This window comes from Rhea pennata, chromosome 2 (genome assembly GCF_028389875.1).
Source record: "Rhea pennata isolate bPtePen1 chromosome 2, bPtePen1.pri, whole genome shotgun sequence".
NCBI lineage: Eukaryota > Metazoa > Chordata > Aves > Rheiformes > Rheidae > Rhea > Rhea pennata.
Genome location: NC_084664.1, coordinates 68,752,020 through 69,040,377, shown reverse-complemented (window position 1 = coordinate 69,040,377; position 288,358 = coordinate 68,752,020). Strand labels below are relative to the sequence as shown.

General features: G+C 37.9%; 5 protein-coding genes across 9 annotated transcripts; 3 read left to right on the top strand and 2 right to left on the bottom strand.

Annotated features, from left to right (window-relative positions):
- The first annotated feature begins 70,280 nt into the window (after nucleotides 1-70,280).
- On the top strand, nucleotides 70,281-130,391 carry LPCAT1 (lysophosphatidylcholine acyltransferase 1). Its single transcript, XM_062568500.1, is given in 15 exon segments — nucleotides 70,281-70,550; nucleotides 70,553-70,831; nucleotides 78,359-78,501; nucleotides 79,994-80,208; nucleotides 88,825-88,937; nucleotides 90,517-90,577; nucleotides 92,898-92,956; nucleotides 98,367-98,401; nucleotides 100,974-101,028; nucleotides 103,446-103,528; nucleotides 113,298-113,423; nucleotides 120,603-120,756; nucleotides 121,658-121,756; nucleotides 124,192-124,330; nucleotides 129,672-130,391. Coding segments are annotated over 15 exon segments (2,016 nt in total). The 3' UTR covers nucleotides 129,857-130,391.
- An 11,602-nt stretch (nucleotides 130,392-141,993) lies between these two features.
- On the top strand, nucleotides 141,994-173,242 carry CLPTM1L (CLPTM1 like). 4 transcript variants are annotated; one of them, XM_062569681.1, is made up of 18 exons: nucleotides 141,994-142,238; nucleotides 143,177-143,277; nucleotides 144,533-144,722; nucleotides 146,599-146,741; nucleotides 148,614-148,692; nucleotides 152,197-152,314; nucleotides 153,432-153,526; nucleotides 154,921-155,005; nucleotides 156,738-156,841; nucleotides 158,869-158,934; nucleotides 161,017-161,067; nucleotides 163,582-163,664; nucleotides 165,433-165,467; nucleotides 165,762-165,817; nucleotides 165,901-165,945; nucleotides 166,818-166,846; nucleotides 169,642-169,757; nucleotides 171,069-173,242. In XM_062569681.1, the coding sequence occupies exons 1-18, from the start codon at nucleotides 142,065-142,067 to the stop codon at nucleotides 171,095-171,097; spliced, it is 1,599 nt and encodes a 532-aa protein (XP_062425665.1). In that variant the 5' UTR covers nucleotides 141,994-142,064; the 3' UTR covers nucleotides 171,098-173,242. The 4 variants fall into 4 exon arrangements, with proteins under 4 accessions (XP_062425665.1, XP_062425664.1, XP_062425667.1 ...); XM_062569680.1 differs by lacking the exon at nucleotides 166,818-166,846; XM_062569683.1 differs by lacking the exons at nucleotides 166,818-166,846; nucleotides 171,069-173,242 and adding an exon at nucleotides 168,690-168,757 and having other exon boundaries at nucleotides 169,642-169,680.
- Nucleotides 173,243-185,938: 12,696 nt separating this feature from the next.
- On the top strand, nucleotides 185,939-219,648 carry TERT (telomerase reverse transcriptase). The gene is made up of 17 exons (XM_062567954.1): nucleotides 185,939-186,166; nucleotides 187,489-188,010; nucleotides 188,062-189,400; nucleotides 192,106-192,301; nucleotides 196,618-196,807; nucleotides 199,867-200,049; nucleotides 201,301-201,462; nucleotides 201,835-201,930; nucleotides 203,715-203,800; nucleotides 205,750-205,863; nucleotides 208,555-208,626; nucleotides 210,449-210,634; nucleotides 212,048-212,174; nucleotides 212,500-212,561; nucleotides 214,432-214,556; nucleotides 214,926-215,063; nucleotides 219,545-219,648. The coding sequence occupies exons 1-17, from the start codon at nucleotides 185,939-185,941 to the stop codon at nucleotides 219,646-219,648; spliced, it is 3,930 nt and encodes a 1,309-aa protein (XP_062423938.1).
- Nucleotides 219,649-227,551: 7,903 nt separating this feature from the next.
- LOC134136585 (sodium-dependent neutral amino acid transporter B(0)AT3-like) lies at nucleotides 227,552-258,559 on the bottom strand. The gene is made up of 12 exons (XM_062568499.1): nucleotides 258,397-258,559; nucleotides 248,677-248,817; nucleotides 246,450-246,587; nucleotides 242,868-243,049; nucleotides 242,400-242,510; nucleotides 236,373-236,485; nucleotides 235,308-235,436; nucleotides 234,533-234,689; nucleotides 233,237-233,441; nucleotides 230,991-231,150; nucleotides 229,006-229,168; nucleotides 227,552-227,764 (listed from the first exon to the last, which is right to left on the bottom strand). Exons 1-12 carry the CDS (start codon nucleotides 258,557-258,559, stop codon nucleotides 227,552-227,554), a joined length of 1,875 nt encoding a protein of 624 aa, XP_062424483.1.
- Nucleotides 258,560-260,505: 1,946 nt separating this feature from the next.
- On the bottom strand, nucleotides 260,506-285,383 carry SLC6A19 (solute carrier family 6 member 19). Of its 2 annotated transcripts, XM_062569673.1 has the most exons (13): nucleotides 285,182-285,383; nucleotides 277,068-277,208; nucleotides 275,052-275,189; nucleotides 273,858-274,039; nucleotides 273,023-273,133; nucleotides 272,244-272,356; nucleotides 269,373-269,501; nucleotides 267,750-267,906; nucleotides 266,333-266,537; nucleotides 265,934-266,093; nucleotides 262,415-262,577; nucleotides 260,916-261,160; nucleotides 260,506-260,833 (listed from the first exon to the last, which is right to left on the bottom strand). In XM_062569673.1, the coding sequence occupies exons 1-12, from the start codon at nucleotides 285,381-285,383 to the stop codon at nucleotides 260,951-260,953; spliced, it is 1,911 nt and encodes a 636-aa protein (XP_062425657.1). In that variant the 3' UTR covers nucleotides 260,506-260,833; nucleotides 260,916-260,950. The 2 variants fall into 2 exon arrangements, with proteins under 2 accessions (XP_062425657.1, XP_062425656.1); XM_062569672.1 differs by having other exon boundaries at nucleotides 260,506-261,160.
- Between the last annotated feature and the right edge of the window lie 2,975 nt (nucleotides 285,384-288,358).

Sequence of the window (288,358 nt, the reverse complement as noted above, 5' to 3'; positions counted from 1 at the left end):
GGCCCAAATATACTTCTGTATTACCCCATGACAAATACTACTGTTGCACAGTAGTGTGCAACACTAAAGCCACATATTAGGTAACTGAGGTTGGTAGTCACAGTGTAATTTAAACAGTCCTGCAAGCCCCAGTGCTAGCAGGTTAGGCTACTGCTTCTCTGTGCGGAGCAGGAGGCACAGACAAATGGCTGTTAGGCAGCATTATGAAAATTAATTCTAGAAGCAGGCCCAATGTCATTGCTCACACTGATGGCAACAGCTACAAAACAAACACTAAACATCTGCAGAAAGATTCTTCAGGTATTATCATGGAAGAGTCCTCTTTCATAGTATCCACAATGTGATCTAATCTTTCACATTACACAAATGTGTATTTCTCCCCATACTTGAGGAAGGCTGTGCAAGCAGTCTTTCTAGTGAAGAGGGTGTAAAGCGTTTCAGACCAAAACCCCATTTTACTCAGCATCTTGCCTCTTACTGTTGCCACTAATAGATGCTGAGATAGAAAGCATCAAAGATAAGCATGGAGTAGTATATTCCTGCGATATTTCAGCCCACCTTCAGACAATTTGCAGAAAAAGGCTATTTAATATCTGTTTGTATAGAAATTATTTGATATTTCAGATCTCATTTCTATCACTCTTCTCTGCGCATTTTTTGGTTTTATTATATTCTTGCTTTGCAATGGAGAGGAAACATTGTACACAATATCCCTGGACACACCAGTGTTTTATACAATGACATGCTAATGCTTTCTGGTTTGATCTCTATCTCTGTCTCAACTCTACTTCGCTACTTCTCATTTTGCTAATAGTTAACTACTGAGAAGATGTTTCCAGAAATCTGTTCACAAAATCCTTTTCTCACTAACACGTTTAAAAAATGAGCAACAAAACCAGAAAAACAAAAACACTGGAAGCGTTGAGTTTTATTATACATGTGTAGATCTTCTCTTAGTCCAAAGATAAGAAAAGGAAAACCTTGCACAATAAAGTTCATAAAACACAAGAGATTTAAAATTCTTTCTGGAATATTTTTCTGGCCATTCACTAAGGTTGGATGAAATTATTATATCCATGTACCAGTCTCCAAGTCTTGAATATTTAAGGTGTCATTCTAGATGTTTCATATGCACTGTCCTCTATGTGCTTCCTGCTCACACTGTGAACTTACTGAAGTGAAACCGTCCAGTTAAGTGAGAAAACCTCCTTTGTTCCCTGTATATGTATTATTTTGGGGTGTTGGTATTAATTTTATACTTATAACTTTCCGTTATAGAAATATTTGCAACCTTTTCTCCAAAAATCCAACATTTCCACTGTTTACAATAGACCTTCCTTGTAGAATGAATAATTGGACTGAGGAAGATGCTTTTGCAATAAGCTAATGTAATTAGATTCAGATTTGACTGGCCATAAAGTATTGAAAATTGACCAGTAACTGCCTTTGAACAGCTTGATAACATCAACAAGGTAAAACAAACAAACAAAAAAAAGTAAATTATATTTTTAATATTATTTCATCATTTCTTAAAGCAGCACTGGGAAGACAGGTAGCAGAGGCTCATTCTTGTAACTGCTAGTGACTTCAGGACATCCCCTGTTCCCCTTCTCTGCATTTTGGTGATGTCGTGAGAGGTAGGATAAGGAGCAGTAATGAGCAGGCCCAAACTTCTGATGAAGATGACAGCTTTCGTTAGAGTTCTCAGACTCAGCTTGACCAAACAGTTTGCAAAATCATGCAGCATCTGGAGGAACCCTGATAAGCAAAGGACAAACACCTACAGCTGTGATATTCTTTATCATATGTGCTTTTCTGGTCAATGAGGAGAAGAAGTAACTGTTCAGCTCTATAAACTACATGTATAAGGCCCCAAATTTAAACTAAGTTAATAAGTTTAATATGGTCAGGGATATGAGAAGTCTTGCTGGAGTACCTCTATCACCAGGGACTTCAGAGAAAGATGGTTTTAATCATGGTCTACTTCATGTTGAAAAACAAGCCAGGTGACCAACTCTTAATGTACTAACAGTCTACAATTCCTCGGCAATTGGATGCCCAAAGCTCAGCTACATGAAAATGGTGAGCATCTGTGCCTTTTGGACTCAGCTTACACTGGCTCAGCAGCATGGACAGTTTAGATGAGTCCTGGACCAAAAATGTCTAGCTCAATACAACTTCTTGGTCATCCCAGCAACAACCTGAGATTTATCAAGTATAATGAAGAAGCATCCCAGGAGCTCAGCCAAAGAAGGTGGTGACCATACATTCTGTGGCCTCATGTTCATTTTATGAGACCTTTAGACATTACTGTTCTGAATACTGTTCTGGATACAAAAGGTCTCACTCTTTTGTTCATCAACTCCAGAGGCATAAGAGAGTCTCCATGTTCCTTCAGGGAGCATATCAAGGCTGATAATGGGTATTAGGATATGTGGCTGAATGGGAATGACCCATGCCCTGACTTGCTCAGGACTCAGAGCTTATCTGTGTCTCCTGACACTTCCTGCAGCCAATAGGAGCTTCATTTATCTCCATACCTAAAACTCCTTGCCGCAGCTTACTACTCCCCTACTGCTCCTTCTTAACTATATTCTCCCATAGCCAGTGTGCAGTAACAGCAGGAGAACCAGCCCTATACCTCCATACTGTGTCAAGGAACCTGTGGGGTACGGTGAAAGCAAAGCTCCTTGGAGATCAGAGCCCACTGACTGCTTTTGAAATGCTTTTCACATTATCACCTTAGTTTCAAGGCTAGATTTGGATATAGAGATGTTAATGCAAATGTGAATGTGGCTATGGCTTGCACAGGTACACACATGCAGTTCATAAAGCAATAGTACCCTAACCATTGGTAGAGGAGTCTGTACAAAATGTTGTAATGACAGCAGCCAAGTAACAGGAACGGAAAGACCAGCAACTATGCATATCCTGCTGATACACATAGTTGCCCAGCACCACTTCCTTCTGACAAAATCACTTACATCTCAGGACCAAGCATGAATAAGAGCCCCAGCTGCTTCTGTTCTTGCATGCCCACTTTGCTCCCAATATTAGAGCATGGCAGATCTGGTTAGGAAGCCGGTCTTTGACCTAGAGCTGTAGCAGGTGACTGCAATCAAAGTACAAGCTATCCACTGACTCAAACTGCCAAAAAGACTTTGTTTCTTAGGAAGATGTGAGTGTATTGCAGGAAACTGTACAATATCCTCACGGCTGAAATTACAGAGCCTCTATTATCTGCTGAGATTCACCTATAGGCTTTATATTGAACAATGTGATTCTTAGAGCTCTTTTCTTACTGAGTGTCCTCATAGGCAGAAGCACTGTCATGAAGACCCAAACAGCAGCTTGCATTCAGTCCCATTAAAAGAAGAGTTACCTAAGCTGTGGTTTCTCCTCTATTTGCTGGCAACCCGTTTCTCCGTCCTTTCGCTTCTTCCATCTGGCTGACACTGAGTAGGATCAAGCTCAGAGTCTTTGACAAACCATAGCGCGTGCCAGTCCGCAAGTCTCACTGAAGAAATGGCAGGATTCATCGCTGGGAATAGTGGGGATCTCTAGCTCCTGCTGAGACAACAGCTTTCAGGGCTCCCATAGCAGCCCCTCACAGTTCTTGGGAACTATCCCGTCATGATCACAGAGTACCTTCCGTGCTCTTCTGGTGTCTCTTGGCCTTTCTCCTCATCAAGAGCAGGAGGAGGCCAGTGACAGCCAGCTTTGGAGCAGGGGATGAAGCAAAGCAGCTGCAGCGCCTGTTTTCACCACAGAGATATTTTTTTTCCCCTGGCCCTTCTTGGCAACGAGGGGGCACATGGGGTTGTTTTCCTTTAAGCAGCACCATCATCTATCCCTGCCTTTGACCAGCCATTGCATGAGGCTGGGATTAACAGTGCTGAGGGGAACCAGAGCATGAAAAATGGGAGAAAAGGGAAGCAATTATAGTTGGGATCACATTCTCCTAATCTTCTCGTTACACCATCACCTTCACAAACAGGGCATTCTGGGCAGAAGACTCACACATTGTCTGCTGCCCAAACACTTACTGTTCAGATTTTGCTATTGATAAATTTCTGTGATCAGATAAAATAGAATATTATTACTTAATTTTCCTTTCCAGAAAAGCTGAGCAATTGAAGTCAGGGCAAAACAAATTTTATAACTGCCTTTTCAAATGAAATTACAAACATACAGCATTTTGTATGAGAACATCAAGGGATTTTTCCTTGTAGGACTTAGCCCCATGCAATTCACAAGATGCAGCTCTGTTGAAGAAATGGATGGGATGATGCACATAGGAGGATTGTAGGGTTCAGAAATAGTAAGGAAAAGAAATGAAATAATTTAGGTGTACTCCTAGTCCACTTTACTACTTAATGCACTCAGCTATTAATTGCAATTTATTGTTCATCACTTGCAGAGTCTCTTAATACACATCTTTCATTATGCAGATAACTTAGCTGTGCATGCATGCCCAAGAAAGCTTCCATTGTTAAAATGATGACTTTATTTTCTTCCTTTACAACTGTGTTATTATTTCATTATGAAGATATTCTCAGTTTTATAAAACATCAACCTCTCTTGCTTGCTGCCTGGATGCCTTGTCAATTGAAAAAAATAAATAAAACAGAATAATGAATATACTCAGTTTCTTTCTTCTGTTAAAGAGCAATTCATAATCAAATGCTATGTATGTCTCTTGATACCTCAATCCATCTCTTCCAAAGTCTAGCCAAAGGAAATTCAGTCTTTTGCTCAATAAATAAAACTGTTTTGAATTAGGAGAGCTTATCAGAGCATGTTATTTCACCTAGAAAGTATCTCATTATGACTTCCCTCTGTAGTATATAAGGGGAAGCAGCCAACAACAACTCTGGTAAAGTATTAGGAAAAAGAAAAAGCCTCTTAGATTAGGCTCAAGCCATGAGTTAGCTGACTGGGGTTTGAGCTAACATATTTAATTTTGCAAGTAAACAGAAGAGGAACACTCACAAGTCATGGAAAGCTGGAAGATGGTATACCACATTTTAACATTTTTTTTTTCTAATTCTAAGGTAAAGCTTCTGCGCATCTCATTGTCATTACATTCACTATGAATATGCAAGCGAACAGATCAGAAGACAAGCTTGCCCAATAGACCTGTTTGTTTTTTCTTGGGGCCTCCAGAGTATCCTAAACTGCAATGCAGAGGCACCGATTTGGGCACTGGAAAGTATGAAATCACATAAGAAGCTCAACCTTAACTTTCAAAAAGTTCATTTCTCTCTCATATGGTGGAGAATTAATTCAAAATGTGACCTCAACTCACCACAAAGTTTTCAAAACTGCAAATCTTCTTTTATCCAACCCCTTACTTTTTTGGCTGAACTTACTATTTCTGAATCAACTAACTCACTTTTTGGATTTCTGTTCCTAATGACACAGTAAGAGTTGCTTAAGAGTTGGCAGTGAGACTCTGGGAGCTGCCCAGAAACCTTCCTGAAACAGAAGCAGCAGTAGCAGGAGAACCCAAAGCATTTCTCTGAAAACAGGCAGGATGATGGAGGGCAAATATATGACTTGTCTTTTTCTCTTTCTGTTCCAGGCTGTCCCTAGAAATGAGATCACATTCAGTTTTGTCCTTGTAACCCAATGCACCCTCTCAGATGAAGACTGAGGTGGCCATAATGTTAATTAATTGCATATTGCTTTATTAGTGTTCTTTATATACTTTTATTCAGCGACATTAGACAAAGCAGCATGTTCTAGCCTTCAGTACTATGAATAAACAGAAGATTTTTGATGAACTGAGTAATCTCTTCATAAGGTAGGGCAGATTGAAGGAAAATCATTCCAACTGAAGGAAATGGCAGAATTAGGGAAATTTTACACGAATTTCAGGAGCTCTCTGAGTCCTGAGAGGCCTTTCGGAGGTTAAAACAAATTGTCTTAGCATACAATATGCACTTTATTAAATTCAGATGACTGGAGGGAGAAAATCTGGTTTTTGATACCTTCATTCACCCAAAGACATGTTTTAGACAAAGGACAACAGCAATTTTAAAGGAATCAAAGTAAAACCTGCCATCCTATATATGTAAAACCTTCATGAGCCTGCCAAAAAAAGAGATACTTTTTCCCTTGCATTTGCTTACTTGGAAACAAATTCCCTAAGCATAACTTGAAAATGTGAAATGGTTAAGAACTCCATTATCATTCACGCTTCAGCAACTTCATTATGTATACAGGCCCAGTCTTACACAGGCTAAAAGAGCAATCCTGATCCATGCTGCATGCCATCTATAATGTAGCCTTGCTGAAATACCCATACCACTAACATCTGTCTTGTGCAATGTTAAAAAGAAAAAAAAAGTAGAGATTCCTATAGATAAAATGCACATGAGGATGACGAAAAAAAAGGAAAATACAAAAACCTATGACAGTCAAATTTTATTAATGGCTCAACTGTATTCATTCAGGGCATAATTAACTATTCACAGGTGAAATTAGCAGATAGGAGTGTCTGTCGTGAGCAAATTGAATAGACCCTGATTATATCAATAGTTTTCAACCAGTGTCCCCTGGTTATCAAACTATCAAATAAATTTGTCCACTCTCTCCCTTTCTGGGAGGAGGGGGTTAGGAGGGAGGGAGAACTTTAATTATCCGGCCACGGTATATGGCAGGTCATTAATAAACCCTAGTTATCTGGCTGCAGGTTTTATAGTTTTGCTGTTATCTATCTTTTATCTAAATAAACATTTGGGAAATGTCCTTAAAATTACTTGAGATACTTTGCCCCTTCTTCAGTAGATATTTGAAAATGAAACTTAGCTGGATTTTACTGTACAATACATGGCGTCACCTCAAAGATTCCCAGTTTCTTCCTCCTACCACTATAATGGAATTATAGAGTTTGGCTGCACATACATTGATGGATCTAACCAACCTGCAAATGCAGATAAGGGTAAAATCACTTGATGGGTTAGTTCTCCTTAATGTATATTTACTCAGCCTTTATGTTATGTATGCATTTTTTACTTTCATGCCACATATATCAATGACAAATGTAAGAATTGAAAAGCCAGTAATAACATAAAAGAACAGCATTTTTTTCTCTATGGTGCAATTGCCAGAGACACTATCTTTTCATTTGAATAAAGAATAGTAGGAAATTAACATTTTTTAGGTCCTCATCCTGATTCTTTTCCAAGTAAATCCAGTTTATAAACTCCCATTGATCTCTTCTACAATACAACAGTATTTTCCAGTAATAAAAGCCTTACATCCTTTACATTGTACTTTTTAATATACAGTTAAATAAGCCATAATTTGGTTTATTGCATAAAGAAATATGAATGTCTATAATGTATACATTTATATAAAGCCAAATATGTAAATAATTCATTTAAAATATTTCTTCTGAAGATAAAAAAATTATAAATACACTTTCCCATCTATTTTCAGTATTTTATCTTTTGTCTAAGAATATAATATAGATTTTATGTTTTTTAATTATCTATTTTCTTATTTTTTTGACCTTCAGAAATGTGAAAATCAGAGCATTTGATTAATTAAGAAATGGCTCTGGTTAGCCAATAATTGAAGAGGAGGTAGAAATTCCAGTGTGTGGTTTCACATGATTTTCCATAATTCTGGGAATATTTTTCTGCAACTTTCAGATTCCAAAGTGAAGCAAAGGAATATAGAGAGAGCAGCAGGTTGGTGAAACGCAATTTCATTTCTATTTTCAAAAACTCTAAGCCTCAAACACTTAACTTATATTGCAGGTTTCACTGGTGCAATTAATAATTCTGGTAAATAGTCTGCATATGACAAGGAGCAAACTGATGCAGGACACATAGGTAAGAAATGAAAGGAAAGCTGATGTAGTAAAGTCCTTTCAGAGGTCTGTAGGAACTACCAAAAATCTACTAAGTTTTGGACGGTAGTAGATAGAGGAGGAAAAAAGATAGTGGGACCTTTTTATATTCTAACATGCATTTACAACACTGCAATTCCTTTTAATTCCATATGCCTACTCTTGATTTAAAGAGTAAAAGCATGCATGAACAAGTGAAGACTCTCCTTGAGCTGTGGCAGCAGGTGTCGCATGGAGTCCAGATGATCTTGGCAGGATAAGAAGAGGTGGTCTTGGGGAGTCAGGCTCCATTTTTTGAAGCAGAATGCAGAAGATAGTTTATATATGTTTTCTAGCTGAGATGTGATGATTCATGTTTAACATCTAAACTCCAGGCAAGTTTAAGTAGTAAAGATATTATGTGAGATGGTGCAGAGCAAATTCATATAGTTTCATTCAAGTCAAAGGAATGGTCAACTTGTTGAAGACTTAACACATTGGGATTCTTTTTTATCTAAACAGAACAGACATACAGAAATTTGAAAAAGTATGTGATGATCACAAAAGAAAGAAAAGGAGAAAAATATCCTCCAGTAAAGCAATAAGTAACACATTATTTTCAATTTTTAAGGAGTAAATTTCTGGTTAGATTTAATTATATTATAATTCTAGTTGGTTGAAGAAAGTTATTCATATCCCTTTCTATTTTCAAAAGCAATTAATCTGAACCATAGCTTTAAGTAGTGGTTATGTCAAGGGATTCATTCTCATATCAGCTTTACTGATTGTATCTTGATATTATTTTTATATTTTCTGTATTTATTGTTCATTATAAGCAAAGCTTTTCCCTTTTACAATTATAGTTGCTCTATTTTCCATACATTGGGCTTTGCTGCTGACATAATTAAAAAGTAGTGCTTTGCACAGGCAGTACTGCACATGGTGAAAAATGGTAGCTATTTCCACACTTCACAGATCCAGCTGCTATGAGCATTAAAAATTACTTAAAACACAAATTTATTGCATTGTGATTACAATGGATTGTGTTGTTATATATTAATTAAATTGTAAATTGCTGTTTTAAATTAAAATACAGCTTATTAGGAATGGCAAGAGAATAATAAGGGATGAAATAATGTTTCATGTAATTGCCAAAATAAAATAAAAAAATCTGAAGAGAGATAGGAAAAAAAGTATGTTCCAGACAACTACCTCTGGTGAAAAAATGTCCTCGAGCTGTTGATGGACTGTATGTTTCGGTTTCTTTAGTGAAAAATAGCCTTTAGCCTCAGAACTCAATGAACTTTTTGTAGCATAATAATAATGACAACAGCAACAATAATAATCATGAAAATGAACTATCTGTAGATTAAAGACAATTTTTACAAATATGTTATTTTCCCATATTATACAGTGAAAGGCTATACAGCAAAGCTGAGTTCCATCCCTATATGCATATAGCACCAGGGGCTGGCGCTTGAAGGCAGTAGAGAAGATTACAGCAAAGCAGGAAAAGAAAACAGCACGTATAAAAGAACACCCTTCCAGAATGACATACCCTCTGCAAACAATGTCATATATGCTCTGTATACATGAAAAAAAGACATAACATAAGTCAATAAAATTCAGGAGCAGCATCAATTAACAATGTTCTTTTTTGTCAGGAAGTATAAAAATGGGCAACTAGATTAAGACCAAATACGACCATATTCCTATACAACTCTAAGAAAAATGGGGGAGGTGAACCAAGATTGCCAGATACTAAATAATCTAATGGAAAAAATATTGGTAGGGTTGGGTAGAGATCAGGTTGTGCTGGTGAAAGAGTGGATTTCTAGTCTTAAATTGTAGAGTTAAATAAAGGAAAGATGTTAAATATGTGAATTAAAATCACATACTTAGCAAGGTTTTGAATTCCATGCCTGTCTAGAGAACATGTAATATTGGTGTTATGCTACAGACAACTCACCAGGAGGTTCATTGAGTGTGATGTGTTATGGAAGATTAAGGAGACATCAAAGAGAAAAAGCCCAGAACTAATATGCGAGTTCACTTACCCCTCTATAGACTGGATAGATTTTACACAGTGGCGTGATGTGCACTAAACTCTTGGACACAATGAATGATTGGTTCCTGGAGCAGTTAGTAAGAGAATGCACAAGAGGAAAGAAAGGCCACAGTGTAACAGTAAGCGTAGTATATTCGTGTTCAGCATCCTACGAGAATGAACAAGACCGAAAATTCCAAAAATGAAGAGGACTTTTAAAAAGAATTTAAAACAAGCATCTAAAAAGATAAAGGCTTGCAAAGAGGCATGAATATTGTTCCAAGAACCTCATATGAGAATTCTGGAGTCAAGGGAAGCACTTATGGAAAAATATCCACAACTTTAAAAGCACTAACAGCTTCTAGTACTAAGAGCTAGCAAGGCTAGAGAGGCTAAAAATGGAATCCTATCGAAGAAAGGGGAAAACATATAAACTCTAGTAAATAAAATGTAAAACTATACTAAGGCAGGCCATAAATCATTTTGTGGAACGGCATGCTAGAGACATAAAAAAACTACTAATACTATTTATTTTTTAAACTCATCATAAACAAGGCAACTGTCAGAGAGCCTGAAAGTACTCAGAAGAAGGTAAAAAAGAAGCTCTTAAGAATGATATGGCATGACAGAAAACTAACTGAATTTGTTGTTTTGTTCACTAGAGAAAAGGGGAAACATGGAAGGATCCTAACAGGAAAGTGTAGTAATCAGACCAACAAAAAAAGAAATGGATTCACTTTCATAGTCTATGTATGAATCTCTTAGCACAGGAATGATTTGAACCATGGTGCCTTAAATTTGGGGTGACAGAAATCTGAAATGTAAATCTTAAGAACAGCCTCTTCCTGACAGTGTAAGGAAGCCCAGATACTGCCTGATTTGGCACCTACTTTTGCAGAAGGGAGATGAATAGAAGGGACCTCAATGCGTTGACCAAGGTGCACTGGCCATGCAATTCCATACGCAACTGTATTTCACATTCTGCTATATTTTAAAGACATTCTCCAAATAACATAAATTTATATGATAAAGTTGGGGAAATTGTGGTAATGACAGCAATGCATGAAAAATACAGGCAAGAAAACAATGCCTGGACTTACCTCTGATGAGCAGTCACCGTGATTTCACGCAACAGTTCCCCCCCTTGAGAGGCAGAACTGCTACACAAAATGAGAGGCACTGACTCAGATGAGGGTGTTTCTTCTTCCATAACAAGATCTGAATGAAGATATTAAAAGTTATGATGTTCCTGTTAGGAGCTGGGCATGCTGACGAGCAGGAAGGTATTGAAGTGTGGCAGTAGGACAGTCTAGCCAGAATAGCAAGTAGGGCCAGCTAGCGTAGTGAAGTGACCAGCAAGAGACATAGCACTCACTATATGTTGTCAGCTGCAGCTCCAGTAAAGGATTTTTCTCCAGCAGTTTAAGCTAGTGTGGGGGTAAGAAATGTGGCATTTCATTTAACACAGAATAGATTGTAAGTTAACGTGTTCCTAGGAGGCAGCAGAGATAGCAATTCTTTCTTTCTTCTCCTCTCCCCTGTCTATTTCTTCACAAAAGAAGAAAGAACTTTACTATTTATGTACTTCAGGGAATAGGTTGTTCCATTGTTTTTCTGTTATTTTATTTCCCAACCCTCTAGCATTTTCCTCCTTCCTTTCCATAAATGCTGTTTCACTAAACCTACTTGTTTGAGTCATTTTGTATTATACTTTTTCACATGAAAAACTAGAAAGAAAATAGTAAAAGATCTAGTTGTTTTCAATAGCATATTAAAGTATTACGTAACATTAGCTATATATTTTTGTTACACTCATTATAAGAGAGTACATATTAGAAATTTTATTAAAGGATAAGAATATCAATACTTCTGGTTAAGGAAGAATTTAAAAAAAATTGGTTGAAGATGTAATAAAGTTCAGTGTAACTGAGGCTTTACACATCTAAGTAGGCATCTGTGTTCATATAGATTTTTTTTAACATCTGTCCCCTAATTTTTTAAAAGTGTTGCCATGTTTGTTTAGCCAGCCTTTCCCCAATTAGTATAAACAGCAAATCAATCCATTTCTCTTCATTATTTTTATTCTGATTCTTTAGTAAGCATGTGTTTTTGCAAGCAGGATCATGGAATATACTTACAAAATACTACTACAGAAATGTAGTGAAGTACGTGAATGTCTTAAGTTTCCAGATTTCTTTTCACCAGAATATATGTCTAACACTATAATCACAGGAATGTACGGAATAATGGCCCTTAAGTAGAGTTTTAGAATAGAGCTTGTTTTAAGGAAAACATTTGTATTATCAAAACATAGCTTCATAATTATAGGGGACTTATATCTGGTTGTAGTACTCAAAACCAGGATGACTATGTCACAGAATTATGAGATGATCGGGGGAAAAAGAGGTAGAATTGACTAAACAAAATATTGTCAGTAGAGACTGAAATATTAATGCATTGTACAAGGCCTTTGTGAGACCCTAAACAAATCTCTATATACAGCTCTGACCACTCATTGCAAAAAAAAAGATTAAATAGGAATAGGTGCAGACAAGATCAAGAAAGATGGCTAAGGGAAAAGACAGACTAGAGTACAAGAGGAAATATAAAATAAGTTGTCTTGTTTAGCCTAGAAAAATGAAACATAAGAGGAGCAATGATTGCATTGTATAAATTCAGCAGGTGGCTATATGCCACAGAAAGAAATGAGCTATTTAAGGAAAAGATAATGTTAGTGAAAGAACAAATTAGTATAAACCAGTCATGAATAAAATTAAACTGAAAATTAGAAAAACACTTCTAACTACCAGAGAAGCAAGGTTCTGGAACAACCCTCTAATAGGAGCTGCAGAGGGCAAAACACCTATATAATGTTAAAATAGAGTCTGAAATATGTGTTAATAAGGGTCTCTGGTGTAGTCATCTAAAGCATAAAGGGCTCTCCCAGTGACCTCTCAGCTTTCTACCAGGTTTTCATCCTATGTGGCTAAACTATTTGCTGAAAGGTCAAAGAGAAGGTCTATACAGATCTTGCTTCTCCTAGATCAAAAATCAGTACTCTTGTGATTTTCCTTCATATCCCATTGTGATTTTAATTCTAAAGATTCATCTTATGGAGGTTGTGAATATAGAAGAAATGTTCCTCTCTCAGAAAGAAAAAAGAAAAAGAGCATGTTTCCAGTCTTCCTGGCTGAAGAAATGAGTTAAAGATCAAAGTGTATCTTAAGTGTTTAATAAAACAGGGGGTAAATATTATACCTAATATTTTTTGCTGACCTAACAATTTGGGGCTACAGATAACTTCCTGTCACTCTCGGTCAGTTCCAGCCTCCTTCCCTGAACAATTACTCCTCCATCAAGTGTCACTGGAAGCAGCCTTCTTGGCTCCACTGAAAAAGCCAGCAACATTTCTGGTAGGTTTCCTGGTATCGACCAGCTTGTTCAGCCAGCTTCCTATGCTCCAGTTGGTAATGAAGTCAAAACTAGTGGTGTCATGGTCATCATTGGTCACCTGCCTTAGCCAGATAGCTTCTTGACAGATATCTGGCAATAGGTGGTTTTCATGAAGGAGGTGTTCCCACAGTACTTTGTTCAAGTGAAATTATTTGGTGCAGTTGTGGTAGGAGAAGTAGCAATGCTCTGGGTGACAATGATCTGGGTGATCTCCAGTATTAGGACGCCACAATCTAGCATAACATCTTGAAAAGAGTTGCCTCTTACAGGTATCTACCAGAGTTTCTTCCTGCATCAAGGCATTCCTGCTCCCTGTGCAGGGGTTTGTAATGCACATACTGTACAGGGTAACTATATGTTCATGTCTCTGTCCTGGTTCTTAGCTACTAGCTGCAAAGTATTCATTATCTAGAGACTCAGTCTACAGAAATAAACACCAGTTAAGAAATGAGATAATTTGACAGAAAAAGGTTGGAAGAAGACTGAAAGTTCTTTTTCGATCTTTGTCAAATAATTTGTGTGGCCATATCAGCCATTCTTGTTACAAATCTGAGGGAGAAAAAAAAATCAACTGTGTTCAGGCAAAGCTAAACTCAAAGCTATTGATCAGCTTGGACAGCCTACAGAACTGCCAATGCTAAGTTTACATCAAAGCGAATAATAGAATTCATAGCCTAATGAAAGGATTCTGAGTCTTGCCAGGCCGATGAGCTCCCCAACCTTTTCTTCAGTTCTTTGTACAGCCAGTTACTCTGTGTTTAAATCAACATGACCAGGTACATGAATAACACTGAAGTAACAGTGTCCCTTTCCAAGCCTTCCAACAGCTCACCCTTTGCTAAAAGATCTTAGATCTATCTTCCAAACAAAGTAAAGAAATGTGATGAGAGAACACAACCCCAGTGATAGCGGCATCCCTGAAAACACCACATTTGTGTTGAGTTTGCTGCAGGTTTTATTATCTTGCATTGGTCAAATGCATGCCTGACCGCTCCTATGGACACTATTTGCATTTCAAGATGTCAACAAAATGAACAGGTCTTCAAATGCGATGCAAAGATAAAAGTGGAAGCACACCCACTGGAAAGCTCAACAAGCTTCTGAATAATTCCTCAACAGGCAATGTGTAGGAGTTTCATTTCAGCAACCTTCATCAAAGAAAAAAGAACCCAGAAAGGATCTTTGAATGCAGTAAAATAATTTTTTAATCTTGATCATGTAGATTGTGAACAGAGCCATTCTCTTGTCACTCTGAGAAAATATACATTTTTCACAGTGTTTCAGGACACAAAATATTTAACAAATTTGAGAAATTTTAATATAAAATGCACCAATTTTATTATTTTATTTCCTTAGTCCTCTGGTTTAAAGAGAGTGTAACATCCTCCCTCAAGTACAGAAAAGTGTCAGTATGTTCATCTCACAGTCTGCTCAGGTAGCATGCCTGAAAAGGTTCAATTACTGGTCAAGCTTTTTATATTTGCATACCTTTCCAGTTCAAGAAGGAATTATTCTAGTTGTTCTGAAAACTTTACTGCAATGCCATGCTGTCATCCCTTTAAAAATATGTCAATAAAACTTGTCTGCACAGTTCTGTGGAAGTAGCATTCATCTATCTCTGAGGGAGAAAATGGAAAATAAATTACTTACTTGGGAAAAGAATGAGAAAAAAAAAAGATTTTTTTTTTAATTTATTATCTCCCAAACAAATATTTATTATTGGGAGAAATACACAAAGAGAAGGTTTTTCTCATTCCTAAGTGGGAACAAGTCTAACATCCTATAGCTGTGTTTGCTATTCATACTCAAGTACCCATTAAAGGTCTAGCAGTACCTCTGGTGACCTAAGACAGTCTGTGTGAATTTTAGCTTAGTTTCCTGCAGAAATGAGACTTCTGTAATCTGCCTGTCCATCTATTTGTCCCTCATTCCATAACTGAAAGTCTTCCCTAATTAACTTCTATCCTGTTGACCTATTTCAGCCCAAGCTGATGCTTGTGAAAGTGGGCGATATGTAGCATACAGCTCTTTTCTGCTTCTCCCACATGCATCCCCATCACTGTTAAAAATCACAGTATAGTTGTACCATCTGTTTAAAAGGTGTTCCCATCACCAAATAGACTTGATAAAAAGTAGAATAAATGAGCTATTGGTACTAAAATTATATCCTTCAAAAATTGAAACTTATCTTCAATCAATCAAAATAAAAAGGAAGCTCAATGCTGGTGAGTAAAATATGAAATCATAATAATGCAGGCCAGAAAATATAGAGGCATAACATTAGTAGTGACTAGAATTAATTAAGAATAAAATTAATAACAATAGATACAAATAAATTAAATTTTAAAATTTAAAACTTTTTCAAACTCATCTATAACAGGGAGCTTACATGAAGCTGCAGGACATACAGGCAATAAGCATTCATTAAGAACATTCATAAGATGAGGTTATAGTAGAAAGAAAGAAAGAAAGAAAAGAAAACCTCTTTGCTTCAGTGTTTACTGCAGAAAAACTTAAAGAAAGGTCATGGTGTGAAACTTTTCTTTCCAGAGAATAAGCAAGAGGAGCTGTCTTAAACTGAAGAGACAAAAGGAAAAATTTTATGCAAAGCAATAAAATTATGAGTAACAATTTGTCAGCTATAGATGGTAACCACTGAAGAGTTCTAAGAAAATTTAAAAATAAAATTGCCAAGCAGTAATTCCAACATGATAAACTGTTTTTAAATTGGCCTCAGTATCAGGGAAATGAAAACTGACAAATGTGGTATCAGCTTTTAAAAAGGATCCCAGGATGATACAAGAAACTATAGGCTGCTATCTGCAAAGGGAAATTGCTACAAATTATAAATAATGAATAGAATTAGCAAGCACAGAGAGAAGCGCAGTATAATGCAAGGGAACAAAGGCTTTGCAAAGAGCAGTCGTGGATCGTGCATTTAGTAGAGTCCTTTGAAGGGGTCAAGAACCATGTGATTAGGGCTCTCTTGAGTGACAGGGACATTAAGCTCTCCAAAAAGCTTTTGACAATGTCCTTCACCAAAGACTTGTAGGGAAATCAAGAGACTTAATGGCCTGGACAATTAGGAGAGCCAGCTCCAGGTTTCTCAGCAGCTTGGAGAGCTTTGAATTTTGCAAGCTCAAGTAACTGTCTCACCATGATGACATTTTGCCCCATATACTGAGCAGAGCCTGTGGTTCTCCCCTGAAAGCAGCTCTGATGATGGCATGTCAGGAATCAAACTGGGTGCAATTAGTACGTTAGCACTTTCAGCTCTTGGATAATTATCTAATGAGAATAATGATATCTAATGACATATACATGCATTAGATGGTCAGGTGTAAAGCATTTTTTTTTTTTTTTGAAAGGAGCCAGTGAATATATTTATAAGTATAAAAGATCTTTTAACAATCTGTGATTTTCTTCCATAGTCATTTTTTTGGAACTAATTCTGCAAGGCACATAAATCTTTCCCCATATTTAAGTAGAAATTTTGAAAAGTGGGAGAGGGGATATTCAGAAGAAAATACACAAAAACAAACATATACTAGATCACACTCTTGTTTTATCTCGTATTTGGTTGAACATAGTACTGAAATTGCAGGGTTTACCTGACAGTCTCTACCCGCTGCAGTAGGGAGAATTGGAAGCGTAGTATAAAGGAGCTATAGACCAGGAAGAATCTTTATTCATCAACTCCCTCCTTTTTCTCTTCCTTTTTTTGCACATCAGTTAGGATATTCTGTGGGCAGGTGGTGTTTCATCTGTTGGGCTGCACACTCAAGCTATGACAGAGACTACTGTAAATTTTATTTTACTGTCTACATTTTTTTTGATGAGTCCTTTCTGTATGGAGAGGCAATATATGTTCCACAGTAGTCAGTTTTACAATACTTACTTTCATCACCACCCTCTGATGAACAGTATGCTGAACAGTGTTCCTGAACAGATAAAATCAGCCCAAAAGGCATCAAATCATTTCAAGAGGAGGTACCTTTCTGATTTGCATCCAATGTAAATAAGTCCTTTTACAGTTTATTGTTTTAGTGCTGTAACACTATATGAGAAACTTTCCAAATAGTATCAGGATACATGTAAAGACCATGTAGTTTTGCTCAAAAGCAAAACCTTGCTTTTCTGTCTGTAATCCTAGAGGATATTAACAGGAACCTTTAAAAATATCTAAAGAAACAAGAAGTCTGGAGATCTTTGTTTGCAGAAGTTCTGTAAGAAGAAACTACGAAATCTGGAACATTTTCAGTAATATTTAGAACTTTGGAACTTGGAATACTTTGGAACACAACTTTCTTCCAGCCCTCCAGCATTGCTAACCCTGAGCCACTGCTTAAAATGGGAATCAAGTTATCTCAGATAATAGGCCGGTTAAACTGACCTTATCCCGAGAAAAATAAGGGAATGATCAGTTGGGGCCTTTCTTAAAAAATCTTAAGAGAATGCCACTCTTGATAAATTTACTTCAGCTATTGATGCCTTTCTTACATTTCCTTTAGTTCAAGTCATATAAAACAATGTTCTTAATTTTTGAACCTTAGCTGTTGCAATAGACCATCTTTACATCTCTTAGATCTCTCTTAGATCGTTAGTGAGTTGAAAGCACTGTTTAAAACCATGCCGCTTGATGAAATTGCACAATGTCCCCTTCTAGGTACATTTTTCTATTGAAAATGTCTTAAACTTGACCAGTTCAAGAATGAGGAGTCAACTGTGAAATCTCATTGAAGATCCAAAAATTGAAAAGTGCTTGGGACATGGCTTTGGTTTGAACTCCTATCTAACATGAAAAATTGTCTGGGGACTGTCCAGGCCACAGAAAAATTTTTTTGGTAGGAAAATGGCCCCATCTCCACACTTCCAGGAAAGCAAGATGCTCATTCAGCATTTCAAAATCTGGTGAAATTATGACAGTCTCTGAGTTCCAGGCTTGTCATGTTCTAGAGATCTCTCAGCTGCTGTTGTTTCAGCAGCTGTAGTATTCAGACAAGGTAACTCACAAACCATGGTTAAGCCCAATGGCAGATACTAATAGCAGCAGCCTCTTTCCATTTCTCAAGTCCATTTTAAATTAATAAGAATGTTCCCCTTCTGTTTTTCATCCACTAAGAGACCCCCTTTGCATATTAATTTAATGTTAAATTGATGGATTAAATCATACCAAGCTCAAAATCAATTCTGCACATATTCATTAGAACAGACTAAATCCCTTAGTAAGGATAAAGCACAGAAAATGCATTTAGAGACACTGATAAGTCCAGGTCCATTATATGTCATTTTAAACAAAGAGCAAAAAAAAAAAGCCCCTTTGGAGACGCTCTATCAGCTATTAAACAGAGACATTGCATGCACAGGGAGATTGATGATTAGCATTTCCATTCTCAGAACGGCTCTCCCTGGGCTGATGATAACAAGTAAATGCCTCTTCATGTCTTTGTCACAGTTCACAGGGAAGCAGATGCCTAGACTAAGCTTTTCTCCTTTGTCTTTCCTCCTGTGCAATCAGTTAACAAGTGCAATAGCATAACACTTTCCCCTGTTTGCTGGAATTTCAGAGTTCCTTCATCTCTGGAAGTGTCAGATGGCACTTTTACCTCTTTTTCTTTCTTAGCTTTCTTCTGTATTGGACATTTCATTTTTATAAGCCTTTTTGATGGTCAGCTCATTATATTACTCCCTAGCATGGAAGGTCTCTCATTTGATAACATGGGACAAACCTACTTTCACGTGGCTGCTGGCCAAGAGAATCATTGTGTTTGGCAGAAATTCAAGCTGAAGCCACCCATACCTCCTGAGCTTTTTACATTCCTATACTCAACCTCAAATCTGAATCCACATTTCAGGGATGCCTCCTATTTCTAAAGCTGATTTCTCTAAATTTGAGAAATTAAAAAGCTTGTACAGGTCTACATCTGCACCTAAGGTCTGTCATCTAGTTTAGTCTTACCAAGTTAGAGATTTTTTCTTGAGATTTTTGGCTCTGTACCTACCATGAAAGAAAATGCTATCTCTTCAAGGCATATCAGACTTGCCTGAGGAAAAACTCTTTGCTTTCTGGTTGTTCATTTTCTGGATAGAAGCAGTTTTCAAGGCAGATTAGAAAGCAGGCAGAGGCCTCCTGCTCTTCTCCAGCTTGGCAACCAGAACCACTCTCAACATCAATGAAAGGAAGAGGAGAAGCAGAGTCTCAGTCTTCATCGGTGTCCTGAGTTGTGCGTATTTCAGATACTGCCTCTGCAAATTGCCCTGCCTTCATCTAAGCTATGGAGCTGGAGAACAGAGTCATATGACAGCAGATCTCTTAGGTCCAAGTAAATGTCAAAAGCAGGCAAAGCTATTGCACATAGAGGAGGGCAGGGGAAGAAGGTCCACAATTATCAAGAGATTACTTAAGATAATTCTTTTAGCTTTTTAAGCTTCTCTATTTTGGAGGTGATAGCTTTTTCTTATTTTAAGTTGCGATTCACAGTGTTTTCAGTTCATGAAACTGGCAATACTTTCTCACCAGTCCAACTTATTATTTTAGTCCCTACAGCTTCTTCACAGTAAAAATCTGTGGATTATTATTGCAGTTTAATATGTGCTCTTTTTTTCATTTAAACTACAATGATTTCTAGTACAAAAGAAGAAAGACTGTAACTATATACAAGCTCATTTGATGATAATGATATTAAAAGGATGAAAATCCTATGTATTTTCAAATCCCATTTTACAGGTATGGAAAAGTTCATTCTGGTGAAAAAGAATGATACAGAAAAGCACAGGGCATGCTATCCTTTGGCCAGAACACAAAGTAGTTATAGTGAGCACCCTTTTTATGTATGACATTTTTAATTTCTGTAAGGAAAAGTACAACTTTTTGACTAATGATCCACTTTTTTGGAAAATTCTGCTATGTCCAGAGTTGGTCAGTACATGAAGGGAAATATCAAAATTTCTAACTCAGTTTTATGTGTAATCCCTGCTGTGGGAAGTGAAATTGTGACAGATGGTTGCCATACTCATTACTCCGCTATTCACAATGAGTAATGTTTTGCTATTTAGTCCTATCAAAATGAATGTATCTATTCATGTTTATTCAGTGTAACCATAGAATCTGGCCTTTATTTTATCAGTCTTTTATTTTGAATCCATAAAATTGAACTAATAATAATATTTACCTATATGCCCAGGGCTGCAGACAACTTGAATCCAACACATTTTTACCTGTGCAAATGTAATTGCCTGTCTTTTATATAGAAAGAAATAAGTAATAAGGATCTCTCTTTGAGGCCTGGCTCTAATGTTAACTTGCTATGCAATAAGATGGAAGTCTCTAAACTTGACCTTAGTAAAAGAAAAAGGTGAGTTCCTGTAAAACTCCAGTTCAAAATAATGTTTATGAAATGTCTGTAAAATTCCAGTTCAAAGTAAAATTTACTCTTTATAGGAAGAGTAATCTCAGTTCCATACTTAATCCATTAGACAATGAGGTTTCATGGCAATTCAATTCAATTCAATTCAATTCAATTCTTATTGAATTGAAATGTTAATGGTCAGGAAACATTCTGATTTTCCTTTTATTGAAAGAACCTCCTAGTTTCAAATACTTTAAGCATTTCATTCTTCCCAATTTTGTACTTTTACAACTGGCAAAACTAATCCATACATAATGCATATTGTATCACAGTAATGTGAATACTCAAGCTAATGATTTTTAACGATTGGAATACAGTGGGAAAGCAATTACTTTTGCTACATGGTTAAATTTTGATTTACAAGAAATATCTACACGGTTTTATGTGTTGTCATAAATATTTCAGTGTTTATTCTCAGTGAGCAAATATAATCTTTTTCTAAACATACAGTCTTTGTTGCTACATTGTAAGGGCTGTTAATCATTTGGAACTAGGCCCGGTTAAACAATTGTTGCTAAAACAGTTTTAGTTGAACTACCACTTTTCTGTCAAAAAAACAAACTGGAAGCAGACATATCAAATTTTAAAGGGCACACTGTATTTGAACCATCATCATCCAACTATTGAAGAAAGAAAAAGGGCTATCCTTTAACCAAAAAAAAGAGAAACATGTTCTGAAATGTTACGGCTACATTTCAAGTGACTGGTAATCTGATGTCGTGCTCCTGTCTCCCCCTCCCCATACACTGCTTCCTGTGATGTACTGTCACAGCCCCACGGCTGCCTACTCGTCACCTCCCATGTGAAACAGATACCACTGTAGAGGACAGGGCAGGACTCCAGCAAGGAAGTCTCCGAAGTGGAGGAAATGGAAAAGCAGAAAAAGCTCAAAGTACAACTGCCAGCAAGTAATATGTCAGAAGTAAACTTATTTTCATGGAATTTTTCCAAGTTTCAGCAAAGAAGAAGAGTGAAAAGGAAAAAGAGGAAAAAGAAAAGGAAAGCTTTTCCTGCCTCAGTTTCCCACAGAAAATGAGAAAATCCCATTAGCTTTAGGACTATTACTAGAAAACCTGGCTCTGTTTTTAGCAAGGTATTTTCATTTGACACTCAGTAGCTACTTTGAAAATAACCAAATCAATAAATCGCAAAAGTGAAAGAAATAAACCCTCCTCTTCCTCCTCCTCCATATTTGGTGTTGCAAGAGAAGGTTTCTGTTCCTTCATTTAGGCACACAAGTGACTTCACCTACCTGGTTCTCACTGTGAGCTGAGCTAGTCCCAGTTACCCTTCATTTACCTAAAGCTAAGAGCAGACTTGAGTGGTTACTGCTTCTTGGATAATGTGACAATCTGATCATGTTTTAAAGCAATAAGTTCCGTTACCTGTTACTGAAAGCATTTTTTCCCTCTTTATATCATGTGGTGGATTGGAAGGGGATGGTTGGCATCCCTTTTTCAGTGGTCAAACACAGTATCTATAAAATCCTGCCTGTTTCTTATACCTTGTATTGACATCATGTCATGTTTTTCTAGATTTGAGGGGTTCTGGTAGAAAGTTCAGTACTGACACTAATGCAGCAACTGTGTTGCATCCTCTATGTTGCAAATAAAATGGCTGCTTCTTGTTTGTTTTTTTTTTTTTTTTTTTAATGTAAAGAGAATACCTGGATTTTTCAATTATTTCTGAACAGCTTAGCACTGAAATAAATAAGCACATCTCTCTTAGCTATTCTCTCTTCTTTTTAAGTTGTGATTCCCTGCATATTTATCATGTAATGGTAGTTGTTTATAATGATAACTCACTGATCAACACTTTTTGTCCAGCAAAGTTTGGGGAAATGGTTAATTTAAGACCCTGTTAGGACTCCTATTGGAGTCAACAGGTCTGCTTGCAGTGAATAAAGCTCCTTGCAGTCCTTGAGCTCTAGATGTAATTTGTAAGGCCTTTCTATTTTGGTCTTATTTTTTTCCTCTTAAAATTTCTCTAATAACTCGCATGACAAATGAACTTGCTTCATAAACGATATTCAAACCAGTGGCTGCATTGCAATTGCTATTAGTACTCATAAATAAGTATTGAAGAACTGGGCTCAACACAAAGAAACTTTTTTACAGCAGCAAATGAGCTTTTAATGAGTGAATAATTTTAGATATCAGTTTACTTAGCAAGAAGCCTGAATCAAGACTCAGAAACCCAGCATTAAGCCACTGCTTTCGAAAACATTAGTCTAACTAATAGTCTTCCAGTCTAATGTAAAATGCAAAAGATACACTTTTGTATTGCTAAAACACAGGAAAACTTGCAGAAAGGGCCATGTATACACGGCTCTAATACAATTAGGACTAGGTTTTGTATCAAGGAGCAGTTAATCCTATGCAATGTTAGTATATTCTGCCTTTGGAAACGCCCATCACTGCTGTTCTCACCACCCAAATAATCACAGTGAGGACTCAAAGCTGGGGAGCTTTCGGAAGACTAATATTTTCACTAAGACTTCTTTATACACTGAATTTTTCCATATGATTTAAAGCAACCTGATCCTGCAGGCAAGGGTAGAAGCAAGGTTGTCCAGGTATTTTAGTGCTCAATCCCTTTCCTCATGGCTTGGGCCCATCGATTGGGCCCAATATATAGTCTCCTGACTTAAGACTTTCTGATATCAGCATGTTAGCTTTGTTGTTTTTCTCTGGCCTCCTAAGGACTATGGACACTAACCCCACACAGTGCCCCACACAGCCCTGAGCTGGAAGATTCATGATGCCATTGCTGATAAGTTTAAATCAGCTTTTGGACTTTAGCTATTTCTACTGTATTTTCTTCCCCCCATTTTCATGCCTGCGTTTTAGATGATGTATTTTATGAATCTTAAAATCAGGTTAAACCTCTGTAAAGTAAAGTATACTCTACTTCTTAGATTGTGTTTGGTTTCAGATATGTGATTTTTTATCTTCAGGAGCTCATATACGTCCATTCTCTCAAGTCCATTTTTGACTGATGCAGTTACAAATTTCCAAAGGTAGGATAATTGTCAATTGATTCTGACAGTTCATTTCCTGATTCAATCCTGACTGCAATCATACTGATCTGATGAATCACTTGCTGGCAGGTGCATGATTCAGTATTCAATTGTAATGCAATGTTTTGATGAAAAGTTCTCCATACAGTAAAATATAATTGTAGTACTGTATATTTAACTAAACATTGCTGTTGCCAGCATATGTTGTCTTAAGATTCCTCCTAGGAAAATTACTTAGTCACACATACTGAATGATAACAACTGCTGCTAAATCAGGACAGAGTTAACATCATTGTCACTTAATGTGAATTAATTTAACCAGTGCTAATGCATGTAAAAAATAATTAACCAGAGGTTCAATATGCATAAAACTGTATGCTTCAGTCTTTACAATAGAAGTAGCTGAATAAAGGATAAATCCTGTAAAGTTCACTCACTGTTCAGTAGACCTTAGTGAAGAGTAAAGGATTTCATGGGCTCAGCACTCAAGGAAAGCTTGATCATACAAGCATCAGTCAAACATTTTTTTGTCTAGCTTAGAAATAGCGACAGTCACAAGGTTTTGAATCAATTTTTACTTGCAAAGACAAATTCTTTGCTTTATATTCTAGATACCTCTGAATATTTATTTGCAGAACACCTTACAAGAAACTACAATAATAAATTAATTCTCTGGGATGCTTGTTACAAAGATGAAGAAAATATTTGTCATAAAGCCGAAGTTATATACAGTTGTACAAAGACCTCTCCCAGAAAATTTGTGTAAAGAAAGGGTGCAAAGAAGTAATTAGCAGCAGAGGTCACTGGGGAGCTTCAGCCACCACAGAGCAACAGACACTTCCATAACAGTATTTTGACTCTTGATGCAGCTAGTCCATGCTAGTTACAGCCGCCTTCTAAGAGTGTACTAGTCAACTGATAATGAAATATTTATTCTTATTTCTTATATATTATTAATATATATTATATTCTAATGTATTATATTAGAGTGATGTCTAATTATTACAGAGTGTCTGAGTATGTGGAAATGGAAAATAATATTTACAAAATCACATGATTCTATTTCTCAAATGTAGTCTGTATAGACAATATACACAGTAATACACAACAGAATAATGGACAATATATACTGACAATACATGCAGCAGCATAGTGTTAAGGTTTACACAGACTCTTCTGATATTTTCTGGTTTTGAGGCTCTTAACTTTCTGCATGGAGAGAGAAAACAGAGTAGATACACGTGAAAAACTAGCTCATGTCTCATCAATATTTGTATTATATATAGAAATCTTTGCAGACTAATCTCATCTTTCACAGTCCTAACTGAGGATAGTGTTCTCAGTTAGTTTAGACTATCTAATTTGCATCTTTTAAAAACCAAGCTCTAAGTATTTTATTTAGGACAAAATTACGAAGTGAATTATCTTAATAAATGCCAAAAGAGACTAGAGAAACATATACCATGGGTTAAAGAGGCATAGTTAATGAGGTTTGACAGATTAACTTTCCTAGAATATGCCTAGGGTATTCCCTCAAGAAGTAGATGATTTCAAAATCAACATCCTTGAATGAGCTTTTGCATCACCTTTCCCTTTCTCCTCCTGAGTGTTACAGGGAAAAAAAAAGAAAAAAGTTCAAGTGTCTTTAAAAGCTAATAAAGAGAAATTTTAAGAGAAGATGGAGAGATCCAACAGCATGCTCCCAGAGGAACTGTGAAAAGAGAGTAGAAGCAAATCTTCTTGTAGGCAACTGGTAATGCAGGTTCATCTGGTTTAACCAGCAATGTGTACAGCTGCTACTCACACCAGTAGGCAAGCTTTTCCACAGCTATCAGTACATATGCACTGCAGTTAGTGGGAATGTGACAACCAGTGAGTACCCTGTAGTAGAAAGAAGCTCAAGACCGCTTCAAACTTGTTAGCTTTCTGGTGGTAGCAGTTTATTCATGGCAGAAGAGACATCAATGGGAACTGCAAAACTAACATAATAGGAAGGGTAATTAGCCTGAAGTCAGAAATAATCAGCCAAATTAAAATTTGATAGCAAATTAAGAGGAAATATTTTGTGCTGTTCAGGAGAACAGAGCAATTTGAGATAGCTGTTGGCTGGGGGGTTGGTTTTTTGGTCTGAAGCATGTCTGAAGCTTCCACAGGCCCTTATCACCAATAAGTGGCTTGGTTCTGGTCACCAGCCATCAGGAGATCAGTCCTGCTGAGAGCCCCTACATGAAAAATATCTGAAGATATTTGCAGAGATATTGTTTTGGAAAAACTTGTATTGTTTTCACTACTCTTTCATCTACTCGCTCTGCTGTGTAGCTCTATAGCATAAAAAAAAGAAAGCAGCTGTTTCCCCATCTCTCAATTGTTTGCATCCACTGTAAAGAGTGAGTTAATATGCAGACTACTGTTAAAATAATTCATCAACTTGAAACTAAAGACTAAAGCAGCACCTCAGAAATAATAAGATACACTTCAGTTTAATACAAATTACACTTAGCTGTGTTGAAAACTTCATAATCATCTCATTTAAAGCATAGCACCACAGGGGAAAAATCTTTCTACACATCTATTTAGATGGGTTTTGTCCAACATTAGCAGAAATGGAAATTGATGGAATGGATCTAAATGCCTCCTTCCAAGCCATTGACTAATGAAGATCCCAAATCCACTTCCAACTAAGCATCCTCCAGTTATAAGATAGAACTCCAATGCAGTCATTTTTAATAAAAGATGAGAAATGCAATTGAGGTATTTTATCATGACAATCCAGTATGTTATCGACAAGAATTACTAAATCCATAGCATAGTCTGCTTCAGCAGAAGATTTTGAAGAATCAGAAACTTGCAAGCACCAGAATGCTGAGGTCCCTTCAGAGTAAACCTTCAGTCTAGTCCAGCACTTGACACATCGTGAGCTCTGCCATAGCATTAGGATTGCCAGTGCAAGTTTCTTTACAAAAAAAGAAGTTCAAATGCTTTGGAACTGGCACTGACGAAAAACTTTGCCATTGCTGCAGTTTAAGAGTGGCAGCAGCTTCCTGACATCTACTCAGATTTACAAAAATGATGCAACAGTAATTTTCCAGATTTTCACATGTCCATACACCTTTCTGGCAATATTTGATCATTTTAAAATGCTGTCATTCCATTTATAAAATATTTTCTCCCCGTTTGCTTCAGGAAAGTCACAAAAGTAGCAGTTAAAAAGAACCAATCAGTAGTGACTGTTCTGTGGTAAGTCAATCAGAGACTCAAAGTAAATAAACTGTCAAAGTAAATCTATTCTGATGAACTTTAGGAAGGTAGGTGGACTAAGTCACAGAGGTCGTCTCTTGCAGGGGTAAAAAGTATGTGCAAAATGTTCTTTGATTGGCATTTTTAGAGCATTTTGCATACTTTGTTCTTGCGTGATTCATGCAGGGCCTATAACAATGAGCCCTTTAAAGTAGATAGTCCTATAGCAAGGACTGCAGCAAGATTAAAATGCTGTTTCAAATATAATGATCTTTCAGCACGTTAGATAGATCCTTTAGGATCTAGAGAGGGAAGACCCAAGGCTAAAGCCCATTCCTTTATTCTTAATGGGGAATAACAGAGGTAGCCATTATTCGACTACAATCAGTTACTACTCATCCAAAGAAAAATAGAATGGAAAAAGGAAGAAATGGAGGCGAAAACTTTGTTGGCTGGCCTTATGCAAAAATATATATATATATTTATATATATATATATATATATAAAAAACATCATTACATTTAAGGAGCTAAAAAATATAGTTCTACTAGTCACATACTATTTTAATTCTCTTTTTTCCCAAAATGATGAATGCTTGTCTACATGAGATAAATCATTTATCTCTTTTCTAATTGTGTCATTAATGTGTCATTTGAAATGAGAAAAATATCTTTTAGGAAAAGATGCCTTAAAACTGTTCACATAAAGATCTATATAAAAGCAATTCGAAGAAATCTAAGCTAAAATTCTGTTTTGAATGATGAAACAGGCTTGTAAAAGCTATTTTTTTATATTTCTTTTTCTAATATAATTTTATAAAGTTGTAGTGATCTAAAGTCCGTGAATTTAGTCTGGTTATCTGTTAACTGAGCTGTTGAAACTGCTACAAAAACTGAATAATTAGAAAATATACAGCCTTCTTTTTCTTCACATTCTAAGAAATTAATATTAAAAGAAGAAACTGAAATTTTTGTCTTTACAAAATTAAAATATTAATTGCTACACATGAAGACAGTTTTTAAATTAAAAAAATATCAAATGATCTACCTGTAACTTTACTTTAAACCAATCTCAGAAAATTAGGAATATAGAATCATAACCCAGGAGCATAATTTTATTAAAGGAATCACCCTTTTCAATATAGCTACCTTTTAAAAAAATATATTATTTTTAGTCTTTTTAACTACAATACATTTTCATTCTCCACTGGCATTAGTCTAACAGACGCAACTGTTCCTTAAGTAGTCTGACAGTTTAAAACATATATATGCCATGCAAAGTCCTCTTTCTGCATCACTTTGGTATCAGTGAAATAACCATCATCATTTCTCAAAGCAAGAGCTCCACCATTTGTTGGCCAGGCACGGTGCATCTCAGTGCAGCAGAGGCAGATCAACTGAAGCTGGAAGAGCCCCTAAAATACAGTCACATTACAGAGGAGATGTATTAGTGTTTTGTAGAATTATTTTATAATAAACATACAGCTGTATATAGAACTACTTGTTTCCTAAACACTTTCATTGCAGCATAAAGTCTTATTTTTTACAATACTGAGGGGCAGGGGTGAAAAGGAAGAAGAAAGAGGGCAAGGCACCAACACTTGCATATAGCTAAGCTGCACACCGCGAGAATGAGGCGGGATTCATCCCTGCCTAGCATCAAATGACCAGTGCCACAAATGCACACATTTTACCAAATTCAGCCCTGCAGATACAGTCTTCTGGAAAACATCATCTCTAAGGAAGAGTAAACTTAGGAAAATACCACATAATCTATGATGTGTGTCCCTGGTGTAGTAAATGTAATTGAAAAATTGCATAGCAAATCTACAGGACATTTTGAACAGTTTTTTATAGTCCTGATAATACTATAGTAAAAAAAATTAAAGACTTTGTAAATGTAGTAATTACTCCTGGCACTTAAGGGCAAATTTCAGTTTCCTCAAGAATAAAGGACCAGACTGCACCTTCTTCCTTTTGATAATGTTTCCAGGTAGCTCATGCAGGTACTTCAGGTCTTTACAGCCTCATGGACTCCTAAGTTAGCAGGATTTGGTGTAATTAGTTCCTCAGGTAGCTCCAAAGCCAGGCATAGAAACCTCCCCAATCCTCCCTCAGGGCTGGAGTGCAAGCATTTTAGAGATAAAAGAAACCATGATGATTACCAAGGCTGATGTGCGTAACAGAAGCCCTAGACTTTCACCCCAAAACTTCTCCCATCTCATGCAAAGTATTTGCTTATCTTACACAGTGTATGTTTTTACAAAGGCAAGACTGAAGTTCACATGTTATGGTATGAACTTTTATTGGGGGCTGAGCGAGGGGGAGCACACATATCTCCTTTCTGCCATGTTCTACCTTTGTGAGAGCAACCAATATGCCTTTTTGAAGTTTTTATATAGTCCTCCAATATATGCTGATTCTTTACTACTGCATGATTGTGTATTAATGTGTATGTATAGACATGCATGTGCATATATCTCTGTATATACTATTATATAAAAGTACATGCATAATAGCCTACCTATAGATCATATTGCATATTTTACAGAACAAATTATATACAACATGGTATATTATATTAGTCAGTCTAGTCAATTAGTCAACCAAAAGTTCACAGATTTAAGCATCACTTATTCTAAATGACTTAAATTTATTGCTAAGGGTAAGAGGCTGTTGGAGGCCTGGCAGCACTGACCAGCGCTACACACAGGCTCTCGCAGTATGTGATGCAGTTGAGACAATATTGCTACAAAACTCATCCTTGAGACAGGGTCCTGTTCTTTACCACAACTTCAGTGTGATTCAGAACAAAGCTACAAAAGTTGCTGTACATTTGCAAATCTTTGACCAAAGCAAGATGCTAAAGACTTTCCAAGGAGATGCAAAAATTTTAAAAGAAAGTTAAAAAGAAAATTTCTGCTGAACTATCCACTGTATAAATAAAGGAATGAGAAATGTTTTCACTGGGTATCAACAAATGAAATAAAATTTTAAAATCTGTAATTTGTTATAGAGATACATTAATAATTAAGAAATCTTAATAATACTGTACAAAGGAGACAAGTGTGATGAGTTTAAGAAAATGTATAGGTTTTTAAAGGCTGAAAGTAATAGCAGTGGCAGTAAAAATAATAATAAAAAAAAACTCTTATTCTTTTCTATAGATACACCATGATCTTCTGCTATCCTGGAAAGGCATCAAGATTTTTAGTAAATAGTGAACCTGTGTGAGGATACTTAGATTGCTTTGTCATTCCAGTGCAGGGAATATATAGCAACAGCATCTTATACTTTTATTTTTCATTTTTGAGCCCTCAAATTCTATTTTTTAATACACAATAAAGATTCCAAACTGTTCTCACAAGACTGTCCAGTCACTTAAACTTGCATAATATAACATCAGAACAATGCATTTATTACCCTAATTTATTAATAAATAAATCAGAATTTTTCTAGAGCCAGATTCTGTTATGGGTTTTTTTCTCTTGGGAGAAGAAGAAGGGTGGAATGTCACACTGTTGTGACAAATGAAGGTGACCTAAGCCCTTGTGCTTTTATGATCTGTCAATATCTTTCTGGTAATAAGATGCCCATAACAGAACACAGCATTGCAAGAGCATGTTGTGCATCCTAAAAATATATAAAGAAAGATTATTAGCTTTTCACTCCAATATATGATGATAGGGTGCCTGGTATATGCAACCCAAAATCCCATTGACCTTTTTTCATTGGCACAACATATTGGAAGCTCATGTCTAATTTTTTATTTAATATCTCCTGGGATTTTTAAAATTAGAGTGGTAAAAATACAAGGAAAACTGCTTTAACAAATCTCACTTCACCAAATAATTGAATTTTTTTATTTTAAAAGATCCTTTCCATTCTGATTTCTATTATTTCTTATTGTTGTTTCAAAAGAATCATTTAAAAAACAAAAATCCACACTGGATGACTTTTTATTGTGTTTACAGTGGATTATTTTATATGACCCAAACTCTGATTGCTTTGCTATTATGAGGTGGACATTGAAATCAAAGATACTTTTTCAGTGCATTAAGTAAGCAGGAACCAACTGTAGACTCACAAGGAATACAGCTCTAAGATACAAGCAGTAAGTAAATAAGTTTTCAGAAATTACAATTTCTGTTAAATTTGTAAACTAAAGAAATTGCAAATTCATTAATGGATGGTGTAAAGAGATGATATTCTTACCTAGTCAATTCAGATTTTTTAGATATTTTTCCCAAGTCAGCATTCATCACAATCACCTGCAGTTAGTTAGCTCAGAGTGTTAACGCAAGTTAGTTGTTTAATGTTATAAAAAACTGTTGCCTTAACTTTGTTTCAGCAAAGAGAGTACGTAATGCAGCTGGAATGCTAATGGATGACATGTTGCAGGAAAGAGGAAGCAGGTTATCATGTTCAGAGCATTGACAACTCAAAGTGTTTTGTGATACTAAACAACAATAGTCACTTGACCAGCATGATAGCATTAGAAGAGCAAAGTCCTGACCTATAACTAAGATATGTCACACTCAGAAAGTGGATTAAGTTCAAAAAGAAAATGTCCTGAATACAAAAAGAAAACCTCCTAAACACCAAGATTCAAGGTAGTTACTATAAATATGGAAAAATAAACCACTGGGTACATCTTATCTCTGTAGTTACAAACACAACTCTACAACAGCCAGTCCATCTACACTCTTACGGCTATCTTTGTAGATACTTTCCTCTTAGGGAACAGAGCCAGATAAGCTTCCCTCACCACTTTTCTCTTGGTTATGTTTTAATCTTCTAATTATATAATTAACATAGAGAAAGGAATAGGGCACCAATAATACAGACAGAGAACTAACAGGAAGGTACCTCAGATTTCAGGGCCTGTATACCGTAACCTTCAGCTAGTGACTTGTTGCCTTAAGCTTTTATGTGTGAAAATCTACAAATAGTAATATTTGCTCACCCATCTCAGAAGGATATTTTGAGGCTTAATTTATTTTATTGCTTACTGTATTGTGAAAGCTAAAATCATACATGTAAATGTTGTTATCAGTCCAGGCTAATGTACATCATATGTATAATATTCATGCAACAGTTCTTTTTTCATGAGACAGTAGAACAGATTTTATGTTGCTCTAGAATAAAGGTTTTACATTGTCATAGGACATGCCTGCTTTTTATGCTGTCCACACTTGCATCAATCCAGACTTCAGCTCCACTTGCATCTACTTCATGTGTCCATCTCAGGAAGCTGAAACGCTCAGCAACACTCAATTTGAATGATGACAAATTATCATTAGACTTCAACAGGCATTAGTGGTAAAAAAACTATGGCATGCATTGTTTTCCCAGTAGAGTAAAAGAAGCATCAGTGCCATGTCTGATAATATTTAACACTGTCATAAACTTTAAAAACATAATCACTGATGATAAAAATACGGAGATTATCAAAGTTTGACAGTGAGGTAGATGATACTGAGGAGTACGACGTAAATTGCTCAAAAAGATCATAAAATTCAGAACCAGAAAGGTCCTCAAATGGCCATTTAGGCTTCTCCTCATTCCCAGACCAGTATTAGGGATGCCTGAGTCATTCTTACAGATGCTTGTATAATCTGGACTTAAATGCCTCCAGTGAGGGAGGCTTTCCTGCACCCTGAGAGAATCTCTTCCAGACTTTCACTAGCCCAACTGCGCAGAAGCTTTTCCCTGTATCTAAACTGAGTCTACCTATATGCTTTTTGAACCATTAATTCCTGTGCTGTTCTCCACATGTGCTCCTGCTGCCCTGTAGACTCCTTTAGAATATTTAAAGGCTGTTAGCATGGTCTAATACTACTTTCTTTTCTTTATGCTATGTTGTTCAAACATCCCTCACGGGGAATCTCTTCCAGATATCTGATCACTTCCCCTTCTCCGAAGTCTCTCCACTCACTTTCTTTCTTTAATTTGTCAGGACTTTTACAATTGCAAATTCTATCTTCTGTCATGGTCTTCTCCACTATGTTTCCTCTGCAAAATTCACAGATATATTCTTTACCACATCCTGCAGGTCATTTATAAGAATACTGAGCAATTGTGGACACTGGGCAGACTCTGTCTGCTTTGACAGTGAATCAGTGATAAACAATCTATGAGTAAAATCTTCCAAACAATTTTTACTATTTTGCTGTAGTGTGTCTAGAGTGTTCTTCCCTATTGCAGCTAAAAGGATATCATGTGAGACAGTGAAAATTACATCTATTGCTTCTCATCTCACTAGATTTGTCACCCTGTTGTGGAAGTTTAACCAATTGATGCAACTTCTTCCTGACAAATCCATACTGTTTATAACTCATTTTATTGTGTTTATAGAGGCACTTGCAACTATTGGTTCCAATGTTTTTTCAGTAATCAAAGGTAAGCTGACTTGTCTATCACATCCTTGCTTCTCCTTTCTTCGTATTTTTTGCTCTACTCCGTATTTACTCCATACTCACTTGGTGCTTGACTAGTTCCTCGTGTTATCTGTTAATGTTCTTGACGTTGCTTCACACAGTACCTGAGTATCACAAGAAGAGCTTGGTTAAGTCCAGAGAAATTTTAATTTAGCTCAGTGCTGTCTAAGTTGTTCTTTCCCTGTTCAAGGCGGACATCTTATCTCTCTGTCATTGTGATAATAACGTATTAACAGTTGATCTGTCAGTTAAAATGGATGCAAGAAGGCATTTGGCATTTTGGTCTTCTTGGAATTTTAGGTCTACAACTTTGCCTTATGTACTGGTTCAACCATTTTTTACTTTCCTCTTATTATTAGAGCATTTACAGAATGATTTCTTCACATGCTTACGTCCTAATTAGCCCTCTTCTTGTGTCATGACCATCCTGGATTTTGCCCCTGTATTATATGCTCATTATATACTTTCATGCTATAGTAATCTTACCTAGAGGCTATTTATAGTCATCTGACCTAGAATCTATTTTCTCTATTTTTGTGTCAGGGCTTCATGTGGGCTAGCGGCTCCCAGGGCCAGGCACAATCAAGAAATTTCACTCATGAATTCCAAGAAATATTGGGCAAGCTGACTCCTCTTCTATTGCTTCCATAATAGGCATCTTACTAGTTGAAAAAACTTATTATCTTCAGGTGGTTGCCTGCTTTGAATGATTTTGCCAAGTGTTGTCATTCCTAGTTTCGTTGCTTATAGCAGAATTCCTCTGTGAAAGTCTGTATGTGTTTGTCCCTCTTGCCACAGCACAGGGTCTCTTACATCAGCTCAACCAGGCTTTCAAAGGAAGAGTTTCAAAGTGTTTCTCTTCCCTGTTCTTGCAGAACAAGCTGTAGCCTTTTATATAAGTAGGCTAACTGACACCATTATAAGACAGAGAAAACAAAAGCATTTGGCTACGCTGGTGGGAGCTGGTCTAATATGGCCACTGCTGTTTTCCCTTTTCTCTCCAAACAGCTGCTTTCATGGTCTTAAATGCTGGTAGGAATGACTTTTGTCTGTGGCCTGGCAGTGCCAAAATGGTGACTTTTTTTTTATTCATAAGTTGTCTTGGATTAGTTTACAAGTGTCTTAAGATGGCCCGCTGTCTTCTTTCTTGATCCTTGCAGTATACTATTAAAATCAACCTTTCTTTTTCACCCAGTATTTCTGGCACTTTTGCAGCTCTCTGATGAGCATACTTACTTACAAGCTTATTATACCCATCTGTTATCCTGTTTTAAAGCTGTTTTCACTAGATTAGTAAGATGATGTGTAAAATGGACTTCTTTTTTCTTTTGTGTGTGTCTTTGTGTGTGGCAACCTCTTATCTTTGCCCTCAGCTTCAGGAACGTCCCCTGGCTGACACAACGCAAAAGCCCACTGCCAACATCAGATACACAGCTGCACGTTGTCTCCAGGATGCCCCCAGGATACTGTTCACCAGGTGGACAGCTGAGCTCAGTGACATCTCTGCTACCTGTTTTGGGGACATACGAGACTGGTCCTTTTATGAGTTCTTCTCAGAAGCCATCCTCCACTACAGGGAATCATCTACTACCATCACCCTTATTTACATCCTGACATTGATAATCATCATATGGGGCCTTCAAGATGTATGTTTTCCCTTTTTCTGCAATTGGTTTGGATACGCACTCTCACTCACTCCCAGAGCAGTGTACATACTCTCAGTTTCAGCACAAGGCAATTGTGCATGAAAATGGAAGGTGCCCAGTCTCCTCTAACGACATAGTGAAAGAAATCTTTTCCAGTGATAGCTAATAGCCACAACTTCCTAAGATATTTCTGCTTTTCTGAAGTTCTGGGTTTTTTTCAGCTGCTAGCTATGAATAATCCCAGACAAATTTCACATTGCTCAGTGTGAATTTTCAACTTCATCTTTCAAAAAAAAATAAGTGTAGCAAAATTTAACTCACTCAGCTTTTGAAAAATAAAATAGCTAGAAGAAGCAGAAGAGATACACAGGCTTACTTCAAATCTCATATATCTTTCTAAAGAGAAAGACTAAAAATCCATGAAACTGAAAAAAAATGTAAAATAAGAAGTAACAATAACTTTCAGATTTTCATTTCTTTTCAAATCCATATCTGCACTGCTGAATGCAATATAAATATGTCAGTTTTTTTTTAAAGCAAGTCTTTTACGTTTTAGGTCATTTTGTAATGCAATAAGTCACTCCAGAGCAGGTTTGTATGGCAGTGAAACACTGTTTCCTGGGTGACTGCAGTAATCAGCCTTATGCCTCATAAATCTAGGATAACATAAAAACCCAACATGCTCCATTACAACAAGGGATTAGACCTGCATTCCAGATGTGCCACATCCTGCCATGCCACATAGGGTCCAGCCCTGTTTCTTAGTTCATGATCTTGCTTAACCTGTCATGACTGTCATTCAGTCATGATTTATTTACCCAAATTGTAAAGTTGTCCTGGCACTTTCACAAGAAGAAGAAACTTGCAATAGATACATAACTGGCAGAGGGCAGGAGTACATAGCATAATGCAGTGCAGTGTCAGAGATACCAATCCAGCTCTGAGGAAGCCAGCACGCCTATTTACACCAGAGGAGCACACCACAAAAATAAAAATGTGAGATCCCCAAAGGATTGCCATGTTCTTCACTCAGCCTGTTCTGTGTATCAAATGCAAAAATATCCTCTGTTCTTTCCTCCTCCTTCTTACTGAGTACAGGTTGTAACTGATGACGACCATTATCAAAATATACTTATGATACTATTTTTGGCTTGATTTGTTGACACATCTTGTCAAATAACAGATTATTTCCTACCTACTTGATGTATGATGTCTGAAGCTGATTTATAAGACATGCCACTTTGTATGTTATTGCATTCATTTAAGAGTCGCTCAACTGATTTATAGCTTGAGTGTTTGAATTATAAATCACACCTGTAATATATACTTCCATTAACTTTTTTTAATCTGACACTTTTTACTTTGGTTATAAACTTCGATTTACTAACTGATCTATAAAAATAGAAAAAGAAGGTGATGTGCTTGATGTGCTAATGCTCTACAGTTATTGTGCAATGCATGGCGCATCTTTCAGCACCACCCCTCTCTCAGAAGCCTAACACCATCCCAGGCAAAGCTATTCTAGCCCCTGCTCTCATGTATCTTCCTTATATACAGTCTTGTGAACCATTCTGCAGCCCTGCAAGAGTCATTGGCCTACTTCAAATCAGTACTTTTGGAGTTAGCCCACAGGGCAGGGCTAATCTGATCTACTGTTCCCCCAGGTCTGTGCTTGTGCCTGACAGCCTGCATAAGACAAACAGCCAGCATCCATTCATACAGCCTCGGTACACCTAAAAGCCTGCAGAAAGAAAGTTGGACATCCCCCATGCCAAAGGTAGTTGCCTAAACAGCGATGTCTGGTGTAATCTGAGATGCTTAAAGACTTTCTACTTGCCCTCCAGATTTGGAAAGATGGAGGTCTCCCATAAGCCTTATGATGTATCTGTTGAAAACGGTGCTAGATATCCACTTTTAGATAACTGAATTGAGCCCCAAACGGCTTTTTGAGGAATGAGCTGAATCTCCTTATAGACCCCAGACACTCTCCTGATTAGGTATTCGTTGACTATTTTGGAAGATTACTTTTAATCTGATTCCTTTTATCTTGGATTCTGGGGTCCCTCCATTGAGTCAAGAGTGCAACTTTACTATGCCAGGGAAAATTCAACTCCACATCACAGTCAGGACTATCATCACCTACAATCTTAATTTTCTCACCTAAGACCACTACACGTCCACCAATATTTATCCCACAAAACCACGCAGTATGGCCAACAGCACTACGACCTCAGCCCACAGTGAGATTTTTAATGGGGGGCATCAGTCAATTAGTACTGTCATTAGTACTGTGAGTTGCCATGTAAGTATTTTGATTGCTACTTCTGTTTATAAACACTTTAATTTTGTGCATTTAATAGTGAGAGAGTAGATAACAATATTAAAGAGAAAATAAAAGGCGCACTCACATCAAATACAGGTATAATAATCTTTCCTAAATTTTCTGTTTAAAACAAGTGTAAAGATCAGCAGGTATTGGAAGTGAAGTCTTCTCTTCATGTTAAATGATGCAATATGTCTTGGGAGGTAGGATGTGAAACACAGGCATAAAGTCATACAGCAATATATTAATTGAGATATCTTCTGTTGCACTTTGAGTCTCTGTAGTAGTCAGAGATTCAGGAAAAATGGCTTGTGTCATTCATTTGTAGCTTTGTCAATTATATTTCAGAAAAAGTTGAAATATTTTAACAGCAGTAATCAGTTCCAAATAACAACTGGATATGTCTATGAAAAAAAGCAAAGAAGTTGTTCATACTAATGAGAACTGCCCAAGTCCTAAGTTAGGAGCCTATTTCCTTTGATCCCTGTATACTCAGTGAAGTATACAGCTGTCAGCTCTCCTTTTCCCACAGATGAGATTTGGGACTATAAATTCTCTGGGGATTGAGAGACTACAGTAGGCTGAGCCACAGACTGTCTTCAAGGAAAAACACATATTCAGCACTACATTTGGATCCTGTGATTAAACCAGAGAGAGGTTTGGAGACTGACCAAAAGCCAAAATAAAGTTCTATGCAAAAAAAACGAAGTGATTCCTGAGACATCATTATTGTCACTACTTTATGATTGACATTTCCTTTCCCTCTGAGTATTTCCATGCATGATCAGACCACGTTTGCACATCACACGTTTGGAAGCAAGCAGTTTGCCTGTGACATACACTGGCCTTCTGTGTGTCCCCATGCAACCACATACACCATAGAAAGATAACAGAATTATTTTATGAGCACTGCCAGGAGCAAAAGAAAAGCTGCAGAAGTTCAAGTCACAATGCTTCGTGTTATAATAAATTTTCCAGTAAATAGTTTCCAGCTTGTTCCACCCTCTGCCAACTCTGTACAGAGCTGGGAAAGAGAAAGTGTTGCTCCCACATTGTTGACACTGTACCCTTTAGACAATTGTACATGCTCCCTATATTTGCTCTCACTGTTCTGAAATGCTCTAAAAAGAGTGCAATAGCAAAATTCATAATATAAAGGATAAGGAAAGATTGTGTTTACAGCTGACTAATTGCCATGTCTATGAAACATAGTGACTTTGGCTTGCACTCCAGCTCCATTGGTACTGAGAGGCTTATGGCAAGCTGTATGTGAGGGAGATTTGCCGTGCCTTTTCAGCGCAGCTGGCTAATGGCCCCTAGGTTTGCCTTGCCAAGGAAGGGATTTCCAGTGGCAGAAAATAATTTTATAGTTCTCTTTTTTCTGTGACAGTGTTTGGGGATGGGTGTTTTGTTTTGGGGAGTTTTCTGGCTGGTATTGCCAAAAGGCTGAATAGTTTGAATGAGAAAAGGAAAATAGTCACCAGTTACTACTTCAAGATTTTAAAAGGAAATTTCCTCCCATTCCTTTCTCAATTAGCTAGCATTTCAGATTCCTTTTGTTTAGCTGCAGATGCTACCATCTGCAGATCAGGAACACCATCAACATACGAACAAAGGTTCTGAAAGGTTTGTGACTTATTGCAGCCAAAGCATACGCTCTTTAGGAGAAATTCTTCTGCCAAAAGAAACAAATTCTTTACAGTGATTGCACTGATAATTTTTTTTCTCCAATAGTATAAACACTGTTTTATAAATCATGACTTGAGAAGTTCTAACTAGAAATGTGCATAGCTGCATGCTTATCGCATACTAGATCAGGCTTGGTATCATGCCTGGCAGGAAGTTTTGACTACACAAAGTCCTTAAGGAGCACCAGAAATAAGAATATTTTTCCTGCTCTGGTCTTTGACTATATTAACTCTTGAGGCAGAGTTGCTCCCTGGAAAGCATACTTTCAATACTTTCATATGGATCGAGCACCAGAAATAAGAATATTTTGCCTGCTCTGGTCTTTGACTAAATATATTAACTCTTGAGGCAGAGTTGCTCCCTGGAAAGCATACTTTCATATGGATCTAAGATTTCTGAAAGAAAGCATTATCCAACATGCTATTTAGCCACCTCTAGTCAAGAGCCAGTGTCCACGTTTAAATAAATCAAGTTACAAACAGCTTTGCACACCTTTTTTCTCCACCGGGCATCTGCCTGCAAGGACTCTCATTGGATGCCTGCCTGGCACAGGGACAAAAATAGAATATCGAGGTGACTTTCCTTGTTTCTGAAAACTCACTGGGGGGAAAATAATGAAGAGATGTTGAAAACCAGTGAAGTGCAGCCATGAATCCTTTAAAAATTAATCATTGTATTGGATCCCTTTAGGGCTACTTGCGGCTGCTATGATTTACAGACTGAAGGTCAGAGCTTTTCTCAGATCTGTGACTGTGACAACAAGCACAGGAGAACTGGGTCATCCCCTTGGTTTGACAAAAATGTGTTTCCAAATGCAGCCAACTCCCTGAAATAGAACTACTGGAGGTGTTCTACTCCTCCATTATCGTATTTAACTCTTGATATCCAAATATGATGACCATTAACATCACTGAATACCACTGAATGGAATAAGAGCTCCTCGGTCACTAGGACAGAGAAATAGACGTATACTGTGATAATACCCACAGCTCATTTACTTGGCAAACAAGGCTAGTACTCTGGTGCATATATTGGGCAGCATTCACTAAGTGAAGTCAGGTCCACATGCTGACTAATTAAAAATATATTTAAAAAACAGTTTTACTCAACTAGAACCAATACTTGTGCAGTAGATGAAGCAGTGATTCTGTGGAGAAAAAAAAGTGTAGTTGCATACTGCATCATAAATCTTCCCAAATTCAGACTGCATTTAAGCACTGTTAAAAATCACCATACCCACTGGTCATATTTTTGTTGCTCTGCTAATTCTAACATCATCAGGCAATGGTGACTGAACCGGCAACATTCCCAAGGAAGAACCAGTGCCAGAGTAGGCATCATGGCACAGTCTTTGATTACAGCTACTGTTCTGTCAAGGTACTGGGAAATTTGGCTATTTATCCCAGAATGCCTAATTTTCAGAAATTTTGCAGCACCTCGTATCTAAACCAAATCTAAGTGGAATTTGGTGAGACAAGAAATTTCCAAATTTCATGACATGAGAAGTGCAAAAGTTCTCAGCATACACATGTATTCTGAATGAGCTTGTAGTTTTAGTCCACATGCCAGCTGCTGTGGGTAGGTTTGAGATCCAGCTATCCAAAGCCAGTATTTTATAGAGTGAACTGGCCATTACTTGACTTGATACCTGTCCCACAGCATTTTGCATCTACTTACTCATCTGCATCATCAGTCAGAAAGCAGTCAAATGATAAATGATCCCATATTGTGTAGTTTGCACTTGCTAATCGGGAGCAACAGCTGAGGATAAACCTGCAAGGAAGGCTTACTTCAGGCTGTGGCCCAGGATAGTTTCCCTTTGTAGACACTTTTCAGCCAGCAAAACTGTCACCCCATGGTCAGACAGCATATTCTTATTCAGCTGGGAAGAACAGCAGAGTTTTAGCCTGCTGGGAGCCGAAGGAGATGTTCTTCTCTGGGAGGCAACACTTGCTTCTCAGTATCAGCCAACGACCTTTGGCAAACTTGTCCGCACCTTTGTTCACAGGGGATTCTTCAATTCTAGCAGATGCAATTCATGCTCTAGCACATCCTCCCCTCCCTCCTCCTGATGTGCCTCACAATTATTCTAGTCACAGGAGCTGTCACTTTCCTACTTTGAAGAGCTCTGTGGACCACCATCTGGAAAATGGCTACAGTGGCTACTATGTGCAGATTTTCTGCAATCCGTATTTTTCCAGTACATCCTGATGCCCTCTCTTTCTCTGAGTCATCAGCAACCCTTGAGTTAGTGCAGTATCATGGCTGACAGTGCACACCCACCACTGCGCTGGGTTATGTGCCTACGCCCAAACAGTCAAAGATTCACTTAATTTAGACCTTCACTTTAAGACTCATGGGAGACTGATAAGTCGTTCCTTCTGTGTTAGTCATAGATGGATGAGCCCTTTTGGTTCATCGCTGCCCACACTGGCAGAACTGATTCTGCTGTCCCAAGTAAGGATTTACCATGGGCTCAGGAACAAAACAGTAGATGACACGTGTTCAGCCTGACTGTAGACCTCCCAAGGTCAAGGGCTAACATTTTCTGCAGCTGTTCTCCCTTTCCCAGAGTCCCTGGGGTAGCCTGTACTTCTGTCCCTTGTTCCTAAGGAAATCTTGCTCATCAAGTGCAGATACAGGCTACGAAAAGAAAATCCATGCAGAGGGCCACCTAAGACCCTCCTGAGGGAGGTGACACACTACTTCATATTTGAACTAGTCTGACAGTAACAGTTCTTATCCTGGCTGTAACTCAAATCAAATCTGGCTGTCACATAAACAGGGCACACCTGATCCTCTCTTTCTACTTGTTTGGCTTCTACTCTCTTGCCTCTTACTCCTGGAAAGGTACAGCACAATTTCTGTTGTGGTTGTAGGCTTGTGATTCCAACGCATTCTGAGAGCAGTGTAACTCCTGGAGTATCTCCTCCAGATCTCTCTGCTTTGCTTCTCACTGCCAAGCTGTCCTGGACTTACTATCCCACCCCCTGTCTTGGAAAGCATCTCAAGCCATCTCCCCCTCCTCCTTTGGCAACATGCAGTTCTGTCAGATTCCATCTATGAACTGAGCAGGCACTTGAGCTGTGGTCAAACAACAGGAAAATATTTCACAGGTTGGGTGGCAAACTGGGAAACTGGTCTGTTGTAAGCCCTCTGGAGAACACAGAACAGCAGAAGGCATGAGAGAGTATTTCACTGGAAGAGAAGGAAGGTCACAACTGATACTGCAGCAGCATGTTGCTGCATAACTCCCATCTATTGCAGCTGTCGTTATTGTTTCCAAAAGTTTAGGGACGGGACAGGTTTGTTGTCTTGGAGCTTATGATGCATTGTGAAAGTAGTGCTCTGTCATTTAATCTACACTGAGAGACTGAGGTGAGGAAGTGTATGTGTTTGCAATGGCATCTAGTTGTCCATCTAGGTCTCACTAGGAATGGAGGAGCTCACAACCCCTGCTCTTGATTATTAAAAACCTGACTAATAATGTTGCTAATTGCTATGTGGAAATGTTCTTCAAATGATTCTGCATTGTCAGGGCACAGGAGACTGCATGTTCAAAGCACTCTTCATTCCCTAGTGGGGAGGAGGGGGCAGAAATGTTCCTCCCTTTCTCCTGCTTTCATGCTGTTGTGATAGTGGTATCCAGTCAATGAAGAGCTGCCCACTCTCATAGAGTGGTTACTAAGAAGAGCCTGTACTCTTCCCTGTGCTGCTTCCCCCAGAGCTTAGTCAATTATAAACAAAGGACACCACGGACCAGCACTAGCTTCCATTCTTGTGCTAAAGGCATCGCTCACCCCAGGGTCCCTCCAGTTCCTCCAGAGATGGTGGCAGGAGAGGTTGATAGGGTGGCCCTGGAAAAGAGCTCCTCCTCTACATTCTTATCTCCTCTTTCAGGAGCCAAGAGGATGAAAATACAAATCAAGCTCCTTCAGGGCTTAGTACGGACCATTGGCCCCAACCCCATGAGACTGTGGAGCATGAAGTACTCCTTTCTGAACTTCAGTTGGCCACTTAAGCAGATGACTGTGATAGTTCTGATTTCTTTAGGTGACCCTCTCTCCCTAAGGCATTATTTCATGGATTTTACACAAGGCCAGAAGCTGAAAATGAGCTGAGTACCTAGAATCATCAGGGGCTACTGATATGCTGTCATGATTGTATTCTTATACCACGTTGTGGAAAGTATGTTGGATATATGTTGAAGCATGGTTGTGAGGGGTGTGTTAAAGTGAGATGAAAGTAATTAAAGTGAGATGGTGCTAAAGGACCATTCCTATCAACTTGTTGCATCTGTATCTGTGTTGTCTATAGGGTGCAGTTCCTGCAGTGAACTATCCTTTTAACTAGGCCCGTGTTTACTCTCAGAAGAACTTAACTCAGCTCACTACAGATAGGGAGTGATCTGGCACATATGCAGCATGAACCATGCAGGAACCAGAGCCCTAGAATAAACCAACGTGCAAAATAAGCCCATATAAGGAATAATTTGTTGCTTGGGGCACAACAGCATGTCACCCCAAAAAGCCTAATTAGTGGGAATGCAGCTTCATTGATAAAAATAAATTGTGTGTTAGGATCACAAAAAAAAGCCCTAACAAGTTAAAAAGGTGACACTGGTAAAACCACGGGGTGGGGAAGACAGTTACAAAACTGTCATTTCCTGGTCTGGAGTAATAACCTTGCCAGAGTAAAATAAGTCTCATAAGAAAGAAGGGAAAGAAAGAAAAATGGAACTTTGAGTAAAGAGATGGTCCGCCTAGTACTAATATAAGGAGAGGGGGAATGAGTATGCCTAAATAGGACTTGGAATGTGACTTGATCAGTAAAATCACTTTCCTATACAAAGTGGATGTTATACAGAATTTATCTGCATAAATGATATTTCTTTTGTAAGAAAAGCAACATTTGTACCCCCATGGAATACCATATTTATATCACTGTGTTGGATAACTGTCATTGTTTTTTTTTTTTTTTTAATCTGTTGTTAAGTAGGGGAGACTGAACTGGGAACTGGTGGCTTAGTGCCTGAAACTCTATTAAGCTACACAGAAACCCCAACCTGGAATAACTTTTTACAAAAACTTCTCAACAAAAGGCATTTGCTAAGAGTCTGGGCATATATACAGGTGCATTTCAAACAATCATTTCTGGAAAATTGATTGGAGGTCTGGGAAGCTTGGTTACAGACACGTAATAGTATTCATGTTGTTAATGTAAAGAGTATCACAGATTCATGAGGAAACCCTGGGGCAAAACAGTTAATAATCTCATGTAAACATTTTCCATACAGAGGTCACATATGACTGACATACAGTACTACTGATTTGATAAAACACTTTTGTAGACTAAAACAACATAAGCCAGGCTGTCACTCGTTTGAGCACTGCCTCAAGGCTTATTTAAGATATAGAAATGAAAACGAAGTGTGTTTTACTGATATTCTCTCCTTTTCTCTTCCACTGGTGCTGGAAAGACCAGTAGGAGTTCAGTACATGTTGGAGGAAATTGTGGTACCTACTGGTGAATGACACTGCTATTTGTACTTTGTGCCCTACATGACCCAATCAATTTTCTGTTGCAATAAACACAACTGCCTGACTAAAGAATTTAACCTGAGAAATACTGAGCCTAAAACAAATGTCATTTGACCTAGATTGGATATTTTGTTTGTTTGTTCATTAAAATTGCTCATAAAGCTCCATTTCCTGCAGCAAATAAAGGGCAAGCAAAGAAAACAGAGATATAACTGAACATAATCCTTGATGATCTTGTATTGAAATATCTATGCTCAGGCACTGCCATACATCTTAACTATCATCTTGTACTTAAACATGCAAATTAATAATTCTAAGTAGATGTCTTCATAAATGTCAAATCTTACTAAGGAAGCTTATCTTCTATGTTTTTATCTCTGTTGTATTACTACGCCAAGCACGTTGACTCAGTCCAGGATTTAGAAATGATGGTGCTGCTCACCAAGAGTAACAGGATTTAAATTCTTGTAACAGTAGACTAATCCAGTCTCTTCACACCCCTTTCACAAACATGCTTTAAGAAGATCTCTTGCTATAGGGGAATAAGAAAAGTGGCACTGTTTCAGGTAGATATCTGGGACAGGAGTAGTCATTATGTACAGCAGAGTTGCTGCTGCAATCAGTTTCTCCTGATGCTTTTGCTCATTCAATTCCAAGACACAGAAAAGGTGTTCCTTGAATTTGACTTTCCTGAGATAAGAAGCACTGAGACGTCCAGTGATGCTTCGAAACTGAATATTCAAGTACTACACACAAATATTTCTCACTTGCAATTGGTGAAAGCTGCAAAACAGATGTAAAAATACAAAACAGTAAAAAATAGATGAAAGATGCAGGTGAAATGTAAAAACGCAGATGAAAGAGACAAAACAGTGGGTTTGTTTGGTGAATAAAAATTTTGAGTTAAGAGAGAAAATACTCTGTCTCTGTACTTAATTCAATCATCATGGATCAGACTGAAATACAGTAGTTAGTAAAAATATTAAATTTCATTAATGCAAATGAGTCCTTGCACAGAGAAGGCACACACTATACCTGACACACAAAATGATTTTGCTGCTTTACTGAAAACTTCCAGACGAAACTATCATTGTATTTACCCATCAGGAGGCTCTTCAGTCCAAAAACAAATTTTTACTGTATGTTTCAATCCATGTTATCTGCCTTATCATCTGTGGTATGAAACCCTGAAGACTTTCATAGTTTATTTAATGAAAATGAAGAACAAGGAGCAAGAGATCTCCCCTTAAGGCTTACTGGCTTTCAAAGAGAAACATCCTAGCAAAGCCTTGAAAACTGAGAAAAATGGTGTTAAAGTGCTTTTGAAAGAGACGGGTACATTTTCTGAAGACTGCCAGTTACTGAAAGACAAAGGCTGGCTATACAATCTACTTTTCTTTACAGACATAATGTTTCCTCTCAGCACAAACAATATGTTGTTGTTCTAGTAGCCCTGATGGTCTAAAGACATGGGCATGGCAAGACTTGTAAGCATCATCCCTTACTAGATGGACTCAAATATTTGGAAAAAAATATTAGGCTTTGGGACACTTTTTTGGGTACAGGTTCTTCTAAAAGCTTGCCTTCATTTTCCACTACATAATAATGTTGAGGACATATGTTTATGAAAAACACACAATGCAGTTTCTTCAATACAATTTTGAATCTTAATTTGAAGAGCCTAAGGCAGAAAAGAAAAAGGGGTTCTTTTTGCCAGCCTCATCACTGCTTTAGCACTCCTTTAAGCACTGGGTTAGTTTACTGAATTGTTAGTTTATTTTGATCTTAAGGATAAATCCAAATGACTCACCTTTGGATCAGGACCTGACATCATTATGGAGATTTGTTACTAAAAGGGATTAGCCTTCACCTTAATCTTTAGTATGTACCATCAACAGATATTTCTGTTATATACATAGCAGTTCAATTCTTTTGAATTGAGTGGAGACTTTGTCTAAAAGGATAAAACGCTATGGTCACAAATTTTATATCTTGTTGACAGTCCCATTGGGATCAACAAAGCTGATTTCAAGGACTGATGACTTCACAACAAAACAGACACTGAGAAATCCCCTTAGACTATCACTGCAATGCATTAATTGAGTCCAATTTCATTCTGCATTGTATTTCATTATATTTTTATTAGTACTAGTGCTGGATATAGCTATAAAAACAATGTTTGCCTCTGAAAGATTTTTATTTAGTAATGAATAGCATTTTAAATAAAAGTGACTACAGAAATCATTATTCACAATAAACTGATTATAAAATTGTTAAATGATGGATGCTGAAACAGAATAATTAATGAGGACTCAATAAGATTAACGAGGACATCAATAAGAATGGTTTTCCTAATACAGTTTCTCAGAGATCAGCTTACAGAATAATATTCAGCTTATGGTCAGCCTTGAGGAATAGTATAGCCAAACGGGAGGAGGAAAATAATGCCAAGAAATATACAAAGTGGAGAAGAAAGGTATGAAAAGAAAAGGTAAAAATAAAAAGATTCGCGGAAAGGGGGAAAGGAGATAATGAAGAGACAAGAGATGGGATGTTTCCTGAGCAGAAACTTGGCAGCAGGTATTGCAGACAGAAAAGGGCAGCAGCTTTGAGAACTGCCCTGAATCCACACTGAAGGAAAAGGCTGTACGAAAAAGGCTTCCTGACAAGGATGTGAACCACTGCTGCCTTCCTTTCTTCTTTTTTATGACTTCTACCTTAATCTCAAGGCCTAACGTTTCTCAAAGGTCTCAAATCCATAGCATTTTGCCTTGTCAGTGGGCTCAAATCTCAAATTACACTTGGATGAAGAAAACAGTGATTGTTTCTGGCTTGTATTAAGAAATCAGAAAATTTCATAAACAGGGCACAGCTATCAGTAATAACAACATGGCAAAACAGAAAAACTCAAGCACAGTCTTTGAAAGACTAATAGGCCTTTCCTATTCTTAGCTGGTAATACTATTTTACATTGTTGTTATATCATAATGATTAGATACATTAGAAATGTATGCAATTATAGTATACAAAGTTATATTAATTAGTACATAATAAAAGTAAAAACTTAAAAAAGTAAAAGCAAAAAAAGAATAAAATTTCCAATATTTTTAAGGTTGAGACAAAGCTTTTTATCCAAATTTCACATGATATTTTGGAAAATTTCATCAAAGTTACATTTTATTCATCAAACAATGAAGTTCTACAGTAGCTTCCTGGACAAACAAACCTGTAAAACAAATATAATTTCAAATTTAAAAGAAATAAGTAGAAATCTAAGGCAGTATGACAAGTAGATGCAGTATCTTTTTTTGTTTATGTTAATCCAAGAAGATCTACAGTTCTTATGAATTAGTTTGTAATTAGAGAAGAAGGCTTTGAGAAGTAATTGAAGTCTAGCATGCTTCACTCCTAAAGTCTAGGAATCAGTAATTAATATAATGCAAGCTGTAGTGAAATAGGATTAAGTGAGGTAAAGGAACTCATTATATTATTTTAAGAAACTTTTAAAGATGATGTAAATCTGCAGTAACTTCAATGACTTTATTAAAGTCACTCAAGTTAGACAATGGAAGAGAACAAAAGTTGGGCCATTGTCCTTTGTCAGAATTCATGTGTCATGGACATTAATCAACACTAATACCAAAATAAGCAGACAGTGTCTGCATACACTACCGCTAAACTAAGAACTTTTTCTGTGTGTGATTAGTTCTTATCATTCTTTCCAACGTATAAATGAAAACTATAATCTACAGAGAGAAGACTTCTTCTAAACATTTATTTACACTTGTTATTAAACTTCTCCCAATGCTAGAGAACTGTTTATTTCAGAGAAAATGCAATGTCCATCTCAAATGAAAATATGTTTGCTAACAGACCAGATGGAACAGGAAAATCATTTAATTATGTTATTTTGAAACTCCAACAGAATCAGCTAAGCTGTAATTTGTTGTGTTATTTCAGTTTTGGCAAGTTCATTGTAAACTGATTATATAAATTGATCCTGGCTTTCTTATTAAGGGCATTTTTGCTTTTGAGTAATATAGAATAGAAAAGGATTATTATCACAGGAAAAAAAAAAGGATATTGAAACAGAAGTAGTAGAACTTTTTACTAAGGAACATATAACCTTTAAATTGATTTTACTCCCCTTACTTTGAATAATCCTTTCTCAGACCTATTAATCTAAAGCATGAGTATATTTACATCTGTGGCCTATTTGGTCACAAAACTACCACTAACTCTCTCTGAAAGGAGCTTGCTTCTCCTCACACTGTTACTGTGTTCTCATCCTTATTAAAATATTAACTCAGTGCCACAATCAATTTCAGACTAAGGCTACACTGTTAAGTTACAGGCTTTAGTATTCTTGATGGATTGTTGGTTATCTTGCTGAAAAGTTATACACACAAAAGTAAAAATAAACACACTTGTTAAGTAAATGTGTTGTGATATATTTATGCAAATATGCTGTTGGAGAAAGCTATCAACATACCTTAGGCTTTTTAAAGTTTGTAGTCGTGGCTGACATATCCTTCCTAGTAGCAGAAATGCAAAACAATTGTAAAGTCAAAGAGAGGTTTAAACAAGAATATTATTTAGATTATATATACTCACATTCCAAATTGCTGTAACATTGTTAAAATAACTATTGATCTAACAAATTTTTAAAAGTTTGACGTTTCACTTTTTCCATTTTCTGACAGTGAAGGATCAAGTCTGCCTTTCAGATATACTGGTGCAATGAAGGTGACTCCAGGATCTTCTCATCAGTCCACTGTGAGATGAAGCAATGCAAAAGACAGCAAAGAGGAAGAAAAAATTGCCTTAGCTCTTCCTGTTTTTTAATCATTGAAAGAAAAGCTGTGATTCCTGGTCTCCAAGTTTTACACTCCAGGAAAAATCTGTGATACATTAGTCCTTAAAACCTGACTGGTTCAGACTCAGTTCTTTGGAAAATTCCGAATATTTTGAGACTTTCACTTGGCCTTAGGAGTCCTGTTAAACGTTGTGAAAAACAGCAGGTATTTGGAAGGAAGATGATACATACACAAAATATCTACCCTGAAAGGTTTCTTTAACAACTTCAGATGCAGACTTTTTTAATTATTGATGAAAAAAAGCAGCACTGAAACTAGTATATTTTATGTGAATTACATCAAGAATCCCCTTAATTTGGAAACTGGCTATAATCTTCAAGTCTTCTAAAAGCGGAGATAGACAACAAGGCTTCTAGACTAGGAACTGGGCTTCTGTTCCACACTACAGGAGTGGTCCGATGCAGAAGGGACCTTCAACCCTTGCAGAGTCAGGGGCACAGAGTAGGCCTCTGAAACAGATGAGGACCAAGGCAGCTACCCTCAACAGAGGCTGGCCCACTGTCACAGCACCCAGTCACAGACCCACATGCAGCTGGTTAGAGATTTTAACAAGGTCTCTTCTGTGGGCCTGCATGATAAGCTGCACCAGTGCACTGCTGGCACTGCACACCCTCAGATTTTCCCAAGTTTAAAGAGGCAATCCTTGGCTCTGCAAGCTGGGTGGGCTGGAATGCCTGATAACCTTCTCACACATGTTGCATGAAATCTCTCTGCTGCAAAAGCCTTGTTCCTGGCCAGCTCCAAATACAAGGAAGCGCATCCTCAGACTGCCTGGACACTCCTCTGTATTTCTAGGTTTTTTACCCCAACAAATCCAAGGGCATGAGAAACAACAGGGCTGTTTCGGTCCTGCCATAACTGTATTTCTATAAATTGATGCCAAGGATATGTGATGAAGAAGGTGGGGCATAGGAGTATTTGCGGGGTTTGGAGGAACATGTGGTAGGATGGGAAGGCATGAGGTGTGTAGGAATAATATCGGTACCCTGGCTTATACAGAAAAAGCAGAACCAGAGTTAATCTACACAGTCCATAAGAAGCAGACCTGTCCTGTAGCTATGTCCCATTTCCACTCAGGAGCTGCTATCTGCCCCCATCAATAAGAGTCCGGGAGAGAAACAGAAGATTTTGAGGAGCAACTTGTCAGAGGTTAAAAAGCTTGTAATTATTTTTTCCTAACCTCTAAGAAGCACAAACACTACCAGAGAGCAATGGGCCCAGTTCATGCAAGAGCTGCAATTACAGTATGCAGGGAAGTACTGGGCAATACAGAGAAGCTAAATATGTCATTTGTGTTGGTGCTGACAAAGATCACGGAGTTACATTCTTTGGGGGAAACAGACCTCAAACCACAGTGAAAGCAGAAAATGTTTTAGAAGAAATGTATACAATGAACAGTAAGAAATCACAAGGACTACTTTTCCTTTTAAGTAAAGGAATGCAGTGAAATTACTTCACTGTCAATTGTGGTGCATAAATTGGAGATGGTTCAAAAATTACTCAAAGTCTGGAGAAAATGCCTCTGAGAGAAGGAAACAGATTGGAAGTTCTCAACCTCTTTAACTTATCAAAGAGGAGACTGAGAGGAGAAATGATTACAGAGTATAATTATTTCCATGGGAAAAAATACAAATATAGATATTAAATGACTTTTCAAACTAACAAAGAGAAGTATAACAAGAACTAAGGGCTAAAAGCTGAAACCTGACTTACTCACATTAATACATAGGCAGAGTATTTGAACAGTGAGGGTAGTTTACCTCTGAAACATGTTATTAAAGGAAGTAGCAGACCCACCTCTCATGGTCTTCAAATTAACTGTCCTACACTAAAACATGTAGAACCATGGCTTCTTAATAAAGCAGCTATCAAGAAAATGTTAATAGGTAGAGAACAGTCTTCTTTTTGTAATCTTACGCTGAGAAATGATTGGACTGTTTCAGGTGAGAATCAAACATGTACAAACACAAAATCAGCTTGAAGCAGGCTCCTTAACGGGGAAATTTTGTAAGGCTGTAAACAAATTAAATTAAGCCTTAATTATAAGTAGTACTACAAGCTCATTCTTTTGAAATAACCCTTGTGTTTTACTGGTCTTCTGAACAGAAGCTCAGGCAGAGATAATTTCCACAGTCCAGATTAGCAAGGAAAATTATTGACAATATCTGGTCATTACTACAGTGATTGGTTTCAAATATACACAAAATGAATGTAGTTTCATAGCTATGGTCACATAAATTTCTAAAAATATAATTTCAAAAGAAAAATAAGATTTTAGATTTAGAAAAAAATTATTCTTCATGAGGATACTAATGTTTTCAAAATGCAATGTAACTTTAAGATAATTATTTAGTGTATTGGTTAAAACAGAAATATTCTGAAATATAATAAGATTATAAAGATTGAATAGATATTTTTAAGTAGTGGAAATATATCAGGTTTTGAGCACTTTGAAGTTTTTGAAAACTTTTTTTTTCTGAAAAGCTGACATTTTTTTCATCACCCCTGTACCAAAACCAGACATATACACATGCATATACTAATGTGAACTCATACTCACAGATCAGACACAAGTAACAGGGTTTGGCTTTATGTCTGCAAATTGTATTCTTTTCCTTTTTTCCTCTCCTAAAATTCAACTGTTGTAATGTAAGTTTTATTAGATTTTCTACTTATTATTAACCTGGAGGACCTACAGCCTCCCCCCTACTCTTTTTCCTATGCAGTTTTATTCTTGTGACCCAATACAATCTGCCTGCAGGGGCAAATACAGTTATCTCCTTTTAAATTAAGATTGTAACTCATTTGGTACAGTTTACACAAGGCCTCAGCTTTGACACATGCAATTACTATGAACACAGGAGGAACATGATTGCTGAGAGCCACCAGAAATAGAGTTTAATCAGAAAACATGGAGTTGTTCTAACAGACTTATAATTTCACTGCTTGCTATTTTTTTATGTTCCTGAGTGTCCAGATAATTAGATACACTGTTTTTTTCCCAAGAGGCCAAAGAAAGCAAAATCCTTACTTTTACATTAACAAGATAAAATTATAATACAAACAATTCGTAACTTTTTTGTTGACATGACAAATTCATACAACATTAATTTTAGTACTTACAGAATGTTACAAATAATTTGTTCTGCAGTACTGGTACATATCGCATAACGTAGACTTATGTGAATAAATTACCTATTCAAATGGATGGCCTTGCCTGCCAACTTTTACACACATTATAATCTCTGGGTAGCTCACCGAGCCTATCTGAAAAGTCAGTTTTTCAAACAAGTCTTTAAAGAAAATAAGGTTCACCTTTTGTGCCATTGTTATGGCACAATGATCCTCCAGTGTAGCAGATCAGATTTCAGATTTGAAAAAAAAAAAAAAAAAAAAAAAAAAGAGATGTTAATAAGCCAGATTCGTAGCCCTGCCTGATCTCTGTGCTTCAGGCTCATCTGTGAAAAGGTATTTTAAATGTATTTGACCAAGTTCAGTGAAGTATAGAGTTGACTGAACAAAGAGACACTGCTCACTGTAATTAGGAAATGAAGAAGTAGATTTCAACTACACGATACCTTGTAAGGTGACATTATATTCTTCTGAGGATAGGGGTATTCATGACCTGACTGCTGTTACAAACGAAAGCATCTGAACAGTAAATATAAATCAATATATATATGTAACTTACTAGCGTTTTGCAGTCTCTTTATTGGGGTCCAAATACATTCATTTTAATTAAATTGCAATTAATCCATGCTGATGGATGGGCCTCTGGGAGAATTCTGGATCAAGTTAAGAATATAATTAAGACTGGGTTACAGAAAATTATTTGGGGTAAAGAAAATGCAGGTTGATCATTTGCCCTGTAGTACAAACTTGGTCCTGGAGTTTTGGCTGCTTTTTCAAGAGGCAATCTACTTTCTATTTCTCCTCCTATATTAGCCATTAATTTTGCTGCCACAGGCACAATTCATACTTACAAGATTGGAGGCTCACACAGGAGCAGCTGCTGTTTCAAATGGCTGTACTCCATTCCCAAGACAGTCAACCAGCTGCAAACAACATAAGTGACCTGCATACACAAATTCACCAATGGACAGACTTCCCTCTCCCTAGAATACTTTTCTGCTAAACAGAGAATGGTAAGGCAAATCCATAAAGCTGGAAGGAAACAAACTGCAAGTAAGACAAAATTACAGAAAGAAGGAAAAGAGTCTGCAAGATTAACAAAGAGAAAAGAAGCAAAAAGAGGGGAAAGGATTACATAAACACTGATGGTGTGGCTGCCAATCTGTCTCAAGCAAATCATTCACACAGTGGCTTGGTCTAGCAGTTTGACTGTGTTAATAAAGATCTAATTGAGGTTATACTAGTGGTTACCAAATTTATAGAAGATGGCAAAAGTAGAGACGAATAAACAAATTTAGGTTTGTTTAAGTCTGGTGTAGCTGAGTCTGAACCCAAGGACAAATTTCTTTGTTCCCTGGAACATCCCCTAGGGAATCAGCATGTCCTGTCCCTGTCAGCCCCATCAGTCTGCACACCCAAGCACTTTCCTGAGGACCCCCACATTCAGTGGACTCTGCAGTAGGAAGGAAAAGTATTTGCAGAGCCATCTCAGGTCTTAGAGGGTTTATGTGCTGAGGCACAGTGCTGTGCAAATTCTTCAGTACATTTTTTCTCATTTAGTTTCACCTCAGCAAGGCACAGAAATCAAACTAATAAACCGTTTCAGACATCAGATAATTCTGGGAAATCTCAGCTCAGAGGTACGTGCACTGTATTTCCAGAACTGGAAATGCAGAAAGTACAGTGCAAAGCAACCTGATGCTATTAAGGGTGTAGATCTTGAATTACATCAATGCTGGTGCAAGGATACCAGAAGGCAGGAACCTGCAGCCAGAAACAGAGTCAGGAAGAGATGGACGAGAGAACAGGAGTATGGCAGCACTGAGCAGTTTGCCTTAAGTTGGAGTGGAAACACCCCTGAATCACCTGAAGCTTCTTCATGCCCCAGTGCACTCGGGAGACTTCTTAGGTTGGTAGCAGTGCTCCAAGGATATATGGAGACAGTAAGAGCACCCAGTGAATGAGTGGATTTTGCAATACCCTGAGTGGCATGAAAAAGGGACTGACTGTTCTCTGTCTCTTCCAGGATAAGAAGCAAAAGTCATTAAATGAATTTAAGTGGAAGCCAAGTTCAAAACAAACAAAAGGAAGTGGCTTTTCATCCAGAAGGTACTGGAGCTGAGAAACTCCTCCACAAGTGGCTGCAGATACAAGAAGTTTAGCAAGGATCAGTGGAGACTGGAAGAGTGCTTAGAAGAAAGATCTCCTCAGGGCTGCTAAAAAGACCACAGCAGGCTCAAGAAATACCCTCACCTGGCGAAGTACTGAGGGAATTATTTTACATATTTGCTTTTATTATTCTCCAGCCATCTGATGGATGAATTTGGGCATTGATGGAGACAGGATAATTGATTAGATGGCCCATGGTACCAGTCCAGTCACTCTTCTGTCCTTAATACCAATAAATCCTACCAGCTTCTAGTGATCAACAGCAGGGAAATTTCCAAGCTCAGGACCTCAGCTAAACTGCTGTGTTTAATAGCCAAGATCAGACCTACTCTCCAGAAATATGCCCAATCTCTTTCCTTAACCCTTTTTGGTCTCCACAACATCTTGTTACAATGAATTCTTTGTTACTTTAAATATGTCAGCTGGCACCTTCACTGACAGCTTTCAACTTTCTATGTTATAAGAAATAACATAAATAGCTTTCGCACACTCTTCCTAATTTAGCAGATCTTTGTCATGTTCTTTTGCAAATGCTTAGCTGTTCTCCAGCAGGAAGAATTTTGTTTATTTATCTCTATTTATTCATAACCCAGAGCAAAATTATTCTGTTAAAATGTTAAAAAATACATAGCTTAAGGATTAGCTTTATTAACATCAACTCTACTACAGATAAAGTAAGCATAAGAGTTTACAGAATAAAGTTATTTCTATAGATGATCCTCAGTTCCTATTACAGCCTTTGGTTGTGCTTATTTTTCGGTAAATAGAGACTCTTTACATCTATACCAGACTCCTTTGTACCTTTCTTCTGTATCCATCTACCCCGGTTCAGATATTTACAGGCATATAAATTGAATTTAAGAGAATAGGTAGGAAACCAAGTGCTTGAATATGAACATGAAGAATGCCAAACATGCTAAGTACATAACTGGGGAATCCACAGCACTTAAAAAGCAAGGACTGCATGAAGGAATGTGCTGTACTTTTACAGTGGTCTCAAAAAATGCTCAAAATGGTTGCTAGATAGGAATAAGAATAGAACAAAAACGTATTTTTGTATTTCATGTAATTTGTGATGCTGCACTTAAACTGTTCTCTTATGTTTGAAAATAGAGATAAGAGCAAATATGTGCACTTTCAATGTAAAGATAAAATATCTCTGAGCCTGCATTTCGCATTATTTGCAGGATACGCAATTACAAAAGCAGAGGTTGCCACTAGGTGGTGCTGCTAGCTTAAGAAACAGGTTCACATGAGCCCTGGAAGGGGATGAACATGCTGCTCCCTGTTCACCTGCTCCCTGGACAGGTGAACCAGCAAATGCAAAGTTTCTTCTAGCAGCTTTCAGTCCACCTCCCACCTCCCCACTTCATTCTTTCCCCATACCTCATAAGAATTCACCTGCAAAAAATGTTCGATTTCATTCCCATTTTTCTACAACTTCTCCTCCTAGTAAACCTCAGCTTCTGCTCATGTCCCTAGTCAGGACCTCAAATATAGCTTGGCCAAGCTGCCACCAGCCTGAGGTGACAGGCTGGAGACAGCACAAGATGAACGAGCTCATGCTCCAGCCTTCCTACAGCAGAGACTGTCCTTTCTGTCTCACATTTTTATTCAGCTGCAGATTTTCATGAAGCCTATAAGAATTTAATGCCTCTAAGAATGTATTCTGCTCTGCCAAATCAGGTCCATGCAGAACCAACTACCTTCCTTCAGAAAGGCACTCTAGGGAAATATAAATACCTTCTGCTATTTTATTTGGACATCTTCACTCTTGTTGCTATTCTTTTTACCTCCTCCACTAGTGCCATTGGGTATTACCATCATCTTCATTTTTGCCACATAAACAAATGCCACATTTTGCCACGTTCCACAAATAATGCTCTACCTAGACAAGCACTTTTAGTATCTTGTTGGCAGAAACTGTAGTGAAGATTGAACCAAAAAAAAGGTATTAATTTCTCTGACCTCTTGGATAAGACCTGTTGATGTCTTACCCCAATATTCCTTTCCCTTTTAGTAGCAGATCAGCTCTTTCATCAGTCTGTCTGTCACCAGCATGATACTTAAGAAGAAAGTTGAAATACTGGAGACATTTCAGAAATGAGCTGTGAAAATGACTGAGGATAGGAAAAAGTGAGATTCAAGGAGATCAAAATGCTCAGTTAAAAGTGCTTGAGCACAGTCAACAAGTCCCAAGATGAGGACAGAGGTAAGAAAACTGAGAATTTCTTAGTATAGGACAAAAATATATGCATATGCTTTGTGTAGCACAGTATGTCCAGCATGTTACCCGTGTGCAGCAGAGTTCGTTGCATCATGTTTTTGGGAATATCTCCCTCCTCCTGAGTGCATGAAGAACAACTACACAGTATCTGTGCAGCCAGTTCCCAGGAACATAGCATTTGCTGGACCAATGCAGAGCAAACAGGCACTGCAAGTACACTGCAAAGTAGGCATTCTCTGAAAACATCATAGTTACAGTGTGTGTTATGTACTGTGGGTGTGCACATGTGCCACAATCAGACTGAGGCTTCTCAGGCACACAAAAAACTGGCCAGAGCTCCTGTACAATGCAATATATGCAGTCATCTGAAGAGCTGACGGCATAGATTTGTGAGGTGAGAGAAGCTAAAACAGAACAGATACTTTTACGCAAACTCTTCCCAGACAGGCCTTATTCAAAGAACTCTCTTTGGCTCTAAACAGCTAGCACTGGTTGGTGAGACAGACCAGTATCTGGCAGTAAAAAAAAAAATTCTGCGTGTTAGTGCCTTAAAAGTCTGCTGTTATGGTTCACTTAAGTGAAATTTTCCTCCATGTTAGGAGTTTCCTCTGGCATTTGGAAGCTCATCTTTTACAATTGCTGCAACCACAGTCTTGTTGATAAATCAGTTGTTACCACAGTAGTATACACTGCCATTGTGAAGGAGCAGCATCCAGCCTTACAATGCATCTGAGAATACCACAGACTCTCGTGGGCTGTCAGTAGGACTCATGTACCAAATTTACCGAGTTTATTCACAGAAAGAATACTTTTGTATTGTATGGCAGTTATTGTGAAGTCTATAGCTGCAGTAAGATTGGGTTATCACTCTTAATAGGGAAAGACAGTTTATTTTCTCCTTCTCTAGCTTGCAAATCCTTTTAATAGTTGCTTAGCTAGAAGAGACAAATGGCTGAACTTGGCCCTAGGCTGGCTGACAGTGGAACGTGCACTGACAGATGATGAAATGTGAGTTTGAGGCTGACAGATCCATTTAACCTATTCTAGGTGAGCAAGATGGGTGGAAGAAAGGGACAGACAGAACTGCTGGAAGTTTAAACTGAAAAATATATCCCTTCTTATGAAATGCTACAGTTCATGGGTGTAGTCCACCTTAACATATCACTTCAGGCCTTCAGTCTGTGCTATGGATTGTCTGCCTGTGCACTCTGTAAGACAATGTCCTTAAAGGGATGTATTATGGACACTGAGTATTCAAAATAACTCCTAGAACAAAAGTATCAGTACTCCCTCTCCCAGATTTATGGTCCCCACTCCTGGGCATCTCATCACCTACCTGTCTTTACTCCTGCCCTGAGTCCTAATGCTACCTAGCAGAGTACTGCAGGAACAGATAGCAGTGCTCAGAGTGGTCCCGGTGCCTCTTAAACCTATTTCCCTCACAGCAAGAATCAGGCTGTGTTCCTCTGCCCCACAGAACAGGTGTTGAAGTCATTGTGGCTACGATGTGTCTGTGGTTGCAGATGGGAGCCAAACACTTTCCACTGCAGTGAATAGAGGCGGTCTCATACTCAGCATCTCTCCACCAGATATTTCAGAGAGCGTTGGCCTCCACTTCACAACAGAATATCTTGGGCTCACTCTACCACCTACAAAATCAACAGACTGTTGTGTCCTTTTCCACCAGACAGGCACCTGATGGTAGATTAACTCACCCTGGTCTATGAGGAGCCTGTGAAGAAAACATTGCACAGCTTATCATTCTTTCCTGAGTTTGAAGGCCCTCTCAGGGGCCAGAGAGCCTCCTACATGCTCACATACACGTGACTACTAGGCCAATGTAAATAGGTTTGCAACCTCTTCAATGATTGCTGACAACTAACTGGACTTGCTAGTTACTTGAAATCTGCCAAAGGATAACAGGTATGCGCTGCTTCTATACTTCCTGGGGTCTCCTCTCTTTAGGTGTTTCGACATTCAGATGTAGAATTCATCTATGTTCATTGCTTCAGAGCAGCTCTGGACCATTTTAAATGGTGCTAGGTAAAAACTGCTGAGGTTCAGCTATGTATCTGTGCTACCTCTGTGTAAGCACTCTCCCTGGAAATTCCACAAGAACAAGGCAATATGTGAAGAAGTACCACGAATTTTAAAACTGATTGCACTTGCTGCAACAACAAGCAAATTCTACCCATCCTACAAACAGAAGATCTACATGTGTAAATAATTCCAGCCTTCAAAGGAAAAAGTGTGAAACAAAAAATTGCACATTCCATGACTTCTGATAAAATGTGGCAGACTATAAAGACTGGCTGACAAAATATACTGATAAAATAAATGCCTATTGTACAATTTGACAACGCATCTTCATTGTAAAAGACAACAAAATTGCTGCTCTTCAGCCTATGTTGCGAGGAAAGACCACTAAGCGGCAGTCCAGGGCAAAGAGCAGCACGTATGTGTAGCAGAGGTTTGGAGAGGTTTCGTGGAAGAACACAAGATGATGCAGTGACAGCAGGCTAATTGGCCTGCATCTTTCACAGAGGAATACACAAGTACAGCTTTTGTTTGTGGCAACAGCTTAACTGTATGCAACTAATTCCTAAATGGCAATTGGGTAAGAAAAAGAACTGAAAGTCTGGTGCAATTAAATATAATTAAATATACATACTCTGGAAACAATGATAGAGAATCTAAGAGCTAAACTGAATGCTGTTTAACCAGAAAAAGTACAAGCTAAGCAAAGCATCACAATATAGCAAACAAAAAACTGCATCGTAATTAGGAAGATTTTCAATGTGTTTATATGTTAAAAAATATATACTAAGAAAATGAAATTACATAATGCTTGGTGCTTTGTAGACCAGGAGTATCAGATGGTGTTGTGCCAGCATGCACTTTTTAGGTAAAGCCTCTCTGCAGTAGTTGCAAAGCTCCTACTGAACTGGGAAGCTATCAAGTCTTATTTCTTACAACTTAGACAATAAGATAATGACTAGGAATTGGAGATTCATCACAGAGGAGAAGACTCAGTTAAGTGAACGCTCTATGGATTCGGTCCTGATTAACTTTCAGAAATTCAGTATAAAAGATTATCTTCATCATGCCAGATGTCAGAAGACTGCAAGTAGATGGCACAAAGGAGGAAGAGTTACTGGAATAAAGTTTTGCCTTAAGAATGCCAACAAGCAGTTAAAAATGAGGGGGAAAGAATTCTCTACACTGAAGTAGTAGTTTATCTGAAGAAATTAGGTTTTTTTGAGAATTTTTTTAAATCATTGTTATTCCCTTACCTTACAAATGTCTCATGTGACAATAACAGGTTCATTAATGCTACTGATAAAGAACTTGAGATTTTTAGGGTTGAGTCCTGAAATATATTGTAACTTGGCTATCTGTCACATTTTGCTTTTCTCTCTGACACTGACTGCAATCATTCCCAGAGTCCTTGGCTGCTCGTAAATCTCCTGTGTGGTTCATTAGTTTAACTTCTAGCTGAAGCATTAAATCCACTACTTCTGGAGCAACGGCCATTCAAGCAAAACACCACATGATCATCTAGGTTGATTTCTATAACTTATGCGCCAAATCTCACCCAGTAACTTTTGCATTAATTTCTACTCCTCTTTAGAAACATATCTAAACTTGATTAAAAATTTCTAGTGATACATATGTAAACATCTGAAAGGAAGTCTTTGAATATTTAATTATTTTCTTTTAACTATACTTTCCCAAATCCCCTTTTCTACAATTTAATTTTGAGTCTGAATGTTTTTAGCAATTTTGCATGTTTTGATGTTTTCTGAATGTTTTGCAGGAGTGCCAGGGCAGACACATCCAGTTTAAACAGGAGAGCAATGTAACTGCACAATTTTCATGTCAGCAGGAGCCTGAACACGGTGCTGGAAGGATGCTAATGATGGGCTGATGACCCTCATGCTCTCCTGATAAACTTATAATCTCTAACTACTGTTTCCTTTCCTTTCACTGTGATGTCAGCCACAGAAAACTACACCACATTACTTGAAGGAAACAGATAGGCCACTCCATTGAGGGATTATAGTTGCCATGTAGGCATGTAATAACCACTGCTTCCTGGGTGCAGCATGTGAGCAGCTCTGTATTGCTAGCAACTGGTAGGGGCAATAATCTGTATTGCTCCTTTGGCAAATCATCAACTGGATGACCTGTGGCTACTGATGGTTACTGGTATAGTTTTGTGTGAAGTCAAAGAGTTAAGCTTAAATATCAATTTAAGACATTCTGTTTAACAGTGAACCAAGGAATCTACATGATTATTCTTCTCTGTCACTGAGTAGATTTTCTGAGATCTATCCCTGACAAAGATTTAGGAAAACAATCTGATCCAGTCAGTCAGATTCACCAGCAGGGATCTCCTACTCACCATTAATTGGTCTCCTACTACCGTCTTTTTCCACATTTCATAGCCAACATAAAGAATCAGTTACCTTTTGGCAAGAATCAATGAGAAAGTGTTAAAATCAAAGTATGAGACTAGTATAGAAAAGAAATGCACAATTTATAACTGAATCATTCAAACTGATTATTACTACTTGATAAGTTTTTATCTTTCACATTAAATTAATATATTCAGTTTTGCCATCCTTATTGTTTGTCATCATGGTTTACTTCTGTAAAATATTTGCATTTAAGTGTTACTAGTAAAAAAAATGTTTTCAGAGAATTGGTTTTTTATTGGCTAGATAATCTGGAATCTCAGAAAAGCTGTAAAAAAGTTAAGTATGATTAGCTATATTAATTAACCACTCCTTTCTCCAGTGCCTTGAAATCATTCCTAGCATGAAGAATAGCTGAATGACAGTCATCACATGACAGAGCCTGTCTACATTTAAATACTGTATTACGTTAATGAGAGATAAAATGCCCTGCATCCACAAGCAGATGGTGTTAATCCACATTAATAACCCACTGGTGAAGCTAATATGCTTAGATTCAGATGGGTTATTCCACAGGATGACACAGTCAATGATGCACCCTGAAACAATGTATTTGTTTTTAGCCATTTTTAGTGTCTTACTCTATTCTACTGGCTCTGCCATCTGCTTTCCCTGGGTTCTATCCTGCCTTTGGGTTATCTTGACTAGATAATGCTTCCCTGTCAAATTGCTGGCAGTCATTCAGGTGCAGCCCTTTGTGATTCTTATTTGTGGAAGCTGAATACAGTTAGAATAAAACATTTTTATTGCAGAGTCATATTTTATATTTTCACATAACCCCTGGATTTTACAGACCCCAGGGAAGAGCAGTGCATCTGTCTGTATCTGGAGAGCAGTCAAGATATTCCATCTCCCACATGCACACACCTCATCTTCCTCTTCTCTCTGCTGGGGATGCATCTTCTCCCAGTAGAGTGGGGTTGGGTACATAGGTAAGAAGGATGTAGCTGCCTATCTCATTTGAGGACCACAGTTGCCAGAGATCTGCCATAGGCATGGGCCTGCGCTGGCATGGGCTGGGCCCAAAGCCACAGGTACTACTGTGTGTCCCATACGGTCTGTTTTTCACTACAAGCTATGATTTTGCCTCCCCATAATCTGCCTCCCAAGGCAACAGATTGAGTCTGGACATTGTTGCCCAGAGATCTTTTGGCAGCTTACCCCATTTACACTTCCAAAAGCATAAAATGTTTGCATGCTATGTTTCACATATTTAATCAGTGTTACCAGTTTGTAGTAAATAAATATTTAAAACATATTAAATAATAGACTTTACTACAATGCTACTTAAGAAAAAAAAATGAAGCATTTCATGTAATTGGAAACTATATCACGGTATTCATTTTAGGCTATTTTTAGTGAATTCACTTATATGAATTTTTTGTACCTTATCAGCAATGTCGATGGTTATTTTTTTTCTTTTTTTTTTAATATATGAGTAATACACAAAACTTCCTAAAATAAGGCTTTTGGATACTGCTTTACTCATCTCCTGAACACTGTTAATTTAATACTCTTTAAATAAAGGTTGCCTAACACAAAACCTCTGTAAATACATACAGTAAATCAGAAATGAGAAATTACAGGAAGCAGGCAGAAAAGAACATGGGCAAACTAGAAGTTCAAACGTATTTCAAAAGTTATTTTGATAAGATTTTGTAATATTTGCACAAACATACAAGTGTGAAGTTGGCAGAAAGCTTAAGATGCTCTTATCTGATTTATATAATGTAATCTGGAAGATGGAAACCATTGGCACAGTATTTAGTATTGCAACTTGCAGAAATTACCATCACAGTAGTATGGAGCTTTAGCTGCTGTATACCCGCACGTGTGTTTTGAACATGGACAGAAAAAAATTGCTTATTTTGAGCATATAAAATATATCTGTAGAATTTGAAGAGCATGTATATTCTACTTGCTAACAGCATAGCAACATAACAACATAGGTACCTGAAAAGTCACAGAACAGAATTTAAGGATTTCACTTCATACCTTCCCAGGATTATCTTATGTCAGGGACATCGACCATTTCATTTCCTTAGGACTGTTCTTTTCCTGGTAGGAATAGAAACAGAGTACTTTTAGCTAAGACATTTAGAGAAAGAAGACAAAGAAGATGCACAGAGATGAAGAAGAAATGAACTCAGACATAGTAAAGAACTGAAAAGATTTAGTACTTTACTACTTTAATTTGTACCTTACCCACTTTATCTGTGTTCCATTCTTTTTCATTTTCATATATCAAGTGTGTGTGGCCATTATTAAGGATGTAGTTTTTGAATGAAGAATTGAGAGGAGTTTAGTCTACATCTGAATCACCTCTAGAAATGTTCAAAGAATTTTCTCTAGGAATGTTTAAATATCAGTGAGATATAGCCAGAGCCACTGTGCCTCTTTCTTATCAATTTTAGTGTAAGAACAACACAGAAAAAGAAATATACAAGAAGATTTGGAATATTCTTGGGTAACTGTTGTGTTCTATTCAAGCTCTCACGCTGCCTTCATCCTTTGGGAGGCCTAATCACAAGTTCCAATAGCAGTAACAGTAGCGTCTGTCATACGCTGTTCTCCCATTCTTCTTTTCTCTCTCAAAGGAAAAATCTGAGAAGTTTTATTGATTGAAACATTTATTGAATCTTGATACTTCTGTCTTTCTGTATGAAAGATCTCAGATTCTAAAGCAGTTTGTTCTATAGTCTCGAATCGGCCTTTGAAAAAGTCAAGCAAGGCTCTAGTTGCTCAAAAATTCTTTTCATTAACAGGGAAAGCCTGGAATCAGCATGGTCTAATCCTTGGATTGAGTCACCTTCATAACATTGAGTATTTCCATGGTGTACACGCGCAGGATTTACACAGTGAATGTGGACTGTTTATCATTTGGCAAAGAGGAACAAATCTATGACATCTAACACATGTTCCTTCTCCTGCTTCAGTATTCAGAGACCATCATCAGATGAGAGCCGATGAGTTTGCTTACAGTTCCTGAAGCCAAGAACATGTGTGAATTACAACACTGAGAATTTTGAGATAGAATGCACCTATTAAACTAAGTGAACAACTATTCCTAGAAAACCCTGAATTAGATTTCCTGAATTAGGTCTTTCCGAATTCCTGAATTAGATCTCATCCTTTTTTCGTCATGAGGGCCCCTTACTTCTTCAGACCGACATATACAAAATAATACAGCATTATCAAAACAAAAGACTGCTGTTCTTCCCATAGACCTGTTGCTAACTCATGCCATTCTTTTCTTGATTCAGGAAAGTCAGATGGATTCCACATTGCCTCACAAAAGGGCAAGTGCAGAGTCCTACACCTAGGGAGAAATAACCTTAGGCACCAGTACAAGCTGGGGGCTGACCTTCTGGAGAGCTCCCCAGTACAAGGGAGACATGGAGCTACTGGAAAGAGTCCAGCGTAGGGCTACAAAGATGATCAGAGGGCTGCAGCACCTGCCCTACGAGGAAAGGCTGCGAGATCTGGGTCTCTTCAGCCTGGGGAAGAGAAGACTGAGGGGGGATCTTATCAATGTGTGTGAGTACCTGAAGAGAGGGTGTCAAGGGAATGGAGACAAACTCTTTTCAGTTGTCCCATGTGACAGGACAAGAGGCAATGGGCAGAATCTGAAACACAGGAAGTTCTGCCTGAACGTGAGGGGGAATTTCTTCCCTGTGAGAGTGATGGAGCACTGGAACAGGTTGCCCAGAGAGGTTGTGGAGTCTCCTTCTCTGGAGATATTCAAGGCCCGCCTGGATGCAACCCTGTCTAACATGCTCTAGGTGACCCTGCTGAGCAGGGAGGTTGGCCTAGATGATCTCCAGAGGTCCCTTCCAACCTTACTGATTCTATGATTTGTTTTCAAATATTTTAAAACCTCTTTTTCTGGTTTGAATACTGATTAGATTTTTAACAGGAATTACGAGAAAAAAATAAGTACAGAACATGTGAAATCAACTGTAGAAAACTTGTTTTAGGAGTGAAGTCATATCTGAATTGTGCTCGAATAAGTATCAGCTAATTCTGCCATGTAGACCATCATGGTGAAGGGTCATCATCTTAAAAATCAAAGCAAGGACTTTCTCTAGTTAAGAAAACCTTCTTTCTTTTTTTATATAGTTCAGTACTGTGGTCAACATATTTGCTTTTATGAACTTATTTGATTTATTTTAGAGAAACCCACTTCAGTTCAGCTATTAAATATTGAATATTCCTTTTCCTACTTCAGGTCTCTCAGAAGCATATTTCACAGTTAATATTTATATACTTCTTATATGTGAGTCATCTTATTTGAGCAGCTTCCTTTTATTTAAATCAAATAAATGAATGACAGAAAGGGCCAATTAGAGCTTTTGTGCGCCAGGTTAGAATGGCACTTATTTGTTTGCGCAGTTTCATTTTAATGATTTCGGGTTCCACGGTTTCCCTGAGGAGATTACTTGAGAGCTTACAGCAATTTATTCTAATGATAGTCAACTTCAACATTTCCTTTTCCAATTGTATCATAATACAATGACATGCAACATAATATATTGCACATTTTCTTTTCTTGCTAAGCAGGGTAGATTCCCTAAATCTGGCAATAAATTCATTACCTCTTCTTATGTCTTTAAAAGTCATTATTAGACAAGCTGTATAATGTATGCAAGCCTTGATAGCAACATCTCAGAAGGGGCACTTATTTTTGAATAAGCATTTAGACTGTGGAACAACAAAATATCTAAATCCACATTCAGCAAATCAGGATATACGCAGATAAAAAATGCATCCTTTTTAAGCACACTTGTAGAGTCTTACCCCCACCTTCTCAGAAAAATATAATAAGATTCCAGGTGCAAGTTTCATCATATGTCTCTGAAATGATTTAGATTAAGCTTTCTAGCACAGAAAGGAGCAGTGTTGCATAAGCATGATTTATTCTGTCCTGCCATGTGGGCCAGCCCCCTTCACCTGTTTATCCTATGCCACACTGATTTGTTTGTGCCCACAAGCACACCTTTCCCATTCAAGCCCTGTCATGGGATTGCCCCTATTCCAAGGTGCATGCTCAGCTCCTTCACTAGTTTTACTAGAAACAGGGCTTAGATCCATCTTTTTACAATTACAGATTAAAGAGACTACAGAGATGGAGAAACACATTCCTGCAAATTCAGGAAAGCTAATCTTCCTCTTAAATTGTAATATTCACAACAGAATTTTAAGGAAAATAAATGAGAACTAAAATCTAGGACGTACCTGAAAATCTCATAACAGTTCATGTGTATCTATACAGAATCAAAAAGAAAAAAAAAAGTCATTAAATTACAACTCCTGGAACATTATGACAACCCAACAAGTTAGTTACATGAAAACACAAAATCTCATGGAAACTCATTCAATAAGGTGGTAAGACAATTAGAAAACAGTAGACTAAAATTGCGAAAGTAGTAATAAAAATTCAAAATAATGCCTGTACACTTAGAAATACAGAGCAGATGCTTTAACAGCAACACTAAAACAAGGGCAAGTGCAGGGTCCTGCAACTAGGGAGGAATAAACCCAGACACCAGTACAGGCTGGGGGCTGACCTGCTGCAAAGCTCTGCAGAGAAGGTCCTGGGAGTCTGGGGGGACAACAAGATGACTATGAGCCAGCAATGCACCCTTGTGGCCAAGAAGGCCAATGGTCTCCTGGGGTGCATTAGGAAGAGTGCTGCCAGCAGGTGGAGGGAGGTGATCCTGCCCCTCTACTCAGCCCTGGGGAGGCCTCATCTCAAGTACTGTGTCCAGTTCTGGGCTCCCCAGTACAAGGGAGACATGGAGCTACTGGAGAGAGTCCAGCACAGGGCCACGAAGATGATCAGAGGGCTGCAGCATCTGCCCTATAATGAACAGCTACAAGAGCTGGGCCTGTTCAGCCTGGAGAAGACTGAGAGGGGATCTTATCAATGTCTACAAACACCTTAAGGGAGGGGGTATGCCAAGGTGGGGGGGGAGGACAACAAACTCTTTTCAGTTGTCCCACGCGAAAGGATGAGAGGCAATGGGCAAAAACTGAAACACAGGAAGTTCTGCCTGAATATAAGGAAGAACTTCTCTCCTGTGAGAGTGATAGAGCACTGGAACAGGTTGCCCAGAGAGGTTGTGGAGTCTCCTTCTCAGGAGATAATCAAAACCCACCTGGATGCAACCCTGTCTGACATGCTCTAGGTGACCCTACTTGAGCAGGGGGTTTGGACTAGATGATCCCCAGAGGTCCCTTCCAACCTCAACCATTCTGTGATTCTGTAATGGAAATCTATTTCTAAGTACCAAATAAATAGGCATATTTCGAACACTCCAATAGATTTAACAATTGCAGAAGATAGTACAAATACAAATAACTGATGTGGTATCACTTTGAAAGCTGGCTTTAGAAAATTAACAGAACACAACCAACAGAACTAATGAACCCTAGTTGCACCTCCCTGCTGAACCCTGTTCCACTTCCTAGTCCCTATTTCCTTCCTCATTTCGAAACCCTTATTTGATCTCATGTGCTGTGCCTACTGGATAGAGAAAGACTGCCCATGCTTGAGTACTCTGATGGACTATGTAGGTGGTTAGCCAGTGGTCACCATCTGCCTGCCAGTCTGACAGGACACTTTTCACTAGCTGGTAAGCCAAGTAGATCTCTGCGGGGAGCTGTCATCACATGTTGTGCAGGCCTGTTAGTGGAATTCTATGTTTAATTCTTTAAGAACTCTGTCATTTATGATCGAAAACAGCCCTATACAGTTGAACTAATCACTGGCCTAAAGTCATTGGAGAGAAAGTAAAGGAGAAAGACAGCCAAATCATTTGGAACCAGGCTAAAATACTTAGCTTAGGGTTAAAAGAGATCATTGGATCACATACTGTGACCTCCTTTACATCATGAGTCATTAAGTCATATCACTAGTGCCTAAACCAAGTAGCTGGTACAAGATCAAAACTGTTAAATTCCAATTTAAATTAAGTTACCTCAGCTTCCAACCATTGATTCTTCTTATGTATTTTTCTACTATTTTGAAAAGCTTTAGTATGTGACACTTGCTCCTTGTGAAGGTATTTGAACACTGGAATAAAGCCAATTCAAACAGATCTTTCAACAAATTAAATTGATCTAGCTTTTTAAATGTATCCTTGTAAGATATTTCCTCCAGTCCTTTAATAATTTTGCAGCTCTTTCCTGCATCAGCTGGTCTTTAACATTAGAACTACACACATTGTTCTAATACTACTCTCATGAATGCAATACACAAAGTAATTGATTTCCTATTCACTAATTCTGTTAATACATCCAGCAATCATAACTGACACACTGCCCTGGGACTTTATCTGTAACAGTTTGTTCCAAATTGTTTTTGGATTATCTTTTCCAGGACATTGGCTCTCATTCTAAAGAGAGGGCTTGTACTCCTTGTTCACAAAGATGTATGTTTGCATTTGGCTGTAAAAACTTGTTTGAAAGTGTTAATTCCACCAAGCAGTCTGGATCATTCTGTGGTTGTCCTCACATGTTGTTTACCAGCTTACCATTTAGGACATCTTCAGACTCAGTGTTTACTTTGATCTTTGATGAAAGGTTTGAAATACACTGAGCCTGCAGAACTCTGGAAGCCCCCAATAGCATGAATATTAACCTTTGACAAATTTTCAGCTCTTTCAAAAATCAGGAGCTATGTATCTGCTTAATACATTTAGCTATACAATACTGTAGATATAGCATTAACGGTTAGAATTATATATAGCCACAGCACTCAAAGAGATTGTTTACATAATGACTAGGAACTGTAGATCTGTGTAGTTACTTCTGTTACTTTATCTTTAAATCTCACTGAACAAGGCTATCAAGGTCGTTTCATCAGCCTTGTGAGATGACAGATATTAATGGTATCTGTATTTTTAAATTTCGTTAACAAATGATTTACATATCTTCTCTACTATTTTGCTTATGGTTGATATTACTTCTAGCATTCAAGAACTGCATGGGACATTTGGCTTGACATTTTGAAAACCAGCAGAGCGCTTTTCAACATTCAAGAATTTCCTTCATATTTAATAACTATCAAAATCCATTCTTAGGTAATTCCCTATCCAACTCTTTCAAGATCCCTGGGTGCAAATAAGCCGGACTCTTCCTTTTAAAAATATCTATGTTTGCTTGGAATGTAAGATTCCCTACAGATTTGGAAGTACTTCTTTGTGTAATGCAACTAAACATCTAAGACCGTGAGAAGAGAGTAAGTCAAAGAGACATTCATTCAGTATTATTGATTGCCTGTATCACTACTGCTAGCCTCCAAGAACTTTCTCCACTTCAACGAGATTTCCCTTACCTCTGCCATTTTTTGGAAATTCTCTTAAATTCTGCTAAGCGGGGATTTTTCTTCATGCTCGTGGCACCTTTAGCAAGTTTCTGTAACGTAAATTACACAGGGTGTTTTTCATTCTGTTTAATAGCGCTGAGTACAGATGCGTGTAAATTCACTTCCACATACACCCACCTTGCTGGCTGGGTGGTCACACGCCCATATGGCAGCACTTCAGACCAGGCAGGGACACGGGCGAGCTACCAAGCCTCGGCCCCCAGCGGCGCGGCCGCCCGTGCCCCCACAGCCGCCCTGCGCCACCCGTGCAGGGTCGCCCTGGGGGCGCGCGACACAGTCCCAGATCCTATCTGTAAAACAGCCTTAGCCTGCCCGCTCCATCCTCCCCGGGGCTCCCCCCCCCGCCGCCGATGAGGCGCACAAGCGATGAAGACGACGCCGCGCCCAACAGCCCGGCCGCGGGGGAAGGTCCTCCGCGGCGGGGCGGGGGGGAGTGGAGGGAGGGAAGCGCCCCCCCGCGGGCGGAGCCGCGCTCCCAAGATTCTCAGGGGGGAAGGGGTGGGTGGGCGCGCGCGCGCGCAGCGCTCACACAAGGCGAAGAGCGGGCGCGCGCATCCCCGCCTCCCCCCGCTTCAAGCGACGCGGAAACCGGCGCCCAGCCTAGCAGCTGTAGCCGGCGCGCAGGGCGCATGCGCAGGCCCCCAGGCGGGCGGGGGCCGGAGCCTACTGGCGAGCGAGGTGGCCGCGGGTGCCTTGCCCGCCGCTACTCGGAGACTAGCGGTCGCTGCGCGGTGTGCTCGCCCTCTCCCTTGCCAGGGCCTCGCCTAGTCCTGCCCCACGACGCCGTTCCTCGCCTCGTGATGAAGTTGAGCAGCCGTGGCCGAGGATGCTGCGTGGCCGGCAGCCGGGAGCGCGGGCCGCCGCCGCGGAGCCCCTTCGTGCACCAACTGCGCCTCAGCCCCTTGGAGAAAGCCAAGGTAGGGGCGCGCAGGGCCCGGCCCCCTCACTTCTCCTCCTTGCCCCCCCCCCCCCCCAGTCTCTTGCGCACGTCCCCCGCGGCGTACCGGCTGGCCGGCCACGTCCTGCGGCGGGCGGGGACACTCCGCTGCCGGCGCTTTGTGAGCCGCCGGGGGCGGCGGGACCGCGGAAAACCGGTGTGTGTGTGCGTGTGTGCGCAGAGACCGGCTTGCAAGGGCTGCGGCGCGGGGGGCCGTTGGCGGCGGTTAATGGGGGCCGCGCGCTGCCCGGGTTGCGGGGGGGCGTCCCTCAACTGCAGGGGGCCGGAGCTGGGTATCGTAGGGCCGCTCAAAGGGGGCGTTCCTTAATTTCTTCATTGTTTCTCCCCACACACACGCACTTTCTGTTTTTTAATGGTGGGCTGGAGGACAATCCTGTAAAGGCTCTCTTGCCCAGTGTCAAGTTAAGCTATGCCAGGAACGAAGTAGTCTGTGCATCTGAAGTTTGGCCCCCGCTAAATAATGCCAGTGGTATAATGTACGTTGTACAGGTAGCATGAGATTAGAAGAATCGGTTCTAATGTGCACATCTGCAATTTTATGCTTTTTTGCTATGCCTCTGCATCTTTCAGCTCACCTGATGAGCAATAGGTAGTTGGATATTCACACTGTATGGCCCTTGTCTTAGTCTCTTAGTAAGATGTGAGTCATTTACTGAAGAAATACTGTCAAAGACTCCCCTAAAAAGGAATTGGCGTTTTCTGTGGCTTTCATCACTGTAGTACCTGTGTTCTGTACAAATAAATATTTCCTCAAAGCTGCTGTTACGAGCATAACAGCCTAAAGCGGTTGGAGAGGAAAGCATACCCATCAGCATGGAAATTAAACTCCACTAATACTGAATGTGTCAGATCAAGGCTCTTTGGATCCATCTTTCTGTAGGTTATTTAATACTTTGATAACATGGTGTGTTTTGAGTGGATTCCTTGTTGCATTGTCTTGTTGCTGCCCAATACTTAACATGAGACACACAGCAGCCTGATTTACAAAACAGTGGAATGTGCCTCATGTTAAATACCTGATGGCCAAGAAATTTATAGTGGACTCCAGTGGAAAGACTTTTTTTTTTTTTTTTTTTTTTTTTTTTTTTTTTTTTAATCAAGTTTCTGACTGTGAAACAGAGAAATGCTGAGTTCAGTGGTTACTGTAAGAAATTGCTGTTTGAATGAGGGAAGGTTGGGAAGGTTAGAGTTTCTCATATCATTTGCTTCATTTACTCTGTACCTGGAGCTTCTCCAATAAATCACACAGTTTTAATGGTTTCTTTTCTATGTAACCTTACTTTATTCCTGAAGTCATCTTTTCTTTGAAATTAATGAGGTAGAGAAGCAATGATAGCATATAGTCATATGTGTTATGGTTTTATCTAATTATACAAATAACAGAATATGTTTTATTTTTCTGTGTTAGTGAATCTTTTTAACTTTCTACTTAATTGAGAGGAATTTTTAAAATAGTATTGGGGGGAAGAGCACTGGTTTCACAGTTTTTGCAGTATTAAGTCTCATGATTTATGGGTGTTGTCAGTCTGCTAGATCAACAATTATAGCATAGATCAACATAGACCTTTAGCTGCTTTGCCAGCCAAGCGACTGGTTGTAGTGCATATCTGTCTTCTATGTGGCTTGATCTTTACATCTGTAGGAGATGAGCTTTGCCATTGGATTTCCAGCATTTGTTATTTTCAATGAAGACTGCAAGATGCATTTAAAGTTGTGTAACCTTTTACAGTGGACAGACCAAAGGAATAGTTTAATCAAAAAGAGTGTGATTTGGTCTTTTTAAGTGAAAAATCTTTTTTTGATGCACAGTTGCACAGAACCCTTAAAGCAAGCCTTTCTCACAATCTTATGTTTGCAGTATGATGTGAAGAAGTGCACATGCTGGCCTATGGGACTATGATAGATCTTCTTTACCTTAACTATGCTCTCATAACCTCTTTGCTAATTGAAAGAAAAATTGTGCTTAGGATAGAGGCAGTTAAAGAGTTGTGGAACTATTTGCAAGAGTTAAGCCACAGTTGCTGTGATTCCATCTTTCTCTAGGGAATCATGCTCTCCCAGAAAGGGCAACTTCTTGAATAGGAAGGCTGCCTTACAGTCCGTTATAGCTGTGTGTGTTCTTTTCCATACAGCCCTGGCCTGTTGCTCAGGGTTCAGTTGTAGGAACAGTGCCTACCTGTTCCGCGGTAGGAAAACCTGTGGCACAATATGCACAAATCTACCTTATGAATGCAATAAGTATGAGTCCTGGAAATGCAAAACGTATCAAAGCAGATTAGGAACACATGGGGACAGGAGGTATGTGAAGAGTTGATGAGCAAAGGGAACTGGGAGATGAGACTACTTTGAAGGACTGTTGTCTGTTGCTCATGTTCTGTCAGATACTTATGTTTTCTTTACCACCGCTTTATGCCTCCCTCATCCTGCCCTCTTGATGAGGTTAGACTAACTTCTTTTATTAATACAGCTCAAAGTAAATGCACTTCAGTACATTTCAGCCTAAGGCTGCAGAAGTGAAAAAGTAGAGAATGACTTCAAAGAGAAAACAAGGTAGCAAAAAACCCCAGTTGAATATCAAGGAATTGACACATTCCATCTCACATTCTCTCTTTTATTGGCTTCATAAAAATTGGGAAATAACAGGAGGATATAAGCAGTAAAACTAGAAAACTACTAACTAGTAGTTGGTTCGGCCCTGCTTTGGGTGTGAAAATGGAGGTGATTCCTGAAGCTACCTGTTTTATTTCGGTACTATAACAAAGAGATGCTATCTTGAAGAAAGGCAGACATGGTTTCGCTAATATCCTAACATGCTCTGGGCACTTATCACTTAAGTCAAACTCTTGAATCAAGCTACCTCTGCAGGAAAGGCAGAAGGCATTACTGAAGCTGCCAGAGAACGTTCATAGCTTTGTTGCACTGATTAATAGATGGAATTGGCAGAAAACTGGCAAAAAAATAGGAATAAATAATTTTTAGCTGGTTTAGTCCTTGGTCCCTTGTACTGACTCACTCCTCAAACAACCATTTGACTCAGTACAAGGTGGGAACATGTGCATTGAAGCAGGTAAACGCTAGGACTGACAGGACCAATTGCACTCTGAGGAAGACTGTGGCAATTCAGTGAGATGGTGGAGGTGGCTTGATGTCTCCCTGCCACTTAAAAAGACAGCCTAGTGCCATCCTCATTGCTGTCAATGTTTCTGGCCCTTTTATTGCGCCAGTGCTGGTGTACATAGGTGCTGTTGTGAGCTGATTTGCCTCATTAAACCAGCAGAAGATTACTGTGTTTTTCTGTATTCTGATTGGATTATTTTTCTTTTGCTAGGATTGCTTTTCTTCAGTTTAATTAGCTGTATTAGCCCACTGCAAGCTCAGATAAGTGTTAGACCTGACTCAAGGGAAGAATCAAGGAGAGAGGAAACAGGACCTTCCTTTTTAGCAGCAGATATTTGTTAGATTGGCTTAGTCACACATGAAAATTTCTACTCCTGTTATTTTCTCCATAACTGTGTAAATAAGGAAACTTGCGAAGTAGGAAAACAGGTTTTAAGAGAACTGTCAAGGGATGAATTTCTAGCTCTTTCATTGCTATTTTTTGCTATTGGTAAATTGGGGATACAGGGATGATGATACTGAAGTAGTAGGGCAAGATGTGTTCTCTATCTAATATGTTAAAAAGAAAAATCAGGACCTTTACCATGTTAATTGTGCAGTTCACTATTCTGTTTTCTTTGTCTAATATGTTGCTGTTACTCTGTAGTAAGTCATGGAAACAGTTGTGAATAAACTGTTCTATTATGGTGTTTCTTGCTTTATTGGTAATAATAAACAAATGTGCATTTTTCCAGATTCTGTGTGAAAGAGGTGTGATATTGATTTTCAAGACAGGCAGACAGAAAGAGGTGTGATACTGACTTTCAAGACAGGAGACAGACATAAGGAAGAAGAAACAAGGGTATTCTTGGGTTTTTGTTTGTTTTCGTGCTCACTGCTTAGATATATAGGACTTGAGGTTTTGGAGAACTTACAAAGGACTTAAATTCAGATTTGGTACCTTCATGGAAAGTAATTTCACACTCCTCAAACCAGAATGCAAGATTTCTTAAACTATGTAGGTACCATACATTCACCTTGCTTAAGTGGCTTGCCTTGTATCAGGCTGGAGCTCTTCTGATGCAAGGGTGGGATCCAGTTTCTTAGGGCAGCCTTCTGTTATCAGCTATGAGACCATCTTCTCCCATTTGCTGTCCATGGATGTATAAGAGCACACAGTTCAACTCTTCAGAAAAAACAGAGCAGCATCCTGTTAACCGGCAAATGTTAACTGAACTGCTGTCAAACCTCTCTTGAGAAAACTGGTGAGCTGCACCTCCCAATGTACAACTCCAAATGGATCTTGAGTTCTTTAAAGGTATCTCAAAACACAGAGGTTTACACATACTCTTACCAGGTAGAATTTATGTTAATAGGAAAATATGTCTGTGTAGCTGAGTGTCCTAAATATGTTAAAAAAAAAAAAAAAAAAAAAAAACACCATAAAAGGTGTCTGTACAGAATCAGACCAGGAGTTCAGCTCTCCTGCATTCTTGTCTCTGACGATGGCCAGCAAGGCTGGGACCTGCTCCCTTTGTCTGTCTGTCGCTAACAATAATACTGTATGTAGGCTTTACAGGGCAAAAGCTTTCATACCCAGAAAGACATCTTAATGGAGACGCAACTACTTTTCAAATGTTCATGTCTTTTTTTTTTTTTTCCTAACCTTCATTGGGGCCAAACATAGTCTTCCTCCCTCCTACAAAACTTTTTGTGTGGGAAGGTACTGCACTACCGTTTGCTAAAAAGGAGGTTGGTATGACAGCAATGGTAGCCTGTGTACTTAGACAGCAAGAAGTAATTTTATTTCTATCGTTGTTCTCTCTGGACACAGAAAACAGAGAGGCCTCTTCTACTTGTTTGTTCCATCTTCCAAAGCCATATGGATGCAACTAATGCTGCCATTCTGCAGGGTGGTCCTAAAGTTATCTTGATACAAAAGATTACTGCACAGATACACAAGGACTGTGTTGCTCACCAGTCACTTGCCATTCAGCACTGCCCTGTTAGGAAGAGGCTACCAGGAGGATGTGGATCCCTGAGAACTGTAACACCCTTGGTGGTGGAAGGGATCTCTGGAGTTCATCTGGTCTGAACCCCCCACCCTCGCTCAAGAAGGGCCAGAGCAGGTTGCTCAGGACCTTGTCCAGTCAAGTTTTGAATATCTCTGAGGATATAGACTTCAAAATCTCTCTGGGCAACCTGTCCAGTGTTCAGCCATCCTCACAGCAGAGAAGTTTTCTTGTATCCTCACCTGGATTTTGTTTCCTCTCTTTGCTAGTCTTAGAAAAGAGGGACTAACTGTCCAGAAGGCAACTGCTTTCTCTTCCCTAGTTTGCAGATGAGTGCCTGCTTTCTCAGTTTCATTGAGGCTGCTACTTTCTATGCCTCTGATTTCCTGGAACATTTGTACCCTTTCTGATGTCTTCTCAGCTTTTTAAGCTTGATCTTACTCCTAATCAATTCTTGCATCCTGGTTATTCATTCTCCTAACTCCACCTCTTTTGCAAACAAAGAATTTGCTTATTAATTTTTTTTCTTCTCATGCAGCTTCCAGATCTTTTATGTCCCTTTTCACTAATTCATCTCCTTCTCCCTCATTCCACAGTCTGAGTGAGGTTTTATGAGACAGCTGATGTGACTTAATTGCTTGCTGCTGCCAGAAGGGGTGGTTTTGTCAGTGGCTGCTAAGTTGTATCAGTTAGTGAGTTATCTGACCATTGCCAGTTTAGAAATGGCAATCTCAGAAAATAGCATATCCAAGAAAAGTTTTCTGTCTTCTGATTTTGCAGACTGAAGCCAATTGCCCAAGGATTGGAGTCCTGTGTTTAAGAGTGAGACCGTGGTGAGACCAGTGAAATAACAGTGTCAGTCTGAAGCATCACTGTAAAATCTGGCATTGCTGTGGACTGCACATGGAACTAGTGGCTTTTGTTTTTTCTCCAGCTATGTGTTCCCTACACCTGCCCTAGGCTGGGTGTACAGATCTGTGCAGCTACAGGATAAGTTGGTTTAGTGAGCTGATTTTCTGCAAAACTGTCGCTTGGAAAGTAAGAGGAAGCAGGAGCTGGTGAATGGAAAACTGAGCTGTATGAGACTAGATCTGCGTCAGAGGAGAGGAGGAGAACATGAATAATGCTTTTCATAGCAGCTTACAGATACATCAGATTAAGTGTAACATGAGCCAGAACGTTATGCCTCATTCCTCATCCTTGCCTAGCCATCATGCTGAACAATACTTTCCTACCTTGTCTAGTGCACCTGTGATAGCATTTTTTCTTTTGGATTTTCTTTTTTTACGTGGCTCTTTTATCGTTTCACTGTCCATCTTCTGCCAGCTTCTTGTGTACTGCTTGAGAAAGATTGGTTCTACCCCAGTCAACTTTATCACATCAAACTTTTAGGTTCATTCTCCCTGCTGTAGCCAATGATGTGAAATTATATCCTTCTCCACTTTAAAAGCATTTTTTTTTCTCTTTCCATCCTTTGGGTGAGAAAGATGAGACTCTTGGCTCCTGGGACTGTTTCCTGGAACAAGTGGATCTTTCCACAAATAGTAGCTAAGCTTTTCTTCTTTTTTTTTTTTTTATTTTATTTTATTTTATTTTATTTTTTTTTTAAGAGGGCTTTTGGAAATAACTCCAAGCAGCTCAGGAAAGGCTTTTGGGATAGATCATCGTAAGACTTTGGTAAAAGTTCTGAAATGACCCGTTTTTATCCATGTTGAAGGCAGAGGGCTGACTGGCTGGGAATGGGCTCTCTGAGTATGGTGCTGGCAGGAAATACAGTAGCAATCAGGTTCACTGTGACTTTCAAGAAGATAATTTCTGCTAGGGAGTTGTGTCTGGCCGGTTAGCACAGGCCTGGAACATACTTGTAAGCATATCTGGATGTGTTTGTCTAGAGGTCTGTCTGCCCAGTGTTACCTGCAACCTCTGGTTCTGGGAACATGCTACAGAGGATTTGGTGCTTGCCCAGCCCTGGAAGAGCTTAGCAGGTTGGGCTCTGTGTTGCCACGTGAATGCACTTTGCTGAAGACATGCATGTCACTGGCTGGGAGCTGCTTTGACAGACTGATTCTACAGAGCAGTAAGATTTACAACATACCCATCCTAAATATTTACTTAATCTGAGACTGCAGAAAGGGAAAAGAACATTTGTATGTACTCACTGACAGGCATTGCATCTGAAGTGTAGAAAGCTAAGTCAGTTTAGAGTATTGCTGTTCAGCTGTAATTAAAATGTGTGAATACAAAATTATTACATGTATACAGATATTATTTATTTGGAATACTTACATTTTAACTTAACGCTTCAGAACAGTTTCTGAAATTGCTGAGTCTTTTAGTCTGAGATTGTTAGAATAACTCACTTGTTTGGGATTTTGCAGATTGCCTTCATGACCTTGACTCTGTTTCCTATCCGACTCTTTTTTGCTGCTTTTATGATGTTGCTGGCCTGGCCTTTTGCATTCGTTGCTTCAATGGGATCTGATGAGCAAGAGCTTGAAAAGCCCCTCTCCTGGTGGCGAAAGTAAGTCGTTGCTGCAGTGCACTAATACGAACCAATATTTAGTTTCGCAGTTTGAAATAGAGAAGACTGGAAATACTTGATAATATACTTGCCCCACAGATCTGCTTTTCTAATCCTCAAAAGAAAAATACTTATCATTTAACTGTTTTCCTTAAATGGGAAACTAAAAATATCTCAATTGTTTGATTCTACTACATGATCCTAGAATTACAGGGAGAGAAACAGATGATTATCAGTCTTTTCTCTTTATTGAAGATATAGTATGAAACTTCATTGTGATGTCCTTCAATTTCAATAATTCCTATAAATGCCAATTTCATGTTATAAAGATTGACACCGTGGACTATGTCCAGATTTCATATTCTGGATTATTGTTTAAACTCTTTCACCTTAATGTTTGCTACTTTGTGATGAATTGACAGAATTTCTGTTGATTCCTGAAGTCTTGCTTTATGCTTTGGTACTCATTAGTAGATCTTTGTGCTTACTTTGATATTGGAATGACAATTAAAGTCAAATGTAAGCTAGTGTTCACCCATCTGTGAAAACTGCCACTTGAGGAGCAAGGAAGGAGTAGTGCATCACCTCTTTTGTAGAAAACATTGAAACTGCAGGAGCTGGCACTAGCATGAGGGAAGTCGATTGTATTTTGTATCACAGGAGGGAAGTAGTTTGAGAACCGTAGAGGCATGTCACTTGATAACAACATTATTCCAAATTAAATGTAATGAGTAGAGAAAAAATGGATGGCCTTCAATCTTGCATAGAGTTTTCAAGCTTTTAGATTGTCCCTCCCCCATTTCATCTATTCTTCAGTATCACCCCCACTCTCCAGTCTCCAGTCCCTGTGAGTATAACAAATTGTGCTGTTTGTTTACTTTGAACCAATAGGGTGCAAAAAATGTTTTTGTTTCTGTGACTGCTAGATAAGGGGAGAGGAGAAAAAAAAATAAGGAAAAGATAGGAAGAAGGGGGAGAGGAAAAGTAGTAAAGTATTTCCCGAGCTCCCAGATAGTGTATTCTTTGTGCATCCCTCTGAGAATCTCTGCCCTGTGCTGCTCCACTAGTTTGGGTAAACTTGAAACCAAGAATCAGGGTTGTTAACACTCTCAGGACATTACTAGAATGTTTTGGGGGCTAAGTTCTTGGAACGTTTTGCTGTTATTAGAAAACATAATTTTGAGACAGACCATGACTGTAACATGTAAAATCTTTAATTAATTTAGTGGTAAAATAAGTGTCAATTTTATTGTGATTTAAAAGAATTAATATTCAGAAAATAAATGAAATAAGATCAAATGGCCTCTTACCTCGAACATGATGCTAAACTTGCTCGGAAAGAGAATAGAATGACTGTGCAATGTTCCTGTTCTATTTAAGCAGTATATTTTGTCTGTCTACTTTCTGCATGCTTATGGGTTTTATGTGAAGTTTTTCTTTAAAATATTTTATGTCTCTGTGCCACTGTAACTGTTATCTCAACTCTTAACAGGGTAGTGGATGTTTTGCTGAAAGCAATCATGAGACTGATGTGGCTTGCTGGAGGATTCCACTGGATAAATGTAAAAGGCAGACGGGCATTGCCAGCAGAAGCAGCAATATTAACTGTGGCTCCCCATTCATCCTACTTTGATGCCATTCCAGTAACTATGACCTTTGCCTCCATTGTGATGAAAGCAGAAAGCAAAGATATTCCTGTGTGGGGAAGTAAGTTGAAAGATGCTTAATTTTTCAGAAAAAATTACTTAAGCTTACTAGTTATGGAGAAGGGTTGAAACACAAAGAACACTTTGCTATCACATGAGGTTAGACTTTTCTAGGTCTTCTATGATTAATGAATGTTGGCATAAAAAGTTTGGGATGAGTGTATATATATCTTTTTTCCTTCTCCCAAAGGTAAATCTTGTACAAAGTCAAAACTTAATTCTACAGAACCCTTGGCTAAATTTGCAGTGAAAAGGCAACATCTTAAGACACGGCAAATGGAAAAGCAAGTTCATATGCAATTTTTGAAGGTTTTAGAGAAAGTCTATCAAAATCACTCTCTTGGGGTGTGTGGAAGGCTGACTCCCAAATAAATTCTTAGGAATGGTCATCTGTTTCAAATGGATCCTGCCTTAAGGGAGTACTGCTAACCCCTCATGCTCCCCAAGTAAGTTTGTTTGAGGCAGGCTACAAGAGATAAGAAACAAAAGCATATTGTTGTGTTCCCAGTGTTAGCCGAAAAAAAGGTAGGTACCCAAGCTGGTAGTACTGGAATACTGTCCTTGGAGTTATCAGTGCAAATTTCCACAAAGCATTTAGAGACGCCTTTGATTTTGGTGCAGTTGTGCCAAAGATGTAAGAAGTCTTTAAGAGACTAGTTCACTTTAGACTACAAGGAAGAGGGCTTGTAGCAAAAATCAATATGGCAGCATTTTAGAGAAACCTACCATGTTGTGTAGGGACCAGCAAAGTTCTAACAATCTTTGTGTTGCATTGTGTAGATTTTAAGGGTACTGTAAAAGGGTCAAAAGATTTGACTTTGGCCTTTGGCTGAGGGTGCTCAAATGTAGACGTCTGAATAAAAACATTGCTTTTTGTAGCAATTAAGGGGAATGAGGCTGCTGATGTTGACATTCTCCTAAAGTTTCAATGGACAATATAGCTTTAAAGGCATACTTTAAACCAGAAGCTGAAAGGTGGCTGGTGAATCCTGAGTGGTTACGTCTAGAAGCTTCAGGTAGACCTTCTCATCTAGAGAATTCCTTGATACAAAGGTGTCTGTCCATCAAGTAGAGCACAGGCCAGAACTGTATCTAGATTTTAAATACATTGAATATTTGATTAGTAGAGTTTTTGGCTTAAAAGGTGAACATGCGTATAAAAAGAAATGAATCTTTTGAACAAAAAGTATGTAACATGTTTAAAAAAATAAATGTATGCAAACAAGCATAGCTTGAAAACAAAACAAAAAGAAATGAAATAAGTTGCTCAATTTTGAAAGATCTTGCAGAAGGATATGTTGACACTTCTGTATAGATATCTAGGCTGAACTGGGAATCTGCAGTCCAGCCATAGAAGCAAAGGCAGATTTATACCATTTTTCAGCTGACTCACTGACTGCTTAGTAATTGCCAGCTCAGCAAAATAAAAGCACATGTGGAGCTCTCCATTCAGCTCCTCTTTACTTTCAGCTGGACTGTTTGGAGAACTCAAACTAGAGAGTTAACTCCATGCCATGTTACATCGCTAAAATGTGATGAAATGACAAAAATCAACAGAAAGCTATAACAGCTCCCTAACTATCCCACTTAGTAAATAGATGGTATGAAAGTCTGAGAAGAAATCTGTAGGGAAATGGACTTAGTCTAATCCATGCTCTTAAAAGATAGTAAGATATCTTAAAAGATAGTAAGTAAAGATTCACTTTACTAGGGCTAAGATTTCACTTAAGGGGATTTTGTTCATATGAGGGATTTTGCTCACGTATGAGCAAAAATAGTTACAAGAAACCAAAAACTTCAGAACTGCATGTGAGAATGTGATGGAATCTTACTGGAAAAAACAATGCAGTTGAGTAAATTAGTGTTTTGTCATATATTACTGCATTTATTTTATGTCATGCAGCCACAAAAATGATGCAGCTCATTACAAAGTGTTCAGAGAAAAACCATTGAAATGATTAGAAATGTGGCAGAGGTCACAATTGGGATTCAGAGTTCAAAAAGCTTCTAAAACTGCTTTTGTTTGGGCAATAGTAATTACTATAGCGTGTTATTAAAGTGAATGGACTTTAAAAAACAGATAAGTCTCTGTACTGTAATGATTAGAGTTTGGCTTAAAGTTTAGTGAGAATTTGCCAGTAGAGCTAAGTTTGGGGGGGGTTATTTTTGCTTGCTTGTTTGTTTGGTTTTTTTTCTGTTTGAAAAAGGCTTTCAGTAAAACAGCTGCTACTGGCCGTCCTCTGCTACTTTGAGTGGGATAATTCCAGTGTTGTTCTTTATTCTTCTCTTAACATGAAACACCTCCGCTTTCTAAAATTATCATTTGTCTGCTGGTATTTCTTTAGTGTGATATCTACGATATCTGTGATATTTTGGTTTTAGGGTTTTTTTTGAGGGGGTATTTAGCAAAACACTTCAGTCAAGACATTCATGTAGAATTTGTCCCAGAAAGGTCGGAATTGTTTATGTTCTTCAGTTTTTGTAAGTCTTGCAAACTTCTTGTACCAGCTCCAGTGGAATTTTGGAGCCAGCCATTGATAAATCTAACATTGCTAGCTCCTAATTGAGGCTTGTTAGCAGTCTTTTCAGAATCTTCTTAGAGGTTTTGAATAATATATGTGCTGAAAAGACACTGCCCAGAGTTAAATGCATGTGAGAAATCAAGCAGCAAGGGAAAATAATTGCTAAGGATAAGGTCTTTTGTTTAAGAATAGATCTTCATCCAAAATCTCTGAATACATGCAGTAAATAACTTGTCTCTTTTGATGTAATGACTGTATTTATCAGAGCAGTGTGCCTCATATACCAGAGGGACTGGCTGCAGTCACAAAAAGGTCTGAATATTAACTGGCTGCCAGGATGGATTCCAGAAGCATTTTTATGGGTTTCTGGAGCAGCTGCCTATATTATGGTTCTCTTAGTTTGTCAGTCATGGAATATTAAGTTTTTGATTCACTGGCAGTTTTAAGTCCAGATGATTGAAAGCCTGTTCTTTATGGAATTAGAATTATTCCACAAGCGTGTATGCATGTGTGCACACGAGTACTCTGTTGCTTTCTAACTTGAAGACAGCTCTCCTGGACCACAAAATCCAATTCCTGAAGCAGACTTGAGTCTCATGACTCCTTCAGACAGCTTCCTTCTTTATGCATTTGGGGGGAGGGGAGGAGAAGGGAGGAGCAAAGGGGAAAACTTTTGCTGTGACAGAAGAGTTATGATCTCTTGAGTTAGTCATGAATGGTGAAGAAGATGCCCACTTGATGCACACAGTGGTTTAACAAACTGGGGAGGAACTGCTTACCCAAGGCATAAATGGATCATCACAGAATTGGTGTCTGATGAGTAGGGAGTGGCAGAATAGGCTGGGCACATCACCAAGCTATTGAAGTAGGACATGTCTTGCTGCACAGTGGCTTTCAGTGTTTTCATAGGCTAAAGATTCAAACTTCAGTTGACTTCTTTAGTATAAGCTGCAGAGCTCAAGGAAGATACCACCTATGAACCTGTCGCACTTTACATTGGCTGAATAAGTAATGACCAGTTCATTCATCAGCACAGATCCTTACTGCTTTGTCTACTGGACCACCATTTGGGGTCAGAAGAAGCTCTGCACAAATTCTAAATCCTTACACTTGACTGCCTTATTTTTGTATGGTAAAACAGCCTAGTTATAAGTTATTTTTCACAGTTGAACTGGTCAGTGTTAGGTCAGCGATACTTCTGTATAAATGAAAAGGGATTTTTCAGTAAATGACTTTTGTTGTTCTTTGTTTTGTTTGTCTTTTAGATCAGCTTTTGTGACTTGAACTTTTTTAAAATAAAACTTGAGCTGATATCTAAGTTGAACTTAAAGCAACAGCTATGCACCTGTAGCCTCAGTCTGTGAAAGGAGAGAGGAAGTTGGTACCTGTGAAATGGATGTGGGGATATATTAGCTTAAGTCTGTGAAGGAGGTAGTTTGTAAATGGCGGAATACAGAAGACTATAGGAGAAGGGAGAATCATAGCATGTTGAAAAAACATGTTCGGTTGAGGTCTTTTCACTCATAAGTAAAGTTATGATATATTGTTCAAGCTCCTCTTTTGAAGGTGCGTTGTAGGTCTGTCTTGAGGATCACAACTAACAGACATGGAATAAGTAATTATGTGTGAAGAAACCAGATCACTTCCCCATCAGCTCTAAAAAGCTAATCCCCCAGACTCCTACCCTAGTGGTTCTTGGGATGGGAGGGAGGTATACTTTACAAAGCACTCAAACGAGAGAACTATGTTGAGCCATAGGTCTTCAGTGAGTATCTCACAATTAAATACTCCCAGGATCCACCAATATTGTTCTCAAAATCGTTTCCACCTTACAGCAGGTTTTCTCAAGATGTCACACACTTCCTCTCTGTATACAGTGTAAACCAGCAGCTTACAATGCCACTGAGGTCACCAGCTTGAAAGCCAGCATCACACACTGTGTTGGCATTGCCAAGCATATCCATTTCATCCTTTCCTTAAAATTTCAGTTTCAAAATCCAGTGTTTCCTTCAAGGTGTGAACACCCAGCCCTTGCAATACTTCAGATCTAAATCTCTTCAAGAGAGATCCTGTAAGAACAGCTGTATTGTCAAGTGTATGCTGTCATATCTGTGTTTTTAGGTATGTTTCTATTGTTTAGATTGAAATCCTGGACTCTCGTTGACTTCTACTCTAAATTCAGTAGCAACTACCCTTTCTTTAAACTGCTGCTGGAGTATTAACCATCATCATTTGCCTTAAGCATCCTGGTTAACACCATTCATGATAAGTTACAAACTATGGTATATAGGAAACCTGCAAACCAACATAGCTGCCTTCGTTAAATAACCGTTTAGAGTGGCAGCAGAAAAGCTAAAACATACAACCAAGCTCTGAGACGGGTATTGCAGGCATAACAGCAAACAGCACCCTCAGCAATATGAAGAGGGTCATTATGCCGCAAGAAGTCCTTCACGCTTTTGAAAGACCCACCCAAATACCGCCTAAGGATTTACTTCGGTTAAGACTAAACAGAACGTTGATTGTATATCTCTCACTGCTGACCTCTCCTTGTCCTGTAGACTGTACATTTCCTGCCTCTCTGGGAAAACAACTTTCCCATTAACACTGCCTCTGCGTCACAAATACTTAACATCTTTTCTATTAGGTGGTCCAGCTGGTAAGTAATTAGTCAGACTTAAAGCAGTATTTAGCCTTAGTGGTTGCTTCAGACTTGTTGAAAAAAGCTTATTTTTTTGTGTATGATTGTACTCCAAAAAGATATTGTCACTATCTTTACAAATCTCACACAGAAATAGCCTGACTACAACAATACTATTGCCAGTAGTGCAAACAGTTGAACTCTAACTGGAAAAGATCCACATTTTGGATCCTGTGGCCTTCAGAAGATGTCTTGTAAGCCCTTTGCAGATTTCCCGTCTTTTCTTTTTTTTTTTCCCCATCCCTCTCCCCCGCCTCAGTTTTATTATTGTTACTGCATTAGAAAACAAGAGAGATCAAACTTTGAGAACCTGTCTATATGAGTAAGGCAGCTCTTAAAACAAGGCCTAAGACAGTGCTCTTTTTAACCTTTGTTAACATTCATGTCTTTAAGACCTAGATACAAAACATATGAGGTGACAATTGCTGTCAGAAGGTGGTCCATATTTTTTCCCATAGTAGGAAAAATAAGGGAATGAGGCCTGTAAATAGATATTCCACTTTAAGTTTACCTGTATTACATGGCCTACCTCCTTGTTAACTGACAATAGAATCAGTTGTACTGAGATCTGAGCTATCATCTCGGCTTATCAGAGGAACGTGTACGATGGGATTTTTGGGAGAGAGGCTGGGTAAAAGCCTCATGTTCAATATTCTCTACTCTTGCAGCAGATTGGTCAGCTCTGTTTGTTGTTTCTACAGGGATGTGTAAAAATGTCACTGCCTACTCAAAAAGATAAGTGGAGGGGCATATTTTAGAAAGTGTTTAGCGCTACACTACTTGTTGTGTTCCCTGACTCCTTATACATCAGCTGCAATGCTGCCAGTATAGTTTTATCTGCAATATGGTTGTAACTGTCAAAAATACTTTAAATGGTTTACAGTAGCACTTTGTTATATCATGTGTTGAGTATCACTTTAAGTCTTGATTTGAAACAAGGTTTCCTCACCCACGTTTGCCTGGAAATAGAAATATGAAATGCCATCTAATTTCCAGTTATCCTGAGGTAAGTTCATTGACACTGATTGTATGTATTCAACTCATCAAGGAAGAACTTTATGGCTTAATGCATCAGCTGGTGCTTGAAGCAATTGCTTAAAAGTTATCGTTTTGAAATCAGTTGGAACTGCTACTCTGTAATGAAGGAAGGTATTACTGATTTCCTGCAAGCTCTGTCAAGTGGGCTGTCTTGTGCCAGAGCAACTTACCATCGGTTAGCTTATCTGTCACAGCCTGCATCCTATCCTGCAAGGCTTCAGGGTTCATTAAGTTACTGGCAATACTGTGTGAAATGCAGATGCTTGCCCAAGAAGGTGGAGTACAGCATGTGTCACCTAACTTCAGGACCTCTTGTGATGAGCTGAAATTGGGGATGAGACTTGACTAGGTTAAGTATGTCTGAGACTGCTAGAGAAAATCTCTAATGATGATACTCACAAAGTCAGTTTTGTGAACTAAAGGATTGTCTATTGCTATTCACTAGACTTTATAATACAATTTTTAATTTAAGGATGCTTTTAATGGGGTGAGAGGAGGTAGACAAGGACCTCTTTCAGTATCTCTCGAGTACTTGAGCTGTGGTCTTAGCTACCTGGTTAAAACCTCTCTTGGACACTTGAGAAACTGGTGAGCAGTGAAAACAAAGATTGTTCTGCTTATTAAGCATATTGCACTATTTTGCTTGATTCCTTTGGTTGCTCAATGTGCCAAGTATCTAAAGCTGTTTTAATGCACATTGCTTTTGGCTCCTGTCCTGAGTTTGCTCTAATTCTGCCTATTCCTTGCTTCATGTACTACCTGATAGTACTCATTCCAGGCTTCCTTATAATTTTACTTGACTTATGACCACAGAAAATATATACGTATAATTTCCTTTGCATTTTTACTGTTTGTCCTCTGCTGATTTCCGCACAGCAGTAACTCCAATGGGCCCACGATGACCTTTGATATTCCCCTAGCAAGCAGTGTTCTGTAATTAATGGCCAAGAGCAAGCATGTAGGAAAAAGTACAAGAACATGGTATGGTAACTTCTTATGTACTGTCCCATAGGCTTCAGCAACCTGTGGTTTGAAAGTAGTATTTCAGAGGTATCACTAGCCAATTATTTGGGAACTTGCTGCAGAGTGGAGGGGATAAGTTTCATAGGATTTATTCAAGGATTTCAGTGAGTGGAAACTCCACTTGGGTATCACCAGCTGGTGTACCACCAGCAGCTTTTGCTAAGTACAGAACTGTTACTTCATATACCCTGTTTCTTTTTTTTTTTCCTTTTCATCTTAAGCACTGACTGATCCATTAATGTAGGAAGTGTATATTTTGCGAAATTGTATGCATTTTACAGCTAGCATCAGTGAAAATATTCCACAATAGTTTGAAATATGGAAACTATATTTTGTATTTCTATTTTAGACAAATAGAATAGGTAATGATTCTGTAACTCTTAAACTTCAGAAAAGGATGACAAGACAGTAAACTAATGAGAAGGTATTTAAAGACCATCTGCTGAAATTAAAGCCTGAAGCTTGAGAAGGTTTATTTGCAGATGCTTCTCATATAGTGCTTTGACATTCCAGAAGAGTTGGATATGCAATTTAAAATTTTATTTTTAAGTAGCCCTCGGTTTTCTTGAAAAGTGACATGCATGGAAAGGGTACTGTGGGTTCCTTTCTGACTCTTGAGCTCACTCCATTTTGTCTGGCTATGTATACAAAGTTTGCCACTGAATCAGGAAGAGAGTGCCTGAGGTCTAATTAATCTAGTATCATAGAATCAATAAGGAGAAGTCTCAGACAGTGACAGCTGAGCAAACTTGCTTGCTTTTTCTTTTGATAGTGCTGATTCCCCGGAAAAAAATAACACAATCTGTGTATGGAATGTTTCTGATAGCCTGCAGTGAGGCTAAGCTGCTAGAGCTGTCAGAAGAGGTAAAAAGTCTAGAAGACAGTGGCAGTTCCAGAACCACAGCTTGTCTTTTGGAAGCACTTGCCTATGGAAGTTCCTGCTAACTTTATTTGGAGAGCTTTTCCTGTAGATTTTGTCATGGGAGGAAATGGCCTGTTAGTCAGCCCCAGCTGCTTTGTTATAGAAAACTAGGCATAATATGTTTTAAGGTGTATGTGTGTTACATGTGTATTGGTCTGTTAAAAATTGAACTTGTACAAAGTGCCAAAATTATAAAAAGAATTTTCCTCTGCAGGAATCTATGAAAATAGTTCAATAAAGCTGGAATAGTTCAGCTAAAAACTTCAGTTTGTAGTGTAATCTAGTAAAGCAGTCTTTTATGTTTACTAAAATTTTTGTCTAGAGGAATACTGTGATAAAATGCAAATCTTTATTTCAAGCAAGGGGGGAAAAAAACAGTTTTTTCTTCTCTCTCTCTCTCTCGCTCTTCAGCTCTAATCAAATACATCCGTCCAGTGTTTGTATCTCGGTCAGACCAAGATTCTCGCAGGAAGACTGTTGAGGAGATAAAGAGACGTGCTCAATCTGATGGTAAATGGCCACAGGTACTGTATACTACTACAGTGTGACAAATGAATATTGGTATTTGTAGGCTTTGGATGTGCAGTTTTATCTGTTTCCCTGTAGGATGCCTTAGACAGTTTATAGAGGGTTGCATCACTTCCCCCCCCCATCTCCTAAAATATGCAATGCAAGTAGCTTATCTGCACAAAACATCTGTAACAGCAACTGTTCATTGCAGTGTGTTGCAAAGGTGGGTATCGATAAATACATCAGAGTTCTATTAAGTGTTATTAAATGGACAAACTGCATCATTTCTAGGAAATACTCTAAGAAGAAAATAATCAGAGGCTTAGTAGAATACCTGGGGAAGTATGTGTTCTTGACCTTATTGAGGTTTTGGCATATTGCCATTGTCAGAGATAGACCCAAGCAATTAATGTGTTCCAATAAGTAGAGTATGCTTCTGCTGGAACAGGTGTTGAGAACACCTCTGAAATAAGCAACTCGGGATTTTTTTGTTTGTTTGTTTGTTTAAACCCTGAAATATGACTACTTCAAATGCACCTTGGAAGAGAGTAGTGAGAAGAAATGAATGACTGCCTCAGGGTCTAAATTTTCTGTATGTGATTATTTTGAAAACTTGAAGCATTCTTTTGGAGAGTTCTTATTAAGATAAAACATTGCTGTGCCTCCGGCTTGTTATTATACAGAGTTTATGTCCACCTATTGGATTACAGAACTATTATACGCAATTTGGCAGAAAGGTATTATGCAGCTTTAATATCATGACTTCCATCAATAGGTTTCAAAGAGCTTTAAAAAGTACATATTCCGATTTATAGATGAAGAAACTGAGTTTCAGAGCTGTGGTGACTTCCTGGAAAATATCCAGGAAGCCTGTACTAGAGTGGGGAAGAAAACTGTGTTCTAATTCCAGACCACTGCTTTGTCCCCTTTCAGCAGTTCTTGGGTTTTGCTGGCCAAAAAAAAATTTTTTCGCAATCTGATCTATTCCTCTGAAGTTGGTTTAACTTGAGGATTTTTTTCCATATTAAGATTCTGCTTACATCTTTGCAGCCTCTATCATTCTAATATCTGTGCATGTGCCAAGTATTAAATGCAGAAATAAAATAACAATCTTCTTTTTCTTAGCTGTAAGTAGGTAGCTTGGGAGGAGGAGTTTTGGTACAGAACAAAAATGAGTATGATTGTGTTTTGTGTGGTGTGTTTTGGGGGGGTGGGGTTTTCTTTGGTTTTTTTTTTTTTTTTTTTTTTGAACGAGCACCAAAACTTTCTGTGAAAGTTTTCTAGCACTTGCAAAATTTTCTAGTCTTTGTCAGTATTCTGGTAAAGTAGAATTGTTATCAGAGGTCAAGAAAGAGGCAAATTCCCATATAAAGAAAAATATTTTGACTAATTTGACAGAACTTTGCTTGATTTCTTCATTGAGGACTATTCTTTGCTTTAACTTGGCTGTTTTTCCTGGAAAACTTACTGTAATCTGTTAAACATATCTCTTCAAAGATAATGTTATTAATAAATCCACATGAAATTTATTTCTTAAAAGTAAACCTTTTTTTCTTTTCTTTTTTTTTTTTTTTTTTTTTTTTTAACTTCAAGATAATGATATTCCCAGAGGGCACTTGCACAAACCGATCCTGTCTAATTACATTCAAGCCTGGTAGGTATGATGCTCATTTCTCTGTTCTCTACAGAATGTTCTTGTATCGTCAGCTTTTAAAATACCACTTGCATTGTAATTTGTTTGCTGTTGCAGAAGTTGAGTTAAAAAATCTTGCAGTAGGGCAGGAGTGGAGTAGAATTTTTCAGATGCTGCAGAAGGGATGTAGTTCTACTATTACGCAAAACTTTTTGGTTCGGATAATTCAGATTTTTTCCCTTTGGCTTCCAGGATTCATATGATATCAGTGTCTACCTTCTAAGCTGTTTTTAGTTAGTACTGCTGTTTATGCTTATCAAATAAGTATAAGGTGAATTGAGCATTTTTGCCCATGTAAGCTGTGTTTATAATAGGAAGGATTGCTAATTCTGTAATATTTGATATAAACTCACCTCTGTGATGTAAGTAGGGAGATGGTGAGTGAGCAGGCTGCAGTGAAGGTCAGTTCTGAAACTGCTTTTGACTCTCCCTATATTTCTGCCTAGCTCATTGAGTTCTAGTCTTACTGTGTCTTGTGTTGCTTGCAACTTGCATTTCCTCATTGGGATTTCATGCAGTGAGTCAACATTGTGTACCTTGCTTGGAATCTTGGTTGTGGTTCATTTGGCTGATGGAGTCTCTGTATTGTGTCCTGAACAAACGTTCAAAAAGTCTTTACTCACTCTGTGTCAACTGTTACCTTTTAGATGAGTGAGTGATGGTTAGGAAAACATCCACTTCTGTCATTCTTTAGTCTCTTTCCATCTGAATCCTGGACATGTGTTGTAAACCTGCTTGAATTCTTCATTAAAGTCCTGGTTTCCTGTTCTCCCTCTGTTCCAAAGACATTCCAGCCACTAGATGCCATATGCTTTCTATCTCAAGTCCCCAATGTGTCTTTATCTTCTACTTCACTGGTCTAGCATATGCTGCTGTTTGCCTGGACTGTCTCACTTTTCCTGCTGGAACCTGCTTCTGTATCCATCCATTCTCCCAGAAATCCTTTGCCTAAAAATTCTTCCTTTGTATCAAAGGACTTTAGATCCTTATTCGAGTACTAGTTTTCAGAATGCCTTTCACCACTCTGCTCATGTGGCCGGCATTCCTTGTTCTTGTTGTACCGTTTTCCCTTTCTGTGTTCATGCAAGCTAGTCATATAGGGTAAACTAGTTAGTTAGGTATAAGTGGTGGTGGTGTCATTTACCATTCAGTCAGATTTTGTCGTCTTTGGACTCTTTCAGAAGTTATTTAGGCCGTTGTTTTTGGAGACTGAACAGAAAATGCCACTGGGCCAAGAACCAAATCTCTGCAGGATCCCTAGCAGGCAACCTTCGTTTAAAGATATTTACACCCCATTAAAAGTTGTTATTTTTACATCTTTGCAATTGCTGGTTTCATAAAGCAAATGTAATACTGAGCATACGGTATACCTATATCTTTCAGTTCTAAATTTTAATAGGAATATTATGTGGTGTTTAGTAAATAGTTTTACTTGTTTCATATGGCTATTTTTTTAACCACACTTTTGTTTCTAAGAGAAAAAGATGTGCTCAAAGAAATATTGAGCAAGATAGTTATCATGCATACCAAATCCTTGTGCTAAAACCAAAAAAAAAAATAGCAAAGGACATCTGTAGATCTTATGATACCTATTTATTAAAACCATAACTTTATATAAAATGCAGTAATACTTCTGTACCATAGCACTAGTACAATACATTTTAACTATTAGATTTTTCTTTGTCTAAGAATAAACAAGCAAGCTCTTTGGGGGGAAGTAAGGTGCAAAAAGAGGAAAGAAATTAAATTCATACCATTACTTCCAAGATATTTTATTAAATCAGTGTTGCTCAGCTAAATATAGAGAACTTCTTTTGCAGAAGAGAGCTTAGGATCTTCACCAAAAAACTGTTGACCGCTGGCAACGTATTGACTTAACTTTCTTGCGTGCACTCCTGTTTCTTTCTTTCTTTCAATAATCGTTTGGTAATTAGTTTAATAATATTGAATTGAGTAATCCAGTTAAATTTGGTACTGGGGTACGACTTGCATTCATGACAGTTTATGTAAGCGGTAGAGGATCACTTAGAGAATGTAAATAAGCATTGTTAGTTGCTTATCTTCTGAAAAGGTGGATGTATGTTGTCACTCTCCAGTGCTTGTTTTTCTTCTCTTTTTTCATGATTACTTTTGAGACTACTTTGAGATCTTATTCTTTCACTACCAGTAGTATTTCATGTTCATATTAAACCATTATTGATATAGTCTTTTCCTTAATGAAATAAATTCTTCTCTACCAAAGTGTGCTTTAAAGTAATGACAGGTCATACGTGCCTTTTAGGAGCATTTATACCAGGAGTTCCTGTACAGCCAGTGGTTCTACGTTACCCAAACAAACTGGTAAGTTCAGCTTGTTTCATAATTAGTAATAAGGGCTATTTAACTTTTGTTGTCGTAATGCATTTTATTCCACATTCATTTTTGTAACCTTTTTGGTTAGATCCTTAGATTTAGAAATCTAAAAAGCGTTAAACTGTTTTTTTTGCATTGCTTAAGCCTCTAGCAGTACAAAATTGACTTAAATTGGGCAGTTTAGATAATTCTGCTTTTTTAAAGTTTCTCTTTCAAAACAATGTTCTGAAAGTTATTCAGGCTGTTACAAGAAGTATTGTACATTTGCTGAGCATAAATAACAAGACAGAAATGTCATATTCCCTCTTGGATATGTGTTCAGAAGTGCTCCCTGTCACTAGGCTGTGAGCTGCAAACGTTTTCTTACCATCATGTATTGCTGGAAGATGCTGCTGTCTCTGAGATATTAGTCAAAAAATTACAAAATTTCAATAATTACAACGTTATTGGGAAGCTCATCATCTTATAAGGTCATTTAGGGCTTGTTTTCCATTGGCCGTGCACTTGGGTAAGGAATGCTAGATGCTAGCTACTTTGAAATAGTCCTTCAATATCAATTGGGTTACAGTAAAATACAATATTTAAATTAGACAATTGTTGCAAGTGCTTGGAAAGATATGAGCAAAGCTCTCCTGATCTAGGTCAAGATCAAGCATACAGGAAAGCAAAGCAAAGGGGTTTTTTGTTTTGTTTTGTTTTTTTTGTTTAACTGACCTGCTGTAGCTACTTCTTTGTCCTATTGCAGCAAGAATCCTGTCTTTCTGCATTCCTAAGTTAATTAGAAGAATATGCTCCCTAGCAAACTGTGCTAGCTTTTATAGTCAAATTGTTTTTCTTGGATTTGTTTTATTTTTGAGCCCTCTGAGGATTACTTTTGGGTTCTATCTGTCTCCCCCACCACCCTTATTGAAATTTAAGTCATTTTTGGAGAAGGTGGGAGGATTATCAAAGATGAAATAAAGGCTGCCTTGCCTGTTTGGTGATGTATATTAGATCAGAAGATCATGTTCTCTCTTTCCTTGACTGGCCTGTTAACCACCCCTTGATGTTAGAAAGAATGCAGTTATCTCTTGGCATCTGAGTGCTTATGTTTTAAAGTGTTTCTATCCATTGATCTTTTTGTCAACTGATATAAAACATATGCTTGATAAAAATTCTTAATGTTATTGGGTGGAGCCCACCAGTGTCTCTTAATTGCCATCACACCTGATCTCAATTAACTTGTTTGTGGTAACAGCCCTCAAAATTATCTTTGAGGATATTGTGGCAAAAATTGTAATGTCCGTTATATTTGCATAGTATTAAGTATCATAGCAGATTGTCAGTGTTTTTTTTTTTTTTTAATATATTGAAATTGTTTCATCTTCAGGGAAACAGATCCTTTTCTGTATTTTTTATCCTTTTTTCACCTTTTTTGATGTGCCAGTTTAAAATTTAAATTCACATATACCTCATATCACAATATACAGTGTTACTCTTGGTTAATGTTACACTTAAAACAATGCTAAACCATACAAAGCTATGAAACATTAACTTTGCAAGTATCTTCAAAAATATATTTTCATACTGAAATGTTCTTATTGCTTATAGTGTATAATATGCAGTGTTTGTAAACTGATATTAAATGTTCCTAGCACTCTATTAACAGAAACCATGTTTTACACGTGGAAGTCATTATAAACCTTCTATGAAGTTCATAAACTTTTTTATGTTTTTGCAAAATGTCTTAAAAGAAACTAAGTGTTTATACAGATGTCCAACAGAGATGACCTGAATGCATGTAACCGGTAGAATAATTGGCCCATGCTTTCCCATTCTCACTACTTATAATAATCATAAGACTGCTATGTTTTCAGTGCCTTGATGAGTCACTTAATGCCTAAGAATTTCTTCTACTGACATTAATGAGAAAGGAAAATAAAATAATTGCTATTCATATTTGACTTCATATTAGCTCAGGGTCTGCAGAAGAGATGTAGCTAAGTTGGAGGAAGGGAACTTGATATGATATATGGAGGTTAGATTTGGTTTGGTTAGGATGCATTTAAGAGGTAGTAAGAGGAAAGGGTTGGGGAGAGAATGTTGTCTTTCATAACCCAAGACTGCATTTCTAGCACATCTCTTCTTTCTCTCTGTCTTCTTTTCTATCCTGTTTAGCCAGTGTATATTCTAATTTTAGGTTTAGAAACAGATCATCGTCTCTTAACCAGTGGACTCTAGGTACCCATTGTGTACAATCACTCTACTGCTTTCATCTTGAACTGGGTCTCTGTCATACCTTCAGAGCTCTGATTTCCAAAACAGAGATGAGAATGTATGTGTGCACCTGTCTGTTTCAGGAGGCTTCTGGAGATTAGAGCCTGAGGTAAAAGTAGTAGCTGTGTGCACTCTTATGTGCTTGTTACCTTGCTCTTGAATGTAGAAAGTACAAGGAAAAGGTTTTGCAGAGATGGACAGCTCTCATGTCTCTGCTGGAGAGCTGTTATCTATATTCCATATATAAGGAAATGCTCTAATATGCGGAGACATTAGGTTGTACAGCCATTCATTGTTTCACTAAGTTCCTTCATTGTGCACATAGTTTTTTTCCTTTGTCTGAATATTCTGAGTGTAGTAGTGTGTAAGGAAGGCTATAAACCTGTCTAAAAATTACAGATTCTCTTTGATTTTGGTGTCCAGTTAGTTGCACTACTTGATACGAGTTTTGGAAGCACCTGTTCTGGTTCAGCCTTGGGGTATTAAGGATTGATTGGTTGTGTTTTTACATGCAGATTCTTATTCTGCTGCAACATTGGCTTTACATTTGAAGCTTGGTGTGATTCTCAGTATCTTCTCGCATCAAATACAAATTGTGTAGAAGTTCCATATCAAAGAATTTACTATCTAGATACAAAAATTTCATAGCATTGTAAGTATGCTTTGAAAGTAAGCAATGCCCATAAGCATAAGCTGTCAGCTGTGATAAATACTGTGATAAAAACTGCCTGGAAGCAATCCTGTCTAACATGCTCTAGATGACCCTGCTTGAGCAGAGGGGTTGGACTAGATGATCTCCAGAGGTCCCTTCCAACCTCAACCATTCTGTGATTCCGTGAAATGCGAAAGGCGTCTAAAGTAGGTACAGAGAATACCACTTTCCAGTTTCTGCTTGTTCTTTTTATCATGAAAATATTGGATACGTTAGTGGGAGCCTACTACAAAATATTTCTGCCTCCTGCAGGACAGAATTCTGGTTTCTACAGCCTATCATTTATTCTTCATCTATGCTATGTTCTAATGTTCCAGGTGAGAAAGAACATGTATGCCTACTGTGACATTAGAGTTGGGAGTTTCTCACAGGGATGTTATGTGGCATAGTCAAGTTCCTCGTATCAGAGAAGTCATGGCAGCTGGCCAGCATGATGGCTAGGATTATGAAAACATTCTCACTGTTCGGTGGTCCAGCATGGTACTTCTATAGTGCTACCACTTTCCCCTTCCCCCCAAATCTGTCTCTTCTGCACTGTTGCTATTTAGGAAGCTAATTCAGTTGAGTGTGTGTAGCACTGTGCAGTTGTTCAATATGGCAGACTTAATTGCTAATTAAAGAGATTTTTAGGTCATCTTGTACTCCATGAACTGGCTTTGTGAATGAAAATTTCTTGTGGAAAAACCAAAGCGCCTGATGTGTGTAGTTGTAGTATCATCAGGACAACAAAATTGTCAAAGCAGCTTGTTTAACAAAGCATTTATTTGGGTTCTACAAGACCACTAGATGGAGAAAGCTATTTTCACGCACCGGTGTTAATTGCTTGAGATGGAAACCCTCTTTTTTATGATTTTTTTGTTTCATTTAAAATAATTTAAAAGTCAAAATTTAATTTTTCAGTAGTCCTTCATGATATATTGAGCTTTTTCCAAGCTGTTGTTCTGCATTAATCATTTGCACTTTCTATGGATGTGTTGCTTTCATTTTACTTATGACAGTCTTCTGCTCTAGGAGGTAATAAAAATGTGTTAAACATCAGTTTCAAGATCTTGGCACATACAATCGCCTGAACTTTGTAAAATGTTTTTGGATGGTAGTATGGAACTAAATGAGAAAATTTATAGTAGGTTGACAGAAGTATCTCTGCTCTTTTAGAAACCTAAATTTCATGAGTCCTCCTGTTGTAATTCCGTTAATTTTTACACTGTTTTCCCAGTTGATCAGAAAAACAGCTTGGAATTCATTTTGTGGTTTTTACTTTCTTGCCTCTATGTACAAATCTAGTTTCCACTAAGTATTACAGGTTTTTTTTAAACACTATTTCTTAATTTACAGTTAAAAATATTATGGCTTATGTGGTTGACTTCACTCTTGTCACTTATTTACTCCTTTCCAGATTTTTCCTGCTCATGACCTCATATTCATAGCTTTCATAGCTATCTGTTTACCCTCTCTTAGTGTTTTACACATAATTCTTTTTTTAAACAGCTCATAAAAAGCATTGTCAGTCTCTTTCAAGATGCAGTAGAAATTTGTTTAGACTTCAGGGGTAGTTGATAAACTTTAATTTCTGTATGGTAGAATGGAGAGTAAAACTCATACCAGGCATCTCCTGTTCAGCTTGTTCAGCTCTCTGGTTTGGGCAGGATCATAATTCCGGATTACACCAAATATTTCTACAGGGCTTTTGGATTTGGGATTGTAGATCTGTTCATCTTAGCTATCCAAAAGTGCAGCTGGTCTTGCTTCCAAGTAGTTTGATGGTTTTAGTAATACTAATCTTATATCTTAGTAATAAAATATCTACTAATCTTATATCTAGTAATCTTATAATGTACCTTTGACTCTTGGATCAGGTAGATGGATGCATGCCCTCTGTGAGAAAAGGGAATTGGAGAAATGTTTGAGGTAAGACAGATAAAGTCTTACTGGCTACAGTGATCCCTGTCAGTAAGGAGGACCTCTTTGGCATTGTCTCTGTGGGTCCAAAATACTTCAGAAGTGTCTCAGAGTGTTCCTATCTGATGTTGGGAGATCCAGGGGACCAAGGTCCAAGGGTTAGGGACACTAAGAGATGCCCTGTGCAGCTGGGTGAGTTAGAAAGTATTCATGGACTATACATCTGAAAGGACGTTGGTTTATGGTAAATAACTTCATTTTCCAAGAAGAACAGCATTTGAGAAATCCATGTATCTTTGTGTTCTATGACTTTAGATATTTTGTGGTTAAGACCTGGATTACTGGGTATTTCTTAGCTTCATGAAAGGTAGGCTGATTCCTACTATAGTTGGCTTACTCTTAATAGGACTATGAACTTTTGCAAATAGAGCATCAAAGTTTCCGTGAAGGCATCATGCTCCATACTATCTATAATGTAACAAAAGTTTAAAGTACAATGAGTAATTGCAACTGTTATGATTCTCTTTTTAGGACACAATCACATGGACATGGCAAGGGCCAGGAGCGTAAGTGGCTTTTATTTTACTGTTTGCATGATGATTACTTTTCTTAAATAGTTTTATTTACATGAACTTGTACAAGGAAAAAGGCAAGCAGGAATTTCTGGTTAGGAATTACTTGGGATTAATTTGTGTCTTTCATTCCTGAATATGGTAATATTCAATTAGAGGAGTCCAGATATAAACAGAGTATACTTTTGCTACTATGATTTTTGATGGTTTATGGAATGTGTTTATTAGTTGAGCCAGGTAGTTGAAGTAAAAAGTTGTTTCTACTCTGTGCTTGCATCTCAATTCAGTGTGTTTATATAAAATTTGCAGAGACAGTCGTTCCAACAAGGGAGTTTGGAAGTACTCTTGTCAGTATATTGCCAATTGTAACTTTGATTTATTTAAAAATAAATGTTATTTTAGAGAAACCTTAAATATATTTAGCAAACTTGTGTAATGTAAATTACAAAATGTAGCCATTTTTTAAATCATTTTCTGGCACCATTTCCACATTTGGGCTAGAGTCAAAGTTCTAAAATTTCTAGATGAAGATCAAAACAAAGAAATTTTGAACCTTAGATAAAGGGGAGGTGAATTCCATGGTTAAGTTTCATTCATTAGCTGCCTCTTTGGGAACTGTTGTTTTGAATGTCCTGCTTGAGATCTTGTATTTTTAGAAGTAACAAGAGCACCATTTGGATGGGCCAGGGTGCAAGTAATTTTCAGTTTCATACCTTGTACCTTGAAATGGACTAGGAACCTGGTTTAATTAAGAACATATCTGGATGAGAGTATTTGGAAATCACTGGTCACTTTCAATTAAATCATTACACTAGGAGTAGCTGAGTCTCTGACAGTGTGTAAACTAAGCAAATGCTGCTGCATGCAGGGATTTCTTGTCTCTCCTTGTGAGTTGCTCTGCCTTATGCTCACACTGCAGCTCCTCTAGCAAACTAACTTGGCCAGAGGGGGAAAAAGATGATGTCTTCCCTGAGGTGTCAGGAAGACAGAGAAGGAGGAGGAAGAGGGAGGGAACTTGTAAGGCTGTTGGCTCAGATCACCTTAACATGTTCAAAACAGTAACCTCATTCAGAACTATTGACTGCAACTAACAAATGAAGTTAAATGAAAGCTGAATCAAATTCTGAAGCAGCATGTGATGTTATGCGAATTTACTTGACCAATTTAAATTATAGCTTTTGTTTAATTAAGATTAATCCTCCTGAGTGTCCTGAAGCATATTTCTGATGTCCTAGAAATCCTAGTAGAGAATTTCCTAGTAGAAAATACTGTTAAGGATACCACAGTCTTCAGTTTTTCAGCAAACGTCTCTCTTCCTGTTTCACAATGTTGACCAAAACTTAATCTAGTAATGTTGTTGTATACAGGATTATTCTGTATACAAAACATTTAAAGGCTACCTTAACTTTGAATAGGCAGTCAAATAGAGTGAAAATTTGTCTCACACAAAGTATACTGTTTCCAGGAAGTAACATTTTACTTGTTTGATAATATTCACAGGTCAATTGACTCACTTTGAAAACAAAGGCTGTTTGGCTATGGCATACAACATAAATTTTCTCTATATCAGATTTAAGTTAAATACCACTTCTATCTTTTTTTTTCCTCCCCAAATAATATTTATGGTTTAAGGTTAGCATGTTAAAAACAAGGATATGGGGGGCTGTTTATGTGTGTGTCTGGTAGATCCTTCAGGATTAGAGAGAGGTGATGGGGAGCAAGTGTATTTGTAAACTATTGGGGTTTTATATTCCTGGAAGAGGATGTAGAAGATAGAATTTCGTTTCTTGTCAGTGACTTAAAAATCACTAATTTTGTAATTATTGTTGCTGCTTGTCTTTGTTTTAATATATTGGAAATTCAGCAGAAAAGAAGGCAAAAAACATGTTGCAGCCTTAGGAAGAATGTATAGCAAAATGATTAGGGTGTTGTTCATAGGAACAGCGCTTTATCTGCCTAACAATTTTGTCCAGCTCTGCCCATAAGCTTTTTGAGCACTGTAACTACTATATAAAACGCAACTACTGGTGCAGCATTCTAGTTCAGGTTTCCAAAATCCTTTCCTGGATTTGAATCTTACTGCCTTCAGCATCTTGTGTCTCAGGCTGGTAAAACACATGTACTGTATTTCATTAGCAGACCTCTGAAGTATGATGAATTTTGATTCCAAACCCAGGCAATGATGATAACCTTAGTAGTTATAAGTAATCTTACCAACCCTATAATGAATACAGCATTTTCTTGGAAGAGATTTACTATTCATTTATATACTCTGCATGTATCGTTCATATTTAGTATACATACATTAGTACATATGTTGTTTTACTATTGGTCTTCTCACTTCACAGTGTATCTTCTAACATGTGACTTCAGTGCCAAATGCTTTTGTTACCTCTTACAGAAAATAGTGAAGAAGTGCTCTTAAACCTTTTCTTTTAATTTGACAGTTGAATATGATCATATCTACAGATTGTAATGTTACTTGAACACTTCAGAACATAATGTGCTACTGTTTCACTATATTCAAGTTTTCTTTCTCTCCTCTTTCCCCCTTCCCTTCCTTTAGGTTAGAAATTCTGTGGCTTACTTTGTGTCAGTTTCACAATTCTGTGGAAATTGAGGTTAGTAGAAAAAAAAAAGTATATTCCTATATTCTGGGCAGTATCAGAATACATAATACTATATTTAATTCTTCTGTAAAAGTTTGTATTCAGTCTTTGTGTGTTAATCTGAACTTCTGTCAGGAAGGTTCCTTCTGTCCTGCTTAAATGGAGTGTTACGTTGAACGCTTTTTCACTTTGCATCCGACTATAATACTTTGTTTGTACCCTGCTTGCCTTGTACCAGATTTTTCAAGTAATGTTAATGTTTGTTGACATGATAAATTCCATTGGAAAGATCATTGTCCTCTCTTTTCCTTGGATGCAAGGCTATATTTTTTTTTTTTTAAGAAATATCTTCAAAAATATATTTTGCCATTTAAACACTTAAAATATGAGAGGTCTTAGGGCCAGGGAACTACTGCATCACACAAGCATGAGATAAGGCAAGCTAGCAGACTAGCAGGATTTTTCCTTTACCTCAGGAACATGACTTTCTGCCTTACACAAGTAAAATGGGCTCCTTCACACAGAAGTGAGCACTGCTGAGCTTTCTTGTTTTTGAGGCAGTAGCTCTGTAGCTTATGCGGAGCCTGCACAAGGACAAGTTCTGTTCTTTGGTCATCTTGAAAAAATACAACAACAACAAAAAAAAAAACTTTCTGAAACACCCTGTCCTAGAGCAGAAAATGGGCGGAGGAGCAAAGCTGTTGTAAGGCTGTACAGTGTGAGGCAGAGTATTTGAGAGGTACGTGATGAATCTGGTTTTGGAAAGAAGTGCTGCAGATTTAGGATAGTGGAGGAAATAGAAATTGTTCTGTGTTCAAAGCCATGTTTTTTTTCTGGTCTCCAAAGTTCATTGACTCCTCTTCCTGCTTTCTTACATCAGCACAGGGTTACTGGCAAATAAAGACTATTCCTGATACCAGAATTACCGCTGAAGATCCGGTAATTCAGGGAGGTATACAGCAAGAAAGCACGATTTTAGTATGTTTCTGCCTAGGTGACAGGCAACAGGCAGGACTGCAAAGCAAGCAGCATCTGAAGATTGCTAGTCTGGGCTTCCTTCCTCTGTATATTATATATGTTCTGGCATAGCAGACGTGTCGTCCAATGTATGTATTAAGAAGCATACATTTAAGTAGACTTTATGATAGGCTAACATAAAGGTTAGCCCATCTGCCTGTTCTTCTTGCAAGCAATGTCTTGAAGAAAGAAAGGCACGTAGTTATCTGCACACGCCTGAGCTTGTTTTGGCTCCGGTCTTTGTTATGTTGGCGTGTCAGCTCCAGCGTTCATCACAGTCCATCACAGTCTTCAGTAGCTGAGAGTTCCTCTATTAGATTTGTAGTTTGCTGAACTGATCATGCTATTTTTGTCTAATCAGATACAGTTACCTGGAACACCCCTGAAATTAGGAATTGCCTCATATTCAAACTTGCCCTGCATATGGATGAATGAATTGATGACAATTCACTGCTTGGAGTAGGAAAAAATAGGATTGGACCCAGAATTTGAAGGAACAATCTCTCCATCTATGTTAGCTTCAGTCTTTTGTGTATTATATCACATTGGGCTGATGTACTTACTTGTAAACTAAGAAAGGAGTAGTACGTTTTCCACTGTGAAGGTGGATATAGGTGTATATAGGAACACTGTAGCAGAGAACAAAGGAGGATTTGTGGAGTCTTTATCACTGAAGACTTCTAAGAAACAGGTAAATGGCAGTATTTTGGGTACTAGTGATCATATGGTTATTGATTCTGAAAATACTGCTAACTTCATACTTAATGAAGAGCATTTGCTTAAATAACAAACTTGATATTATAAAAGCAAGACTTGAGAAACAAAAGCTAGTATGAAATTCTTGAATCGTAATTCCAGTTTGTACTATTCATTGTCAACTATACCAAATATAACTAAGCTTATAACTTCGTGTTGTTTTCTACTTAAGATGCTTTCTACAGAATTACAAAACTTTTTGTTCACTTAGTTTGTAAGTTATCTCATGGTGTTGCACTACTGAAGGTAGTATTTTTCTTATGCTAGTGGCTGTGGGGGGAGAATCAGTGTTCCCTTCTTATTCCTTGTATCTGAGAATTTAATTCCTTGGCTGAGCTAGTAGATTTTGAAATTTTGGGGTTTTTTTAGTGTGGCAGTGATCATAAAGCTTACATCATAGCTTAATGAACACTTAGCATCATAGCCAAAAGCTAGGAGGTCTTTTAACATAGACCATCCCATTCTGAAAGCTGCCCTTTTTTTTCTTTCTTTCTTTTCTTTTTTTTTTTTTTTTTTTTTTTCCTTTTTTTAAGTTCTCTTGATAGTGTAACTTTGTAAATAGCAGCTGGCTGTATAGATCTTTTAATTGCAGTGCTACAATACAAATTATTTAAAATATTAAGTATTTTTGGTGTAATTCAGTTTTCTGTGTGCAGTTTCTGCCTGTATATGTTCCTTCAGAAGAAGAAAGAAAAAATCCAGCATTATATGCCAGTAATGTCAGACGTGTAATGGCAGAGTAAGTATGCTATAATATGTAACAAAAATAGATGCATATTTTAATTTTAATATGAAATAAATGTCATGAAATCTGTAAGTGTAGCTGTCTGCTTGCAAAGAAGCTTATAGTCAGTGGTAGTGTATACAGAATTTCCTACTTAGATGTTCACTTCTCTAATGTATTCTGTTATATGAGGAAGGTAGGAAACTACAAATATAGCAGGAGCTGTACTAATTCCATGGCTTTTGTTTTTTACATTTTATGTCTTAACATGCCAGTTCTTGTGCTGTTGTGGGTATTTAAGTACTCTAGAGGGAAGAAGTAGGGTTGAAACTGTATGAAAGTTAACATAGCTGAATTTTGTGCTAATGAGGTTGCATTTTAAGCTATAGACTTTTTCGAGGTTAAGAATAGCTTCAAGTGTTTGTTATCAGCCAATGGTTGGTTGAAATAGTAAAACATAGGAAACTTCAGTGAGTTGCTTCTGTTTTAGAGACTGAACACTGGACCAATGTAAATACTAATTGTCCTCACATTAAAGTTCACCTGCAGCTAAGCACTCTTGTTATAGTGTATAATAAGCCCAAGATTGAATACACAGGCCTTAATTTTCTTTTGTATTTTAATTAACTTCTCTTGACTGTAAGAGGATATGTGAAACTGTCATTCCTTTTATGACCTTTCAGTAAGTCTTAAGTCTTTCAGTAAGTCAGGTACTCTTTTCAGATACTCTTTTCAGTATATACTCCTACAGGAGAACTTATGAAATCTTTATTTTCTTTGAATAACTTCTCTTCATTTTTAAGACACCAGTTTCAGCCAAAGGCCAAGCTATACGTAGAAACTGATAAATCTCTGTTTTATAAGCAGAACCCAGATTTGTGAGTTTCTTATGGATGCTGGGCCTATAATAAGTAGAATCTTTTGTGAGAAAAAGGACCTTTTGTACAACAGATCAAAATTGTTCTATGTGAATCAACCCATCTTAGAATTGCAGTGACCGCCAAGATTTATGTGGTTAATTTAAGATAATTAACTGGCACAACATATAAATATTGTTCTCAAACTTTAGGTAAAATACGTTGTTATGGAAACAATTCTGAGCTCTCTGTTCCAGTCAAAAGATGATAGGGTGATGTGGCATAAGGATGAATTCTGGAAAACTCTACAAATTGACAACAAGCTGCGCAGAGAAACAGACAGATGACTTTTCTGCTCCCCTTCGCTTCTCCCTCCCATCTCTGAAGAATGTTATTTAGGGCTAATAGTGAGAAATGGGATGCAAACATGAAAGGAAGATTGTCAGAATGGAGGATAACAAGCATGTCTTGATTTGAGATGAAGAAAGGGCTACAGATGCTGTGTTGATGTGAAAGGAAATGTGTTTGGACTATCAAAGTTCGAAATTTAAAAAGCAGATTGAAATAAACTAGAATGCCGAGTTTTGGATGTTGTGGATTAGTTTGGGCCAGTTAAAATAACATCAGCATAGTCAAAGTGTTCCTTCCTAGTTTCATCTAAGTAATTTAAAAACATGATAAACTCACAGAAATTGAGATTCTGTTCTACTGACCACTTCCCAATGCTTACTTGAAGTGGCAGCTCTTGAACACTCACAGTGCTTTTACATGGCTTTTGGTATAGGAGGTGTCAACTTGGATGCTGTCAATCTTCTCTAGAGCTGCAGTTGTTGCAGCTTTAACACCTCCAGTGTTCTTAGGTGCTATCATTGCACACATTAAAACCATGCCTTACTAAATAAGAACAGTCTTACTGCTCTGTCAGGATTTGTCTCCTTTTCTTCAATGTTGAATCAGTGACTGTGTACCATTCTGATGTCAAGAGATCACTTTAGGATCTATTTAATATCTGCCTCTTTACCATCCCCATATTTTTCTGGAAGAAGAGTCTAACTCTACTGGATATTTTACAGCAGATAGGGTAGTAGTCCCAAATAACAATGCTTTTCTGAGTCCTGGACAAGTGTTGTGGCAAGACCCTGTGTCTTGATCCTGATTTCTAGAAGAACTGCTAGAGCTTGATGACTGCAATAATAGATATAATTTCCATTCCTGAAATTTTTTTGTAGTTTTATCTGGTGAAACAACCTCTTTTAACTGTTGAACAAAACACTTGAGAGGATGTCTGATTCTTGTATTGCTTCTACATGTTAATTCAAGCTTTTCCTTTTTCCTATTATGCTTTGCATTTGATTTTTATTACAACTGTTTTGTTTGAGAGAGTCTGTCCGTCTTTAATTTCTTTGGCCTTTTTTGTTTGTTACTCCTGCAGTCAGTATCTGTATCATTCACAGAATGTTATCAGGAAGTGGGTTTAGGATTGCTTTCAGTTCACTGCCAAAAATATCAAATACCTTTAAAAACAATGTTGGTCCCTGCAGGTGCTGCTCTTAAATAAATAAAACTAAATTTGATGGTAGCTTGTGTTTTAATTCACTTTGTGTTCTTTATTATGCTAATATGGTTCTCATGCCATCGTGCTAATAAGTCATACAGTATACGTGTGTAAGATACAATGCTGGCTTAGCTGTTATTTTATTAATTTAAACACTTCATATTTCTTCTGTATGTTTTCTTGGTGAATATCAAGCTTTCTGGCCTAGGTCATCCCATTTGTCCTTTCTCTGTATCTTTAAAGTATTAATTCCTTGTGATTTACTGGAACTACAGTAGTGTTGTAAAATTATCAGTGTGCAGGCTTGAGACTTCGCCTGCCCTTCTAGAATTGTTAGGAACAAATCATTTGGCCTTGCTCTTATAAGTACCTATTTCTAAAATCCCTTTAGTGATAAAGGAGACATCTCTACAACAGTTAAAGTATTGGAGAGTACCTCTTTTTCTTCATACGATAGGTTGTCTTACTATTTCCTAATATAGAGCAAAGTGTTTATTGAATCTGACTGCTTTTCTGCCTCTTGGCAATTTTACTGTCCTCAGTTACTAATAGCTTATGTCATGGCTTTTTCTTTTCTTAGCAATATGCTTTAAAAACACTATCTTGGCTTTTAGTTTTTTATCAGTTGCTTTTTTTTTCCTGTTTTTAGTTTCGCATCCTGATTTTCTTATGCATCATGATTTTGAACTTTTGATATCCATGTAAAATTAATCTTTTTTTTTTCCAGGGGAAAGAGTTGTCTCTTTTTGGTTGTGATATGTCAGTCTTTTGCCCGTTCAATAATTACACAATAAGAACTGTAGGCATTTATATAAATGTTACTTGGTTTGCCTTAGTTTGTTAGCCTCTTCAAGGGGAATTGTCTTCCAAATAAGGAATAGTTTGGTTAAATCAGTATAATTAGGAGAAAAGGCAAGTGAAACTTTCTTTTTTTTTTTATGCATATGGCAGGTATTATGCATCAAGCCTTTGCATTATGGCAGGCACCTTTGCCTTTTTTTTTCTGTTGTTAAATAGTGAAGATCTCAGATGTGAAGTTCTGTTGGCATTCCTGATCTGAGCACTTCATTTTTCTGATCTCTTTGTTACAACTCAGCCTTGTAATTACATACATGACTAACCAACAGTTTTTAACCATCTCTTCTGTGACAGTTCCAGAAATGCAGACTTCCTATTGAGATATCAAAACTCTGTATTCCGATCTGCTTTTTCCGTATAACATTCTCTCTTCCTGCTCTGGTTAGAACTGGGTCTCTGAGTGGTTTTTGCATATATTTGCTGCAGGTGTTCAATTCGATCAGCAGACAGTGTTAGGAAAGAAATTTGAAAACAAATATTTTCCTTGTGTTCTCTGTGGCAAGTCCTTTTGTATCATTCTGTTAAATCAGTGACTCTAATCAGCTTGATATATAAGGATTTCATTTTTATTTTTCAGGAATTAATCTTCTTCCCCTCCCCCAAGTTTTCTGGTGATGGCCAAAGATATTACAGATAGTTGCCCATTTCATTTTGCATCTTTGCATACTATATGGTGCTGATTAGGTGTTGCTTGTAGGCTTTCACAGCATCAGTACATGGTATCTGCCAGTGCATGTGATACTAACTGTTAGTGCCAATCTCTGAAGAATAGGTTTAGGTGTGTGGTTTACAGTAGCTTGTTGGTCTGTATCTTGGCTATTTGCTGTATTTTCATTGGCCGTTTAAAAAACTGACTTTGCAAATACTGGTGTGCTTTGTGCCAATGCTGCCTGAAGGCATATACATGATTCTGCAGAAGCATGAGTTGGATGCTCAGTACTCAACTTTGAAACTCAAGACCATTCTTGTCATTTTATAGCATCAAAGGCATGAAGACTGGTTTAAGCAGAACTACTGAAGCACTTAACTTAACAAGCATCCATTTGTTTAGGTTTCTTGCAGTGTGCAGGAATGGAGATGACAACTACACTGTGCACTTTTTTGTTTAAGGTTCTGCTCTGTGGATACAGTAAGTGTGACAATTGGGCAAGTGTAGTTACTGAGCCAGATGATTCTGTGCTTCTTACTGCTAAGATTATTTTCTTGTGAAGGAGATACACTTTTTACAAATCAGTAATGTTTTTGCAACAATCTGGTTTGAACTCTATTTTCAAGTGCTGAGAAGACAGAGAACCTGCCTTAACTTTCACCATTCCAAAGTTTGTGATGCACAGGCCTACAAGTTCTCATCCGTGCCAAAAATTATTTACAATCCTCTTTCCTTAATGCAAGGGATAAATGCCCTGTGGTCATTGGTGGCTGCTTTTTTTTATTTATTTTTTTTTTATTTTTTTTTTGGTCTAAAGATTAAACCATGAAGAGACTTTGTATTCTTGTTGCAAGCTCCAGACTTTTAAGACCGGATCTATAAGTATTCTACTTATAGAATGTCACAAAGTAGTAGTCATACAAGGAGCAAACAAGGGCTATCTACCCTTGCCAAGACTAAGTAAGTCTTCAGCTTTGGAAAGAAGAAAAGAAAACTGATTGGAGGAATGTTCCGTAGGTCAGTAATATCATGAATGTTTTGGAAATGCATGGTGAGGAAAGCCTGTTATTCCTCATAGCAGAAGCAATAAAGTACTTAGTAGTATAAAATGGATTAATCAGAGATGAGACATTCTTGAAGAATTCAGTCCATCAGTGATTTTAAGTGTTTCAAACAGTGTCTCTGGCTCAGGAAGCACCTATACAGGTGTTTACTGGAAGGTACTGGTTAAAACTTACTATTTTATCCTAAACATCTACTAATAAGCACTGTTAAAGACCAAATAGCAGCCTACATGATTTTTGATCTGACTATTTTCAGTTCTGAAGTGAAATAGCAAATTTAATATCCTTTTACTGTGTTCAGCAACCTATAAAGATTGTATCAGATTTAAAGTTTTTCTTGAACAGAATCACAGAATGGTTGAGGTTGGAAGGGACCTCTGGAAATCATCAACCCCCCTGCTCAAGCAGAGTCACCTAGAACATGTTAGACAGGATTGCAGCCAGGTGGATTTTGAATATCTGCAAAGAAGGAGACTCAACAACCTCTCTGGGCAACTTGTTCCAGTGCTCTGTCACTCTCACAGGAAAGAAATTCCTCCTCATATTCAGGCAGAACTTCCTGTGTTTCAGTTTTTGCCCGTTGCCTTTGTCCTGTCAGTTGGCACTACTGAAGAGAGTCTAGCCCCATCCCCTTGGCATCCTCTCCCTTCCCCTTCCCTCCCACCCCCCGCCACAAAGGTGTTTGTAGCCATTGATAGAATCTTCTCTCAGTCTTGTCTTCTCCAGGCTAAACAGGCCCAGCTCTTACAGCCTTTCCTCCTAGGGCAGATGTTCCAGTCCTCTGATCATCTTCATAGCCCTATGTTGGACTCTCTCCAGTAGCTCCATGTCTCTCTTGTATTAGGAAGCCCAGAACTGGACACAGTACTCGAGATGAGGCCTCCCCAGGGCTGAGTAGAGGGGCAGGATCACCTCCCTCCACCTGCTGGCAACACTCTTCCTAATGCACCCTAGGAGACCATTGGCCTTCCTGGCCACAAGGGCACATTGCTGGCTCTTGGTCAACTTGTCGTCCACCAGCACTCCCAGGTCCTTCTCTGCAGAGCTGCTTTCCAGCAGGTCAGCCCCCAGCTGGTAGCGTAGTGGTGCTTGGGGTTATTCCTCCCTAGGTGCAGAAGTCTTTGCTTGCCCTTGCTGAACATCATGAGATTCCTCTCTAGGCTGTCCAGGTCTCTCTGAATGGCAGCACAGCCCTCTGGTGTATCAGCCACTCCTCCCAGCTTGGTATCATCAGCAAACTTGCTGGGGAGGCACTCTGTCCCTTCATCCATGTTCACTGATGAATAAGTTGAACAGGATGGGACACAGTACTGAGCCCTGGGGAACTCTACTAGCCACAGGCCTCCAACTAGACTCTGTGCCACTGATGACAATGCTCTGGAGCAGCTTGTAGGATTTTTCACATTAGGTTTCAGTTTTAAATATTACATAGTAAAAACACTTGAAATGTATTTATTGGAGCATAGATTGAGAATGTCATAATTCTTTTTATTATTACTTTTTTTTCTCACCTTACATAATGTTACTGCAGTCACATACTGTTTAATCTTTAGAATTTTTCATGTGTGCTGGATTGGTATGCAGAAAATGAGAAACTTGCCAATTTATTGCTGCATTATGCCTGCACAAGCAGCAGACATGGGAACTGTTTGGTGTGAGAAGTTAAAAGTTAACAAGCACAATCAATGCATGCAACAAACTTGAGTTTGCAAGAAGGTGATCTTTTAAGTCACTCGGTGACTTTGGAATTCCATATTGTGTGATATCATGAAAGGAATGTAGTCAGCATTTCAGTAAAGCAAGAAGGGACAAGAGTTTAGTGTGTGAAGCCAGATGTACACGTTTGACCACATAAAACTGCTGATCATTAAAGACTAGATTTTGGTTAACTGACTGTGGAAGTAGGGGTAGTATGGAAGAAAAAAAAAATCATCCTAATGAAAATATATGAAAAGCTGTTACGTTCCTACTTTATTTAAAAACAACAAGAGTTGTACTTGCAATTTGAAGCTGTCAAATTTCAGAAAGAAAAATAATCTTTATTTTCATGATAGTTGAAGAAAGAAAGAGCTCCTTGGAGTTAAAGTTCAATAATTTAGTAACTAGTTCTCTAGAAGATCTTGTAAAGTAAGCTGCATCCAGGCTTTACACTGAACTTCTGCAATGGGTGTACGCAGCTATGAAAAGAGCAGATCATATTTTCCTTGGATAGTTTGAGCCTCAGATGATCACTGTTTGTGGAATTTGTTCTGCGTTACGACTTTTTTTTTCTCTTTGGCTAGGCTCCTGCAACACGTTTGGGGCCCATTAATTTGATGTTTTTTTAAATCTCAAGTGTTCGTTTTGGGATGCCAGTTGGTCAAGCCTTTACTCTCCTGCCAGTTTGAATGGCTTGAGGTTTTTTTTTTTTTTTTTTTTTTTTTTTTCTTTTTTTTTTTTTTGGTCATCTTTCTTTAGATGTATTTGAAAAGCTTCCAGAATTTATTTTTAACAAGTTATTGTTTCTTGCTGCAGACTCTGTATGGTTATGTTTTAACTTGTTGGTTTCTTCATTTTTAATTTCTATTTTCTTTGACAGAACTTCACCCTTTTAGTTTCTTCTATTATATATATTTTTTTTAACTAGCTTTCTCTTTCCTGTGTAGTTCCCCTATGCTTCTGCTGATCTCCTGTAAGTTCCTGTGTTTTTGTTGCCTGTTATACAAACCATTTCCCTAAGATCTGATGAACTTAGTTGTAATGTCTTTCTGGCTGCATGAGCTATCTGATTATTACCATATTATGTAAGCCACTCTGGGTAGTACTGCTTGTGGGATATATTGTATTACTGCTGCAGTAGCAACACAACTATATCCCTGACAGTTGTCAGGGAAATTTTAAGGGAATCTAGGGAATGATCTAGTGTACACAGAGTATGAAAGAGGAAGGGAATAGAAAGTAATTTAAACTGGCAAGATCAAATCTCTTTTTCTTCTATCCCTTTTTTTTCTTGCAAAGGAAATTTATTTCGTACTGTTTAATACCATGTTACATTGAAATACTATATAATAGGAAGTATTGGCCAGATGTGCCAGTACTGTAAGAACCTCTTGTTCATCCATTAAGATAGTTTACTGATTTGCACAAACTGCTAGAACACTGTCCATCAAAGAAGCAGAGTAACAGATCAATAAATGAAGCTGGATGAACTCAATTTAACTTTCTAGGATCATCCATATCAGGCAGTGTAGCATTCAGCATTTGTAGGATATTTTAACATGCCTTTTCCATGCACCCGTACCTTTCTGGATTTAGTTTACTTTTTCCTTTTGTTTCTTTCCCTTTGTGTTTTTTGCAAAGGAGACTCTATTCCTCCAGAATTGCTACACGGCATAGCCATGTATGATCTTAAGTAGCTTATAAATAATACTTTTCCTTTTTTAACATATTTAGTACTTTTGAGGTTGAGTATCTATTAATAAGTGCACTTCCTGAGTATCAGTCTCTCTCAGCCAAGAAACGCTCAGAAAAGAAACCCTTATCAGTAGATGTAGTAATAAGAAAGGTGCGTGTCTCACTACTATGTGAAAATTCTCTAAGTTTGACAGTTAATTGGTGGATTAAAGAACTGGCTGATGTAGTTTACATTGACCCTACTTAACAGAAATAAGCAGTTACTGTGTGAGAGGTGAACTAGATCAAAGTGGCTACAGTAAAGAGTAGAATTAAATATGGATTTTTCATCAAGGCAAAAATGACTCTGGAATGCCTCAGGTGGTTGTAACAATCTTGCCATTAATCTGTATTAGCTTTATGGATTAAAAAAAGGTGGTAGTAAAAGGCAGTAAAACCTGTAGAGGAAAAAAGTGAAGCTCAGTTCAGAAGTGTTCAGAAAGACTTTATCAGACCAGGAAGGACTGCAAGTGGAGATATTACCTATGTTAGTGAAGAATATTGTCAGCTATATTGGAAAGCCTGGCAGATGAGTAACTCATATATGGAGCATTTTGTAGTTTATGCGTTTTTTAATTTGTGCACTGAATTTTTAAATGCTTCTTCCCAAATGAGGTGTCTTTCTGTCAACTTCAGTATGGCAAATGCAGTGCCATTGCAGTACTGAGATTTTCTTGGAGTGTCATAGTTGCTTTTGTTGCCCCACAGCCTCAGATTCAAAGTGAAGCAAAAAAGAGTAGTTAATTGTATGATATATAGTAATCCTTGAGTATTTTTTTTCTTCTGCTTTTCCTGTATCATACATTAAAAGTTGTTTTCTTGGAGTTCATTTTAACTCCACATATTCTGTTTTATCCTTTGCATAGAGCTTATACTACCTAACTGTAACAATGTACTTTGAAACTATTATCTAATGCATAATTTTAGTATTATTTCCTGAAGGTAATAGTTGTTCTGCTCAGATGATTATTGATTTGCTAATGTGTTGCTGCAATAATAGCATAAATAATACTATAATTAAACATTAATGATAAAATTAACATAATTAAACATTAATGACAAAAAAGTAAATTTAAAACCTTTGTTATTCACTTCTATCGAGAAATTAAGGAATATGAAAATCTCTATATTGCCTTCCCCCCAACACTTTTGTGTTCTTATAGTTTCTTGTAGAATCAAAATAAATGCACTGCAATGGGTATATAGAGTGTGCGTTTTTATGTGAACTTTCTCTTACAGGCTCTTTCTCTTCTTTATCTTTTGAGTAGAGCATAATTATAACAGGATTTCTTGCTATACAAAATGGAACAGTGAAGATTCTGCTCAGATTTCATGGGTTATCTCACTATGTTTCTTTGGCTTATTTAAGGGCGTTGGGCGTTTCGGTGACGGACTATACATTTGAAGATTGTCAGCTAGCTTTGGCTGAAGGACAACTTCGTCTACCTTCAGACACATGCCTTTTAGAATTTGCAAAGCTCGTGAGAAGCCTTGGGTGAGCATATGCAATATTCATATATAAGATGCATCTGTACTATGTAACTGAGTTTATATTTTTTTTCCTCATATAACAATACTGCTCTTATGCAAATGGAATGCTGTCATGTTACAATTGGGGAAGCACTAATAAAGTTAAGGCAGTACTGTACTAGAGACAAATATCCCATGCCCAGCTTCAGATATAAAGAGAATTTACTTGGACTAGTAGAAGAAAAACAGCCATATGTCACTTTTTTTCCTCATTGTTTTTCCTCATCTTTTAGTGGGAAATCAAGTCATCTCTTTAAGGAGTAAGGAAAGTGAGGGGGAATTTCTTCACTGTGAGAGTAATGGAGCACTGGAACAGGTTGCCCAGAGAGGTTGTGGAGTCTCCTTCTCCGGAGATATTCAAGGCTCGCCTGGATGCAACCCTGTCTAACACATTCTAGGTGACCCTGCTGAGCGGGGAGGTTGGACTAGATGATCTCCAGAGGTCCCTTCCAACCTTACTGATTCTATGATTCTGTGAAAGGGATGGAGATTCTCTTCTGGCTATCTGAACAGGAAACCTATGTAATTATTCACTCCTACATACTTGAGAGGTCTCCAAGCTTTATGCCCTGATTGGGAAGCTGTCTTATGTCTAAGTAAGGGCTCTGGTTCTTTTCTGGCCTTAACATGAGAAGAGAAACACATGTCTGGGAAGCAATTTTCCCACATTGTAAGAGAAATGCAGTTTTTTTCCACTTCCAGGTAGCACCCTTATATCCTAATGAGTAGAGTAGGTTGTAAAATTAATTTTGTTATAGTCTGACAACTTAGCAATGTGTCTTTGAAGAATTCATTCCGAAATGAAAGTGTAAGTAGAAGATATCTCCTAAAGAGGGCCAGGGATGCTGTGGGACTCTTAATATTTGATGGTCAATTGTCCTTCCCTCTAACATCTGTGAAGGGAGGACAGTGCTGCCTTAATACACTCCTGTGACTAGGTTAATGCCATAATAGCGAAGGCGAGGGGGGAGGAACCCTTTTTCAGAAAGTACAAAGAAATGGTTTACCTTTTGAGTTGGTTATTGTTAGATATGCTTTCTAATGATATGGAAGCATTGTTTAAGCAGTGTGGCTCATCTCTCCTCTCTTCTGGCATCAGTTTCATCTGGTTTTGCCTTTCAGAAAAGCTTCAGCAGTGAAAGAATTCACATAAACAAGCCACTGAGCTTGCTGCTGTTTTCCAGCTGTCTTGTGTTTCTCTTCTCACCCTGTCAAACAGCTAAAACTAATCTTATAATTTCAGCCTTTTAACTGCTTATGTATATAAACATCCTTTCCTCTTCATTTTTTTGGTCTCTTCACCTGAAGCTATAGCACATAGTTTCATTTTTTCCATTCCACATTTTAACTATTTCCTATCACTAATTTTTCTTTCATCTTCCTGCTTGTGCACATCAGTAGATCTTTCTCTTCTTTATTTAATAATAAAGAATGTAGGATAAAGGAAGGAGTGACAAGCAATATATTTATTGTAAGGACTTTGTCTGAAAAGACTGCTGGTAGGATAAGAGAGACTTCTAAGGGGAGTCAGGAAGATTCTTTGCTTTGTTCCAAAGACTGTGAATTTAACTGTACTCAACAACAGAAAAACAACAGCAAAAAAAACCCACCATCAGCATCAAGAAACCCTCTTACGGTGCAGGTGATAATCCTGGGATTGAGTTTAATCTTCTTGTAAATTGAGCAGATGGAGAAGCCAGACAGCTATTCTCTCGAAGTATGCTTTTCTAGATTGTTTTGTCAAAGGCCTCTAAAACAATTATGTGCATTTGTGTGAGTGAGGTTCCCCACACTCCAGAAGTTCTGTCTGGTTTGAGCAGTTGTACGTTTGGCGAAATATCCAGTCTTGATCTGAATATTTGCCAGTAAGAAGACTATTACCATGGTTATTTTTCTGATGCAATTTGATGGAGTTTGCAATAAGACTGAATCCCCATCAAGCATACAATAGAGATGCAGTCATTTTGCTGTTTATTCAAAGGTTTTGAGGCCAAGGAAGCATTGTGATCATTCAGCTGCATCTCTGAATTTTTTTCAGTGATTTTTGTATCCAGTTCTAATACTTGTCTTTGAGCAAGAACATGCTTCCTAGAAGCATTCAGTTTTAAATTCAAGATTTTTTCAAGTAAGGCAAATCCTTTTTTTTTTTTATTAATTGTTTTAAATCATGTTATACCTCTGCTGCACAGCAGAGTTGTTTCCGTTCATGTGATGTATCTGCAGGACTCATCAACCCTCTCTGTAAAATCTGCTCAGTCTGTTCCAGTTAGCTGGATGGGAGCCAACCTCAGTCTAGAAGCCATGTAGCAACAGTAGTGTGGTCCCAAGATTTGTCTAATGGGCCCCTAAGAGTATTAGTTCAAGCTTTGTGCTAACACAGCTGTACTGTTTCTAGGTCACAGCTGGCTGAAATTCAGCTGCCTTGTACTCAACTCTATAGTGGAAAGACTGTTCTATTGATGAGATCACATAGTCTGACCTTCTTAAATTGTGTTCCTTATTTCTCAAGTAATTAAACTTCTGTCAAACACAATAATGTATGTTTGACTAATGAACAGTTTCCTAAACTGTATGCAGTCTTTGAAGGTTTCAGAAATGATAAATCCTCTGTTTTATTTAATGACTTATTCTCATAATTAAATGGCCCACTATTTAAAGTGATTGCCTATTTGTACTTCGCATATATATTATGTTCCAGACGCTGAAGCTTGTTAAGGTTTTCTGACTGCTTAAAGAGCTCCTTGGATATTTTCTCACTGAGAACGTTTCAGTACGTTTAATTAAAGCACCTCTCCAGCTTTGTATGAGATGAATTTGTTTGAGCTGCTTAAGAGTCTCCTTGCAGGCAACTACTGTGAAGTTCTGATTTGATTTGTCCCTATAGCTGCAAATTTCTGTTGATTCCAATTCCTGCACTCACTTGGCCCAAGAACTGTGGTGACTCTCTAGCATTAATTTTTGTTTTACTTTCTTACAGAAACCCAACTTATCAGCCATCAGTGTCTTCTCAGAGAATGCTTGATTTTTCATTCAAATAATTTTATAATTCTTTAGTTAAGATTAGTCTCTGTTGTAATTTTTTTGTCTTCTGAAAAATTAGATACTATCCTTAAAGTCAAACACAGCACATACTGTAACCCTGCAACCCTTAGTAGAACACTTCTACCCATCAATGTCTTATTTCTGTCATTTTACCTTCTACTTATGTTTTTTGCTTACATTTGATTTCCCTAAAGGACATGCATCTTTTAATTACTATGTTTTGACTGCCTTTAGACAAATATTATAAAAATCAGTCTTAGTGTAGTCTGAAATTTTTCTCAAGTAATTTTAATGACAGACCTTTTGCATTGTTTAAAAATATACTGGTAGCCTCATCTGGTAGCCAGATTAAGGATAATCTATTTGCTTAGCCTTTGTTTGATACTTTTTTTTTTCTCCTCTCTCTGATCTCTTCCAGTATTATTTTTGCCTTCTCTCTGCCCCTCAATTTGATGGCATCTAGTACTGCATTATTTACTTGATTACTACATTTTTCTTGTGGGTGTGTGTGGGTGTGTGTCTTAATACTTGGTTATAGTTTGGGATTTCTAGCAAGGATCAGTTTCCTTTTTGTTTTAGTCATCTTTGTTTTCTACTCCTTGATTTTTATTAGAATTTTCATTTTTCATTTTCTTAAATGCCAGACAGCACTAATACCTGTAGTTCAGAACGTCATGTTTTCTCCTCTGATACAACAGTTAGCTTCCACTTTATGCATCAAAAAGCAATATATAAAGTACAGCAGGACATAATACGGTGTTGTAATACAAGTGTGTGTTCTGTTATTGATATGCATACAGCATTGGATCCTTTGGTTTGAAGGATTTTGACCAGTTGTGATGCATTTGCTATACAGACTCTGAGGTTCTTTGCTCTTCTGACTGAAGGCGTGATAGCTGTGCTTCTTTTAAATGGTTTGGTTTATATCACGTCTCTTTCAGGTCAGACTGCAAAAAAAGTTTGCTCTTTCTCTCTAGATGTATTAGTTTTCACAGTAGACTCATTCTAGCTTAGTTCAGTAATTTTTAACAATGGGCAGTGATTTCTTTAAGAATTCTTTCGGCATCCGTAGCTTTCCTGGACTCAAGTATTGCTGCTCTCTTGGACCCACATGATGAGTACTGGAGACATCTGTGGCACTGAACAATTATCTGTCCCCAGAAGAACATTCTTCAACCTTAGAAAACCTACAAGGTTTATCTCCTTATGCACTCCTTGGCCCTGCTGAAATTCAGTGATAGTAAACCTACTTATTTTAGAATCCAAATCAGTTCTGATCCTTTAATTAGTTCTGATTCAAATTAGTTCTGATCCTTAGTACTGAGATGCGAATGAACTAAATGAAGTAGTACTTCCGTTTTGACCATCACTCTAGAATATTATTCCAACCAGTTGGCCACAGGGCTTCTACTTGGCTATGCCCATATATTTGTATGGTGGCTCATAAGAGCCACAGACAGGAGATAATTACTTCACAGACTTTGTACCCTTCTGCTCTTGATCAACAGTCCATACCATCCAGACCACCATGCAAATTTCTACTGTCTTTCTGCCTGAAGCTGTGGTCCAGACTGTACATAGAGCTTTGTGTTCCTGTTTTGCAAGTGTTTAGTGTTCAGTCTCCATTACAGGAAAAAGTCATGTGGAAGAACATCAGCAGACAAACACAAAAATATTTGCCTTTTTCATCTTAAGGCATATTTCTATGTGAGTTTGCAAATTACTATAGTTAAGTTTAAGATCCAGCTGTTCACATGTGACTTTCAGCTCTGTGAGATACTAAGAGTTTTGTGCTGGCAGGTGCCCAACATACAAGAAAGGAGTATGTTTTCAAATGGTCAAATGCAGCTAAAACCAGCTAAAACATCTCACTTGCTCATAACTGTGATAGTAATGCAGAAAGTATCCTACCTTTGGGAATCTGGTTTTCCTTGTGAAGTCTGCTGTAAGGGACTTAATATTCATTGCGGAAAATGCATCCTGTCTGTCTTCAGGGACTTGGGAATAACTTTCATGCCAAAGTGCTCAGCTAAAAAGAACAGAAAAATGAAGCAAAATGCCACAACAGCAAATAAAGCTTTATCCTGCAAAGCCTAGGTCCTGTTCTGCTAGAGATCATTGAAGCTGTTAGGCAAACAAATATGATCTCATGAGCAAAGGCATTCACTATTGGTTTTCCAGCCTTTTATTCATTTGGAATAAAACCCACAATTTTAAAGGAATTGAGAGAATCAAACCATTTCACATTAATTCAGCACTTGTCTCAGAACAAGAAACTTGTGGGATTTGGAACACAGCTTCAGAACACTTTAGCACAGTAGGTTATGGTCCTCCACAGAGCAATTTCTTTCTGATTCTGGAAGAGGCAAAGGGAAGTGAACACACTTTGGATTGCCAGGAAGTACAATGCATTCATATTGAAGTTGAAGCTAAAAATATTTACCTCACTAATCTACATACTCTTTGGGGGATTAGCTCACTTTGTTTTTGTATATTTATAATTCCAAACTACAAGTTGTGCCTAAGATTTGTGATGAGCCACACCTACTTTCTTATATAAGGTTTTATTCTTCCAATTTTTATCTGTTCAAATTAGTTATTTTCCAGTGGAGAGGAAATCCCATCAAGTCACAAATGCTATTCATGAAATGAATACTCACACTGTTCCAGAAGGTGAATTTTGAATCATTTCATTCCAAACCAGATCTTTCTGATTCATAGAGACAGATGTTAAATTGTATATTCTGTGTCAGTGATGGCTTATCTGAAGAGAAGATTCAGAAGCCAGCTGTCCTTAACCTACAGTTAGAATTCATTTCTGTTACTACAGTGGGGATGTATATTCACTGATTAGGATTAGTCAACTGTTATTATGTAATGCCACATGCTAGAAGCAGAGTTGTATATGCATCTCAAATTCTCTACAGATTCCTTTGTCACTGTTCCTGCTACTCTATCGGACCAAGGAAAATGAATGCCTGCAGAGGAGTTATCCTGCTCTTGTTATGTTGTCAAGGACTAAAACAGACAATAGATGTCTCACTGTCAGTTTGGAGAACACACATGAGTGTTTTTTAGGGAAGATAGGACTCTGAAACAACAGGTGCATGTTCAGGTCTTATAATTTGGAAATACAGGTCATGGAGTTGCTTAGTATGTTGCAAAATAATATTGTATATATATATTTTTTTTTGCTGCTTTCATCTTCATACTGAATAGTTTGGGTGCCTACATTACCTTAAATCAGTTTAGAGCAAATATGCAGATTAAAATTTGGTGGATGCCATAGTGGGGAGAGAACTCATTTTCCCCGCAAACCTGCAGCACAGCAAATATTTAATATATTAAAATTATTTTTGTGCAGCAAAAAGGAAAAAGCTTGACTTAGCAAGAAATAAACCTGTTCAGCATATCTCCATTAATGAAAAACTGTTTATACACCAATCCTGAGATCAAAATCTGATTTTGCAGTCAGAATTAGTAGGGAAATTTATGCAGCTGTACTTACTACTAAAGCAGTGTTTGAGTAGTCCCCTAACAATGTCCAACACTGGACAGAATGTGAAAAGCTAGGACTAACAAACAGGATTAACAGTATAATCACTATTACGTCATCCCTGACTACTTTTAGGCAAAGTGCATCAGGTCTTTCCTGTTCAGTGCCATTAGTAAATTTGGAATCAGTAATTGGTTTATGTTACTGTCCTACAATAAGGCCATATTCAGGTGACCTCAATCCCACCTAGTTGCCTTTACCTACTATTCCCTATTAACTATTTCTAGACTGATATGTTTCTTGTACACTTTGAACTTCTTATACATGTGGCTTACAATCAAAGTGGAACAAAGCATATTAGTTTATGACCAGGGTTCCTAAGTCCTTGTAACAATTTCTAACATAGTTCAGTAACTAGTAGAAACCTTAAAAATATCAGAGTCCATTTTTTTATTATAAAAAAATTATAAAAAATTATAAAATAATTCTGATCTTGAATCTGCAGTGTTTTACCCCGTTATCATTCATTGTTTCATTCAGTGCACTGATACTTCTATTTTAAAACTAGGTTTATTTTTGAATGTGCAAAAATAATATGTTTTCTAGGCTGAAACCAGAAAACCTTGAAGGAGATCTTGACAAATATGCTGAACGTGCCATGAAAATGAAAAAAGAAAAGGTTGATCTTAAAGCATTTTCAGCATACTTGGAATTTCCAATTTCTTCCACATTAGAAAGTATGTTTGCTCTTTTTGATGAGGTAAGAAACAATACCATGTTTAAAATTTGTATCACTTGTGATAAACTCTGCTTTAACCTAATTTTGTTCCTATTGAATTCACTGAGATCTGATTTGAGCCAGTGCTAAGTGCTTTTGAGAATATCACTATAGTATTTACCTGCTGGACTTCACTTTGAGCAAAATAAGACTACATTTGATTGATGGCACTGCCAACTAAATAAAGTAGTCATTCAGGTAGAAGATAAAAGGAGTATCAGTTGGACATAACTGATACTTTTTTCAGATGTAATATATGAGAAGGAAAAAAGATTGGTTCGGGCCAAGCCTGTATTGCAACGGGATGCAATGTCTATTGGTCAGTGTTTCCCTTACCTTGTAAATAAATCATTTGTTCTTCCAGGAATGCCTGAAATGTTGAAGGATCCAGAAGCTTGGCAAACGAGTTAGTTTTTCATTCCTTTGGCAATCAGCTAAGATGGGAAATGACCACTATCTTTGTCTGGATGAGATGTTGCTAAACCAGGAGATTAGATTATGCCCACAATGTTCTCCTCTAGGCTAGAGAGCAGGTGTCATGTATTCAGGGCTTCATTTAAGCTAGTTTTGTTTGCAGGTTCTCTAATTTTAATTTTGACCTGGTAGTTTGGATGTCTTAATGTAAAGCCTTAAAAATAAAAGTGTAAGGTGGTAATAGTAGTAGTGTCTCACAGGAATCTTAAGACTATGATTTCTAGGTTGAAAAGAGTCTACAGAGGTTTACCACCTGAATTCTTGCACCAAAGTAATTCACATTTGGACCTTTATTGCAACCATATGTGTAAAGCTCTCTCTGAATATTCTACATCTCTGGCAGCTGTTAAGTATTTATAAAAATTCTGAGATGAATTGCGGTGTTTTGAGGTGAGATTTTTCTTTGCAGAATGAATGTGGCATAATTGACATACGTGAATTTGTCATTGCTCTGTCAGTTGTCTGTAAACCATCCAAAACTCTGGAAACAATTCAACTGGCGTTTCAGGTAAGCAGTATTTTCTTCCTCTAAATAGTTTACATACTTTGTTTTTAGAAATGGTGCTATCAGATTCACAGAATCTTGTTTCACTTGCTCTTTTTATATGTACTTGCATTTAAAAAAAATACATTAATGCAAAATTGGAATTGGAGGGGGGATCCACATTCAGAGGGAATGAAGCACAGGTTTGGACTTCGGCCATGTAAAACAATGGGAGTTTGGAAGGTGCATTGATCTCTGTGGAGCTCAACTAGAATCTTCACCAGCACACTGACTTTCTCAACTGCAGTCCTTTATGTTGATTGCTCCAGACCAAATGCTCATGAGTTGTGCTTATTGCTGTTTATAATCTGTTTCTGTTGAATGTCTTTTCTCCAGGTTAATAATGTTTTTCAAAACATTCATTTTTATATGCTCATAGAAACATTTTTTTTCTCCTTTCATTTCCTTGGTAAGGTTCTGTAGTCTTACTGCATTTCTGTGGTATTCCTGCAGTTCGGAAGAAAATTCTTTGCCCAGACTTCCAGAAGCACTCTTGATCATTGTCTAGCCCCAGTATTTTGTTGGAGCATCAGCACAGATGGCTAGTGCAGGCTCTTTGGGAAATTGGCAGCACCAACACTGAACATTTGCTATTCCAGTGGATTTGTCTGACACCTTAATTTGTAACTTTTAACTCATTTCTTTAATACTGCTATTTCAACATATTTTGTATCAGTCTTTTCCCTTTCCCTTAAACTTGCAATGTCTTGTGCCTCCAGTGTTGTTGAGACTGGAGAGAGCTTGATGTTGTCATCACTAATGAATGAATGGGGTTGAGAGCATTCCCTTGCATAATACTACATGATAGCCTTATATTCCGAGTGTAGCTGTTCTCAGGTTCTTCAGCATACTTGTTTTTTGTTGCTTTTTTTTCCCCTTCTTATCTACGTTTTCCTAAAGAAGTGAGTCTCCTGTGAATGTTTAGTGTTTGCATCTACCATTCTCACCCTTTGGCAAACAAATTTGACTAAGGAGAAAGTGACAAAGACATTCAGTTCCTACAATTTTTGTGAAAATCAGCAGCAATTAGAGGGTAAACTTATTACTGTTTATTCTAAGGGGAAAAGCAGAGAGGTCTTTGCCCTTACTTAATGGGGAAGCATGGGGAAATGGTCACATGCTGTCTGGAAAGCACTGTATGTTCACTGTAAAATGAACACAGCTAAAGTTGAATGTAAGTTTTGGGCAGTATTTCAAATAAATTTGGCTATGATGATGCAAAATGTCCATCAAAATACCCTTACCATTTAAGAGAAAGATAAGATCTCAGACTAATATTTATTTTGGAAGCACCTAATTTAAAATTAAGAACCATTTCCTGCAAGATTTGTTGGTTTTCAGTATCTGCTGTAATCTTGGGAACTCACAATGCATAAACTGAGTTCCCAGGTTAATTGTAGAACAGACGGAACTATAAAATTGCAAAGACAACATGCATTAAGATGGGGAAGCATTCAGCAAGACAGAGAGGGCATGGCTTATGGTTTATCTGGCTAGTGATGATCAGGATAAAAAAAGGTCTTGAGCTCAGGAAATTTTGCTGATAGTATTTTAGGAAAAAGAAAAAAGGAAAATAAAACCTGTGAAGTGATTTTGTGTGTATTAAAAAATATATATATATAAAAATATTCACACACATGAAACTAGATATATTTTTTTTAAATCTTTTCTACCTTCCCCTCTCCCTCCCTTTTCCAGAATCACATATATTAAAATCTTCCACACAGCTTGTTGGGAGGTATTGAAAGATTTGGCAGGTTCATGAATGTGTGACTTTGAATAGTTGCTGTTTTGAACCACATGATACTTTTTGCAAAGCATCTGGTAATTTGCTTTTAGGGATAAAGTGCAGCATGTCACATAATTGAACAATTGCTCAAAATTGAAGTTTTTCAGTATGTTGTTACACAACTTAAAATAAAGATTACTGCACCACCAGATTTCCGGTGGGCAATTAAGTCGTAAAAGAAAGAATTATGATAATAAATTCTAAGAGCAGCACTCTAGTGTAAGTGCCAGACATCCTTCCTTTCTAATTGCTAGGCAAATGAAAGGGTGTTTTGAATCCTGCCAGTGTGATGTTTGTGAACCTTTCCATCAAATATCACCTTCTGACTACCTGATCTGTGAAAACACAGAAGGTTTTATTAAATCAATATCTTGTCCTTCCACTTACTCTTGTAAAACAGAATGTAAGTTAGGTGCTAAAGTAGAAAACATGAGTCCTGTTTTGGTCATGAACTGTTGTTTTCCATGGAACTTTAATGTTCTTGATTCCATTGAGGTGTGCTCTTACGGCAGCAGCTTTTGCTGTGAAAATACTTCCTTACATGCCTGTTTTGTTCAGCCTCATCAAATTTCAACTTTGCAATGATTTATCTTGTTGTGTTGTTTCATAGCTATACCAGTCAGAAAATGGAACTATACTAAAAGAGGATTTAGCTCATATTCTGAAGACTGCCATGGGTGTGTCACAGATCAATGTAACACACCTTTTTAGAGCTGTAGATGAAGAAGAAAAGGGGGAGATTACATATGGTGAGTATTTCAGGGGGACCTGAAATGTGACAAATGTAAAGGTTGTCTAAATTTATGCAGATTTACAAACAAGTTGTAATTTTTAGATTTACCTTTTTGTCTTGTTTGTCTTGTTTTGTAATTATAAAAGCACTGCAGACAGTAAATGTAGATTAAAAAATTGAACTTCATCTGTAATACTTAATGTCATGTTTATATACTTTCAGGGTTTTGCACTTTTGTATTAAATCAGGTAATACCCAGATTAGCTCTTTTAACATATTCTGTTTGTGACTTCTTCGTGTATCTTTGAGAAAGCAGTCTCAGCACATCCTGTTATTTTCTGTTATATCTATTCCTCATTATTTCTGTCCTCCCAGAATACATTGAGATATAAGATTTCCTACTCCTAAAGTAATTTCTCAGCCTGTTTGAAAATAAGTTATGGGGGAAGGGATTGGAGGTAGGAATATGGGGGGGGGGGAGGAATTTTGAACTAGCTGCTCTATATATAGTCTATAATGCAGGTGATTTGGAGGCAAGAAAATTGCATTCAGAAAATGGTGAGATTTGGTGAATAAGGTATGGCACTAGAAATCAAAGCTCTAATTTCAGTTGTATCATTTTTAAGTATTAATATTATTAAGAATAGTAGTAAGATTAAAAAGTAGCAGTAGTTGTCTAAAGCAGCCTAACCTGCAGGCACACCTATATTCAGAAGTTTTTGATAGCCAACATATCACATATCTAACAGAAGTGCTTATGATTTGCCCCTGCTCTAATAGTTCTTCAGGATTATCAGCATGTATTTAATTTGTAGAAATGCTACAAATTAAAACATTAGTATTAGAAAACTGCAATTTCTACACTGGTAATTCCCACATTATTAAATCCATGTGTAGTGCTTCAACTACAGCACCATTTTACTCACTTCTAGAATGAGTCTGATTACTACTGACTCCCCCCCCCTTTTTTTTCTAACTGTTGCCTTTTTGCTGCCATCATTCCTGCTGTATTTCGCCTTTCTTCATATATCTTGCCTGCCAAATCCCCAGCATTATCTCTGTCCCTCCTCTTATGACTGCTCTTTTGCTGACTACCTTTGTTACTCCTTGTTTTCTCCCAACCCATTTGTAGTCATTCTTTTCCCCCCTCCCTCTGTTGCCAGCTTCAAAAATGCAAGCACTGAACTTAAGCTGGTGAGCCCAGCAGAACTCTTAATGTTAGCATATCTCATTATTTGAAAATTGCTAAATTTGAAATAGTATACAAGCAAACTCAAACCGATTCACGTGGTAGCCAGTATAAATTATTCAATAACCCATCTTTAATAATACCCAGTTGCGTTTAAATTTGCACTTTCCCCTAAGTGACTGTGGGATGTTTCGAAAAGAGGAAATGCTGGCCCATTCAGCTACAACAGTGGCCACTGAAATGTCTTGCTGCTATTTCCACGTCTTTCTTTCTGCATTCACCAGTCATCTCTTAGGAGGTTATACAAAGAGGGGTGGTGTTTGCATTGCGTCTTTGAAATTTTGCTTGGATCTTTTTCTGAGAAGTACTCATTTTATAAAGAATACAAACATTGTAAAAACATTTTTAGCAACTTACCTGAATGTTGAATCATAGTAAGGACAAGTGTCCCATTTTATTGTGGTAGAGAATTGGAAGATGAGGGTAGACTTTAGAAACTGCATTTGTGATTCCTCAGTGTTTCAGTTTATCATAAATATTTGGGGCCTTGCCTTGCCAAGAATGTGTGTAACTTTCCATGCATTCAATTTGTTGCAAAGCTGAGAAAGGAAAGGCAGAAGACTTGAAAATTACAGTTTTTATGATGGCACTGTCCAACAAAATTCTGGAAAATAAAAGCTATGTCTCTATCCAGTGAAAGAGCACTGAAATAACTCTGGATCACACAGCAGGGAAGACTGCTCACAAGCCTGCTACTCCCTTTCTACTCCAAATTCCAGCACCTTAGAATACCAAATACTCAGGCTTATGATCTTTGAGAACAAAAAAATACAAATTATCCAACCATCAAGCCTAAATCATAGTACAAGACCTTGAATCCAGAGATCTCATCCTGAAGTAAAAGCTCAGGTTGCAGGTAAACAAAATAGCCAAAGCAAAATTAAGATTATGTAACTAGTTTAATAAAGCTGGATCTGAATTGTTTGAAGTTTGGATTTTTGGCAGTCCGCTATTAGCTTAAATGCTTAGATGCACCTTGTTTCCAAAGCTGATAATCTATAATCTAGAGGGACAAAAATTTTCCATCTTCAGATGATTCTGGAGAATTTGAAAACATGCCTATACCTTCCTACAGTTATGCTGCAGGTATGCATCATAAGTTCTCAGAAACTCTGCCCTTCATAGATAAACTGTGTTAAGTGCTTTAAGATCCTGACTTGCTTGCTAAGAACAAGGATGGGAGTGAGGCAGTGTTATGAATATCTGCACAGATACATGCTTAGAAGGAAGAATTATTAGAAAATAGAGTTCTTTAACATTTTAAAGAACTGAATTATTATCTGAACTGTATTCACCACCTATCTATTCTGTTTGTCTTGGAGATCCTGCATATGAAAGTGATTGTATAGCTGAAGGGGGAAAAAAATGGAGGAGATTCATGAATTTGAGCTTTTACCAGGATAATCAGTTAGTGAGAGTATGCAAGAATTTCATGCAGGTACTGGGAATGCAAGAAGAAAACATCTGATTTGAAGTTCCTGAAGAACATACACAGACTTAATGCAAAAGTGTAGACAGCAATTCTGAAAAGAATTCTACTTTGGTCCTTTGTTACCCTTTTTGCCTTTTCCCCTTGGTGAAGGGTGGAAAGCAAAATGATTTTCTCCAAGCAAATGAGAAAGATGATCTCTCTTTTTCTCAAGTCTAATGCTTCATAGTTGTCTTAAGCTTGAGTGCCAAGAGGAGAACTCGAATTCAAAGCGTTACTGGAACAGCTTTTCTTTGTAAATCATCTTGTCCCATGTTTCTGAGGATAAGGCAAATCCCAGCAGTCTTTCTATGGGCTCTGCTCTGAAGCATTTTGATAAAAGATTATTCCTTTATATCTTTAGGACTTGTTTCAGCAAGACCCAAAATGCCTACTTAGATCTCTCAGAAACATTATCCTGTTCAGTTCAGTCCTCCTTAATCCGAGTTTTTCATTTGGATCCAGTACTGAAAATATATTCAAAGATGGTGACAAAATTGTTAGGGTGCAGGTTAGCATAGATATTGTCATATTTGTGTGAAAACCACTTTAAAGGATTTTATGCATTTGTTTTCTGAAAAGATACAATTGTCTTTTGAAGAATTACTTAGAATGGCATCTACAGTAAATTTTCTAGCCTTTCCCATGCAAAAAGGCTTCTGCCTAGTATGATTATAAGAGCATCTTTGCTGTTGGTTGAATTTTTATACAGAGTTCAGTTGGGCTAAATTCTCAGCCTAGAAAGACTATTTTTTTTCATGGTCATTAATATAATAAATATCATTTTGTGTGTTAAGAGGAGTAGATTCCTGGGACTAGCTTAAAACTTCCCTGTGAAAAAAGGAAATGTTTTCATATTCCTGCTGCAGGCTAGACCCAAGGGAGGCTGATAGATCATTGCTGCTCTTTTTTCCTGCAGTATCATAGTGTTCTCAGTCATATTAGTTGAATATACTCAAGTGTTTTGATTATGATGAATTAGCTTGCACTCAAGTGTTTCAATATTATTAATATAACATTATTAATACACTATTATTGTAACTACCACCACTTAAAATAATTGTTCTACAGTTCCTTCTTGGAAATGATCAGAGTATTGGACTCTTTGCTATGAGATTTAAAAAAATTTGAACTTGATTAAAAATACTGTCAAATGAAAAATTTATGTACATTTTACAACATATTTAAGATATTCTTGTTTTCACTGAGGGATTGGTATCATTTATGAGATACATCAACCTGTGCTGCTTATTTAAGCCCTTGGAGACTTCACAGACAGGAGGACATTTTTAAGAATAAAACAGTATTAAAAGTATAGGTTTTTCAACACGTGATAAAGGATTGTGGGATATTAGGGCCTGAATATCATCAGCTTTCACTGAAGTTACAGGGTCCAAAATAATTTTGATCTATATTAACTTGTTGATAGAAGTTTTTCAGTTTTTCTCCTGTTTGCACAAAGGTGAAGATTTCATTGCATTCTCCCCATCCACCCCTCTGCACAAATTTAGAGGCATTGTTGAACTACACCTTCCATGCCCTGTGAGCCAAAACACATTCCCCTGTGCTTTGCAATGCTGAGAGAAATACACTGTCCCAAAGAGCAAAGGACAGAGGGGAGAGGAGGCTGTGGCAGTTCCCTTCTTCCTACATCTAGTTGTACCAGAAGGAACTGAGCTTCCCTCATCTGAAGTTCTGAAGTTACTTCAGCAGTAATTTGCTCTGCACTCTGGGGAACTTGCCTGGTCATAAACTCTTTTAAGATAATAGAGTGAATTTGAGTGGGCTGTATGTGATATGCTATAGATGACAGAGTTAATGATAATGTACACATCCAGCTTTTTGCAGTGTCAGTTTACATTATAAAAATAGCTTCTTATGACTTGGATCCTGTACAGGATCTTGATGTTTAAATCATGTCTGAGTAAACAGCCATATGGACAGACTGTGACAAGACTGCAGTGCCTCATTCTAACACAAAAATGTAACTTTTTGCTGTTAGGAATTCCCCCCATCCCCAACAGCTAATCTTGTTCCCTATTTTGTTTTATTAACATACAACACTAAAATCAGTTTTTCATAATATGAGCCATGATGTATAAAATTTTTAAAGTGTTTTAATGGAATAAGCAAGCAAATGAATTAACTTCTCACAATATCAATCTTTAAAATATTGGGAGCTTTGAAAGGGTGAAATCTTTAAAGAGGAAGGCAGTAATGACAGCCAGCCTTGAAGAGAGGTTGACGAGAATTGTCAGTGGAGAGTATTGCAGGGTATGTTTGCAAAAGACTTCCTAGATTTTTAAGAAATGGCTCCTATAGTTGTTCACTGTTGTTCCTCAGCTGGAGGGCTTCAGTCAGTGCTCCCTGTGTGATTTTTAAGCAAATCTGAGTATGTTTACCCCTTCTTGCACAAGCTAAGCTGACTAACTTTTCTTTGAAAGGCTTTGAAGAGTGGTTAGATGACCTTTTGCAGCGTCTGAGTCGTGAGGGTGTGATAAACTTCTGTTGAAAAGTTGAAACAAGCTATGAGGCTAGCATTTTTTTTTCCAAAGTGATCCTGTCATTATACTCCATTTGTGTTTGAACTTAGCATTTCTTTGTTTCAAAGAGCTAATATATGTAAAAAAATCTTTTTAGATGACTTCTACAAATTTGCCGAATTGCATCCACACTTTGCAGAAGACTATCTGTATTCTGATCAGATGGGAGCTGAGAGTGGTTTGGAAACTTCATCTCTTCCTGCTCCTAATGGCATCTGTACTGACTTCAGCCCTGAAAATGCTGAAGATAAAAAGAAGCCCCTGCAGAAGAAACTGAACTAATATTACAACTGTTACCTTCCTCTCCTGGTGAGAGGATTGTTTTTTCTTGGGATTTTCATAAGTCACTTCAACTATACAGCAAATACCAGTTTTGTGTGTGAAAGTTCTCCCTTAATACCATTCTTTGATTCATATGTGCTATATTTATTAGTATGTTCCAGGTTACTTTGGGGAAGGTGTTTTTATTTTTCTTCAAAAAGTCTTTGAAAGGCAAGAATGTGAATGTGCTTCATTATTAATGTTCATATTTAAAAGGAAGTGACACACTTATTTATATTTCATTGGCTAGTTTCATGTACAGTGTCACACAAATTGTGCATGTATAAAGAAACTGTAGCTACTATGGTGTTAAGTGCACTTTGGTGATTAGTGTTTTCCCTAGTTACAGGGATGTTTTGGGGCCAAATTTTGCTGTCCATATCTGCATAGTCAGGCTTGTTGATTTCAGTGGGATTATTCTCTTGAACAAGGCAAGCACATTTTTGGCCATTTGTTTTGGTTTCAATGAACAGTTCCAAAACAATAATGCAAAAAAAAAAAAAAAAAAAAAAAAAAAAAAAAAAAGATAAGGATTACTTGCTTTTTATTTTTATTGTTGAGTGGCAAAATTGTTTCTCTTTCAATCCACTCCATGGTAGAATGAAAAGGAAAGCCTCTCTTTTTCTCCCTCCCTCATCCTCAATACTTTTTTTCTACTGTTATCTTCCAGATGCAATTAAACTTGATTTTTTTTCAAAACTGACATACCATGTGTTGTTTGCAAACACATGGCAAAACTGTTCTGTGCTTTTTTCTTAACTTGTTCAAATCATGTCTGCCTAGTATTTACATGGGAGACTTATCAACAATTATATTTAATCTAAACTTATCAGATTTCTTCTGTAGAAAGCCTATATACAGAGATAACTTAGCATGGAAGACGCTATAAAAATTTAGTTGTATCAGCACAAATTTGAAAAGGTTGCCGTTACTCCCAAAGCAAAGTGAGCAAAAAGTTGCAGGACATGCCAAAGGAATGCTAGTTAAAGCTCTATAGCAACATTAGATACACTGTGTATAACATAGATGTAACTTTATTTTAGAACTCTTTTAAAGAAATTTAAAAACATTTGTATTAGGAACATTTCTTACATCTTTCCTCTTGTAAAGCCAGATGCCTTAATTATCAATGATTAGCTCAGAGAAAAATTGAAACTGTTCCAAAAACAGGGAGCTCCACATATTGGAAAATGTGACAAAAGCCTCAGAGTAAGAAGTAGTACTGTCACAAAACAACTGTAAAGGCAAGTCTGCTTCCAAACACCACTACCAACAGTTTACTTTCAAATCATTTATGTGACTAACCCTGCAGGGGCCACATTAAAATGATGTTTTTGTGACTGGAAAGCTGCCATTGACATTTGGATCCTCCCCATGTTAGTATAACTTTAAAACTATACTTGAAAGGGAAGAATTTTAGCAGAAGGAAATTGTTTATACCAAATGTTTTTATTATTTTTTTTTTAAATAGCAGGAGATTTTTTTTGAAGCTCATTAGAGTATTGGAATGTGTCCTTAGAAATCCTTAGCTGCACGTGGGAACTTTCTGAACTAGGAGAAACTGGCTTTAATAGGAATGATATGGGGCTATGCAGGGGTATGCCCTTATCTGGAGGTGATAGTTAAATTTTTGATTTAAGTAATGCATGCCCACCTAGAGGATTTTAGCAGATTGGCAGGCATGATTAGAACTAAAAACAATCTTGAAAAATTGGAGAAGTTATTTGAAAAATAAGACCTCTAAGGAACTACACTTAGGCAGGAAAAGTCCGCTCATCAAATACAGCATAGAACGGCTATAACTGCATAAAAAGGGCAGGGAGGGAGCAGCGTATCACACATTGAGGACAGTTAACTTGTTGCTGCAACAAAGATAGTCATTATAGTGGAATGTGTAAAAGGTGTAGTCTGTATGATACTTCTGGATTAATAAGGCCTTCTGGAAGTACCTATCCATGTTGGAGCACTTTAGAAAGATGAGGAGCATTTGAACAGAGTTCAGAGGACAGAAAATACTCAATAAAAAGATGTAAAGAAATACCTAATCAAAGATGAGGGAACTGAAGGAAGACACATGTGCAGTCTTCAAATATGGAAAGAGTTGCTATAGAGAGGATAGGAACAGTTTGGTTTTTTTTCCCTCCAAGTTTGTAGTAGATACAGCCAATTAATTTAAAAGCGGAACATTAGGAAAACTTGCAACACACTTAATTAAGCTTTGCAGCAGGTTGTCCAGGTGGGCTGAAGAGCCTCTGCTCATTGAAGGTTCTGAAAACAGAACAAAAAGGCAGTTAATGCAAAGACATTACTGTTTTTGCAGATCATGCCCTAGGGTTGTAGGAGTAGGTCTTCTGAAGTCCACTTTCTAATTTTTAGGGGGTTTTTTACAGCGTATGTATTTTAGTATGCAAGAGAGGGGACACAAACTGTAGTTTAGGCATCACATGTGACCTGTAAGATCTCTTATGGCACTCCCCTGTGGCCCAAGACAGCTGCTCGTAAAATGGTCATGTTTTCTTGTGTGGGTGAGCTTGGGGAGCTGAGGATTTCAAAGTGTAGGAGAGGAGATAGGGTTCTCTGACACACTTGCAAACAAGAAAGAGCAGCTGAGTATTTCATGAAGACCCTGGGTGAGAAGGAGTTCTCAGAGAAAGGAGTGCTCTACCCACATCTATGAAAGAGCAATAAAATATGCATGACATTGACTAAATTAGAGTACACCTAATTTGTACGTATTGTGCTCATATCCAGGGCACTTGTCGTCTTTAAAAGAAGCAAAGGATTTGTTTGGTTTCTTGTTTGGTTTGGAGAGGAGATTGCTTTTTAATTGGTATGAATGTAATAACTGCACTTGTTTGTAAGCATGCAGCTAAGGTGTTCAGAAGGTGCAGGTTTGAAGGGTGCTGCAGCCTGCAGTAAATGGGTCCTTAAACAAATGTAACAATGAGTGATGAAGATGCTTTAAAAATCCTGTGTGTCATTTCTGTCCACACAGCTGAAACACTGCAGGAGCTGCAGTGCTGAAGAAGCCTGGTTGACCAACGCTGCATTTTCTTGGTGAATAAGCAGTCTTGGTGGAGTGGCCATTTAAAAAAAAATCAGATTCTGTAATGATTCGCAGCACTCATCCTTTTGCAAGATGATTGATGTAGGTAGAGAAATAATGTGGTCAATATCAGGATGAAAACCTAATCAGCCTGTATTAACATCATAAAGATGTTAATAAATACAATCCAGGGGATATCAGCATATGTAGTATATCAGGCTATTAGACTGCCTTGTAGTGACAGAAAAGCCCTGCAACTAGGGTAGTAAACTCAGAGTTTATTGACAGCTGAGACCAGTAACACATTGCATTAACATAGCAGCGTTCATTAGAACTCATCTGTTCTCAGACTGCAGTAATGTTTTAGTAGTTCCACATAAGCAGCCTTTTAAAAATGTATTAGAGATGGAACAGCTAGATATTGATACATTTAAGTTTCAGCAAACTTCCCGAGCTGCAAAAATAGATGTGAAAAGGCTGGACAGGTTTCTTCCCCCTCCACCAAACACTAGTGTAAATGCTTTCAATTACCAGTTCTACAAAGACAATATATTATTTTAACTGGTCATAAATTTACACTGAGATGCACAAAGAATTTACTTCAGTTCTTTACAGCAGTTTCACTTAACAAATAATCCTTATATAAAAAGTGGTGTGAAGCCTTTCAACATCTGTCTCTGGTCAATTAGTAGTGATGAATGTTTTGCTACTTTTATGTAATACTGCCCTCCCTTGCCAGTAGTGCTCTTAAAACAGCCTGAATATATGTTATATGAGGGAGAGGCTCGAAAAAAGCTTTGTTATTCTGATATGGTTGAAAAATATGCTGAATTTGGAAGGAATATGAACACCAAAATCCACAAAACTTTGGAAATCCAAGATATCTAGAAAGTATCATTTTTGTTTTTTATTTTTCTTCAAATAAAAAACATTTAAAAAAAAACAAATGTTAAAAGGTACAAAGCATGTTAAAACAATTGTCTTCACCACAGGAAGATAAGTTCTACAATGGATCTTTCGGAGTGAACTGATCTAAGCAGATACATATTTCACAAGGTAGTATTATAGACAGTTTAAAGCCTTAATGGAGAAATTATAATGGAGAAAGTTGTATACTGTTTTACACCAGTGAATTTCACTATGTCTGACAATGCATTTGTTTTAGTCAGAATCCTCTTACTGTGCTAGAAGACAAAAACTGTATTTTAGCTGTTTGCTAATCCCATTTTGAAGGTTTAAATCAAAATCAGAGAATCAGTGAGGTTGGAAGGGACCTCTGGAGATATCTAGTCCAACCTCTCTGCTAAAGCAGGGTCACCTAGAGCATGTTAGGCAGGATTGCATCCAGGCAGGTTTTGAATATCTCCAGAGAAGGAGACTACACAACCACTCTAGGCAACCCGTTGCAGTGCTAAATCTTTAGGTCACAAAGTTTATTTGAAATGCAGGCACTCGTGCAGAAGGGAAGTGATGCAATGTCTTTAGAAGCAAAGCTACAGGAAGTAAATACTGACAGTTTTTGTTCATAGCTGGGAATATTTTTGTGCACACCAAACAGATTTGTTAACTAGTTTAAGTATTGGGCTGGTATGGAAAGTATATGACTATAATATTCATAATATTATGTAATAAATATTTTTTTCCAGAAAAGAAATTGTTGCACTTCAACATTTGGATAGTTTGATAAACTTTCTGAAGGAGGTGTATTGTTTATGAGTTTTCTTCTAAGGCTGTCTTCAGTATTGTAATTAAATAATTTTTCCTACATTAAATCGTCGTTTGGTAAGTACAGTATTTCACTGTTTCAAAACAGTGTTTAACTCCCATTCTTCTTTCCACTCCTTCAAAAGAAATGTGTTTGTAAATTAAACTGTAATTAATGAGAAAACACTTAAGTTCTGCAACATCTAATCTCTTGAGTAGGATGTTCCATAGGTCCCATGATCTCATAAATTATATAAACACAGCTTTGCATATATTATGGGACTTCAGTAGTATGGAAGATACTCATTTCTGCTAACTTTGACCAAGTTGGATTAATTTTCCTGTGGGTCAGAGTGTGGGTCATGTGACCTTCTGAAATGTTGCACTATGCTTTCTGTTTAGTTTGAAGCTTCTGCTTGGTTTCTAGCAGCACTCACAGGAGCACAGGAGTGCTCTGTAATTAAGCCCAGAAATTACAAATACATAGGCCAAGCATTTCGCATTAGCAAGCTCTAAGTTAGACTCCTAAATGCATATTGAAACATATTGACTGAGCACTTCAGATGGTTGATTACTTGGGTATCTGGCTTTCAGCTAATTTTGATAACTTCAACTGCCTAATCACTGTGGCCAGATCCTTACAAAAAAGAGGAAGAGTAGGTCCAACAGTCTGAAAATGAAGGTAAGAATTTGTAACCAGTGCCATTGTTCAGTCAGTCCAGCAAGACCTCACAATTTCGTTCGTAGGTGAACAGGAAGACTAGGACACTTCTTCAGCTATCCTTACTTTCTAGCCTATGATACTGCACTCCCAGGTAGGTATGGATTAAGCCACCTGTTTTTCAGTCAGATTTCTTGAAGGTACTACAACATCGTGTATCTAAGTGACTGTTCAGGTCACTAGCAGCACAGCTGGTGATGATCATCTCCAGAAAAAAATATACAGACAATGATGGGAACCTTGAAAGACATTCTTAAAGGTAAAATCCTCCAGCAGCACCTTGGAGGAACAAATGTCATTATTGCGTGCTATAGCTAAGGCACAAAACTTAGTATACAAATTAGTTACCTTTGTGCATAAATGATATAATAATAAGATAAAACTACAGAAAACACAGCAGCAGAAACATCATCCTTTAGATACGCTTGAACATGCATGTGACTATTTCCTGTATCTCGCTGATATGAGAGTTTCATTCGCAAGGAAATCTGTCAGGTTTATTTTAAGATTTTAATTATTTTGTCTTTGCCAGTGAGAAGTGATTTGTTTTGTAGAGGATGGCTCCTTTTTCCCTAGATGGGATATGTGCTTCATCATGTGTAATGGCATCAAACTGAATTAAGCAATATTGACAGAGCAGATTTAAAAGGCTTATAAAATGCAAGGTTTATGTTTCTGTGAAATAGGATGAGACCTTTTTTGCAGCAATTGATACTCTGCCTAGATTGCATTGCAAGTTCATTATGCAAAAGTTTTGCTAGTTGTGATAGCAGGCTGATTATTGCATTTTCTTTAGCAAAGTGGCATAGCAGAGCACTCTTTCAGATTAACTTTGGATGGCCATCTGTAGCAGGTAAAGAAGCAGGTACTGATCATTTACAGTTTTCAAATGATTATTCACACTGCTAAGACTGGAAATGGAAACAGTAGAATCACTTCAGCACAGACTGCACCCAAGTTACTGCTGCTGAGATAATAAGCTTACATGTAGTTTCACACCAGCACAACACACTTCTTATGCTTCTTGATTCTGATCTAATATTTGCATAGGGCCACATGAACTTGCCAGCTCATTTGAGGTTAGCTTGGGGATTTCTAAGAAGGTGCTGTGTAATAACCTGTGGAATAGTGTAATGGATCAGTTCTTTCACTTTGATCAAAAATCTCAGAAGCAAGACAAAAGTCACATTAATTTTTGTAATAGTATATTTTAATACTATGAATGGGTGCTATTTGAGAGTACCAGTTCTGAGCCAAAGAATCAAAAAGTCAGAGAAAAATTAGATGAACAACTGGTCCTGAACTAGAAAATAGTAATCCCAAAAAAGCCAGCATAGGAGCAAAGCTTTCATTTTACAGCTGGCCTTCTCCCAGAATGGAGAAGAATCTTACTTGGTCCCTTGAGCTGCTGGATTGAGTCTTCCACATCCCTGGCTCTTCCTATCTATGCTGCTGCTGCAGGTTGGCTGAAGCCTGAAGCAGACCTCTCTGTCTCTTACACTTAAGTTATATTCACAGACTTTCCTTTCTGATCAGAAAGGGACAGGTGAACATTAAGATCTTACTCTGCTAACAGTACCCAAAACTGAAGCCCTGTATACTGCATTAGCTTGTGTTTGTTTTTATAGGATTATTTTTTATTTTCCTGCAGTTCAACCATTGTGGATATGTCCAGGTGACAGCATTTGATACTGCTTATGGGAAACTTAATGTTCCTATGAACAATAAGAAATTAAATTTTGAAATACAATGGTAACCTTGATTTGGATAGACTTTGGATTGTGTATGTCACATTGGTGTGTGCCTGTTTACTTCTGAGTTCAGAATGCACTGTGCAAATAGGAAACCAGTTCTCTTCATGGGTACTGAAGAAAGTCAAAGCTCAGACACTTTTCATCCTACCATGGTATTGTAAATGAAATTCAACTGATGATAGGTTATTTCTAAGTCTATGAATGTATATTGGGAACCCCAAACACGTCTTCTATTGAATATCCAGCATGAAGACAATTTTGTATTTTAAACGCTAAAGAAATAAACTTGTAAAGATCTTGTATGCCCTAATTATGTATTTTTGTCGTATGTTTACTTTAAAGTTCAAACAAAATATTTCTTGTATTTCAGAAGGAAGATTTAAGTTAGCTAGTATTGTACTTTACAGACTACGGAAGCAATTTTAAGTAAAGAGCTAAAATTGAAATTTTATTTTTTAGATATGTGTATTAGAATTCCTTAAGTTAAATATCACTTATTACCAATTGTATATATTTAGACAAAAAGCAAAACAGTTGCAGCTGCTTGTCCGTATTGTTGTTTGTGTTGGTGATTTGTTTACATTGCTTTCTGTAATTGCTCTAACAATATTAAGAGCTCCATGTAGTAATTTTAGAAATAGAAGTCAGAAGTAAATCTCTTTAAAAGTGATAGATCTTGTATGCTGAAGGAGGACCAAGACTAAGCATCTAACTTTGTATTATGTATTGTTTAACTTCAGTGTTATGGAATTGCGTAGAAAGCATCTGACATCTGTTCAATGGGACCACTTTTCAAACATTTTTGTAACTCCCAGAATCTCTACAAGTATGCAAGAGATTAATTAGTACCTGAGATCAAATTAGAAATCTGATTTGGAAGAAAATGAAGTTATCCACAAACTGAGAAATAATTCAGAAAAAAAAATTTAATCTCTTGAATTACTATTAAATAGCATTGAGGATGTCATTTATATATTTTGGGAAAAATTGCTATGTTTTTGAACAAACTGAGGATTTATATGCAAAAAAAAAAGTATTTTAAAAAATCAAATTTGGGAATTTTCTTTTACCACTACTAAATCCCATTCAGACACTGCCATGAAGAGGATAGGTTTAGTTGGACCAATAACCTGTGCTTATGGAGCAGGAAATTCAGTTTCATGTGAACTCGCTTAGAAGGTATGATGTGTTTGTTCCATGAGTGGTACTTCTGTTGATTTCAGAGCTGCACAGGCAGACCTTGTGTGTTTAAAGTTGCATATTGGCAGCAAGTTTTTTATTATAGCCCTTGGATATGCAGTGTAATACCTGTAACAATATATAGTGCTAATGGATAATAATGAACTTGATACATATTTCTGCTGTAAATTTTCCTATTAACAGACTCCTATAGTATGTGTATATAGACAGTTATCTTTGCACTGAAGTGACTATACTTTCAGAATTGAAAAGCAAAAATGAGTAGTGTACTCAAGATGATTGTAGCTTGTGGTTCCAATGGAGATGCTCGGAATGGTTAACCTTTTGCATAATGAAGTGTACAGCTTCAGTGCTACAAGTTTGATTTTTGTATTTTTTACTAACATGCATGGAAGACTAAGGATAATATTTTTAAAAAATGAGCTTGTTTTTGTACATTATCTCAACATTTAAAATTACATGATCTAACAGCTCTGAATACCAGTGATGAATAATTTCTTGAAGGAAATACCTCAATTTGATCATTCTTTTCTTGTTAGTTGTCTGATACATCAAAACGGACTAATGTGCAAAAAATTATCTGAGCCAAATACAATGACACAGAACCTTAAACTACGCTGTCAATCAAATGATGATTTACTAAAAGGGAAATAAGCGATACACTACAAGAATTGATGTGCAGCATACAATCATAGCTCATTCTGCCCAAGTTGGCATTTTCCGTGTGACTGGCTTACTGTAAATTGAATTTTCAGCGTGAAACCAAATTAAAAACAAAACGAAAAATGTTTGATTTCCTTTGGATTTTTTTCTTAGACTTAAGTTTTTGATAAACAAGGTTTACAACAAGGAAAAGGATATAAACTGTAGCTGTGCTTAAAATCCAAGTCCATGTATGTTTAAGCATGCTTTACTGATGTGGCAGTGTGTCTAGAACAGTATTTACCTGACTAATGGGAGTACGAAATAGAGCTTTATAGGGGTTTTTGTTTGGGTTTTTTTTTTTTTTTAATAGTAAGGATCACAGGGATATTGAGTCCAGTTCTTTTGTCCATGCTTAAGGCAGAATACTGAAATATCAAAAGAAATTCAGAAAAAGTACTCTAGAAGTCTGGACAAGTCAAAGCAGATTAGACTAAAGTAGCTCCAGCTCTGTTACTTATCCAAGAAAACAGATGAGAAGTGATTCTACAGTCCACAGATACCTAAACAAATCATAGAATCAGTAAGGTTGGAAGGGACCTCTGGAGAACATCTAGTCCAACCTCCCTGCTCATAAGAAACTGGTAAGGTAAAAAATCATGTAATGAGGTCCAGGGGGGTTATAAGCGGAACTGTAAGTATGAATATCTTTAAGAATATAAGTTAAACAGTGGGGAGTTTACCATGGAAATTACATACATGATTCATGATGTGAAGGCTGAGTGAAGACTTGCTGTTAATGTTTTTCTTAAAAAAGTCTCCAATTTCAAGTTATAGGTGAATGCTCTTTATATAGAGAGATTACGTATGCAGAATGTCTAAAAAGAATGTGGTACATTTCCAGAAACATTTTTTAATTACAAATAAAAAGGATAGTATTATTCATAAAATACTATTACAGATTATGTAAATGTACAAATTGCATCCAAGATTTTTTATTATAAAGGGTTTGAATATCTCCAGGGATGGAGACTCTGGACAAGGACATAAATTTATGTTGATATTTCTGTAACACGTCAGTTTTACAGAGCAAGGCAAAGTGACTTGACTTCTCTATTGCCCAGATTTTGATGTTTGGGATTTGGTGTTTGCCATTGTTTGAAACACAAGTTGTCTATTCAGCTTTTAAGCCAAACAGCCTGTAGTTGGCTTGAGCAATAGTTAATGTATCTTAGATTGACCCCCTCTATTGCCTCCTTTAAAAAAAAAATTGCTCATCAACATGCCGCCCCTGTTACACAGCAGACTATCTAGCTTTAATGCCATTTTAACCTGCTATTTGCCATTGGAGTGTACAGCCTGACAAAGGTGTCCAGCCCCAGCTCTCCTTTTGCCTCCTGCACAGCTACACAGTGGCTCCTGCCACTGCAGTTTGCGGCTCACAGGTGAGCAGCCAGCCCTTTTTTTCCACCAGCTGCTTTTTCTGTCTTCAGGTGACTGTAGGAGCATGAGCTGTGAGCACTCCATGGTCTCTCCTTCCTCACCCCCTCTTTTCACCTCAGCTTACTCCCATTGCTCTCCCCCTCTTATTAAAGAACAAAGAAAGGGATAAGAAGACAGAAAACAGAGAAGAAAAAGGAAGAGAAGGAAATGCAAAAAAAAAAAAAAAAAAAAAAAAAAAAAAAGGATGAATTGGAGGGCAGGAACAGCGGAAGGAAAGGAAAAAAGCACTACCTCAAACTTGTTCTTCATTTACATCTGTCCTCACCTTCCCCCGTTGTATGGCCAACCTTTTCACATCCTGCAATGCTTTTTTCATCTGCCCAGGGAAGCTATTCTGGGCTCCTATTTGTGTCCTAGGCAAGCTCCGCATAACGCTGCCACTCCTTGCTGTCAGGAGTAGCTGCGCTGCTATCCCATGGTGGTGTCCTTCCTGCCTCCATATGGTTTCTGCTAGATGTTCTTGCCTGAGCCGTATTTGAGATATTTACCTGCACCACAGATTTCTCCTAACTCCACATGAGCAGAAACACATGGATCAAAAGAAACCTTCCTTTTTTGTTCCTTTTTACACCGTAGCACAGGGGCATATGGCCCTCTTGAGTTGTCATGGGCCCTTCCTTCATAGACAGCAGCTTTTGTGACAGGGCCAAAACTTAATGTAGACTGAAAATATACTTGGGGCTTCCAGCCACCCTTGCCTGGGCTGGCAGATGTGCTGCCTCAGTAGAGGAGGATCCCAAAAGCCAGCAGGACAGGGCAGCAGGACCTGCAGTGCTGGAGATCCTGGGGTTTGAAACCAGTGGGAAACAGGAAGGTGAAGCCTCTTGTGGAAGAGAGACCGAAGCTCTTCATTAGCCAGGCGAACCCAGAGATCAGGCGTCTTTACAATCTCTGGTTCCTTCTATACAAGTAATACAAAGCTGGGGCCCAGACCCTGACTGTCCTGAACTGCTCTCCTGCTGTTGTCCTACAGGTCAGGGTGCTCCAGAAGGCACCCGTGGCAAGGCCTGTGCACGGTACCGAGCTGAACACCCGTCCCACGCAGGATGAGGAAACGAGGGCAGCTAGGTGCTGCGTGCTGCACTGCTCCACCCGCTCTCACCCCTGCACAAGCAAGGGGTGAGGTGCTCTGCTCTGCACGGGCTCTGGAGCCAGGGGCACCAAGCGCGGCGTCCCGGCCGGCGCAGAGCTCCTGGGGGACCTTGGGCTACGCTGGGGCCCTCGCAGCAGCGACGATGAGCCCGCGCAACCGCCCGAACTCCCGCTGAGCCCCGGCAGGGCAAAATGGCGGCAGCAGAGCGGCCCCGCCGCCGGGGCGGGGGCGGGCCCAAGCACCGCCTCCGGCCGCGGCTCCGCGGTCCCGCACCGTGACGCGTGGGCCGCGGGTGTGGCGGTCTCCAGGGCGGGCTCCGCCCTCCCGGCGCCGAGGCGACGGCCGGGCCGGGCCGGGCCGCGCCGCCGGGCCGCTTCCGCTGCGTCCCGGAAGTGACGGAGAGGGCGGGGCGGGGCGGTTCTCGGGCGTGGGGCGCGGAGGATGCGCCAGCGGGGGCGGCTGGGCGGCCGGGGGCGGCCCGGGTGATCCAGGAACGGGCGGGCGCCATGCTGAGCCGCAGCTCGTTCACCAGCCTGGTGGTGGGAGTGTTCGCGGTGTACGTGGCGCACACGTGCTGGGTGATGTACGGCATCGTGTACACGCGGCCCTGCCCCGCGGCGGCGAGCGGCGCCGCGGCCGGCTGCATCTGGCCGTACCTGGCGCGGCGGCCCAAGCTGCAGGTGAGCGCGGCGCGGCCGCGCGCCCAGCGTTCCGCCCGCAGCCGTTGGGGCGGTCGGGCGGGGAGGGGGCGCCCTCTCGGTAGTGTCTGCGCGGGCAGCAGCTGGCGTGCGCTTGGGAAGCGCCGTCTCCCCTCGGCGAGGCCGGGGGGCCGCGTTTCCGTGGCAGGCGCCCCGCGGCCGCCCGGCCGTGCCCAGCGGGCTCCTGCCTCTCCGGCACTTCGTTCCTTACGTAGCCTGCTCTCTAGTTTCCCTGCGTAATGTGCCGATTAATACTGGTGCGCGTCCCAGTCCTGGTCTGGAGGCAGAGTGAACCATGTCCTCCCCGCTGCGTGTCTCCTGTTGGTTTTAGTGGGCCCTGACTTCTGACAGCTGTGTTACTGCGTGGCCGCCTTGTAATCGGGGCAGCCGGCTCCAGCTGGGTGCTGCTGCGCTGTTGCAAGCGCTGGGCTGTTCGCAGTAGGTTCCAAGGTGGATTAGCAGAAAACGTTGAGTGCACTACTAGTGCCCTGTGGAGTCTTTCCTTGTATTGTGAATAACGGCTCGGGCTGAAACACAGGTGGGAGGAGTCTGTCTATTTTTTTTTGATATCGTGTGTTTGTTAGCACGTGTAATAAGTGGAACAGGTTTACTGGAAAAACGGCTCTATTACCTTGAAAAAAATTCACATATAGTTGATTGTCTCTATAGGAGGAATCTTATAAAACCCTTCTTAGTGGCTGTGTTATATTTCTGCCCAAAAAGAGAGGGCAGGGATAGCTGAAAGATTTTTTAAAAAAACCTTTTTTTTTAATAGATCAATTTCTTTCCCAGTGTATATAGCGATTATGCCGCTGGGAAAGTTAATGAGGCTGAATTACATAACTATACTCTGAGTTTTTCTGATGTATGAATTTAATATTTCTGTGCTCTGATTGCCCTGTACTGTCTTTTAATTTCAGTTAAGTGTGTATACTACCACAAGGTCAAACATTGGTGCTGAGAATAATATAGATCTGGTTTTGAATGTGGAAGATTTTGATATTGAGTCCAAATTTGAAAGGTAAGTGTTAGAACTACTAGTTCTAAATAAATTTTTCTAAGTAGCTGTGGCTTCAGGCTCCATGTAGAACCTCAAGTCCAGAGCCATGTTCTCTTCACTTGTGTTTTAGCAATGTGCTTTTCTGTAAATGTTTCAATGCTGACAGTCTTAAAACTATTTTTTCCTGATAGTTTAAGATTTTGAGTTCTTCTGCAGGGACATTGGTGCTAATTAAGATGGAATATGCTCATGCCTGAAGTCAGATTTCAGAGCATAACACTTTGTTCTCTCTATTCAGAATACATGCCTCTTTTTTTAATTAAAATATTTAGAACTATTTGTATTGTACTGCCTCACTTTTTTGTTTAAAACCAACTGTCATCTTGTTTTCTTCCATGTTCTTTCAAGTTCTGCATTTTTTTGTAATTAAAATAATGTGAAGTGTGCAGTTTGGGTCATGTTAAACTTCGTCTCTGGCAGACTTGAAAATCTAAGAATCGTTTAACTGTGACGCAGTCTGCTTTTGTAAGCCAATTAAAATATTTGGAGAAAAAACAATCTGAGCAAATTGACAAGAACAGGGAAGGGATATACAATCTGAGGCAGCAAGTGTGGTGATTTCTTGGCCAATGCAAAGAGAGTGATTTCATGATTTGCGATTTTAGTATCTAGAATTCTGTGCTTGTCATTTGCTATAGCTGAGATTATATATTATGGATATAAAAAAATAGATATAAAAGGATATTTTGTTAATGCATAGTGCTTGGCAAAACTTGGGGTTATTTTCTTTTTTTTTTTTTTTTTTAACTTACCTCATGCGTATGGTTTTTGGTATGTATTCAGCACATAGAAGGCTATTTTCTTTATGTTCTATGATAATTTTGGCCTTATGAGTGATTGTCATGGGAAAACAACAAAACAACTGATAGTACAGGCTTACTGGTGTTATCCAGAATAACAAAGATTAGCAACAAAATTAGACAAGCACTAGGATATTTTAAGATAACAGTAAAACTTTGCATGTAAAACTTTGTCAATGCAAATATTATGACACATACTGGAGTACATAAATTGATCCCACCCAGCCAAGGCTGGTTGAGGCATGTTAGCCAGAAGTAATTATTGTGTGGAAAGCAACATGAATGTCTTCTGGTTTTCTAACTGTGTCAGTCTCTTCTTGCTCACTTCCACAATACCTGCTGTGCTTCTTTCTGAGTAATAGATCAATATTTCAATTTACTCTATGTCATCTCGTAATGTTTCTTTTGTATTTTAGGACAGTCAATGTCTCTGTACCAAAGAAAACTCGAAATAATGGAACACTATATGCATATATATTTCTTCACCATGCTGGTATTTTGCCTTGGCATGATGGTAAGCAGGTGCACATAGTAAGTCCTCTGACTACATATATGGTTCCTAAACCAGAAGAGATTAATTTGCTCACTGGAGAATCAGACACACAGGTAGGTGGTTTTTCCACAGTACAACAAGAAAAAGATATTTCAATAAAGACATCACAAAATAGGATTTTGTGTTTGCTAGTGAATTAATTTAACAATCTGTAGGATGGATTAGCACTTTATGTGAAATACATTCTGTAATAGGGAAGGTCTGGAGCCTGGATAGCAGAATAAACATACATTCCCAAATTAGGGGGCAAAACTCAACTTCTGTTTTTTGGCCTGAACATGACATTGGGTGTATACACTGCTTTTATTATGAGAAAGCTTGGTTTAGGGAAAGACTACTTGTGTTGTAAGCTGTAGCTGAAACTATAGTATATTAATATTAAAGTAGATTATGCATAAATCTCACCCTTTTTTGAGAACAAATTGTAGTGTACTTCACCATGGCTGAAAATTGTGATCTCATGCTCTGGCCAAAATTCTTGAGAAAGCTATTTGGAGGAAGTTGTTATGTTGGCTATATTATACATTGTGTTTTGATGTATATTGAAGATGGAAATTAAAAATAGAAATTGATTGATTGTTCATCTGGAACTTGGTGCTAACAGAGACCAGAATGCCTTTCTCTCTGAAACTTTTTGATTTCCGAAAGTAAAAAAGAAAGCAGACTTAGAGGCATGCTTTATTTTGTGAGTAACTTAAAGGTCATGCTATGTCAAAGGAAAAGAGAGACTTTGTACTCTTGTCCTAGTGAAGATGGTGTCTATCTTGCATTGAGATCTGTTATACCTACCAATATATTGCTGCCAAATATAAGCAATTTGTAGAAGAACAATTGCAAAAAAGGAGTTTTATTGATAGACACTTCCAGTGCCGATATCTGCTGTGCTTGTCTTTAGCAGAGTGCTAATATTAAAAAAAAAAAAAAAGGTAAACAAAAAAAAAATCCTCTTACTTCTTGATTGTTAGCTTGTACACTAATGCTAGACCATTCAGCACAGCAGATGTGGAGCCCTTTATAAACTGACTGTTATTAAAACACTTCCCTAATTAGCCTCAAGGATTCATTGCTTCTGTTAGGAACACTGCTTTTTTCCTGTAATAGAATGTTGCTGCTTTGCATAGCAAATTGGATTAATGTAAAATATGGTGCTTTGCTTGTGTAAAAGAGACATAAACTTGATACTGGTGAGTAAGCAAAGTGTAGACTGCTTCTGTTTCTTTAGTATGATTTTATATCCCTCTACAGTGCAAGTGAATAAGATAGTATCCTGTGTCAAATGCTGTGATTACTCACTGGGGTGGGGGGGGAAGCAGTGTTAGAGAATGAAATGCTTGTAACGGCTATTGTACATCAAATCTAAATGGAGCTGTTCTACTGTTTTTTGAGGATTTCACTCTTTGTTTGGAATCTGAAATGTATCTGTAGCTAGCCTTGCTGTTTCTAAACCCAATTAGAATGTAAATAAAGTTAAAAACGAGCTGAGACCACAGTCCAACATACTGAAAGCCAAGGTCTGATTCTGTTACAGCACTACTTTACACAGCGTTTAGAAGTTCAGAAATTCAAAGCAAATGTTTTTCTTGAAATAGCGTTTGATTACTCTGATGTCCTTATTTTCAAGTGACTTTTTCTGACAAGTATTCAGATTCCTAAGGTATTAATTTTAATTAGTTAAACATTCATTCTTGATGAACAAGGTTGTGAGTAAGTACTAGAGTTTTTCAGGGTCTAATTATGTGGTGGTCAGTATGATCAGCTCTGTTATGTTTGCATAAAATCTGTGATTTGGACAAGATTAAGGTAAAGTGTTTCTTAGCTTCTGTTTTGTGATCTAACAAATGGCTCCATAGATTCTGTGAGCTGAAATATCTTATTCAAAATTCTGTTTTGTTTAGCAGTATGTATGTTTGTTATTATATCTTTTTAAAGCAAATTGAGGCAGAAAAACAGACCAATGCTTTAGATGAACCTGTCTCACATTGGAGGTCAAGGTTAACCTTAAATGTCATGGTGGATGATTTTGTCTTCGATGGATCATCCCTCCCTGCTGATGTTCACCGTTACATGAAGATGTAAGTTAATGACTTCATTTTGCTAATTTAGTATTATAAAACTCACTTTGAAAATCTTCATTGTTCTTCTTTAGTATTTTACATTTAAATCAGACCTTGGGAGAGGAGAACAGATACTCTTAATTCTTGCTTTCCAGTAGTGATAATTAATAACATATTTCCACTGAGGTTTTTCTACTACATAATATCTTGCAGCTCAGAGCAAGATATGAGCTGCTCAAGGCAACTCCAAGTAAAAATGCTTTTTTTGTATAGAGTTACAGTGAGACAAATTATAAGTGCAAAGACAGAAGTAAATTGCTACAGCAGACTACTTGTTCTCCAGCCATACTTTGGACATTTCCCTTGAACTTTCCAATTAACCTTCATGTGCAGCTTATCTATATAAACTGCAAGTGCTTAAGTGATGGAGCTGATTTCCTATCCCATCTTTTTCCCTCCATGACTGGCTTTATTTTATTTTGAAAATGTATCCTTCTACATCATGTCATTTTCTCAAGAAAATACTAAAAAAGCAAAGATACGATTTTAGGCCACTGAATGAAGGCACTAGCTTCTGTTCGCAGTTCGCTTAAATGACTCCAGTGTTAACCATTTAAATAGTGCTGTGTTGGCTTGTGCTGCCTTACGTTGATGCCTTTATCTACAAGTATCCTATTGAATCCAGAAGTATTTGCTTAATAAGCAAACAGTTAGGTTCTGGGATAGCTTCACAACCAGAATAGGTGAACTTAGCAGTTCTTGAGATATGTCCATAACACAAAAGGGTTGGACCAGGCTTGATGAATGAGGATATCTCTTCCAGTTGTGTTTAGATTTTGTCAATGCTGTTTTATACAGGCAATAGTTTGAATATTAAATAGCCTGCTGCAGTTCCGCTACCAGTAGCTTGGTTAGTAGCCATTGTATAGAAACGTAAACCTTGTCAGTTAAATAAACAATATTTCTGAGCCTTGAGTTAATGTTTTTCCCTGTATTACTTCGTGAAATGCTTAAATTCAACTTTCAGACTTTAAAAGGCTCAGCTATGCTAGTTCCACAGACTTGCTCATCACGGTGTAGATAATTGTCTTTGTAGCGCTACTGGGACACTAGGCTACTGCTGGGATACTAACAAAGCAATTGCTTATAGATTGTCTGCCAAATCATTGGCAATGAAGTCATGATTTCCAGTCAGTGGAAATCTTTGAGGGCTTAAAGATTAAGTTTCTGCTGGTTTTATGTAGATTGCTGAGGTGGTAAGCAATTTGAGTGAATGTTCCTGTTGAGGGTGAGACAGAGAAGATTCATGCTCCTTGTGTACTCTCTTCAGTAGTGTCTAGACTTGCAGCACCATACAGCATTAGCAACCAGTTGTCTTGTATGTAGTCATGTGCTAGCTAGAGCAAGTGCTTTCACTGACCTGATGGATGTCACTGGAGATGCAGAGGATGGGGGAGATGGAGGAGAGTTGGCACTGCTGCAGAAAGAGAAGGATACTTGAGACAAAGGATACAAATGCGTGGTAACAATTTCAATACGTTTCCCTTTGACAGACTTTAATTCCTGTCACCCTTGTTCACATGGCAGCTTTAGCATCACAGCCAATTTCATCTCTCTTTCATTCTTTATTGCTTATTCTGCCTCTCTACTGAAAAGTAAAAGCAGAAGCTAAAGAGAGAAATATGTCTACCTTCTATACAGTCATCTCTCAGTTAAAGACTCTAGGTTAGTTGCTTCTCTCTTGCCGTGTGTTAAAGAAATGTATCTGAAAAGACAGTGGAAAATACCTACATGGGTAGGTCTGAAAGTGATGATTGAGTGCTAATTTTAATAAAAGTAGTTTTCTTTTTAGATCACTACAGTCATAAAATCCATGTTTAAACATCCTAGGGTTCAGTTGGGGAAGACAGTGCATTACCTTCCAATATTATTTATTGATCAGCTAAGCAACAGAGTGAAAGATTTGATGGTGAGTAATAGAATACCTTTAATTACATTTAACAATTTTAACAGCAGTCTTGAATATTGTTTTAATGAAGATTTTGTCGTAGTTTTTCATTACAGCAAACAATTTAAGAAATTAATTATCAGTGATATTAACTGTTGTTTAATGCGATCAGCTGTGGCAACTGCAGAAGCTGGGTCTGGGTTTTGAGACTTCCCCTTGGCAGAAATAGCTGCCAAATACTCCCTTCTGTTCTGCCAAAAGATACATGGATTCCCATGTTGCTGTTTCTGGAGTGGATGCAGAGGACATTGCAGCAGCAGCTGTGGCATGAACAGTCTCACCAGCAGTTTGATTCTCTAAGCTGGCTGACAAAGGTGCATTAGCATCCCAGAGTTGCTCCTAATATCTTCTAGGGAAAAGAGCACATTGAATATAGCTGGAGCTACACTGAGATAAGAGAATACCTGATGACTTATCTCCAAAACATTCACTGATGTTTAATTTTGCAGTGGTGCTTTGTACAGTGTTAGAAAGTAATATGAGCATCTTAAAATTTGGAAACACAGTGCTGCAGTACACATTGCACATCTCATGATTTTGTGCACTCCAATCAGAACTTACAGACCTTCCGGAATGGATGAAGTCAGAAGGGACCTCTGGAGGTTGTCTAGTACAACCCCTCTGCTCAAAGCTCAATCACTTAGAACAAATTGCTCAGGACCTTGCCCTGTTGGGTTTTGAATGTCTCCAAAAATGAACACTCTGCAACCTCTCTGGGCAACCTGTTCCAGTGTTCAGTCAACCTTACAGTTAAAAAATAAATAATACTTTTTTATATATATTCATATGCAGTTTCCTGAATTTCACTTTGTGCCCAACTCTTCTCTTGGGGAAGTCGCATGGTTCTGCTGCTACAAGTTTCACATGGCAGTCCCCTGTGTCTAAATCATAATCACTTTATGCTGATCTTAGTTAAGTCCTGCAGTTAATGGTTACTGCCAATCAAAAAATCACTGGGAACAAAAGTCTTCTTGAGGAACCTCTCAAACTAATAAATGAGTATGTCTGGATTTGTCTTATTCCAGATAGCAGTCTTCATAGGTGCAGATTTTCCACAGACCTTCCAAATTCACAAACTTAAGGGTAGACATAGAATTGTGTTACTGAATGCTGGGGAGAATCTTCTGTAGGAACTTACTTTTTTATTATTATTATTTTCAGACTTTTCTGTTTGACAAAACGAACTCCTGAGCAATTCAGTTACAAACTTACAGATCTTAGAAGCAGATAGTTTTTGTCCAGTGTTTCTTTAGCTATTTCTTTTTTTGATGTTGTTATCTGCAGTCATTGTCTTTTGAGTTTCTTACCACAGCTCATTAAGTTCAGTACATTCATGTCAGTACACTGTAGCTTCTAACTAATCATGTACCCTGTGTATAATAATGTCAGTGTTCTCATGTTATGATATTCCCACTGTTGTCACACACATCACGATTGCTGCTGTTGTAATTCTCTGCCTTAAAGTGCTGCAAAAACTAAGCTACCAAAACTAACAAACTTCTCCAGCACTGACTTATTTAACTTCTCAATAGTGATTTGCCAAACTGCTGACAAGCCCTCATGTAAGTGATCTAATAGTACATATACTGCGAGTTAGCAAGCTGTAAGTGAAGAACAAGAAAGAATAAGGTAATACAGCTTGTGTAGAGCAAAGTCAGCATTTGACTGTAAATAAGGGCATAGATGCTGTCTGTTTGCTATGCCTGACCTAAAGCCATGTAGCTGAAGATGCATTTTCCCTGCTGTGGTAGTCTGTATAGATTTTGAACTGACTACTACTTTGATCCAGATGATGGTCTTCTAGGGTAAGTACTGAGGTGTCTTGCATTGTGATTGGGAGGCTATATGTTCTTTGTGTTCTTGAATGTTCATGCCAGTCTTGGGAGTTTGGGGAGGGCACAAGGTTCTGATTTGATACACTAAAATTATTTCTGCAGAATTACGTTGCTCTCTTCATGCACTATTTTGTAGTACTTACAAAGTAAAGTGCTGTTCAGAGGCCTCCATACAAGCATAGGTTGTATTGCAGAGGTTTGACAACTTCCTAGTTTTCAAAGGCTTAGCGATCAGCTGGGTTGCAAGGCAGTATTTGTGAGCTTTAGTGGTCCATAAAGAAAGTTTTTTTTTCTGTTTTTTTATGTTCATTTGCTTTTGGTGTCCAATAATTTTTGTCTTATATTACAAACCAATTTTCTTTCTATACTACCTCTAACTTATTAGTACTGTTTTGTCTAGGTAGAGTGCACTGACTGCATGTTACTGCATGTTTTTGCAGACTTTTTATTTTTTGTCTGTCCAGCACAGAAAAATTTCTTTCCATCCTCTCCCAGAAATGCCAATGTTATCTTTTATAGCTTGAGAAGTTGGAAAGAGCATGGAGGGATTATAGGTATCCTTTTAAAGGGAGAAGCCTGGAAGATGTGTATATGGTTTTTGGTAAACAGCAGTAAAATCTCACTAATGTTCTTTATTTTCAGTTCTGCCCTCTTTTTTCTCCTCTGTTCTTTGTCATGCAGTTCAAAGATCCTTGATACTGTTCTAGTTTCTCAAGTTTTCTCTCTGTTGCATTTATAAAGCTTTCTCTCCCCTATACACATGCATGTTCTGCCCCTATCTCTGATGAGCTTATAGGGACTTGGGAAAGAGGTAAGGTTAAGAGAATTATTGGTACTCACAGGAGTACTTTTAATGTAGGGGCCACAGATAGTCTTAGATAGTCTTACATACTTACATTTTAGTAACGAGAGCAGTAGGGTTAGCTTTTTTTTTTTTTTTTTTTTTTTTTTTGCTTGAGGACAAGAAGGACTTTGTGACACCCCAGGTCCAAGCCTTGCAGCAAGCTTAGCTTTAGTAAGCATTGTTCTTTTCCAGTCTGCAGAAGCAGCAGCGCTCTTGCCCCTCTCCCTTTCTCCCTTTCTTTTTTCTTTTGTATGACCTTGTTTTTTTTATTTTGTTACAACTTTTCATTCCTCTCAAGGACAATAAAAAAATCTCAATTTAGTGAAATTCTTACTGTGGCCTTACAGAGATTGTTTTTTTTTTTTTAATTATTCTATGGCTTATGTTAATCTTAGCAGATGCTTTGGAGAAGAACTACCAAAATAGAGAATTACCTTAACCACACTTCTCACACTTGAGCTGAGACTAACAGAAGGATCTTTACATAAACTTCTCAAAGGCTTTTGTAGACAATAACAGTGGCATTGCTATAAAAACCTGAAAAGAACAGAGTGCTAATTTAGCATTTCTTAAAACCCTCAAAATTTCAATCATAATCCGGAAATCTAAGCTCTTACTTCCTCCAAAAAAAAAAAAAAAAAAAAAAAAAGATTACTTAAAATTAATCTATGCTAAATCATAATGTGATATAATTAGTTTCCTTTATTTTCAAAATATATGAATAGAAATAACTGCTGAATTTATTTTTTGCTATTAAAAAGGAAATTATTTCTCTTTCAAATACAGGTTATAAATCGTTCAACCACAGAGCTACCTCTTACAGTGTCATATGATAAAATATCTCTTGGAAAACTCCGATTTTGGATCCACATGCAGGATGCTGTGTACTCGCTCCAACAGTTTGGTATGTTTTTGTTTTTTTTTTTTTTATGACAAAAGGCAAAAAAATTCTCAAATTTCTCTCAATTTCATAGATACTTACTGCTCTGTTTTCTGGTAAGATGGTAAAAACATTTAGTGTACAAAGCTAAGCTGCTTTAATTAAAGATGGAAATAAAATGTTGAAATATGATATAAAACAAGAATAGTTGAGTTAATTGTTTATTAATTTACAATTTTCTCAAGAGACTACTACTGTAAAAGCATAAGAGGCCAAAGTGGATGAGAACTTTTCCAATGGCTTTCCCTTTTAATCCGTGGAACAAAGACAATTGAATATGTGTTATATAAGCTTTGAAGAATGCAAAAGATATTGAAAAGTTAAATTTCTGAAATAGTGGTCGCTGGGAATGGAGCCATATACCTAGGGTGAAATACAACCAGGCACAGCAAAGTCTTGGACTGTGCAGTTCTTTCTGATTATCTCTTTTTAAGCTCCTTAAAAGTTACTTTTTTTAAACAATGTAACAACCTTCGTTCTTCAGGAGATTTGGTAAGAGAGTTGAGAATTAAATATTCAGCTTATAGGTTGATTCCTGAAAGATGCTTTGCATTTTTCAGTTTGTCAAGAAGGAGCGTCCGAGTTAATTCTGCAAGGACTATAGAAAGAGTTGGTGCTGATCCATTCCCAGGAGTCATACTGTTGCACATATGGCTGTTTTTCTCGCTGATATTTTGTGCACACCTTTTCTCATTTTTCATTTTTTTTGCTGTGAAGCTCACTCTCATGTGAAAGTTCAGAGGACAAGTTGAATAATCCTTATTCTTCCCCCAGGCCAGGATAACTTCTTGAGCTTGTCATTTGTGAGGCGTTGTTCAACTTAAATTGTAGTTACACAGGATATTAAATGCATATCTGGCTAGTTCAGACTGATAGATTTTGTTTAAAGCTAGCCAAATCACTAGTCAAAATATACTCAGAATTGGATATTACCAGTAGAGTAGCCACCTTGTTTTGGACTTACAGTTGCTTACCAAAATACATGCAGGTAGCATAGGAATATTTCTTTCATACTGGAATCTAGCAAAACAGAAACTAATGCTCTAGCATGTCTTGCATGATTACTTGTTCTTTCTCTTAGGGTTTTCAGAAAAGGATGCAGATGAAGTAAAAGGAATTTTTGTGGATACTAACCTGTATTTTCTGGCTCTGACATTCTTCGTAGCAGCATTCCATGCAAGTAGTGAAAATTTCTTTCTAAAAATTACAGCTTATATAAAAATAAAGATTTGTTGACCTTCCACTCCTTCATTTATTAATAACTGTTCTTGGAAATAATAATTTCAGTAAAGTAGTACAAGTGGTGTGTTGTACAAATCGGCTGTATTTCCAGTGCAAAGTTAATTAAAAAAAAAAAAAAAAAAACTCAAAGAAGTGTGAGCCCATTAGCTATAAACTAACACTATTGACTGAAATACAAAACACTTAATTTCATTATCATTTTTTCAGTTGGGGTGGAACCAAAACCCCCAGAATTAAATTAAATGCCTGCCAACACTTTCAAATTTTCTGCTAAGCTGAGTTATTGCAAAGTTTACCACTGCAGCAGGGTAGCTGGGGCACCAGTAGTAGTTCTTTGAGTCACTGACTTCTAACCCTTCTAGGAATATAGATCAGATCTAGGTTTACATTAAAAATTTGTCATTTGAAATGTGCAGAGCTTGCTGCTATAGACATAATGCTGACAATGATGGGGGACACTTCAGCAACATGTTTATCTTGGTTTAAATGTGAATTTTTAGAGAACGTTTTTTTTCAATTTCATCATTCTACGTTGAACATTTTTTGTCATCTACAGTTATGCTCAGTACAACTTCCATGTTCTGGTATAAATAAGAACTTGCAGAGCACATTATGCTTTTCTATAGTTAGAGTACATGTAATTAATTTGGTGGGAACAGTCCTTTATACTTCCCAGTCATACTCATTCATTTTCTTCCATTCTGTTTATCAAGATATATCTACATCTGATGTATCTATAGGCTGAGAAGAGCTCTTCAAATACTTGGTTTTTTGTGTATCATTTTCCCAAATTAAAAAAAAATACTTTTTAATTAAAATTCTTTGACTCAGGAATTTCTTGAATCATCTGTGCTTTTTCAGATATTGAATGTTTAAAGAGAATATTAAAAAAAATAGTTTGAAGCAAATAAATTTAATGAGTCCTTGAAGTTTAGGCCAACTGCTTACTGTTGAAGTCCAGATAAAACCTGACTTGCCATACTGTGTTTTTTTTTTTCTTTTTTTCCTTAAACTTTGGTACTGTCCAAACCTAAACTGAATAATACTATCAATCCAATACAGAGCATTTTGAATCTAATTTAGTATGGCGTTCCCTGATCTATCAGGAAGCTGAGCAACTTCTCAAGAAGCTCAGTTCTTTATCCTCTATAACAGGCTTTCTGAAACAGATTCTTTTTTTAGCATGTGTTTGTGGTATGTAGTTTTAATTCCAGTTTTATGAATCTTGATTTGTAATTTCATCTTAAATGCATTTTTAGTAGTTCAGCTGGCAGTCTTTGGATGGTGCATGTGTCAAGCAAATCAACATGTTTCTTGCTATTTTACAGCTCCTTTTTGATTTTCTTGCATTCAAAAATGACATCAGTTTCTGGAAGAAAAAGAGGAATATGATTGGAATGTCTACAAAAGCAGGTGTGACCTCTAATTCAAAGTGTTATATGTATGTGTGCTATACAATGTCTGCCGTGCTTTTAGTCTTGCTGTAAACTGACAGATTCATCTAAGGTGGTGAAATGAGATACTCTCTTTCTATGATTGTAGAAAGGTGGTTAACAGGTTGATTTTAACTTTATTAGCCTGCTGCTGAAGTATCACTTGCTTTTAAGCACTCTTGTGTTACTTTCAATGTTTGACTGTCTTCCAATCAAGAGTAAGGTTAAAATTTTAGAATAAGTTTAAAATTTTCTTTGGTGAAGGGACATAAAATTAATTAGAGAAAAAAATGAGGACATGAAAAAAGTCTTCTGACTGGAGAGAATGTGCTGCCATGTGTAATGGTGTTCTGCAAATCCCAAATGTTCCTTTTAGATAATGACAAGCTCCAACTTTTTTTTTTTTTTTTTTTTTTTTCCCAAAAAAAGGTTAATAATACAATGCTGTGGTTTGATTTTTTTGGATGTGAGAAAGACTGAAACATAGTGGCTGGACATTTTGTCAAGCTTTCTTAAAGACAGATTAGAGGTTAGCAGCCAGCTGTGGGTGCTTGGGGTTAAATGTACAACTACTCAACCTTTTTTATTCTGTTAAAGCTTACTGCTTGTTTTTCTAATAGATTATCCATTGTGGTAAGAGCCAAAATGAAAAATCTGAAGTCATATACCCTCTAAAACTGTATCTCTCTAATTCTGCGATATTTACGGATTGATTAAAATATTGGAGAAATATTAATAGGAAAAATAAGGCATTGTGACATTAGCATAAATAGCAACACACTTTTCTTAAGTGAAGATTTTTTCCTTTTTGCTTTTTTGTCAGAGGGCATAATGCAGCTGGTATATGTACACAGAAAGGTCAGTGAAAATCTAAAGTGATCCAAGGAATTTCAAGCTTAGAAGTGCTAATTGCCAATTAGCTAAGTGAGAAAAGTCAAATTTGAAAGACTGAGGGGTATAGGGTTTTTTAACCTTATTCTGAAAGTCTCAGTGTTCAGTCTCCAGTAATTGAACTGATGATTCCACTGTCTCTTCAGCAAACTTTAATCTCCTTCCTGTCTATATCTACTTCCCCTGCAGGAAGTGTGGGACAGGAAATTATCATTAAATGGTACGACTTAATTGTTGATGTCCAAGTGTCTTGCAGCTCTTGCCTATTTCTGCCCATGCTTAGTTTAATCTAAGAATTATTTAGGAAAAACTTGCACAGGATTTTACAGAACCTGAAAAATAACCCTAAAATAAACTACTTACAGTTTCAAAGCCTTTGAGTAAAATTAATCCATTTTATCCTAGCAGTTTACAAACATTAAATTAATTGCATGAATTTCAGAGGTTGGCATTTTGATGCCTTACAGCTTTCTTGAGACAAGAATCACAGGCATGTAGTTCATAACAGTACTGATATATTGTTGAATTGCTGTAGTACAGAAGTCTTCCTTAAATATTCTGGTTTCCTTTTGTCTCTTGTGAAAAAGTTTTTTTTTTAAAGGTTTTACTCCTTGTTATGTGTCTCTTTATTCAATCTACTTGGAGGTATATAGAAAACTTGGCTGCTTTCTAGCACTGCTTAACGTAAGATGAAGGAGAGGTTCATGCTTAAACTGCTGAAGAAAGATAGAATTATAGTAAATAGGCCAACAGTCTTCTGTTGTCTCAACTATACATTTAATACTTTGTGTGTGTGTGTTTTCTTTTTTTTTCCTATCTAGTTCTTTGGCGGTGCTTTAGTACTGTGGTAATATTTCTTTTCCTTTTGGATGAACAAACAAGTTTATTGGTACTGATTCCTGCAGGCATTGGTGCAGTGATTGAGGTGAGTTGTTAAAGCTCTAGAAGTAAGTATCAGTATTCACAGTAACATCCATTGATTGTATCTGGAGTCTTCAAGTATTCCTTAACAGAGCATTTTATAGTTTACTATACAAGAAGAATGCTAAACTAGTTGCTGGAAAAATACTGCTGGAGTATGCTGTCTTTAAACAGCTTTGTTTAACTGGCTTTCTGTGGTAGTGGAGATTGCATCTCTTCATTAGACAGCTAAATTGGAAGTACCATTTTTTTGAGATGGGCCAGCTGTTATCATGAAACCAAACACAGGGCTATGCTGAGGTTCCTTCTTGTCACATCCTCTTATAGGCATCACTCACACGACCAGGCATGAATATCCATGTCAGGGAGCCTTCACAGCAACTCTTGTCAAAGAGCAAGCTGTGGGCTGACAGAAAGATGCCTCTGGGCTGCAGTTTTATGCCAGACCATGACTGAGGTACTCAGAGAAGGAAGAAAAGGAAGAGACTGCAGCCTGTGTTCCTTATTCCAACAGACCATGCCCAGTCAGTGGGTTGCAGATACTGCTCAGAAGCCTACTTGTAACAAAGCACAAAGTCAACACTGATGGGAAGAGGAGATCGGTCTACGTAGCATTCGTTGTAGATCCTATTATTTTTCAGTGTTTAAAACTAAGTTAAAGACTTCGTGGAATTTTTGACTACGCATCTCCTCCAGTTGCAAATGATCTCTGTGAGGATGAAGTAGTTCAGAACAGGCTGTTTTAATCTGATGCTCTTTTAGTGATTAAGTTGTTGAATGCAAAGTTGCAGATATGAGCCTTAAAACTTCAACTTATTGTATAAAACAGATTAGGCTGTAGTGAAAACTACAAATAGTGATGTCCCAAAACAGTACCATTTCCTTGACTACAAAACTAATTATTTAATGACTTGGGATACTGGAGTAAAATTTTTAAAGTGATGTATTTCTCTGTGGTGTTTATTGTAATGTTTTTGCCAGTGTTTTTGTCCTCCAAAAATTAAATTTAATCTTGTATTGCAAAATTTCTGTAGCTCTGAAATTTCAACAAGGTTTTAGGGATAAAGCTACATCCCAATGTGATAACTTGCTATAAATGTGCTGCTAGTCTTGCCAAATATCTTTTTATTTTGATTTTTAGCTTATTTGGATTCTAAGGATCAAAAATCTAAAGATTTCAGAAATCCAAAAGGGTTAAATGATTTTAAAATGTGTATTGCCAAGGTAAATCACAATTTTGGTTAGAGTGAAAAATAATTAAAAATAGTGTTGATCTCTAAATTGCTTTCTTTTCATAAGTTTTAGTGAAAGCCAGATCTGGCATATAGGGTAGGATGACAGGATCAACTATGTTTCAAGATTTAAATTCAACTGAGATGTTAGAGTGTGTCAACAGAGGAGATCTGGATTTGCCTGTTCTTAGGTAAAAGCAACCAAGAAATCCACCTTCTTTAATAAAAAGGAATGCAAAATCTTAGTCTTTGTGCCTGTCAGAGATTCTTGTTGGAGCTGCCAAAAGGGCTAGAAAATAGAGCTCTTGGAGGTCTTTTGTCCTTACGACTGTTTGCCACCTGTTGTCTTTTTCTTATGCCTTATTTTCTAATACGTTGCTTTTGGATTGCAGGCTGGGGGAACTGCATTTAAGGGATTATATGGGTACATTATGTGGAATTTATATGGAGGGAGAAATGTTCTGTAGCTGAAGGTGCTCAAGTACTTGTTAAATTAAAATATCTCCGATTTGTAAGTGATGGTGAGGAAACATGCTTATCTAAAGTGAGAATGAACATACAGATTATACATCTCAAAGGAAATCTGGCATCTAATATGAGGATTTAACTGTGCACACTCTCAGTGATGTACCTATCTGGTGACATGGCTTTCTGTTTGTACACATGTATATGCAGGGCAGTCTGCTGCGATGAGGCAATTGCTGCATTTATACCTATGACCTTTTGATTATCTGAATCTTGTGGAAGAAACTCCTTCAGATAATTTTGTATGTGTGCAATTTGTTTTTGTTAACCACAGCTCTGGAAAGTGAAGAAAGCTTTGAAAATGACAATCAAATGGCAAGGCATGAGACCCAAAATTCAGGTACAGTAGACATCAGCCCTTTACTGATTAAAGCTGTTGAACTTTCTGTCCCCTTCCAGGTTACTGTGCCACTTGGCTTTCAGTAAAATGAAGATATAAAACCAGAAAAGCTTTATATGCACATTTTTTCTTTGAGGATGACTTAGTACAAAAGCTTTAGATGAGTAGTTTTAAAATTACAGATTTATTTTTGATCAATTTGTTTGGAAGTATTAACAATTTGTATATATTTATGATGCAAGAAACTTCAAAACTCCTCTCTCCATCCTACTGAATCTTAACAGGTCGGCTTGTGCTCCTGCTGCCGTGTTGGAAAAGCACTCTTACTGCACATGGTGACCTTAACTAAAGGATTGCATTTTCATGAAAGTGAAGGTGCAATTTCTACATTACAGAACTAGCAGAAGGTGATGTGACAGATGTTCTGGGGACAGGAGAATCTTAAACTATTACTCTGAGGATTTGTGAAAGTCCTGAGACTATTTGCAGGATGTGAGCTGTCAGCTGAGATTCAAATTAATGCTGGTTGTAGCTTTTTTTTGAAATGATTGTGTTTTTTGCTTTTGCTGGTAATGAAGATCATGAAATTCTGGGCCACAGTAACACAACACAAATTTTTTAAAACAGAGTCTGTATTCAGACTTTTTTTGGGGGGGTATCAGAAACAATTGTATAGTCTCCAGTAATTACATAACAAGTAGTTCTGGCACTTCTTGCTGCTTGGAGGCTGTATTCTAAGTAGCTGATAGCTCTGTTTGCTCCCTTGACAGTATTCAAGGAAGTGTTTTTAAACAATCAACTTCTTTGCAATCCTTAGTTCTTTTCAAAGTTTCTGTACTTTTATAGCTTTACAGCTGTGGTTTGTGTGTGGTTTTTTGTTTTTGGTTTTTTGGTTAAGCCTACAAGAATATAGTTGGTTGAATCATGTGATCACTTGTTTAGGCTTAAGAACAGTTATTAAGAACAGAATCAGTTATTACTTATGCTAACATTTAAAAACCGTGAGAACAACCCATAAAAGGATTGAAAAGGGAAAACACTCATCAGATATTTTTCTCTTTAAAATGCAATGTTTTCACGGTTGTATTTGATAAGCTGTTTTGTCACTTGCTGAACATTGATCCTCTACCTAAATGCTGGTGAATACTGTTTTCAGAAAAAATACTGTTGGAACGTGTGTAATTCTGATGAGAAGGTTTCTTACAATAAATAACCTTTGATTTATCTGGAGGAAACTGTTAGCAATCCTGTTCAGAAAAATGAAACTGAAGTGGAGATAATTCATAATTGACCTCTTTGTGCATGAAGCTGTTATGACTATCAGCAACTGCTTCCTCTAACTGCCAAATTTCTAGTTATTTGACTGCTTTCATTTGGTAAACTCTGCTGTCTCAATAGCACTATTCAAAGTAGAAAAGTCCTGGATGTTCAGTGTAAAATATGAAGGTAAAAATTATACACTGTAGGCTACCCTATACTGAACAGGCATAATTTATAGTGACTGTTTTATATAGAAGTGTATAGGAACTTTGAACTATTTCTACGCTCTATGTATAGTAGTAGTTTAGTTTGCAGTTTAAATCTCCATTTAGGCTGTTGCGCAGTAAATGCTAAGAACTTTGTTTTGTGTCAGTAGAAAATACGTTATTTTTGAAGTGCTAATTAGTTTAGAATAAGATTACTTTTTGGAGCATAGTGTGATGCTAAAATTACCATACAAAGAAAGGAACCTCTACTGTAGGAAAGAAGAATGCCTTAGTCATCTTGAATTTATCATGGGATATAACAGATATATTCTTTTGAACCTTTTGTTACAATTCTCTGTGAAAAATGCAATTAAATATGAATTGCTGTATGATACCGAATGCTATTTAGCAGGGAAAATGCACCTTCACCTTCAAGTAACTTTTTGTCACATATGTTTCTTCCCTTACTGGACATTCTGAATAGGTGGTGGCATCCTGTAGATTTTAAAGCCTAATACTTTAGGAATGTTCTTGAATTTTGCAGCAACCTTTTTACTTTTGGTAAAAATACTTTTTTCCACAATTCTGACTATTACGTATTTTATATGTTTTGCAGTTTGGTACATACAGTGACTCTGAAAAGAAAACTGAGGAATACGATACCCAGGTAAGAGGGAATCCTGTGACTTCTGATATATAAATACTAATGTAGCCTACTGATCATGCTTTGAACACGTAGTAAGATCTTTTGTCCTAAAGTCATTACAGAATTGCAGATCAGTGCTGTCTCTTTCAAGTTAAGACACCAGACTTGCTGTATGGGTAAAGTGCTCAGCTAGCCTTGGTTGTTACCCTAAGACTGACTACATATGAACAACTTCACCTGTCACTGACTTGAACTGAAAATATTTAAACTATGTAGGAAATATTCTGAATTGTCTTTTATTCTTACAGTTTTAACAACGCATCATCTTTTGGCCACCCAGAAAAGATGGTAGGCTTGATGGACACTTGGTCCAACCCAGTGCAGATACCTTATGTTCTTATAGTGTGTCTGATTTTTGATTATATTTTGCAACAAGATTCCTTAGGAGTAACAAAACCTAGTATTAAATCATTAGTTCTGTGCTTTAGTAATAGACTTCAGATAAAGGGGATTTCTGATGCTACTGAAGAGCAGAAACTTCATGGTTACGGTCCTCTGTTCCTTTATTATATTTTAGACAAGTGTTGTTCTGCCTTACAAAATGACATTTTGATAACTTCAAGCTAAGCATAGCCAGCAAATCAAAGGAAGAGATTATATCCCTCTCCTCAGCACACGTTAGACCACATCTAGAATATTGTATCCAGATTTGGACCCCCAGATACATGAAAGACTGATAAACAGGAGCAGATTCAGCAGAGGACTGCTAAAATACTGGAGCATTTGCCCTGTGAGGAGAGGCCGAGGGTGTGGGGTTTGCTCAGCCTGGAGAAGAGGCGGCTTCAGGGGATCTCTCAGCACCTATGAGAATATTATCCAGCAGAAAAAGCCAAGCTCTTTATAGTGGTGGAGGACAAGAGGAAAGGGGATAAGCTGAAACAGGAGGTACAGACTGGATAACAGGAAAATCTCTTTCACTGTGAGGATGGTTAAGCATTTGAACAAATTGCCCAGAGAGCTTGCTGTGCAGCCTCCATTCTTGGAAGTTTTCAAGGTCAGCCTGGATAAAGCCCTAAACAACCTGGTCTGACATCATGACTAGGCCCAGTCCTAAGCAGAAAGGTGGACAGTTTGACCTGAGCTCACTTTCTGACCTGAGTATCATAAGATCCTAAGCTTTAATGCAAAATACTTTCTAGGATATGTCTTCCAAAAGCTAAATGAATGGTATGGTTCTGCGCAAAGGAATTTGTTCTGCCTTGGCCTCCCTTTTTCCAGATAAAATGTGCAGGCAGTATATTATTTTTGTATCTCTAATCTTCCTCAGTAAGGCCGAGCATTGAGGTGGAGTCATCTCTCCCTCTTCAAAGTGAACAGGCCAAAAAACTTCCATTTTTAAAAGCTAACATTTTTCATTCAATGCTATTAGCCTGGTTCTCTCAATATGAAAAATCTGGAACGAATACATAGTAATGTTCTCCATGGCATATCAGTTTCTTTGATTGTTCTGTGAGGAATCTTGTTGAAGTCATTTTGAAAGGTAGATGACTAAAACAGGTCCCTTTTGTCCACATGCTTGTTTGAAATGCCATTGGAAACTTGGTATTCAGCCCTTTTTGGCCTCCTGTGTTGGTGTTATTAACTTGCTGGCCTTTTTGTGGGCTTCATGAAAGTCATTTATGATCCCCAAAATCTGCCTCCATATTCCTCTCTAGCATGATGTTTAGTTGCTTTACCTGGGATCATTTGAATGTTCCTTCTATAATAGAGGAAGTAGTACTTATATTGTTCTAAAATGAATTGCACAGTTGGTAAGTAATAAAACTTTCTTTATGGGCCTGACTTTCTCATGAGATTGAGGAAGTTGTGTGTTGACCAATCATATTGAGTATACATGTTATTTTCACTCTTCACATCTTGAAGGAACAGATAAACCAGTCAATTGATACCATCAGAAAAAGTAGCAGAATTCTTTGATGAAATTTATATAATTTTCAAGGAACTCTATCTTCTTTCGAAAGTTTTAGAAGATGTTATTAGTTGATCTATGGATTAGATGCACATGCTGGTATAACAAAGACCAAAAGTTTTGAGTTACTCCTGGGACTGAAGCTGAAATCTGGTTGAAACATTGTCTGAGCAACAGAACTGCAAAAACTTATTTGAGCTTATCTTAATGGGTTGCCATTTCTGCATGTTCCTCACAAATTTGAAAACTGTTACTTGTGTCTTGTTACTTATGTGGAGGAATGTTCATGTGCTTCCTGATTTAGTTAAACATTGGTGTTAAGTAGAGAGCTATTCTTAGACTCTGATCTACATACTGTGTCATGTTGCCTGTGTATGCTCTAAGCAGCTTTGGCAGTCTCAACTGAGCGCTGGAATTTTCACCTTCTCTTGAACTAGACGCGTACTGGATTCAGAAAACAAAAGATTTTCAGGGAAAAAGTTATGTGGCTGTCTTCCAGTTGACATTATGAAAAAATCCATTACTTACCAAACATGAACTAACAAATCACTTTCCTTGTCTATTAGGCTATGAAATACTTGTCGTACTTGCTGTATCCACTCTGTATTGGAGGTGCAGGTTATTCCTTGCTGAATGTCAAATACAAAAGGTACGGTATTGTAAATCTATAAATGATTTTATATAGAACTGAAATATTACACATTTTTTCAGTGCTATTAGTTTGAGATGAAAATTGGATATTTTAGGTTGTTTGATTCATAATTTAGAAACCAGAAACTTTCTAGTTCTATAGAAAGCTCTAAAGACTAGCTGCCTTTTAACATCCTGTAAGCTACAGACACTTGTACTTGACAGGTGAGATGATAGTGCTGTAGTGTAGAATCCAATCACTTACAAGAATATCAATCGGAAGAGGAGGAATAAAGCTGCCTGTAATGTTAAGACAACAAATAACATAGGGGAGAGAGCAGAGTAATTCAGTGGTTGAATCTATCCAATGATAGGAAGAAGCAAAAAAGCCCCCAAATTACTTCTCTTCTGCTCCTGAAGGGGTTCCTCTGTTCTTAAATGAGATGGTTAGGATAATAGGCAAGCAGAAGCATTTTTTAAGAAGGCAGTCTGTACACCCTCAGAGCCATGGTTTTACTGCACTGTATCAAGTCTTTAGCTCTTGCAAATGTCTGATATTTCATGAAAAGGTGAAACTCCTGCCCGCTTTCATGCAAAATAATACAGCTACTTCATTTTGTATTGGAGAAATGTAGAGAAGTAGACTGCCAAGAGGCTTTGTTGTAGAAAAAAGCTGCAAATGCCTGATGAGGGCCATGCAGGAAAGTCCTGCATATTCTGTAGGCCAAGTGAAGATGGGAGGGTAAACAACAGCTTAAAAAGCATCACAAAAGACTACTATTGCCACACATGTGGGCAATAGTGCTTGTAGTAGAAATTAAGACAATTCATGAGCTATTGGAAGAATTTCAATGGTTCTTGTCTCTGTAATGATTTAACAGATAACAGCATTTAAACTTCTGTTTTTCTTACAAAAATCTTAAATTCATTCAGTACTGCAAAATAAGTAATAATTAAATATTCTGTAAGCTTTAGTTTAATAAAATGCAAACAATTAGTACAATTTTGATCACTGTTAAATCTGCTTTTTATAAAGAAATCTGATGGGTCTTAGCAGTGGATTATCCTTTAATCCTACACGCTGTGTTTTCTGATATATTTTGTAGAGGCATATGGGTTAATGTTGCTTCAGCTAGAACACTGCTGTTAATCTGCATGCAAGTTCAAATAATACAGTGTGAGCATTGCAAGTATTAGTCTTTCTTACTGTTGCAAAAAGAAGGATAGAATTTAGCCCTCATGAGTAACGCTATTGTTATTTGGCTAAGATTGTGCTCCACTGAATATCTGGGAGGTTTTGTTAGATTTAACTAGGGGAAGATGTAGATGTCTCGTATTTACCCTTCAAAAACAATGTATAGTGGTTGGCACTGAATGATATTGTTGTCTTTAATCTGATAAATCCTTGCAGTGCCATGTTAAGTCTCATTAATATTTAGAAATACAGTGCTACCCTTTGTAGGTATTAATATGGACGGTGCACAGTGCACACTGATGGAGAAGTTTTGGAACATTCTAAAAAATCGTTAAAGCCATTGATAAAGTTCTCCAAACTTGTTGGATGCTACTGATAAGTGTCCACTGCTTAAACTATGAGGAGCTTTTCTAGAGTCCTTTCTAATCAAAAGAGGATCAGAGGTATTTAGTTCTTCTGCAGAGTAGTTAACAAGATCGCCAGTCTTTTAGTTAGTTAGCCCTTGGCAGCATACAACCCCTGGGATGGATGTATTATGGGTATATCTATTTGGCTGAGGTGGAAAAGTAACTGGACTGTCTTTTGTTTACAGCTGGTACTCCTGGTTGATTAACAGCTTTGTCAATGGTGAGTACCCTTTCTTCACCCTCCCCTTCCCCCCATTCATTACCTCTTCAAATTAAGGCCAAGACTCAAAAGTAGAAAACTTAAATGGCATCAGCTGGAAGAATGTGATACAGAATAATAATTTGACTGTGGTTTCTAAAATTATCACAGTAATTGAGAAAAGAGAGAGATGAGCCAAAAGAATTAGATGCAGCTTCTCTAGGAAGAAAAATGTAGGTCTCTAATTGAAAGTATAGTTGGCTAGTGTACTTCTATTGTGCATTGACATCTAAACTATTCATATTTTATCTTCAGGAGTGTATGCTTTTGGATTCCTATTTATGCTGCCGCAGTTGTTTGTAAACTACAAGGTAAGATTGAAAAGTGATAAAAGACAACTTTTCTTGTCTCTTCTTCAAGACTTTATTACAGTTTGATATTGTTTTAATCCTAGATGAAGTCTGTTGCACACTTACCATGGAAGGCTTTCACATACAAAGTAAGTGAAGTTGTACTTTTTCTTTTTTCAAAGACTTGTGCTTTTATTTCAGAAATAACTTTTCTTTGAGAAATAGGGTAGTAATACCTAGTTTAAGGCTGACTTCATTTTTAATAACTAAGCTGCCAGTAAAAGTAGAAATTTGTTTGCAACTGTCCTTTTTTAAAAAAAATAAAAAGCAAAAAATTGCCATTTTCCATAATGGCCTCTCTATAATGAAAATAATTGCATCCTAGTTTTGATTAAAATACTGCTTTTTCTCCTGTCTTGTGTGGGTACAAATGTTGATTCTACAAGTAATTTTTTTCAGTCTAAATTTAATACTTTATTCTAGCAAGGGAGAGACTTATTACTGAATGGCAGTTCTTAAGAAATAGGACTGTGAGAAGACCTTATTTTGACAGGTTCCAGGATTGACCAGAGACTGAAGTAATGTACACACTGTGTTGTGCTTATATAGTAATTATATAAAGTAATTCTGAATTTCTGGGAAGTGTAGTGACTAACATATTGCAGGTTGTTAATTGGTGAAAAAAAGGGTAGTGCTGTGATGTCCCTACTGCTTAAGGCTACCCCTGCAGGAAATAATGCAACAACGCAGCAAAGCTTAGCACCAAACTTTAGAGGACTGGAAAATCAGTTCATTTTGGAACAAAATCACTAACAGTCTCATCCCTGCACTCCTACAGGCACCCATATGTATGTCCAAATGGTTTGTATAGTATTCAGGTACCAAAATGGGTGTATCCAAGTAGCCCAGTCAAGATTCTTTGTGCTGATATGGAGAACAAGGGACAGCACCCTGAGTTTCCATGTCTCCTATATTGACAGCTATGTGCTGCTTTGGGATTTATTGTTCTCTTATCCTTTAGGTGTTTGGTTTCCATCCTGTCCCACCTCAGTGAGTCATTAGGATTGTTTGTACTGCCCTTTGTGTTCTTGGTAATTGTGTCCTGAGAAGCTACACACATATACACTGGGATCTTGATAACATGCTAATCCAGGTGCCATCAGTGTGCCCTTTTTTGTGCTTCCACATGTGAAAGCTTTAATTCATTCTCCCTTCACACTAATATATCAACATTCTGCAGAACATAGTGCTTTAAAATAGGCAGTGTTAAAAGCTTCCAAAGACATAGTATGCAATTTTGAGCTGATAATCTGGGACAAAGGAACTGAAATTTTTGAAATTAAGAGCCTTTCATAGTTCTTGCATTTCTCTGAGCCTGCAGCCATAGCCACAATTTCTGTTTTCCTACTATCTTTAAGAATTGCAAAGGACTCAAGAAAAACAGATTGAAATATACCTGGGAGCAGGATAGCACCTAAACAGTATGCAATATGTAAATATGGCTCAGAAATTAAAATGAATTTCTAGCCTTTCAGCTATTTAGTAGGCAAATCAGCCTGTCTCCTAATAAGGAAAAAGACGAACTATATTATTAGTTAATATTAGTGAACCAATTTCAGTTTTACTTTGGAAACAAAATACGTGCTTTGTAACTATGCAGAGACCTCAGCAGTTGAATAGGCAACACAGGTTGTGTTCAAAGCAGTAAAATGCACTTTCTGAATAGCCTTCTACTGAGCCTATTAAAAGATGTCAGAAGCTACCCACAACAAAGGCTTGTGTGTATGTAGAAAAGTATATGATTTTAAAATTATTTTTAACTATTAGGCTTTGGATGGAGATAACTTAGTTTTGCTAGTGAATATTTAAAGCTGCTTGCTGTCTTCTGCATTTGAATAGTGGAAAGAGTAGTCTGAGGTCTCGTGTGTGCTTGTTTTTGGAGATGAGAGAAACCTTTTTGTGTTCTGGGATTTGGTTCTAATCAATGGAAAGAGCTACTACTAACTGAGTCTTCAAGCCCTCTCTCAAAATAGTGAATTGATTTCATTTCAGTAGCTTGTTACAATTATTTAAAGAATGTTTTAGGAAGCTTCTGAAGATTGTTAAAATCCAAAAAACTAGAGTGACTTCACTGTGGGGTATATTTAAATAAAATCTGAATGTCTTAGTTTGGCATGTTTCCCTGTTCTGGTGTGATTTGGCACTTTTGATACTCACCTAAGCAGGTAAAGCATTCTTCCCCTTTAATTTGAACTCTAGGAGTTTATACTCTCTCAAGGAAACCTTTTTTTATTATTATTATTTATTTATGAATATAAAAAATGTTACCTAGGTAAAGTATTCTTTTTGGTACAGAGGACTGGTAACAGATGAGATCCTTCTTACTTTTCTGTTGCTGCAGTCTCTCTCTCTCTCTCTCTCTCTCTCTCTCTCTCTCTTTTTTTTTTTTTTTTTAAATTATGCTCAGGGATACCTTCAAATGAAATAATCTCAAAAACTCAAAAGCAGACCAGTGACACTAAACACTGCTAGAAGGGTTGCCTTCAGGTACCAGTTCGGATGGCTTTGAGGGCTGCATAAGTGCCTGAAAGGGTGGGTGGGGAGTTGAGTGTTCTCCACGTTTGCTGGAAGACCTGGCTCAGATGTTAACTTGGAAGGGCCTCGCTTTATAATTTTTCGGCTTCTTTTGTTCTGCTGGCAGATCATCTTTGTGCAGGCTTGAGAAGTGCAGTCTGTATTCTTTGATCGCTTGGGATTGACAGATTTGTTTTGACTTGCCAGAAAGAACTTGCCTGTTGTAACTGATCAGAATTCTTTCTTTTCCAACATCCCAGTTTTCCACTGATGAACTGACTTTGTCGCATCATATAAACTTTGTTTTTTTTCCCCCAAGAGTGAGTCCTTCTCTAGTTAGAAAATGCATCACTTTCCTCACTTTTGAAGATACGGATTTATATACAGGTGAGCTAGACTAAGAGCTCACCAATAATGAAAGAAGAAGCCATGTGATTTGTTTGTTTGTTTGCTTTGTTCTTGTAAGCAGATTCAGTCTTTTAACCCAGCTGTGAATACTCTTTGCTGGCTTTTTTCCTGTTGTTTTTAGTAATTTGAATCAGTTTATTGCATCATCAGATAAGTGCTAGAGCAGGTACACTGTAAGTATTGATGTCTCTCCCTCCCCATAGGTTAGGATCAGATCCAGAAGAGTTACCTTTCTGTTTGTTGCTTTACCTCCTCTGTCAAAATACTGTCACCTGTGCATAGCTCAGAGCCTGTTTGTATTGCTTTCGCAGCAGATGTCTGGGAATTTAAACTTTCTCATTCAAAAAAAGTAGTTGGAAAATATTTTATTACTGCTTCAAAAACAGAATCAATGCTTAGTTGAGGTTGAGTAAGAGCTTTTTTACAAATTTATTTCATTTTCCCACAGAAAATGAAATCTTGTGAATCCTGAGTATTTTGAGTAATGGGTAGCTATAACGTTTCATCTGTTTCTTTTAAATAGTTCAGTGAAGTTGCTAATGTGTGCTTTTCCCTCACATAATAATACTCTCATTTGCCTGAAGTAGTCCTACTTCCTTTTTACTTGCACCTTGGACCATGTCTACACATTGTCTGTAATTGTGTGGTTTAAAGCAAGCAGTACAGTCTTCATAAAAGGAATGCACTTTAAAGTTTGCATTAATTACTTTTTCAGCCTAACCCTTAAATACTACTTATAGATACATCATAATCTGAAATTAATACTGAAAAATATTGTTCTAAAAAGCCTGTTTCCTGTAGCTTTTGTATGACAAATTACTTTCTTCGTACCCAATTGAAGTATGCTTTTCTTTCATTTTTAGGCATTCAACACCTTTATTGATGATATCTTTGCTTTTATCATCACTATGCCAACATCTCATAGGCTGGCATGCTTTAGAGATGATGTTGTGTTCCTGGTTTATCTTTACCAAAGATGGTATGCTTTTCTTTAATATTGATAAGAGTTTTTAAAGCACTCTAAATGCTTGCACTCTTATTGCTATAAGGAATTACAGAATAGTTTGAAATAGACTTTAAACAGAATTTTTATAAAATATTAATTAATATATATAGCATGATCTGGGTAATGGTACTTGTGTACGTGCCTACTGAATGGGAAAGCTGAGCAGGGGAACCCGAAAAGGCAGTCTCAATACAAATAAGTTAAGCATCACAAAAGCACCTTCCCATAATTGAAAGTATTCCTGGACCTTTTTAGTATGCTAAGAGAGTAGTCAAGTACTAAACTTGTCTTCTCACAGTACCTATAGAATTCTCTGTCTCTTCTCCCTCCCCAAACAAGGCTCCTACATTTCGACAGGTGGAGTTTCACTTTTACACATTGCCAAAAATAAGTAACTTGAAAGACAAAGACCTGAAATAAGCTGGAGAAGAGCAATTCTTAAGCTTGTATTCACAAACTCACATAGGAGTTTTGAGCTTCTAAACTGTGCCAACGGGCTTGCGCAGGCCTCAGCTGAGGAAAACTTCCCAAGTTGCTCTGCAAGACACTAACGCAGGATGTTTTCTGGTGAGGGATTGCCCTGCTCTGCTTTTCTCTGTTTCCAAACATAAGTTATTAAATTCTCTAGTAATTTAAGCATCTGGCAAGTTTCAAATTCTATTTAAGTAAATGAAAGGAGAAGGAAAGAAGGCTACATATAGTAGCCATTGAAATATTATTCCTAAGTTAAGATAAATAGGATGTATTCTTGTTTTCAGCAATAAATATTTATCTGTGGAGCAAACAGGAATTTTAAGACAAGTTCACATTACACCAGATTATATAGATGTTTACATCTAACTAATCATTAATACTAAATGAGAGCTTGAGTTTTAGCTTTATATAATTCCACATAAAATGGGCATCTTTCAAGATGCTGTTTTAGAAATTAAGAGCCTAACAACTTCTGACAGAGGTTTGGCTCTAGGTTCAACTTGGGAGAAGCATCCTGGACTGCTTGAGAAACATTCTCACCAAGCTTTAGGGGAGCTTTTTCATCCTTTGAGAGGCCCTGCTATGAGACAACCGATTAAGTCTTAATATGAAGAAGCTGATGTGTCTGTAGCTGATCTTTAAGACCTGTGTTTTTAGGCCACAAATGGGAATACAGAATATGTTGAGAAAGGAATTGACTTGTAAAATAAGTAGGATGACAAAGAAATTCACTTTTAAAATCAAGTAGCACAGAACTAGCAGACTAGTAGACAGTATTGCATGTAACTAATCTCTTTTTTTTTCTGCCAGGCTTTATCCTGTGGATAAGAGCAGAGTGAATGAGTATGGAGAATCTTATGAAGAAAGGCCAAAAAAAAAAGCTCATAGAGAATAATTAAGTACTGAAGAAGATTCTGACCCTTGGACTCTTACTGGTTACATGTATTATCTGATCTTAAGGAAAAACTTATTTAATAAGAGTATTTTTAAAGCTTATGAAAGAACTACATGGACAATACATCTTCTATATTGCCAAAATCTAGTTTTGATATCCTCCTATTTCAAGATACCTGTGTGTCCTCATAAGGTCAGCAGTCTGCCAGATGTCATTCAATATCCTTCTGCATTTAATTTTCTCTTCAGTGAAAGCCTTAAGTGTCCTCATCATTATAACTGATATCCAAATCTATGTTTTTAAGACAACTCAGTAACTGTAAGTGTGCCACTATGCTATGAAAAGTGAAAAAAATAACCCAGCGTGTTACAGTAGAATGAAGCATCCCTGCCATACTGGAAGCTGTCAAAATTAAAATATAGCTATTGGACTGTACACTAACTGCAAGTTGATAATAGAAATTCTGCAAATCATGATTTAAAATTGTACATGAACATTTAAGTTCATAGCTTAAAATAAATTTTGTTGGAAATGCATAATGAGACAGATGGGGCTGGTAAAATTCAAATCTTGGGTGTGTTCTTAGCCCACAACACGGCAGAAGATTTCTGTTGTCTTAAACTGAATGAAGATGTGAAAAAACTGTAACATGATTTCTTTTAGTATGTATCTTAAGTTTATATAAATTGTTCTGTATTGTTAACCAATCTTCTGGTTTCTTATTTGTTGCAGGTATTCACGGTGATTATTGTCACTATGAATAACCAAGTCATTGTGATGTGCTAGGAATGTCTCTGAACACAAGTTAAATTCTTCATAATGTGGTACCCGATAACATAACAGGCCACTTTTCTCACATTACAAAGAGAACAATTCCTTGGTCTTTTCCTTTTCTTTCTCATCCCAGTTCTGTTCATAAGACCAAACATAAATCATTCAAATAGAATGTTTTTGCTTAAATACAATACAGGCTAAAAACATTACCTAAGAACAGGGGGAGGGAATCTTTAAGAAAGATATAATTTACTTTTAAACATTCTAAAATCTGTATTCCTTGGAACAGTTTATGAGGGTGGATATGTTGCTCTGTTTCTCACTATCAAATTAGCAAAAATAATCAGGTTAAATTTGAATAATTACACCAAAATTCAAACTGCAGAAGTTTATTTAAAAACTGTAGCGCTATGTTTATTAATAACAGTAAATGAAATATATAGCACATGGCTTTTAGGAGCAAATAAAAGTGCTTAATTCCAAAAACCAGAATAAGATGACTAATTCTAGTTTCTTTTTGGTCAATGATTTTATACTGATTAACCCTAGTGATTCTTAAGTTTCCTTCCAAATAACTGCTAACCAAATGGTTTCTGTTAAATTGCACCCTGTGCAAAGTTATTTAACTTCAACTTGCTATTTATTTAAAACATAAATTGAGTAACTTCACAGAACACAGATCTACTCCATGTTACAGTCTGTTACTGCTTTATGAAGTATGTCATGCAGTCCTAATATTGCAGAAGTCTAAAGGCATAAATACTTGGGTCACAAAAATATCCAGAAATGTGCCAAATTTCTTTTGTCATGGACTATAGTCTGTCTTTGCTGAAGTCCTTATATGCTGCTGACAGTGAAAAGTGGCTATTTAACTCATTTTCACGTTAAGCTATTTACATTGTTAGTTATAAATAAGGAGGACCACAGATCAGTTGATTTTTATTGTTAGACCTGGATAAGTCTATACAAAAATGGGGTTGTATTTGCTATATCTTGTACCCGTTTTGGATTTGTTTGGAAGAAGCTCTTTGTTGTGAAGCAAATTAATTTGAGACTCTTATTTCAGAATAGTGTTTAAATGTTTGAAAATTTTATCTTGATATAAATAATATAAAAAGGCAATGCATCCCTTTACATACTGTGACTTTATATTTCTTGTCTTGCATTTCTGATGACAATGACCTCATAATATCCCATATAGTAGTCCTAAGAATATAAGATTAGAGCATTTGAAGTCTTTAAAATGAAGCAGACTTTCTTGTTCAATTCATTGTTTTACGAATTCCACTTCCAAATAAAATACTTGCATATGTGACAGTTTTTTGGTTGTTGGAAAGATGATAAAAACTATGTAAGCAGTATAACTTTGGAGATACTAAATGTTATTTCTGGTTGTGGAAATGATTAACTTAATCATGTATAGAACCACATTTTTGTTTTAATATTAAAAGTTCGGATTTTTTTCTTCTACTGGAGAGAGTCCAGCGAAGGGCTATTAAGATGATCAGAGGACTTCAGCGTCTGCCCTATGAGGAATGGTTGCAAGAGCTGGGCCTGTTTAGCCTGGAAAAGAGAAGACTGAGGGGGGGTCTGACCAATGTCTACAAATACCTTAAGGCGGGGTGTCAAGAGGATGAGGCCAGACTCTTTTCAGTGGTACAATGCAACAAGACAAGAGGCAAGGGGCACCAACTGAAACATGGGAAGCTCCACCTGACTATGAGGAGGTATTTCTTTCCTGTGAGAGTGACAGAGCACTGGAAGAGGTTGCCCAGAGAGGCTGTGGAGTCTCCTCCTCAGGAGATAATCAAAACCCACCTGGATGCAACCCTGTCTGACATGCTCTAGGTGACCCTACTTGAGCAGGGGGTTTGGACTAGATGTTCTCCAGAGGTCCCTTCCAACCTCAACCATTCTGTGATTCATCAGTTTGCTTGAGAAAGAAATGGGCAACCTCAACCTCTCTGCCATCCCAGAAACTGTCACAAACATACACAAAAGGAAAAATATTTGAACCAGGAATTTGTGTTGTTTTAAGGCTATTCTGATTTCTTAAACCTGGGGACCTCAGAATATTAGTGTCAGAGATCATGTGATTTTAAAAAAATTCCCAATCACAGTACTTGACTCCATATCCTTGTAATACCATAAGCATTGCTCTGCAGCTTCTTATATCTACTTCCAGTCCTCTTACCTTACCCTAAACATGCAATGATCAGCAGTACACTGTAGATTTGTTTGCTTATTATCAAAAATGTCCACTGAACAGCTGTTTGAAATTCAGACTTGAAGATATAAGACTCTGGCCTTCTCTGCTGTTCTCTTCAATCTGTCATCTTACTGAACTAGAATTTCAAGAAGCAGCTATTGCTTATCATTAAGGAACAGAAAAACATTCACCCCTTTTGGGAAGGAGAGGAAAAGGAAAAGATCTTTGGTTATGCTGTGATTTTAAATGATTACTTATAAATACCTCTATTAAGTCCCTTTGTCAGTTACACTTTCTGGCTTTCTATCCCAGGAATTTAGAAACTAGGGTCCTCTCCTACTAATCAGCTACAGCTATTCTCAATCTGCAACACTTTTTTTTTTTTTTTAAAGTTGCTCTTAGCTGCTGACTTCTGCATTGCTAAAGAATATAGAGTCTTTGGTTGGTAGTTTCCCACTGGCAAAAGCTAATTTAGTTCATACACAAATGAGTTCTTTCATTGTGTTGCAAGTTTGACCAGCTGAAGGAGCTATTTTTACAGCCCGCTCTGAGCAAAGTAGTATGTTTGCCTCTTTCAGATTACTCTTCCTAGGTTAAATGTTGTTCAGTAGTTCTTTTTAAGTACTGAGTGTTCTGATATCAAAGTGCTAACATGGATCTCTTACAGACCCAGCAAAGAAGCAAAAGAATACTCTTTTCTAATGAAGCAACCAACTATCAATTCTTTTTAGGGTCAAGCTGAACATTCTTACCAAACTGACAGACAGTATCTGAAGTGACATAGTAATACCAAGGTTCATTAAGGCCAAGAACTGGCCTGAGAAAATATATTCTTATTCAGTGCTTTGTTCAAGAGTCCAGCACTAGACTCTTTAGCATGTAAAGCTTTTCAATCACTGGACCCTTTCTGGACACTAGTAAGGTTTAGTGCACAGAGACTCCCATCCTACTGCCACTGCAAGGACTTGCTTTACTCTGGCCTGTGGAGCAGCCTAACTTTTGCCTTCTGGCACAACACAAGTTGTGTAGACTTAGAACACTTCTCCAGCATTTAACTACACTCATGTTAGTGTAAACCAGAGAAGCCCATTTTCTTGCTGCTGCCATCTCAAGAACCGGAAAAAATGTTTAAAAAGAGAAGAGAGTTCCAGCATTAACTTCATCTGAAGTCATTATGTCTGATTAACGCCTCCTCCTAAATGCCAGCAGGTTCCCTCCTCTTCAGTAGAAGAACACTGCTTTTTGATTTCCTATTCACCACCTTTTGCTACTGCAGACTGCAATCACACCGTAAAAGATAACCCAGACAAATGTAAAGTATTAAGTTAAAAATGTAATGAGCAGCTTGTGCATACGTGTTTTCTGCTCTAAGTTTTCCACATGACGAAGTCACAGATACTGCAGCACTATGGCAAACTTAGATGCTAACTGGTAGAAGATTGCAAGCATCTTCAGCTCTAAAATAGGAGCCAAAGTCTGGTAACAGCTGGACAGACCACATCAGGGCTACGGAGTTGTACATCAGAGGGAACGAGGGTGTAAGGGTTTCGAAACATATGCGTCTCACTTGAATAAACAGAACATGTCAACACAGTGTCAGCTTTAGGAAGGTAGCGTTCAGCAGGGACTGACCCCACAAAACGTATTTCCTCTCAGTCTCCAATAACAGTAAGGTAGTTTGGAACAGTCGGGGAGAGCCTATCTAAGGAAGGGCAATACATATGACACTTGGCCATGGTTATCTGTCAGCCAAGAGGACAAAGGAGATAAAATAGAGGAGAAAATACTGGTATTAAGGGGTAAAAAGTAGCACTGAACATTGATTAAACAGAATTGAGCAGAAAAAATTTAAGTTTGGTAGGCAACAAGTGTGGCTGATACAATGGAGACCTCTAAGAAGGTGAATACAGAAGGAGAAGGAAGTGCTAAACAGCTGTTTTAAGGAGCAACAGGCAAGTAGGGAGAAGCTGAATCAGATAGACTGGAGTTGCTGTGAGAATAGACATTTCATTCTGGGATCATCACACACAGCATGAGAGACAGACAGTGGCCTGGAAAATACAAAATAGAGAAGGGACCATCACAGCCCTCATGGAGAGCCCTAATTCAGAGGATTGGGATGGAAACACATAAGAAGAGCCACACCCACACAGGTCTGTAACTAATAACTAATAGTGCTAGGAGGGGCACGTTCCCCTCCACAATATGCCCCACTGCAAAAAGAGCTGCATCATATAGGGAGCTAGCCAGAGAAATAAATGTCATCTCTAGTTACCAAGACTACTGTAAAAACAGCTAAGGCTTAAGATGGAGCCCAGCAAAGAACAGAGCAAGTCGCTGTCACAGCAGGCTTCATTATATAACAGATTAAAGCTATAGAAGATGATGAGTGCCCTAAAAATGGATACTTGGATTGAGTAGCTAATTAATCTGGAGGGATGTCCTTGGCTAACAGTGTGGGATTATATAGATCTATCTGAAGCAGCAACTGCAATGTCAGACTGGGAATAATATCAGCCACATTAGCTTAAGATTCTCTGGTTAGCTGATGACTCAGACTGATGAATGTGATGGATCATTAGGGCATTAAGAGGTCTTACTCTGACAGAGGCCGGACGAAAGTCCCGATGTCTATATATCCTAAAAGACACCTAAGAGTAGCTTCAGGATTCGTGCTGTCTGGGAATGAGCAAGCTGACTATAACAAGAGTAGGTATCAGCCTCAGGAGCAGACAGCTTACTCAATGCCTTAAATGTTGTATTAGGATCTGTAGACCCCCTTAGGGCCTGCCATGATAGAATTTGTGGCACAGATTCAGCAAGCAGCAATAATTTTGAGAGAGCACAAGACTCCGAGGAACACAGCTGAAAGGATATTGGAACAAGTTCAGGGTGTAACATTTACTAGTAACAACTCCACATCATCATTGGGACCTGAGGAAAAAAAGAGGTAAGTGCAAAACTCAGTATAAGGAAGGGTATATTTCCCTGAAGCAGTGGAATACACTGAAAAGCATCTACAATTAGTATTAGACACAGGACCACAAGTCCCTGAATATGTGGTGAAACCCATCCAGGTGATATGGACAGCTGGAGAGGCCTATAAATGTGCACAAACATTGGGGAGGAATACAGTCAGAAGCAGCAGTTATAGGAAACCTTTTCCTCTGGCAGAACAGGTAGGGTTTAGATTTGGCTAAGGCATGCAAATGGTGATGGGATCAGGCACTAGAGGAGGTATACATCCATATAGTGGCCTTGAAATACACCAGGAAATAAAACTTAGGGAACTGACAAATGTAAGGGAGTTTTCTGGTAGTATGGGCCAAATTTAAGATATCTTGCAGAAAAGTACTGAAAGCAGGGACAGATTTGAAGCCACAATGCCAGCATAAGTTCCTCCAGGAGGCCAAAGAAGAACTAAGCTGCATAACACAGACTACATCTAAGCAAGGAGTAATAGCCTTGTGTGGGTTATCACTCTATGTAGCTGATGTTAAAGGCAGATGGAAAAAAATACAACAAACCTTACAAACCTGAACCTTACAGACCAATAATTCACTTGCAAGCTCAAAGTCTTGCAATGACACTGTTCCTCTAGTAGCCACAATGCCCAGAGAGGCAGGAGCTAAACAGTTCAATGCCTTCTGGCCAGAGAGAACTGCTACAAATTTAAGCTTAGTTTTAAAAGTCTGTTCCATCTAATCAGCATGGCTAAGGAGAAGCAGTGCTTAAATGGTTTCATCTGTCCCAGTCAAAGCTGCAGCAACCCATGTACACAAATTTCACTACTCAGTTATGTCAGTGCAGACACTGGTAACAGTTGCAATGGGCAAAAAAGGAGTCATCTCCCAAGCAGTGTGTTGAGTATAACCAAAATAGAACTGTTACTAAGACTGGCGCAAAAAGCAGAGAGCAGTGTAAAAAATGTTACTCAGTGGCAAGGAGGGATTAAAAGAATAAGGAAAGCCAAATCCAGTATACTTTAAGAGGATTTCTCCTTCCCAGACTGCTAGATGTGATGCTACTGCTACAAGTAGCCTGATAGAAGATTTGACAAGGCACTTCCAAAAAAAAGGAGTATAAGCAATGGGAGATACAATGTGGAAACTGAACTGCATCCTCATGCTCAGCTCCAAGTGGACTAAGTAATGCTATAAGCCAACAGGTCACTGTTCAAATAACACGAGATGTCACAGAAGTAGGTACCACCTGCTTGTAAACAAACTCCATGCAGAGGGCATCGTGATAGGCCCGCATGTACCATCCTGGTGTGCATCAACCCTTGCTACCCTGCAATGGGAAGCACTCTGGTCAAAGCACAGGCTGCACACTTTATCTTTAAAAAGATGTAAGTAATGGAAAGTTGGGAACTGCAGTAAAAGGGGTCAAACAGGGCATACAGGGGAAAGTGTTCCATATATAAAAGCAACGGACCACTGAATGCCTCTAGTTTAGAAACAAATTAGGTGTCAACTTACAGCTACTGACAACACCTCTACTGAAATTTTCAGAATTCACAGAACAATCTATTTTAAAACTAATTAAGCTAGTTGCTGAAATAGCCCAAATCAAAATAGCCCAAAAGAGGATACCAAAATACCATCTACGGTTATAGAAATCATACCATATGAACACTTGCTAGCTATTGCATGTATGCAAATGCACAGGTGGAGAAGCAAAAATACAGCAAGACACATGGGACATGTTACAGACCAAAAGCTCATAGTACATGCAGGGAGGATGCTGGTAAAGCAGCTGGATGACCTCAAAAATCTAGATAAGTGTTAGAAATAGTTCAGGAAACAAAAGTCAAAATACATATCATTTTAATCAGGAATTGGGCTTTGGCTTACCCAGTCGTATCTTCATGAAAAACAGTGAGCAAGATGACACTGGTACCCTTTACTAAGGTAACAAGCATGGCACGTTAACCACAGGGACCCGTCCAACTAGAACACCGTTAACACAAAAGGACACCATCACAAATAAAAAATTAAACAATACAAACTATTGAGCTATGCATTGATCAATCACTATGCTGTGACTATTCATATAGTGTATCCTGAGCTGTATAACTATACTTTTCAGTAGAGCTAGATCACAATTGTTTATGCTTATGCACACTGTATGATAATGTGCTAGTATCAAAACAGAGTATGCTCAATGTAGACATATAGTGTCAGCAATATATATATGCATGCAACCAAATATACAGTCACACCTACAATGTATAGAAAATAGATACTGGCAGTTGAAATATACAATGCAGCAAAACTATCAAACTGGTAGACCTTGGGGCAGATCACCTTCAAAAGCTAGCAAAACCCACATATCAAACAAACAGCTGTACAAGTGAAAAGACAAGCCAGCAAGATGGTGCTAATTCTTAAGAAAAATAAAGCAGACTTAAGCAAGCTAGGTCAACTCCCCCATTCTCTTCTCGCTAATCCAGTAGTGTGAACAGACCTGTGGTAGGACAATTCTCGGAGATGTTCTTCCATTCCAGCATCCCATTGTTGCTTTTTCAGTAAGACAAACTGTAATACTGTTTTCCCCTCTAGTTGCATTCATGTATGTTAGCATTGTATAAAAAGATCAAACAAATGAAACTTCAGCAACACGACAAGGAGCTCAGGAGGACCCTGCAAGCTTATCCTTGTCCAAACACCACCCTAGGGCAAGTCCACAACCATAGCAAGCCTTGCTGAAGGGAGGAGAATTAGAATGCTACTCTACGGTAAAAACCAGCCTTGTGCCTGCCCAGAGAGCAAGGTCTGTCAGTTGCCCAGAAAGAGGTGAGAGGGATCGAAGTCTGTGGATCACAGATAATCACAGAATCAGCAAGGTTGGAAGAGACCTTTGAAGACCATCTAGTCCAACCTCCCAAAGATTTCCCAGTGCGATCTCCTAGTCACCATTAAGACGCAACTGTAGTAGAGGTCCACCAGAGCAGGCTCTGTAAGAAACCACAAACTACAAATGGTCAGTGACAGTCACCACCAGAGAGCCACCCTGAGAGCTGGGCTAAACTGAGTTTAAGCCGATACATTTTAAGCTGATACACAAAGAGAACAAAGAACACGTATCGAACACATGTAAAACATTCCACAGAGGATGAAAATGCAAAGAGGGTGCAATGCAAAGTAACAAGGTATAAATGACAGTCACAGCGCCTACAGGAGCAAAGGAAGCACAGAAAGAAAAGAATTACACCTCCTCTGCCTTCCTCCAAGCAGCCGAACAGCTCCACTTCTTAACCATAAGCAAGTTCCTCCTCTTCTTCAGGAGAGACAGAGCAGAGCTTTTTGATTTGTTATTCACCACTTTTTCCTATTCCAGACTTTAGAGATAAAAGAACTCTTACTACATAACTGTGTACTAAATTAGAACTTAAGCGCACGGTGTGTGTGCTTTCTACTCCAATCTTCCCGCTTTCTGCTTCTCATACCCAAGCAATACTTTCAACTGACAACAGATATTGTTATCACAGAATTACCATGTTCCAACACCAGGAAAGTGGGCGATGAGATCCCTCAGTGAGTCAGACAATCAGTTAATCACTGCAACCACTGCATAAGCTATTGGAGTCACTGACTTCATTCTTCGAAAAAGAACCAAGCAAGAGAAATGCAGTTCACAGATGAACGTATGGGACATTAGAGGCCCTAGGACAGATTCCTGTGAGACTCTGCTGGTGACTTCTCTCCAGAGTGAAAATTGTTATCTGCCCTACTCTTTATTTCCTACCTTACAGCCAGTTCTTTAAGAGCAGGAGGACATTTCCTCTCATGTCATGGCTGCTTAACTATTTATGAACCTTTTGCAAATAAGCTTTCTGAACGTCCTTTGAAATTCCAGCTACAGCTTATCAAGCAGATTGGCCTGTCTACACATTTGCTCTCAAATCTATTAGCAATATTTGATGGAACGAAAACATCTTCTCCTTACAAAAATAATCTTGATTCTTCCACTATATGACAGTTACCAATGTTTCCACTAACTCCATTTTTCATTATGGAGTTAGTCAACTTATGCAGCAGAGTTCTCAAGACATTTCCAAGACCTCCTTTAGGCTCTTTGGTGTCATGTTACATATTTTCAAATCCTATCATATTAAAACAGTCTTGCATGGTATAGTTAACTGTTCAGCCACCGAGTTCCTTTAAACGCCCTAGTAAATACTATCTGCATGAAGACTTACTAATTGTTCTTTTTTTTCTTTTTTCAACATCATCATCTGCAGTACTTCAACTTGAGACATATCATGCTGTGTACAAAGTTTTGACACAGTACCCTCCCCAAGTTCCTCCTGTAATTTCCTTACTATTGCCACTATTGTCCTAGGTGTTCCTTCTATACTTTTATGCAACACATACCATTTGCTTTATAGACTACCTAGCAAGTTTCCCACTTCTGATATTTATTATTCTTTTAGCTTCTGAAAGTTGTTCATCAAACTTTTCTGTCTTTGCTTTATTAAGTTTTTTTCCTTTTCTTGATTGAACAAAACTTCAAAATAAACCTTACTAACAGTCTCAGTTCTCATGAGAGGTTCCTTTTTGGCCTTTTCCAAAGGAGCGTTAGAAAGAGATACACATTTACAATACATCTGTATAGCTATGTCTTTAAATAGCCATTACTGAAGTGTGATCTAATATAAACCTAACTGTATTAAATCAACTAAATATATCTAGTCAAGTACATCTTATATGCTTATAGTAAAGCATAACCTTATTTCCTCTCATTTCACTCTCAGATTGTAAAAATGCCATTTTATTTTTATCACTGCTCTATAATCATCTATTCCCAAAGTAACTTCGTTTCACAAAAGCTGGTGATAGAGCAGGATGTGAATTAATTCTCCCTTGAAGGATAAATTTGTTGAGAATTGTGATTTAATTATTCATTCAGGTATGGGCTCCCCAGTACAAGAATGACACAGACATACTGGAGCAAGTCCAACAAAGGGCCACATATCATTAAGGGACTGGAGCATCTGACATACAAGAAGATGCTGAGGAACTTGGGATTGTTCAGCCTTGAGAAGGAAATGCTCAGGGAAATCTTATCAAAATGTGTAAATACCTGATGTAAAGAAGACAGACCAAAATTCTTCTCAGTGGTATCCAGAGACAGGACAGGATGCAGCAGGCACAAATTAAAATAAAAGAAACTACAACTAAACTAAGAAAAAAGAATTTCTCTGTGAGGGTGGTCAAATATTGGAGTAAGTCACCCAGAGAGGTTGTGGAGTCTCCATTCTTGGGGATATTCAAAATCCAACTGGACAAGGTCCTGAGCAACTGGCTGTAGTTGACCCTGCTCTGTGAAGGGGCAGGGGACGAACTGGAGACTTCAACTGGAGAAGAGACTTGCAGAGGTCCTTTCCAGCATCAGCTATTCCATTATTCTATGATACTGTTATTGTACTCTTTTCCATATGCAGCCTCCTAAAAATCAACTTATTCTCCTTTGTATGACACTTCATTTCCCCTCTCCCTCCTGGACGCTCTCCCCAGCCCATCTGTAGGCACACAGAAAAACAGCGTGGTGTCTATGAAAATAAACAGGAATAAAGAAACCTCCTTAGCCTGGTCATAGCAGTCCTCCTCTCTCCTCACACCATTGATGTGGTTGTTGCCACCAAGAAGGCATCAGTAAGAGGCACAGGTAAGCATCTACTTTAAAACTTACTACCAGTTGGCAGAAAGGGTGCAGAAAAATGATGACTAAGAGCCCTCCTCAGAAATTCGGCCTACAGCAGCATCTGCAACCCAACCATCTGCCATGAGCATATCACCAGCTTTGAGGACATGGATCTGCCACCCGCACAGCACAGAGCCAAGTAGTTGCAACCTCACCTGCAACCACCATGTCCTCAGCTGTGGGTTCATCCTCTACTATCACCAAAATCCCATTGCTTCCTTGTGTATTGCTGTTAGGGTTTCACTCCTTAAGAAAGTCCCACTGGTGGAAAGAACTAGAACACTGTCCACTTCTTCAACAAAACCTACAGATCAACACCTCACAGATGGTCCCCCTCACCATCATGTCGTTAGTTTTTCCAGTGGCTGCTGGGGAGGAATCTTTTGTTGCAGTCAGGGATCTGGTTGTCGTTTTCAAGATTAATGACCCTTTATCCTTGCTACCAGGCCATGATCTGAGCCTAAACTCAACACCCCCTCCTATTCCTCCTTTCCTCTTCCTGAACATGTTCCTCAGAGGAAATGATGAGCCTCTTATCTGCCATGTCTGGCTGCATTACACATCATCCTTGGGTTGTACCTTGAGGGTACCACCACCTTTGGAGTAATTGGGGTGGGGGAGAGGGGAATATATGCAAAACAGACACACTAGAGATCAGATCATGGATATCAACTGTACTCTCACCTGAGTGCAGCTGCTGATAAAGCTGCTGATACAGCCAACTTTTGTCTCCTTGCCCAAGTCTGCAGTGTCTGTGCAACCTCTCCATTACAGCACTGCTGAAGTCCCTTGAAGCCTTCTCGAGTTATCACTCTCCCTCCTTTGGGGGTCTCCATCTGGTGCCTATCTGTGTCTGTGGCATGCAGGCAGTGCTGAATTAGGACTGACAAAGAAATGCCTCAGTCTGAAAGCTACAAAGAGGCCAAGGAGTGGACACCTCAAGCATGCTGATAAACAGGTATGAGCTGTTTTGCTCCCTGTAAGAGCTTTATTGCTTTAGAAGGAAGGTACAGCCAGGTCTCGATGAGCAGGAGGATGCTGACCTCACTGAAGCCTTCATGGTCCTCACTTAAGGAAGGTACACACTGACCTCTCTCAGAATGGCCAGTTTCTACACCTCTGCCCCAGCCACTGGAAATATGTGGTACGTAGCACCATCTGTAACAGGTGCAGCACTGTCTCCGGTCACAAGGCCACTAACTTCTCCCTTCACCTAATGAAACACCTAAAAACCAGCCTTCTCCACACTGGGACCTGTCAGGTGAGTCCTCATAAGAGCTAGGTACTCTCCAGTCTTTGGTAAGGGGAGAACCCTATCATGTTTCCGCAGATTCATAGCAATCTAGCCAGTATGCCTAACTGGAAGACAGTCACCTCATCTCATCAATGTATCTGGCAGACTGCTGCTGACTCTGTCCTGCCTAGATCTTTGCTCAAAGGTGCTGCATTTGGATTTGCTGAGCTTGTGCCATGTACCAATCTCTGTCCATGTGAAGGAAGCAGTTTTTGATCTTACTAACACCTACAGCCTTTTAATGGCTCATATAGAAGCTGTTTCATACTTTTGATCTCTGAACCTTTCTCACTCTATTACACCCTTTCTGAGATGCAGAGACCAGAACTGTACAACTGCACTCAAGGTGTGGGCAAACCATGAATTCATGCCGTGGCATAATGATCTCCTCTTACTGTTATTTATTCTTTCCCTAATCATTCTGAACACTTGATTTGCTTTATTGGCTGCTGCAGAGCACAAAGCAGCCAAAGTTTTTTTCATGGAACTATTATAGCCTCAGGGTGTCAATCCTGAGTAGTACTAGTATCTCAGAGACTATAATTTCATAAATGAAGCTGAGAAAGTATCTAACCTCTATGCCACACTTGACATTTAACAGCATTAAATTTCAACTGCCACAAAATTTCTGTGTCAGTCTTAAAATATTCTCCTGCAATTTTATACTCTGCTTGTGTCCTTGCTACTTTGGATAACTTCACTCATCAGTAAATTTTGCTATTTACTGACTACTTACAGTAATTCAGGGTCATTTACGAAAGCTATATTGTATAAACTAATGTGAAACTCCAGTGATGGTCATCCTCATTGAAAGAACTGACCATTTATTCCTACCTCTGTTTCTTTTCTTTCAACCAGTAAAATATCCATACTAGTGGATAATTTTTTCATTTATGACATTTCCTTACAAAGGTTTTTGGAAATTTAAGTAGAATATATCAACTATATCATCATAATTTTCATGTCTTCTCAACAACCCATAGAACCACAAGAAGTTCTTAAGGCAGAACTTCTGAAGCCACAGCTTGTATTTCTCCCATCTTCTACTAATTTTATCTTCTGTTATTATTTCTACTAATTTGCTGTAAATAAACATCAGCTTTAGAGGCCTTTACTTAGAACTCCATTCAGCTCCTTTTAAAGTCTGGCATTAAGTTTGCCACCACGCAGTCTTCAGGTACCAAGGAAATTTTTGAGTAAGAAAAACGCTACTCACTACTCTGAGTGATTTGGCTGCTTCATTCCTGAATTTGGTGAGAACCAGTCAGTTGGTTATTTGTTAGGGTTTACTCTGCTGCTTTTGAAACTTCACGAGCCTTTGATCAAGGCGTGAACGCTTACCCTCATCGTGCTGCCTTGCCCCTTCTCCGCACTCGCCCCTCCTTGTGGCTCACTCCCAGACCCCAGACGTGCCTTGCCCCCTCACCCCAGCCGGCTCCCTCGGGTCACTAGACGGCGCTGGCGGAGGTGAGGAGCTGCGGGGCTGGACAGCGGCCTCCCTCCCTCCCGGCCCGCCTCGCTTCGCCCGCCGCCCATCACCTCTGCGCAGCCTCCAAGGCCGCGCGGCACCTGGCCGCAGCAGCTGTGGGGCTTTTTTTCCTTTTTCTTTCTTTCTTTTTTTTTTTTTTCTTTTTTTTTTTTCTTTTCTTTTTTTTTTTTTTTTAAGAAGCAGCAGCTCCTTACAGCTTCCTGCAGTGCTCAGCCGTCGGCTGAGGAGCGTAAAACCAGGAGGGGAGGAGGTGAGGGAGAGAGGGAGGCGCGGGGACGCTTCAGGTGGCAGCGTGCTCCGTCTGCACAACATGGCGGGCGCGGGGCCGTTCGCGGCGGCGCTGGCCGCACTGCGGGGCTGCTACGCCGAGGCCGCCCCGCTGGAGACCTTCATCCAGCGGCTGCGGGAGAGTGGCGCCGGTGAAGCCGAGGTGCTGCGGCCCGACGACGCCCCGTGCTACCGGACCTTCGTGGCGCAGTGTGTGGTGTGTGTACCCCGCGGAGCTCGCTCCATCCCCCGACCCTTCACCTTCCAGCAGGTAGGAGGGCGTGGGGGCTGCCCAAGCATTGCCCGCTTGGACAGCGGCACCTGCGCTGCAGCCCTCTCCGCCGAGGAGCGGTAGCCCGCGGGCGCGCGTGTGGGTGTGTGTGCGCGCCGCGCGCGAGCAGCTTCGCCCGCACTAACGGTCACCGCCGGCCGTTGATGGCTTTTGCTCCTCGCTTGCCCCCCCCTTCCCCCGCCTCGCTGCCGTTCGACCCCAGAGAGGGCTTCTGGCACAGCCGCCTTCTGCGGTGCTGCGGCTCATAACGCTCTTCCTGTCCTCCATGCGTGTGCAGCGGCGGGCTACGCTCGTCTCCTCGTGGCTGTGCCTTCTCGCTTTGTCCTCTCCCTCGGCCCCCTTGCTCTTCTTCGTCCCGGAATTGAGTTTGGTTTATGGAAATTAAATTTTTCTCTAGCCTGCACGGGTCTTCACCCCCTTTCCCCTCCCTTCTAGGGGGTGAGCAAACAAATTCTTAGTGCCTACTGGCCTACGGTTGGATAAGCTAGAAGATTTGCATGTCTGGGGCTCTGGCTTTGTGCTTGCTCGGTAGGGTAGAATTTAATGCACCGTCCCCTAAATAAAACAAACCAAAAAAAAAAAAAAAAACCCAAACTCATCACCATGGCTGGGGGAGCAATTAGAAATGAAAAAATAAAACTTTCCTTCTGTGAGAGGATAGAGGAGAAAAAGAATCGCTTTCGATCAGCATTTAAGCAGAAAACATTCTTCAGAGAGGAGTAAGATGGAGCTTCTCTCGGGGCTATTGTGTGCGTGAGCAAAGTCGTGCTACTGCACGAAACAAATGTTGCAAGCTTATTGAGCGTTTTAGTTTTTTAAGTTGTGAGCTGAAATATTTATTAGAAATTGTTTATTTTACATTAACACCTGGAGGTCCCCAGAAAAGCAATATCAGATCCCTGTTGTGGTAGGGCCCGCGCATGTGCGTAGCTAGGGGCAGAGTGACCTGAAAGCCTGGGAGACTGCGCTGCTGAGAAAGATGAGAGGAGTAGCATAGGGTGTTCCTTTGGCATGAAAACCAGGATCAAAGGGATAGAAGTTTAAAAAGACTTTCCTAAAGTCGTAATCTCTGTTTGCTGAATGTGAAACAAATAAATAAAAATTATCCTGTGTTACATTTGAAAATCTTTTTTTTTTTCCTAATATGGCACTTCTGAATCATTAATATTGCTTTGAAAAGGTTTAATCTAAAGCTCAAGGCTAGGATTGGGCATCTTGCACATCCTTTTACTTAAAGGATATGTTGTGGCATTTGGAAGAGTCTATAAAAACTAATTTTCTTTCCTTCTTTCTTTCTTCAGTTATCTAGTCAGAGTGAAGTCATCACAAGAGTTATTCAGAAACTATGTGAAAAAAGAAAGAAGAATATCCTTGCGTACGGGTATTCCTTACTGGATGAAAACAGTTCTCATTTTCGAGTCATGCCATCTTCAAATATATGCAGCTACCTACCCAATACTGCAACAGAAACTCTTCGTATCAGTGGCCTCTGGGAAACATTACTGAGCAGGATAGGGGATGATGTGATGATGTATTTATTGGAACACTGTGCAATCTTTATGCTGGTTCCCCCTAGTAGTTGTTATCAAGTTTGTGGGCAACCCATTTATGAACTTATTTCAAACAATGTAGAATCATCTCCAGTGTTTGTTAAACAAAGGCGTTCAAAGCACAGACGTAATGCATTGTTTGACTATATGCAAAAAAGGCTTATGTTTCATAAAAAGCATCTTTCAGACTCTCACTGGTGGAAATTCAAACAAAGACCTGAAGTCCAAGTCTCTAGCAGAGGAAATAAAAAAAGTAACAAAATACTACGCTTAGTGCCTGGTTTAGCATATTCTGCTAAAGATAATTTTAAAGCAAGTGAACAGATTGAAATGGTAACTGAAAGTCTGGAAAACCGGGTTAGCCCAGGCTTATCTTTGTCAGCTAGAGCCCTGTCTTTGAAAAGGAAGTTTGATAGGGAACAACTTAAAATCACAGCTAAGAGACTGAAAGTAGAGGAGAAAGCACTAGAGAAAGAGGCTTGGGATCATAGTCCTGGCATGAACCAAAGTGATTCCAAGAGAGATGGAACTGGGTATGTAGCACCACATTCTGTAAGTCTTACTGAAGAAAAGAACATTTCTAAAAGAAGCGACAGTGATATGTCTGATCTTCCCTTAGTTTACAAATCTTATGATGGGAAGGAGAAATTTGTCGCAGATGAAAAAGCATTTCTGCAAGGAGTTCAGAGGAACAAACCTTTTAAGTCCAGCATTGAAATGCAAGCAGAATCCAATAGAAGGGGAGTAGAGATGCATAAAGAGAGAATGTATACATCTCAAGTGGATTCTGTACCAATGAAACCAGTGGAAGGTATTTCTTCAAAATCTAGAGGGCTGGAAAGTCCCCTAGATCATTTGGGAAAGAAATTACCAAATACGATCTTGCATTCTGGAGTATACATTGAGAGGAAGTCTCTTCTGTATTCTCGCTGGAGTTTCAAAGAATGTTTTCCTAAGTGGTTTTTACTGAATCGCTTGAAGGGCTGTCAGGCAAGCGGAAGACGGCTTGTAGAAACTATATTCTTAAGCCAAAATCCGTTGGAGCAAAAACGCAGTCAAAGTGTGCCGCATCACAGCTGGAGAAAGAAAAGATTGCCCAAACGCTACTGGCAGATGAGAAATATATTTCAGAAATTGGTAAAGAACCATGGAAAATGTCCTTATTCATTTCTCCTGAAAAAGAATTGCCCTGTTGGGATTTCTGAAACCAGTGCAGGAAAATCTGAGCTGCCTTGTCAGTCAGCGTTACCTGGGGGAGCAGAGGTTCACAAGCAAGTAGAACCATTTGGGAAAGAGTCTACTACGTGCATGATGAGCAGTGGCCAGAAGGGTGGTCACACTGATGTGCCAAATGACTTATGTGCTCCTCTTCCAAAATGTGGGAAGTCAAAGGGCGAGGAGCAAAATTCTGGAGAGGTGTGTGATTCTGCCATCAGGGAGCTTCTCAGGCAGCACAGCAGCCACTGGCAGGTGTATGTCTTTGTGCGACAGTGCCTGGAACGAGTGATCCCTGCAGAGCTATGGGGTTCAAACCATAACAAATGCCGGTTCTTAAAAAATGTGAAAGCCTTCATTTCCATGGGAAAGTTTGCTAAGCTTTCATTGCGGGAGTTGATGTGGAAGATGAGAGTGAATGACTGCATGTGGCTTCGTCTAGTCAAAGGTACTCCTTACCTTAAAATAAGGAACTAAGTAGTGGGGTCAGAGACTGGTATTCAGGTTTAAGCTGGGGAGGGGGAGTTGAAGCTGGGATTGAGTTTGTAGTTTTCACTTATACTAGTGACAGTTTAGAGAGCAAGCCTGGTAGTGTTTGTCATAATTGATGTGGAAGAACTCTTAAGTCTGTCTTCCTATGTGCTCGAAACTAAAGTTTTTTGTTATTTTCCTGAATGCTTTTTTTGTTTAATGAATTGAACTTTTCGTAAACGTGAGTTCAAACCTGGGACTTTAAACAAAACTCCTTCCTTTTTCCTTCCAAACACTGAAATTGCAAGTAACTAAGAAATCTCATTCAAGTACCACTTAAGTATGTAAGGAGCAAATGCAGTCTGCTTTAAGTGGCAGTGGTCACTTGAAGCTTTCAGAAAGAATGAAAGGCAAAGTGGGACACTCAAGAGACACCAGTCCCTCTGTTATGAGAGTAAGCTTCCATTTTGCAGCTTCCCCCACACACTTTTCCTTCCCTTCCACCCCCCCCCCAAACACACCTATGCCTTAGGTTAACATGCTTTTCTACTATCTTAGGAAAGAGACTTGTGGGCCCTGGGACATAGGAAGAAGAGGGGGTTGTCCACCATTTAATTGGAACTACTTCAGTCCAGATAGTTATTGATGTGGACTGGTTTGAAGTACTCAAGGACTGAAAGCTATCTCTAGGGGGGATAGGAACATCAGCTAGTTGCTCAAAGATCCCTATCAATCCCTTCAGTTTAATAATCACTTTAATAAAACTTAATTTTAGGCTGAAGCTGTTCTGTGCTTGATTGCTGTGGGATCTAATGCAAATAGTAATTTTTCTGTGCTTTCATTCGCAATCTGTAAAACTTATACTATGCTTCTGTACTGGTATGTTTGCAGTATTTATTCTCACCTGGTAAGTATGCTTGGATCCTACAGTACTGTGAGCTAAAACTTGCATTCCTTTTTTAAAGGTTTGGTGGGGTTCTAAAATTCCTACATGTCCCGTGTGACATAGGAGGAAAATAAAAAGCCGGAGATTTGAGAACTGATGTCAAAAACAGGAGAGATGCACCTCCATAAGAAACTGCTAATTCTAGCAAAGATAGCGCCTCTTTATTCAGGAACTTTGGCTGAAAAAATATGTTTTTTAAAACACTGAGAAACTTACATTTTTACAACATTTAAAAATATTTATTTGGTTCACAGTGTTTTGAAATTTAAGTGTCATCTTACTCTCTAGACTTCAAGAAAATTGAAACATAGGTTTAATTTTAATTTTCATAAAACTACTCTTGTGTTTGAATTCTAAAACATGTTTAATTGCTTTAATGTACTGTAGGATTTTTTTTTCTCTCCAAGAGTAGCAGTTGTTTTGTGTGCCTCCCCTGAACTTTAGGCAGGATTCACTCCACTGCAGTGATGTTTACATACATTGTCAAGAAAATAGGAAAACAATGATGATGTTCAAGGACAGCTGCTCAATACACTGGCAGTAAAGCACACAAAACAGCATATTATGACTGTTCACTTGCAGAATTTTCTGATAGTCACTGGATTTTGCATTAGAGGTACGTGGTTTCCACTGAAATCAAAACTGTTTCTCTATGGTAGTTGCTTGCAATAACAACCCTGCTCTCTCCCCCGAGTCCTTTTTTCTTTGGTGCTCTGCATACAGGAAAGTGTCTGCCTTGAAGAGCACAAAAACCAAACAGCAGAGACCTAGAAACTTACTTTCATTTTATAAGTTTCAGTCTTAAGCCTCAATTCTCATGTGTCAAAACAGAGCTATATTTAACACGTTTGTGTAACAATCTTAAATAAGCTGTATTGCACAAATTATCATTCTGTAGAATTTCTTAAATTAACCAATTATATTTTCCTGAGTTCTACTTTAAAAATTAATTAAGAGAGTTTTTTTGAAAGGTAAAAAAAAAACAGTATTGTAGGCAAAGGGGAGACAAACCCTGTCCTATCTGCAATTTTAGACATCACTGAAACTATATGTAGGCTTAAATTTGACAATAGCTAGAAAAGCTCAGGGTTCATACTTATTATGAAATCTAAATATTATAAGGGCCGATTGACTTAGGCAGAGTGATTTTTGAATGCAGCAGTAAGTTTTATATAGGATGTTTGAAATAAGCAAGTCTAACCGTGAAATTATTTTTTGTATGTAAATCAGGAAATCTGAGCATCATTCTCTTCATCAGTTCAATTTTCTCTATTATTATTTTTATAATATACGTAAGAATTTTCATTCTTTGACTTTTAAATAAAGTTTTATGCTCTAATAGACTCTTATCTCCCAGTTTTCTACAACCTGTGGAATACTTTACCTTTCCCTTTACAATAATTATGCCATTGCACATTGAAGATCTTGCACAGTCAACTTTGAGAGGAGAAAGTAAGTCTCTGGGCCAGTAATTGCATGTGTTGGTATCCTGTGTACTAATTTGTCACTACAGATTTGTTTCCTTCTATGTACTTTACGCTTTGGTAAAATTATTTAATGCCAGTGAAAATTGGAGTTCCTGCATCTGTGGAATTGTTTGTATTTTCTTTCTTTCTCTTTATTAACCTCAAGCTAAGAAAAGAGTATATGTGTGCTTTCTTGTTTGTTCTGTGTTTTTTTTTCCTAACACAAATTGTTGGTATTTACTATAACTGCGTTTGAATTGTTTATTGAAGGTGATCACTTTGTTCCTGCCTATGAACATTGTTTCCGTGAAGACCTTTTGGCTAAATTCCTATACTGGCTGATGGATACATATGTTGTTGAGTTGCTCAGATCATTTTTCTATATCACCGAGACCATGTTCCAGAAAAACATGCTTTTCTACTACCGAAAGCTTATTTGGGGCAAGTTACAGAACATTGGAATTAGGTAACAATAGAAAGCTAATCAAACATTAATGAAAATATGGAAATCTCATGTCTTGCAGTGTAAACTTATAATTCTACTTTCATTTATTGCCCATTCATCCTTTTATTTTCATTCACGTAATTTTCCAAAAGAAAAATCAACCTGTGATTGCACTATGCTAGACTTCTAAATTCTTGTAAATTCAAAAATACTTTGTCTGAGGAAAACTGATTCAAATTTTGATTTCTTTGATAATAATCAGCCTTTGAGATAATAATCATTATGAAGAAGGTTTTGTTTTGATGAGTCAACTTGCATGTTTTAATAATGAATGAAACATAGTGTCAGAATCCCAAAATAACTTTCGGAAAGCTAATTTTAAAGATTACTCAACTCTCTTTAGCAGTTTTAATTCCAAAGATTTGAACTGTGAGTTCACACAGTAGGCTTGTATGGCTTTTAGTTATTTCGTTGTGTTTTTTTTTTTTAATAAGATTAAAGGATTTAAAAGCTGCAGCATTTTGTTTTTTTCAATACAACTCTGAAAATTCATGCTTCTTGTTTGTTATTCAAATTATATGTATGAATTTAAGTTAGGGCATTATTTAGGATAAAATTATAAGTGATTAAGTGCGAAAATAAGAAAAATCTGAGGGGAATTTTAATGAACGATATTGCACCAACATTTCCTTAGTTCATGTCTTTCAGATTATCAGTATAAATTGTTGGTATCCAGGAAATTTTTAGTACTGTGAAAAATGATTATATTTGTTCTGTGTTTTAATTACCATTTTTATATAGTGAAATTCTTGCATTTGCAATGGTCTGTTGGTCTACAATGTTGTTGTGTGTGTGGGTTGGTTTTTTTCACTGCCCTGAGCTTAACACTGGTAACTTCTTCAGTGCAGCTGTTGTGCGTATGTGTTTGTTAATGGGGCCTTAGTCCAGAATGTGCAGTAAAAATAATAGTGATGCATTCTGTCTGTCTTGTTTAAACCAACAGCCTTAGTGTTGTAGTTAGCATTTTATGTAATGTTACTGTACTTCAAGAGCTAACGTACTCTTTATTTTGCCTAAAGGATCATCAAGTACTAAATTATATGTGTTTAGAGAGAATACTGTTTTTAATGGGATACAAGCTTAAAAGAAGTATTTTTGTTCTCAGCCCTTTCCTCCCCTATTCCCAGTTTCTCCACAAAAAAAAAAAAAAAATACATCTAAGGACAGAGCGGTCTGAACTTAAAAGGCCCTAATCTGGGCTGGTCGCATGTCTTCCTGTTTCCTCCCCACTTATTTTCCCACCGTACAGGAAACCCCTTCTCACCTTTGGCTCAGAAAGTCCCTGAACTGCAGATGACTGAGAGCTGAGGGAGCATCCCAAAGAAATACTACTGAGTGCTTTCCCAGCACGTACTGAAAGGACAAGGTGTTAGCTGTTGGCTATGGGATATGTGATTATGCAGACCTTTAGTCTGACCGCAGTAGCTGCTCTTAAGCTTCATCCATGGGGTTAGGGTTTTCAGCACTTTGCTTTTTACTGTGTGCCATGTAACATGAGGTCTCCTACTAATTCTGCTCACTACGTTCATGCAGGTGGCAAGCTGCCTGTTGGATGTGGTAGGAGAGAAACTGGGACTAGAGGTGGTGGGAAAATGGCTATTTAGGGCCGCCTGGGCCGCTTCTAGACTCTCCAGGCACCATCCCTTCTTTATTTTCAGCCGTTGGTGAATCCATGCCCAGGCAATTGAGCTGCTTCCAGCGTCTCTGTAGGAAGAAATTGCAGGTGGTGCCCCCTCCCCTAATGGCTGTTCTGTGAGTGCCTTTGTTCTCCTCCCTCCCTCTTCAGCTGGAGGTGCTCATAATGACTGCTTTGAGCTGGCTCACAGGGAAAGATTTACATTGCCACTGATGCCTTCCCAGTTCTTTTGCATCTGCCTTTGCGGGTAAGAGGATGGATGAAAGGACTAGACTGAATGTATCTGGACTTTATTTATGTCTTTACGTTGTATTAGGAGTAACTGTCTATCCTAACAGGCCATCCATTTGAGTAGATTTTCCTGTGCAGAGTTCCACTCATGGACCACAATTCGGTGGGCACTTGAATCTATAAGATTTATCATGCTGTATTTGCGAGAGTGCACTAGTCATTTTTCCAAACAAAACTTTCTCACTATTAATTTTTGAAGATGCATCAAACTTAATACCCCAAATTAAAAACAGTATTTATACTCTATTAAGAAAAAAATCAGTATTTCATGATAAGTTGCTTCAAGTTACTTGGCCTGTGGAATGCAAAATTATTTTTAAAACCAATGCATCCAACTTCATGGTCACAGCACCTGTGTTTTTTTTTTATGAGGACCAAACCTTCCCTACCCTTGCTACACAGTGGCTACCTAGGATTGAAAATGTTGCCAGAGTTACAAATCTCCTATATTATAGATGCATCTCCTAAATTGTAGGATGACAAGACATCAAAGAGAGCCCAACTATGTGCTCAAAAAATCCTCCACATTCCAATATGCAAATGGACTGTGAGTGTACAAATGAGAGTAGGATGATTCAGCAGCTACTACATCAGTGAGTGTTCAAAGTCATCAGCCCTGCTGTAAATTACATGAAATATGCAATGATTGTTGCTGCAGGCAAAATGACATCAAATTCCACAATAGGCCTGAGAAAGTAGTGTTGAAGATCTGCTGAGTCAGCCTCTGTCTTCACTTTTAGAGGAAGTCATAGTCCTTCCCTCCTACCCCCTTTCTTTTCTCATGTCTTATAAACAAACTCCAAAGGGATGGACATTTGATCATTTGGTTGTTTATTTTGAACTGATTTGTTCAATCTTAGGGATCCAGCTAATACTGTAGTACATGCGGAGGTTTTCTCAGTACTAGAGAGAAACTGAGTCAAATAAGTAATATCTCACTACAAAAAAGTGATCTTTTGTCCCTTCTGTACTTTGCCGTGCTTTGGGCTTTGTAAAGGGAATGTTATGCCTAAGTTTGAATATAAATCCTCAAAATATTTGCTCAGTAATAGCTCAACTTGCAGAGCCTGGATGTGTGGATGCCTAGATGCCTTCTAGTTGGCATGCGGTGTGCACTCAGGCCTTGACAGTCCCAAGATGCTGAATCATTGGTTCATACATGAATTGTGTGAGTTAAAATAAGTATTTATGAGGCTATTTTGTCTGTAATCTTGAACTCTTGGATGTCTACTACAGCATGCTTATCAGATTTATACCACCCATCCTTTTCCTTCTGTGATAGCAGGGACCCCCTTTTGCTAAACCAACCCATTGGTTTGAGTGAGATATGAAAAATGTGAATGCAAAAAGATCCCATCTTCTGAGGGGATTTGAATCGTCACATTCCATTTCTGAGGGGAGTATCCCAATCACTAGGCTGTAGGGCTTTCTGGAATAATAGCTTTTGTCCTAAACAATACCAGCAGTTCAGAGGATTGGTCCAGATCTGCCATGCTGCAGATAGGGCGCTCTAACAATAAGATGTTAAGTAGAAGCAAAGCCTTTTTGCATGACTTCCTTTCCCACTTTATTGAATTAATCTGGACTAGGCCAAACTGAATAGTAATCCCTGAGGGGGTGTCTGTGAGGTGGAAACATAGCTCCTGGTAAGATACGTAAAGGGAGCTTGGATCTGTGCCTTAGAAGCCATCCATCTCTTCCTCATTTTCTATTATTTTCTTTAGCTGACTGCTGTTCATCGGGCTGGATCTTTTGAATCCCGTTACTGGATACCTAAATACCCTTCCCATCTTTTATATGTACCCTAGTATCTCAGTTTGCTATGAGTTCTAATAGGTAACAGAGCCCCTAAATGTTTGGATGGAAGAGGAACAACCCATTAGTGTATAAATCCTTCCCTGGATCTTTCCTGAAGTTTTCAGAAAGTCCTATCCTACTGAGTACATATCTTAAAAGTTTCTGAAACCATGAAAAATATCCTTAAATTCCCATTGGTCTGAATTAAAAATACCTACATTAACACAAATGAAAATGTAACTATAGATTATCTAAGTACGTTTGAAAGTTATGAAATACTTTATTATCGTAATTTGCACTGCATCAAGTGGAAATATATACTACTTTTTTTTGCATTATATTGTCATTAATATACTTTGGAGTTTTCCTGAATTTCAGATTTCCATTTGGTACCTTGGATTGGATATTAATATGATGTCAATTTCTGCAATAGCATTTGTAATTATCTTAGTAAAATATTTGGCTCCAGTTATGATAAAGAAATGAAATATTTGTAACCTGCTTCTTTTTCTATTGTTTACTATCTATGTATTTATCTGTGTATTTATTTTAGAAACCATTTTGCCAAAGTACATCTGCGTGCTTTATCTTCAGAGGAGATTGAAGCTATCCATCAAAAAAAAAATGTTTCTATGGCATCAAAGCTCCGGTTCATTCCGAAACCAAATGGATTAAGACCCATAGTAAAAGTGAGCGGTGTTGTTGAAGCAAGAGCATTCAGCAAGGAAAGCAGAGAAAAGAAGGTTTTTATTTTCTTTATTTTATGGGTTTGATTTGGGCAGCTAATATGAGGGGGTTTTTTATACATATGTGTTATGTAGTACAGGTTAAAGTGATGAACTGGAATCTTCAAATCAGAATGAACAGGCCATTGTGACTTAGCTTAGTTTCTTCCTTCTCTATGCTTAATTCTCGTTAGCCTCTGGTTATGGAATCACATAGTCTTGTTTGCAAGCCCATCTTTATATGTTTAACATTATGGCACAGTCCTGTTTTCTTCCTCTACCATTTCCATCTCCTTCCCTTTGCCTTGCTAACATTGTCGGAGTGTGGTTGACATGGTCATCCATGGGGATAGAAGGACGGAAACCTCAGAAGTCTTAAGTACTCAGTATTCCTTATTAATGCGCTGGATTTGTTTGGCTCACCAGAGGATGAGGGGCAGATGAATCTAGCCCGTTGAGATTTACGTGAATGCTTGGTCAGCTAGTTGGCTGTTTTGCCAGGTCAACCCAGGGTGTCTATCCCAGTCAGCAAGCCAAGCAATGGTGAGTTGGGTGCCTTATGGGAGAAGGTCTAGAAAGGACAAGGAAGCTGGGCCAAATACAGTAGAGACAGGAAGGAAGCTGGTAATTAATGTAGTGTGGGAACAGACAGAACCACACAATGCACAGAATAATCGATTTAAAAGGCCAGTTAACCACAAGACATAGTAGGAACCAAATTCCAGTATTTCCCATGAGTATATTAATTGTTTTTTTCTTAAGACTGCGTTGTGATCCCAGGCCCTATTTACCAGACATCATCCAAGAACTGCTCTGAAGTGATACTTTCTTTGTAGTCTTTCCATGGTTGTTATACTGTTGAATTTGGAAGTATGCACACAGTCATTTTGGAAACAGCTGCAGTGCTTTAAAGGTGTATTTGCTCCTGTAATAGATCTGGCACAAAGCATGAATGTGCTGAAGAAGGTGGAGGAGGTTCAAAGTCAGCAATGTTAGTGATTTCAGCTAACCTGCTGCATGGGAACTGAGAGGGGAATATCTGCATACCTAAAGGCAGGAGCAGTGGGCTCCTTTTCGATAGTGCTGATGAGCAACTGAGGACAGCGAAGTCTTCAGTTATTTATGAAAAGATCTCATCCATCTATTCTAGGAGAGCATTACAAAACATAGCTAATGATTTTCATAAATTCCATGAAAGACAAGGTGGCAGTGTTACATCTCTTCTCAGATAGTAGAATGAGAGAGGAAAGTGTATCATGCAAAATAATCACTTTATTATGGAAGTGTGCCTACTTGGCTTGTTTCTGCCATCACCTTTTGTTGTCCAGCTTGTTCCAGTTTTTCATCCTGAGCCATCTAGTTTCTCTCCTCTCTGGTTTCCTCTTAGCATTTAAATAATAGGAGGAAAGCCATCTTCATGTTCTGTCTGTGTCTGACAACACATCAGATTTTGGAATTTGGAAACCAATCTGGAATTTGGGGGCCAGCTTCTGTAGCTCTACAGTGGAATGTATTCAGATGAATGGCAGAGAGAAATCTTCCCCAAATCCAGCTAATTAATTGATTTATGGGCAACTTAGGCTTTGTTCCAAAAAAGTGGTGGAATAAATCCAGTTCTGTGAGTTTATCTCCAAATCAATGCAGGTTTTGTTGTGTTCTAAAGATCTGTTTGTTTGACATCTTTCCTATCTTTTCATTTGAACCAGTATTATTCCCCTCTTCCCCCCTTTTTTTTTCCCAGTGTAAAGTCAAAAGCACTGTGAGGAAAGGGGTTTTTAAAAAGTAGGATTTGTTTGTGCATTATAGATTTCTTTTTTTTAATACACTCTGCAAAGATTTCAGCAGATCTTTAAATTTTTCAAGGATGTTCTTAGCTCTTTGGATTAGATCTGTTCTGAGGAGCTTGTAAGAAGCTGGAGGGAATTCCTTCTACTACTGAAACAAGGAGCCATTGTGAGTACTGCACATTCAGGTCTCTCTTTTTGGCTTAGCGCAAACCAGTCTTTGAGCTCTGAAGCCTCAATTGCCATGCTTTTATTGACTTCACCTGCTAACATCCTTATGGCTATCAGCTTTCGTGAAAAGAAATAATTTGATATCAAAGGAACCATCCTGGGATATCTAAGAAGGAAAGAAGAAAATTTTCTACTGACTATTACTTTGATCTTGCTACTTCTTTTTATCTTGGTGAGTTACATCTTTTCCTTTTGGGCTGGCTCAGTGATCAAAAACACTTGGCCAAATCAGCTAATCAATTAACAGAATTTCTTACCTTGTGAAGTTGGATCATGTTGTTTTACAGGCAGTGATACTCTAAAGTTTTTGATATATTTGAGTTTTGCCAGCTTTTCACTGAAAGCTGTAATGATTAAGTGCAAAAATAAATATCCACAGATGAACTAGTATGCTTCCAAAGTTTGCAATTTCAGTTCATCCATGTCATGATCACAGTACTGCCATTGAGAGTAAGAGGAATCTTTTATTTTCCATTTAAGTGTTTTGGAGGAGTTCATCTAAATTCTGAACTGATTGACATATATCTCAAGTTTGCCCTTTCATCATTCTTTTGTAGCTACATCTGGCAGCTTTTTTTCTTAAGGTGTTGACAGAGCAACATCTAGTTAATTAAGCTGCAAGATTTCACTTCTGCTGTACTTTACTATTACTGTAGCTGAGAGAGTTAAATCTTTGCAAAAATACCTACCTGTGATCCAGAGGCTCAGCTGATGACATGTGGTTTTATCCTAAGAAAAGTTACTTTGTAATTGGTAACAGTTTTATTTGCTGAAGTCCGTCTATTAATGTCCTTAACTATCACTCCTTGATTTCAGAGATTTAAGCACAGAAAAAATTTTATCTGGGATTTAAATATACAAAAAAAATCTCTGACACTTTTTGTCATCTTCCGTGTAGTCATTGAAGCTATGCTCACACTTTCTGAAAGCTATAATTGACCAAAAATACAGTGTATATATATATAAACTGCCTCTCATATTTCACCCAATTGTAAAATCTCTGTATTGTGCAGAATTTAATATTTTTCAACATACTTTGATGGTTGTGCTTGGTCTCTTTAGGTTCATCACTACAATACTCAACTGAAAAATCTATTTAGCGTGTTAAATTACGAGCGGACTATAAACGCCAGTTTCCTGGGCTCGTCAGTGTTTGGGAAAGATGATATCTTCAAGATATGGAAGAAGTTTGTCACTAAGGTTCTCGAATCAGGTGATGAAATTCCTCATTTCTATTATGTCAAGGTATGTTTACTTCCTTTTTTTTTTTTTTTTTTTTTAATTCCCTATGTTCAAACTAATTCCTCAAATAAACTTGTGAGGATATCTTTATAGCTATGAGCTAAATGCATTATTTTTTTTCCAAAACCAGCTGTAGTGCATACCTAATAATGGAATTCTGACTTTTTCTACAGTTCTACTCCACTTCATTAGATTTCTCTCCTTTGCTCTCTCATGTGGTAGCTATTGCTTCTGCTCATGCACTTGATTTTTGCAGTTACATTTACTTTGGTATAAGGATGGGACAAAAATGTAAATTGAGGTGGGAGGGACAATTTTCCTGAAGAAAAAACATGAAAAACCTGATGTGAATTTGGATAAATACAGCATCTTTTGATAAATAGGTGGCTTCTAGCTCCATACTGTCTTTTTCTGTTGAAAATAGAACACCTGAACTCTAATATATCTTTGTCTATTCAACAAGTTTCTTCTCCCACTTGAAAAACTTGAGTGCTTGTTACAACCCACAGTTAAATAAATTTCTTCTTGAGGCTTATTTTTCAGTTAGGTCTAGTAGGCAACTTCTAGTATATTAGCTCAGTTCATAAGTCTGTGTTGTGGGGCTCCCCTCCTATGCTTTGTCTATCAGTTTATGCCCTGCCTGCAGTTACTTTCAGTGATTGTCTCATTATCTTTCAAGCCAAAGAATCCTGTCATTTACACAGTTCTTGTAATTCAAAACCATCTGAAGAAGCAACAGCTTTACAATCAGAAGAGTAAAAGAAAAGTAAAACATCTTTTACAGCTTTGGAAAAAAATGGATTTCATCTTCATCATCCTAAGATGAAGTCCATCATCCTAAGAGGAAGTTTCTTAAAGAGTCAGCCAAACATACAAAAAACAATAGCAATAAACTTCAGTTAAATGAAACTTATACGTTAGATTAAAAGTTGCTTGTGCAGCTTTCAGTATGCTACTTTGATGTTTTTAGTATTCATTAGTACTTAATCATGAGAATAGGTGCTATAAAGCACAGATGGCAGTGGAGATCACTGTACCCTCAATAATAAAAACTATGCTAAAACTGATAGTTTGGAGATCACTATTTGCAAGAGAAAACTGCTCATTGAGTGAGGAAATAGCTTTTGTGCAGGTGAGCAATGAATCTTTCTATTTTGTACCAAATTGGACCAGATGATGCAATAATTTATCTTTCAGCTTTGTTTTCATAGTACAAGAGTGTTTACAATAATACTGATGTTTCTTCTATTTCAGACCGATGTGTCCAGGGCTTATGATACAATTCCTCACAATAAACTTGTGGAAGTGATTTCACAGATCTTAAAACCTGAGAAAAGAACCATCTACTGCATACGACGATATGCAATGATTAAGATTACTGCAAGTGGAAAAGCCAGGAAGTTCTATAAGATACATGTATGATTTGCTCATTTCTCCTCCTTGATGGTGATATTTTTCTATTCAGAGAATATATTTGTTTATAGGATGGTGGGTGGTTTTTTGTTTGTTTTTTTAATCTCAGTTTGAATTTGGTAATTACTTTAAGACTTCAGCTGTTTTCTGGAGGGGACAAAGCTACTTTTTCCTCTGCAGTGTTAGCAAGAATAAAAATTAGTCATAAGTACTGTGGACACAAATACATGAGGGACAATTTTCACTTTAAATATAGTAAATTTTTTTGGATTAAAATAAAAGAAAACCTGACCCTTTGACCTTCTCTGAATAAAAGAGTCTAGTACTGAATTTTCTATTGCTTTTGTCATTTATTTCTTTACACTTACTATACAGGTTTCTACTTTCAAGGACTTTATGCCAGATATGAAACACTTTGTGTCTCAACTTCAGGAGAGTGACTCATTGCAAAATGCAATAATAGTTGAACAGGTAAATATTAGGAGACTTCTTTTCAGTTGAAAAAGAAAGCTACATAGGAAGTAGAGGAGGATTGGGGTTTCATTTTTTAATGAATATGCATAATTATAAGGTGATAGCACTTCTGTCTGGGTGTTACCCAACACCTTCTGTAATAAGATTTTTATCGTCTCGTCTTTGGTGTTTGTAGCAGACTTTTTTAATGTTCAATGAAATGAGTACCCCAGGAAAGATTTTTGTGAAAATATCATTCTAAACTTTTTCTAGATTTTCCCTCTAGTGTCTGACTTTCACTTGAGCCAGTATTTCTTTTTGAATATTTACTAATGAATTTTATTATGTGTTGCAACAGTTCTCAAGTGAGAAGTTAACCACATAGTAAGCAATGCATGTTATCTCCAAATGTAAAGAAGTAAGAATGTAAAAAATGTATTCTAAGCTAAGTAACTAAGGAAATAAGGCATCTTGAATAGCAAAATGCACTGAATAGAAAAATTGCTTTTAAAAAATCAGATTATTTTAACAATTACCTGCCAAGGTTGGTAAGAATAAACTCTTCTTTAGAAGAGTTAAAATGCAATACAAAACATCATTAGCTCTTGTGCTGTGCTCTAAAGAGATTGCCCACTGTCTAAATTAAAGTATGACTAAAACTGATTCTTTTTTAAAATCCCCAAACAGCACCTTTTGTTAGAAGAAGCAAGCATCCTTTGTTCGAATTCTTGTGCTTCAGAGAACTGTATTCATTCCAAACGATTGTTCTCAAGACTTCCTTATACAGGAAGCATGATAGAGAAAGGTATGAAAGTAGATGATATACCTAGTCAGTTCCTTACTGCTTGGCATCATGGTAATCCGTGCGTGCCAACCTATAAGCTTGCTGAGCCACAGATGAACAGAAATTCTCAGATATCTTCTCATAGTGTACTACTACTATTTTTCTTTTCTTTTTCTTTCTTCATTCACTTGCAAGTGGAAGTAGGATAACTTTTACTTCTAACATACAAGAAGATGATCTTGTATATCTATGGACAAAAGAATAGAAGATAAAGAAGGGATGATGCACAATTCCAGGATTCTGCAAAGTGCAGAGACCCTATTGAGTATGTGGATGAAAGTTAAAACCAGCTGATACTGCGTATGCAGATTTTTGTTCTTTTTTTTCTTTTCCATTGGACATCTAATTTAGATGATTAGGCTAGGTATTATATGAACAGCAGCATTCTGTTTCACTATATTTTTAATTTTTAGAATGATTGTCATTTAAAACATGTCATTGGTAAGGGATTTAAACTACTCTTAAATGAAATTTTATCATCGATTTTTATCACAAATATTGTTCATAAATATTGAGTAGAGAGTCACACAGGCAATCACTGATAGTATGGGGTAAGGATGTGGAATGTGTTTTTGTGGCAGAACTGATGGGTGAGTATCTTTTATACTTGGGAATTACAAAGAACATGACAGATGCAAAAACTGTCCTATAAAGTAGAAAGTGAACAAAAGGAGGAGGTGTAAGTTGTGATAATCCAATCTCTCCTTTATAATTTGTATGTGTTACAATCCAGTCTCTCCAACCTCTCCATCATTCTGTATTTGTTGAGTGTGAGAAGCTTTTTAGTGTGTATATTCAGTTCTTGATTTTAAGTCTCTGTTCCCTCACTAGAGGTTTGAAATATTACACATCTTTACTTTCCAGAAAAGTTTCTGTGTATCTTTCAGTTTATAGCAAATTTTCAGTTTCAGTACATTTGTCAAAGTACAAACCTTGTTTTGTTTTGTCCTGTTTTTAGAGCTTATCTTTTAATGAGACAAGTTCCAGTCTGTTTACTTTTTTTCTGCAAATGTTACATAACAACATCCTGGAGATTGGGCGCAGGTAAAAAAAAAAAAAAAAAAAAAAAAAAAATAGAAAAAAGAAACTAGTTTCTGTATATATAATGTTTTTTGCTGCATTTAAGCAGAATACTTTGGCTCAGGAAACTTGTTAGTTGTCTTTCAAAGATTTTCCCTCATGTTAATTTGAAATCTGTTTATAATTTTATTTAGTTTCAGTTTTATAAAAGCATGAAGCATTTGGAATCAAATTTGATAAATTTTCTGTTTCTCACCTGGATGCTATTAGTTATATTTAAAACTGAGGATGTAGTTTGGAAGAAAGATACCTAAAAGTGTGGAGATTCACTGTAGTGACCAGAGTAAGATAACATTCAGGCAGTTGTGCAAAAGCCTTATGTGTCACTTCAGTGTAGTACAAAACTAACTCTTCTTTTCTGCTTGGTCTTTGGGAGGGGGGAATACTGAAAATTGATTTAGTAAATAAATACTCTTAAGTGACAGTTTTCAAAAATCATCATAAATAATCCCAGCTTGATCAAAAGTCTGGAAGAAGTAATATTACAGCTAGAAAAATTGCAGATGACTCAAAACATTGCTAAGACCACTTCTAGAATGTAGTCTGTGGTCTTGGTGTCCACGGTTTTCTGTAACTTCGGTCTTTTTAATTTCACTAAACCGGTAATAATAAAATGGACATTGTAATACAGCATCTCCTCTTTGATGGAGTATTGTGAAAATAATTCACGTATGTTTTGTGAAGCATTCTCGCTCTGTTGCTACTGGCATAGAAAAATCCATGAGATGATTGGGAACTCTAGTAGCATGCCTAGACGTGATATATTAGTATGTGTGGACTCAGTGGCTTTATACAACTCATTAGATGAAAGAGATACTGAGGAATGTCACTCTGGCTATGTCTGTATGAATTCTGTGCAGCTATGGGAAACAAATCAAGGTGTACACTTTTGCAAGGTGATGATTGGCAACTTCAGTGAACTTCTTGGGGACTTTGAGTATAAATACTAGTAATAAATAGCAAGTGCCAAGAGTTAACATTTCACAGTATGCTAGTGGTTTTTTCCTCATTAGAAGTAAGTTATTTTCATGCCTGAGCAGTTAAATTGTGATTCACAGTAAAGCACGCAAAAAATAGCTGAGATGTATAAAACCAGATCACATGCTTCATTAGACTAAGCTGTCAGGGATTTCCCTAAATGAATAGTAATATTTATTTGTGGAAAAAAATAAACAGGAAGATGTTTCCCTTGGCCAGATAATGCTATACTACTAGAAACAGAGAATAAATACTTCAAACAGCCCACTTTAAATTTCATATAGTTAAACAGCTTTACTCTTATTTGCAAAACTGAAAGAACTTTTTCAGAAAAATAAGCAGGATATGATAATGGTTAATATTTATATTTGAATTTAATGTGGAAGTCTGCAATTTCTGAGAAAAGTTAAAACTATTTCACTTCAAAACCTGCCTGAGTTAAATTCCTGATGTAGATGTACAGTATGAGCTTCACCCTATGGATTTTTTAGTGAACACTTTCTTAGAGCCTCTTAGATAATAATCAACATTGTAGTTGCAAAGATTTTTCCTTTGTATTGCATGTTTCTTCTACAAAGCTTTTTTTTTTTTAAAAAAAAAAAAAACTAAGGTGAGACATAAGGAATTATGGAGCCACATGTCACCTGAGTTTTGTAACCCCTCTATGAAGAAAGAAAGGAATTGGATTTGAGATCAGTTATAAGATTGTTTCATTTAATGATAGTTTTTTACTGGAGTTTGTTAATAGGAAAATGTACAGGAAAGCGAAAACATATTTAAGTCAAGGTTAATTAGCAGGTTTCTGAGCATATTTCTTACTGAAACAAACATGTTATGCTTAAAAAAAGATTAAGTAAATGTTTAATGGCTATTGGAATTTTCTTATTGCCTGTTTTGATTTTTGGTGAGGGTTGTTTATTTTTGTTCTTTACTAGGTATTACTTACAGTGCTGTGGAATTCCACAAGGCTCCATTTTGTCAACCTTGCTTTGCAGTTTATGTTATGGAGACATGGAAAACAAATTGCTCTGTGGCATACAGCAGGATGGGTAGGGTGATTTAGATGTTTTATTTTCATGCGCTCTGTTATATTTTGCATACTGTTTTTCAGAATGCTGCTAGATCTGTTTATAAACATCAACACAAAAGAACAACCTGTGAACACTTTTTTTGTGATATGGAAGGTTCATCTTTTTCCAAGTTTTTCAAAATTCAATGTTCTCCCTTAATGTTAGCTGCAACTGAAGGTAATAAAGGATTGCTGATTTGGGACAAAAACTTAAATTTGCAAGAAGTAGAATGTAACAGTCAAAGCATGCTTTAACCCTATACAGCATTTCTTTGACATTTAAATAGTTGACTGCTCAATCCTGTATTTTGGGTTTCAGTCTTGCTGTACACCAAGGCCAAAGTTCTACAGAATATTTTCACATTCTTCACTTCCTGTGAAAATAAAAATGTGTGTCTAATTGTTGTAGAACTTGTGCAACAATTAAACAAGACTTCATTTTATTTCATTAATCTAGCTCTGTTAATGTGGCAATCACCACTTCAGATCACTGGTAAAACAGTCATGTATGATATTGTCTTGACTGTCTTCATCATCCTTGCTTTATGGCAGAATGCGGGAATCTCAAATTAGTTTCAAAGTATATGTTTTTTTTTTCCTAACTTTAATTTTGAATTTTAAGGATTTACAACTCTTCATTAGGAGTGTTGATTAGACCTCTAAAGCTCCAGTGTTGCTGTAATCGTTAACTATGGGGGGAATTTCCTTAGTTGCCATAAGATTGGGAAGAAAAATGCTGAGAAGGAGCTTTCCTAGATATGTGGGGGGGATGCTTCAATAATATATATCTCTAGGTTTTAATTGGGCTGTTTTTCCTTAGAAAGTTAACAAGCTTAGATTTCCAGGTTTTTATCAAGAGCACAGTGTTTAGTGATGCTGTAACATGTCTGACAATATCTTGAACACCTAACGCATTTATGGTTCTGACACAACACTGTGATCCTTCGTCCTCAGCCAAGACAGGATGTTCATTATAGGCTTCCTAAAACTCCAGGCTCCTGCCTCAGGGCCTTCTACTTCATCATCTGCAAATCTTAACACTTTTATCAAGGTCACATATTTGTTGTGTATTTCTTTACAAGGCACACTGCTTTTTATTAGAAGTCCTGCATGCTTCTTGGTACAACTTCAAAGACTTTGGGCCCTGTTTGTGCTTGTTTCTTAGGAGTTCTGCGGAAAGCTAGCCTGGTGAAAGCTCTACTTTTTCATTAGACATAGAATTTGAGTTCCCTTTTTGCCTCCACATGAATTGGTCCTCGCTTGAATCCCAGATTAGGATCTTTAGGCATACGCAGACATCGATAAGACTCTTGCAGTTTGTCCCTGCTCACATATCTCCCTCCATTACTGTGAATTCTCTCCTAAGAAAGATAAAAGAAACTAAATGTGTAGGGGCACTCATCCATCTAGTGTCTCATCCTCAGAAGCTCACTGGATAATGAGAATCACAATTCTAGATACCCTCCTTCTACACAAACAGTATAATTCTCATAGGCCTTAGGATGCTATTAAATGCATCTTTTAATGTTAGGCTGTTTTGGAGGGATTTTTCCCTCTTTTTTGGATCTCTTGGGTTCTTACTAGTCCCTGTAAATTACAGTATGAGTTATAGTAAAAGTTATCTACCAAGTGTTGCAAGAGTTGATGGATCATAGGTTGTTATCTTGCTATATAAATCAGCTTCTTGAAAGAGTGAGCCAAGCATATCCTATGGAGAATGTGGGTGTCCAAACTATTTGTTCCATGATATGGGCTCTGGTAAAGATACTAGAGATTTCCAGCTGGAATTCCCCAAGAAAACTTCCATTTTAAAGCTCAGTTGCAGGAACTGTGATGATGCAGGTCTAAATAGCCATCCACTTCTTTCAAGGAATGTTTTTTTTTTTTTTATACATCCTGAAATTGCAAAATTATGATTCAGAAGAATACGTTTTTTGTGTAACAGCTGTTTTTGTAGGAGTTTAGAGCAGATTTTAGGATGTCACTTAGGTGTATATTCTGTGATTTTTGGCATTTTCATTTGGCCTCTTAAGTCAACCATTTGGCCTCCTAAGCAGCTGTTGATTTGACTGAACAAAGGTGCAGCTGATTTGGTGACAGGGAAGGTATAGTCCTGTTTGGAAGGGAAGGTTGGTCTGGATGATCTATTAGGCAAGACTTCTCACACAGATACAGGTAAACTTTAGGCATTTTTTCTATGGAAAAAGGAAATTCCAGCCTTTACAATAGTGGACTTCAGTCTGAGTGTTTTATGTTCGAGTTACAGCTTCACAAATAAGCTGCTTCATGATAATCCAAGATACAGAGTTATAGTACATCAAGTGTCTGGTATCTGCATGTGTACCTGGTGCTATATCACCTATGCTTTCCTTGTGAACAAAGATACTACAAATTCTCAAGTGTAAAATCCTGCCTCTAAAAAGCTACTGTGGAGTAGCTTGTGTGCTGTAAGTTCCTGTATTGCTTCGTGTAGCCAGCTCCTCTGCTTCCTTTTTTATGATTATTTTTTTTTCCTTCGTGAAACCTGTCTGAGGTGATATTGGCCTCTACCTTCTTGAAAATTAAAACAAATAGATACATTATTGGGAATGTCCTCACTCTCAGGGAAATAACAAAGATTTGAAAGGATTATATATCAAGCAATTTATCTTAAGTTTCTTCTTGATTCCAGAGTCCTAATACGTCTAATTGATGATTTCTTGCTGATTACACCACACTTAACGCAGGCAAGAACTTTTCTGAGGTATGCTATTAAATGCACAGTCTTTAAAGTAATAAGTATTAACACCCTTTAGTGTGTTCTGTTTGATCTCCTTCACACCTATGCATCTAGGAATGTTTGGTGTATGGATTAATAACCAAGGGCTGGTTTTGGAGTCCTCTCTAGTAGCCTGTAACTCAGAAGAATCCAAACAGCTGTGTTCTTGACAAGCAACCAACCATCCATTGCATCTGAGATGGTGGATTGCTGAGATTTAAAGTAGGGATCTAGCTGCTGACCTTGATGGAGCTTCTGGCAACAATTACTAATGTACTCTAAGCCAGAGTAGCTGACAGTTGTCTTTTATGGCCATTTTCCCTCAAAGTTTCAAAATGTTTTAGTTACGTTCTTAAAATGTTTTTATTGGGCAGACATTCTGCAACCTTCATTCCTGGTGAAATAATGCAATTTTTCTCTGATCCAATAATGATCAGAAAATTCTTAGCAATAATATTCTGGGGTGAATATCTGAAAATACTGGTAGAATGGTAGCATGTAACTCACAGAACTTTTCAAAGAGTAATTTTTCAGAGTGCTTCAGGGTTGCTTTATTACTATTATTATTTAAATTGGACACCCCAAGAGGTTCCTTACTACTGTGGAAATTAATGTATGTACAGTCAGCATCCAAGAAGAATAAGGGTTGTGCTGATGCCAAGAGCAGTTCTAAGGATCCAGTAAGCGAAGTCTTGAAAAATATCTTAGCATCTGCAATGTGGTCAGCTGCAGCATGCTTTTCATAATCAGAAAGATGCAGTGCTATTGTGACCCTGAGAGGTCATGGGAGTCAAAGTGGGATAATGTTTCCTGAAGATCTTATTTCCTCCCATTAAGAAACTGAGGGCAAATATCTAAAGATGTTTGTATCTGTGGTTCTGGAGCTGATGAATCATTTGACTTAAGTCACTGAGGACATCAGTAAACTGAGGATACCTCAAAATGTCTGTCTCTGTAACATCTTTTCAATACAATGTAATTTGTGATAGTATTGCAGATACTCTCCTACTTGTCCTTTGAAGTTATCAGCATCTTCATGCTCTATATCAACTTTGCACTGACTGTGTTGGTTTTCTGTGGACAAGTAACCCCTTTTTTGCAAATTGTTCAGATCTGTTTAGAGGTCCTACAAATTATCTACTGCCAATGGAATAGTAGCAGTTTTTCTAATGTAGTGTCAGAATTGAGGGTCTTGTAGGATTTATTCCAGGAAGCAACATTATGACTATTACTCCATTATAACAAAAAAGAGGCTCCCTTTCCTCTCTTCCTTTAAAAGCCTGAAACCTGCACATAAATCACCAAATAAGAAAACCTACTGCTTGTTCAAGAGATGACACTGCTGATTCAGCATGTGGTAGGTGATTAAAAGGCATGCTGTCAATGAAGAGATACTTGGGAAAAACCTTGTGGAAAAAATCCAAGGTTTTTCACCAGATAAATGAGGCTCCTGTTATCTGGAATCTCTCGGTTTTAGTCAGCTTTCCAAAACAAAAACTTTTGACCTCAATGGTTTCTGTGAGGTGATTTATGCAACTTGAATCTCTAGTGTTTCATAGTTTAACTTCTCCTTTTGCCTTAATGTGTAAAAGCTTTTCTTCTCACTTAGGATATGCTTAAGTTTTTTATTTATTTATTTTATCTCCAACGTTGTCAGCTTTTGGTATTTCTAGCTGTGTATATTTACCTAAAGGGCTGGGCATGGTTTCCTGTATTCTTGGGTTTCTGTCCTTTATTTATGTAAAATCATATGTTTCTTGGGTTGGCAGGGGAGGGGGGCTAGGCTAACTGTTTATATTTGTTTTAGGACTCTAGCAACAGGTATTCCTGAATATGGCTTTTTAATAAACCCTAGTAAGACAGTCGTGAATTTTCCTGTTGATGATATCCCAGGATGTTCCAAATTTAAACAGCTGCCAGATTGTCGTTTGATCCCATGGTGTGGTTTATTATTAGATATACAGACACTTGAGGTTTACTGCGATTACTCCAGGTAAATAGAGTTGTATACTCCAGCATAAGCTTTACAGTATGTGATGCACTATGTGAGAAGTGCAAGGCTGTCCTGTGAATGATGTAGTTGAATTCACTGCAAAATAAATTTTACAATTCTGCCTCTTAGGCAGCAGTCTAAACATTTTCTTCTGCTATGCAGCCTGCCTTTAGCTTTGTTCCATCCCAGGGGAATGTACATGCCATTAACCTCATCAAATGTGACATGAGTTGCTAGTGACTAGAAGTCCCATACCATGTGATGAATACCTGGTTTCTGAGAAACTTTTATGATCACCTCAGTCCAATTTCTTTCACTGCTATACACTGTATCACTGAATCTAGTACCATAATCTCAGAATGATTAATGTGATTATATACTTTATATACCTTAACATAGGCAGCAATGATTAAATGAAATGCAGATTGAGACTAATTTTGTATAGAATAGGGGAGCTAGTAATCCTGCCAGTCTCAGAGGTGGTCTCTCTGCTACATTTCACATCTGAAATGTGTGTGGGGGGGGGGAAGTAATCAGTGTTGCTAATGTAAAGAGATGTTAAGTACCCAGAACAGTCTAATTGGAGCAATGTGATCTCAGGTTAGAAAAACATATCCTGCTGAAGTTTCATAGATCACTTGCATGGAATCCTAAATATTTCTGAAAGGTTAACAAAGAAGTGTTTAAACTGAATGTCGCTGTGACTTTGGCCATGCTTAGTATAAACAGCTTAAGAAGGAAATAGAAAGAGGTTTCCTCTCACTGGAGGGCAAAATTCTTCAGTAGTTTTTTAGAAAATAAAAAGCTTGGACAATTTATGAAAAACACTTCCGTAACATGATTTTCCATACTAAAATTAACAGCTAAATATATATTTTCACTTGCTGTGCTTATAAAACAAACAATTTACGTATATGAGGAGATTACTGTTACTAGCCTAGAAGACGCTTGCCGAACCCCAGGAATGCTTGTTACAAGAGCCTCCTTGCTTTGGATAAGCTAGACTTAAGTAATTGCAGTGCAAAGTTTGTTGGGCCAAGGTGAACTGAGGTGATTTCCAGTCTAAGCTCCTCTGTTGCGTGGATTACTGAGTATAAGCAGATCATTGCTGGAGTTAGTAATAATGGTCTGGCTGGACCACATATTTTAGAAACTCGTACAGTTTGTTTAAAGTTTTTGACGAGGTGAATTATTCAGCCCTGAGGTACTGAAGTCATTCCTGCAGCTAATTGTTTCAATACTACAAGGTCTAGAAGGTTTCTAATTTATATTTGGTTGCAGTCATCTTTTAGCTACTGGCTCATAGATTTAGCAAGTAATCTCTGTAACATCAGAAGTTAAATAAAGATTAATTTACAGAATTCACCTTAGTCTAGTAGCCTATGGAGTTTAACTATTTTTTTTTCTTTCCAGTTATACTGGTACTTCTATCAGATCAAGTCTTTCCTTCAATTCAAGTAGAACAGCTGGGAAAAACATGAAATGCAAACTGATCACAGTCCTCAAACTGAAATGCCATTGTTTATTTCTCGATTTACAGGTGGGAATATATAAAAGGATGTTTAGGAATATCATGATTAGTGATAAAGAGCATTAGAACTACTTTGAGTTCTAACATAAAAGTTAATTTTAAAAGATCGAGCATATCTTGGAAATACTGACATCAGCTAAGATGTGGGATATCGGCACGTTCCAGAACCGAGTTTTCAAAGTATTGTTACTTATATACATAATAAAAATCTTTGAAGTATAGCATAAAATACAATTTATCTCTTGATCATCTTATGCTGTTGGACTTGAACAAAGCGCGGTTGGTGCTGGTGACAGTGAAATAATTCTATAGCTTTCTTTCTGTTCTATTCTAGATCAACAGCCTTAGAACAGTTTTCATTAACATCTATAAGATATTTTTACTTCAAGCTTACAGGTAGGTCACTGTCTTTTATAGTAACTCTGAATGTTTCTGAGTTACTGTGTCCACATGGAGGAGCTATGGATTTGCAAACAGTATGCCGTAAATATGTGCAGTGGTAAATTGTAATGTCAGATTACTCTTGTTTCAAGACTATTCTTACGTAATATTGTATAATTCAAGTTACAGCATTATATTGCTGTTTATATTTAAGTGACACTTTGATTAATGGATTTTTAATATTTTTAATATTTTTGGATATTTATAGCTGACTTCAAGAAAAGCAGTGTCTTTTGCTCTGGAATGACCAAAAAGCTAATCACTTATTAACCAATGTATATTTAGAACTTTGTATCTATTAAAATCATATAGAACTTTGACCTGGTTTACTTTGCTTTAACTGAGGTATCATTCCTCCAAGTTAGTTTCTTAACTGCTGATAACTTCTTACTTGCTTCATAGCTAGTAAAGTCTGGATGTTTTTTGTGAGAATTTTCTTGAAATGAATGTTTTGATCAGGGAATCAAAACTGATAAGCAGATTGGGAAGATATTTTAATATCTGTGCATCAAAAACTTTGTATGATTAGAGTACCAAGTAGGGTAGAAAGACCCCTTCAATAAAAATTAGTATAAAACCAAGTCTTACAGGTCTAAAACTACTCTTTCAAACTTTTTCTGATGCATGCTTGATGTCATTACCTGATGATTATTGTATAAGCCCTTTTTAGTTCCATACAATCTGAGCGATAACAACATGAGATAATAGGCATGCGGTCATTGTACTCCTAACATTTCCTATTTAGGCTTATCAGTTATTTCCAAATGCCAGAAAATAAAAAGGTCTTTTCTTATTTTGTCTCATTTGTGACTCAAATCATAATCTGTTAGGAGGTTTTGGGATTTGGGGTTTTTTTTTTATTTATTTATTTATTTTTTTTTTAACTGGTAGGAGATTTAAGATGATGCATACTTATGTTCTGTTATGTACTTGTTAGGAAGTGAAATTTTAGTTCTGCTCTTAAATCCACCTTGGTCTGGATTCACCCAATTTGTATCTCATGCCTTCAAAACTCTTTTTAAAAAACTTTGTGTTGTGGGTGACTTCTGATTCTCCCTCCCTCCTCACTGTGATATGTTTGCTTTTATAACACCGTTCTTACTCTTCCAAAGATCTTTATTATGTTAGTATACAGATACAAAGCCATTCACTGTGCTAGCAGCAGACAAACCACTAATTCAATCAGTGTTTTATGATCCAGTGCAGTAATTACGTTTATACTTTTAATATTTTAAAGTAACCACTTCAAATTCAATTTTTGCTCAATTAATAAACTATGTACGTATATACATTTTTGAGTAATTAGAATGAAAATCAGTTTTTGTAATTGAGTATGTTCATCATAAGGAGGGTTGTAATGCCAGATTCTGAAGCGAACAATAGCCAACAGTTTTAAAATATGTCAATAAAGAGAGATAGGGGAGAATATAATATAAATCATTTGCATAGAATTGGTCTCCAGTTAGACAAGAGTGGGAATCTTGGCCTGTGGAACACCAGATCGTTTGGAGGTCTGCCCACCTGAAGAGCAGAGGTTTTCTTTCTTTCCATTGCACTCTCTCTCATGTGCATAATCTCTGGTTTGGTAGTCTGTGACATGGAATCAGTGAGGGACTGTAACTTTCCAAGAGCATATCTTCAAAAGAGATTTAAAAAGAAAGTTGCTATGCATCTGAGACTCAGTAAGTATGTATTTAGGAGAGGTGTTATATAGCTGGAGGCTGTTTGATGCTTTTAAATTTTGTGTAGTGCCTAAGGTATGAAATTGTACTTTCACTCTAAGTTGCAGATGACTTGTGATTAAATAGGTTCTTTTTATGAACAGGTTCCATGCATGTGTTCTCCAACTTCCATTTAACCAGCAAGTTAGAAACAATCCTTATTTCTTCCTAAGGATTATCTCTGAAACTGCATCATGCTGCTATTCTATCCTGAAAGCCAAAAATGCAGGTATAGTATATTAATGGCAATGAAATAACATAAATTATCTTTTTTAAAAAAAAAATTAAATGTCTAGTCGGATCATGTTATGCTGAGATAAAGAACCGGAATAAAAAATACAGAGTGGATAGTAGGATCACACTTAGTGGTGTGGTTTTTATTTTTATTATTTCTTTTTCCCTTAAACTCCACTCCCTGAAAATATTAAAATGTTTCAGGCTTTCTTTTTTAATTGCCTGGTCCTTAAAGACTTTGTTGAATGTGTATGTTTTAAGTAAAAAATTGTCTTGGAGTGAGTTTACAGAAAGTGGGGAGGGAACGCGCATACTTCTGAATACACATCATTTCAATAACAGCGTCTTTCTGTCCCATCTGTAGGGATTCCTCTAGGTAACAAAGGTGCAACTGGTGCATTTCCATATGAGGCAGCAGAATGGCTTTGCTATCATGCCTTCATTGTCAAACTGGCAAAGCATAAGGTTGTTTACAAATGCCTACTTAAGCCCTTAAAAATATGTAAGTATTCAATTACTTTTACAGTTTAAGATATGATTAGTTCTAATAAAACTTAAATTCAAAGAATTTTTCTGTTTTCATAAAGCATTTTTTTGAAAACATATGGTAATATGTTAATCAAATACTAATATTGATCAACTCCACTTATGCTTAAGTAGACAAACTAAAATGGTGTGTTATTTCAGCATTGCATGTTCTATAGCGTTGTTCAACCTAAGGGACAGTTACTGTTATTTGACACTCAGTAAGCTTGTACAGTTCAAAAAAGCTTAATATACTTGGGTTAATCATGTAAACATTCTCAACAGCTTGCATTAAATGAAAAATGAATGTTTAGATTTCTATTTAAAAAATGGAGAGCAGCTGGCAATTAAATACTTTTCTCCTGCAACATAAACTCTTACCAGAAAAAAAAGTGACAGTGAGGACTACTGTCTTTGAGACAGAAGCATTCAGTGTGCTCTGTGTGTTTTATCACAATCAAATTGAGTATGTTGGCAAGTTTCTTTGACTCTCCACTCAGTGAAAAAAAGCTCTCAGTGTACCAGGTTGGCCTCTAGGTGACTCTCTGTCCTGATCAAGATGTGTGGTTTGATCCTAGACCAGCCATGGAAATCATAGAAATTTGGATTCTGAGATATTAAAAGTGAACATCAGTAGCTTTTTCTTAAGAGGTCAGTACTACTCTTGAATTTAGTCCCAGTGAGGACCAGATGCAGGAACTGCTGCAAAGTTCTTCAGCACTCACTGAGTAATTAAGCACTTTGAATAAGATTTTACTTGGGCTTATTCTATAACCCAAATTCTTCAATCTGGTTCCAGAGTAACCCCTATTGGATTTGTACAAGCATCACCAGCTTGGTACCAGGGCTAAAACACAGTGCACTGAAAAGCAAGCAGTTCTGTTTCTGAAAATAAGCACTTACTTCCTGTATGAAAGGCCCACAGAAGAAGCCAGAGTGCACACAGTTGTCTTTTTGGTAGGGCAGTGTGAGTGTGAACACTGGAACATTTCTTACGGAAACAAGCTGATTGCTGGGACTGTAGTAAGCTCATTCCTGACAGACATAAATATGTCCTCTGAACTTCCTCTAATGAGCAGAACTCTAGTGGCCTCTCACAGAGAATTATTCAATGATGCCAAAAGCAGGGGCACATTTTATGCTTGCTGCTACTGAGAAAGCAGTTCTGTTCAGCCCTTCTAGACACGGGGAGAGAAGCAGGCCAGGCTCCCAATGGGAAGGAAGTGGCTACTTGCTAAATATAAAGAGCTAAAACTGGAACATTGAGAAGAGACTGCACTAGTTAAACTCTGTAGGATAACTGCTTCTGAGAGCCATGTCGATTCTCTAAGATCCATATGGAGTCTGCATCTGAGTTTCCACCTCTAGTGCTGAGGGTCTTGCTCTGATAATTTTTGAGGGAGCGTGGTCCAAGTTGAAGCTCCTCCATCCTCTGTATGTCTTTTGCTGTTGTGACTGACAATATATTCAGGGCATAGCTGTAGCCCCAGAAAGCTCCACTATTCAGCAGAATTTTTTTTGTATGTGTGTATGTACCTTAAAACCAGAGTCTGTGCTGTTTATATCACCATGACTTCTAGGGGGAATAGATTAGGAAGTGGGAGTTGAAATCTTTCCTAGTTTGAGTAATGAAATGTTTTCTCTATATATATGAGGTTCCATTAGGTTCTTTCTTTTGTACTAGTCCAGCCCAGCTATTTGCGTATCTGCAATGCTAACCACAAAACTTGTGTGGTCCAGATCTAACTCTGTATGTGCAGTTCCCTACCCAAGAGGGGAAAGTTGGCCTTCTGTCAGCTGGATCCTCTAGCAAGAATGCCCTTTGCAGAAACTGAATAACCCAATTTACTAAATTTTGGGGGAGAACTGTTTGGGGGAGAACTGTTTGCATTGTACTTTTGTATCATGGAGGTGGGCCAGGGAAGATCCAAAGAAGAGTTAAAAGTGAGGAGCTCTTTGTATTGAAAGAATTTCTCTTTGATCCTCTGGATTTCAAGAGAGATGTCTATGCAGCTAGGAAGACCTGGACACTGTTCTCTGGCACTTTGGCCAAGCGGTATATTATGTGCATCAACTGTGCAGTGCACATCAAGTGTGTTAGTCTAGGTTTTCCCTTGGAGATGTAACATCATTTTAGGTGTGAGCTTTCTTCTCAGCATAGCATGTCTGAAATGCAAGGGCTGTGTTGCAGCCCATCCAAGAGGTCTTTTCATAGTATGAAGTTAAGTGTATGGGGTGTATGCCGAGGGAACAGCATGGAAGGCCTGTGGGGATGTTTGCTACGAAGGCTTCAAGAGTAACTCTGAAGGAGTATAATACGGAGGAAGCCAAATCTTATGGAGGTTTTTTCTTTATGCTTCATGTTAAGAGTGGCCTCTGGCACACTTTAGTTCCTTAACCGTACCTGAGGATGTTTTCAGAGTACTGGCTAGCATGATCCAGAGCTCTTCTCATTGTGTTCCCACTGCTAAGCAATAGGGATGGAAAGTGCTTGCACTTGCTCCCTTATTGTTCTAAGAAGCAGTATAGATGTAGAGGAAGGGCACACTGGGAACCCTCACATCACCCCCAGGCTATGGAGATCTCAAGCAGTTCTCAGTCCTAGTGGCATTTCAATCCAGTGGTGTGTTCTTGTGAGCCTCCTCTTTGCCAAGCGCTTTTCACCATTCTATGAAGCTGTTTATCTTAGTTGACATTTTCTCTGTTAAGAGGGAGGAGAAATTCAAGCCTTTATCTTGTTAAAGACTATTTTTCAGGCCCCTGAATGTACATATTGTTTTTATTTTTTTTCTCTTCCAAGTAAACTGACTAAGATACTGAATAACGTTGAGCGGAATCCTGCAGGAACCTGCTAAAAATCCATATAAAAATACATTTATAGGTAATTCTCTATTCAATCTGATCAGTTAGTTTTTTGGCTTGCATCACCTTCATTTCTGTGTAATATTAATATTGTAATTGAAACATAATGCTATAGAAAAGATAACCACAGAGCTAAGCATTATGTAGAGATATGAGAGCTAATTTTAAACACTTTTAGGCACAATTTTACTTCTGGAACTTGGGTTAGCGTATATGGATATCAGAGTAGCTGTGACAGCAGAGTCATTGGTTCTCATATGTGTTCCTATGAAGCAAAGCTAGTTCAGTATAGCAATCTGCAGCACAGAAATAACCAAGTCTGGAAAGTCAACACAGATGCTATTAACAGCTACAGTTTTTGTTGTTGTTTTGGAGATTGTGTAAACTATTATAAAACCTGTTCTTCTCATAAGATCATGATGTCTGACAGAAACTGATAAAAACTTAATTCTTGTGTCTCTGTACATGCCTTTCCATTACTTTCCCTTGATTTCAATCTCAAGCTCACTAGTTTAGAGGGAGGAGGTTCTTTCCAATATTCTGAAACTTATTAAATATCAAGATGAGTGGCTTCAGTACTTCATTCTCCAGAGTGAAGTACTTTAAACATAGTTACTGTTTAACATCCTTCCTATTATGACCACTGGGGAAGGGATCGAGAGTCTTTTCTTATCATGATAAGATATAAATATATCATGTGTCTCCTTTCCAAATACAGAATAAATGTTTATTGAGCACTTCTGTCTTTCTGCATCATTGACAATTTCACCAGCCCTGTTTAGGTAACTGACTTTAACTGTTGCTAGGATTTTAAATGTTCTTCCTAATCTTTTAAAAAGTCCTTTTTATTGTCTTTCATTCTATTGACCAGACTTCACTGGCCCCCTGTATTTCAAAACTGTTATGTCATATTTTAAATTTTTCATTCCTGATTGAAGAGCCTGATTTAGTCTTCAGCATTTTCTATCTTAAGGGTGGCTTTCTAATTAATTTACAGTGAGAACTGCTGTTGCCCCTGTTTCAGCAAAATGTGCATTCTTCATGTGGGGTTTTTTTATATGCTAATTCCAAAAATAAGCTACTTTGATGCCATACTGAAAGTAGGGGGTAGGGGAACACAAATGGGAATAATTTCCTGCTGTAAATAAGCATTAGCAAATAAGGACTTGCTCCTTTTCCTAAGCATTGTTTAAAATAGGGTCTTTTAAAGTAACTGTCCCTTGACAGACAGTGCGTATAGTTATTGAGAAAAGCATCTTAGCTTTTCCAAAAATCTTTAAAATTCTTGGATACAAACAGAGAAGTTTTATAAGAGCACAGTAGTAAGAATTTACTTTGTTACTCTTTTACCATATGCTTTTAATCCTCTTCTTTTACTAGAAGTTGTCTGCTTGGTTTAAGGTAAGAACATGAGAACAGCGTGTTTTGCTGTAGTGTTTTGTTTGTTTGTTTAATCCTCTTATTCTAGGTGTTGCTAATAACTTTTTTATTGCAGTGAACTAGTGTGGATTTCATGAAAATGTGTTAAACTGTGTTAGCATTTTCCCTAATATGGAGTTGTTAACGCACAATTTATTGTCTGTCATATTTTTGTAGGTAAAATGCAGCTATTCAGGAAGATCCCAAAGGATACTATGGCACTACTGAAGGCAGTGACAGAACCATCTCTTTGTCAAGATTTCAAAGCTATCTTGGACTAATTGATTAAGTTTTATTTTGTAATCACTTCAGGTTTAAAAACAAATGCTAGATATTTAGCTGACTGTTCTGTGGCTTATTTTGGTAGGATGGGCTTAAAGCAACCTGATTCAGAAACTTTGTGGATTTGTTTCTCAGATATCACACAAGTGGTTAAGAACAGTAAACATTTTTGTTAATATCATCTTGTCTGTGTTTTCCTGCAATTTTACTGCCTGTTTGTTTGAAGTAGTTGACTTTGTTTCCTTCAGCAATTCCCATATTCTTGATGAAGACATCTTTAAATTATGTCCTGTGCAACTACATCAGCTTTCATGTTTCAGTGTACTGTTTCTGCAAGGCTGTTCTCTACTGCTCTGCTTTGCATACTACTTTATTATAAATTGTCTGGATAATTGCAGTAATGTATGCTTGACTCAATATCTTTATTTTATAATAATTTTCAGCATCCCTTCCATCTGGGCTTTGTCCTGAAAGACACTTACCTGCACAGAGCAAACGTATTTCTTGCTAGGTTCTACCTAGCAAGAGGTTCAGGTTAGAGATTGTGTGTCTTGGAGAACACAACAAATAAGTCAAAATTTGAACACAAAATCTGGACGTTTAAAGTATGTTTAACACATTTTTGAGCACTTGCTGATATTCTTAATAAAAAATTGTATACAGAATGATGGTGCTTTATTTATGCCTACAAAACCAAGAGGAATCAAAGTCCTTCATTAGATAAGATCCTGAGTAGATTACTCTATTTGCATTTCCTGTTCTTTATTTAGGCTTATATTTGGCCTCATAATGTTACTGAAGTGCTGTATTAGCCCTGGTGTTGACACTGATATACAGGGCTGAATTTTGTCCTATGATTGCTCTCATAAGCCTGCCCATATGTTTTTCCTCCTTCAGCTTTGCATGCTGAATTTGAATAGTTCTAATGTAAAACAACTTGATTATGAACTCTGTTAGAGGCTAAATAGCAGTTCTGGGAGGTTTTCGCAAAGCAGATGGAAGACGCCTTACTGGAGTGAAACACAACATACGCAGCAGATTTATTTTTGAAGATTTGAAGAGTGACAGAACACTACTACACGGGTAGTTGTCTTGGATAACTGGGATCAATAATACAGTTCTTAAAAGACAATCTGCAGTATTGTAGTCTGTACATTATCATAGCTCAATTTAAATTGTCAAATGCATCCTAAGTCACTCATACGGCTTTCTTTGCTGTAGTGATGCTGTAAAAATAAATAAAAGCCATAGAACTACCACAGCTGTTAAAGTAGAGAGCAAATGAAAAACAGTCCAATTACGCCCTAGCCAGTGATTCAAACATCTAGCAACCCCTCTCCAGAATATTTTGAAGTGATACTGGTGTGAGAAAATGCCATAGTGGACACCAGGGCATAAGAGAGGCCTGTTGGCAGAGGAAGGATTCAGGTTTAGTTTACTGGAGCACATTGTGGCAGGAAAAGGCAGCCAGATGTTCCAACAAGGCTGTAGCAGGGATGAGTTTTGAGCATCTGGAAAATTTGTTACACTTCCAAAGGAGCCTTTCCTAACTCTGGCTGTTCATTCATTCCTCAGGCTTTCTTCAGCTGATCATTCCTTCCAACCTGCTGCTCTTCCTCTCTCCTGCTGTACTGCATAAGACTTTATGTAGATATAGGTAAAAATTTTGACTGCCATCTAAGCCACAGGCCCTGCGCATATTGTAGGTCATGCTAATGGTGGCTGAGTTGTTGGGCAGCAGTAAGGAGGAATTCGTGTTTGTTTTGTTGTGGTCACTGAATAAGCTTTCTGAAAGGGAGGAGACAGGAGACAACATTTTCTTGAGAGCAAACAAGCATGCCAGTTTTGAAGAACCATCTGGAATAGAGGCTGGGGCAGTCTGAAAGATACCTCACAAGCCCATGGGCATGTGGAAAGAGTAGAGGGCCTTTTTGCAGTGAAGAGCAGTCTCAAGGCAAGCTTCCAGGATAATCAAAAGGATGTCCTGAACATATGGAGTGGAAAATGGGAGCAAGAACTGCACAGAATTTATCACTGTTTCAGAAGCTGTTGAAAGTAGCTGGACCTGGGAGAATTAGAAAAAAATCTCTGCCCTCAGCCAAGAACGTGGTAGTTACGGATAATTTATTTCTAAGCCATTAAGTTTGATGCAAGATCAGACCTTTCTGTTGGGGGGGGGGCTGAGACATACCTTGTTCTATTTAACATTTTTTATTAAAACATTAATGTTAGAGACTGGAAATTTTTAATGTCTTTCAGTATGCTCCCTTCTAGAAAAGAGTGGAGCTGTTTCTGCTTTAAGGTAAAACAAGGTCCCATTTCTAGCACTTCTTCTGCATCCTGCTTACACTTTCCTATATAACTTGCAAATAATTTTCTAAATGAAACTAGTGCTTTCCTCCACAGCTTTGGAACTAGTATGGTACATAGTTATAGTACACCACTGCTCTTGTGTTCTTGTTGCCTATCTCTAGTAAAGAGTCTTGTTCAGGCAGTGATGTATTTAATGAGGTGGCAGAATGCTGTCCTTGCTACAGATGATTTTGTTGTTGTTGTTTTGGGGGTTTTTTGGAGGAGAGACAGATAAGCATCTCTAATAGGCTTTCAATTGCAGTCTTTTCCCAAAGCAAAACAGCTGATGGTTTAAATAATCGGTGTTCTGAATTTTGTGTTTGGAAGGGAGTCCCCTTTAAAGGAGTAGCATGCTGGAACACAAGTTTGGAATAGAACTAGTGGTGCAAATTTGGAGTTGTTTGATCAACCATTTCCTTCTAACTTTCAAAATACTTAAATATTTGCATGCCCTGTGAGATGATGATGTAGTGATTATGCTGCTAGAAGCAAGGAGAGTTGCTAGTAATTTTGGAATCAAACTCTGAGGTCAGTAGGCATCTTCACGCTTCTTACAGCTATTGCCTCCACTATGTCCTGGTCTAGTTTCCCTATTCCTCTGTAAAATTGCAGAGAGTAGTCTTAGAGCATCATCTACTTAAATTAGACCCATTGACTTTTCCTTATGTGGCATTCAGGGCTTTCCTCTTCACTGCAGCTCCAATTGGTAAGTATGTTCCTGCTCGGCTACCAATTTCCTCTTCAGTTCCTCCTCTTTCCTGTCAGATTCTACCTCCCTGTTAGCACCTTCCTGACTGACAACACTTAGAAACACAGAAATCTCATTACGGAGAAGTTTTAATGTAGAACTTCAGCTCTGTATCCTTGTAACTTTCTCCTTCTGTTTTTCAAGGCTTTAATGTTGGAGATTTTCCTGTTTTCCCAATATTTACTTTTTCTCCCTAATATTTCATCCTGTTCCAGCTAACATTGGAATCGTCTGTCTTTCCAGATACTGCATATAGATTATTATTGCATTAAGGAATACAAGGAATGAAATTTGGTTAGTGGGTAGGATAATCTCATTTTTACTTTGTATTACAATGCCATAGGCTATATCTAGTGATATAGGCTATAAATGCTGTGTCTCAGTTGTAGGTGCAATTTTGTAAAAATGCATTAAGTGTAACCCTTGCAATTGTCTGAGCACATCTTTTTGCCTTTTCCCCCACGACTACTTGCTAATGTGTTAATTTTAAATAATAAAGTTATTTCTGAAAGCAACAACTTCAGGAGGTAAACAAGTCCAGATACAATTCTGAAATCAAAAGATGACTATTTCAGTTTAAAATATCTTCCATTTAAGAAGGCAAGTGAAAATAACACCAAAACTGGTATGTGTTTACCAACTGGAAAAATAAAAAATTTTAAGAAAAGCTGACTGTCTCTACAACTAATTATACAGCCAATGTATAATCTTTCTTGTTGCTATAGCTCAGGACAGTTTGAAAAAAAATGCTGTGACCGCATGTGTAAGGAATAGATTAAAACACAGCAATAGCAGAGATATAATACTCTAAAATGAATAGTCTATTTTGTAAGGAAGGTAGAAATACTCAATAAGTGCTGCTTCTGGAGAAAGCTATTCTTAAAGAAAAAGCAATGCATCATGGTAGTAAAATATTTTCTAGTGCACTGTAACAAAGTGGTATGTTAAACAGCAACTGCTGACATGAAACACTTGGCTGGATTCAATAACTTGAATCTGGACATACTAAAAGAATTTGCTGAAAGGCACTCTGAACCTTTACTAGGGACTTCAACAATCATTTGAAAGTTGGGAAAGTTGCAAAAGTCTTGGGTGCTAAGATTGCCTCAATGTTTAGGAAAAAGGTTAAGTGGAGAGATTGATCAGAGCTATGCCACTCTAAATGTACTGTTTAACCTGTGTTCTGGGTCAGCCTGCTGTAGACTTTATTTGGGCCACTTTAGGGAGGAAAAGTGATAGGGTTGATTATTTATTTAATTACTTGAACCTCTTTGCAGGGCAGGAAGGGAGAAATCTGGCATTAGCCCCTCTAAAGGAAATTGTAGCATCCACATGCTTCCAACAAGCTCAACCTCCTCCCGTTTGCTTCCTTTTAGGAGAGGATTATGTCTCAGTTTGAGGTAGGTGTCAAATTCTGCCATGCAGGGAACCACGTACGTTCCAGAAAGCGTGTGCTCTTCTCTCAGTAGCTTTTTTATATGTTTTGGTTTTGGATAATTTGGATTCTTCCTTATTTAGAAGGTTACTCCAGTGCTCTTTCTGAGACTTTTTCTTTTTATCTTAGGGCTATGGATTGTGCTTGAGGCTGAACATCATAATTTCTATATGTGCCCCTTATAGATATACCCCGAAAGAATCCACTATGTACTTATATCCTGGAGAATTCTAACACTGTGGGGGGGGGGGGGGGGGAACAGTTTTGAAAAAGACTCGTCTGTCAGGACTGTATGAGTTCATGAAAGAGTATTACAGCAAAGATGATCTGATATGATCTGCAGATGTGAGACTGGGAGGATAGTGAGCAGAAATAGTGCTTAAAATGTAAAACTGTGACACAGATTCAGATTCATGCTTGTAGGCGCACACTCAAGTAGTAAAGTCTGTTCTGCTATTCAAGAGAGAAACACTTGTAAGATGCTGTGTTTCATCTGAATAGGATGTAAAGTTTTTGTAGCCTTAATTTTACTGAAATAAGGCTACAGTTTTGGCACAGGAATTTTATTGGAGGTCACATCAAAAGTGCACTGAGAACAGGAAATCAATATTCCTGGAAAAGTGAGTTACTACATTTTCTGCATACCTATTTTGGCTAACCAGTAACTTTGCCTACTGCATTTCCCTACAGTCAGTTTTACTTAGTGACACTGAAGAATATTTTCCTACCTCTGACCCCTTCCCAGCTGAACTTTGTCCAGTGGTTCACAAAGTCTCCTCTGTGGTGAATGGAAAGGAGCAGCTCAAAAGTCATGAAGTTAAAAATTCCCAGTGCCTGCAAGTGTCATGACAGTGATTCAAGATACATTTGTGGGCTCTGAAAGTCTTGTATATGTAGTTTAATTTCTTTTGCAACACGCCTATGTTAGTTGGGTATGTTTTTCTTTAGAGACAGATCTCTAACCAAATATTTAAACCTGCTATGTACACTTTGTATATATATAACTTTAATGGGCATCTATCTATGCTCATAGAGACAAATATATAGTGTATCTCTATATACCTTTGTACTTAAAGTTGATTTAAAATTCTTAGTTTGGTAATTATAGCTATATATGAATATATGCTCAAAATTGCATTTGTATTGATTCTGTTGCAATTAAGGATTCCTTATGGAAGCCTTTTTAACTCATCACCATCACCTTTCAGATTTAATTTACAACAGGTAGTTGTCCACTGTGCATCTAATTTTCCCATTTGTTACTTGCTTATGCTCCTAAGCTCATTCGTAGGAATTAACTCCTCTAAAACAATCAACAGTTTTCAGAAGTATTTTAAAAATAAGTCCTCTTGCATTATGCTTGTATTTTAGTATTATAACAAGAGCTAGGACTTCAGCAACCAAAGGCAGTAAAACTATTGTTCGTGCAACCAGGAAAAAAAATAATAGATTAATTTCTCTTATTAGACTGGCCAACACAGTTCAGGGGGCAGGAAAGGGTCGTTGTCATGCATATAAAGTTTTTCTGTTCTTTTATATTATTTTATTATAGCAAGTCATTATTTCCTGTTTCTGCACCTCTTTCCGACTAAAGAAAGGCTATGCTTAGGGTAACACATTGTTCTTTTAGCAGTGACTGAAATGAGTGGGCTGAAGTAGTTGTCATCAAGCTCCTGGCATGTTCACTGAAAGTTAGTGTGGTCAAGTGAAGGTGTTTTGATTTAAAATGTTGTTTTGGCCAGAGGGTCTGACTCTGCTCATGGTAATGTAATATTAAGTCAGAGAAAAAGCTGCTTCACAAGTCTTCAGTTCTCAGCATGGCCTTCTCTCTTAGGTTCTGCAGTTTGCTCTTGTCTCCCCTCACCAGTGATACAAGTAGTCAATATGCATGCCAGCAAAAACTGGGGAAGAGTATTTGCAAAACCTTACCTTCACTGTTGGTTTCATTTCAGAAATGGCCCTGTCCCCTGTCTTTCTTCCTCCTATTCTTCCATTTGTTTAGGTCAGGCCCTCACGAGGCCCTTTAACTTGGATCCTCCATTGGTGTAACCTCTCAAGCTATGGCAAAGGAGGTAGAGCGAAGCCTATTTCCAGTAATGAGTTTCTGGGTTTTGTGGAGAGAAGCAACACAGCAGCCCGTGAGAGGAACTCTTTAGAGAACAGGTCCCTGCCATGGGCTGTGGTGAAGAGCAGAATCCCCACAGCTGATGGGACTTTCAGAGAGATGAGAGCAGAGCATTAGCCCTGCACTGATTTGACAGATCAGAATAATTAGCAACACGCATCAAACTTTCAGATGTAGAGACTATGTTTGAAGCTCTGTGGCAGTAGCTTGTACCAACCCTGCAGGATCATCATACCACATCTGGAGACCACTCCCCCAGAGGAAGAGGGTGGCTATCACCACCGCAGTTCCTATCAATTAATGGCCAGCCATTTGGGGATGCATCCTGAGCGAAGCGGCGGGGGAAATCTTCAGTGCCATCATCAACAACTTTACAGTGTACATCTGCAAAACATCAGTGGGTTTTCTTGAACTTTGTAACATCCTAACTTGTGAGATCACATGACATTGATTACTGCAGTTTTTTCCATGATAATAAAAATTCTGGTAAGGCAAAAAGGAAGTAGCTGACCTCTAATTTCACTATATGTTTTTCTGTAGTAGTGATTTAGTGCCATGCTTTAAAATTCATAACAGCATGTAGATGGTTTGTATGTGCTAAGATAATATATTTTTGCAAATTTGATTACTCAGGTTTTACTTAATGTACATTCTTTTAATTGCTAATGCTTTATTTTGCTCTTTGCAATATGTGAGAATATAGAATAATCATAAAAACACTACTATTTAACTATATAAAGTGATTTACAAGATGTAGAGTATAGTAAACAAGAGGAGACCTTACTCTTCAAGAGCTTCCATTCTAAATCACTGAGATGGTCACTGAATGAAACTGTGGGTGCTTGTATTTTAATCTTCAGTTTATGATCCTTAAGAACAATTTTTTTATTTAGAAGGGAAGTGAAGGGAATGAGAGGACACTAGTAGGCATTCCAATTTTAAAGTGTTGCTGGAGAGAGATACAAAATTGGTAATTGTGAAAAGGGTTAAGGTTTGGTTGGTATTTAAGATTCAATACAGGCTGTAGGAGGGACAAGATTAACTCAACTACTAACCCAGCTGTGTGAAATGAGTTAAAAACAAAGAAAGGAAACAAAGCAGTGCTTCGTATAGGGTGCCGGTGACTGAATTTAAGCATAGAAACTGCATAAACCATGTTAGTTGGGTGATACCATATCACAGCTTATCATGCCTAACATAAAGATTGTTTTATTTTTACTTACAGATAGATATAACATGTATTTATATTTTTGAATGAGAAAAGTTGCTATTACCCCCCTGACATGAAAACACTTCTGGTGGCTCAGAACTTGGGTCCTTGCTTGCAAGCATTTGTTTGATCAGATGAAAGAGTGCTACCAGAGGTACAATTAAACAAGGGAGGAGAGTTAACAGCACACAGATAGCCAGTACCCAAGGTGGATAGACTTTCTCTTCTTTCATGGGGAAATTTTCCTATGGAGATAAAAACCAAGTAAAAGAAATGCTTGAGACGAACCTAATTTTTTTGGCTACAATTTTCATATGCATTTTCTTGTGTTGCTGTATTAACGATAACAGAAGTTTTATTCTTGCTGCATGATAATGTTGAGTGTCAGCGTCCAGACAACTTGTCAGGAGTCCAAACGTGGCTGTAAATGTTTTATAAATATTTATAGTTGCAAGTGTGAGATACTGCTAGGAACACTGAGACCCTGCAAAGATTTATCAGGCTTTCACCCTCTGCTGGTTAACTGATTGTTTTCGTAAGTATGCAAAGCTTACCAGGTTTCAGCAATTAGTAAGTATGCTCTTTGCCAAGTAGGGAGAGATCTATACAGGTGATTTCAAGGAAATGATGGTAATATCAGAAATTTCTGTTTCTGCAAGTCCATGGCTATGAGGTTTTTGAGGGGAGTGGCAGATAGATACATAATGGAGTTCAGGACATAAATTGCTACAGTAATTTGTTGGGAGCAGAGAGTTTTCTCTTGAAGTACTACTCCGTGTGTATATTTGTTCTGTGAAGGTTCACCCTCTTCTTTGAGGGTGACTCTGTAGGTTACTTTGCCCTTGTGCAGTCTAATGCCAGAATCAGTCTTCATACCCCTGTATAGGGTGTATTTTAACTGTCTTGAGAGGGATCCAAGAAACAGCTACTGACATGAATCAATACTAATCAGATCAAATATTTTAAGCTTTAACATGTCTTCCCCGCTGAATTAACCAACACTCTTTTAGAACTGCTGCTCCTCTCAGGGCCTGCCTATCAAAGTCATGAGTTCATACATTCATCTGGGCTCCAGTGATAGTTTTCACTGAGAAACATCTTCATCCTCAGCATTTGTTGTGCAGCTTTAAAGCTGCACCAATACATTTGTGCTGCCCCTGAAGCTTATACAAGCGTGGTGTCTCCACGAGACATTTCACTTTTACGGTTCTCTGCGTTATACATCATCCTTAATTTTTAAGAAAAGCTGAGTCTGCTATATATGTCTTTTTCAAGAAGAGGCCCTATTAACAGGAAAGCCATTTTAGTGTTTGAAATCCAGTGACCTCTACGAACGTTGGAACCTCCTCGTCCTAAGCATTTCATCACTTTAGGGTGCATTCTGTAGCTAAGCAGTAGGTAACAGTGATCTTAAAGGATGTGGTAGGAGAGAAAAATACATAACATTGGCTTTTACAATACAAGTTGACAATATTAGGGAACATACGTATTTAGGGTTCCAGGCTGCATAGCTTGGTGGCTTCTGCATCTGAAGTGTTACAAAGGCCACAAAGACAATTAGCAGGAGCAGAGGGCTAATAAACCTCCATGTGATCTGCCAGTAGAGGTTTGGGTTTCGTCCGGTCATCCATTTCACATCTTCACTGAACCTTTTAAGAGGAGGCAAGTTTACAATGATATCAGATCTAAGTGGTAACAATTTCATTTTTCTGATATTTTTAATAAGTTAAACACATGGTACAATTCTGTAAATCTTTTCTATTCCGTTCCCTTCTTTAATAATTTATCTTGAACTTAATAATATCAATGAAGTAGGATTAAGAGACCAAATCCTTACCAGTGATGAATATAACTGTCTAGTTTTGTCACCTGAGCACCTGGTTTGAGATTTCTAAGCATGAAATAAGTGAACAAAATAGTTTAGCAGCTCTGTAAAACAATTCAAACATTTTAAATCCATGAAACTGCCAAGGGGGCAAACATAGCTTATTAGGAAAAAAGTTTAAATTAACTAGCACCTAATGAAAACAAATCAGTTCAGGTTTTGCAGCCTGAGCCAGCTTCCTCTGCAGTTAGTGGCAATTATTTGGAATTTGACATAATCTTTTCTTTATGCCTCTTACAGTTTTGCATATATGAATATACAATAAATATATCATTCTAGATTTGGTAGCTTGCTTCAACATGTGTGTATCTTTCAAGTTGGAAAGATTTTTGTATTCTGGTATAGGAATTATGATTTTTCTGTGTTCAAATGTCAGATTTGTCAGATAATTTCTAATTTCCACAGTTAGATTAATAGAATTAATCTTGTGAACTAGGAAAAAAAGAGATTTGATTATGCTTATATTCCATAGTAGTCAAGAGGAAAAGTAGATGATAATTATACTAGCACAGTAAAGAAAATACAGGTACTGTGGAATCCAGAATGTGCTGAAGCATGTGAAGCCAGACTGACTGTCTTGCTACTTCCGCATCATGTAAGATTGAGGATGGCAGTATGTGCAGCAAGAGAGAAATCATTTATGATGGCTTAGCCTGGGTGTTATCACCATCCGAAATGTTCTAAGGATTTTAATAGTATGTTATCTGGAGGATAATGCAGGAACTTCAGCTGTGATTGAGGAATTTTGTGTGTTTGTTTTTGCTTGTCTGTTTTTTAGTTTATTATTCTTAAAATCACGTAAGTTGGAAAGATCCTGAAATATCTTAATATGCCACAGCACTGACCAAACTTGTATTTGTTCTCTATACAGTATACAAACTGATCTGCAAAACATCAAGACCTCTAAGATCCTAGTGCCAGCGTAAGAATTGGAAAAGTAAAGTCTCAATACATTACTGAGAAAATTATGGAGGAAAAAAGATTTGTATTTACTGAGAACTGGAAGAACTTCTGGACTGGAAGAATCCTGAATAGAGGGGACAGGTTTAATCTAAATCAAATGAGATAAGGTTTCTAGAATTTAGAATTGCAAAGGATGTAGGAAAGCTTTTAAACTAAAGAGTGAATCAGATTAGTCTCTGTGCTTCAGGCAGTTTTCAGCATGCAACTTGAGCATTTTAATGCTATAATGAAGCCACTCCACATTGCTTGCTTTAAAGTTTGAATATAGATTGAAAATAATAGTAAACAAAAAATTGCAAGAATATACCACAGGAAAAGGCAGTAACGGGAGGATGTTTGAAAGACTAACTGCTCTTGGACAGGGAACTACAATAGCTTCTGGCTTTTTGCTGTTGGCTTTTTGCTTTAAACTTAGACTCCCCTTTTGTAAGTGCTAAGCAGAAAGTATCCTTCCTGTCTTACTAATATAAGAGACTTGAAATAAAGAATGGTGCTGATGTTCACAGAACTGGTAAGTGCTGCAGAAATAAGTTAATATTATATATCTGAATGTAACATGCATGGGTTGAGAGGAAAAGGCATTTACATTTTTATGAGAAAAAAAAAGTCCATTTCCAACTTACCTTTTAATTTTATAGACATATGCAACCCCAGTCACTTCAAAGAAAGCAATGACTAGCAGAGGCAAGGAGCCTGCATAGCTGTCAAAAATGTCAATCCAGTAACTCCCTGAACCCAGTGTAAAACAGAGAGCAATAAGGAAGGAAATAAGGCATATTATACCTGAAGAAAAAAAGATATTTTTGTTACTAGAATACTGAACTAAACTTGCTAAGAATATTTTTGTTCTAAATTATTTTTGCTCTTGTTCCAATGATTTTTTTTTAATTCTGTCTCTCCATATATGGAGCTTCAACAAACTATGTTTCTTTGAGGAGATAATATCACTTCTCAAATGCAGTTCTCCCCTGCATGATAGCCAAGAGCCACCATTTGTTTTAAGACATTCGTACTTAATAGTTCCAGTAAATAGTTTGAATGGTACTGTCCTGCCATACGCTAATATTTTTGTCTCTTGCCCATTGACTATGTAGCAAACCTCATGTGCTCTGATTTCCACCAAGTCCTTGGCCCAAAGCGTAGACAGCCAGGACCAGAGAAGTGCAAGGAGTGTCTGGATTTCCGCTCCCCATTTCCTCAGATGGCCCAGAGCTCAGAATGGGAACCCTGTTGTGTCCCTTATGTGTAACCATATGGTTAAGGTTTCACTGTGCTTCCGTATGATCAGTTCTGCCTTAGCCAAGATATGAGTCTATGGTAATTCAGATGAGGAGTGCAAAGGAGGAAAGCATCACTGAATTCAGACTTAGGCTGCAAATCCAATTTGTATGTTCTTGTGCTGCATTAGCAAGAGCTTTTGACTCCAAAACAGCTTTGGTTCTGTGCTGCATAAAACTGGCTCCAGATAAGTTTGCATTTTGCTAATATGCCTTATGGAACTAGAAATACCGGGGAATTGGTTGCAGAGCCCTTGGTTTGCCCCTGCAGGAAACCAGCTAAGGAAGTTTAGTGTTGAAATAACCTCATGTCACACCTTGAGCTCATTAGGTCAAGCCAGCCAAGTGTCCTAGCAGTGCAGGTCCTCTGCCTAGGAACATGACCGCCTTTTTCAAGTATTGACTCAAGATGCATTTGACACAAAGATGTTATCCTGCTTGTATTCAAAATTCATACCTGATGTTTTTGTACAGAACTCCCTGTGTCTGTGAGATGAGTTTAAATAATTTTCCAGTTCTCTACTACTTAAATGTGTATATGTGTGGGTGGGTTGGGGGGGGTTGTGAGTGAAAACGCACTAATTGTTGGCCTAAGTTTCAATATTTGTTTTTGAAAAAGCTCATATTCCATCAAAGATTAATTTCAGAATGGCATGCTTGCCTCATCAAGTCGTAAGTACATTAGTTTCTGTGTAAAAAATTGCAGAATGAAATGGCCGTAATTTCAATGCCGCAGGAGGACAGCAAAAGAGGCATGACAGCACTATTCCAAAAGAGGCATGACAGCACTATTCCCCATAATTATTTAAAATAGGATGTTGCAGAAGTGTTAATCCATTGCTTTGAACTTCCAAAAATTTTTTCTAGATGAATTTCACAGTACGATTTCTTCTGTTCTTCTCTTCAATATCCAATTGCTAACATACACTTTTACATTTGAACTAAAAGGGCCAAAATGAACATGTCCAGCACCAAGACTGGCTCCTGAGAAGCCAGCTAGATTCAACAGCTGTTTCTGGATGAAATGATTCGGTTTCTACATGATAATTTTCTACCCGTATATGTTCCCAATAAATGTGAAATACTCTGTAGGAGCATAAACCTGAATGAAATAGGGGCAAATGGCCTGTGTTACAGTTACGACAATGTGGTATATGGTAAGCTCACACCTGGATGGTTATGATAGACCAGCTGAGGTAACACGTTGCCTTAAAGTGGTTTAGGTGCAAAAGACTTGAGCCCAAGATGAGGCGCTTTTTGATGTTTACAATAGTGTGATCAGCGTGATTTTCACTCCAGAACTAAAATATAACAGGCTCTCCCAGACTGACACAGCTCCCGCAAGCTAAGAAAAATAATTGCAAGGACAGTATAAAACTGTCATCTGGCAACTTCAGCTGTAACTGTGCTACCTCATCTTTGTATGTTTTTATCTTCTGCAAATACAGTTCACTGCCCTTACTGATACTCCAAGATACCTAAGTTAATATTACAGATTCCTAATTCCTCTTTGATATTTATTAAGCTGTTATTAAGTTTGTGCATTTATACATAAGCCACCATCTTCGAACAAAGCAAAGAAAATATCTTACCAGATATAAGCTCTTTGGGTGTTGATTTAGATATAATTTGAAGCTCCAAAAGAGGAGTGAAGACTCCCTCAATATTTCCAAACATAGAAGAAAGGCCCAAACTGAACAACATTATGAAGAACAGGATGGCCCAGGCCTGTGAGCCTGGCATTAGAGTAACTGCTTGAGTGAAAGCAATGAAAGCCAAGCCAGTTCCTGATACACTCTGCAAAATTCACAGATTGGAAAGTCACATGATAATGGCATAAATAAAATTTTCGGGCATACAGCATTATAATATGCTTCTTTTATTTTCCCATTCTCAACCTCAAGTCCAAAATCTTGGCTTACGTGGTTTTCTGAGAGATACGGAGCAGTTCAATCTGCTTGCTGGTGCTGATTGCACCTTTTTCTGGAGCCAAATATGCTGGTCAGTCTGTTGGGCCCCATAGAAACCAACAGTTGGAGAAATGGGTAGTGGGGGGAGTATTTGTTGAGATAGAAATGGTCTCCATTTTATCTGTGTATATTCTGTCAAAGATGTCTATAGAGTCACAGGTCAGAATTTTAGCTTGCACAGAAGAGTAGAGCAGAGAGCACTCTTCTAGAGTAGAGAAGCAGATCAGTAAATTGTTACTGAAATGGCAAGTGTCTTGCTAATGCCATCTCAAACATATTTTCAAATATTTATGGTGTAATAGCTGTTGAAAGAGAAAGGTGTGAATAAGGGTATGACTGCCACTGTAGCAGCAGAAGCTGTGAATATGGTGAGATCCTGTGCAGAGAGGAAGAGAAATAAAGGGAAAAAGGCAGAAGGAGATGTGAAGATGATGAAAAAAGGCAGAAAAAAGACAGTGATAAGACACTTCCCTAGAGGTCATGTATGTGATCAAAGGCAACCAGTGCATATGCATTGTAACAGCACCTTGACAATTTAGCTGTCAAGTATGGATTTAGAAAATTCCTATTAAGCATTACTTTTCTATAATCTTTCAGCTGAATATTTTTCCTGTTTTGCTCATTTCTGTAAACCAAAGTAGAACTGAATCCAGTGTCCCTGGTAGGCTCCAAGTAGGAGTAGCTTTGAAAACTAGTTTTATGATTTAAAATTTATAATTTGCACTGAACTAGATAACTTTGAGTTCAAACTGTTTTGTAGCAGTATTGATTCTTGAAATTTAGAAAGAATTGTTTTATTTCCTGGTTAGGTAGCACATGTTCATTACAAGTACAGTAAAGTTTGTACAAAAAAGGAAGCTATTGGTCCTTCTTCATTTTTTTGTTTAAGGATTATTTTGTAGGAAGCAATTATGGTACCTGATCAAGAAATTCTTGAAGGTCACAACTTTTCAGTTTGAGTCCAGCAATTTTTTCTGGATATGATGAATTCAGGAGCCTAATCCAGGTTGTGTAGTTCTGTCGTGTGATACTTTGTTCCGGAAGATCAAATTTATTGATGACGCTGATAATGTTTCTGCCAGAGAAGACAATATATCATTTAACTGCAGTTTATACAGCCTAAGATGCTATGCATGTATTCAAATGTTAACTATTGTGTTTACTTTCTGTGCTGTTATTTATATTACCGAATATAAAATTAAATGAGGATATAAAATAATGTAGGAGAAAATATCCAGAGACTACTTAATATGTCTTCTTTTTCAGATACAAATGCTGATTACTTTATGTAGATACAGTTGTATAAAATATGCTCCTATTCTTATTGTGTCCTATATGCAGGCCATTTCCCCCATTTGTATTTAGTAAGAAATTTAGTGAATTCTATGGAATGGAAAAGTTTTTTGACTGTTTATTACGTTAATCTGATTGAGACATGATCCTTAATTTGTGTGTTATTGTATACACTAATTGTGAGGGATTGTTATATAATTAGTTTTATTTCTTACTAACACTACCCCGACCATTGTTGCCTTAGTGCCATATTTGATATTTTTATATTAGACTTCCTCTCTATATAGATGCTTTTCCTCTTCAGTGAAAATAAATTCTCTAAATAACTGCTTTTCAAGTAACTTGTTATCTATCAAAACATTAAAACCTCAGTACAGTGTTTCAAAGACAAGTGTCTCACCTGTCCAAGCAGTCCCAATAGCCAGTGGTTGCTTTAAACCCCAAAACGGAGAAGATTGGGATGGAAGCATAGAGGGATGTGAAGCAGTTCACAACTGCTACCGTCACAGCATCCTTTTCACAGTCATTTCTACAAATAGAATGTAAGCAAGCAAAGTGACTAAAAAAAAAAAGCAGTATTTACTCACCTTTTAACATAGAAAATAGTTTCCCTTTTGTCACTAGCATACAACACCAGTTGTTAGTCTACACTGAACAAACCTGCTGAGAATGAGAAGCAAATTTCACAATCTTATAATCAGTAAAATAAAAGATCTTTAAACTTTATATAATGTCATTCTCTTCTAGTTGTCGGAGCATGTGTACTCTACTGGTATTAAGATTCTGATATAATCATCCCATGTTCTTATATTGGGGAAGTCTGGTTCTGGAAATGTGGGAATGAATTTGTCATTGTGCAAATTTTCCCCTCTAACTTTAGACTGACCTTTTGCCAGAAATTTCTGCTCTTTTAGTGAGGAGGCATATTTAAGCAGTGATAGGAAGTTAACTGAGGTATGATATACAAGTATGTGGCCAGTACAATAATTATATTTGCAAGGTAGTTGCACCATGCCAGTAAACATCTGAAAACGCTAAAAGGAAAAAAAAAACTTCTTTCATTTGGTCATGGTCATTAGGGCATGATGGATTATGTTCCTGAAGTCTCTGGAGTTCTTCATTCGTGTTGATGTAGCTCTTCACATGGGACATACATATAGCTATATTTCTTAGTGTGATTTGATATCGTGCTATGCTGTGGTGCAGGTTAATTGCAACAATTTTGCAAAGACAAAAATAAAACTGAAATGTTTGTTGCTTTCTGTAAGAAATACTTAATTGCATTTCTGAAAAAAAAAATCTTTTTAAAACTTGACCCTTTTAGATTTTTTTCCTCTTAACAAATCTATTTGGCCTTCAGAAAGACAGCAGCTCTTAAGATCCTTTAGAAATATTCCAAGGCAGAAGAGTTTTGAATTTTAGAAAACTACATAGAAAGCAATAGGAATTTAAGTGTTCTACTTACTTTGGTGGATTGTAGCTTGAGAAGGCAATAAGCCCTCCAAAAGCCAAAGAGAGAGAGAAGAAAATCTGGGTAGCTGCATCAAGCCATACACGGGGATTTTTCAAAATGTTCAGCTGAAATAATTGGAATAAATTAATATGTTTATTTTTACATCAAAATCTTCCTCTCTCCTTGTTCTCATAGCTCATCTTCTGTTTCACAGGTGAAACTTTGAATTGTTTTTCCATGTAAGTACACTGAAAAATGGAAATGATGCAAAATATGCAAGTACAGCATGTGTTTCTGAAGACAAAATTTTGTCTATTTAAATGTGTGTAGTGATTTTAGAATCTATTTCATTTTTAAAACCCTCACGAAAACAATTGCACATCTCTTCTATCTGATAAAAATACATTTCTAAATGATATGCAACACACACGCAATACGGACAATACATTGCATTCTCCCTCAATTTATTTCTTTTCATTAGCACTCAGGCTGGGTAAGTTGGAATTTAAGAATATTGTCTTCCTAAAACTATACAGACAAATACTTAATCTTCTTAGCCTTAAGATACAAAGTGCTTTTATAGTTTTTCAAATTTGTAGAATTCACATATTTAGAGAAGCTAGAGGCCCAAGCAGAGAGGAAGGGAACTTCCATTAAAAAGAGCACCTTAATTTCAGAGAACCGTGAAATGGCAATGAAAAGCAAAAAGTTGACATAGAAAAATAAGGGGGAAAAAAGAGAAGTTGACAGAATGAAATTTAGATTTTAACTTAAGAAAGGGAGACATGATAGAAGAAAGTAACTGAAAAATTCTATGGCGACCGGATTACCTAAGTAATATGTAATTTTAAGTAAGTGCCTGGACTGAAAGGAGTTTCAGTAATTATTCAGGCTGAGTTCTTGAATGTTTTCTATGTCTAGTCTACAAGTCTGTACAATAGTATCAGATCCCGGTATATGACCATCAGCATTTATAGGAATGAGAAATAAGTACCCCAAAAGATGCTTAAGAGTATTTTGGGTTTCTCTAAAGCTGGCCTGAACTTGAAGGGTGAGAATAATGTGTTCACCTGAGTTTGAATAGATTCAGTTAATGCCATAACTGCAGACGCATTCTCCACAAGCATGCCAGGGCTTAAAGCACAGCAGAGCTAATACACTACAGTGTTAGTTAACACAGTATAATATGCAGGCATGTGTGACTATTACTGGCTGAAATGCTTCAGCATGGCAAACAGACCCTGCTGGAGGTTTCTTTTGGAAGATCTTAACCATATACTCCAAGGCCACGGTGCTCACTGATAGGACCTCATGCAGGCGCAGAAGTAGCTTGTTACTGTGGTACAGAAATTACCACATTTCTATGTGGCTTTGACAGTTTGATTAAGTGCTGCCAAATCAATTGTCAGCAACTATGTAATTTTTGCAAATCTGGCTTTCTAATTAGGGACTTTTTGGTGTAATTGCTTTTCTTGAAAGCCAGTGGCCAACAGGTAATGCTGCACATAAAGACAACAGTTCGTTAAGTTAATTCTTTGGTTCTCCCAGATACAAGGAACGATATAGACAGAACAAGCACCTTTTAGGAGTTTTAAGTGTCCTTTAAAAAAAAAATCAAAATAATGATGTCAGGTGTAAAACTAAAGTTGATCAGAGGGCTGGAGCACCTGCCCTACGAGGAAAGGCTGCGAGAGTTGGGCCTGTTTAGCCTGGGGAAGAGAAGACTGAGGGGGGATCTTATCAATGTCTATAAGTACCTGAAGGGAGGGTGTCAAGGGGACGGGGACAAACTCTTTTCAGTTGTCCCATGTGACAGGACAAGAGGCAATGGGCAGAAATTGAACCACAGGAAGTTCCGCCTGAACGTGAGAGGGAATTTCTTCACTGTGAGAGTGAGAACACTGGAAGAGGTTGCCCAGAGAGGCTGTGGAGTCTCCTTCTCTGGAGATCTTCAAGGCCCGTCTGGATGCAACCCTGTCTAACATGCTCTAGGTGACCCTGCTGAATGGGGAGGTTGGACTAGATGATCTCCAGAGGTCCCTTCCAACCTTTATGATTCTATGAAAATACAGGAAAAAAACTACAAATAGCCTCCATGACATAGTATCTGGTGCATGTGTTGCTCATCTCTTTTTCTTGACTACTCTTACTGTTCATTAAATAGCTATGTGGGCTCAGGCATCAGTTGCCATCCATGTTCCTGGAATTGTTCATTCCAAAGAACCCCTAACTATTCACAATCACTGAAGCTCTTTCAGATGCAAAAGCGGCTGGAGAAGCAGGCACTTCTCTTTGCTTGTGCTCCTGAGCCAGTACAGATGTCTGTAGAAGCTGAACCCTGTTCAGACTGTTGCTAATGCTTGAAGGGGTCCCTTTTCTGCTGCCTCTGGTTTTTCTGTTTTCCAAGAACCTTTCCCAAAGTCTCTGTTCCAGCTCCAGTGCTTGCTTCATCCTTTTACAACTTCTGCTGTTCCTTCAAGTGCCTGTAAAAATGAGTTCAATAACTCTTGTTTTCCTGTCAGCTTCACTTTCCATGTAGCCAAGGATTGGGAGAGGGTGAGTAAATCTTCAGAATTCTCTGTGCCTGGAATTTAATGAGAAGAAACATTATTTCTTCTAGAACTTGAAGAGTGAAAGTGTATTAGATGGCAAAAAGCCTTCTACATTTTTTTTCATTAAAGTAAAATCACCAGCTGCCGTATATAATATTTGTGCATATGCAGTTCTTTTTTGTGAGATTTGCTGATCAGAACAAAAAGCACAAATTTGGAAAGGGAATGAACTCATACAATGGCCATTAAATAAAATATTACAGAAAACTGTAATTTCTGCTGCACTTCAAAGTTGGAAAAAATCACTCCAATGAGGGAGAAAGTCAAGAATATTGATAGAATGCTGAAACAGGCAGGGGGGAGCTAATTCATATTTTATTTTGCTAAAGCATCACAAGCTTCCTGCAGAAGGACAAGAAAAGAAAAACAAACCAGCAAATACTATGAAATATGCAATGTCAAAATCTTCCATGACTGTGGGTATGTTGATATAAGACAGAAATTTCTTTGTCTTAACAACTTTCAATGCGATTACAGCATCCATAGTAGATAACACTTACCAGGGTCTTGCATCACTTCTGCTATTTCCATGTTTGTTGATAAAAACATAGGTTCATCATCAAAAATATCTTCAGATGACTCTTCAAGGATATCCCCGGGAACTGCTTCCTTAAACGAGCTAATCATTAACTGCAGGTTGACTGCAGTCAGATTTTGATTATGACTTCTGGCGCCAGTCTACAAAATCATTTCAGTCTTGTTTTACGATGGTCCATTCCCCCCTCATTACTGTAATACCTCCAAGCTTTGTGTCATACATAAATTGAATATGTATAAATCTTTCTTACATTAAATCCACTGTATAATCTTCATAAGCCTAGAAGACATAAGCCCGCATATCTGAGCCTGACAACCAGGCTGAGACCAACAGGCCAGGTCCTGTTCTAGTTGTGCAGGCTAGATGGACTTTCTTAATTAAGACACTATATCGAAGAAAATAGGCCTTTATCTGAGAGCCTGCATATATGATGTATGTGAGCACAGACTGGTGGTGTCAGCTCTGTTCTGAGGAAGAATTTATTGTCCTGTCTGGGCCAGTGAATGTCCTGATCCTGTAAAGACCAAGATATCCTTTATGAGCTCTGACAGTTTTAAAGTGGATGCCATTGTCCCTGGGCTTGCTGGGGGAGGGAAACGTTGTTTTGTCTAAGCCCTCTTGCTGTCATCCCTCATCAGGCTGAAATGCAATCATCCTTGGGCTTATGTTTTCCTTTAATCCTGTGGTCCTGTTGTGGGCTAAATTGATCTGTGTTTTGCAATCTCTAGAGAGATTGTAAATATATTATAATAATAATAATAATAATACCTGTAGATTGTTAGTATTGCATGCTGTCTCTTGCTTTTCCATGCATTTCTGAGCTCTTGATGTTTCATTCCCTCCCACCAAACACTTCTGATAGTCCTTAATAAAAGGTCCTCTAGATCAAATAGGCAACATAATGTACACCTCAGAAAGAGGAAGGTGAGAAAAGAGGTTCTGACAAGCAGGAAAGCTGAGGAAGAGGAACTGCTATCATATAAGGGCTGATAACATGAAAGAGAGACTTGGGAAAAAAGTTTAAAGAAGTTCTTTGCTGGATACCTCAAACCAATAACCTTTAAGAACGCATCCAGCAGCTTGTTTTACCTGATAGTTTGGGAGGATTGAGGGCAAAAGGGAGAATGAGGAAAGGAGAAAAGTCCCATGGTTGAGGAAGAGTCATTGCATTGCCTGAGGGAAGGAAAAGGGCAATACCCAAGGCTATGGAGGCAGGAAGCATTGCTGTGGTTGTACAGACTGGGTTACAAATGAGACACCCTTTGCCCTCGTGCTATGTTATCATGGGTTGTTGCCTTGATTACTTCCGTGGCATGGGAACCCAACAGCTAGGGACTTCAGGTCCAGAGCCCATAATGATCTGGATGGCACTCAGGATACCGCTGTTGAGTGATTGTCTTACTGCAAAGGTGGCAAATGCCCACTCTGCTGCTACTTGATGAGATTTCAGCAATTGGTTAGAGATGTTGCATGGTTTACTCTTGTCCAGGTGGGAACATGTGACCAAAGCTAGATGGGGACATGGAGTATTACAGGATCTCCCCACCACCCTGTGTTCTTATCATGGGGGGTGGGTGGGGGGGGGGAAAGGCACTGCACTGCTTCCACTCAAACTGTCCATAACTGGGTAATATGTAGGCTTGTATACAGAGCTTGTGCTATATCCATGAACTCCCTCAAGAGTCACCAAATGCTTGCAGAACTGGGAACTTTCAGTTCCTTTCAGTAAAATCAGTATTATCTGTTGACCATAACAGGTGGGAAAGCTTGGTGACACCAGTCCTCTAGTGACTTTAGGAATATCTAAGATGCTAGTGATCTAGCAGGATGTATAGACAAGCAAGCTTGATGATCTCATGCCTCTCAGTCACAACTAACCAATCAGTGAATTTCTCCACTGAAAGCCTGATAGTCTGAGCTTTCCAGGAAAGTAGAGGATGGCCAAGTTTTGTAAGGCAGCAGCTACCCTCAGGCACTGAGACCACAGAAGAGGCATGCAGTCACTGCAGGAGAGAGTGTGGCGTCCTTGGGAGGCCAGCCCTGCAGCTCTGCCCCGCTGATGGTCCCAAGTGCAGAGGATGCTCTGAGTCCATCTGCCAGTGGAAATTGCTTTTCCTTCTCCAGGAATTTGCATTGATTCAACAGCTTTACAGAGCTTTTTAGTGTTAGGGCCAAGCCATGAAGGTGCCTAGAGCTGATAGCAGCTACTTTGCTGAACAATCTGGCTGTGTGCTTGGGCAGTCCATTAAGGACAATGTAAAGAGGTCCTTCTGAAATGGCCACATATGGGGAGGAATAAGGGACTCCTGACCCTTTGACAAGATGAAAAGAAATGAAAGATGGGTATTTATCAGTAAGCACTTCCGTCTTTCAGGGAAAGCTATAGGAAAAGGAAAGTCAGCTATGGACAGACTAGGGGAGGAGAGAATAACTCTTAGCTTTTAAAAATTAACTTTGCAGCTTAATTCCTCTGTTGATTTCTTTGTAAATTTTTAAATGATTCTTAACATACATAAATGTTAGTCTTTCTTTTCTTGCAGTGAAATCCTACCTCTATCATGTATAAAAGAGAGAAATCTGTGCTTCAAGTGAAAAACTTTCATTGGTTTTACTTATACCTTCAAGACTGAGGCATCTATAACATGCTTTTATTAAATTTTCCGATATTTTGTGACATACTTATTAATAAACTTAGATATTCTGCTATTTCTTTTTACTTGTTAAAGTACATTAAAATATTAAATTACTTCATCTGGGGAAAAAAAGAGCTTAGCTGAGCTTTTGGATAGGGAAGTAGATAGGAAGTTGCTGAAAAAGGAATATATAATATGAGATCTGAGGCAGAAAGAAAGGAAAAATAATAGTTCTGAATATAGCAGTAATACTTACATCAGGGGTGAAGAGATAAGCGAGTCCTTCAGTTGCTCCTGGTAAAGTGAGTCCATGAATAAGGAATATAGTTAGGACCAAGTATGGGAATATTGCTGTTACATAAATTGCCTAACCAGAAAGTGAGAATATAAGACAAACAGTTACTGACAATAATATCAATATATCCTGTCTAAAGTTATTGTAACATATAATCCTCATAATGGTAGGTGAAACCAGAGCAGGTGTATATTATCATGTTTAGAGGAAGTAAAGTGTACTTTTGTACAGAATGCATGTGTAATACGAATAACTTTAAAACTCCGGGAGGGGAGACTGTGGCAGATGGAGTTGCAATCGGAGAGAAAGAGGGAAGGATGTTCGAGGCATCTGTACTGCTGCTACTGCTTCATGGCAGTAGCTTGAGAACAAAATCAGCAGTGTAGGCTAACATTTTGAGTTGCCTGTTTCTTTTTGTACCCTCCATACCTTTCCTGTGGTTTCAATCCCTCGGATGGTGCAGAGATATACAATTCCCCAGCAAGCTGCTAAGCACAAAACAAGCCACCACTGCAGTGTGCCAGTCTCGGTAACATCAGGTGTTATATTCAAAGTTTTCCTGTACCAAAAATAATTTACTGCAGTACTTTCATAACATTCTTCATCGAGTCCTGGAAAAAATGGGGCAAATATAAGAATACATTTTAAAATGTGACAATATTTCTTCCCACTCACCGCATAGATATAAAGGAAGATTTCATACTAACAGAAAAGGGGGGGGGCAGGAAGGCTATTTCTGACTGCCGAGTCAGTGAAGAAATGAGCTGAATTTCTCTTTCTGCATTGTCTGTAATGTACAACAAGACAAACTTTGTCATGGAAGATAGAGTGGAGACTCACAGACAATAATTTTATATATACAATATCAAATGGGAACCTGCTTTATGCCAAAACCTGCGCTCACCCTGCTGCCTGCACGCAACCTGAATGCTCAAGAAAAGGGTAATGAAGGGAAGGATCTTCAACAAACCCAGAGTTGCTGTCTTTAGCTGGAGACTAGAGTTGTCTAGATGCTGCAGCTTCTGCTTTTGAAAAGATAACTTTGAAGCTACAAGAAACAATGTCTGTATATATTTTGCAAATTTTTATTTTATATGAAATGTCAGCATTTTTAACAGAGATCTGGCCCTTTCATTTATGATCTTTCACTCACTTCTGAGGCAACCACCCTCCACAATAAAAATTTGAAAGGAAGCAAACAAATGAACTACATGGCAATCTTAAAATCATGCTCATTAAGCATTGCTTATGGATCCCCTAAATCCCTTTCACCATGGCTACAACAGGGAAGCACACTGCAGTGATCCTAGCTGGCCAGTTCTGTCTTCTTGATGGTTAATCAAATTTGTTTAACTTTTCACTGTAGTAACTTACTTTTTAAAAAATTAAAATGTGTAAGAAGCTAGTTATCTGTCCTCTGAATACTTTTTTGTGCTTTCCTCAGGAAAAAATCAGTTTCTTATTCATTTGTATGCTTTCCTCCTATTAATTTTTTGGTTTTATTTCAGGTAATTTCTTGATATATAGGATATGTCAGTTCAAGCATCTTCAAGCAAAGGAAGGAAACAAAATCTGGCTTCCTTTGATCCTTTCTCCCCACAGTCCTCCAGCCTCTGAAAGAAAAGGCAGATACTGTTCTTTCTTCAGTGCTTTGGGAAAAAGGACTGACTGCAGAGCACAGCTCCAGGAGAGGACCATGGTGTGGTGCCCAGCTAGAAGGAGAGGCCCACTTAGCCTCGAGGTGCACAGCAGTCATCACTAGCCACCTTAAGAACAAGTAGAACTTTTAAAGGAACAAAAGAAATCCTGACCATAGATTGGTAAAACATAGTAAATTTGTTATTCATGCATAAAAAAGGCAGACAAGAGTTGAGCTTGGTATGTGGGCATCACTCTAGGGACCCACAGTGAAGAGCAGGTGCCAGGGACTTCAGGAGCTCTCCCCAGGCAACCAGCAGCCTGGACAAGACCAATTTGCTCTGGAGAGCTGAGCAGGGTAGTCACAGGCTGCTCTGCAATACCTGAGCTGGGACCTCAAGATCATGTTCTGGCATAGACAGGGTTGGTACTGGTAGTGTCAGTGTTACCATCCAAAAGCTCCCCATCTTTCTAAATTTGATTTTTCCTTCTCCAAGGCCTTACTTCTTTTCAGGGTCCCAGCCTGACTTCCTTCCTGGCTGCAATATCTTAAGCCTTCCCTTCTCCTGCATGGTCTCAGGCTCTATAGACAGATGAAATTTAGTGTCCTCTTCCTAACAGTGGCATTGCTGAGAGTATGTAGTGACTGAGATCTGCACATCCCTCCCAGAATACTGCAGACAGACAGAATTTCTCATTTATCTTTGAAATCGTGGTCACCACTGAAATTCTGTTAGCAAATACCACTGACATTTTATTAACAAATATTACAGCTGGGAGCAGGGAGGTCAGTACTGCATGCCTAAGGCTTGGTGACCTTGGTATGTGAGGGCACTCTTTACCTTTTATCTGCAGACACAAGACTGCAAAAACCCTTAAAGGAGACTTATTGGTGTCCTTTTCCCAACTCTGAACTAAAGGAAACAGCCACAAGCCTGAACATGCTCTGACCAGCAAAATCCTAGTCTTCTTGTGGTTTTACTCAAGTTTTTGTAATGAGTTGTGTGCATTTGCTCTCAGCCTCAAGAGTGTTTCCTTTAAGTAGTTTCTGTGCCGCCTCAAAAGTTTTTACTTGTTTAGCTGCTCCTTTTTGTTTTCTTTTGTTTTAACACACTATGATTTACTTTCCTAATTTGAAATCAAGCAAAGAGGTAGTGGATTTTCTGGCTTTTGTTGATCCTGCAATTATATTGAATTTGAGTAGACACCGGTCACTCTCATAGCTCTTTGACAAAAAAATGAACCAGACCTCATGTACACCATGGGGCCAAATCAAGTGTCACTTCTCATTTTAGAGGTTCGTTGGTAGCTGCTCTAGAAAGCTGATATGCAGGGTATGTAAAAATAAAGACTCACTATTTAAGCAGTCTACAGGCAGAAGCTGAAGTTTTCCAACACTGTTGTGCTTCCTGCTCTGACAACTTACTTGATTTTTCTCAGGACATGTTAAATGAGGTGAAAGATTTTTATAACAGCTGGTTATGAGTCATATCACTGCTTAATGAAAGCTCAGAAGTCTCTTTAAAGCAGTTACTGAAAGATTTAGTCATAACCTTGGTTCTTAACTTATGTTCACAGTCTCAGATATCTTAATATGTAGTTTGTGATAACAGTCTCACATGTCTTGATAAGGGACTATTTTTTTCCTAGTGAGAAAACCAAAGATGCTCTTTCAAACTGGTACTGCAAAATTTGCCACACTACAAGAATAAAAAATGAACAGAGCTTCCTTTTCCTGCCACTAGCTCCCAAATCACAGAAACACAGAATGGTTGAGGTTGGAAGGGACCTCTGGAGATCATCTAGTCCAAACCCTCTGCTCAAGCAAGGTCTCCTAGAGCATGTTAGACAGGCTTGCATCCAGGCAAGTTTTGAATATCTCCAGAGGAGACTCCATAACCTCTCCGGGCAACCTGGTCCAGTGCTCTGTCACTCTCACAGGAGAGCAGCTTTTCCTCATATTTAGGCGGAACGTCCTGTGTTACAGTTTATGCATGTTGCCTCTTGTCCTGTCGCATGGCACCACTGAAAAGAGTTTGGCCCCATCCTCGTGATACCTGCCTTTAAGGTATTTGTAGACGTTGGTAAGATCCCTCTCAGTCTTCTCCTCTTCAGGCTGAACAGGCTCAGCTCTTGCAACCTTTCCTTGTAAAAGAGATGCTCCTGATTTGGCCCCATGTTGTGCATGAGGCCTGGTTCGTTTTTTTTGTCAAAGATGTTCTGATCATCTTCATAGCTTGACTCTCTCCAGTAGCTCCATGTCTCTCTTATACTGGGGAACCCAGAACAGGACACAGGACACAAAAGCCTAAAGCAGTAATATTTGTGATCTACCTTCTGCTAATAGAGACATTTGAAATGGTCAGTAGTTACCTGTTCTATTCTCATTTAGAGGACAAACACTCCAAGGAAGGGGCTCTTGGAAGGAGTTTATGAAATACCACATCACCCAGGTTAAAACAGTGTTGTAGTACAAGCTCACCAGAACTGACACTATCCATGAGCCAACTCCTGCAGAAGACACGAATTTCAGGTTAGAAAAGCATTGGACAAAAATAGCAGTGACAGCACTTGCTCTAAGAAGTTCACATTTTCCTACTTTTCAAATTATTTTTTGTGAAGATTTTCACAGCATCTGTGTCCGAATGCTGGTGCACAGTCTCTCCAGGTTGCCAGTCTTACTTCAGGAAGGCTGATGCTCTCTGGTTTGCCTTTGCCTAGCTTGTGCTTGTGCTTTTACCCTTTTGGGGAACTTAGTGCCAGCAGGCCCTATGACAGTGCAGCCAGCTGAGCAAGCTGGTGAGAGATGCTGATGTCAGGAGCTTGGGAGCACCAAAAGCAGGAGAGCTTTTAAGCCCCAGACATCTGGGCTTTTCACACTTGTCTTAAAATTACCAGCTGAGCACCTCAGGAATGTCCTCTTCTCAGGCGCCGCAGGCTGGGGTCACCTTCAGGTGAGGGAGGAAATGAGTTTTCTGTGACCTCATTAACACTGTATAATATGCAAAATGCAAGAGGTGGCCACCCTTCTTCAACAGCACTGTCCAGCTGGGATCAGACATTCAGGGTATAGCCAGCTACAGAATCCTCAAGGCAGAGAACTAGGAGGAGACCCCACTCCTGAGTTCCTGGTGCCAGCCTACTTATAAAGGCAGCTCCAGTTTGAGGAAATCAGAGGAAAATTCAGGTGGGAAGGGACAACCTGCTCAAAGCAGCTGTAGGGTCAAGCTAGATTACTGCCAGATTACTGTGGGCTTTATCCAGTCTGGCCTTGAAAATCTCCTGATGGAGTCTGTGCTTTGCTGAAAAGAAGACAGAGACTGCACTGCAGGACACCTGATTGCCAGGAGCCTATTGTCTCACGTAGGAGGCAGGGCAGATAGGTGAGGGTTAAACACAGAGTGCTGCTAACAGCTGTCATAAAAACAAGCTGAGTCAGAAATGAGAGATTCCTGGAACGGTCTCTCTTGCTAAAACTCTATTTTTTTAAGTTGCTCCAGCTCCTACAAAATACCTAGAGTACTTTTTGGCCAAGGAAGGCCCAAGAAATAGACAGCTTATGTGGAAGGCCAAGGTTGCAATATCTTTGCTACATTAAATAATTCAGTATTTTCTATAACATGGCACAACTTTAATAGCAGAGACTGAAAGTGACTGAGGTTTTACAGCATGCTATAGCTGCATGAAGGCACTCTTAAACCCAGGTTATGCACATATACTGTGAACTGAGAACTGATTTGCTCCTAGAATAAGGAAGGAAGAACAGCAACTAGTGATTATGCCTGCTTACATTTTTGCAAAGGAAGAATGGACACACCTAATCTTAGGTGATGAGTTTACCTGGAAGCACCACACTGCTGCCATGTATTTTTTCTTGGCTGCCCTCTTGCCATTAGACAGTTCCTCACCCACCACCTCTGCTCCCATATGCACCCACAGGCCTGCCTTGAAAGGGGTAGAACTGGTCATTCAGCCCACCAAAAGCCAGTTGCTGCCATTGACCCTGCAGCCTAGCAATGTCTGCAGGATATAAGGCTTTACCTGAAGGGGTGTGTGCTTTCAGTGTCAGGATAGCACTGCACACCAGTCTGATGTGCACTGTCATGTTAATGTCCCTTCACTAGCCCCAGTGCACCCCTCACTCCTAGAGAGTAGTTTGCCCAGGTGCTGTAGCTTAGGAAGCCCAAGTGCTGGGCTCCTGATTGTCTATCTTTCTGTGCCCCTTCCAGTCCCAGCTACTCCTGGAGGGACAAGACTGCCTTCTGAATGGGCTCTGAAGATGTTGTACAAGCTCCAAGATATGATAGGAATGGGGTAGTGTGGGCTCAACACAGCTTGTGGTGGGTTAGCCCCACGTACCCATGCCATTCTGCTGTGCAGACAGCATAAGCACCTAACTTGCCACTTCAGACACCACTGGGGCATGGTGGGCTCCTCAGCACCCAGAGAGAATTCACTTAACTTGCTGATTTATTTAATAATCTAGTGATTGTTAAATACAGGAGTGATAATTCTAATTATTAGGCAGGGCTCTGTAGGAAGTGAGCACTAAGTGAGAGCTCAGCTGTACTCCTTTCAGTCAGGCCCCTGGGAGACGCACCGACTCCTCCAAGGTAAGGCGAGATGGTATTCCAGGCCCCAATGCTGCCTTTCCTCAGGAGCTGTCCTAGGGCAAGTTCAAGATGTAGCAGTGGGATTCCTTCGAAGATGAGCGCAATGAAGTATGGGATCAGGAATGCTCCTGGAAACATAATTAAGTGCAGTTGAGCCACATGATTATCTACATCTTACTTAAATTACTGTTATCTCCTCTATGTTATGACTGTAACAAAGTCCTTGTAAGATGTGTTGAGAGTGGGAGGCACAGGGCTATTCTGATACCATCTGTTACGGGAAGTTTTGTTAGCAAAGATGCCTGGAGAAGATCTCAGATCGTTATAATTCTAAAAGTGCGGATGTCATACTGTTCTGACTTTTTTTACAAGGCCTTTTCTACCACATATGGGTCAGACCAAAGTGGCAAGGTTGCCGTTTCTCACTGGGAAAGCAGGTTTTTGTGTTGAAGACCCCCAAGAGACCAGACTACATTATTACATGCAGTTTTGCTCAGAGCGCAGAACCTGAAAAACTGAAAGGAAGACTAAAGTTGTTCTGTGTGTTGTGGAAGTGATGAAACACGATTTCCCCTAGATTTGTATCCTTTACTCTTCACATTTTCCCTCTTTCTCTCATGACTGCCCTGCTGGGCCAGAGAAATTCATATATACATTTATATATATTTGTATTTATTTATATATCATATATATACACACACACACACACGCCTCCTAATAACTGATGATACAATGTCCAGCTCAGTGACCCTTCATGTGGCCTCTGATACAATTAATTAATTTTGCACCTCATTTCACCACTGTTTCCCAGTCTCATGCCTGACCCTGCCCAGCTCTGCTCTTCCTCAAGCTCTGGAAAATTTTTCCCATCTGGCCTCCCTCCGGGCTAGGAGGAAGAGCAATTTCACCATTACGGCAACCTCATTTCTGAGCGAGTAGGGAGTAATTCAGCTTCCCATTCACACTTAGGCTGGAGAAGGGGGTGAGGGAATCAGCCAGCAGTCGTGGCCTCCTTTCCTGGATTTGTTCAGATGTTTTGCCTATTGCTAAGCATTGCAATAATTCTGTAGGACATCCAGACCAGGTGTGTGGTTATTTTCTCTTTTAATAGTTTAGCCCTTTATAAGGAAGTACATAGGGAAAAAAACAACAGTAAAGCTCTTTTCAGTGAAAGACTGTTCTTCATTTGCTAAAGACTGAAATAAATGTCTTTCCTTATGATCTGGTTTCTTAAGATGTTTTTTAACCCCTAAGAAGCAGATCTGAAAAAGGAGACTCACACTTAATTTCCAATATATTAAATCTATAATTTTGATTCTCACACCCTCTGCTCGGTAGTCCCCTTACTTGGAGGAAGTTCCTAAGTGGCAGCTGTAGAAGTTCCCTAAAAAAAAATAGATTTACAGAGGGAGTTAAGGACCACAATAGCTTTTTTTAGGCATTTTACCACCTGAAAAAATCCAGTCTGGAACTAGATACCAAAGGTGTGAATACTGATGGGAGGGTGCAGGAACATGCCTACCCCTTGCTTCAAAGCCCTGTCACCACTCAACACACTCCGTCTTGCACCCCATCCTGCAGACCTGGGGAGCTATGAATATCTGTGATATCCTCTGCAACGGCACAACTATGGGAGCCCACTCACGCTCCTGATGGTGTGAGAGCTGGGGCTGTTTCCTGGGAAGTGCCAAATATTCCTGCAATAGAGCACCTTTGTGCAGTATGTGTACCATACAGTATCCTGCAGTCAGAAGCAAATTTATTCTGCTCACCTGGACGCAAACCAGCTCTGACTTGGTAGCTGTTTACTCTCAATCCATGCAATGGATTAAGCCATGTAAGCCACTCCATAAGGGACATGTACTGGCTTATGGTTTTAATGGGTATAAATAGCTTCCAGATTGGCTGGTGTCCAGTTAGTTTGCCACGGACACAAAAACATTGTATCTTACTGGAAATAACTGTGTAGTAATTACTGCAAACTGCTCTTCATTACTTCTCTCTCTCTCCTTTTCTGTTTGCTAGCTGAACTGTTGAGAGCAAAGCATGTTTGCATATGCTGTCAATAAAGGCCTGTTTAGTTTATGCTGGTTTGTATGCATCCCACGTCCTATTTGCAACGTGACAACATATAATGTCATGTTTGAAAAAAAGTACTAGTTTTCATGAGAATGAAACGACATACAAATTTGACAACCCTACAAATTTTGAAAGGATGGCAGAAGATTTGGCTAAGAAAAAAAGAGTTAATAGAGCTAATCTTTCTATAACCTAGATCAAATAAGCAGCTGGAAGGATGCTTTGAGTTATTCATTCATTTGTTTGTTTGTTCATTTTATGGCAGTTTCAGGGAAACGAAAGGAAAAGCAAAAACAGTCTACTCAAACACTTGAAGCTTACTCTTTTCCAGAACAAAATCCATTCTGTATAGAAAGAGAAAGGACACTGGAAAGACAACAGATACCTAATGGTGAGTAGGAACTCAACAGCACAATAAAATCAAGGGCTCTGTTTGATAGATAGGAAGGATGTTCCAAAAGATAGAATTTAAATAAAAGTTTTTGAAATTTAACTTTTGAAAGGCAAGAAAAAAATACCAGAAGCTGAAGGAAGAAGCTTGCTGGTACCTAAAGTAGAGCATTTATCATAAAACAGAGTTCAAACATAGGTAAAACAAAACATTTCGGCAAATGTTAGTAGCATAGCACAGGTACTGCAGAAACTCAGTAGATTTGACTTCGATGAGGCACAGGAGAAGGGTGCTATGGAAGAAACAGTCATGAAATGGCAGGAAGCCAATTATTTTATATCTACATGCTCGCCAAAGAAAGAGGGGAAAAAATTACATAAGATGCAAGACCCAGCAGAGCCTCCAAAGCAGCAATTTAGCTGCGGTACAGTACCTTATGTTTTCCTCTCAGAACTGAACAAGGAAAATTATAATAACCAAGCACATGCTACCGCCTTAAAAAGCCTAAAGAAATTCCCATTAAAATCAAAAGCATCACCAGGGCACAATTTAATTGCATTCTTGAGACAAAATAGAAGAAGTTTAGTCTACAGCATTCCTTCTGTTGGAAAGAGTCCCAAATGCATAGAGTGCCCATTCTGCAAAGAGGAGGCAAGCACTGCTAAAGGAAGACCAGGAAAAAAAATGTCAAAAATCTGACAGCTAGAAGCTCTCTTGGAAGGAGGTTCTGCCACCATTTCATCCCTCTGGTAAATGATATTTGAAGACCATGATCTTTTTTATATCCTCTACGCATGAAAACAAAGAAAAGTACATGAACTGCTAGACGAGCTGCTGAGAGTTGCTGATGATTATACGGCCGCACCAGAAAGCAGAACAATGAAAAGGCTAAAGAAGGAGTGCAATCAGGAGTGCTGAAGCACAGCAACCAGCAAAGCAGAACGTACTGGCGAAATTGGGTTTGTCGCATCTCAGGAAGTGGAGGCAATAGTCCCTCACTAGTGGAAATGATAAAGCAGATTAAAGTGCCAGACAAGTGCCCTGCTAATCAGGATGTACCAAGACCAGCAGAAATTGTTGAGCCTCAGTGAGAAATGAAGATAAAGCCCAGCTACTTTGCTTGTTATTTGGGTACCAATGAAGACGTCCAAAATAGCAGAGAAAAACTTAGAGGAACTGAACCACGTGCCCAGCATTGGAATTCTTACCAGTGCCTGTGCATCAGCTAATACAAGAAAAGTAACTTAAATTCCGATGACTGCAGCTGCCCTAATGTTGAAAGCACAGCAGCATACTGAAAAGGAGAGCGAAGGGCACACCAAATGCCACCACACAAAGCCGTCACGGTCACTGAGCAGAGAGAAGAGATGAAGCACTTAAAAGACAACATGGGTGCCATCAGGAGATAGCTGTACCTACAAGTGTGAGAATTCACACTCACTCCAAATGCTGAGGAATATTGAAGAATGAGAAGTTCAAACAGTGCAAAAAAAAATGAGGATAGCTAGAGGACAGCTAGATTCCTAAATAAAGCTAAGGACTGGGAAGGGAGGGAAGTTATAGACAAGAAGATTCTCAAAAGATCTAGATATAGGCAGGGAGAAGAAGAAATAAGTGCCAATCATTTCTCCTAAAGCCTGATCAAAGGGAAGTGGAAGCCTTTTGCAAGGGAGACCTTCCTTGTGCTCCCTAGCAAATATTTCTTCCCCTTGCTGAAAGCTGTTCATCATGACAGTCAGAAAGCTTTCTTAAGCACGAGCTACATCTCCACTTGCTACCCAGGAGGAGAGAAACATAACGTGAATATTAGAAATAGAAGTAAGTGAGAGTGTGTCTGTATTAGCGTTTGAGCTCAGACCAGGACTGCTCTTTTGAAGTGAGTCTCAGATATCACCAATTTCTGCACTTTGATTCTCATCATAGTGTGCCATGGGACCTCAAACACTAAACTCCATTCAGGTGATATTAAATTGAAAGTGCATACAAAGCACTCCAGCCACAAACAAACATTCAGTCAGACCAGGGGGCAGCCTAGAGCTAGTCTGAAATTAGAAGAAAAAAAAAAAAAAAAAAAAAATCCTAAACTGTGTACAGCATGGATGTCAGGTCCTAAGCACCAACTCTTTCACTCTGCAGATCTGTTTTTTGACTCAGACTACTTACTAACAAAGATGCAGCCCAAGAGACCCCTTTAACTTCTGGTGATTTTACAGTTCTTCACTATGATTTATTCCATTTGCTGAACCCAGTAGCCCCCTTTTTTTTTTGCATCCTGATCAATACTTTACTGGAAAGCTAGTGTGTTTGGTTTTCATCCTTTCATAATTTTCCTTGTTGTGACATAATTCATTGTTGCATCAAGGAATAAGGAATGAGCTGTTCTGCTCTTCCCAACATAAATTTTTATTACAATATTTTCTAGGTACACATGCCATTTCTCTCAGATCTTATTTCCCTTCTGAGAAGACAATTAGCTAGGCAACTGCTAAGCTGTAATTCAAATTCTAGCATGAGGTTAGGCATGCTGATGTTACAAACACTTCTAACCCATTCCCTGGGAAGTTAATAGGAGCTGTCCCTGTTTAGCAGGGTTCTAATGCTTATATGTCTTTGTTTTCCTAGAATAAAATTGTATTTTCTATTAAAGATATTTTTCATTCATCCTGTAGGATCAGATGCTATATGCGTAATTTTTATGACCCATGTATTAGTCAAGTGTATCCATATTAGCAATAATCAGAGGTACAACATTGCAGTGAGTTCCAGCTAGAATAACTAGCTTTTCTGAAGTATACTCAGATGACTACATATGAGTATATATGTATATAATTTATTTGAATCTCAGTTTTAAGCGCCAAAATATATACCAAGCCCTTTAGAAACATTTTTTACAGTTCCAGTTGCCTGGGAACATTGCTGTTTGTCTCCATTTACTGTGACAAACAACCTTCATATCCATTAGTCATGCAAACTAAATAACTAACTTAACTCAGGCAATAAATCCAAATAATCAGTAACAACAGCAGGTGATAAATGTCAGCAAGATTGATATTATATTAGACCCAAGTTACTGAGTAACACTAATGTGCAACGAATAAGGTTCAGAGGTCCAATGAGAAACGGCTGACATAAAACAAACACACAAGCACTTAGTTTTATCTCTTGTTGTTAAAAAGATTTAGAAATGAGGAAAAATACATTGCCTGACTCTGAAACTGTTGTAAAATTGTGGCCCACACTTCAGAAGCTATGCAGCCTTAGAGTACATCGATATCATTTTTACACTAGGTTTTTGTTGCCCTCCAGGCTATGCTCAGGAACCTAGTCACATCGCTTCTCAGGGCTCTGGGTAAACTGGAACGCATGTATCTATCCCTTGTTCACGTCCTCAGATGCACACAGGCAGGATTTATGCTCCATTACCCCTGCACCTCCACTGGGATTTTGCATCTAAAAGTTGTTTTTTTTTCAGAAATGCAACCTCAAATCACATCATTGCCTGAAATTAGCCGAGGGAAAATACAACCACATTATATACCTGGGTAAGCCAAATAACTTTGTCTTCTTGGTAGCATTCATGACTCATTCAACTCTTCTCACACCTGCTTTCCAGGATAAATATTCACAAAACCCAAAGAATTTTGTCAGTACTGTGTTATATGGTCCGTCATGCTGTTGAGCTATCTGAATCCTTTCTTAAAATGTGGTGATCAAACATTGGCCATCCATCAGTACATTCACCTTTATTCACTGCTCTTTTGTGCAACTGCAGCACTGTGAGTAGCTATAAAGCATTTCTGAGTCTACTGACTGTTTTATACCATTTTTTCACTGGTAAAAATATTACTCAAGGTGCAAAACAATGACTCAGCCTTTATCCTCATAGCATTTCCTCATCTTTAATATTTTTAAAGCAACTCTAAAACCTATCTGCTTTGTCCCTAGCAGTTGCTGTGGGATGTAGCAGTGATCCAGAAGCTCGAGGCTGGATCAGCATACTCTGTCTAGGCAGAAGATTCCCACCTGCCAAGGCAAGCCTGCCTGGCCAGCTGTGAACATCTTACACAATATGCATGATACATGAGCAAACAGACTATTTGAACACTGTGCTGTCCATAAGGAATGTCAGGTCTGGCCTCTTTTCACTCAGACTCACACTTTTGCTGTGGTGGTAAAGGTTTGTTGGGCAAGGATGCAGGGGGGCCCTGGAGGGAGGAATAGAGAGGACAGATCCAACCCCAGCAGGAGAAGAATATTGCTGTACTTTGCAGTGAAGCTGCAATCTGAAAAGGCTGAAAAACAGCTGGTCAAGACTAGTCCTTCAGCACCGAGAAGCAACCTGGGTGCTTCATGGGAATATATAAGAACTTTTTAACAGGCCGTAGCCCAATGTTTCATCTTAATCCTTGATAGCGATTTGTGCAAACCCCAAAGCACAATGTTCTGGAAATCTCCCACAGCTCATGGCTTCAGAAAGCACCTCTGTGCAGTGGGAATGACAGAGGACCTGCAATTGCAGAGGACCTAGTGTTAGTTATTAATTCTGTTACATTATGTTAATTATATTAAGCTGCTTGTTAATTATACTGAATGTTCCCATGCTCTAACATAGGAAGAGCAGTCCAGCTTCTGTTTTAATTTTGTGTCTTTCTTTTTTTCTTAACTTTTGTGCCCCTTCTTATCCTTCTCATTCATTTCATTCTCTTTCCTTTTGAATTTCTATTTGTCCCTAAATGTGTGATGTTTTGACATATGAATGTGCCAGCCTGGAAACACCTTAGCTTAGACAGGTAGAAAATGTTGGCCCACAGGGACACATGAGTAGAAAAGCTGTGGTCATTCCAGCTGAGCTGAGTGTCTGAAATTGAACACCAAGAAAAATCTGTGAGTTCCCCCAGTTTGTCAACAGCTGTTTGTGAGGTTTGGCCAGTAACAGGCACAGCATGCCACTGTTTTGTGTTGTGTTGTTAAAGTATCTTCTATAGTCCTCACCATCTTACACATTCTTTAGCTCAGTTTATGTTTTGAACTTTCTGTAGAGCTGCCTAGTTAAGATAGTAGTTAGGATAGATGTAGTTTAGATGCTTAGAAAGTGTAGGATATATGTATTTGTCTCTAATATAGGTAGTTTTACCTGATCGGATTGACCCATACACGTGTAATTGTATTGTCCATTGACTGAGCTGGATATGTTCCCCTAGAAGTTCCTTAGAGAGCCCTTTGTGTTCCCTTTTATATCACTCCATATTGCTTTGCTCCCTTCAGATCATTCAAAAATGTACTAGCACAGCATTTAGCATGGCACCATACAGCTTTCCTTTTGCTTGTGTTCAACACGGGTAATTTCATTGGTCTTCATTTCCTAGAGTGAGCAGTAGGACTGTATTTTGTTTTCCTTTGGTAACTGTTTAGAGCAGGATCAAAAAGCACAGAGGCGCCTAAAGTGGAAGAAAATTGGACTTCAGGTCTCCCAAGTCGAAATCCTGAAAACTCTGTGTAAGTGCTGCCTGTTCCTGAGAGATCCTATGGTTTATGGCTTTAACGTTAAATTTCTCGAGGCACCCAAGGTTGCACCTCTGGGCATGTTGGGGTCCATTCAGTTGTCTACATTTAGGCATTGAAGGCCACTTGAGATGCTCTAGGATATTTGACCTTTAGCTCCTGCTCCATGGCTTTCTTGCAGGCCCCGTGTCATTTATACTATGTGGATGTCTCTCTACAGGTATTTGTCCTATCTCGTGGATGAATATATCATTAAATAATGGCTTTTTCCAGCCATTCCAATGGGCAAAGAAAAAGAGTGTATGCAGCTATGAGTTTCTAACTATCTGGTTATTGTACTCATCTGAGAAAGTTTCATGAAGTTTTGCTCTTGCTGCAAATAAAAAGTGTAAAACATGAAGAGTTCTGGGAGCAATCTGACCTGTTGCTTCTTCTCCTTTCTTATTTGAATTCATCTACTTGTATTTTCCAGCTGTTATATGTTCACTGTTAAAGTGCTCCTTAGAATCAAAGTCATTTCCATTTTCTTGATAAATGTATGCTTTAATTTTCAATTCCTGAGTTAAATGAATTGAATTTGCAAGTCTTTTCTTGTACCCTAAGTTTTCCATACCTCAAATAATTCTTGTACTCTTGTATTTTTTCCCCATTTTTCAACATTTTCTGAAAGGTGGCCACAGAAGTGGTCTTACTCATGGTGCAATGCCTCGATATCTATTTCCTATTCCTCTGCTTATATATGCCAGGATTCTTTTTGTCATACAACCCGTTATATTTAATTCAGGCAGTCACTCACTAGACTCCCTGTACAGCTACTTCTTTCTAAAATGCCTCCACCTGTTAAATACAGAATCTATTCTTGGTTCCTTGGTCGTAGCTCACCCAGTAACACAGACAGGTTGATAGAACAGTCTTGGATTGTTTGTCATTTGTAAGTTTTTCCAGGTTTGAATTTTATACTTCTCCAGTTAACTGAAAAATAATGAATCATACTGGGCCAAAACAGTTTGCTGTATTCTCTTGCTTTAGACAGTTTATCATGGCAGATCTCAAAAGCTACTGTAAATGGTAACCTATCAATTAATCTTTTCTGATCCATTTACATTTGCTAAGTTGCTTCTGAAGAAATTTTTGGCCAGAATATTTTATGGTGCTAAATGAATGGCTTAGGCAGTTGTCAGCATCACTTTGCATTTTCATGTTTATATTGTATCAGCTAGACTTTTGAAATATCTTCACAGTCATAGTAAGGTACAGTTTAGTTCAGTAGCAATTTTAGATTATGGGGTAACTTCTAAAAGCATCAGAGAAAGGTGGGAAATGACCTTTCCACTTTCCTAAAAGGAGATTCAACTTTCATTTATTTGGGGAGCTGCTTCACTGAGTCATTGTCAGGACTTTTCCCTTTTCCTTAAGGTAATAAGCTATAAGTTTGGTTCCCTTCTCCCATCAGAACTGCAATAGCACTGTAAGAACTTTAACACTGGTTTTACTGAAACTTATCATCTATTTAGTCTTATTTCCTAAGCAAAAGTATCATTTTAAAATGAAACACATTCATATAGGATAAACTAATTTATCTATCTGGTAAAAAAGTTTTTGTAAAACATTTATGAGAATTCAAAAGTCAAAAAATAATGTAATCTAACATGCAACTTCCATGCCTACCATAAATTAGTATAATTATGTTAGCACTGTAGTTTAATATTTTGGCAAAGTCCCATTTCAATCTTACCGCCTCCATGTATCTGACACAAGTATGGAAATCGCCACACGTTCCCCAAACCGACAGCAAATCCAATACAGCTTAAAATGTACTGAAACTTATTGTCCCACTTTGGTCTGCCATCTTCTTTAAGGTTTTCAGGTGCCACATCAACAGATAAATCTTTTGACATGTTTATGAAATATCTGTGGCTCTCTAGCTCCTTTCTTTATAAATACAGAGATATGTATGATTCACAACCTGTGTCTCCTACAGGTTTTATGCAAGATGGCTAAAGGATTCTGGAAAAAGAGGTGGAGCTTTCTTTTTATGTTATGCAAAGGAATGTGTCATTATAAAAGCTGCAGTTTAAAGACAAAAACAAGAATTATTGTTATATGGACAAAGTTACCGCTCCTGACTTTCTACAATTCGTTCTATAGTTAGAGAACTTAGGAGTATGTAGTTAATCAGTAACTCAGTATCAAATATATTTTTCTTTTCTGTTTTCTTTATGTTCTCAGATACTTTCAAAGATGTATGTTATGCCCAGTAATAATAATAAAAACCCTTTACAGCAATCAGATCTGTTAAAATTGTAAAATGCTTTTTTTAAAAAAAGAAAAATCTGTGAATAAAGGAAATGTTCCCATTTCCTTTGTTACTTAGTTAATAGAGTTAAATGACTGAAGACATCTTCTGTACATTCATAAAGTTAAAAAATGCATTAAAAATTAATATTAATCAGATATATCTCTTTCTACATTAAACCATCTTCCTCGCCTTGTATTGTTGCTTAGTAGTCATTGATTGTATTAAAGCCTCAATAGGAGCCTGTAAAGGTATATTTTTATAAATGTACTTGCAGTTGCTTTTTGTCAGTCCTGAGGTCTGCTGCTTGGACAGGTGGACCACATGCAGCTGTGGCGTGGATGACTTGAGTCTGAGCAACCATATGACTCTGCATCAAGTTCCCAAGAGCGTATACAGCACACTGAATGCAAAGGAGCTAGCTTTCATCATGCTTTTCCATTTCTAAAAATTCACACCCTTAGATATGACTAATTCAAAATACTTGAAAGGTGCAGCACACATTGACTAAGACAGTTTGAAATTTGTTTTTATCTATATAGCATTTGGTATTTTGAGAAGCACTTTTTCACTATTTCATGTTTATAAATTTGTGAGAGCAATTCTGGTTTGGCCAATTATCAATGTATCAAAGAAGATATTCAGTTACCTAATTTTTATCTTAGAAAACAAATAAAAATTTTAAACTTTCAGTATGAAATTCAAACTGATCTCCGTCATGTTCCCAAGCAGACACTTAGCTGAGACTCTGATCTTGACAAGATCATATAAATTCAAACATTAGAATCTGGTCCACTTTTACTATACTTGTTAGAAGTTAATCACTTCCCACCTGTCAATGAATCCCAAGTGACTATTTTATTGTTCATTAAACTAGTTGCTGAGGAATGTAACAGCTGAGTGCTTTCCTTCAAATGAAAGTGTTTGAGAAACGATTTTTGTTGTCTTTCAGTTATACCAGTGTTTTGCTATTTTGCACTCCATCTCGGTCCACAATAAACAGATTAGACAGTCAGCTTCCTTGCTTCATTAAATCAACACTTTTTTTGGCCTGGATTCCCCTTCTTGAAACAGGAGTAATATCTAACTGAAGATGGACTTTTTTTTTTTTTTTTTTTGAAATGCTTAGAGAGAAATAAAAGCCTTTCTCTGTAACTAAGATGCTCAGGTTACAGGTCATCAGATCTCCCCAGAAAGGGTAGTTCACCTGCTTGGAGCTCTGCAAACATGCAGCAACTCAGCTTCCTGGTGCCTTATTGCGATATCTCACAGGGTGTGCATAAATCAGCACACACAAAGTGGCTGACAGCACTTACTTACACCCCATCACTGCTGCCAGGGTACTCACCACCACTGCTCTCACTGCCAGCAGCTGAACTGCTGCTGCCCCACTAACTCCTATGTCATCAGCAAGAGCAGGGCTATCTGCTGGAAATTTGGAAGTAAAAGGCAATTAATCAAATATTCAGAATTATAAATGAATCCAAGTGTTATTTTCATACTTAGAAATGTTTTTATTAAATATTTTTAACTTCTATATGAGACAATAATTGTGGCTTTGTGCAACAAAGTAGCACATGAAGTTAAAAACTAATGTGCAAGAGAAGTTAGTATAAAACTACCCTTCATATTAGTCACCCAGAATGACTGGACATGGAAGAGTCTCATATGTATGTCAAGTGCAGTGCATCTCGCAGTAGAGAACTCCTAGCCAGTTTAAAAATGGCTGGCTTCAAAACCAGAAGTAGGATAAATGATTTGGCATAGTGTTCCATCCACTTGCAAACATGGCTGTTTTGCTTCCAGGATCCAAGCTATTACCTCTTCACATTGCAGCAATTGTTAGTTAAACATGCATTTTTCCAAAAGTGTTTACCTGGAAACAGCAAATCATTATCTTTTTATGACAATAAAATTAACTCTTGAGTCTTTATTAAAAAAAAAAATCCTTTCCTCACCAATAAGGCATTCTTCCACGTTTTTTTAAATATCTTTATGGTGAATTCTTTAAGTTCCCATTTACAGAAGTCTCAGACGTGGAGATCATAAGGCCTACATGATCATTTTTTTTCTGACAGCAATTTCTAATGGTTTTGTAGATGGCAAAGACAGGGATGATCAAACTAGGCACTCCAGCGAGGATTACAATAATAACATACACCCAACTAGGATATCCAGCCTTCTGGGATTTTGGGAATTCTTCCTGCAAGAATAAAAAACTAAGCTGTAGGAATGGTCATGATGAGCAAATACTTGGGAACATTCACACACACACTCAACAGAATAAAACCAGAATCATAGCAGCAGCTAGTCACAGCTGCACAATGATTTGTCCATTCTACAGAGGTTTCTAGCTAAACTCATTGCTTCTCAAGGGTTTGCAGCCTCAACTCTTTTGGATTTATTTGTTTCTAAAAGCAACTGAGAGAGGAAAGATAGTGTGAAAGAGGCAGAAATGGGAAACACAGACTGGTGGGACTGTCCCTGGCCTACTTCCTAGGCAAAAGGAGCGTAGGAGGGACAGGACACAAGCCATCGGTGCTTGGTGGCAGAATGGCCTTTGGGCAGGGGAGCTGAAACTAAGGTGTGTGGGAATGCTGAAACAGGGTACTAAGACCAGTAGGAAGAAGAAGATGAGGATGCTGAGGGAGAAAAAAAGATAAGAAAGTTGTCCCATTTGCCCATCTTCTTTCCTCTCCCTTTGCATCTCCTTTACTTTCCTTAATTGTCTTATGAAAATAAAAAAGGTTACTAATTAAGTGTGCTGTGTGACTGCTTTTTACTTTAAAGATGTCAGCAGGTCAGAGGATGAAAAAGCAGAGCTAGACTGGCAGAGAAGAGATAGAGTTTTGGAGAAAATAATGGGACCCATATTTTATTTAATATGCCCTTGTCTGTACCAAATATGGCTTATTACTCTGGAAGCAAATGTAGTTAGCTTAACGCTGTCATTATAACATAAATAATACAAATATATCTGGAAAGAAAACAAAAAATCTGGATAGAGTAATGTTAAATTTTTTGTCAGTTTGACAAGTAACCAGCACTACTACTGTTCTGTGATTCTAAATGCATGCAGAAGTAAGTATAATATCAAGATGGTTTGGCCCATTTGATCCTTTATCATCACAGAAAAGTTGTGACACTTCAAGCTCTTCTATAATCACTACTATGGACTGACATCTGTATAACTGGTCCTCTTTCAATCATGCCTGACAACTGGAATAATTCTGATGTTTCAATTTTGTCCTCTTCAGAAAAAAAAAGGATTATCAATTCTAGGCATTAGAGTTGAATTTAGGACTTGTTGTTCTAAGTTTTATATTACAATTTTAGATATTATAGTAAATTTTTCATCTAAAAAGTGTTGCAGAGGGGAGATGAATGTAATTTAGACTATTACATTAAAGAATACATAAAATAATTCTAAATAAGTATTTGGGCTTTATATACTTACATAATTAGGATCCCAAACGTTGTAGAGCAGTTCTTGGTTGACTTTCACCACAAAATAGAAAAAGAGGATAACTAGCATAATGAGAGGACTGACAACTCTCCAGGTAATTTGCCAGAAAATGTTGGGCTTGTGTCCAATCATGAACTCAATATCTTTGTTAAACCTAGAAATAAAAAGTTGCAAGTTCAGGACAATAAAAGCTGGACAGGATCAAAGAGCATCTGCTTATAAGTACGAAAGTCTAAAATAAACCTAAGTGTACTTCTCAGAACTTTGTTAATGTCATTGTGAACTGAGGAATAATAACATCATGAGTTTGACCTAATTACTTTGAATTAAAACAGACATCACTATAACTAACTATCTTATCAATTCCCAATTCATAGGTCTCAAAAGAAGGCCAAAAAATTTTTAGAAATGTGTTTTCTGTCAAAATTTATGCGAAACATAGTAGTCAGTTCTTCTCAAAAGAAGTAGTCAATGCACAAGCAGTTTGTCTATAATATGCTGTAGTATTGCTTCAGGTTGTTTTTTTTTTTTTTTGGTAAGCATCTCAGAACTGCATCAGTTAAAAGGAACAAAACATTATTAAAAAGGACTAAAATCTGAGTAATTTTTAAAATTAGATTCTGAGCACAATGTTTGTTTAATTTAGATTTCTACCAGTTTTCTCAGGTTGAGTACCAAAGAAATATTTAACTCATGCATACTCATTAAGGACACTTAGGAATGTATTATTCTGGTTACATTTAAAGCACGCACTGGAAAATCCGTCCTTGCATTGAAAGTAATATTGCCTGTATCAGTGCCAACCTAACATGAATCTACTCCTTTCAGATTCAGTTTATATTCTCTAGATATGATACAGCCCTCTGTGCACATACTACTTGTTTGGGGGGTCTTTTGTCCACCCTCTCTTCCGGCTTTCCAGCATGAGAACCGAGTCTGAGGGGACTATTCAGTTGGTTCTACAGCGATGAATAACACACAGAATTCAGCTGAGTCTCAGCTACCATAAATTTGTTTTATCTCTTTGTCCCTAATTCCTAAGATCTGGGTATCATTTTGAAGCCACACTAAAAATAAAAAAACACATAATTTCAAGAATGGGTTATGCATGAAGCAAAATAGTTTACTATGTGATGCTTAGTTTACTATGTTTCTTTTTGTAGTTTCTTTTAAGTATTGAGAGATGATCTAAACAGAAAATACACATAAAATGTTGGAGTCAGTCAGAGTTTTAGCATTCTGAATTTGTGTTCAATAGAAGCTGGGGGTGTTTTTTGCTGAAAATCCATCCAAACGTGCCAGTTTAGGTTCCAGATTCTGAAACAGCATAATTGTGACCATTCCAGACTGAATCCAAGATTGACTTGGATGTGTAAAGTTGAATTTTGAGAGGGTTAGTCTAAATCCAAAGCTAAGCACCTGAAAATCCTTGCCTGCTCTACCTACAGATGTGTCTTCTTTTTTAACTTACAGCTCCCTAGGTTCCCCTATGGGCATGCACAAAAACATAAATCTTGACACAACTAACTAAATCAACTTCAATTTGGATCTAATTAGCAATCCGGAATTAGATGGTTTATGTTAGATCTTTCTAAATTGCCAGCCAGAAGCATGCTCTAAGAAGGCATACAGCATTGCATTTCCACGTAAAATCCACCCGACAATCAAGGAGGGTGGTGAGGTTGTGGTGGTGGGAACCTTGGCCACACAACATAGTACTAAAGGACATTCAGGTTCATTTTCTTCCTTTCCCTAAATAAATTCACTCTGTCCCTCCTTGGAGCGTGCTCTGCTCTATCTATCAGTATTGGAAGAGGCAGACGGAGCATCCTCCACAACTCCAGCCAAGGCTGGACCACATCCTAAGAAAGATTCAAGACTTTGGAGGCAGGAGAGAGCCTGGGAGAGCAGCTGCCTGCAGCCTGAGAGCTGAGGCAGGAGGAAAGTGGAGTCCCGTGTCCCAGTCCCTACCGCAGAGCATGTCCAGCAGTAGTTCATGCGAAAGTGCCATGAATAAAATGCAGATTTTCAAGCAGGAAGAGACATTTTTTTTATCAGCAACCCTTTCTCCTTTTTTTGAGAAAAAGGTCTCATCTGGCATAGACATCACCACCTTTAGGCAGCTGTGAATAAACCCTATACTGAAAGAAGGCTGAAAGCATCTCCAGTCCTCACTCTTCCCTCTTTGCTGGTGTTCAGCAACTTTTCACCAAGCCTGCTAGCTTGCGATGCTTGCTAGCACCCATCTTGCTAGCACCCATCTTGCACCACCTTCCCAACGGCTCCACTGTCTCCAGGCTCTCTGCAAGAAACCTAGGTGCCAGCTACAGAGACCTGTACCCAAGTACTGTCCAAGAACATTAATGTTAGGTCTTGAAGTTCTTTTCTGAATCACTCTCTGCCCCTCTATGACCTCGACCTGTACCTGTATTCTGGGAATAGTTTTAGCTTGACTTTGTAACATGTTCTGACATTATAAAAGGTAGGAAAAGTGATCATCATGGACTTTTCTGTTCTCAACACTGAAAAGTAAGCCTTCTTTCACTAGGATTCTTCCTATGTTGTGCTAATCTAACTTACCTAAGTTGATTCATACCTCCTCAAGTAATGTGAAACTTTAAGTATGATAATATCTGCCACAGGGGCATTCACCCTGTCACCAGGAGCAGCAAAGCAGGAGGACTAACATAGAATCAAGCAAAACTTAAGGGTGATTACATTTCTTAGAGTTCCCTCATATTTCTTAAAGATTAATTATGAACAGAAAGATGGAGGGAAATGATTTATTATATGTTTCTAAGAAGTTAATAGGATAATTACTCACTGCTAGATTTGATGAAGTTCTGAATCTATCATGTAAGACAGAACGTACTTCAGTAGCCTTGGATTTGCATCCTGCTGTAAAACAATGTCTGCAATCTGCATGGAGCTGTTTCCTGCTTCAGACAATACTGTTTAGCACTCATTTTAACTATTTGTGGAATATAATATACCTGTGTTTTAAACTTTCAGCTCAGTGCCAATATGCTTGTAATTTGCTTCTGCTAATTAAATACTTTATGCAACTATTCTGAAGAGATTTTATTGTAAATTCTACTGTGTTTAAAATGTAAATGAGCTGTAGTGGCATTTATCTAACCATTGCAAATGTGCATGCTATGATACATACTTTAAAAATAAAACATTCATATTATTCTACTCTAAGGCACTTGCTAATGTTTAATGTTCTCTCACTGTCCCTTAGGGGTGTGTTTATTTTAGCTGAAAGGTGAACAGCTTTCATATACAAAATAACCCCCTCATCAAACTCTTAATAAAGCATCTTTTCTTTTTGTTAAGAGCTAATTTTAGAAGCCTAGATCATGTAAGAAACACTAAATTACATAAATTGCATAAATCTAGTGATTCATGTGACAGAAACGATGTGCATGGAGATGTAACAAAATTCTAGTTATAGAATTTACCAATTTATGCATTCGTTTCTAGTGATTCATAACTTGTATTTCTTACCTGTTTATTCCATAAACGTAGACGACTGAAAACATCTCAGAAAATGCAATTACCAGCAGGGGAATAGAGCCAGCAAAACTGTCAAACAGAGCTAGCCAGTAATTACCAGACTCCAGCACAAAAATAAAAGCTATCAAGTAAGACCCCACACAAATCAGACCTGTAAAAAGAAAAAGCAACAAATGCACATCAAAGATAAATATGTCTTTTCAGGCATAGAAAGCATGAAACTAGTAAGAAAGTTCCTCTCAATTAATTTTTTCAGTATTTTATCTTTTTTTTTTCCTTTAGCCAAAGCTATTTTAGGACAAATTCACCCACAGTTGTATGTGATTAATAGAGCATTTTTAGCATATAAACTATTCTTTGATGGGAAGAATCACTTTTTTTCAAATATACCTGTAACAAGTTCCTTAGGCCATTTGGGAGGTATAAGATTAAGATCTTGTAAAGGTACAAGCACACCTTCCATATTTCCAAACATAGATGACAAACCCAAGCAAAAGAGCATGACAAAGAAGAGGATGGACCACAAAGGTGAGACAGGCATTTTGGTGATAGCTTCAGTGAAGACAATAAAGGCTAAGCCAGTTCCTTCAACTCCCTATGGAAGATTTAAGAAATTCCAAAAATTAGGCTCACTAACACACAGCATTCAAATTTACATATACAAACATTACTTTTGCTGTACTTACACTCTACAACAGTAACTATGCTCTTTGTTTCCACAAAGATCTCCTAATACAGCAATCTATTCACTGTAAATATAACATAAATTTAATTTAATGGAATAGAAAAATATATATACATATATATGGAATCATTCTATAATTGAATACCTTTTTATCCTAATGTTACAGTTCTGCCACCTTTAAACTAAGTAAGAATGTGGTAGGAAATGGTCCTAATGAAAAGCTGTTTATCAGAGAACAATATAAACCCAAAAAAGGTTTTACTACTGCTATGGGAGCACTTAAGCATCAAACATAAAAAAACACAGTTAGAGTTATGATTTCAGTAAACCAGTTGAAGACACATGTACGTTGTATTCAAGAGAAATGATGTGAAAATACTATTTAGCATGTAAAATCAAAGTTTCAAGATTTCTGACTGATGAATGCCTACACAGTGGTAAGTCTCCCAGCTTGTATTATCTGTTCCCCCAACAGATGCACTAAAAATAACAGAAGCTGTGTGTAGAACATTTTGTGTGGTTACACAGAACAGACTCTGTCCCTGTGCATCTATCTAAAGTGTTTGAGCTAAGGTAGTACGTTCTCTAAATTTTATAAACACATTTTTTCATAAATAATTTCCCATAGTTGTTACCAAAAAAACTCCCACATTTTTATCACAAATTCTTCACTGTAAATGTTCATTGTTTTGCTGACACCCAGATACTGACTGGGAAAGGGCTTGCTCAAATTGTTTCCTCACTCTAGGAGTTTCTTCTCTACTTTTTTGTGTCTTTCGCTCTCTCCCACCACAGCTGCAACCAGCTATTTCCAAAGGAATGCCTGCTGCTGTTTTGCCAGCAACATGAGGCCAGCCTAGAATACATGAGTGCTTGAATAATATTCTGACAGGTTGCCAATACTTTTCAGAGAAATTTAGCTGTTTAGCATTTCAAAAGCTAAATGTTTCCCAGGGCATAAACAAAGTAATCCTTTAATCCAAGGGCATTTCAAATAAACAGCAAATAATCAATGGAAATATCACAAAAATGCTTTTTAAGGAAGAATATCAAGCAACTTAAAATGTAAATATTGCTATGGGTTCCTACTATAATAATTGTATAGATATATGTTAAACTTACATCGTTCAAGAAACTTTCGAGATTACAGGTTTCAAATTTAAGACTTGCAAAAGTCACCGGATCAGTCATGTTACACAGCTTCTGCATTTGTTCAAAGTTCTCTTGGGTTACATTACCTTCAGGCAAATCAAATGCATTTATCAGTGTAAGAATATTTCTGTAAAAAACAAAATACAAGTCATTTGAAATTACTTACTTATAAGCAACCACAGTATTCATTTTCATCATCAATCAAGTCATTAAGAGCACAATGTCTTATAAAGAGGATACAAAGGAAATAATGCTTCTGCTGCGTGAGCTCAGACATGGAAGTGAGGAAGTACATCAGTTTTGTGCACGTACAGCTCCTCCTTTCTTCTTCCAAGCTGAGTGTGATGCTGCCTCTCAGTCCACAGACGTCAGCTAATGGATCAGATGCTGCAAGTCCAAGGCAGAAGTTGGGTACCCATCTTTGCACTGCAAAGTTAGGCACTTGGCAGTTCAGATTGGGACACTTCTGGGAATGTGCAAAGTATTTGCAGAAATGTGCCATGGATTACTATAGCTGAATATGGAAGAACTAGACAGGTATCTACAGGATCTGGAATTGCTCTGTTCAGGTAGACATCTAAGCACTGAAGCTCTGAAGAAGGCAGCCTTAACATAGGGCTGAGGTGAGAGGCAAGTGTGCCACATTCAAGCCACAGCTCAGCTCAGCATGCAGTGATTTTTGTGAATTCTGCAATTTGTTGCAAGATTTCTAGAGCATGTTCCAGTGGTTTGTAGAGCATCAACAAGGGCATTAGCATCTACTCTGTAATCCAGATGTGGCCAACACTCTGCAGGATTTTCAGCACTCGCTGGAATCTTCAAGTACTGCTTCTGATTCACAGATAACTTTGCTAAAATGGGCAGCACTCTATCATGAGAGAACTCCAAGGCAGGACTACATAGTCTGGTCAAGAATGTCAAGGGGCCTTTGAAGTTTTCAGAGCAGCCCTGGTAGGAGTTGCAGTAGCCATAGCAGCCTACAACCTTGGTGGTTTTTTTTTTTTTTTTTTTTTTTTTTTAATATGTGACATAAAATTCAATTTGCCACAGAATTGAAACTTGTTCTACCCAAGTAAGTACACACATTTCTATGGAATATGCTACCTCTAAATATTACAGGATGTTTTATTAAGTTACTATATCAAGAACTGAACCTACATTTATGTAAATAGACATTGTTACATTAACTGCAGTTGTATCTAAAAGAGCAATTTCAAAAAAAGCATTCAGAAATGGAACAGCCTCCTTCCATCATGTTACTATTTGGAAGCTTCAGGAAATAATGTAAAATATGGGTGTTTATGCATCATCTATGTAGAAAATAAGGTGGTTCAAATAATAATCGTTCCCTATGGGGTCCTATGGGGTCCACCCCTTGTGTATCTAGAACAATACAGTTACACCTCAGAAATTCACATGATCAAAAGCAATTCATCTTGCATGTGATTCAGATTTTTTGAAGAATTGGATGGTCTGGCATCATATGGATCAGGACCTGTAACTGTTCACGAATGACTGAGCCATTATCATCAAGTTAACAGAACTGCCCTGGCCAAATAAACATCTCCATGCTCTATTTTTTCAATAGCTTACTTGTCGAAACAATCATCATATCTTTCGGTGGCTCTGAATCCAATGATGGAGTATATGACAGTTGCTGCATAGATGGATGTGAAACCATTGATCATTGAGATAATCACAGCATCTTTCTCACAGTTGTTGCTGTAATTCAAAGAGAAGAAACAATGAATTTTGAATACATTCTCAGAATGAACATTAAAAATTGGTCTTCAGGATTAACAAAAGTATTGTCTACAGATGCTTAGCTACATCTTTATGTTTTCTATGAGTGTACAAGTACAGCTGATAGAGGTAGTGAATTAATACTTGTGCCTTTAGAAATTTAATATCTATCTTTTTTTTTCCTTAAATGATCCTATTCTTAAGGAATAATTTCCTCTGTTCTTTCTTAGTCTGGTTCATGGAAGGTAAAACAGAAAGGGCAAAAACAATGTTTCCAAACTCTGGATGAGTATGATAATTGCTATACTGTTGTCATCAGTTTCTATTGACTAGTAAATATTTCTCATTCTGTGTATTGAATTTAATTAATTCCATGCTAGTCTTGCTACTTTTGGATCAGAATAGGCTGTACGATAGAGCTATATTGCTGGAGGAGGCCCTCCTTGAGCTTCAGTCTTTTTTTCCTGTAAGAACTTCCCTTGTCTTTGTAATATTATTGAGCAGGAAGAAGGCTGTCTTCCTGGTGGGAAAGGAGAGTGAGCATCTAGAAGACTGCATCAGTTTGGGAGAGATGTGATTAAAACAGCATTGATAGGAAGGCAATCTCTTAAAAAATGTTTCAAAGCTTTATTTGAACATGAAGCTGTAGTAGTCAAAAGTGCTTTGGCATTGTTTTTTTTTTTTTTGATTGCTGGACAAAAAAATATTTCAGAATATCCTGAAGTTTTGAAAATACTATGGGAATCTTTGCTGGTAATACTGAGTACGTAATCTATTCTATTGTGAAATATAAACTGTTTTGGAGAGACTTTTCTGCAGTAGAGACTTCTTGTCAAAGTATATGCGCTAAGATGAAAAATTTGCAGATCCAGAAAGAGACCTTCCTCTCACAGAATCACAGAACGGGTAAGTTTGAAGGGACCTCTGGAGATCATCTAGTCCAACCTCCCTGCTCAAGCAGGGTCACCTAGAGAATGTTAGACAGGTTTGCATCCAGGTGGGTTTTGAATATCTCCAGAGGAGGAGACTCCACAGCCTCTCTGGGCAACCTCTTCCAGGGCTCTCACAGGGAAGAAATTCCCCCTCACGTTCAGGTGGAACTTCCTGTGATTCAGTATGTGCCTGTTGCCTCTTGTCCTGTCACTTAGCACCGCTGAAAAGAGTTCGGCCTCATTACCTTGACACCTGCCTTTAAGGTATTTGTATACATTGACAAGATGCCCCCTCAGTCTTCTCTTCAGGCTAAACAGACGCAGCTCTCACAACCATTCCTCATAGGGCAGATGCTCCACTCCTCTGATCATCTTTGTAGCCCTACTCTCTCCAAAAGCTCCATGTCTCTCTTGTACTGGGGAACCCAGAGGTGGACACAGCACTTGAGACATGGCCTCACCAGTGCTGAGTAGAGGGGCAGGATCACCTCCCTCCACCTGCTGGCAACACGCTTCCTAATGCACCCCGGGATACCACTGGCCTTCCTGGCCACAAGAGCACATTGTTAGCTTGTGGTCAACTTGTTGTCCACCAGGACTCCCAGGTCCTTCTCTGCAAAGGTGCTTTCCAGCAGGTCAGTCCCCAACCTGTACTTGTGCCTGGAGTTACTCCTCCCCAGGTGCAGGACCCTGCACTTGCCCTTGTTAAACTTCATGAGGTTTCTCTCTGCCCAACTCTCCAGCCTGTCCAGGTCTCTCTGAATGGCAGCACAGACCTCTGGTATGTCAGCCACAGACAGAGAAGATTAAGAATCAATATTAAATTAGTGCATGGTTTTATGAGAAGGCTGTGAAGCTGTAGATACCATCTTTCTCTTGGGCAAGACCGGACTATTGAGATGAATTTGATGTTGTCATATCTAATTTTCTGGTCAACTTTAAAGGGGAGAAAAGGAAAGCATGTCCAGCAAAGACCTCCGACACTTGATCTTTCCTGATGTATGTTATTGCAGAAAGGTTGATCCTGAGGTAGGGCATTAAACTGAAACTATTCAGTGAACTGTGTTGTCAGTTTTTTCACTGTAACTTGAGATTCTCACAGATAGTCTTTATAAAAATGTTACTTTCTTTCATAGAAAGTGAAAGGCTCAAGTTTCTCTTTGTTATGAATGGGTGGATCTCTGATGCCTTTGAAACCTCACAGTATTTAATGAGATGGTTACATTCCCAAACCATCTGAAAGCAGAGTTGCTCACGCCTTGTAGCTGATACCGATTGCCAACAGATCATTTAAAGCTGATGGTCTCAATGTTGGCATAACTCAAGCACATTTTTTTAGAACTGCAAGTGGTCCAACCAAAGGATAACGTTATGGAATTTGCATGCTTTTTCTATATTCCCTTCATGAGAATTCCATGGGGTTCTGTCAGCTCCCTCATTAAATCATTAACTTCTGCGAATTGAAGGAGAGTGGCCTCGTGTCATAGTCCTAGTGTGCTGTAAAGGCAGATTGCTCCTTTTAGTGTGTCTATTGGAAAGATGCTGAAAATTCTTATCCCTGCTCCACACAATTGCGGGAACATTGACTTAGACCTAACATATGGCATATCATCATGCTCTGAGACTCGTAGGTACTAAAAGTTCCAAATGAATTTTTGACAAACACCTGAAAATAAGAGTGATGGGAGGGAATTAGATCAGTAAATGAAATGCCAATATACTGTTGTGAAATCTGAGCTGAAACTGAAACATATTCATATAAAAATCTGGCTGTTGCCTGGCTACTTACTGTACAGAGTTGTAACTGGAGAAAGAGATGAGGCCTCCAAAGGCCAGGGAGAAAGAGTAAAACACCTGAGCACCCGCATCCAGCCATGTCACTGGATTAGCCAGCTCGGTAACCTGAGGCATCAGACATACGGTTTAAGCATAAATCCATCATATTTAGATTGAAAATGAGGAATTTAAAACAGTAATTAAAACAAGATCATTAACCTTGCAGAACTCACCACTTTTCAAGACTGTTAACAAACAGATCAGTACTCTTGTCAAATTTCATTTCTTTCAAACAGAAAATTTATCATTAATAGGAAGCAGTCTTGTCATGGAAAATGAAACCCTTTTAATTTTGCTAAGAAATTGTTCTATAATTAAACCATTTCAGTAGGCTCCATGTAGCTATACTGATTGAATGGTGGGTAAACCTAGCTATAGCATTTGTGCTTGAAAGTTAGGCCAGTCCTTTACTAGAATATGGGACATTTTGGAAAAAGAATGCAAGCTCTTCAATAACTCTATAGCATTGCTCTGCAAATATTCATTTTTTGTAACAAATTTTGATGGTTGAGATAGAGATAGAGAGAGTGTATGTGCCTGAATGTGTGTGTGTGCGTGTGTGTTTTTGCATATGATGCAAAAAAGGACTCATCCATCAGAATCAAGGTTTTAAAGATGTCTTAAGGGTAATTGGAAAAGTATTGATGGAGTGGATTCATTTCCACTGAACTGTCAACTGCAGAAAGACCTACACAGTAGTTTCATTAAGGGATAAAGTATCAAGTGACTTACATTAGGAGTGAAGAGATACACAATTCCATTGACAGATCCTTTCAGTGTCAAGCCACGGATTAGAAAAATGGTAAGCACAAGGTAAGGAAGAGTTGATGTTACATACACGGCCTGCACAAAGAACAGGTAAATAAAACACTTAAATAAAATGGAACACTTCAAGAAAAATTGCACAGAAAAAAAATGAGGAGAGGATACAATGAATTAACAGATAAAAAATAATGGCAAGTTTCAAATAAGTCACAACTAACATACTATGGAAAGCTATGCTCAAAAGAAACAGTATGTGCAGTATATTTTGATAAAATACAGTTTAACAGTTAGTGCTGTACTTAAGACAAATTGTCACTGTTGAAATTCAAATCATCATTCAATCATTATCATAAGGAACATAAGAAATAATGTACATCCTGAGATCACACTGATGCTGCTGATGCAAGTACTGGATCTAACCGGCATCTCTGGATAGCAAAACATGGGTTACATGGTTAGAGAGATAATATTAGGGATTAGCACAAATCCAGATAAATCAGTGTATGTATGCTCTGAAGAGAACAGCAAAAAGACTGAACACCTTGATCTTTCATTGAAGACTACCATTAGTGGTAAGGTGGTGATACCTAAAAGAGGTTCTACTGGGATCTATAAAGATGAGGAATCTGAATTGCTCACACAAATTTGCACATAAATCAAATGAGATCAAATCAAATTCCTGCTCATTCAGTTAGCCATGCTTTCACTGGAGAAACAGGTAATTTCTATAGCATGATTAGGTCTGTATAATAAGGAATCACAACAGCATAATGAATATTCTTTCTCGTATAAAATGCATTACCTTTCCTGTTGTTTCAATGCCTCTGATTGTGCACACATACAGTACACCCCAGGCACATGTTAAGCATAGCAAAAGCCACCACTGTATAGTGCCTGAATCATCAATAGATGTGGAGATATTTAACGTTTCTCGGTACCAGAAATAATCTACTGGAGAGCTCCTGGCACACTCTTCTTCGTAATCTGTAACACAAAATTATTGTCATGCTGTATATCTTTTATTTACTGGAAAAAAACATGTTAAATAATTAACACTAGTGTTTCAAATTATGCTATGTAACCCCAATGAATTTGCTGTTGGCAAATTTCAGATTCCTAGAGGCTAGTTTCATGGAAAAATGCATGATTTTTGTTTAACTGGGATTTCCCTGCAGATTTTATTTTTATTTCTATCATTTCACCCATCTTTGAAGCTCACTCAAAATTCTTTTCCATCTGTTTCATTTTTCTTTTTCCCACAAAAATGTGAAATGGAAGCATCCTGTGCAAAGGGAAGGATGGAGAGGATTTCTGAGCGTGGATAAAATTAAATGGATTTTTTTAAAGCAGAAGCATTTCTCATTGATATAGACAAAAATTTTACATTTCCTTTCATATTTTGTATAAATATTTTCCATTATTTTCCACTCAGATAGACTGGAGTGCTCAAAGCTCTATATCAAGATACCCTGTCGTGTCCCAGATAGCTTTGACACTCTCAGCACCATTTTTAATTGACCTAAATAAAATTGTTGATGGATTTATTTTGCCATTTAACACTATGTATGTGAGGAAACCTGACTTTTTACCACTAATACTGATAACTCTCATAAGAAACATGGAAGTGCTTTTCAACAGTGCCTCACTCAGTCTGACATGTTAGTTATGAAGAAACATAGTGCCTAAATCTGGCAAGTGTTAATGTGTGCACTGAAACTTGCACTTTGAGAATATTCTATAGGTGAAGAAATATATCTGTCAAAATTGTTCTTACAGCTTCAACTCTGAAGTTTCATTAAAATGTCCAAACTCGTCTCAAAGATTAAGTATTGATTGTGCTTTATATAATGCACGTTTGTATAGAACTCAAGTAGTACAATAGCACAATGGTCCTGGCATACTTTACTGCTGTTTTACAGAAGGAGTTCCAATTAGGCTAATTGCTAGCAATAGAAAATGTACTTTGCAACAAAATGTAATGTTTTTTAAAATGTACCTGTTCTGTCAGCATTGAGAGGACAGTTACTCCAAGGCAAGGGCTCTTGGAAGGAGTTGAAGAAATACCACATTACCCAGGCAATAATAGTGTTATAATATAAACCCACAAAGAAGGATGCCAACATTGCCACTATACCTAAAGAAAAAAAAAAAAAGTAATTCAGAATGTGATGTAAGTTTCCATTCACTTCAAGATATATTAAAATATATGAAGAAAAAAATAGAGGAAATTATAAAAACTAAAATCAGTCCAAATAAGTCCAATCAGTACACAAATAGTAAAAGAGCATTGGTTTTAAGGATATGAAAATATGTGCTGTCCATGTGCTGTCAGTACAGAGTAACATTATTTTACGCCTCTCTCTCTCAAAAAAAATGTTAAAAAAGGAAAGTGAAAGCTTCAAAGAAAGGAACCACAAGGCCAAATTAACACTCTCTCTTTAAGTGCCTGCAGCGGGGCACAGTCACTACTCAGTGAACCTCTGGGTAGGAGTGTGTACCGTGGTATGAGCTCCGTGCTGTTGGTCCCCAACCTTTCCCAACCATCCTCAACGTCCTACTTCCATAGGTTTTGCCTTTCCCCCTCTTCTCCTCTCTGCCCTGTATTTGTTTCAGGCTGCGTCCTGTTCCACACTGCTTGGGCTAATGTTCCTGGAAGCCGATGTGACCGGAAAAATATCTCATCAGCACTTTCTTGAATGTTTTTAGCCTATGTGGGAGAACAGCTCTGTCATTAGGCATTAAAGTTTGGAAAAGAGGGCTGAGCTGCAATTCCCAGCTATTTCATGTGATCATAATAAAGAAGTAGCCCACTCAACTTCTTTACCACTTGCAAGTCAGCTGGAAAATCACTGAGTTTCTTCTTGGTGTAGGCTTTATCCCTATGAATTCATTATCTAAAGATTAGATTAGTGAGTTTTACAGCCTAGAACTACTCTGAGACTGAAGCTGACAGTGAGTATAGGAGACAAAATTACACATATAATAACTCCCTGTGGATGCTATACATTCTATTCACAGTCTTGCTCACTGGTTATTGGGAGTTTGGGTATATGTAGAGCTCAGCTAACTTAGGATTTTACCTAAATGAGACTGAGCCTGTCTTCTCTTTCCATAAGGTTACTGCAGAGGTCAGCAGAGATGTTTGGCTATTCTTTGTGATATTGGAGGGGCAGCTGCCGGGAGGCAGAGTCTGAGAATAACTATAGGATGTATAGCAATACTTCTTCTCCACTTGCTCCAAAGTAGTCAACCTCTGGTGACTTCTGTGGTGGACAGTAGATGGTAATGATTAGCTCCTGAGGGCTATTAGGTTCAGAAGTTTGAAAAAAAATCCAGATGCAATGGAAGAATATCTTTTGTAAGTGTTTATAGATGCAGTTGATGCCATCCGCAAGCAGTCCTAACTGTCTGCATTTCTTTTCTTTCAAATGTGTGTGGCATCTGTGGGGTTTTCAATGCTATGTGTGTGATGTGCTTTTACTATGCTGTCAAACTGAATAACTGAGAACCCCTAAGTATTACACAGATACTAACAAGCATTTTCCACAAAATATTCTGTCTCTGTGACTTTTAATCTGGTACTCTCTCAGAGGTAAGAAGGTAATAGTACATGGAACTGAAGTCTGGTAGAGCAATATAGAGAAAGATTTAACTCTTGTATTTATCCACAGAACAGCCACAGAAGAAATGATGGGTACACTTAAATGTTCATCCTAATGGTAAAGATAGCAATGTTGATAACACAGATAATATCTCTCAAATCTGAAAGTGCTCTCAAATTAGAAAGATGTTTTAAGGGTACCAATAGTACCTGAAGACCCAGACACATTGTCCTAGGTTCTTATCATGATAAGTCTGAGCTACAAATGGACAGTTAGTGAGAAATTAGAAGTGATAGATCCTAGAATTTTTATGGTGCACCAGAATAAAATACTGAAGATTTGCTCTTAAGGTTATCAATTCAGAGACTCATGCTTTCTAGTTTGGGTTTTTATATCCTCTCCACACTTACCAACACCTCTCAGAGAAGGATGGATCAAACTCCAGACTCCCATACTGCTTTTCCTCAGCCTTTGACCAATGGCAAACTCAAGATGAAGCAGTGGGATACCCTCTAGAACTAGCAAAATCAGGAAAGGGATCATGAAGGCTCCTGAAAGAGATAAAAAATAAATAAATAAATAAAAACATTTCCTACTAGAATAAAGCACAAACCTCAGTTATGTGGGCTTTCAAATCACAATTAAGTTGTGAGCATACTTGTGGAAACTTTATTCTATTTTCTGAACAATGCTTTTGACTGATTTTATAAATAAGATTGCCCAAGGGACAAATTATATTTCATCTTTGACTTCAGGCAAGAATTCTAACTATTCCCAAGTAGGAAAACACACTCATATACATTCCCAAGGTAAAACTTTGAAAGGGCCACCTTTAGATTCCAAATGGAGGATAGATTCATTGGAATTACTTCATTTTCTTTCTTTTTTTTTTTTTTTTTTTTTAAAAAAAAAAAGATTATAATTTTATAATTGTGAATCATGCAAAATATACGGAGTAGTTAAGTGAACTAAGCAAGATGGCTAGAAAGATCAGGCAGAAGCATGGGCAGGAATGGCTGCCAGCCCCAATAAGGCTGTCCACATAAAATAACCAATAACTACCTGTTTAGTTAAACAGCATTTTTATTTGAGTAGGAGAGGTCTGAAGTTCAGGGTTCAAACTCTGCAAGCTATGACAAGTCTGGTTAATATAGGACATTTTTTTCAATTCATTTCTTCCTTAATAAAGTACACCTCAACCTTGAGACATTACATATAACACCTCACTGGAATATCAAGATGCACAGTTAAATATTTTAAAGTTGAGATATATTGGAATTATGGTTATCTGTAATTACAAAAAGTCTTTAACTGCCTATTCATATACAGTAAATAAGGAAAGTACATAAAAAAATGCAGAATACTTTGGGAACTGTTCAGCTTTGGATATGTGCTAACTTCTTCCCCATGTATGCAATGAAAATGAAACAGAGTGATAGAGGAAATTGGAATAATGGAAACTGTAGTTTTGAATTCAAAGCAACTGAATGTTGTTTGGAAGAACTGTACTGCATGCTTGTCAGCTCCACGGAGTATCTTCATGATGTCATACACACCACAGTTTTAGAAAGAATCATCATTGCAAACTCTTCATTTTCTGTGTGCTTCATTGAAGTCTGATAAAACAATACCATTGTTTTAAGTGGTCACTATTATAATGAAATCAGCCAGTCATGCTGTTTTACTTTCCACTGTTGTGGAATTCAAATACTGCTAGTTCCACATTTGTCTGTCATTAACATTTTGAAGATATGTTAATCAAGATCTATACTAACCTTTGAACATATAAAATACAATTCAAAATGCTAAGCACTTTGAAAATGCACATGCCACTTACCTGGTTGAATAACTGATCTCTAATGCACCAGAAAACATATTTTTTTGTTGTGTCCAGCAGCCAAATGTAGTTGCGTTGATAGCCTCAGACTTCTGTAGACCATCTCATTTAGCTCTACAAAAATTTCTTACTAAAAATTTAACACTTTTCAAAATCAGTGTAGCTCATCTTGCATAGATTAAAAATCAGCTATCACTCTAAACAGACCAAACAGACTTCAGAAGAGAGCTAGAAGAAAAATTCTGATTCAGAACATGGTTTTTTTAGTGAAAACCTGAAGGACTTAGCATTAATTGTTATTTGTAGAGAAGATTGCCATTCTTCATCTGATTTTACATGCAGTTCATGTAGATTTGGCTTCAGCAGGTTTGTTCTCTATTGCTACTCCACCCTATTTCTGCGCAAGTAACATTTCTCCCAACCTTTTTATTCTTGCTTTCATAAATAATAGGATTTCTGCAGTGTATGCAGAAATGAGTGCCCTTTCACTGTTGATACCCATTCCTGTACATCCTGAAAGGCTTCCATCCTATATGGGAAGGCCAATGGGACAATTTCCTCATAGTCAGCCTCAGATCTTTCACCAAGATTAAGTTACTTATCAAAACACGGAGCTGCAAGCAGTCAGAAACGTGCTGTGCTCCTACCTCACATGAGGCTAGCATACACCTTCTCTCTTGTTGCACTCCTTCCTGGAGTTCTCATGGGGATAAGATGAGATAGAGACAAAGTAAATGTGATTATACCAGCATGACTACGGCAATGACTAAGGCACGACTAGTTCCAGAGCATTTTCTCTGTTTCAAGCTAGAAGCCCAGGACATCTCCTTAAAGTCTGAAACCCAACTCCACAGAATCTGTATGCTCCTTCCATCTGCCTCTTTTCTTTTCACTTCCTATTTGGAATGTTGGATAGGTCTCTGTTGTACAGCAATCTCACTTCTTTCTGGTAGTAATATGGTAGTAATAAGTTTGTAAGATGAATCTGTAAAGCTATCTGATCCAATTATTACTCATTTGCACTCAGGGTAAGTCCTCGTAGCTCTTTGAAACTCAATTTCCAGTGGTTTTAAAGTGTGTCTTGAAACTTAAGAATGGATGGACTGGCTACTAGTTCTGCTAATGTGCATTTGTTAACCATCTTAGCTGCTGATGGATACCAGCTTTTTTTCTCATCAGGCAACAGGGAGATTTCTTAAGGACTTGATTAGAAATTCCCCTCCAGACAAGGATCTTGTTGCTTAAGGAAATACATGAATTTTATAATCCTTTCAATCTATGGCCACTTGTTTCTTATCACACTTGTCATGGAAAATAATCTTTTCTGGTAGCTATTGTCTCTGCTAGGAGAAGATAGGAAGATCACGTAATTTCCTATGAAACATCAGAAGTATTTATTTTAGAACATATTCAAAGGTAGTATCAGCTTTTCATTTTAGGTAGAAAACATGTTGATTGATGTCTTGTTTTGAGCTCCATTTTTCCACAGTTGAGGCATTCTTGCATATCTAACTGCAAAGTGCACCTTTACTCACTGTTCTAGCAGCATGGGTAGACACCATGCCTCAGTCTCCAGAAGGGAGAGGTCCAGGAATAGCGACGTCTCTCCATAATCTACCTCTTCCTGTGGACAGCACAGTGTATCAAATATTGCTGCAAGACTCTAAAAATGGAACTGTTTTATGTGGTGATAGATTGCACTATGAGAGCTCTGTCAACCTCCATGGCTTTCCTGAGCACTCCAGATATTTATAGAGGTGTCATAAAAGAAGACTTTAAACATGACTCAACTTTTGATAGAGCAATCAGGTGAAGGGACTCCATGACCTTCCTCATGCAGTCATAAAAAGGGGAAAGGATGCCTTGCAAGGAGTCATCTATCATCATATGTGCGATCCAGCTGCAATACTCACAGGCTACCCAGCTTCCCTCCTACCTTGCAATTCCCAGGAAATACATTTGGGGTTCTGAGGTTGACACAATCTATGTCCTTATGGGAACTAATACAACTAAAACATTTCCAGTTTGAAGGACTAGCCATGTATACCATGGTAGCAACAGTGATTAAAAAAATGTAAGGTGTGCTGTGTTGGAAATGGAAAAATACGTAACATTATGTATATTTAGCTATAGTAATATTGTTATGAGCAAATTTTCATGAACAACAAAATGCCAGTTCTCAGTTATGCACACCACTTTTTTCTCCTCTTGTTGAACTGGGATTCAGTTGTAACAGCCAACTCAGAAATACAACTCTGGTATACTTTCCATTTCTCTCAGTTTTTCCTCAACCTTTCTGAAATAACCTGTACTGAGAAAAAAAGGGACAATGACTTTGCAAAGCAGATACATGGGAGATACAAAAAAAAATGAATACCTTCTGAGCTGCCATATTTTTATGAACTGGACAAACAACCTAACCATCTGATAATAAATCTTGTATAAATGTATATAAACTATAAGTAATCTTTCTAGTTTGAAACCGTTACAGCTGAGCTATTGGATTCTAATCCTGGTTTAGTATTGTACTTCCGAACACCTAGTATTTGGGTTGAACATCTGTATCGCTATTATTCATTTTTTGCTTAAATAAGAAGTGTAATCTAAGATTTTCTAGTGTAAAATAGGAAGCATTATTATTGCTTTGACATATTTTCTCATAAAGGGAACAGAGCTAAACTTCAGGCTAAGTTGTTTTCTATACTTCCATCTTCAAGCTCAGTTGCAGTAGGAGAACCAATTCCAGGGAGGAAACTCCACTGTTCAGCCTGCTGAGGTCATTATCGACTCTTAGTTACATCTCGTGCATAAAGGTGAAAAGTTTCTCCCTGACACAGTAGAAATGTTTATGGTAGACATACGCTGACTGTATACTTAAAGACATTTTTTTTCTATTAATGTTTTAAACATTAAAGCTACATTCTCTTTTTTATAATACTCACCAGGGATGAAACAAAAATGTTTGACAGTTGATTAAATGACATGTTGCTCAATAAAGATTAAACAAAAGCCAGTGTAATGTCAGAGAAAGCTATCAAATGAAAGGAAACTTCGATCTCATTACGCTAGTGAAAGCACTGAGGCAAACATTTGTCTGTATGTTGTGTGTACATTGAAATCAAGTTTACCTATGGTAATGATACATATTTTACAACTTTTAAGCCATGAATTATTTTTAAAAGGAGAAAATATGTTTCACTTTGCTATTTTTACCATGCTAAGTGGTCCATTTCTAAAAAATAAAAATTTGTAGTCTATGACAAAAAAAAAAAAAAAAGTAAACAAACTGTGCAACCACCAATTTCTTTTTATATATTTGGGTATCACAGTGTTAAAACACTCTATGACAATTTTATGTGTAGAAAAATGAAGTCCTCAAATATTTATAGATTTTAGTCCAAACATCTGAAAATAAGAGCTGTCTCTACAACTCAGTGTTCTTAACTACCTTCAGTATAGTCAGTTTGGGCAAAAAATAATCTTCATCAAAGTCAAAATAACACATGGGTAAATTCTCTGCTTCACTCCATTTATGTTTCCTAAGGGTTATAAAATGCACAAACTCTGATTCACATACTATAACCTAATTTGAGGGAAGTCCTTGCAGACCTTTGCTACTAGACCCTGTATGTACTAAATAGCTCCAAATGTTACTGTAATTCATATATTAAAAAGAAAAAAAGCTAAGACTGCAAAGCCAATCACTCAGAAAATATTTCCATTAAGGTTGTCTTGTGCAACCTTGATTCTGCACATACTTTATGAGATAGCCTTTAATTATGTGATCATGTATAAATTTTTTTCATCCTCCACAGACTGTGGATGCTATTTACTCAACATATTTTTCATTTATTTATCTTTCCCTTACTGCATGGCCAGAAGCCATCCACAATCATATCCAAAGTGCACGTTAGGGCTCTGATGAAGTAACTGGCATGCATGCTTTACATTAGCTAACACAGAAGAAGGTCCATAACATCACTGTTTTCTCCTGCTGTAGAGACTCATCTGTAGTGCACCTAAGGGTTACATAAATACAGAGATGAATAAATCTTCTTAACCTCAACCCTTTGGGGTAGAAAGTGATATTCACATTCTAAAATCAATGTTGAGTGACAAGGATTAGGATAAAATTTGTCTAAAATGCCTACGAAATGTTGATTTCCAAATGTAAACAGTTGAAACCAGACTTTATAAGTATGTGTTCATTCAAAGATGCAGAGAGCTACATCTATTGGGTGTTTTCTATGCTGTGAACATGGCTGAATGGCAGTTGGAGACATAGAAACCAGAATATCTCCCTAGACAAAAAAAAAATCTCAACATCAAAATATATTCAAAATTGAGAACTTCAAGATCCATTTTTATAATACAGATAGTTTAACATGTTCTAATTCAAAGCCCTGCCTCCAGACAACAAAGAGCCATTCTTCTCTGACTGCAGGGAGAAGGTGGGGAAGAGGACACCACCGGGTACCCAGACTGTGAGAAGCAGTAGTGAGAGGATGGCAGCAGTGACAGAAGGTGGATTTAGACTTCCTTGAAGAGCCTGAGGAGCACTATACAGCACAGAGAGAGGAGGGATTGCACAGCTGGTCTCCATCCACATGTGATGAGATAAAACAGCCACAGGAAAGGCATTGCTGCTCACTATTATCTATTGATATGAATTACAGCATATTTCAGATGTTCTGCAGAAGAATTGTTATGAAAGCTCTTCTAACCTTTGATTTTCAAGTCTGGCTATACAGAAAGATGTCTGTATAGTAACTGATCACAGGGTCAGCTTCCTTGCTGCATGCTGCCTTATGACTTCTGCCTAAAATTTGAGTGAGAGAGTCCCAGGGAAGAAAAGAGCAGGAAGATCTGATAACTGCTGTTAACATTCCTGACCAAGGACAAGCCACAGAACAATGAAAGGGAAAAATCATCACTGTCAAAGGATAAATTAAAATACAGTACTAATACACACACAGAACAATTCATAAATCTTTATTGATACCAACTGGAAAACTACGATCCATACAAAGTTCTTTGCATGCATTGGATGCTTATTCTTCAGTGATGTTTTACAGTGCTAGAATGAGAGGCAGAGGAAAGATAGATGGAAAAGTAGAAAGCATCTATAAAACAATATTGTGAAATAGGGCATCATTTCCACTTTCTATGAATAAATAGAAGGTTAGTGGAAGTCCCACCTGAGAAGCCGGTGAGTGCCACGAATTCTGGACATATCCATTAATTTTTTCAAATTAGAATTGTCACAACTGGAAAGGGAGTTATGACTTTTTTGGCTGACTTGTGACTTTTTGTCACAAGAGTTTTCAGTGCTGCAAATAACCTTCAGTTTACATTGACAACCCTAAACACCAGCCCATGTTATAAAAATCTTAATATTAAAAACATCCCTTTTTGCAGATGAGCTACCTGCAGTTAAGTGCCCCTAAATTTGTACTAATAACTCTCCACTCAGCCCTCCTTACTCCCATTTTAACTAAGAATAGCAATTTTTAAAAATATCAGTATGTATATTTAACACAAAAGCACTTCAAAATACTGATCCTTAAGCCCAAAACCCTTTTAAGATCAAACCATTTTCAAGCTCAAGCATCCCAAAGGAACAAACACCATTTATACACATCCTAGAGTGAAATGCAGATGAAAAGTAGATGGTGAGCAGAACAAATTGTTAGAAAACTGCCTGTGGCATGACAAAGTCCCAGTAAATAAGCTTGGGTTGCATGCAACAGCCCCAGCTTGTCAGCAGGACTCAGTATGCAACTTGCTCCTGGACTGCCTGAAAACACTCACTATCATTAGAGCTGTGAGGAATGTGCACAGATGAATTTCTCTGTCAGTCCATCCAATTTCAGTCTATATTCAACTTTTACCCTCCAATATGTTAGACAGTTCTTCCTTAAAGAAGTATCAGGTACTAGAGAAATCTAAGCAATTACTACTAGTTTGAGGAGGAAAACAGACATAGTGTGATGTTTATGATGTCATATAATTTATAAATAGTGGTTTAGCTCAAAATCCTGCTTTAAAAGCAAACAGTAGACCAAAGAAAGAAAACATTTAATATGGCCTTTCAGTCCTAAACTGAACCCTAAGGAGTCACAGTGAATTTTACAGCAAATAGTGTACCCATGGATCTTAAAGGATTTAATATCAGCAATTGCTAAAAAAAAAAAAAAAAAAAAAAAAAAAAAAAAAAAAAAAAAGTACTATTATAACCATTTTTGTGCTGTTATTTCTGCACACTGACACAACAACTGACACACAGATCAGTCCAAAACCAATAAAAACCGAAAGAAAAGATCATCTGAGATCATGACCAGAATCATACTTCTAAGTAGTTTATTGATATATTAAAATATAGAGATGTATGCATAACGTTCCATTGAGTTTAAATTGATAAAATATACTATTTAGATAACAGAGCAAGACTGATTAGATCAACCACGTATCTCAAAATAAGAAAAGGGACTGTTTATATCATAATAAACCTCGATAGATATATATGACTTATGAAATGACTTCCTCCATCAGACAATCTTCTAGAGATAAACATAATTATTTTCATAGGAACTGATTAGTTGTAAACAAAGTATTCCATTTCTTCTATCCCCAAAGAGATTAAAGATAGATTATAGCCAAGTTAATTAAGATATATTAAAGGCATACCTCCTCCGTGGCTCTGACAGAGATACGGAAATCGCCATACATTTCCTAAGCCCACACAAAACCCTATGCAGGTCAGCATATACTGAGCTTTGTTATCCCATTTTGGTCTTGAATCTGCCTCTTCTTTTTCAAGGACCTCCAGTTCTGCGTGGGAAGGTATTCTGTCCTCCAGACCAGGATTGGGTAACTGTAACTTCACCATATTTTAAATTTCCTGTATAGAAAGGCTGCCCTGGCAAGATATTTATGAAACAGGCAGCTAGTTAGAAATCTGCACAAAAAAGGACCATCTGATTGCTGTCTTCAGCTATATATAGTGAACCTTTGGCACTAAACTTGAGAGTGCAGACTTGTGGTAAAAAGAAGCGTCAGCAAATCATTCGATTAACCAAGTCAGCTCTGACACTTATTAATGCTTTATCTGTCAAGGTTTTATGGAACATTCTGTTCATCTAGTATAAGACATTGATTTCAGTTAATGTAATTCAGGAGATAATTTGGCTATAAACTGTAGTCGCCTGTAAGGTTATGAAAATCCCCTTGCCACTTCCTTGTTTAAGCTCACTTAGAATGCAGATATATCCCCAACAGATTCCAAGTAAAGAGCTCACTAGCCTCAGACCTAGCACAGAGGTTTCAGACTACTTTTTGTGAGGAAGCTAAGCTGCAAGTGAATGCCTATCACATTCAGTTTCCCATGGTGTATGGTTACAAAATTATATTTTTGAAATAATCACTGAAATGTGTTCTTCCTTCTCTGACAGATACCTTATTCTATCAAATATTCTGACAGAAAAGGAGGGAGAATAAAAGGAGTTATAAAATCTGACTTTTGCATTCATAAATATAATCTATTTACACTTATATCTCTAATCATTATGGGACACAGACAGAAGGTGGCAGATATCTTCCTTATGCATAGGTTTGAAACAAAAGATTCCCTGACCTTCCTAATTACTTTGTGATACGCTGGTCAAAAATGTAAAAGAAATACCTGTTAGCAAGTATCGTAGGTACTACCTGTGTTCCTTATTCTTCTAGCACAGTCATGTAGAAAGTAGGAATTTTATTTCAGTTAAGCTCTAAATGTTCATTAGATAGGATGATACAGGGTGATCAAAACAAAGAACCAAAAGTGACCTTGTAAGTCACTGAGTCTTGCCCCTGCCAAAGAAGGCAATGCATTGTGGCATCCCTTTGCAACCTTCTCCTGATTCAAAATAGACTTTTTTGTGCTCTCTGTTGCTGAAAGGCTGGTCAAGAAGCTCACTCCTCTCACGCCTACTTTCTGTTTCTAAGAAATCAGCTTTGTTTCTACTTTTTATATCTAATAAATTTGATTTCTAACCATAATACATGCATGACCAGCTCAGAGTCAGGTGTACTTACGACAGCCACAGGTTAGTGCAAATGTGACCCCGAAGTTTAAACAGTTTTGCAGCTGGATTTTATCTCAGCCTTAGTTTTGATAGGCTAAACAAAGCAAAGTATTTTAATTTTTTCCCTTCAAACGACTCTCCACTCTCTCTTGAATAGGTAAGTTACAAAAAAAGTCTTCTTCCTTGACATGGGCAACTAGAACCATATTCAGTAAAACAGATGGATTTTCCCTGTGCCTTGTAATCAGATGTTAACATTTCCCTAACTTTGCTTGAAATCCACCTAGTAATAGCATTCGCCTTCTTCATTACCCATGAGCTCTGTGAATTAATTGTCTTCTGATTAACCATCAGATCAAAGTCTTTCTTCTCCTTAGGCAATTCCAAACAAAGATTTCCTAATGTACAGCAGAATATTGTTTTCTAAGTTATCAAGAGTGTATTAAATTTCATCCAATTTCTATCACTTCAGTACACTGGTCTACTTAGCTCTTCCTGAATGATACTTTACTTCTCAGCATTCACAATGCTGCTGAGATTGTGTCACGAGTATTTCCTTAGCATGCTATTACCATTTATCCTTAGTCATTAGTGGAAGGATGACAAAAAATCTGTTCTTAAACTGATTCTTGAGGAACTGTATTAGTAACCTTCCTCAGGATCATCATTTCTACTTTCAGTACATTTTACATGAGATCTTTACATAGTTCCTTCTCCATTTTGTAACTCTTACATAGCTCAACTAGTATATTCCATTGTGGTAAAGTGACAGCTGCTTTACTGGTCCAAAAAGACTACATATATTGTACTTTCCCTGTATAGAAAAAGCAATTTTCATCTATAAGTAGTAACAGAGAACTTCCAAATTGCAGCTCTTCAACTTTCCTTTCTGAGAAAGACACTGACATATTGGCTGTAAAAAGAAACTCTATGCTCTAGGAACTCACCTGGGTTACAACTCACCTCATTCTGCTTCCTGATTCAGAGAAAGGTAATCCTAGCAGTCATGTTGCAAATAACATGAGCTAGTAATAAATAGTGAAAGCAGACAGAAAACAAATAGGAAAAACAAACATCTTCCCGTCATTTATTTCATATATTCCCTGACTTGTGGGGAAGCTTTAGTTCTATAGCTTTGCAAAGCTGTATATAAACCTGTTTCAACAACTGAACTGGATCATGATTTCATGGTGTCCAAACAGCTTATAGCTGTGAACGAGTGAGTCTATGCAATCATAAATCCTTGACAATAAAGATTCCATATAGAATTTATTAATGTTAAAATAGCATGTTTCTCTTTAAGCACAATACAAGTTGACATAGAAGAAATGAATGTAACTTCCTTTGGGAATTGAAATATATGAGGACACTTCACTACAGTATGAAAGAAAATTGCACTTGTATTGGGATGATACAAAAATTTATCTGAGGTAAGAGTTTGAGTAAACTGTGTAAGCAATTTATATCAGGATCCAAAACGCATTTCAGATTGAGTTCTACTGAGTTAATTCAAAATGTAAATCTGGAGAAGTTTATCTTACTTTGGGTAATGCCAGGTTCCAGTGATTGTTAGTTATTTAGCAGCTGTTAAATATTTACACAAGCAAATAAGCTGGTACAGTATCTAGCTCCAATTTCTTTATCAGTGTAATTGCATGGCTAATGATCTTGAAAGGCACAGCACCTTTTTCTGGAGGACTTTAAGTAACAATGAAACCAGTTCTAATGTGATCTGTAATTGCATGGAGGAGTTGTCTACATTGCCACCCTGTGGACTGGATCAAAAAAGTTACCACAC

Coding starts and splice junctions, on each gene's coding strand:
- CLPTM1L (XM_062569680.1), top strand. CDS start 142,065: ATGCTGAGCCGCAGCTCGTTCACCAGCCTGGTGGTGGGAGTGTTCGCG. Junction 144,723..146,598: donor CTGGAGAATCAGACACACAG/GTAGGTGGTTTT, acceptor ATCTTTTTAAAG/CAAATTGAGGCAGAAAAACA. Junction 165,946..169,641: donor GGAAGGCTTTCACATACAAA/GTAAGTGAAGTT, acceptor TTTCATTTTTAG/GCATTCAACACCTTTATTGA.
- TERT (XM_062567954.1), top strand. CDS start 185,939: ATGGCGGGCGCGGGGCCGTTCGCGGCGGCGCTGGCCGCACTGCGGGGC. Junction 200,050..201,300: donor CTCATTTCTATTATGTCAAG/GTATGTTTACTT, acceptor CTTCTATTTCAG/ACCGATGTGTCCAGGGCTTA. Junction 212,175..212,499: donor GTTTATTTCTCGATTTACAG/GTGGGAATATAT, acceptor GTTCTATTCTAG/ATCAACAGCCTTAGAACAGT.
- LOC134136585 (XM_062568499.1), bottom strand. CDS start 258,559: ATGTCAAAAGATTTATCTGTTGATGTGGCACCTGAAAACCTTAAAGAA. Junction 236,486..242,399: donor CTTATCTCTTCACCCCTGAT/GTAAGTATTACT, acceptor CAATTATTTCAG/CTGAACATTTTGAAAAATCC. Junction 233,442..234,532: donor TTCAAGAATTTCTTGATCAG/GTACCATAATTG, acceptor TGAATTTTGCAG/AGTGTATCAGGAACTGGCTT.
- SLC6A19 (XM_062569672.1), bottom strand. CDS start 285,383: ATGGTGAAGTTACAGTTACCCAATCCTGGTCTGGAGGACAGAATACCT. Junction 277,209..285,181: donor CTGTCAGAGCCACGGAGGAG/GTATGCCTTTAA, acceptor TATCTCTTTCAG/GAGCCTTCATGATCCCTTTC. Junction 267,907..269,372: donor TATGATGATTGTTTCGACAA/GTAAGCTATTGA, acceptor TGTTTTTTACAG/AAATATTCTTACACTGATAA.